Source organism: Crocodylus siamensis, chromosome 9 (assembly GCF_052110815.1).
Source record: "Crocodylus siamensis isolate JL-2025a chromosome 9, ASM5211081v1, whole genome shotgun sequence".
NCBI lineage: Eukaryota > Metazoa > Chordata > Crocodylia > Crocodylidae > Crocodylus > Crocodylus siamensis.
The window spans coordinates 25593532-25881889 of NC_143403.1; the positions used below are offsets into that span (position 1 = coordinate 25593532).

General features: G+C 43.3%; 1 protein-coding gene across 4 annotated transcripts; it reads left to right on the plus strand.

Moving 5' to 3' along the window:
* Nucleotides 1-21744: 21744 nt before the first annotated feature.
* On the plus strand, nucleotides 21745-190372 carry NKD1 (NKD inhibitor of Wnt signaling pathway 1). 4 transcript variants are annotated; one of them, XM_090062206.1, is made up of 11 exons: nucleotides 21748-22133; nucleotides 22244-22276; nucleotides 22431-22573; nucleotides 123657-123714; nucleotides 163841-163947; nucleotides 166541-166636; nucleotides 169959-169991; nucleotides 178778-178925; nucleotides 180318-180402; nucleotides 185448-185578; nucleotides 188828-190372. In XM_090062206.1, exons 1-11 carry the CDS (start codon nucleotides 22109-22111, stop codon nucleotides 189400-189402), a joined length of 1434 nt encoding a protein of 477 aa, XP_089918332.1. In that variant the 5' UTR covers nucleotides 21748-22108; the 3' UTR covers nucleotides 189403-190372. The 4 variants fall into 4 exon arrangements, with proteins under 4 accessions (XP_089918335.1, XP_089918332.1, XP_089918334.1 ...); XM_090062207.1 differs by lacking the exon at nucleotides 169959-169991 and having other exon boundaries at nucleotides 21755-22133; XM_090062209.1 differs by lacking the exons at nucleotides 22244-22276; nucleotides 22431-22573 and having other exon boundaries at nucleotides 21745-22133.
* Nucleotides 190373-288358: the final 97986 nt, after the last annotated feature.

The window sequence follows — 288358 nt, forward strand, 5'->3', positions numbered from 1 at the left end:
TAACTCCAGATATTATGTATAAGCAAGTACTAAATAAATGAGCAGTAACCACACTGCAGTAGCGTCTTATGTAGATGCGTCCCCTGAGAACTGGTTCAGGCTGTAAAACTATCTTAGACTTCTGACAAAGAAGTCAACAATACAAGCACTTGGTTAAAAACACAGGTGTACATACATGCTTTGAAGTTCCCAGAGTTTAGGCAATGAAAAAAAATACCTGGAAAAATAAATTTTAACTTTAAGAGAATGGATCATATTTTGAGCAGGGAAGTGGTAGAATGGCTAGCCCCAGTTCAGTGTATGCAATGCTACATAAGATTGGCCAAATCACTTTAAGTACGACACATTACCTAATACCTGAATTCGTTTAATCTCATTCTCATTTGACATTAACTTTGTAGCTACTTGTACCCAACAGTGGTCAGCGGATAGGTATAGGAATGCCATGCCATCCTGAGACATGTCTGGGGAACTAGATTTCTCAGTTTGCTTCTCTGGCGTTTTCTTAATAAGCCTTTCCTATTTGTACCAAAAAATCTTCACTGAACATATCTCTGGGATTGAAAGTGAGAGTGGAAAACATTGTTACCCAGATCATTTGTAAATTTTCATGTGAGTTTTAGAGTGCAGCTGCATGATTAGAAAATGTGTGCTCTGCTAGTTGAATAAAAGCTCACGTCTGAACTGCCAGCACAAATACATTGCGCATGTAACAGGAAGGGTTTGTCAACTGCTCCCTTCTTTTAATTTGCACGGTTAGTACTGTGAGGTTTACGCAAGGCAGCTCTCAGGGGAGGGGACTAAAAGTTCTTTGAAGTCCTTTGTGGTGGCTGTCTAATCTGGAGAAGAGGATTACTTTCTTTCTGCCAGGAGCACATGACAGTTTGGTAATTAATGAGCATCATAAAATTCTCTTTTTCTATTAGATACCCATTAGTAAACCTGGGATGGTTGTCATTTTGGACAAAACCATGCATATCCTCATTTTATCCCAACATCAAAGGGGATCTCCTACTGTCTTATGCTGAATACTCTAATTGTGTTTGCATTTGGTAGAGTTGGTGCAGAGTGCATCTGAAACGAGACTTGGCATGAAGTGTGGGTCCTCTGATTGGACACACAGCCTGAGCCTTCCCAGAGCTAACAGCTTAAATGAGTGGTGGGTTTCTCAATTATTTTAAACACACTGCTCTCTTCCTCTCCTGTCTGGCTGTTTATGCTATTTGTTTTCCTTTGAGAATACAGGAATTAACATACATTCCACATCCTATATCGCGTTGAAAAAGGAAGACATTATGTTGGGATATTTCCCTTTCCTCTTTTGATATTGTATTACAAACTTTCTTTCAGATTTAAGAGCGTTTCAGGTATTAAGGCCTCTTGGGTTGTCTTTTCCACATTATTCTGAAAGTACAGAATGGTTTCCTGCTCTTTATAGTTGGCTCTTTTATACAGAAACTGCTGAAAAGCCCTAGTCTTTGGACTTTTTCTTTTTGAGAAAATGTCACCCCTTCTTGCAAAGGGCCCAGTTTCTGAATCCAGTAGTTTTTCCTCAAGTACATTTAATCTCCTTTAGAAATAAGAAGAATGGCTAGGCAGCCTGTTTCCTATATTCTGAATGTAAGGGTTTTTTGTTTTTTTTTGAAGGTCAGACACTCATCCTAGACTTGAAATCTATCTTGAATGCAGAGAGGAAACACAAGGAAACACAAGCTCCTTTTCTGCAAGAAAGGCAGGTACCAGCAAACTCTGCTATAATGAAAATATGACGGCTTCAAAGTAATATGATATTCATAAAGTGAGACAAGGAATACACAGACTCAGCATTGCTTTTTACTTTGTGGGATGGTGTCTACATGATTTATGGTTGCTGATAGGGATACTAATTCTCATTCCGTGTTAGTTTTGATGCTGCACATATACTCAGTGTTAACACAGTATTAGCACACAGTCTTAATATTCACATGGCACGCAGAAAAAAGCCCATTGCATTCTAATGAAATAATCATAAACATCTCAAGCATCAGGGTGCAGGAGATGAAGTCAAATGATTTTAATTGGCTAAAATGTTCAGAGGCAGGCTATCATATGCTACCACCTAGGAAAAAAATAGAAAAAAATGAAATTATAGGAATGGGATGTGTAAAACTTCTCTGAAGTTAAAAAATGCTTTCTTCACTGACTGGAACAAAATGCTCTCTGAGGCAAAAGGAAAAACCAGTGAAAACAGGATTGGAAACTGATGAAAGAAAGTAAAGATCCGAGCAACAAAGGTAAAAAGCTTTTGATACTCTTGCCAAATTGGAGATTTCTGGTCCAGGATGAACATAAAGGGTCGGATACATCCCAGGTATAACTCCACTGATTTCAACACCTATAACATTGGACTCCAAGTCTCACCAGGGTTCAGAAATGTGACCTTGTGTAACCCTGGTCATTATTATGTGTCTGGGACAGAAAATAAAAGATCAGTCTCCAGGCAGCGCTCCTGTGATTCTTATGTTTATTACAGTTCCAGGGATGTTCTAAGGCAGAGTCTTTATCTGTGGTCTGTGAACATCTTGCTGGTTGGCTTTCTGGGATCTGGTTTATCACATAGTATTGATTTCTAGTTTTTATTTACAGCTACTAAATCACATGCACCTAAAAATGCATAAATAATCTTCTGTCATTATTTTCTATGCTAGCAAGGGCAGAGGGAAGGTAAGTGATGGCAAACAGGAGGGGAGGAACTGAACCCTTTATTAAAGTGCCATCTATACTATGAAAGAGAAAACCTATTCTCATGGTGCTATTGCCTGTCAGCCCATGAGTACTTATGTTGTTTCAACATTTCTGACTATATGACAGAAGGGTGTTTTGTCTAGAGCCATGTAGGTAAGTGTTGATTTGTGGTGGGTTTATTCTTCTAGAGTTTTGTGTGATGTTCTGAGTTTAAATGCAAAAAAAATCTCTAGGAAAAAGATTTTAAAACTTTATAAGAGAGTATTAAAAAACTGTGGTTAGCTATTTAGCCAAAAAGCTGAGAAGCAGTAACTTTGAAAAATGATACATTTTACTATGCTTTGATAAACTGTAAATGCTAGGGGTGTGTGAAATGGGCCATATTTGATTTGGATTTGGATTCAGCCTGAATCGGGGACAGTGATTTGATTAGTTGATTCGGATCACTATCCCTGATTCGATTGGGTTGAATCCGAATCTGAAGACTTGATGCTGATTCAGAGAATTAGCGATTTTTGGCCATAGACACAGCTTTACATGTTTTTTCTACATACCTTGAGGTACCAGGCATGGCTCATGAATGCTGCGATGCTGGGGTGGATGAAGCGTCCCACAGGAGTACTTCCGGTCCACTTCTGGGTTCACCACCGAGCACGCAGGGGGCTCTTCTATGACCCTTTGGCTTGGCAATTGGCTGGGGGGGAGCCAGGGTGCCCCCCCAGACCCAGGAGGCACCAGTCGCTGAGCCAGGATGGCTGTGGGGGGCTTCCACGCACTTCCCAGCAGACCCGGAAGTGGACTGGAAGTGCTTCTGGACCACTTCCAGGTCTGATCCCAACCACGCTGGGGAGCCCCGTACACTCCTGTGGGACGCTCCATCTGCCCCACCATTGCAGCATTTATGAGCTGCCTGGTACCTTGAGGTATGTAGAAAAAACATTTAAAGTTGTCTCTATGTCCGAATCTTTCCAAATCTCTCCAGATCAATTTGGGGAGTTCCAATTTGATTTGGAGAGATTAAAGAGTCTCCTGATTTGATTTGGATTTGTAGATTTGGCCACCGAATTGGCCTGAATCGAACCAGGGACTTTGAACAGCCTTGGTAAATAGCTCTAGTAAATATGCTTTGCACAGCCCTAGTAAAGACGTTTGGTGGACTCATTAACCCTGGCAAATCTTTTTGGATACTCCCAAAGTTCAGTTCCAGTGCTAGATCCAAACTTCCTAGAAATTGAGCTATTCTCTGATCCTGAATTTTTGAGTGGTGACATGGTCCTGATCATGACCTGTATCTGAACTTCATAGAGTTCATTGGTGTTTAGACTAAGATCTATTTCTATTTTGGTGAATTTTGCAAAACATGAAATTATGTGCATTTTGTTTGATCTTTGGTTTTAATAAAACCTTTTTTCACATCTCTAATTTCACTACTGCCATTGAAGGATAACTGATATGTAGGCCTGTGCAAAGCAGCTAGTATTCACTTCAGATTCAGCTGATTCGGAGGACAGTGATTTGATTCAGTGATTCAAGTCACTGTTCCAAATCAATTCAGCTGAATCTGATTTGGAGATTCGGCTGCTCCTGAATCAGCCGAATCTCTGAATCAGCCCCACCTGCCCAGCACTCTGAAAAAATAAAGCCCAGCACTCACTGGCTGCTGCCAGTATGGAATCTGGGTCCAGCTCCCTGTGGCAGCAAGCAGGGACAGCCTGAATCTCTGAATATCTCTGAATGTTTTCTGAATTGATTCAGACAGCTTTGAATCAATTCAGACCCTTTAATTGGTCTCCTGATTTGATTCAGATTCAGCTGCTGAATCCAGTTGAATCTCCTCCAAATCGAATCAGCACCCAAAGTTTTGCACAGCCCCACTGATTTAGTACTACTTCAATATTTTGAGTCTGTTTTACTCTTGCTAGTTACAGACATACCATTGCTCTCCCAAACACCTTAATGATTTTATTTTTAAATGCCAATGTTTATAGAGAGCCCAACCTTCTATGGTATGTATATAATGGAATGAAATGATTTAAAATTAACTTTAAAATTGTTTCATGATATATAAATAGTGAGGGTTAAGATGTTGGTATTCAAATAGAAAATAACATCTTTGAAATATTTTGAGTTACGGGCACATATTAAAATGTGATGTCATAGGTAGTTCTTATTAGAGAGCTCTGTTCTTATGGAAGCTGAAGAGATGAGCAACAACTTTGCTGTTAAGTTCATAGAAAATATTGACATGTAACTATGCAGATATTGATGGGTAGTGCTGCTACCCAGCTGTAAACAAAACCAATATTTGTTGGAAAGAGAGAGTCAGTCCAACTGGAAACAGATTTTTTTTTTTTTAGAAAGAAATTCCATAGTAACACTACTCAAAGTCCAGCCTAAATTTGATCTCTTACATTGGTCGTTCCTCGGATACTTTCCTCTAGATTTGTCAACCATAAACCCATGCTCTTGGTCTCAGCTGCCACGTCATTTAACACAAGGCAATGTCTAAGGTGGCTTATATGGCTGTGCATAGTCTACACCTTGGTGGACTTCCAGTAGGCTCCCACCCCTCTGTTCAAGTGGGATACAGATTTGGATAATGGACATATAGTGGGAGAACTGAGTCATTATCATGTGTATTGATCACATGCTCTAAAGCCTAAGTATGCATGCAACTCACAGCTTACTTCCTACTATCCCATGGGGAAGAGTGGGATTATTTCTCTATATTTGCACACATCATTAGCATCATGAAACATAATTTATGAAAGGCTGAATATTATTAATATTGCTGTTTCCAGAGTTTTTGACAAACACATCTGGACCCACATGGCTGGAGTAACTGCAGTAATCCATGTTTTGACAAACCTCTAAGCAGCAACATTAGAGGATTCCAAAGACTTAGAACTAGCAATAAAGATATCACTCATGAATTCATAAATATGTTGAGGTAAGTCATATTCAGGACTCTGACCACAGAAGAATCAGTATGGTTTCACTTTGCAACAATGGCATAAATTAGGGAGCCTGCTTCATTGAGTAGTACCTCTCCATAGCAGAGTAATGAGGCTGAAGATGGAGTAGTAGTGGAGGCTGATGAATTCACAGACTACTCCTTTCTTCTGTGGGTTCCTTGTTGGAATGGAAGTGTTTGCTGCTCTAGGGCAGTAGTACTTAGAGAATAGTTCTGTTGTTATTTCAGGATTACAGAGTGAGGATTTTCTTTTCCTAGGTACATCTAATAGGTTACCTACACATGAGTTTATCATTATTGCACATGCAGTTGTGGTGAATGCTACAGAACATAAGTGAGCAAATGCTCATAAGACTGCGCCCATAAAGATCTGAAAATGTTTGTGTTGCCTTGTATTTGGCAAGTGGGTTGCCCTTTTATTTCCAGCCACTTTGCAACACATAGGAATACACTAGAATGCAATTAACTGATTGCTTAATGACAAGAGATGAAGTGTGGCACTAAATGGAATCAGCAGTTGTCTGTCACATTTTCATTTAAGTCTTTCTTGCCACTTTTTAGTCCCTCAGCATGGCAGTTACTTTCATCTGTGAGACTGCATCTCAGATACTTGTTTGAAGAACATCATTGTTTTTGTATCTTAACCCCTTTTGTTAAAATATTAAAACCTTTAACTGTTCTCTTATCTGTCCTTGTCCATTTTTTTCTTTCCCATTTGTTAATGAGCTTCAGGAAACCATGGAAATTTTCTCTTTTAATCCATCTCCCTTGGCTCTAAATAGTCACTAATACCTCATCTTGGGAATATGCATATTCTCTTTCATGATAAATCTTGCACTGGTGGTTTGTTGTTATCATTTGCTAAAGATATTATAACATGCATCATCATAACTGTGAGGATACACATCTCTCACCTCTAACCTTGATCTAGAAAAGATCGCTATTGTTTAGCTCCCTGGGTGAATTTTTATGGATCTGACCTTTCTGTCACATTAATTTTACACTATTCTTCTCCATCCCAGAATTACTGCAGTTTCTGATTTATATCTCAAAAAAGACAATGCAAAAAAATTCAGACCATCAAGTAGGGATAACAATTCATAGAAAGTACCATAACAAATTGGTGTGGACAGTGTGAATTCACTACAGTTAAATCACTGCATCAAATGAACAGATTACAATGATGTAACGTAAGTTATAACAGAGTAGACAAGACTTCATTTATGATGCTAAAATCTAGTAGAGAAAGAAAACAAATGCACTTGCAGATCAAGTACATTGGGTCTGTTTCTACATAGATGCCTGCATATTTACTTGTTCATCTCATATCAGTTTTTCTAGGTCTTTTGCCTGGCAAGACTTGTTAAATTTCCTTTCATGGGTAGGGATGACGGCAGTCCTAAAGGAGCTTAGGGCTAGGGACAGAAGTTACACTTAAACATGTTTAAGTGATCAGAAACTGGTTTAAACCTGTAACAGAACAGAAGCTCAGTGCACATAAACCAGTTTCATAATGGCTGAAATCGGTTTGAAATAAACCTGGTTGAATGTAGTATCAGTGTGGCAGAGCACCAGTGGGGTGCTCTTCACTCTGGGGCTGTTATAAACTCTGTGGGAGCTTGCCTGCAGAGCAGCAGGGAAAAGCTTCTCCCAGGAACCAATTTAAGGGGGAAGCTGGGTGGCAGAACACCTCAGGTGTCTGCCATGTTAAGAGCTGGCGGCAGGTGTTGCCCCAGGTCTGATGAGCTGTCATTTTAGATCCGGGCCAGCAGAGTGGGGGTAGCAGTTTGCAGCCTCACACCGTGGAAGGAACATCTCCTGGTGGAGCTGCTGCTCCTGCAACAACTAAGACAGGGACGGGCAATTGTTTTGGGTGAAGGGCCACTTACTGAGCTTTGGCAAACCATTGAGGGCTGCATGACAGGCAGCCAGGGGCAGATAAATATTAATTTTCTAATTTTTTTAGGGGCCCTGCAGGCCAGATAGAATGGTCTGAAGGGCCGCATCCAGCCTGCAGGCTGCATTTTGCCCATCCCTGAACTAGGAGGTAAGAGTCAAAAGTGAGTGTGTATTAGACTAATCTGAAAGATTGCTTTTATTCAAGCTCAGGCTTTTTGAATGTCTGTACAGCTACTCCTTGCTTAATGTCATAGTCACATTCTTGAAAAATGTGACTTTAAGCAAAACAATATTAAGTGAATCCAATTACATCACAGTAGTTATCTACTAGCAGGTGATGGCCAAACAGCGTTACAACTGAACACTGTACGACTTTAAATGAGTATGTTCTGTAATAGATCACTGACATTATAACAGAACCACGTTAACCAGGACAGTGTTAAGTGAGAAGTACCTGTACTTAGTCTAGAAGTTGCAAGAGCCTAGAAGTTACAACGGATACATTTTATAAAGTTGCTATTTAAGAGCAATGTAGCCAGTTGAATGGCATAGAACAGGGGTGTCAAAGATCCAGCTTGTGGGCCAGGTCAGGCTCTTGGGGCCATCCCATCTGGCCTACCTGTCTACCAAAAGTTTGGGGGGTGAGGGTAGGGGTAAGGATTTGATGCAGAATTTGTGGTTCTTGGGCTCCAACAGGCATGGCTGTTGGTGGTAGGGGTCAAGTGACATATGTGCAGATAGAGCCCTTGCTTGCTCTGTACCTACTGGATCCCCATCACTGCATTGGGTACACGGCAGCTGCTGCTGGCCCTGCAGCTCTGATCTGAAAGGAGCCCTGCAGTCTGGATCTAGCCCAGAGCCCCTGGTGAGTGTGATGTTCCTGGTTTAAAGAATAAGGATTATCTGGTTCAGTTCTCTTTGCAGTGAATGCAGCACACTGGAGTAGTCCTGATTCAGCAATCAGTGGCCAGCAATTGATTTAGCTGCCCCAATATTGACCCCTAAGTACAGGCAAGGCCTGTTGTGTTTTTAAGCTGTGAAGAAGTTGTATTTGACAGTTAAACCATTTATAATAAATGTTACGTGACTAATTACCCAAAAACCTGCTGCAAGCTTCATTCAGCCACATTCTGTTTTATACCCAGCTGTGCACAATTCTTCTTTCAAAATGGAGAAAAACATTTGATCTTTGTGGCCACACCCCACATCTGTATATAGCCCCAGTACCTGTTGGCAAACAAATCTTGTATTGGGGCCATTCTGAAGTATAAACAAAGGCCCTTGCAATATCATCAATGATGACATACAGGCAAATTCAAAACTGGCTCCAACATTAATGTATCCATATTTTCAAGATTTACAAACTGGGACACTTACGTAGCAACATTTATTTCTGGATGACAAAATACCTGCTATTCAGCATGGCTATTGCCAGCTCCTTGGCTCAACAGTGACACTAGCATATTTGTCAGCATAGAGGCTTTTCCCCCCAGTAACGTAGCATTCTGAATGAATCTACCCTAAAGCTTCACAGTTATTATAATTCATATAATTCACTTAAAGAACAGCTTGATACATTTTAACAACTTTACTTTCCACTCCAAACACTTCCCCATTGTCCGGTTTACTCATTTCACTGGTCTATCTCTGCTTGGTGTAACAACTGGTCTTCAACAAACATTCTGCAGCTATCGTAAAGACAGATGAATATTGCCACCAAACTTCCTTCCATTTCGCTGAAGTGAGAAAAACAATGCAATTCAGATGGCATGAAAGGGTTTCCTAGAGAGAGATGATTCTGAACGCCAAGACTGGTGCTGTAAAACTGAGCCACAGAGTTATTTTATCTAAGCTGCACAATTTAAATCTACATACGGATTTTCCTCCCTTCCTATCTCCCACTCTATCTGGATGCCTTTCTCTGAGGTTTTGGTTCAGCTTCTTGCAGAGAAAGAGTTTGGATAAAAATTTGAAACACAATTATGAATCCTACATCTTCTTTTAAAAGTGCAGGAGCATTCATGGATTTGGCCCATCTCTGCTGTCTGGTGTGGGAGCATTTGTCACCCAGGTGTGCACAGTCGCATCTAAAACCAAAAGCATTTGTGTAAACAACAGGGCTTTGATCAAGTTGCTTGCTTTCTCTTTTCCCCCCAACTGCCTGCATAATTCCTGTCCTTGGTTGTATAAGGGAAGCTTTGCACAAGCAGTGTGCTCTACCTGCAACTGGAGTGTGTACAACTGGTGCTTTTTATTCCCAGATCCACTTCATCAAAAGAGCCCCTCCCTGAAAAAAAATCCAGGTTTGCTGTTTGAACCAGCTCTTAAAAACATTCAACAAGCAGCACGGTGAGGAGGAGCTCAGCGGCCTCATTCAACAACAGACATTTCCCTTAATGCAAGACACATTTCTTTTGTCCATGTGCAGTCAGTGTTCTCTAGAATGGATATGAAAAGTAATAAGAATCTCTGTGATTTAGTGATGACCCTCAATGTCCCTGCTTTGAACAGACCTATGTCTGCTGTCAGGAGCAGGGCTGTTTTCAGCCATCAAAGCGTTTAGCAGAGTTTACAATCTGTTGTGTACACTACTTTCCTGTACTTTTCTGAATACCATTTAACTATTACGCTGCCCCTGTGATGAGTGTTCTTTTCAGCTGGCAGCAGTAGCAGCCCTCTCGAGAAAAGCCTTGGAGCATTGTTTTTGGACACAACATACACAAGTTATTAGAACACAAGATCAAAGGAGGTGTCCCACTGTCTTCCTTTCAGTGCTCCCATTGTGTTTGTATGCTGAAGTCTGCTAGAGACTTAGAACTGGAGAAGGGGGAGAAGGAAAAAAAACCCAAAAACCTTTGTACAAAGGTACTTGTCACTGAGAGAAGCCCATAAAAGATGATGTGAGAAAAGACACCAGGTGGAGTATAAACCACCCTTATTGTTAAAAAATGCAAATAAAAATCCTCTCCTATATTAAAACTTTCTCACTTGTCATTTCTTAGATGTTAAAGGGAAAGGCTGTGATTATTGAAGTCATGGCACTACTTTTTATTTTTCCTTCTTTCTTTCTATGTGCAGCATACTGTACATGATGTCAGCTAAAGTTATTTTTCTCCTTTCTCAGCAGAATATAATGGTAGTTAGTACATTTCATTTCAGCAAAATACCCACAGGAAGAAAAACTTAAGGAAAAAACATTTTAGAACAATTCAAGAGTTGCCCTTTTACACAGCATGTCATATTCACAGGGTGACCTGCAAGTCCAAAATATTTAGGCTGGAGTTTTGCTTACACTGTAGGAACTTTTACAAGAGTTCCCACTTGCTCTGTTATGTCCCCTGAGTTATTTCCAATAGATCCTTGAGCCCTGCGCTCTGCTTCTAGGCTAGAGTAGCCACTGACCCATCCCCAGAATTGGTGGGGGGGAGACCACTGGCCCTCTCAGCCAATCAGTGGTGATGGGTGGGGTCACCTCCTCCTCAGCCAATTGGTAGTGAGGGGTGGGGCCACTGGGCCCCTTGATAATTAGCAGCAAGGGACAGGGCCACCACAAAAAGGCAACCTCCTCCCTTTCCTTCCTGGCTGCCCCCCTACTCGGACCCCTACTCCTCCTGGCTGTGCAGCACCCTACCTCTAGGCATAGCCAATAGGGGACACATGATTGTTGGTGGTATTTCCACCAATGAACTGAAAAACAGGACTTTTTGCAGTCCATTCTTCATTTAGAAATGGACAGGGGACAAAGGTTTTAAAAACAGGACAGTCCGGTATAAATCGGGACCATTGGCCCCTCTATTCTAGGCCCAGAGATATTTCTGAATTAATGTTTACAAAACCTACCAACAGGAAAATTGAACCATGATACACTAGATTCACTAGAGTGCTGCTTTTCTGAAGCAGAAATGTTTAGTATCATAGACTCTTGTAGCTTACCTGTTTTCAAAACTGCATCTATTGTCTTCCTTATCACCCTCAGGCTACTAATGGTGGTGAGCTCATGGAAGACCTGGAATACATCTACACCGATGTGCTAAGTCCTTAGTTCAAGAAGCACAGGATGATATCATTGTCAAAAGGCAGTGTCGTAGGGGAACTATCAAGCTGATCACCAGTCCATGAGCATTTATCTCTAACAAAGCATTTTACTTACAACAAGACCTTAAATTTTTTGTCTCAGGTGCACAAGGACAGACTTTGAACATCACCAGTCAACTTTCAGACCAGCCCTTGAGGGCAAGATAAACCTGGCAAGGTCACAGAAAACCCACCACTATGAACTGTGTTCTCTCCCTCAGCCTGAGTGGAATGGAGATCTTGAAGGTTTGGATGTGGTTTTAGCCTAAACTGAAGTATCTGATCGTGGCAGACAAGAGGGCACCCAACTGTCTCTTTGTGCTTCCTCCAAATGCTGCCTCTGGGCAAGCAGTGCCTCATCTGCTGAGCCAGACCTCATCACCCACAGTGTTTGAGCACTGAAATCCTGTAAAACAGAAAACATATAAAGCTAGGAGGTTTGAAGTTGAAAGGTCTCCACAGTGCAGGCTCAAGCAAAAGCTTTGAAGCAATAAGCCAAGGCTTCAAAATTGCTGAAGACAGAAGGTGTTGAAAGTCCAGAGTAAAACATACTAAGGCAAATGCGCTGGGCAAAAAGTGCCAACAGAGAACATTTACAAAGATTCGGAAAAAACCCAGTCCTAACTGGAAACCCAGAGGATACTGAAGGGATAAATGAGCTGGAGGAGTCGATGGAGAGACATAGTTGTTGTCAGGCTCTTTGCTGCTTGTGGTCAGGAAGACACTGACTGGAAGTTGGAGGGTAAGTTGTGTGGAACGTGTGATCACTTCTGAATGTGTACATCTCTTAGCAGACGAGCTCATACTGCCCTGGGAGACTCCCAGAATGATATGGGGCATAGAATTGGATGTGTCATGCTAGTTTTTTGACACCCAGAAGTGAATATACTACACTGATATTATCTGGAGATAAGTAATTTCTTTCTTCAATGGAATGCTACTTCTACTGCAGCTACTTTTTTTTTGGTTGCTGCTTACATTACACACGTGTGAATATGCCTGGGGGAAAAGAATGCAGATTATGCTTTCCTACATGGGTCAGGGGTGTAGGTTGTAGCTGTGTTGGTCTAAGGACATAGGCAGACAAGGTTCTTTGGGTAAATCTGATATCTTTTTTCAGACCAACACTAATAGCTGGAAAAATTTTCCTTAGCAAGCTTTTGGGCACAAATACCCTTCGTCAGGCCGAGGAACCATCTGAAGATGGGCTGTGCTCTTCCTGGATAGAGTGGTAAAGCAGCCAGAGGTCATGGACTAAATACAGACATTGGATTTATGACACATTATAACCTGCCTGATCTGAGTCCCCAGGTAAACCTTCACTTTTTACTAGCAATTCTCATTCCCTTCCCCCCCCACCCTCCTGTCTCTCATCCTTTGACTTTCTCATCCTATTTTCATTCCCCCTCTGCCCTCCTCCCCACTTGTCTCTCACCTGATGACCACCTCAATTTACATTTTAACTGACTGGCTTTCTTGCATAGGTACTGGCCTCTGGCTACATTACCGCTCCATGAGACAAATGAACTTTGTTGCAGAAGTTGAAAGGAGAATTTAAGAAAAAACCTAAAAGACCTGAATGAACATGGTGTGGAAATAAAAAAATTGTCCCTCACTAATTCAGGTACTTCTTAGAGCTTGTAAACAAAACAGTGCATAAAGGACACATTATTATTCTAATTTATTTGGATTTTTAGATTTTTAGGTATGTATGTGCCTGGTGCAGCCTGTGACTAAGTAGCTCACTTAAGTAGGGTGATAATAATAATTTGAGGGAAATGTGGGAGGGGGTTGGGCACCAGGTGTTGGGGCCAGGCAGGACAGCATGATGCATACGCGCGTGTGCACACACGCACGCGCGCACACCTTCCCCTGCATGGCTCCCAAGAGTGGGGCAGTGCAGGATACACATACATAGCTCTGACCCAGCAGCTGCCAGGAGTGGGGGGCTGGGCAACTAGATTTCATAGACATTAGGGCTGGAAAGGACCTCGGGAGATCATCGAGTCCAGCCCCCTGCCCAAAGGGCAGGAAGTCAGCTGGGGTCATAGGATCCCAGCAAGATAAGCATCCAATTTACTCTTGAAGGTGTTCAATGTAGGTACTTGAACCACCTCTGCTGGAAGACTGTTCCAGACCTTGGGGGCTCGGACAGTAAAGAAATTCTTTCTTATGTCCAGCCTGAAACGGTCTTGCAGGAGTTTGTGACCGTTCGACCTCGTCATCCCTCGGGGTGCTCTGGTGAACAGACGTTCCCCCAGATCCTGGTGGTCACCCCTGATAAACTTATAGGTGGCCATCAGATCACCCCTGAGCCTATGCTTTTCCAGGCTAAAGAGTCCCATGTCTCTCAGCCTGTCATTGTAAGATCTGTTTTCCTGACCTCTGATCATGCGCGTGGCTCTCCTCTGGACTCTCTCAAGCTTCTCCACATCCTTTTTGAATTGTGGAGCCCAAAACTGGATGCAGTACTCCAGCTGCAGCCTCACCAAGGCCTAGTACAAGGGGAGAATGACGTCCCGGGATTTGCTCGAGAAGCATCTATGGATGCACGCCAGCATTTTGGTCGCTTTACTAGCCGCAGCATCGCATTGCAGGCTCATGTTCATCTTGTGGTCAATGATGACCCCCAAGTCTCTTTCTTCTGTAGTGCTATCCAACGTAGCACTGCCGAGCCTATAAGGGTGCTGCAGGTTTTTCCTCCCAAGGTGGAGAACCTTGCATTTATCAGTGTTAAACACCATGAGGTTCTCGTCTGCCCATTTGCTGAGCTTGTCCAGGTCAGCCTGGATCACCTGCCTATCTTCTGGCGTGGATGCTTTGCCCCAAAGTTTGGTGTCATCGGCGAACTTGGCCAGTCCACTCCTGACTCCAGTGTCCACATCGTTAATGAAGATGTTGAACAGTATGGGTCCCAGGACAGAGCCTTGAGGGACCCCACTGGTCACAGGGCACCATGATGAGTGACTGCCATCAATCACAACCCTCTGGGTCCGACCACGAAGCCAATTTCCCAGCCAGCGGATCGTGGTGGAGCCAAGGCCACAACTGGGCAGTTTGGCCAAGCGGTGATCATGGGATACCAGATCAAAAGCTTTTTTGAAGTCAAGATATATGACATCAATCTCTTCTCCCTTGTCCAGGTGATAGGTCACCTGGTCATAGAAGGAAATGAGATTGGTCAAACAAGACCTACCCGCAACAAACCCGTGCTGGCTATCCCTTAGGATGTTAGCCTGGGCCAGTCTGTGGCTCCTCCTCCCTCCCCCCATTGTAATGGGTAAGTGACTCCTCTCGCAGCCGAGCAGAGTCCAGGCCAGGGGGCAGCCCATTGGCTGGGCTGCCTGAAGAAAACTGAAGGAAAAGTCCTGAATTAGTGGGAACCCACCTGCATGTGCCTGGCTCTTGACTGAGGAGCCAGGCAAGTGCAGGCATATTCCTACCAATTGAAAATTTTGTTTTAATTTTCTGTAATGGCTGGGCCACTGGGACAGACCTCTGAAATCTGGGACATATAGTTACCCTACACCTAAGGCAACTGTACTTCACCTCATCCGTAACCTCTGCTCCACTGCTTGCACTAGCACTGAATGGTCATGTTTCTATCCTGGCCTCTAGTAAAACTTGTATTGAGGACACCTGCTGTTCTGCTGATTATACTGTTTGAATGCTATTCAGGTGCATGTTAAGCCTGAACTCTTACTGTTGCCTTGTTTTGCACCACCATATGCATCCTGGCGATAAATGGGATTGGTTATGTTAGTCCTGTTTTTTTGGCCATATCCTGTAACTGGGGATCAAAAGAAACTGCCCAAATATCTGATCAAAATAGAATAGAATAGAAATAGAAACAGGTTGTATTTTGTCAGGCTGTTTGATATAAGTACTTTAAAACACTCTATTTCACTTTTTTGTGGGTCATTAAAATATTTTGCACAATTAGTTTCTTTTAGCGTAACATACGGCTTCCTCCCTTACATACACTGGCATTCATTTTTCTGTGCTACTGTAGGTTGAAAATGAATTCCCACTGTGATTGTATTCACTTGTCCCTTCATAAAGAAAAGTATTTCCCATCAACATATTTATATTATATCTAGATTCAAAGGGTTTTCTGTGCTGTCTGCAAGAGTATAGCAAAGTCAGCACTAACGAAAGGGCAGTGAAGAATACTTTACGTCATGGCTTTCAAACTTTAAAAATTCCAGTCGGGTCACAGGGTTAAATTAGAGACCCTTTAATCATTAGTACAGTTTTATGAATAGTGGACTTTGCTCTGATATTTAACTAGACGTCACTACTTAACACACTTCTGGCTCCACTGAAGAAAAAAACAAAAGTCTTTGTGTGCTTCAAAGTCTGTGTGGTTATGAGGATCATTGTAATTCTGCAGAGCCAAATCTTGAGGACCTGTATTCAATTTTTATAACAGGCTCAGTCCTACTGAAATCACCCTTAAAGAAGTACAACTTATATTCAATACGGTAAAAGAATAGTTGTTGTTAATTTAATTGAATATAATTATATTTTATTTTGTGCTTATTTTTATTGTGCTAGTGAGGCCCTGTTGTATTAGTGTATTAGCAGGGTGCATACGAACAGGTGGATGTGCTCTTCACATACACCTAACATATTTTTAATACTATGTAGGTATATTTTCAAGAGACCTCCCCATATTGATTTTATTGTTCAGGTTTTTAGATCCCCCGGAAAAGCTTTGGAATGATATGGCTTTCCACCACAACCCTATTCTTACAAAATACATTATGTGATTATTAGTGATCATGTTTAATTAGTGCGTCTGTTTTATATCTCATTGACAGGATGGTATCTCTTAGAGTTCAGGGCCTGCTAAAGCCATGCCAGATCATTCCTGTAGAAAGGATTCCAGAGCTTTTAATACCACATACCAAATCATCTTCACATTTCCCTGAAGCATGTACAATTTTCCTTAGAGATCTTCTCTTCATGTAGAGTGAGGACTGACTCCTGGTAAGGTTTATGAGTCTGATGAAATCACAATTCTGAGATGGAATGTATGCCAGCTGTATACGAACACCCTTTGATACATAATAAAATTCAGATACAGAATAAAAGAAATAAATGTGTTAGAATGTGGCCCAGGGAAAGAAGTTCACTATAGTCTAAATGTACTTCATGGAGTACAGGGTATACTCATGCTAGAAAAATCTCAAAGTATAAGTAAAAAAGGGTTCCAAACCAAAACCGAAGTTGTTTTAGAATTTCAAAAGGGTCATTTTATTGTATGATGTTACATGAAACTCCAAAAGCAAAGTTATTACAGCACAATACTCTAAGGCAGTGGTTTTCAACCTGTGGATTATGTCTAAGGAATCCACAAAAGATAACTATGATAAATCAAAATGTTGTGAATACCCACACTTATAACGAGAAGGGGTCCATACCTCCATTTAGATTTTTTTATGGGACCGCAAATGAAAGAAGGCTGAAAACCACTGCTGGTAAGCTGGACCTGCATTGTGTGGCAAACTCCCTAAACTCTGGCATTTATTGAATGTTCTGCAATCAGTGTAGTACTCTCCTGTACAATGTATTTAATAATAGAATTTATTTATTTATTTCTGTCTCCAAAAGTTTGGTTTTTGGTACATTACAGGCTGATATCTCTAAGGACAGAAGTTACACATAAATCAGTTTAAGTAATCAGAAACTGGTTTAAACCTGTAACAGAACACAAGGTCTCAGGGCACTCCGTGCACATGAACTAGTTTCAAAATGGCTGAAACTGGTTTAAGAAAAACCCGGTTGAATGTAGTATCAGACTGAACTGATTTGGGTCAAACCAGTTTATGAAACTTCTGTCCCAGACTCTCTTGCTGTTTCAAGTTAAATCACAGTCCCCCAGCATCCCAACATGTAGCCCTGGGTTCGGCTGTGTGCTCAAAAGAGCAGGGCTGGCCTCGCCCCTCTGCTCCCTAGCTGGCCCAGTGAGGGCTACTTGTTAAGGTGGTTGCAGGGGCAAGTCCGGCTGGGGATGCAGCCCAATCTACAGGGGGAGACTGCCCCCCGAAGACAAATCCTGGCTGGGGTATGTATGAGGCCAGGGAGGGGGTTAAACACCCCTTCCCCCGCTCAAAATTACTGCTGGCTGCAACTGTGGACTACAAATCCCAGAGGCACCTGGAAGAGGAAGTGATGAGCAAGCCTATGCTGTCTTGCTGTTGTACTTGTGGACTGCAAACCCCAGAGACCTTGGGATCATCAGGGGGAAGAAGTGAACACCCTGCCAGAGACCTGTGCTCTAGCACCCCCCAGGCTTCTGGCCTGAGCCACTGCAGGCATGTGGCTGCATTTCTTGAATTGAAGGTAAATGCCTGTTCGCTTCTGTTTCAGTTTAATCTGTGTAGGTAAGACTAACTTGCAAAGACTGAATCGATTCAACCTCAGGCTTTTTGACTGTCTGTACTTAGCCGGTTCAGACTTCAGAACGAGGTAGTTCATACCTTGCTAAGCTTTGAAGTTGGCTTCAAAACCAAGATGGTATCATGGCATTGAATTAGATCTGCTTCATACTATCCAAGCTTTTCTTCACAACAGGGTAGGTGTTTTGTTCTGGAGTGCACTTCTTCAGCAAATGAACTTTTTGCAACTTCCATGGTCCCAGAATTGTGGTATACAAAGGACTTCAGTGATAATGTTGATGCTGTTTATAAAGATGGTGATTGACTTAAATTCTGGTCCTCTTGAATGTGATAGCTAGCCCTGAGCATGATTATGGGGGGGAGGGGAAAGAGAGCCATCATCTGCCTCTCAAGCTGTTGCCATGGCTGAGAGGAACTTGACAAATGTATTGGAGAGAGTCCTTTTGGGGCACCACCTTGATTATGGTAACCACCTGTTCTTTATTTATTTTAAAGGGTGTCAGCCTGATAACAACAGATAATGCCTCCTATGAAGTGCTGAGTTCTGTAGGTTGCTCAGCACCACACAGACGTTGTTCAGGCACTTGAAGGATTAGATTGTTTTATCCCATATCGAATTACATGATGTTGCCTCACAGTCCAACAGTTATAATGCAAAGGTCATCTACTGTGTTACAACCATACAAAAAGCTCTGTTCCTGTCATGTTCTTTGCGCAGTCAGGCAGCCCCCATGCCCTTTTCTGAAGTAAATGGAGTTATACATGGATTCATTGGTTTAGCTGTGTTGTGCGTGTGGAACTGCCAAAGTCATGTGTCGTTCCAAGCATTAAACATTATGGGGTACAGTCCCTTTAAGGAATTTGGAGGACATGTAAAGTTGTCAGTACATCAGTATGATTTAGTATATTCTTTTAATAACATGAGATCCCGTAAGTCGAGGTGGGAGGGAAATGGGAATTTTCATTTCAAATTGCAAAAACTGACAGCTATTAGGGAGCTTTAGCCTAGGGGAGTCTCAAGCCCCAAGGAGTCTGCTTGATCTCCATTTCTTTTCACCCCTATTTTTCCTCCCCAAAACAAGAGACAACCTTCAAAGGAACAAACAAGTCACTTTAAATACCTGGCATAAAAAATAGGCCAGATACATTATTCAAATAAATTTTAAAAAAATTCAACAGAAGATGCAAGTTATGGGCTGTTTGACAGGAGTTAATGCCGTCGCAGTCACTTAACTTCACAATCCAAGAGTTTTCTTTGCTAGAAAGGCGCACAGTTGAAACTATACCATAAAGCAAATCCTCTCAATTTTCCAAAGAAGTATCGGGTGGTACAAGGGAGGCCAACCTATTGCACATGTGCCACAAGTGGCACAGGCAGCCTCTTTGTGTGACATGTGACAGATCCAGGAGGGGTCAGGGCAGGGAGCAAAAAAGAAATCAGCAGGCTTGGCAGGGAGCAGATCAGGCAAGGTGAGGGGATCAGAATGATACTTGCGGAGGGCACGGGGCTCTTTTCTGGCATACCTGCCAGAAAGGTTGGCCCCTACTGGGGTAGTAAATGTTTTATTTAATGGCTTTGCATTGACTGAGTCACTCAACACCAGAGTGTTATCATATATTTTTGTAAAAAGTTACACTGCTGCAATTTTGGAATCTCCATTACAGATTACTTCCAAGTCTGCCTCCGTCCCATATCTCCTTTGCCCCATCTCCCCCAAAATGTGAGGGGTTGAAAACACAGAGTTGGACCAAAACTTTTTGGAGTGGACCCTTTTACACCAATCCCTATGTGGTTTGAGTAGTGGTTTGTAGAGCAAATTTCTTAGAAATGCTCACTCTTCTTTTTCTAAACTTGAGCTACTAAGTACTCGTCTCTTTTTGTTCTCTTTTATCTTGCCCAGCTGAACTAAAATAATCCCGAGGGAGATGTGATTTTCATAGAGTAAAAAATAATGACCAGCAGAAGGAAGGAAACACGTTTTTAATGACTCTGAAAATTCTCTGTACAAAAATGCAAGGGTTTTTTTATTTATCCTGTCTGTAAGACAAAACTAATGTTCTAAAACCTGGAGAAGCCTGGCTTTTTTATTTTTTTATTTATATGGCTGATAGAAGATGTTGTCCATGACCATTCTAAGCCATTAACACCTCTGGCCTTGAAGGATGAATGTTTCTCATATTCATGGTGACTTGACTTGAGTTATTTGTATGAGAAAAGATTACTCACATGAGTAAGAGTTTGCTGATTCTTACGCTTCTAGGAAGACCAGGCTTTTTAAAACATGTTGTCTGTTGTGGCATTTTCTTTGAAGTTTTCTGATGCCTATAGCACCTGAGCAGTTACTTTGTATCTGGGATATAATTTGAAGTGACAAGGTATGTATTTGTATTAAATTTCCGGATACCAGTATATTTGGCATCCACAGAGGGAAGAGGAAGGACACTTCATTTGACTCTTATTTATATGAACATCATCAGTCTATTTAAAATACTGTATTTCTGAATATACACCAAAAGAGGGGTCCTGATGCAGGCAAGTTTTCAGAGGGGAAGGAGACCTTGACTTCTGAGGGAGCTTAGTAATGGAAATGTTTGACAACCTCATTTAGCGCCCAATACTGTAGTGCTTAACCCAAGCAAATGGCCTAAAATCCTAAGGGGCTGATCCTGGGAGATTCAGAACGCTGTCCCAGAGAAGTTGATGATCCTGATTTTGGGTTTCCCCAAGAGTGCTTTGAGTTGTATCAGCTGGTACCTGGGTGCTGCAAGGCTGCCAGGATGCTGCGGATTTCCACTTGGGAAGACTTCTGGCATAAGCTTGCTTCAACTGTGGGAAGGGCCAAGGAAGCTGCTCTGCACCACTGTCCTCTGGGAGCCCTCTGGCACTAGGCATGCCGGGAACTGGAAGCACAGCAGGCAGTGGTGGGGTGAATGGCTTTGACATACTGCATTCCAGTTCCCTGGGGCTTCTGGGTCAGCACGGGGCCAGCTGCAGCTGTATCTAAATTAAAGCAGCCTCCAGCACTGTTGCAATTTACACCAGTCCCTGGCAGGGCCAGACACAGGCATGGGTGAATTGGGTGTCTGCCCTGGGGTCCAGACAGAAAGGGGGCCTGAAAATGGTAAATTCTGGATTATTATTATCATTATGTGTGGCAAAGGGGGACTGATACTAAAAGTTTGCTGGGGGCTGACAGGAGTCTAGGTATGTTGCTGGTCCCAGAAACAAGGTGCTGCAAACTTGGCACAAAACCACTCTCACACCCCCCTCCCACCCTAGTCCTCAGACCAGTTAGTCTAGGAATGGAGCATGGGAGGAAAACATAAAAGCCAAAATCCAGTCCCCAGACACCCTCTTTCGAAGTGTATGAGGCTGGGGCTGGCATATTGTCCTCGTGCAGCACGAAGGAGCAGGGAGGTCTGGAAAGCTGCAGCTGGGTGTGGGGAAGGGGAAGGACCTGGCGCCTGGGGGGCATGCAGCTTGCCCCAAAGTCCCCCCCGGCATCAGCTCGAGCAAACACATTGCAGCTATCAGAAAGGGGCCTCCTCCTCTGCCTTCCCAGCGCTTCCTCCATGGCTCTGTGCTCTGCTGCCTGTGTCTGGCTGGAAGTGAAATGCACTAGAGCTGCCGCCGCCGCCGCTGCTGCTCCTTTTTTTTTCTTTTTTTTTTTTTTGGAGACTCCAAAAGGATCTTTATTCCCTTTCATGTGCCGCCTCAGTCCAATAGGAAGCCAGCGCCTGCCTGCAAGTGGTCTAATCTCAATGAGGTGTCAATCATGTTCCCTGGTGGGTGAAGTAAGGTCTTTTGTAACCGCCTCTGTCTTTGGGAAAAGAGGAGAGCGAGGAGCGCGGAGAGGGACCCGGACCCGGACCCGGACCGCGCTGCAGAGGGGACCCGAGCCGCGCTCTGGCTCCGGCTCTGGCTCTGGCAGGGGGGCGGCGCGGCACATGGATGTGTAGCCCCGCCGGGACTGTGCCCAGGGAGCCCCCGCAAACAGTCCAATGAGTCGCAACTGCAGATCCATGCAGAGAAATGGGGAAACTTCACTCCAAACATGGTTAGTTCCTTCCCCAGCCCCTTCCCCTTGCTCGGCTCGTTGCTGGGATTGTATGCCGGCCTCTAATCTTCTCCCTTTATTATTCCCCCCGCTGCCGCGGACGTGCCCAGCTGCCGTGTGTAAGCCCCGGGAAAGCCCCGAAGGTAGGCACGGCTCTTCGCGGCCACCCCGCCTCGGCCCCTCAAACTTTGCGCCGCCGCCCGCGCCCGGCTCGGGGCTGCCCCCGGGGCCCGGGCGCGGCGCGGGGGCAGGCGGGGGCACCGCTCCAGCGTGGCGTTGTCTCCTCTGCTTTCCTAGGTGATAGTTTCGCGGTGAACGCCTCCCTGGCTCGGAAGGGCATTGAGGACTGGATGGTGAAGCAGAAATACTGCGGGGGCAGCGGCTCGGGACTCCAGCAGGGCTGCCCGCACCGGGCGGGGTGCAGGCTCGCCGGCGCCAGGGTATGTCACCTCGGGCCGCGTCCCCCCCCCGCCCCTGCCCGCGCAACGTGCTCCGGGCCCGAGGGAGAGGGCGCAGCCCAGCACCTGCCCGGGGGCCCGCGGCGCGGCTGGGGCCGGGCACCGCGCTCCGCTCTTCGCGCCGGGAGCATTTTCTTCTCGGAGACTTTTTGAACTTGTCGCTTGTCACCTCTGCGGCACATGCCCGGGAGCGGGGGGGCTGCTTTCCCCTTCCCCGAGTGCCTCCCCGTGCGGTTGGGGCGGGGGGCGGGCTCTTGAAACGGAGGGGAAAGATGGGAGGCCGGAGGGGCTGCTCGCTGGAGTTCCCTGCAGGCTCTTGGGATCAAGCCCTCCGAGCTGAGCGAGTGGAAAAGTAACCTGATTGATGGGCAGACGGGAATCTGGGCTTCCCAGGGCAGGAATGCGGTGCCTGAACACACAGGCAGGGCAGTCATCCAACCTGGAAACTTCTCTGCTAGTCCCTTCATTGTCAGTGCTGCAATCCCGCTTCGTCTTCCCTCCTACTGAGACCCCAGACTCGCAAATGGATGAGAGGCTTTTGGGGGGCTCTTAAAAAAAACCTTCTCTCGGGAGATGCTATAGAAATGCAAGGTGGTAGCAGTTTGTTATCGATGGGCAAACTCTCTGTCATTGTTGGCTGAAGTGATTTAAATTTGGTTGTCCCCCCCCCAGCAGAAAATGTGTTAACAGAGCAGTCAGTGGGAGAAATTCATGTTTGCATGATGTATATATGAAAATCTAGTCTTCATTATTCACGTGTTTCCCCCCTCCCAGTCAGGATTTTGATGTGTGCATGTTCTGCCCCTCATACATATATCTCTGTAGGAAATAATTTCAACAAACTTAATAGATAAGAGTAACATGAGTTTAAAGTACAAGGAAAAAAGTTGAAGTTTTGTGAATCTCAGAGACTTATGGGATTCTTAAGGTTTTCTTATCTCTCTATATATTAGGAAAAAATAGTTTTTTCTTACTCACTGTAAGAGTCTAGCAGCTAATTAAATATTCCATCCATTTTACTTAATTCAAAGTGTACTTGAAAACCTTTGTTTCAAAAGAGGGTGTTGACTGTCCCTGTTAACATAATTTGGTGCAGAACAGTTCAAAATAATGGTGACTTAGTGCATTTATGGTCCTACTTCCTGTTAATTGATGCAGACTTATTAGCATTTTCCTTTTGTGAAGCTGTGATGGTATATTCAGGTTCCTCTAAAATATTAACTTTTTGTAATATGGAAAGATATATTTCTAATCCTACATTAGAAACAGATGTGCCATATGTAAGTCCTTATGACAAAGATTGTGGAGTCACAATTGTGACTGGACAACTAAGGTTGCAATACCATTTCTTTTCTAGGACCTCTCTTTTGATCCCGTAATATAATTGCATAAGAAATAAAGTGGATTGCATCTTAACATCTTAGCTATTCATTTACCAATAGATGTGGATGTGACTAATAGTCACTTGCGCCAAGAGTCAATCAAATGGAATGCCAAGTAATAATTGTCCTACACACTTGAATCAACCAATGCCTGTTTTCTCTTTGGTTTAAAATCCCTATAAACATGATTCAGTAAGCTTACAAGCCTCTATGGAATAGCACTATTTTATTGTGTCATTGTTGAAAGTTTGGTTTTTTTCTTAAAAGTTATTTTACTAAAAATTAGATCTCAATTGCCTTTCTGATTTATACTAGAAATAGATGAAATAAAGAATCTTATTTGAATTCAGGGAAAGGTCCAAATGAGTTTACCTCAGAAAAGTATTGACATTAGGAATATTTTGATGCACTATTGAGCTTTATCTCATGGAGTCCCCCTGCTGCTGATGCAGTCAGCATGAGGCCTAATTCTGTGAAAATCTGCCCACTCCTGAGAACTTTTGAAGGGAGGTGAATGTTCAGTAATATGAGACCTTTGTTCTTGCTCTCAAGTTTTGAATTGTCCTGGTTGGAACTTGTTTCTGATAGAGAAATGTGACTTACTGCTACATACAGATCTGGAATCAGCTGTTGTGCAGTTTGTTTTCTTCAGAACAGGACTACTAAAATGGTCTGCTTAACTTATGCCTCCCAAGGAAGTTGATACTGCGGTACATAGGGATTATTGCTGCTAGTTTGGAGTAACAAGGAATGAATGACTAACATATTAAAAAACATAGTTTAGTGTGTGCACTTAAAATATTATTGAATTTACACGGATGAGTCTTATAAACGAGTTGGGGGGAATATTTGTGTAAATTGATTCTTGGGAGTGTTTGACAGAAGCATGCTTAAAGAATGCAAGGGCTGTATTAGGACTGAACTATAAGTTTGAGTTTCCTGGTTGGAGCAAGCTTTGCTCAACTGATTTTCCCCAACATTCACAAGGAGAAAACTAACTAAATATTCAACTATTGTCAGATGCATCCATCATCTGAGGAGGATCTCATAGTAGCAAATTGTTGTTGGGTGACGGCACAAACCAGGGTAAAGGGAGTGTGTTTGAAATATACACTTTTGGTGTGTAAACAACCTTCTGTTCCGGGATAAGAGCTCTGATCTCATTAAACCATTGACACGGGCCCAGCAGGGGCTGCTGTGCTCTAAATGTTTTAATTACTGTGTAGGCTGGGGGTTGAATTGCAGCCCTCCTGTTCCACATGACTCTGAATTATAGAAAAAAAAAAGGAATTTTGTGGCATCCATGAAAAGTATGAGGGCCTGAATTATCTTCTATTTTTAATGCTAATTGAAGCCACTGGGGCTGTAAATCACAAAAGCCTCTTAGGGCAGGGGAATAGTTTTTATTGCTACTTTATGAATGAATTAACTTGTGGCTGGAAAAAAAAGAGGGAAGTTTCCTGTCATTGTGTGGATGAGCCTTCATTAGTTTTCATTTATTTAGCGTGTTTAGTTACAAAGTATTTCTGCAGACCAACTTTATTTTCAAAACATAAAAAATAATTAAATGAATGGAGAAGCAGCTCTGCACTAGAGGAGATGGTTTTAAGTACAGGATTTGCTTAATTCAATTTACTCTTATCTTCAGAGCTGTAACAGATGTTGCTAGTTTTTTGTTGTTGTTTGTTTTACTTGTGTGGCTCATTGATATTAGAGTTTGGAGTTGAAAATTGTCATTTTTAACTAAACAGCAACCGATTCACGCTGAACCAAGTTAAGAGAGATCACTTTGGAAAACTACAACTAGGTAGAACTTTAGTTTTCTTGCTACATTGTAACAGTCTTATACTGCTCATGATCCTAATATTCCATCCTTATTGACCTTCATGAGCTGCCCATCCTGACTGGGACGAGTAGAGTATTAAATAGTGAGCAACATTATTGGTTCTAAGTTTGGGACATGTTCTCCATGTTCTCTGCCTGTAACTTCCATTGACATTAATGGGCATTCCATACATTGTTTGAGAAGAGAATAGACTACAGAATGTCATCTTCCAAACTCTTAATTTCTGTTAAAAACAGTCCATTTAATGGTGTATTTATGGTTTAATAGCTATGTATCTTAGATGCAAAAGCATACATGTGAATAGTTTTAAGCTTCCTTGGATCCTAATATAATGAAAAAACCCAAAATTACCTGTTCATGTTTCATGGCTCAGTAAGTCTTGAAGGCCATTAAAATGGTATTTTTAATTAAAAAACTGAATTTTAAACATTGCTCTTTGTAATATTTTTTGGTCATCCCAGGCATAGAACTGTATTAAAAGGTTGCCCTTTTATAGTCACAGTAGCAGTAAGTTGAACAATTTGTATGGATGCCATATTGCTGTATAACTGCTTAAAATGATCTTCACTTTTATAACTTTCATCTTTTCAAGTATGTGCATAGTCTTAGCTCATGGATTGGCTTTTTTATAAAAAAAAAAATATTGCATTGACTTACTGATCCCTAGTTAAAGTGAAGAGTACATATGTATGTTCTAGATATTAGTAGGGTTTGAAAATTGTATTAAGTTTTTGTGCATCAGGTGTAGTAGAACAAAATAAAATCTTCCAAATGTTGCATTTAAAGAGGCAGAAGGGAAAAAGCACAAGTGCTTTTGAAATTTTGGTGCCCACAAACCAAAATAATTTAATTAGTGGTGCACTTAGTACATCTTGACAGCTCTGGTTTGGGAAAATTATGATATGAACATTAACAATCAAAGAGTCTCTGAAAGTATTAGTGCCATGGTGATGAGATTAGTCAATTGGCCAATACTGTAGCAGAATCCTGGATTCCAAGGGAATTATCCTTGAATGATACCAGTTGGTACAATTAAAAGCCACAACACAGTTGCCATATGGAAAGTGTTAGACGTCCTTACATGGTTTCAAAGCTATGTGCCGGAGGTTAAATTGACATATGAAGAAAAGCATAAATTAAATATTTTGTGTTATGAAATTAAAAAGTTGACTGCTCAAGCCATATGGAGGAGGTGGCTGGGAGATGATCTGCATTTCATCTGGGCTTGTTTCAAAGATACTTTAGATTTCATGTGGTGCGTTGTTAATTTGGGATGTTGATTGGAAAGCTGAATGGCCCATGAAGTCTCTGCAAATAAATCTTGTTAAAACAATTGACTTGATCACTTTAAACAAAAAAAATGAAAGATAGAATTACTGAAATTGATGCTTAGGATGATGAAACAGACTCCATATAGTAGTGGAGGGATTTCTAAATCTAAGAGACTAGGGGCACTTCCTGAGCCTGATGAAGGGTATTTGTACCCAAAAGCTTGCAAAGAAGGATTTTTCCAATTATTTGAGTTAGTCTAATAAAAGGTATTGGATTTATCAGAAAAAACCTTGTCTACCAAGGGACAGTTCTGTCATTTGGGCTTTCCAAATGCTGATAGCACCTCCTGACCTCCTACAGCCCTTGTTCTCATGAAAGAGAGAGGCTCTTTTACAGACTACATTCCCTTCTGCTGTAAATTAGGAAGAAATGTAACAATGATATGTGTTGTATTCTCTAATGACTTAAATATAAATAATTTCTTCCAGATTTGTACACTAAAGCCTTGCTTACAGCAAGGATGAGAACTTTGGTGCACATGATACTGGACATATGGAAATGTTCTTTACACTAGAGTTCATTAACAGAAGGTTCCTCTGTAGGTTTTTGTGAGATGTATAATAAGACCCAGGAGGAACAAAGTAAGTGGATATTTCTAGGCACCCCTCAGAAGATGATCTTGGTTGACTTTTATGGTTTCTTTTGAATTGGGTAAAGAACAGAGGAAGGAGCAGTCACTTGAGTATTGAAACTCTGTAAGGGCTTTTCTGAAGGAGGGGAAATATTGTTCAGTGATGATTTTTAAAACAAAATGGAATGCACACTCAGTGCACCTCCCATCGCTACAGCTGTTGGCCTTTATAGAAATTCTTGCGGATGGGTTATGCTTCCTGAATGTTAGCATCAAAATCTGGTAGAAAAGTAAATGGCAAATGTTGAAATGTTTGGAGTGGTTCTTTGTAATAAATAGCCTCCCCATCCCCCGTTTCATATGAAGCATACACATAACTTTGAAAATTCAGACTGAGAGTCTCAGACTTTGTGATATATGTTAAAAAACAGGTCTACTTTGAAGAGTGACTGTGTAAATAAAAACAGTATCTTCTAATTCCAATAAACCTTCTCTGTGTGTATCCAGTCGTAACTGCAAAACTCAGTACCAAAAATAAGTTCTTTATTGCTCTTTTAGTCCTGCAGAGCCAACATAGCTATGGGAGACTGAGTTGGATTCAGTTGTATTCCAGCATCTGCAGAACTATTAACCAAATTCCATTGGCAAAGTCTTCATTGTGCTTGTTTTTTGAGCCAGTGGGGGCTGTCAAACGAATGCAACTTCTCACACCATTTATTTATTATTGGTGGTGCTCCATTGTGTGCCAAACTGCTGAAAGGTCCAGTGTAGGTACAGGTACAACTAGCATTGTGTAATCTCAAGTTGAGTGCTTATCTAAACAGGGAATTGACCAGCATACATTCTAAACTAGCTGTACTGCTCTGTTTGCTGTTGTAGACAAACAGTCAATTGCTATCCCTGGTTGACTATACCAACACTAAAGTAATGGCACTGAAAAATTCTGGGTTAAAAATGCTTCAGGTACCAGGTTGAGTTTATAGGGGCTGCAGCTATAATAGGATCCATCTACTCTTTAATGGCGCAGGTTTGACTTGGGGTCATGGAGACGGAGTGTTCATAGAACTTCAGACTCGTTCCAAGGTAGAAATGGCATTTTTGATGGTATTAGTGCATCTTCCTCTTTCAGTATGGAAAGCTGGTAACTGTTGATCCTTTTTACATCTTTTTAGTAAAGTAAAAGCTGTATTAACTGGCATGAGTGGGGAATGTGGCATGCCGGTTATATAAAAATCCTGGGTACCTGAGGCAGGGGTTTTCAGCCAGACACAGAGCAAGGGAGAGACGGGGTGTCTGCAGTCGCCATGTGCAAGCTTCTTCTCCTCCCCCTGCCATGTCCAGCCAGCCAGCCGTAAATTTTTTCCCTCCTCATTTCCTATTCTGCTGATCAGTATAATTTTGAAGATGTCAACAAAGAGGCACCATCATGGCTTCTAATCAATGGCAGCAGGTCCCCATTACAGTCTTCCAATGAGTCCATAGATGACTGACGCCAGTCTGATATCTGCATGTTTGACTTCAGATGTAGCAAATGGTTCTGGGAAGAAGAAGTAGATTCTAGTGATGTCAGATCATAGATGGGAAAGACCTATCTGCCTCTATTGTAAGGCAAGTTTGCTCACAATGATTGATGCCTTGTTGTACATCATGATGCTGTTGGGGGCGCTTCAGTGCTTGAGTCTCTCAGGTTTTGATGTTAACATTTCATGTAGTTGGATTGGCCTTCAAGGTGTCCTTGCATCTCTTCTTGTGTTTACCTGTGGAGCAGAGACCATCAGTGAATTGGGGGTATAGGACCTATTTTGGAAGTAAGTTGTCAGACATCTTTCTGATGTGGTCTGTCTAACGGTACTGGTGCCATATAAACATGGCTTCAATGCTAGTAGGGTTTGTTTATGCCAGAACATTGGCATTTATTCTTCTGTCCTTCCAACTAATATGGAGAATTTTCTGATGGTTCTCTGATGGTACCCTTCAAGAGCTTTTGGGTGTTTCCGGTATGTCATCCAAGTTTCACACCCATATAGTAGGATGGAGATGACAACAGCCTGGTATATGAGAAGTTTGGTTTGGCTCCTGATGTCATGATCATTACATACACAATTTTGGAGATGTCCAAGTGCAGCACCGGTTGTCTATGTTTATATTTTTGGGAAAGGTGGCTAACCAGGTAGAGGAAATGCTCAACATTCTCCAAGGGATGCCCTCTAATTGTAGTATGTGGAGGAGCAGCTGGTTGGTTTGGGGTGGGCTGGTAAAGTATTTTGGTTTTCATAAAATTGACAGTCCAAGAATTTCATATGCTTCACAATGGCAGATTGGAATGACCTAGAACCCTTCAGTAGAATGGGCACACATGACACAATTGTCACTGTACTGAAGATCAGTATTGAAGGTGTGGGTTATCTTGAATTTGGAACATAATTTTGTAATGTTAAAGAGATTTCCATCCATGCAGTTCTGTATGCTGACTCCAGATGCAAGCCTATCAGCCCTGAGATGTGGACTAGCTGTGATATACGTGGCAAAGTGTTGATGCAGTTGCACAGATCTGCCTTGTCCAGGGTCCATCCTCATCTGTGTCTAATCCACGAGGCTTCAATAGAAGGTGGAAAAAACTTAAACAATAATAGAATAAATCTGGCCAGTTCTGTACTGATGGAAAAAAACCCCCTTCCTGACTCTTAGAGGCAGTTGGCTGAAGCCCTGAAAAGATTTAGTTCTTGTCATTGTCTTAATGCAGAGTGGCACGGACCATGAGCATGTTGAGGGTAGTGCAAAGTTAATCATCTTTGACAAGAAGAGGCAGCTTTCAGACCATTATGAACCAGGCCAGGATCTAGGAGTCTCACTTTCATGGGGAACCAATTTTATTATTTTATTATTTCATTGAGCCTATCAGACTTTTATTTGGTTGTAGCTGGCTTTGGCTTTAAACCCAGTCACTGAAGGCACTGACCTACTGTGTCACTTCAGTGAAAATACCTTCTGAACCTATGATTCTTCACTGGAGCATGGGGAGGGGATGATTTTATTCTGAGGAGAATTTAATCTGTAAGACTTCTAAAGTGCCTGGATTTTCTGCCAAGTAACCTTGGGCTTCAGTCTAGCAAATGTATGCAGCACATGTCATTTTGGATCAGAGCTGGGTTGGTATGTGGTCAGAACAGTCAGTCTGCTGTCCATCCCTGTGAAATACTTTGTGTTTTGTGATTATGGTGGAATTTAATGCATTTGGGGATATTGCAGTGGCAGCTTTAAAGGATTAAGTATATTGAGGTTCCCATTAAAATATAACTCTGTGATTCAAGATGTGTGGAAGAAAGTCATTCATGGGTGTTTGATCTTGGGGTACTGCCACACATGCTGTGAGGTATAAAATAAGGGGATAGGCTCAGTAGGGAAGTGACAGTACAAAGTGCTATCTTGCAGGAGGAATGGGATTTGGGAGCACACTTGGATCTTTTGATCCCCAGTCTGATGCGAATGATGTATGGTACTGAGGTGACAGATTTATCTTGGGGGAGGAAGACGGATGGAGGGGTGTGTTGCGGTGCCCTTGGAGGTACTTTGCTGTTTGATTCTCCACAGAGACGTTGGTGGAAGTCGGTTACTTTTTGTGCTGCCTAAAAATATTTTATAATTCCATAAGGGTTAATTACACAAGAGACAAGTAAAGAGGAAAGTGGTTGTAAAACTGTGTTTATGCAGAGGTACCATAGAACACAGTGCCTGATCCTGCAATCGTTGGCTTGGAAAATCTCTCACTAACTTCGGTGAGCAAAGTTCACTAACTTCTTTCCTGACCAAAGAAAGCAGTGTCCCAAGCTCACCAAATAAAAGGCAGTTGCTGGATTGGAAAAGATGTTGTGGTTAAGTTTGTGTCCATGTTTCCATATAAACCTCTTTCTTTTTTAAAACAATAAATAATCATGTTGTTTGTGAACTTTCCAAGTTTCTCTCCCTGTTCACCTAGTGTATGTGTGTGTAGACTCCAGGCACTCTTTTCCCCTAAAAGAGAGAACATCACAGTCTAGCAAATGGAATATCTATCATTCCAGCTGAGCAAGGTCTAAGGCAATAACCCAAAATATCCTGGAAGAAATTCTGAAAAGCATTGAAGAAATCAATCATGTAATCCTAGAGGAAGGTCTTTGATGTAATCCTGGTAAGTTTATACTGGGAGCCTGCCTATTTCTTTATGGTCAGCTTTAGACTTTCTATATGGAAAGAGGATCAAACAATTCTATGTGCTTGTGCTTTAAAAAAAGAAGTTTGATAGTTTTCTAAAATGTACACACCGTTTAAATGCAGACTGTGGCTTTTAGCTTACAACCAGGTGGGGACAAAACCCTTTTCAAAACAAGTATTTACAGAAAAATAAATAATACCTTGATATTTTTCCCATGGAAAACTGCCTTGTTTAGTCATGCTGAATATTTAATTTTATTTTGAGGGTAAACCTTACAGGTTATCTCAGTTTAAGCCATTTTTTATTTACGTAAAGGGTATGTCAGTGTTTTGTTTCTAATATGGATGTGTGTGTGTTAAAGGAGCCTTCATGATGCCTTAAACAAAATATCTTTATAGTTTTATTTTTAAATAACTCTTTGGGTAAGGCAAGTCTTATTTGCACAGTCTTGAACCCCCACCCCCTAATATTTTCCTAAACAGGATTTGATTGAAAAGCCACTGACACTAATGAGAAGCTTTCCATTGACTTCAGTGGAGGTAGGACCAGGCTGTTTGCAGCACCAGCTAGGGAAGTAGGGTGAACTACTAGACAAACTAAGAGCCTATTAAGCTAGTAGTGCACTGAAGGTAGCGGCAACATTTTTCCTCAGCAAGGGCGATTTCCTCAGTCACTCCATTCTGACAGTTCACTAAAGATTTTGACAGCTGTGTTGTTGCTTACATTCCTGGATATGTTCAGTAGTAGAGTTTTGCAGATGGGTTTTTGTAAATATGTTTTAGCAAAGGTACTCCTGACTGTGGTAGAAACAGCCTGTTAAAATAGTGCATGGTGGTTTCAAGTGGTTTGGGTGTGGAATTGGCTTTTTAAAAAAAGCCCATTGAGTGCAATTTGCTACAAGATTGCCTCATCCTCTGTTTCTAAAGGCTTCCTCATGGGCAGTTAAAGAGGCACCTTTGGCTGTAGACCAGCACGTGACAAACGACTAATGTACTATTGTACACAGCCTTTCACCTAGTATTGAAATGAAGCCCCTCCTAGAATGAAATGTGACAGCTGGGTAGTAGCAGATGGTAAACGGGGCAGTTTAGGAAGACTCAGGTATCCTGTTCAGGCTACATGTGGGATTTTAATAAGGCAGAACATAATTACTTGAATTGAAATTCGGTCAGACTTGGATTTTGTGTTGTTTCTGTGTCTTTTCATTTGCTTGAAAGTGATGCTTCTGAAATACAGGGTTAAAACCAGGTATTGGCAAATTTATGATACTGATTATCCTTTGAACTCAGGCCTGCCACATGCTCTTATCCAAAAGGTACTATTTAGCCTTTAATAAGGACAGGTGCAAGGCAGGTTTTGCCAACGCTTGGTCTATGTACACACAACACACAGTGCGTGGGCAAAGTACATCTCTGCCAGTACAGTTTATTTGTAACTTGTGGCATCTTCCAGTTCTTGGTGAGAATCAGAACGATGTGCAGCAGTAGTTGTTTTCCAGTCCTGTTCAGCATGCCATGCTTGTTTCTGATGACAGTTTAATAACACTGGCACCCAGGCAAGGGTGTAAAACACAAATTTCACCTCTCCTGGGATGAATGGGAAAGCAATGCTTGCCAAATGAAGACGAGCAAAATAGGCAAAAGAAATGTTGCTTTCATGTTTCTAAAAGTGCGCTATAAGAAATGAAGAAGACCCCTAGCATTTCTGTACAATCGGAGCTTCCGCTGACACAAGAGCTCTACACAAAGGTGGTAGTTGGCTTATGTCCAGAACAACTGGAAATGCAAGCAGTGTTGTCTTTCAAATGGTGATGTTCAGTATCAACCAGCCACCTGGTGAAGGCCAGATTTAATTCCTAGTTATAAATGCCCTGTTTAGAAGGGGACCTGCTTATACATGCTTAAGGACATATTTTGCGCCAAAAAGCTAAAGCTTTTGATGGGGGGGGGGGGTGTGTGTGTGTGTGTGTGTGTGTGTGTGTGTGTGTGTGTGTGTGTGTGTGTGTGTGTGTGTGTGTGTGTGTGTGTGTGTGTGTGGCATAGGAATGTACCACCATTCAAAAGGAACCACTGCTCCAGGGCCTCAGCCCTGCAAGTTGATCCATGTGGGCAAAACCTTACATCTGAGCACAGATCTGTGGTGAAACTTGTTGGGGTTTCCATATGTGCAAACACAGGCTCTGTACACTGCACTTGGTTTGCTGAATAAGGGCTTGGGAGAGGTTCTTCTGATCGTGGGTTGATGCTCTAGCTGCGAAGAGGAGTAAAGAAATATGTAGCTTGGATTCAAGCAAAGATTTGGTTGTGAGTATTTTTTGTTAAGGTAATGCCAAATCAAAATGTAATCATGATTGTCTAGGGGTTTAGCAGTATGAACTATATCAAAGGTTTTATGCAGCATGGATTTTTTTTGCCCCTGCTGCTGGGCTGCTGTTCTTCTGGATCACTGCCACCTTATCTAGATAAAGTGCTGTTTCTTTCATCCATTAATGAAGTTCTGTTTACAGCAAGGTTTACACAAACTTTGTATCACTTTTAGGATCTGCTGAAAACATGTTTTATTCAGAGTTTCATGAGCCTGGGGTCACTGGGCAATGCTTTTGACTGAATACTAGTGATATGATGCATTTTAGAGGGAGCAAGTTTTGTGGACTATAAAGGGTTATGCTGTTGAAGTTATACAGGCGCCAATCCACCGGCACACCACAGGTGATCTCGGAGTGAATGTTGTTTAAAGCGCCTGTCCCACGGTTTCACAAATGTGCTCTGACCAGAGGATGTTTTTCTAACTTCAAAGGGCTTCTCAGGCTGGCTCGGTGCCTCACAGACTGAGTCCACAATTCCTCTCTGCTCGTGGTGTGTTCTAACCATGTGTGATTTTTGGTATGTGATGTTTTCTTAAAGCGGCATTGACCTGTGTTCAAATGAAACTTGCTCTTAAGCATGTAAACACAAACATGTCATGTGGGCAGTTTTCATCTTAATCTGATGCATCTGTTTTGTTTTGTTTTTTAAGTGCAAGAATAGACATCAATAGGAAGTGTAATTTATAGCAAAAGAAAAGGGAAAATGGAAACAAACACCGCTTTCTTAGTTGCACTCTCCAGGGCTTTATTTTGAAGTTGAAGATCAAGGATTGGGTTCTTTAGTAATCCTCACTGTTTAGATCAGGGGTATCAAACTCATCTTGCCCTGTGGGATGGATGTGTGACACAGGCCCAATCTGCAGGCTGGATCAGACCCACAGACCAGCCCTGTATACCAGGTCCAGCATGTGGGTGAGCTGGTGCGTATGCCACCTGCAGTGCACTCCCCAAACCAGCCACATGTGCTACTTGCAGCAGGTACCCTAGACTGGTTCTGGTGTGCTGTTTACAGCACTTGTACTGGCCCCATGTGTTGCATGTAGTGCATGCCAGACTGGACTCACATACCACATGCAGCAGGTGGGATCTGAGCATGCCACATGTGGCATGCTGGTCCATTCCAGGATCCACGACAGCTCAGCAAGCCAGATTGAGCCCACGGGCCGTATCTTTGACACCCCTGGTTTCAGATGAATGGTGTAGGCTCAGCTGTTGTAATGAAGGGCATTGTGATCCAGGGGTGGGCAAAATGCGACCTGCAGGCCGGATGTGGCCTGCCAGGCCATTCTATCAAGCCCGTGGGGCCCCTAAAACATTTAGAAAATTAATATTTATCTGCCCCTGACTGTCTGTCACATGGCCCTAAATTGTTTGCCAAAATTCAGTAAGTGGCCCTCTGCCTGAAATAATTGCGCGCCCCTGGATTACTCACTGAAGTGACTACTTGTTTTACAACATTGATACAGCTCTTAAAACAGTTGATTCTGTTAAAAAGCTGATGGGTTAAAAAACATTCTGTAGTAATTTACTCTTATGGTTACTATGGAATTTATAGATGGCTTATAAAGAATATCTATCATTAAAGCAGAGTGGTCAGTACTGTTCTGCCATCCTATGGTTATCACTCTAAACACATTTATTTGAGTTCATTTTAAAGCAGGTGGCCAGGATAAATTCCTAGCACAAGTCACAGCTGCTGCTTTGATATTTTGTAGGAAGGTCTCTAGTCTCTTAGTTTCTTACCGCAAAATAGCTAAGCTGCTGTTTGGCATTAGAATATCTTTATTCTAGGAAATGCTCTCCTTATTTTAAAGATACTTTCTACATGGAAGTTAGGAGTTTTGTACTTCATGATCTAAGGCTGAGGAGCTGAAAGAGTTCCTTGTTTGATTGATGATTGTAGGCACTTAAGAATTCCTCAGTGATTTGAGTCAATGGAATTTAAAGGTAGTATTAAAAATTAATAGCAATATCAGAAATCAGCGTTATTACAGAAAGCTGGTACACATGTCTGCATTAAATCATTTGTATGAGTTTTTTCTCTTTTCCCTTGAAATGTATTTTACAGTTTTGCTTGTAATTGGCTGATGCTTATGGCAATCACCAATGAAAAGAAAATCATTCTGAAACCAAACCAATTAATAAGGCCAAGTGGACTTTATACCATCACTAATGATGCTATGATTTAAGAAGCAGGAAATATTCTGTTACAATTCCCTGTTTCCTCTCTTTCTATCTTTCTTTTAAAGAGGGTGATTTTTTTTCAATAGTGTCAGCAGAATAGTGAATTTTCTGTTGTTGAAAGTTTAAAGAGAATTTATAAAGGAGTTTTAGAGTTGAGCATGTTAGGAAAAAAAGAGGGTTTTTTTACTCATTGATTCTTTTTTCTCCGTATTCTTTACCACCTTATTATATTATACTTTTTCCTACTTTAAAAATGTCTTGTATATGTAATACTAAATCATCATATGGACCTTTTTAAACCAGGAGGGGAAAAATAGATTTTGGACGATTCTCACAGCATGGGGTGCACTCTCCCTTCAATCTCAGGCAGTCTCTGCCTGTGTTATAGTAAGTGCATCAAGCAGAAACGAACAAGCAGCAATCCCGTTACCTGGGTGAAGAAGCTAGGTTGGGGAAGAGAGGTAAGGACTATTGGTCGTAGCAAGGGTTGGAATGCTATGCCTGAAAAAAGACAGTGAACCGTTTAATTAGGTTGTGTAGTGAGGGCTGGTAAAGATCTGTAGAGCAGGATTAAGGTTACTGTGGAAATGGGGACATGATCAAATACATCAGTCTATGGGGCATATCCTTACATGAAGGTAGGGTGCTAGATCTCTGGTGTGTATAAAAACAGTGGCCCGTAATACAGTTGATCGGGGTGCTTTATCTAGGAATTGCTTTACTGCTTTGTGCTTCAATTTCCAACCTTAATGTTAGGTTTTTCTGTGGTAATAATACTGGATTTACTTGAATCCAAGAGGATTCATCCTGGATTCAAGTACAAGCTGGGAAGAGGGACAGGCAGATGCTGCAGTTCTAGCCCCAGCTCGGGTCAGAGCCACATTAGCCATATGCTTGCCACAGCCTCTGCACCCCTTTCCCCCCTTGCCATGATCAGTGTTTGTGGCAGTGACAGCTTTTGGGACCAGAGCTGCCACTACCGCCCCCTCTGCTGTGTGGCTGGGCAGGGGCCAGAATGCTCCATGCCCCTAGGTCAGAGCAAGGTTAGAGCTGCAGAGGGTAAATGGCAAGGGAGGTGGGGGCGATGTAAGCAATGAGGAAGGACCAGATATGGAGGCTGGGGGGAAAGGCAGCAGGGAAGAACAAGCAGCAGCAGGGGAGGCACAAGGAGGCCCAGGTGCTAGGGGGTAAGCATATGGTGGGAGGGGGGAGGCTGACATAGGGATACACAGGGACTGAGGGGACAGACTGGTGGGGTACATAAGGGTGGGGGGACAGGTGGGGGGAGCAGCTTGCCTCCTTGCTGCTGTTCGCCCAGCTGCAGCAGTTGGGGGGGAATTTGGTTATGTGGCAGGGGAAATACCATGACCGCTAAGGCAGTTTTCCTACTTGCAGGGGAAACCACTTTCTTGGTGGGGGTATTACCTTGACTGAGATAATGTATGCCTCCCACTTTTATTTTCAGTGGGAAAAACTTGGCTTTATGGAAATGGGAGACTCCTCCCTAGCTTGCTCCTGCTGTCATATGGCTGAGGGCAAGTGAAACTTGGAGGCATCTGAACCCCCAGCCTCCGGGCTTGGGTCTGCATGTAGGATGGCTGTCACATGATTTGGGAGCATCTGAAGCCCCAGGCGCGGGTTGGAGGATGCTTGCTGGTAGTAGGGCCACATAGGGTTCTTGGAAGAATCATGGATTTGGCTAATTTGATTTGGAACCTGAAAAGTTTTCCTTAAAGAATTAGATTCCGTACATGAAAAATTACAACAAATTTATACATTTTTCCATATATCAAATCTAATTATTTGTCTTAAACTCAGAGCTGTCTTGGATTTGGGTAAATATGGCATATACTACAGCACTTGTTTGTGGGAGGGCAAATGGTATAATGGATTAGGTGTGAACCTGCATTCTGCTACTTGCTTGTTGCAGGTCCTTTCACAAAGAAGTGAGACATGAAATGACAAAGGTCCAAGGGAGTTGGGCATCCATCTCTCACTGAAAGTCAGAGAACTGTGAAACTGCCAACTTTATTTATTTTGTCTCTACTTCCCAGTCTATAGAATGGGAAATACTCGCCTACTTTTTTTACTTTTTTGGACTGTAAACTGCTTTGAACACAGTCTGGACTGTGTCTTGATGTATTACTAAGCTAATGCCAATAAAATTACCACTGGAGGAGTGGAATCTTTCAGTCTTCATCAGAAGTGAGTCCTAGATCTGCCCAGTCTCTGTGGAGTATTGGTTGCATAGGGGCTTCATGAAATAAGGTCTGGTAGAGAGCTTATGAACCACATGCAGCTTCTGGGCAGTTTAAATGAGGCTTCTCAAGAAAGTCAGTTAATGACAAATTATTTGACCTGATGCTGGAGTATCTAACAAAAAATCTTATTTCCTGCATCTTCTGACCATCTCCAAATTGTGATTTGTGGCTAGAAAGGGTATAAAGTTTGGTCATCCCTGCTCTAGTATAACTCTTGGAAAAGGTCTCTAGCTTCTCCAGACTCCTTTTATCCAGTCCAAGACAGCAAAGATATCTTATTCTGAACCGTTTGCCATATATAATGATATACTTGCAGAAGTAAGCAGCAGAGCATTGTTGGCTCACTGAGCAGGGTTATCTTATTGCCCTGCTTTAAAATGAACTTGGATTAGTTTTAGGAATGGAAGGCAAGAATACAATGCCACATATGAGCTGACCCTCTCACCTTGTGGCCGCTGTTTGCTTTTGGGATGGGAATGCTACTATTAACTTTTAAAACATTCAGAGGCACAACTTTTGCTGAAGAAAGCATCAGTTGATATCCTTAATCTTATCCAACTGTTGCTAACTCCCCAACATTTTGGAACAGGTTATATAAAAAGGTATTAGTAGGCAAACTAAATGATTTATTTGTGTCCTAGATCCTTTCCAGTCAATTTTCAGGCCAGAAAATGGCAGCATGATAGATCTGGTGACACTGATAGAGAATTTTTTTATGCTTTTTGAATGGCAGTGTGAACAGAGTCAGGCCCTGTTACTATGGGTGCGGAGGAGCCCAAATGGCCCTGTACCCTGGGAACTTCTCCCTTCCCACTATCTACTGTGCTTGGTGGTGAGTCCCCATGCCACCCCACACCTAGAGTGACTTACCAGAGGCGGGGGATCCAGGTCTGGGGATGCAGTGAGCTGGGAAGTAGACAGTGGGGAGGGGAATGTTTCCAGGGTGTGGGGCCATTTGGTCTCCTCCATACCCATAGTAACGGGGCCCAGCCTTGTTTCATGGTGGCTTTGAGAGAGAACTTCTTATGCTTTTTGAATGCCATTACGTGTTTCTACTGTTTCCCTTACTGATTAAAAAGGTCTCTGCCCACTTCTCTCAAAAGATCCTAGAGAGTGATTACTTGCAGCTGCTTGTCCTCTTGAAGGACTCAGTCTGCATTCCTGTCAACAGTTTTATTCTACGTATGTTGTCATTATGGAGAATTATATGATGCTATGTTCTAAGGCAGGGGTTTTCAACCCTTTTGGGTCAGCGTACCCCTGGTCATGGACCGGGGGCATGCGGCCGGACACGGAGCGAGCAGCACGAGATCATGCGTGGTAGCGCTTCATCCTTGCCCACCCGCGCATACCCCCCAGGCCCTTCTCAGATACCCCTGGGGGTACGCATACTTCCAGTTGACAACCCATGTTCTAAGGTGCTGACAGTATCCCAATAAATATCTAAATTGTCCCTTTTCTGGTTGAGAGCACACAGTGGAGTCTCTTGAATGTCCCAAGTTTTGGAGAAAATAAGGATATGGATGGAAAGATGATAAATTGGAAGGTATTGACAAAAGTCTATTGTCTGATTGACAAAATGATGTTCTGCTGCCTTGGCTTCAGCAGCAGTTACCTAAGAATTTTTTGTTTTACAAAGCAGGGGATTGTGCTGGAACTGAACTGTGGTGATCCAGGCTGTCATTGCCTCTTGACTGGATGCAGTTATTAACAAACAGTTCAGTGTGGCCACAAGGGCTACCAGGAAAGACTGCTGAGGTGGTATTCTGTGACCTGTCTGCAAGGCAGAACAAAGCGGAGAGAAAATATCACCCCAGTGCTGTGCTTTGCCCTAGTTACCTATCCAATTGCACATCCATATGATGATGGTCTTGAGCTTCATCTACAAAGCCATTTTAGAATTTGATTCCCTTGGTCTAAAAAGGCCTGAATTTGTTGACCATCAGAGCGTGCAGCAAAACTTCCATCTTCTCTCCCTCAGGAGTTTTACAATAAGAGACGATTAGAAGAGAAGGAAATTGTAAGGGAAGTTTAAAGAGAAGGGTGGCTTGTTTGTAGGATTGATGTTGAATTGTACTGATCTACTTTAGTTGTTTTAGAATATTAATAGAGTTGCATATGTAAATTATGTCAAGGATGGCTGGATTGTGTGGGTAAGCATTCTCCCTGTTGTTTTAGATGTGTATAAATGTAAATAGATAATACATAAAGAAAGGAAAGCTAGTCTTTTGATGCTGTTAATACAAGGTAAGACATTTCTGATAGGGGCTCCACAGCCATAAGTAAAGGGAGAAGAAAATGTTCCATTAACTTTTTCATCTGTGATTTCAGAGCAGCTCAAGGTCAAATCTTAAGCTTAATGGGGAGATGAGCAAAATCTCATTGTGGTGTTCACTTAAAAACAAAGTGACCTTCTCTGTAAGGTTATTCTTGGAAGCAGTGAAGTTTGTGAAATGCATGTCAAAATGTTTACAATGAACTGAAGTGGAGTTGTGAGTCAAAGCAGTAGCCTTTTGTTTGGGTGGCTTTGTAATAGTGAGTCTTATAATGAGGGTGAACTATGCCTTCTGTGCTGGTGGGCTTTTGTATTATCCCAAGGGCAAAGTGGAGCAGGTTTACAGGTTAATTAGCACCTACTCCCTCTTCCTTGGAGCATTACACAGTGAAATGTCACTGCTGGGTCTGCTTGTGAATGGAGTGTGGCAGCAAGCGATGGATACTCCAAAGCTCTTTTGCACTTGTCACTTCATTTCCTTCTTGAAAAGGCATTTACTCCTTTAAATAACATGGGCCAAAATTATATTTATAGTGTTGAAGACACAGTACTTGTCCCATTTGATACCAGAAACCACTAAACTCTACTGTACATTTGTATGTCTTAATGATACTTTCATCTTGACTTGAGAGCTTGCTTTTTCCCCCCTCTCCCCTGCTTTATATAAAATAAAAAAATAAAACAAATTATTTCTATCTATAAAATAGCTAATATTGTCTTGAGGTAAATATGTTAATAAAGACCACTGTTCTGAATATTGAATTATGGGGATGATTTTAATCCAAGAGTGTGGTTTTGGAGACCACACTCTTGTATTAAACCAGGAGTGTGGCTGGATTGTAGTTGTTAGTTTATGTACCACACCTATTTTTTTTCTGTTTCTAAGAGGGGTGAGAGCATGAGAGAGCAAGCACTGACACATAGTACCAGCCAATTCTTTTTTCCTCAGCTGCAGGTTTATTTTTCTAATTGTTCAATATCTCAAAATGAGGTCTGTTAAACATTTCCATTTTAACAACTGTTCTCATGGTGTACAATTGCTTTTCATGCCATATCATTCAAGAACTGTTGTAGCATGGTGACACAAGCCAGCAAGGAGGTATGAATGTGGTTTTGACCTGGCTTATGAGTGGTAGAGAAAGAACAGGCTCTATAGAGATACTGCTTGCTTGCTTCTCTTCAGGCAAGGGTGGTATGGGAGCAGCCAAGCCCATCCTCTCATTTGCAGAAGCATAACTTTTTATTGGACAATGCATAATGTGATGGGTATTGGCTTTGTGTAGTGTACACTCATCCTGTGGCAGTGGAGAAACTAGAAGGGAGACTGGTACTCTCTAGGTCATGGTCCTTACCCCAGGCTACTCAAGGGTAGCACCAATCAGCTGCCATCTTGCCTAGGGGAGAGTATACAATCACAATGTAGCCAATAGCACTTACAGGGGAAATAAGTAATAAACTCATGCCATTTGGCAAAGTTGAATGTATCTTGTGAGACCCAGGTTTTTTCTCAATAAAAAATTCCTCTATATGCATGTCCGCGTATTGTCCAAACACCTGATTCTTATTCAGCAGTAGTAAATCCTTATTGCCCATTTCAAGTTTCTGAATAAAGAAAAGCCAAAGACTAGGCCTGTGTGAAGCTTCGGTCGCCGATTTGATTTGGAGGAGATTAGACCCGATTCAGCAGTTAAATCTTTGAATCTGAATCAAATCGGGAGATTAAGGTCTGAATTGAATCCGAAGCCTCTGAATCAATACGGAAAAGATTTGGAGATTTGGATCAGCCGGGGAGAGGCAGGCACAGCCAGGTGGCTGCAGGTTCTCCCGTGGCTCTTCCAGCTGTGCCTGCCTCTCCCCGGGTGGGGGGAGCCATGGGAGAAGCCCCCATGGCTGCCCTGCCCAGCCCAGCCCCATCCCTTGCCCAGTCCCAGCCTCCCGGCATTTAAAAAAGGCAAAAACCCCCCCTGCACTCGCAAGCTTCAGCAGGGGCTGTGGGACCTCTTGGCAGAGCCCTGCCACACAACCCCCACTCTCTGATCACCCCTGCCCGGCCCCAGCAGTTTGGGAATCAAAAAACCCCCAAAGAAACAAACAAAAAACCTGCACTCACCAGCCGTAGCAGTAGCCATGGGGGTTCTGGAGTCATGTGGCAAAGCCTCCCCTGCACAACCCCTGCTCCCTCACTTCTCTTCTCCACCACCCTCCTCCCCTGCTCAGCCCTGCCCCTGATGACTGCCCTGCCTGGCCCCAGCATCCTGGCAATTAAAAAAGAAAAAAGAAAAAAAGACATGCACTCACCAGGCGCAGCAGCGGGGATTGAGGCCTCTGGGTGCTCATGGCAGAGCTCTCCTGAACAGCTTGGGGCATTGGGGGGCAGCGGGGACCGCAACCCCCCCAGCCTAGCATCCGTGTGGCAGCTGCCCCATGGTGTGTTGTGCGGCATGGCTCGGCAGGGCACTGCGCACTTTCTGGGAGCTGGGGCTCCAGCACTCAGCTGGAGCCCAGCACCACTAAGCCCCGGTGGCTCCAGCTCCCAGGCAGTGTCCTGCCGAGCTGCATTGCAACCACTCCATGGTGCAGTTGCCACATGGGTGCCAGGGCAGGGGACAATGCCCTGTGCTGTCCTGCGGTGTGCTGTGCTGCGTGGTGGGGCTCTGCCACAAGCACCCAGAGGCCTGAATCCTTGCTGCTGCAGCCGGTGAGTGAGGGCCTTTTTAAAATTTTCTTATTGTTAAATTGCCAGGATGCTGGGGTGGGGCAGCCAGAGGGGGCAGGGCTGGGCGGGGGGGAGCAGAGATCAGGAAGCAGGGACCATGTTGGTGGGGGGAGGCACTGTCAGAAGACCCCAGAGCCCCTGCTGCATCTGGTGAATGCAGGGCTTTTTGTTTGTTTTTTAAGTGCTGGGAGGCTGGTGCAGGTTGGGGATGGGGCTGGACAGGGCAGCCATGAGAGCTTCTCCCGTGGCTCCCCCCACCCAGGGAGAGGCAATCACAGCTGGAGGAGCCTTGGGAGAACCTGCCTCTCCCTGGCTGAACCGAATCTCCGAATCAGCACCGATTCTGATTTGGCTGAATCGAATGGGGACAGTGATTTGAATCACCAAATTGAATCACTCTCCTATGAATTGGCCAAATCCGAATCGAATACTTCCCTATTCGTACAGGCCTACCAAAGACGTACGAAGTGATGACTGACTTTACAGCCAGTGACATGTGTGGTATAGTATTCAATAAAGTTAACAGGGATTAAGGTAAATGGCCTTGTGAGCAGGGAGACCTCAACTAAGGGGACACGTCTTTTATTTCTGTACTGCTGCTAAAGCAACACTGTCTATAGACTTTGAATCAAAGGCTTGCACAGTTAAACAGAACAGTTCCCAAGAGGCATAAAATTAAATGCGTTTCCTGCACATAGAACAAATTCTGTGGAAGTTTGAAAAGCATTTTCCAGCTATTAAAAATGGAGGTGGGTCATGAGCTATTTAAATTCTTACTAGATCCAAACTTTTTTTTCTTACTTGTGGTTTTGGTTGGAAATTATATCTAGGTAATATGATTATAGTTTTTTTTTTTAAAATTCATCCAGGTGGCATGAATTGCAGGGTGGTCGCTGCAGAGGTCTCGCTTTTCCAGAGCATCTTAACTTTGGAAAATACTCCTTGATTGCAGGATTATACCCTTGCAGACACTTGCTTCTGTTTGCCTGCTGATTGGGTGCTCTGGCAAGTAAAAATAGCAAGACTGGGCCCCAGTCCCAGAAAAGAAAAGTGTAAATGTTTATATCAACTTGTGCTGCTTCTGTCTTCAGATCCCGTGGAGGAAAACATAGACTGTGTCTGGTTGTAGATCATATAGAAAAAAAGATGCATGTTCTTCTGCCATTAAATATTTTAAGAAAGCTTTTTTGTGGTTACTTCAGTTTCTGTAGCTCATTATGCTCAAATGCTTATAGTCATTTTTATAAAAGACTCTTAAACTAAAAAACAAATGCTTGATTTGAGCTAGTTAAGCTCAGTGTGCTAAGTAGTGACATTGAGATTTGATTCCTGAAGTCTGCATGACCTGACACATTCCCTTGTCTTGAGCCCTCTTCAGCTGAGTGGAACTTCCTGTGAAGTTTCAGTCCAGCCAGGAAGAGACACTAAGAAAATCCTAGTTTTTTTTTGTTCTGGGGAACATTTTACAGGGTTTGTGTTGGGAGTCTGGAACTTCATACTTTATGAATGAGTGACACAGGAATGTGCTGGTCTGAAACAGGGGTGTTGGTTGTAGTTGTGTTGGTCTAAGGACATAGGCAGACAAGATTCTTTAGGTAAATCTGTTATCTTTTATCAGACCAACTAAAATAGTTGGAAAATTTCTTCTTTTCAAGCTTTCGGGTATGCAACATGCTTTTTCAGGCAGAGAGAGTGTCTGTAGTTGTTTTGTGCTCTCCTGGATGGGTTAGAAGCCAGTATGCAAGAATACAGCTCAGTGAAAATGCAAATGTGTGGCCGTGAAGATCAGAAGCCATGAGAGACAGTGATTGAGAGACTGGTTGGGGCTGTGCGGGGAAGGGAAGTGGTGACCTAGTGATAGCTACTAAATTTTAGAGAGGTTACCTGGGGTATCAGATGGTAGGCAGGTTATAATGTGCCATAAATCCCATGTCTATATTTAGTCCATGAATTTTTCGATTCAGTAGATTGATGAAGTGAAGTTTGTAGGCTTGTCTGTGAAAGGTGTTTTGTAAATTCCCTTTGAGGATTAAAACTGAGATTGGGGACAGGGTGGTTGTCTTGTGAGAAGTGTGCAACCATAGGTAATTGGGTATTTGTGTTTTTGATAGATTTTTGGTGTGTTCATTCTGATACACGCTTGTTTGGTTTTTCCTACATATTTTCTATCAGGGCATTTAGTGCACTGGATGAGAGGTATTACATTTTTGGAGGTGCGAGTGTAAGATCCAGGAAGGGTGATGGTTCTGTTGTCGGGTGTAGTTAGTGTGGGAGTGGTGGAGATAAGTTGCCAGGTTTTATATTTCTTGTCTGGGTCTGAAACAGGAACATTTGGCCATATGTTAAGCAGCCTCCATCATGGGATATCCATTGTATCCATATTTGTGTAGTATTGGACTAGACTTGAGCAGAAACTGATAATGTGTGAACATGTGCTAGGGTTTTGTGATGATGGCAAATGCCATTGGCAGGCATTTGATGGTGTCTGTTTTCAAAAGGGGATTTTAGAACTGGCTTTTGCAGAGTTGGACATTGGCTTTCAATAATTGTGTAATGGTGAGCTTTACAGGATGGATCAATTGTAGAAACCAGTGTAAATGGGCTCTTTAATACTTGGCACTTAGTCATAAACTTAATCTGCTTACATAATTCCTGGACCACTGTGCAAACAAGCTAGTGGGCCAAGTCCTGAAACCCTGTCTCAGGCAAAGTTCCAGTTGACATCAAAGCCTTCAGGATTAAGCTGTATTGAAAATAATTGCTTGTTTAGACGTATTTGAATGTGACCTTTAAAGAAATCTTTGTTCTTCTTACTGACTTTCTGAAACCCTCGGTAGGGCTCTAGTTGAAAGTCAGTTGACGACTTCAGTGAATCTAGGATATGGTCCTTGTGAAGCTGTCACTTGCTGTTCTTTTTGGAGCATTGGAGAGAATCTGTTCTTCAGAAACTAGCCTGCATCTACAGCATGTATACGCTCTCTCTCTTTCCTGTTTTTCACTGGAATTAAAAGTGCCCTTGTCTTCTAGTTTTTTAGATTTGTGGAGAAAGGTGATTTTCAAATAATGGGCTTGTGTATGTTGAAAATGCTTGAGCTATTGAAAAGCAGCCGTGGGAGTGATGATATAAGGCAACAGATTAAATATGATATGTGGATGATTGTACAGGGATCGATCACATGATAAATCATGTTTTTAGTTGCATAGTCAGATCATGTCACAGAACAGGCATGCAGTTCCCTCTGCTGTACTGGAATATGGTGTCTGGTTCTGGAAAGTTTATTTTCAGAAGAATTACAGAAAAAGTAAAAGAAAAAATCAATAGAAACAATTAGGTGGCTGGCAGAATTAAGGAAAGAGGAAGAATTTTGGTAAAAGGAAAAATTGTTGTTATGGAGAAATCTATAGCAATAGTTATTCAAAAATAGCTTGCTTTCTGGATACCTTGCTCTGAAATAAAACCCCCTTTATTTCAGTACAGAATGTCCACATGGGTAGTTAATATCTGTTCCAAACAAAGTCTCTAGATGCTGCCTAAGCAGTGACTTGGGGAGGATGTAGTTTGTGGCTCTCTGAATATGGGAATAGGATTTTTTTTTGGCTACAGAGATGTGTATCTAGGAGCGATGGACCAAAATTGAGAAAGAATAGGTTGAATACATCAGGAGAAACTATTCAACTTTTCGGCTTTGAAATGGTCTTTCAAGAGAAGCTGAAGTGTTTGGAAGTTTTGTAAACAGAAGCAAACCCTACAAAACACACAGGACAGCAAATCTAATGGACAAAGTCTTTGCAGTAGTCCTATGCAGTTAAAGCGCCTTCTGAAAAGGTAAAATGTATGGATCTTTGGTCGAGGGAGTAAGACTAGCTCTTCGCTGCGTATCTTATATATTTTAAGATTCAGAGTGGAAATTCTGGTCCTTTTCAGGCATGTTACTTGCAAATGACACAAAGCAAAGAGTTGTGGTATGTGTTAGTAGTGGTATGTAGCTTTTTAAGGAGTAAAATACTGTCCTTGAAATAGTGAACCTCAATTCAATGTTTTTATCCCTGAAATACAACACATAAGTTCTTTTCAAATCATAAATAGAATTGTTGTGCACTGATGTATTCATTCTAACTCCTGTAATATATTAGGAAGAAAACACTGGATTATTAACATGCAAATTTCTGGAAGGGAACCATAATGCTGTTAATGAGAAGAGATAATTTTGTGGAGAAAATATGCATTAGGCAGGGCAAGAAAAGGGTGATGACAAGCTATCTTGCAGTATCACATTTGTGCATTGCTTATGGGTAGTGTTGCAAAGAGCTTGAAGCTGTTAACAGATTTGATCTTTGTTGACTTTTATTCTGGTTACCATCATTCATTAAACGGAACAGTTCAGCAGCCACGAAAGCTAATTTCTAGTGGGTGGACATTGTTTTAGTGTGAAAACAAATACATATATATATTTTTAAAGTTCATTATGGCGTAGAGCTAGCAGTAAATTTATCAGGACCTTGGGAGGCAAAGTAAGACATTACTTCATGAAGTTGTCATAAATTCTGCTCTTGCCATATTTTAATTTCCAAGGCCTCTGAATTTCAGAGAAGCTGCTGTAGATATAGTTATTGAATTCTACAGAAAAATTTTCATTGACTAGAATGTTGTGTGATGAATTGATGCAGCTGTGAAAGACAGATTGAGACATGCAAAACGCTATTTATCCAGTCATTTAAGAGGACAAATACAATTTTATCCCACTTACTGCTAATTGCCATAGTTGTTGTAAGATGGTTGGTAAATTAAAAATCTCTAAGCAGACAATCATACACACATATATGTTTAAGTTTGTACAACAATCGGACAAATTCACTTATTCAGAACCCTCTAAGAGTGACCTCAGAGAAGGGGGGAGTGGAAATTTTTGGCATCCTTCTAAACAGAATTGGGACTGTGTGATCTCTTCCTTAGGGTACAAAAAGATGTCATCTTTGTGATGCCATAAATTATTTTACGGTGGCACAGGTTGAGAGCAAACAGATGTTCTTAACTCCTTGTCATGCTCCAGGTGCCCCAAAATGTTGATGTGACCAAAGGTAGTCACAGTTTGTGATGCCTTAAATAGGAGGATGCCTGTTGGCTTGTTGCATTGCATAGGAATTCCCTCGAAGGGGATTCCCACCATGTATTTCACTGCAGCAACCTGAGTTGGGGTGTGGCACCCAGGGCCATTGTCCCACAAGATTGGGTCCCTGAAGCCCTGGGATTGGCAGGGGCCTGACCCTGCAGCACAGTGGCCCTGGTGACCTCTCTAGATGCCAGTGAAGTGGATTAACTGTGCCAGGACACATCCTGGCACAGCTGATCCCACTCTAAAGATGACTACTTATAGCCTCAGTGAGAGAGCTCCCAGGAAAGCACAATGGGAAACGTAACATTTCTAGAGGAAAATATGTATATCCACTTTAAATTTTAAAAAAATCCCATTTTCCTTACTCAGCAGAAAATTATTTCAGCTGTGTTTCAAACCTTGTGCCTCCATGGAGAGACTTAAGGATTCAGTACTTACTGAAAATACCTCAGAGGAAAAACTAAGCATAAGGCTTTAAAAATATGCAGCACTGTCTCAAACTGTGTTCCCTAAGCTTGATTTCATGGGGAGCAGAGTTAGGGTTTGAATGTTTTTGAGATCTCCCACCCCGTGTTTCTTTCCTTCCCCATGTATATTCCCCTTTGTGTGTGTGGGGAGGGATGGGGATGTTAAATGGGGGCTGCAAATTTTGACTTAAGCCTGTTAGGTGGGAGATAGGTGGGGCATAATCTTTTTGTGGATCTAATCTTAAGCACTTTGCTTGGGCTCCTCTAGTAAAATGTCCTAGTTCTTTAATTTTTTGTTCTGCAATCCATAGTCATGTCAGAGGGTAAAGTGATGTAGCTTTTCATCAGAAGCATGAAATAGGTTGGAAACTGTTTAAAAGTAATGTATTTATTTTATTATGATGTAATGATTTATGTAATGTAAGAACACCAGATGTATATGCTGTTGCTGAAGCTAATTAGTAACTAGTGCAAAAATATCCCTTCATCTTTACTTTAATTTCATGAGTTACTTGAAATGTAATTTTGTGTTTAACAAGGCTGAAGAGTACATTTCTTTAGTGATCCATAAAACAGGTGCAGTCTCCATCACGTTGCTCAGCTAGTACACCTCAGTCATGGTCTGGAATTGAAACTGCAATCTGTAAATGAAAGACTGTTTCCCTTACTAATCTTCTGAGCCATCTAATCCTCCAGAGCCATTTAAAAAAATTAAGTAGAGTAAAAATGCTAGTTACGCCTGTTTCTTTAAATGTATTTGTCTAGTCCCTTCCTGCCCCTCCTTCCTTCCCCCCCACATACTTCAAGCCAGGAAATTTAAGCCTTGCATTCTTAGATGGCATTTGGCTTCAATTTCCACATGAAAACCATGGAAACTAGAGATGATATGGAAAGGGATGAAGCCTTTGTCCTGCAAGACTCTTCTTAAAATTGGCAAAATGTGTTCTTTGTCATATGGAACAAGCAATCGTTTTGACCCTTTGAGATCCAGCCCTGTTTTCCTCCTCTCTCTACTGACATACAAGGGTTATAACATTCCTCTGCCAAAAGCTTTGTTTGTGCTTATTAGCGGAAATTTCCCCGATAAGAACAAGTCATTATTACAGTCTTGTTGTGATAAAAACCTTTAAAGTCTTTTGGATGAAGTCTGTTGATCTGTTTGGGGTTTTGTTGTTGTTTTTGTTATAAAAAATGTAAGTGAGTCAAAGTTTATCTTGTTCCTTGGAGATGTATAGCATTAGTTTTGGAATTGCTTCCAAGTTTACAAAATGAGCCTGCAGCTTAAACCTTTCTGGTAAACATTTTTTACAAAGTTGGATCTGATTTTTGTTGTCATAATGTTTGGTGCGTTTGGCAGCATGCTTTCTTAATAATTAAGAGAGAAAACTGGACTTTGTTTGAAATCCAGTATGTCTGGTATTTTCTTGTTTTACTTGGTGCTGTTTCTTTTTAATCCCTCTTTTTAACTTTGAAAGCTAATGTAATGCACTTAAAAACTGAGGACTAGTAAATTCTTTTTGTCATGTGGAAGGCAAGATCTAAGCCATTTTCTCTTGTGATACTTCAGCTTCTCCCTCCCAGGATACTTTGAGATAAATCAGTGTCACTATCAAAAGAAATAGGCTTTTTGTCGCAGTAACATCATGACATTTAATATTAATTGTAACTTGCAGAGCTGAGACAATTCCATTACAGTTCTCATTAAACTTTAGTTTGGATTCTGAAGCTATAAAAATCTGTCATTTTGTTCATTTCACATTCTAGCAGTCAGTGAGAGACTTTATCATTTGGATACGTTAGCCAGCTACATATTTTGGAGCAGTTGATGAAACTCTTCAAAAGACCTTGAGGGTCCACTAAGCACTGTGACAAAATGTGAGCCAGGTTGGTTCCGATTGGTTTTTCTCAGCAGATGGCATAACAGGGCGATGGTGACGGGGAAAAATGCAACCGCTCTTAAACACCAAATTTGCGACAATATAAAATCTTTTCTAGGTGAAATATATAGATATTTGTAAACACCCTGTGTAGAATTTATACCCTATGCCTCTGAAGAGAAAAATGCCTCTGCGCAGCACTGCTAAACAACCACTGCATTCCCCCTTAGAAGTGGCTGCATTTTAAATACTACCCCGCTGGTGCAGATTCTGCTCTGTTAAAAAGATATGAAGCTGGTGTAGTTCAATATAAATCAGTCATGTTATTCCAGATCCATATTTAGGTAGCATTTTGTAGAGCCATTTGGCCCAGGTTGTATCTTACACATTTGTGCCTGGGGAAAAATGGGATGTGTGAAAGGCAAGCAAGTCGAATGCCCCACTGTTTAATCGTGTACTTTCAGCAGAAAAGTGGACCAATGCCCAGACTTTGGCTTCACCTTGTTTTCTCAACACTTGCAGTCCCTCAAGAATAGGATGGGGGCACCTGCTAGGAAATGTGGGAGACAATATCCTTGTCATAACTACACCTGTGATGCTCAAAGTATGGCCCATGGGCTCAACCTATGGCCCATGGAGACGTGTCATCTGGCCCATGGGGCTCCCTATGGGTCCAGAAATTAGGCGGCAGGGCAGCAGTAGCAAGATCCTACTGCTTCCCTGCTGCCAAATTTACAGACTCATGGAGAGTCCTGTGGGCCAAATGATGTGGCCCCATGCACCAGATCACGGCGGTAGGCAGGGGAAGCTGTTGTGTGGGGTCTCTCTGTGACCGTATCCAGCGTGCTGACCGCACATCAGATCAAGCCCACGGCCTGACCCTGTCCACAGTATTCAGCCTACAGACAGGCCCTGTACCACTCATCTGGCCTGCAGGATAGCATCGGTTGAGCATCACTGGTCTACACCATTTGTCTTTTGTGGATAATTAGGATATTCATTTCCCCAGCCCCACAGTCTGCCTCCACACAGAGGTCTAAATTCACTTGATTCTGAGATGCTCTGTGTGTGTTTGGTTTTAGTTTTCTGTTTACTTGTAGATACTTGGCCTCCCAACTAGTCTTCTCTGAGACTTATAGGCAAAATGAGAGCATAGTTTTGTGCTGCTGGTGGCCTTATTTAATCTCGTCTGAGTTAATTAACTCATGTATGCATAGATACTGCTTTGGGAAGAGAATAACAGTGGAGTGGGTCAGCAGTGAAGGGCGGTTGCCCTGATGTGAATAAAACAGCATACCCTAGCTGATCGCCTCAAAGCAAGCGCATTCACATTTTAGAAAAGCTGTGAAGTTTTAGCACTCATTAAGCCACTGTCTATATATTTTTAAACTCTGTGAAAATACAAGTTAGAAAAGTACTAAAGTTTGAATAGTAAAAGTATATGCATAAAGCCAACCTATTTCCCTGTGGAGCATGACTTAAGAAACAGAACACCCAGGTTTTAAACTTCCTCTTCTAAGAATTTATGGAAGCCTCGGAAACATTTTCCTTTTTCTTTATGTCAGGTTCCATTTCAGAATTTTAAAATATATATCTATATTTTAAAAGTATAACCCCAATACTTTTCACAGCTTGCTTTAATGCAGCTCCATGTCTTAAATACAATAGTAACTTCTGAAACCAATATTTCTTTAGAGAGCAGTAAAGTTGTTTCTTCATGACACCAGTAAGTAGTTTTCTTGCCAAAAAGTATATTGTAAGATTTATTACACTCTTCATTGCCCTCCCCCAAGTAACCCAGATTTTAGCTTCAAGTAAAGCAAACATGTTCAGAAAGTACTCTTAACTTCGGGCTAGGCGGGTACAAAATAAAATCCTCCAGGGGTACATTACAACTAAAAGATTCACAAGCCCTCCAGGGGGTTTAACTTTTTAAGAAGGCATCTCACAAGTATTTGTTGCATAAACCATTATATGCTCCAGGCTGTGGTTCGTGGAGATTTTTTATATAAGACATGTATCAGTAAATATATTTTTGTGGAAAATAATATCTCATCCTTGCTAAGAAGGAACTTTTTTTTTCTTTATAGCATGTGTTTTCTTGGTTTAATATTTCATATCAAATTCCATGGACTGTCATTTTGTAGCCCGTTCAGTATTTTGCCTTTGGGTGTTGATGTGCTGATACTGAGAGTATGCATTCCAACAAGTATTGTTTACTTGCTTAAAGGAACCTGAATTTTGGCATGCAGAAGCCAGGCCTTGGAGGCCATAAAGACAAGGATGGGGGTGGGGCTATACACTGTTCTGGGGCAATCAAAAGAATAGTAATTACTTGGAAAGAATCATAATGACCTGTAAAACAAAGCAACATGAATGGTAGCAAGTATGGCCTTGTGGAAGATACTAGATTTGTTCCTCAGGAGACAGCTTTATTTCCCAGGTCTGTCATAGACTTCCTTTGTGGCATTGGACAAGTCACATCTCTGTGCCTCAGTTGTTCATCTGTTGCTCAGGTTTTCATACATCAATTGTCTCTTTACACTTTTAAGGTCTTCTTGGCAGCCACTACCTTTAATATGTGTTTTGAATGTGTGTGCTACACTGAATCATGATCTCAGTTGGAGCCTGCAGGTGCTATTGAAATGCAAATAACAATAATAATAAAAACAAGTAAGACTAATGGGAAAGGACTTTTACAATCATAGTAGTGAGTCCTTATAAATATTTTAACCTCACTCTGAACCTTTTTAACGGTTAGTAAGTCTCTTATATTAGCTACAAATTTTGGAAAAGCAAACCTGTGTGCATCTCAGGCTACTAGACATTAAGAAAATGTTGAAAAGAAACTTGAATGCCTTTCTAGAAAACTGGTTGGTGAAAATGCTGCATCTAAATAAGAAATGCAATCAGTCTTATGTAGGAAAAGTAAAAGAAACCATTACAAGAAGGAAAACGATGCATCTGGCAGAACAGTGATATTAAAATGATGAGATTTGAAGAAAAAGGCAAAATATTGAAAGCTGCAGAATAACAGGAAATTCCCAGCAAATTCCTTTCTTCTCAGATCTGAGCCCCTTTCCACAAGAAAGAGGAGAGCCATGGTACCATGGAGAAAAACTTTCTTAAAAGAAGGGTTTGAAGTCACAGTGGTCTGTGCAGCAAAGCTGAATGGCACATACTAGAAAGGCTGGGATGTCTGATAGACTGACATGAAGAGTTCTTAGTGGACAAAATCAATCATTCTGTGTCCAGAGATGTCTTGAAAACAGAGAGAGAGAGAGTGCACAAGTAACTCCTAGACATCTCTAAGGTAAAATAGTCTTTATTTTGAAGGGCCTTTTGTTTATGAAAGTAGTGGGCATTTTGGTTTTGAGGGCTATATACATACTGAGTGAGAGGCAATAAATGGTATCTTGAATCCTCTACATATCCCAGTTTAATTTCAGAGGAAGTAGATGTTTGAAGGAAATCAGATTGCTCCTGGCATTACTTTTTTTTCTGGTGTATGAATTGCTGGTCACTTGTCTGATGTAGATCGACTTTGGTGCAACTTCGTTGACTTCTGGATACATCTCATTTGCACAAAGGTAAAGGCAAAATCAGACCCATTTGTTTTATACCAGTGGTGCTCAAATTTTTTTCCCCGGTGGGCTGGATGGGTAGTGCCCAGTCTATTGGCGGGCTGGTGGTCCTAGTCTGGCACCCTGGTGAGCACAGTGAGCAGCATCCAGTCACACAGCAGGATGCAGGGTGCAGCCTGGCTCTGCAGAGGAAGGGGTTGTAGCTGGTGTGGGGGGTGGGGATGGCATGGCTTAGCCCCAACTTGGCCCTGCAGGGGAAGGGGGGTGTGGCCCAGCCTAGATTCAGATGTGGAGGGAATGGGAGCCTGGTCTCCGATCAAACTGGTCCTGGGGGGTGGGGGAGGGAAAGTGGTGTTGTGCCAACTGAACCCTGTGAGGGATGGGGGAGTTGTGCAGGGTTTGGGGTTTGAGAATTTGGCAGGGGGGAGGGTAGCTGTATCAATGGCCACCGCTCCCCCACCGCTAAATTTCCTGGCCTGTGGGGAGGACTGTGGGCCACATGTGATGGCTCCGCAGGCCGTGTTTGGCCCACGCACTGGAGGGTAAGAACCCTTGTTTTATTCAGCTATCATAGTTTTGTGTGTGCATGTGCGCATGTGGAATCCTGAAGTCAAGACTGGAAGCCTTTCTGAAGAGATATGCCTTAGTCCCACCATTATTGGTTTGGATTGTGTTCACGCAGACTTTTACCAAACAATAAGTACCGCACTGCAAGGTTACTGGGTGAAATTCTTTGTCCAGTGTCATCCCAGAGGAAAGAGTAGGTGGTTATAAAAGTTTGTTCCAGGCTCCAAATCCCCAAACAGATTAAGATGGAGAGAGTTTGTGTAAGTGTCACAAAAGTATTCTTGTTTGTCTTCTTGAGAATGGGTTTGCTTGAACTTCATTGTTTATGGGAAGGTCCTAGGTGGTACATGGGGGCAGGTGGGGACAGAGCGCCACCACCCTGGGCCACTGCCTCCCTGGAGCAGGGCGGGGACAGAGCTGCGGCTCCCCCCTGTGAGCCACACAGGTGCTGCCCGGGAGAGGGAGTAAGGGGGCAGAAGCTCTCAAGCGGCAGCTGGTACTGCCACCCACCACCACGTGCTGCTGCTGCTGCTGCTTCGCATGTGGCCACAGCGACCCCCCACTCGTGTTCCACATCTGGCTGTTCACACCCCCCAGCTCTGCCTCTGGCCGCTGCAGGTACACTTCAAAAAGGTTGAAAACCCCTGATTTGTTGTTTTAGTTTCAAGGTTGTGAACTTTATTTTAAAGTACTTCTAATTAATTACAGACAAATTTGAGTTTAGGAGGGTAAAGTTAGCTTGTTAGTCTCTGGCATGCTACCTTTAAGAAAATCTCAATGGAATGGAAAAGTCAGGCTGATGTTCACTTTCGTTCATTCTCCAGTTTGAGCATCTGCCTCCTTTTCACAAAAAAGACTCAATGGGCTGTCTAGTTCTGTCTGTTTCTGCAGTCATTTCATTATCACTGCTAGCTCCTATCCATCTCCCCAGTTGGAAGTCATGGGGCGGTGACTGGAAAATAATGATTCTATTGCATTTTCCAGCCATGTGTTTCATTACCCACTTTAAAACTTCCAATGGAAATTGTAAGGTGTGGTTCGGCATTATGTGCCAGTACCTCAGCTGTTTTAGTTGCATAAAGTTGAGTAGAGCACTCTCCTGAGAACCAGGAGAATGTTCTGGTTCCATTTTGCTTAACACAGCAATGAGGGCTGTTCACGAGAGTACAGATTTTCTCAATTACTGGTGTATTTCATATACCACAAGCTTTGTAAATCTCTTTATTTTGCATTAGAATGGTGGCATTCAGGCTGGTACCATCAAGGTAAAATCAGTGGTTAATGTAGCTGGCAAAGTAAGTTGCTGGATTTGTGCACATGATTAATTCTTTGCTCTGCAAAGCAGGAAATCTGTTCCTCTTACGGGCCTTTTGTAAAGGAGAGGGTATTTGTTAATTAGAAGGCACTTTGGCTCCATATGCGGGAAGATAATCCATGTAACAGATTACTTTTTAACTAATCATTTTTTGTACTGTATGTTACCCCTGCTTCACTGGCAGAGTTAATTATCTTAACAGGTTTATATTTCTCCATTACTTTTCTTCGAGGATTTTTTAAAATATAATTTCTGTAAACGTTTTGATGTTTATCACAGATACTCTTTGAAGTTGAAGCATTCTGGCTCTGTCATTTCCATTTGCTTTCTTGTGTTTGGACCTGACAAATTGTAGCCATTTGTGCTGTGGTTATAGTTGATTCTAATTTTCCATTTTATGGGCCAAATACTATCCTTAGATGCATGTGTATAGCTCATATCAATTTGAACAGTTTGTATGATTAAGATATAGTCCTCTTTTTCTGTGACACTTATCACTTTAGCCTATGAGCATGTCAGCATAGTAACCAAGCATTATTACCTCCTAATAGCCCTTTATGCCTGAAATAAAGTGGAATGGGGACAATTTTTTTTCATTTATGCCTACTCAGCCTTTTCTACTGGCTTGGATTACCATAAATGAAAGATTTGGTTCAATGTGCCAGATGTTTTTTATCCACCCAGCTCATGGGGTTTATACGTATTGTACATAATGTTAAGGAACATTTGAATACTTAGAAGAAATATTGTTAGTTGCATAACCCATGGAAGTAATACCTGGTGTCATTGCTATTTTCCCTATAAGCGTGTTCAGAATTAATAAAAGGCAACTGTAATTTCCATAAATAAATGGCTAGAATACCTGAAGGATCTGCTCTTAATTCATTCCGATTTAGAAAGACCTACTTGGCTTTGGGAGGATCTATGCATTGTACATGAGGCCATGAATGTGAAACACTTGTGGTCATCATGGCAGATGTGTCGGTGGTAGCAGGGAGAGTGACAGTGGGAAGCAATGGTGGAGGTTACTACAGCTGTCACTTACCCCTGACACTGACACTTTCCTGCCCCCACTCAACTCACCCCTGAATTTCTGTCCCCTCTACAAGTTCTATGGGGTAGATGACGTGGCTCTGCATTCCTTACATTTGACACCGCTGGTCTTGGCTATCCTAATCCACAGGTATACTCTGCTTTATGAATCACATGATTTTAGCCTGTGTTGTGGGAAGTTTTGCTGTGACATAAAAAGCTGCAGCTTTCATACAATTAGAGCATGAGTGGCCATTTATTTCGGCTGACAGGCAGCTTAATGAGTTTTGGTGACCTGTCAAGGATTGCAAGGGTAGCCCTGACCCTTGACAGATGCTCTGCCCCCTGACTGCCATCTTGGAACCAGAAGTCCCACCTCTTGTGGCTCAGACCAGGCAGGCTCTGTGCCTCCATGTGTGGCTCCCCATTAGAGGGCTGGAAGCCCATGTGCTGGCATTGAGCCATCCTGGTTTTGTTTGAAGGTGCGGGCCAGCAGGTTGGGTTGGCTCCACACCACCACCTGTAGCTCCTGAGATTCAGCTGGAGCTGTGCAGTGCTGGGGGGCTCTGCCTGCTGAGAGCCAGGAGTGCCCCAAGGGCCTACCACCTGCTGTGTGCCATGGTGGGGGGAGGAGGGGCCACAATGACCCACAAACCCCACCCTCATCCACCCCCTCCTCCTGAAGGGAGGAACTCTCCTCCCCACTCATCAGCTGTCCAGTTGCGTGCCCTCATACTTGGTGCCTCCACATGGGCTCCCAGATGGAGTGCTGGGAGCCCCACGGAGGTGGAAGCATGAAGCCCACCTGGTTCAATGCATACTACCTCTGAAAGCCCACCTGCCTCTGGCTTTCAGAAGGGCAGCTGTAGGCTGGTAATTTTTTTTTTTTTTGGAGGGTCCCCATGGGCCACATCCAGCCCATGGGGCCGTATTTTTCCCACCCCTGAATTAGAGAATGTCCTGTAACTTAGTCAAAGGTGCTTTAATTGGCAAGCCCGAGGTCCACGATTGTTTGTCCCAGCTCTTTCACTAACTGCTATTTATTCTTCTGTCATTCCCACCCCTTACTGACTACTAGGGCTGTATGAAGCTTCAGGTGCTGAGTTGATTTGGCGGCTGAATCTCTGAATCCGAATCATATAGGGAGACCAATAAAGCAGTCCAAATTGATTCAAAGCCTCCAGACTGATTCGGAGATTTGATTCGGGTAGTCCCCGCTTGCCACCGCAGGGAGCTGGACCTGGGTTCCATGCCAGTAAGTAAGGGGCGGGTGGAGGAGGGGGAGAGAGTATCATGGGGGGATCCCTGTCTGGCCCCATGCCCTGCCCGGCCCCAGCATCCTGGCTCTTTAAAAGGAAAAAAAACAAACAAACCCTGCACTCACCAGCTCCTGCCAGGCAGGGAGGCAATCCCTGCTGCCCCCCACTGCTCTGTGCTGCATGGAGGGCTCTTGCCATGAGTCCCCGATGGCCACTGCAGCAGCCAGTGAATGCAGGGCTCTTTTTTTAAAGAGCCAGGATGCTGGGGCTGGGCGGGGCAGCCATTGACAGGGCTGGGAGAATGGGCGGGGGATGGAGCCTGTTTGAGTCACAGATTCAGTGGTGGCTGAATCGAATCGGAACAGTGATTCGAATCACCAAATCGAATCAGTGTCCTCTGAGTTGGCCGAATCCAAAGCTGAAACGAATACTAGCCTCTTTGCACAGGCCTACTGACTAGAAAACTTTTATAATTTGTACCTCATTACTTTGCATCTCATTCATCTAAACTCCAGATCCGGAATGACTGAGAAAAATATGTGGATCTGTTTGTGAAACTTCCAAAGGGTCTGATGTTGAGTGAACAAAAGGAGACTATAAAACAGACTCTTTCTTAAGGTTGTAACATTGGTGCTTATGGGGCACTGGATGCCTCAGGAACTGCTAAGGAACTACAGAGCCTTTTAATTGTAGGTGTCCAGTTCAATCTGCCTAGAGAAGGGACTAAAAATGTAGAGGTTTGGAGAGGCCTGAGTTATTATTTCACAGTTCTTGGGGTTGGCAATGCTGCATGCATGGGTTCTACCACCCCCTATGGGTGCTCTCTCCTTTGCCATTCTTTCCAGGCTGTTTTGAAGCACCTCTCCTATGCCATGGAGTAGCCATTATTATTAAGGATGCAAGAGCAGGGATGATGCTATAGACATTACTAAGGCCTACTTCTGTGCAAAAGAGAACGGAAGGGAACTTCAAGAGAACCTCTGTGTAGTTCTTGCTGAAGAAAGAGATGATACTCCAGCCTGCTCTGGTGTAAGCTCTGTAGAAGGAATGCATCTTTTTGGATCATTTTTGTGAAAAGTTTAGGCCCCTTTTTATATGTGTTTTTTTTCTTTACTTTATTTTTTTTCATTTTCTACTTTTTTCCCCCTTTGATTCCTCCTTTTTTGAGACATTTGAAATAGGAAATGTAACTTGAAACTTGAAGCAAAAAATTGCTTTGAGAGATCAAGAGCCTTTTAAGCTGCTTATTGGATCAGCAGTTGCAAAGTTATCATTAGGTCTGAACTCTTTCTATGGGTTTAATGGAAGCAGCACTGTGCTAGGGCAAACATCACAACTCTATATCCTCGAGGGAAACTTACTACTTTACACATACAAGCAGAACTAAATATTGTACTTTGATGTACTTCAATTTTTTTTTTTATTACTTTCAACCTGTTGGGAGTCAGTTTTCTGCAATCCTGGTTAAGATTTCCCTTGATGTTGTGTGAATATCATGTACATTATAAAACTGGAATGAAGGACGCTTTTGATAGATGTTTAACCATCCTAATACACGTAAGTCTAAATTTGTACCAGTGTGGGTTTTGTATGGTTTCAAAGCAAATGGTTTAATGGTGTAGTATTTTTATCATGGTAATATAATTCTGCAAATTTGCCAAGTGCTAAAAAAAAATGCCCACATGGAGGTAACCAGTTGAAAGCAAAAGCTGATCCTGGACATGGTTGTGATGGAGTTGACCTTTTTATGCAAAGTGCCATTAAACCTCAAATGATTTTGAGCAAGTCATCATGTATTCTTTATGGGATATTTTCAAGTTATTGCTATGCTGCTGTGTCAGAACATGAGAGACTAGTACAATTTTTGCTTTTGGTTCTGTTTCATGTAACATTGGTGTGGGTTATAGAATATGGACTTCTCTTAAGTGCTGCTAAAATAGCTGGTTTTCACTTGGCCAGCTAAGGTTAGTCAGTACCCTTACTTTGAGGCAAACTACACAGGTTCAGTGCTGGATGTCTGTCTGATGTTACCTAGTTTATTTTATGAAAGCAGTAAACTGCATTGTCTCTATTGCATTTCTACCTCAGGATGGTTTTGTGGACTGGTAATGTAAGAGGTAGGGGTGGAAGGGAGTTCCTGGGTGCTGTCATCACAGTCTAGTCTGTCTGCTGTTGCATACAACCATGTCATATAATCCCATTCATAAACTTATCAAGCTCTTTCTTGAATCTAATTAGTTTTTTTGACCCCAGTATTGCTATTGGATGGCCATTCCAGAACTTTGTTCCTTTGTTGATTAGGCACTTTATTCTAATTTCCAGCCTTAATTAAGTATAAACGCATCTTTTTGTAGCTTTTAGAAATGGACTCCGAGTTGGAAAAACCTTACTTGAAGCATCAGGTTTCAATCAGTGATATGCCTTAGAAGTACAGGTCCAAGTTCAGTAAATGAAGTACTGTGGATTTCCCTATCTAGAGAGCTGTTACATGAAGATAACATTCTCTTTTCTCCATAGCCTTTTAAGATCCTCTGGTAGTCTTAGTACTTACTCTTGTCCAGATATCTTTGGTCAAAATGTTTTCCCCTCTCTCTTTTATTGTACAACATGCTGCACACCAATAGGTGATATCAGCCTGTGAAGTGAAAGTTCTGCAGTCTTCCAAATTGAGGTGAATGAAGTGCAAAAAATATTATTGCAATCAATGATAAAAGTATGTGTTTGCATGCATGTGCATTGTGCAGAATGTGGCATTCCCCATAGATGAGTATTTACATGTGGAGAAAGACTTGTGTGTGTACTGGAGTGTCAGATCCAAAGCCTGAAGTTCCTATACAAGCAAAACACCCAGAGTGCTGATTTGTTACAGTGAAACTTTGTGCTCTTGTTTTGATGAACTTTATCTTGAAACAATTTAGACAAGTTCAGGTTGAAACAGCTTTTTGCTTAGAAATGTAATGCATAGTAGCAAAATAAAAAAGGGAGGAAAGGGCAGTTTAATTAAAAATAAAATGTTTCAGAATTATCTAATAATATTCAGATTGCACACAAAATCAGATTTAATTCACAAATGTGATTTGTGACTTTTTTTTTTTTCCTCAATTTGGGGTGGAAAAATGTTTGAAATTCTGAACAATTTTCACAGGTTGGGAAAAAGATTTCCTATACCGCTACTAGATGTTTTGGACCACATGCTATATGGAATTGCATGCATGTCTTGCTTCACCTTACTTTGTAAATAAAACTATATACTATGTACACATTACAGTTTTTTGCTAAAAATAATTGGGGCATATAGTAATTGTATATCAAAGCTCCATTAGAGTGCAATAATACTGCATATTCATATGCAACACAAATGCTCCTTTAGATGTAAAAATGTACACCATATCCCTTCAAGAAAGTGAAAACTATGCTTGGCTATAAAGGGTGTCTTAGCTAATTAGTGTATTAGAGCTCATGGGCCACAGTTTGAGAGTTCAGAGCTTCTGCTAATTAAGTTTTTGAATGTAATTTTAGTTAAACTATTAAAGCTTTGTCCCAGGGCTGTTCTCATTAAGCAGAATTCTAGTTCTCCTGGATTTCCTTTGTGTGGTGTTTCCTTGCAATGTGCATGGAGATGAATCTGGCATTGGCCATGGGATACATTTGGGGTCTCAAATGCTGCTAAAAGAAGAACATAATGAAATTATCTTGGAAAACAGTGAAATTGCATCATCAATTCCCCTTGAAGAAAGCACGATTTTTACCTTGTGTTTATGGTTGGGCTTAGTACAAGTATCATCAAACCTGAGGGCACATAAAACCTAAAGGGTAGGAAATGGAATTATTTTTCTTTCCTAGAGAAGATGGGAGCAAGAACAGGAACACTGTCTCAAAATATCTCCAAGGAGGAGATAGCCTCTTCTCCTTCAGCTCTCCCCTAATATTATTATGTTTTGGGCTGTTTGTATTGTTGTAGTGCCAGAGGGTCCCAGTTAGGGGTTGTGGCCCCACAATGCAGAGCACTGTGCACATACAACAAGAAACTGGTCCTTGAAAGTCATGTGCTTTAAGTATAAGGCAACAATGGAAACCACAAAATGGGGGTCAGCCCAAGGTAATAATATTATCCAAGCTATGCTGAAACCATGTAACAGAATCTAATTGTTATATTATTGGTGTCATAGCATCACTTTGACAGCTCTGGGGCTTTTAATTACATTTTCCAGGACATTTATCCAGAATATGGATTAGACCCTTTTTGTTGTTGTTGTTGTTGTTTTTAATAGTAATTAACAAGCACAAGACTTTAACATTGGCAGTTGCTCAAATTTCTCTTTCCTTAAGACTTAATAGGCATGTCCAAATGAACATGGCCATTCCTTTAGAATAGAAATGAATACACTGCTTTGTTGTGTCCAAGTTCTGTGTAATAGACTGTGACAGCTCCTGCGGTGCTATCAGGTGAAAAACTTGTATTCAGAAAGGGCCAAATGACAAATGTACATGCTAGCATATAATGCATCCTTTGCAAGTCAGAAGATGTAGCCTGTGCAGGCCAGCACTCAAAGGATGAGAGCAAGATGGATGAAACCTCATATTAGTCTTGAAAGATAAAGCTGAAAGCAGAAAGGCTTCAAAGTGGATGCTTCAGGGAGGTGAACGGAAGCTGCTTGCTCTGCTCTGCTGGGGCAAATGTTGCCTTCTCGTTCCCTGTGACTTTGGAGAGTGTTCATGCAGCAAGGTCAGTTATGGTTCTGGGATTTTTTTAAGGACTGGGCTGTCCAACTTCAAAGCCACCAGAGGCCATATGCCCCAGGAGCTGCCTACCATGTAGGCTGTACCAGGTGTACCGCATGTATGCTCCCAGCTCCCTGCCTCTGCACTGCCCATGTGCTCAAGTGCAACCCCCCCATGCTACTACATCATACAGGCATGACTCCACCCTTCCTCCCCCCACACATGACCATGGACTCACTCTTGGCTTCCTGTACTGTTGCTCTGCTCTGCCCCCTGGGGTGAAAGCAGGAAGCTTCAGTAGAGGAGGGGACAGCCTTGAGACTCCAGCTGCTATTGCAACTGGAATAATATGGGGAGGGCAGCTGAAAGAGGGTCCCAGAAGCTGCACGCTAACCCCTTGTAGGCTGGATGCAGCCCATGGGCTGCCAGTTGGACAGTCCTGTTTTAGTAGGTGAAGAGCCTCTTGAAGCCTTTAAGGGAGTAAAAACATTTAATTAAGGGAGTACAAACATTTAAAACCCATCAATATGCTAATCCTGCATGAGCTCTCTAAACTGCTGCTGTTAAAATTCTGAAATATTTTCAACTTCAAGTTCAATATTTAGTGATTAAACAAGTTTTGTTGTCATTGTGATACAGGCATATTGTGAAACTATTTGTGTATTCTGAGTAGTACAGTGTTCTGGAGCCATTGGAAGTATGTCTGTCTGCTCTACAGATACCCAGATTGAGGGCTATATTTGTTAGATTTCAGTATTAGTGTGTGTGTCTACTTGTGTCGCTATAGTGATGTTGTTACTGTGCTGTGATTTAACTTCCAAAAGACAGTACTGAATCACAGCACAGTAACAGCATATACTGCACCATATGCACAGCGCCTTGTTATTTTTAGCAGCTCCTTTGCTGTAGGGTGCACTCTACTGGCGGGAGTGCGTCACTACAGCAAAGTAGTTGCTGGTCATGTGGAGATACCTATGGATGCTATGTTGCCATAGCACAGGGGTGGGCAGATATTTTGGGAGGAGGGCTGCTTACTGAGTTTTGGCAAGCCATCGGGGGCCACTTGATAGGCAGCCAGGGGCAGATAAATATTAATTTTCTAAATTCTTTAGGAGCTGTGGGGGCTGGATACAATGGCCTGGTGGGCCGCATTCGGCTCCCAGGCCACATTTTGCCCACCCCTGCTGTATTACATTGCCATTGTCATCAAGGCATGACAACTGGGGCCAACGCTTTCAGTGGGAATCATAGACACTATCTGAATTGAAACACTGTTAGGAAATCTCCAGGGAACTGTGGGGCAGAAATTCCCCCTTGGGACTTTCTCATTAATTTAGTTTCCCATAGCTTTGAAAGTCTTTTGAGCAGGGAGAGAAGAATGTTTACTTTTATGTTATGCCAGATGATCAAAATGCTTATTTTGGTAGCTTGCTTCTAAACTTGGACTTCTTGAATACATCTTACCAGAACAATAAAGTAGAATTCTGACTCTAAAACATGAGTTATCTCTGACCTTTCTAGGCAGCTCTGCTGTTTTCCACTCCTTCACTCATTCTTTTTCTCAATTTATTTAGTCTCCTTTTCTGTTTGTGGTAGTATAATTTTTCGTTTTTGCTGTTTTTCCCTTCTCTCTGCCCTATCTCTGCTTTTTTTTTTCTTCCTCTCTCTACCCCATCTTCTTTCTGTTCTGCTTCTCCTTTTCTTTATTTTCCTGTCTTGCAGAGTGAGCAGCACACTGAGTAATACATGACCCAAGAGCAGAAGCTTGTGGTGCTGAGCTACTGTAGTTGCTGTCGCTGCTTGTCCACGGCGGTTCAGCACTTAGAGGGAACTGGAGGCAGACAACTGGGAAGTGGAGGGGAGAGCCAAGATTGTATATTTGGTTTGTCACACATGAACACTTCGGAGCAAACAGTGCAACTGCTCTGCATGGAGGTCCTGTCCTGTTGAGTTGATGACAGATTATTACCTTTTCTCTATATAGCTGGAGGAGGGCACTAGGCTGCATTTTTGTGTGTGTGATGAAATGGGCAAGTTTTGTAGGATTTGTTGGGTTTGGCTTGGAGTACTAGGGTTGGGCCAGTTCTGAAATTCCAAGTGAACTTTAGAGGATACTCCCTGGGAAAACCAGATTTGCAGTCTTGGTTTGTCTAAATGATGGGAGTAGGAATACTCAGCCTCCAAGGAAGCTTTCAATGTGCAGCTCCTGTTTTTCTGCAGAATTTGCCTTTCCTCTCTGGAGAATTTGCCTTTGCTCTCTGTGCTGGTACCTTTTCCCTTGTTAGTCCCAATCATTGTGTCCTTCCTGATGGATATTCAGTTCCCAGCTGCTTCTCCAGCAGCAAGCACTTGTCCAGACTGTGGCATGTTTTACTCAGATTCTGGTTTTCTTTTCACCAAGAATAAACCACACTGTTCCCTCAATGGGCTTGGCATGTTGACATGGAGAACCAGTGGGTTAGCAGTCTGAAGCTCAGTGAGGTTGCTGCTTCTACTGATATTTGTAACCCTTTGTTCTCTGTCTGGGAAGAGGCAGGATAAAACTGTGGTTTGCCTGGTACTGTAGGATGATCTATTCAATTTTAGTTAGTTTTAGTTCCTGCATCCCCCCTTTCTAGGGCAGACAGTTGACTCATACATAACAAGTTGCAAGATGCATATTTTCTTTAAGGACAATGCAAAGAGCAGATTTGGAGCCTTGTTTATTACGCTGCTTTGTATGTGTTTCTTTCACAGACAGTACTAATTAGGCATCAGAGCAAGAGAGGACAAAGGGTCATTTCATTAGCTCACTCTGCCATAATTCTTATCTTTACTTATGCTGTTGTCCTGATTAAATCATTTTCTGGACAGTTTTAATAATAAACAAAAGTCAATAAATAAAAAAAAGTCAAACAGAAAGACAATGCTAGTCAGGGCAAAAGGGAAAAAATGTTGGGAGGGTTTTGCATAATGAATTAATTAGTGTGTTTATTAGATAATGCTTTGTGCTCAGACTACAGCAGTTTTAGGCAGCAGGCAATTAAATCTTCATTTCCTGTCAAAGCCTTTAGCAGCACATGGCTGATGGAAACAGTAAGGTTGACAAAACCTTCAGCTGGTCTCTGTCTATGGTTTATGTAAAATCTTATGCTCAGAACTGTTTCTAAGCTATGTGCTGTTTAGTTTGCTACAGCAAATTGTTTTGATTTAGTGATAAGATTACTATAGATGATATTAATAAAGCGTAAATGGCTAGGCAATCTGAAATAGCAAGTGAGGTAGTTTGGATGACTAGAAGGGATACAATATGGATACATTTTAAATGCAGGGACAACAGTAATCTTTGTAAATGTTAGCAATCACATTTGTGTATTTTGATTTGCTTTGTTTTTTTTCCCCAGGGAACAACTAGACTTGTAGCGGCTAGGGTGCATTGCTATCAAGTATTTATACACATACTTTTTCGCACTGCGACGTGCCAGAGATCGAATGCATTGGATGCAATGCAAGCTGATGCACACTGCACTCGGTTGCTTGCAGTTGTATAACCTCCTTCAGAACTGTATAACTCCTTGTAGGTTAGGGGCTGACCCTCTCGGCAGCACAGAGGCAGAGAGGGATCTTGGAGTCATGATTGACTCCAGGATGAATATGAGTCGCCAGTGCAATGAAGCAATAGGTAGAGCCAACCGCACCCTGTCATGCATCAACAGGGGCATCACTAACCAGAGGGGTCTTGCTCCCCCTCTATGCGGTGTTGGTCAGGCCGCAGCTGGAGTACTGTGTCCAGTTCTGGGCGACGCAGTTCAAGAGGGACGTGAAGAACCTGGAGAAGGTCCAGAGAAGGGCTACTCATATGGTAGAGGGCCTCCATGGCCAGCCCTATGAAGAGAGGCTGAGGGACCTGAGGGATCTCTTCAGTCTCCGCAAAAGGAGACTGAGAGGGGATATTGTGGCTGCCTACAACCTTATCAGAGGCCAGCATCAGGAACTCGGGGAAAGTCTGCTCACCAGGGCCCCCCTTGGAGTCACCAGGAACAATGGCCACAAGCTGAGGGAGGATAGGTTTAGGTTAGAGATTAGGAAGAACTACTTCACTGTAAGGGTGGCCAGAGCCTGGAATAGGCTTCCCAGAGAGGTGGTGCTCTCGCCTTCCCTGGAAATCTTCAAGTTGAGACGGCATAGGCACCTGGCTGGGGTCTTATGACCCCTGCCACCCCCAGTATCATTCCTGCCCATGGTAGGGGATTGGACTCGATGATCTGTCTAGGTCCCTTCCGACTCATTGATTCTGTAATATCTATAGTTTAGCATACATCGACTTACCTGCCCTCTGTTGACTCCCAAGTAACTTAATAGCCAAAACCACTGCCTTTGTCAAGTCCTTTACAAATGTTAACTTGGCCTTCTAAGGGAGATGGCAGGGCAGGGTGACACTTTATAGACTAATTCCGCCAGAGACCCTTGAGCTTTTGTTGAGCCTACTATGTCAGATGCTAATAATGAACTTTCAGAGAACATGGATACTAAATAGAAAGAAATAATGTCATTTGAATACAAAGGATAAGAAAAGGGGGAGGGAAGGGGGGAGCACTGCTGAGAGAGTTGAAGGTGGGTGAAAGAGATCAAAAGGGATAAACTGCTCATTTTGGATGAATTTAGCCTCATCCCAGCCAGATCAGATAGGGAAGTGCTGTTATCTGCAGACAGGGAAATTGAGGCACAGAGAGTAAAGCAACTTGCTGAAATTGACTTTGGCCAGCATTGTCCCAAAAGAGAGAGGGTCAGCTCAAACGAGTGGGCTGGCACATTTCATTGCAGCCATTAAGTGATTGAACCATTCAGTGCCTTCCTTACCCCCCCCCCAACCTATTTTGTCCCTTTTTCCCCAATCAATTTCTCTAGTAGCCCCTCTGGGATGCTCCTCTGGGTCCACATCTCTGTTCCTTTCCATCTTGGCTTATCAGCTTCCCCCTCTGCCTTTTCTCTTCTCATTAACTTGCTTTATTTACTATGTATTATTATTTGTATGATCCTAGTGCCTAGACAACCTGGTGCTGTCCATTCCTCTATTGCCTAGATACCCTACAGTTACAAAAGTGCTAGGAGAATTTTCTCCTTTCCCCAGCACTTGCTTTTCACAGGGTAGAACTGAGTCTGGCTTTTCCATCCCTCTACATCCATACAAACCGAACCTGTGCTATTCAGCCAATGGTAGAAAGCATTCCAGTTAATGAATGAAATATAACTTTCCCATTGAAGAAACACTAATACTGCCTAAAACTGAGCATGTTGTATACCCACTTGGTCAACAGGTAGTGAAGTAGAAAGTTCATGTAACATCTTGGTTATAATTTTGTAATTATAATTATATGTGACCTCTGGGATCATTGCCACTAGCTCACTGGATTTAGATAGAGGAGACTTGCTACTATCCCTAGCTGGGCCTTGCTTCTGGGATGCTGAGTCCTGTCAGCTTCCCCTGGGTCCTACTACCCCAGAATCCTGTCATCTTTGACAGGCAGCCAGGATCAGATAGATATTAATTTTCTAAATTTTTTAGGATGCCAGGGGCCAGATAGAATGGGCTGGTGGGATGCATTTTGCCCACCCCTGCTCTAATGATTGTGCCTTGACTGCTTCAAATACCCAGGCTAGAGCTAGCCCTGCCCAGTGCTAGAGCGCTTAGTGAAGACATACCCTATGCCAGTGATTCTCAGCCATGATGATGCAAAATCCTTTGAAGGGTGCCACGGGAAGTATGAGGAGATATACAGAAAAGGACAGGATCAGGCTCCAGGTGTGAGCAGAAAAGCAGTTAAGAGCAGGCTTAGGCTCTCCTTACCTGGATGCTCCCCTTCCTACCCTGCCTATATTATCTGCAAAGAGGTAAGCACTGTAATAAATATGGTTGGTTTTGAAATGGAGTGCCACTCAGTTCACACAAGTTATGGAGGGGTGTCCTGAGTCTAAAGAAGTTGAGAATCACTACCCTATGTCTGTCTTTTCTTTCATGTGCCTTTCTCTGCCCTGTTTATTCAGACTAAAAGCAATTTGGGTTTAGTCTGTTTTTTACTGTGTATTTGTGTAGCGCAGTGCAATGACCCTCTGACCTTGTTAGAGCTTCTAGGTGCTCTGGTAATACCAATAACAATGTACATATTCAGAATTTTTCTCAATGAAAAGCCAATTACTTTCCTGTGGTGATGGCTTTTAAACTTCTCTTAGCACGAGGATACAGCATCTTCTATCAGACACAAAGTCCATTCATTTTAGGGAAAAGAGACTTCAAAACACCCCAAACTTTAATTGTCCTGCATCGTGATAGCTTTAATGAGCTAGTTTCTCTAGAATTTGATAGGTAATATAATCTTGGTCTTGTATTCATCTCCTTAGTTAGGATCTTCACAGCAGTGAGTTGTAATTTTCCTCATATTCTCCCCTTCCCCACTTTTTTCTGTCACCTTGCTATGAATTTGGTGAAACTTTGTTTACAGTTAGATTTCATGTTATACTGTGACTTGTTACACAATAACTCAAACAGGGGTAGTCTGCTGAAATGGGCATGCAAAGATTAAAGATGAGGTGGGAGCAATATCATACAACAGGCTGTTAAGGAATGTGCCAGTATTTTCCTCAACAAAACAGTGTATGTACAGAGACACAACTGTCCAACAGAGTTTTACTAACTCCTAACAGAGGACTCCACAGCACAAGACCAGGATGAATTAAACTCTTAAAGAAGCTACCTCTGGAAACACAAGAAAGGGTTGCTGCTTCCACCTCCCAGGAACCCAGCAACTTTTACTTATTACCCAAGATCCACAACCCAGGATGCCCTATTGTTTTTGGCATTGACATCATTTTTCTGGCTATGCTGACTCCATCCTATTTCTGTATGCCACTGGAGCTGCCATCTGTTTGAAAGGCCACCTATTTCTTAAAGAAACTGGGGTTCATTGACAAGCTTCCAGAAAATGCCATGTTGGCTACCATGGATGTCCCATCTCTATGTACCAGCATCCCTCATAAGGACAGATTATGAACAATAAAAAACATTGTCCCTCACAAGAAAACTGCATTCTGTTTCCATTAAGCTCTCCCACTTTGTCCTCACATGTGACTTATTCACAGTTTGGACTCCCTATATCTACAAACAAATGGCAGTGCCATGGGCACATGTATGGTCCCTATTATGCCAAACATATTTATGACAAACCTTGAAGTTTGTTTCCTCTGTAGCTGCCTTCTCATCTCCTGGTATACCCCAGGTACATAAATGACATCTTCATAATATGGATACATGGGAAGGAAACCCTGAAAAAAATTCACCAAGATTTTAATAACTTCACCCTTGTTCAAACTAACTCTGGAATACTCTGCACAGCAGATTCATTTCCTAGACACTACAGTGAAGGTTTGCAATGGTCACATTGCTCCCACATTTATTGGAAACCTACTGACTGCCACAGCTATCTTTCCACCAGCTTTCATCTGACACCATTAAATCCATTGTCTACAGCCAAACTCTACATTACAAGAGGTCTGGTCTGAACCCACCAACTGGGATCTGACACTTTAAGATCTAGAGCAAGGATTCCTACAATTACACTACAATCCCAAAACTGTAGCCATTCAGATCAACAAAGCCAGACTCAGACTTCACTTTGACCTGTTACAATACCAAGGGCACAAGGACAACAGAATCCCTCTGGTTGTCACCTACAGCCCCCAGTTGAACATCTAAGACCATCATTATGACCTCCAACCCCTCCTGGAAAAGGATGACAATCTCCAGGTAGCCTGTGGGGACAAACCTGTCCTGGCTTACAGACAGCCACCAACCTCAAACGGCATGCATCTCAAACAACAAACTAATAAGTCCCATCCTCACCAAGGCACCAGGCCTTGCAATGGACCCAAATTGCTTTTTGTGACCCCACATCAATCTAGACTCCATCACCACTGGCCCAATAACAAAAAGTACAACATCCAAGGTTCATTCACCTGCAACTCTACTGATGTCATATACACCATCATGCCTGCTTACAGCGCCCATCTGCTGTCTACATCAGGACAGACAGGGAGATCTCTGACATGTAAGAATGAATGAACAGTGATCTGACATCAGCTGTCAGAAAGACACAAAAGGCTGCAACAATTTCATCCCTGGAGCCTCCATCTGATCTCAGGATTGCTCCTTCTTAGGCAGAAAATTTTAAAACCAGTTTGAACAAGAAATTGTGAACAAGAAATCATCCACAAACTGGACTGTGTTAAATATGGTTTAAATAGGAACTGTAGATTCTTATCCCATTACCTGGATTAGCTTTTGAGTTGCCGAAGGACAGCTGAGCTGAGTTCTCAGAATTACATCCACTTATGGCAGTTGCCTTTGCAGCTCTGCTTCCCTTTGAATGTGATGTTTTCCTAGGAATGTGAATATTCTGTCTGTAGAATGATATCCATATATGTATTTATAGATATATATCATGATGATGTAGGTTTTTTTTCCTGTCTACTCCATCCAGTTGCTTGGCTTGGCAACTAGCACATATGCTAATGAGAGGGATGATGGTTATTTGCTATTAAAATGCAAAACGAATGATTTTCCCCCCCCACTATTCATAGCAAATTCAAGAATATGTGTCATTTTGATTGCAAATTGTGTTAAAATACATACATTATCTTAGCCAAATGGAGCCATTTTTCAGACAGATAGCTCATACATTAGAAGTACACAAAATTTTATGACTGTTCAGGCTCTTGATACCAGGCAGCCATCTACTTGGAACCATGACCAAAAAAAATCACAACTTGGAAAATAAACACAGTTATGTTAAGTTCTGCATAAGAGAAATTGACTTTTTCAGGGCTCTGATACCAGGCATTATAAGGGTAACAGCAAAGCAACTTGAAATCTTGTCTGTCTCATTTTATTTATTTATTTTTAGTTGTAAATAGATTTTGGAACTGCCACAAAATTGTGTACAAGAGAATGGCTTCTGGATTGTTGCATAATTTAGTTGTTTTACAATTTCAGTCTCCTGGGTTTCATGTCATGACCTTTCTTCTTACATTAGTGATTGTGCTAGGTTAAATTTTGATTACAGGCTGTAACGGAAAATGTTTTTTTCTTAACTCAGAAGCTTTGCAGATGGACTGTTCAGGCAGAAAGGGAAAAACAATCACAAAAAAGAAAGATGTATAAAAGCACGTACAAATTTTAGAAAAGTTGTAAATTGTAAAACAAAATGAATTAATACTATAGTGCTAAGGCAATTCACTGATGGAACATTGAGTTTGTCAGCAGCCTGTTCCTGTCACTAATGTTGCTAGAGGCAACTGCTCATCTTTTTAAATCAGTTCCTTGAAATGAATGTCTTTATGATCATTGTCTAGCTGTTGGCCAGAAAAAAATGGCTTGTATAAGGAAGAGGAGGTCTACAGGTTATAAGATCTTCTTGAGTTCAGTTTTGTTTATAAAGCTGTAGACCAATTCTTCTTTCACTTAATTGGTGTAAAGTTATTAAAGTTGTTGTAATGCAAGTGTTTGTAGGAAAGGCAAAGGGCATTTATACATGTGGTCTGGGAGGTGGGGGGTGGAGGGGCAGAGCTTTAATTAGAGCAGCTCTGACAGCTGCTGTAATGAAAGCACCCAGAGTGTCATGTGTACTGGTGTCCCCGCACTGAAAAATGGCAGTGGAGTCGCTTTAACTAAAGCTCGTCAAATGAGCTTTTGTTAAAGTGCCCCCAATGCCATTTTTCAGTGTGAGGATGCTGATACACATGATGCTGGAATCTGCTGGAATGTGGTAATTACTGTGCTCCAGCAGATTCAATCGAGTCTGCTCTGACATGCTGCAATTTGGAACAGTCTTGCTGCACATGTATAGGCACCCTTTGTTCAGGTCCCTAATGGATTACTCAAATAAATGTGAGTATCATGACTGAGCAAGATATCAAGGATAAACATGTATTAATTATTTTTTTCCAAGTTAAACTTCAATAAGAATTGTCCTTGTCATCACCTCCAAGGTGAAATCAGTGTTTTTTTAGTGTATAACTGTACTGGGTGAGGCAGTGAAGGAAATGGTACCAAGTTTATTAATCCTTCAGCAGTCACACTGCATGTTTATAAATGAACAAAAGCCACCAGAGCAGAGGAGGCCAAAAATGGGTATAATGCAGACAAGAATGCTGATGGCATTAATGGATAATGTAGAATCAGTGTGCTGTGTGTGATATGATGCAGCTGGAGATTATAGAATAATTAATAACTTGTTTATTTCAGTCACGTAAGTTAAAGATGAAACTGGATAGTTTTCAGAAACAGTCTTATTATACCACAGTGCAGGTAAATGTCTACTGATATTTTTTTATAATCCCTTAGCTCCTCATTATAGGATCTGTACATTGAGCTATAAGGTCTCTTGTCCATTTCTCTTTTTTAAATAAAACACGAGCTTGAAAGCCTCTAAACTGTATGCTTAGCTACTTGCATCTGAAAGCTTACATTCATTTCACCATCACCTTTTGTTGTGTTCTACATCCTCCTGTCTCTCTAGATTGTAAGCTTTTTGTAGCAGAATTGTCTTTTTTGCTACTTGTATTTAGCTGCACATGTATAGGCACATGTATAGACCTTGTTTCTGATTGGTCCTTCTGGGTATTACTGTTGTAGGAATAATGCGCAATATGCATAATAATGTTCTTCTAGCACTGAGAAACCTATGTCTTTGAACACAAATGATAAATAAGGTCTGCAAGGTTTGGCCTTTGGGTATCTTAAGAGCCTTTATGAAATTGGTTCGTTGTATTTTAGCTAGTAGAGAAAATATCAAACTTCGATGTAGAAAACGCTTTTACAGGATGTGCACAGGACATCACCAGATATCTAACAATGAGCAGGCTCTGAACCTGGTACCCTGCAAAGTGAAAACAAAAGGAGGTCTTCAACAATGAAGAGGGGGAAGTTCTATCAAAAGAGATGTTGGAAGTCAGATCCTAAGAGCAGATGAAAAAAAAAGGGAGAGCAGGAAGAAAGAGAAAAAAAAAGCTGCCAACTAATCTTTTTTCCCCCACTAATGCTTTATGGAAAGGCCACTGTGTTGAAAAAAACAAATTGGAATGCCAGTAGTGATTTAAGGGGTTTATGTGAACATCCATGTGACTACTGAAAACTGGTGGGTTTAGGAACCATTGACTGCAGAATTTGAACTGCTTTGCACTGCTCTGTGTGTGTGTGTGTGGGGGGGGGGGGGGGACAGAGAGAGACAGAGACACACAACATGCGCACAAAGAATTATCCTTGTAGAGCTACTGCTTGATACCCAACATCTGCTGCAGGTAAATATTCTACTTAAGTGGAGGATTTCTTCCCATCAGCACTCTTGTTTATATGTCAGGAGACTAGATAAGCAACCATAGCATTTTTGAGCCTAGCCTTGAGATTGTGGCTTATCCATATCTTTTTGTATCCTCATTTTAAATTGAATGGAGAGAGAAAATCCTTCCCTTTCCCACTGCAGCATTGGTTAAAGGAACGGTTTCATTAGCTTGTAAGTGTGCAGCAGGAGAGAAAAATTACTCGCATCACCTGAACAACTTTAAGCCGTCATTTTGTTTTCAGAGTAGCTCAGAGATAGTGAATACATCTTGTACAGTGCATATAGCATGCGCTTCAGTATACACGGATAGGGCAGAGGGGACAAATAATATGGAAGAAATTGTTGATTAGTAATCAGACAGAGGTTGGGTTGTTAAAGGACTCCTGGATTCTAGTGCCTCTTGTATCACCCTTTCTTCTGTGCCCAATTTCCTGCTGTCGCATTTTGCCTACCTTTGACTATAATCCCACCCATATTGGGTGGTCACAGAGGATTTGCAAGGTTTAGCTTATATTTGTTAAGCGCTTTGAAATCCTTGAAGGAAAGTATGACAAAATATTTTAAATACAATATTACTAATATACATTTAGTTATTTAGTTAAATAATGATTGTTACTGTTATTAATACAGTATTATTAAGCTACATGTAATGGTTTTGGGGCAAGTGTTTGTATGCAGACTAGCCTTTCACTTCAGTATCAGCCTGATAGGTACTTGATAGCTTCTTGAGCAGACGGTGATGTCACTTCATTGCAGGAAAAATGAGGGCTCGGGTTTGCCAGTATACTAATGGCAAAGATAAGCAAAATCCTTTTCTGGATACTTGTGTTTGAAGTAGGAGGAGCTCCAATTCCTGTGATCTTCAGCAGCCTTTATCATAGCCTGGCTTTCCTCTTTGAAGTTTTTTTTTTTTTTTGTGAACCTGCAGTTAATTAGCTCAGTCCTTTAAAAGCAGTGTCCAAACCTACAGGTCACTACACTTGGGAAGTTTAGACGTCCCTTTAAAAATAGGCATCAGCACCTGATATGCCTTTTGAAGACAGCAGGAGCAGTTTCTGTCTGAACTGGGTAAATATAACTGCAGCCCCACCACTTGCTGGAGAGTTTAACTGTTTTTTGGGTTGGCAGGTTGCAAGAAATGTAGATCTTCGAACTGTATGCTTCTGATGGTATGGTTACTTAATAAGCAGAAAAATCTCTCTCTCTCTCTTTATACACTGGTGTGGAAAAACTTGCTTTGTCAGATGCTGTCAAGGCAAGAATGAGAAGGAGGATTTTTAAATACCTTTTATTCAAGTGTTACTTGGACATTTTGGAGATTCTTGAAAAGTTGTCTGCTCCTTTACAGTCACTTGCAGAGAACATCCCGGCATGCAATCTGCACCTACCTCAGTAAAAAGAAACCTGAATGATCTTAATTGCAGATTGCCTTGTCTTCACATCTTGATTATCCCACATTTTAGATCTACATTTATTTCATTCCATACACGTGTGCTGTTTCTCTGACTTCTATTGTTAATTATTGACACCAACTATGTGGGAATCATGAAGTTGAGTTCAGGATATTTGGTCCTGTGTGCTATTCAAGCTGAAATAATGAATCCCGGGTTTTTTTTTTTTGAACAGCTATTTTTCTCATGTACCTCATTTGGGTCCATCTCAAATTTATTTCTTGGAACTTTGGGAAGTTTATGATCTATATTGGCATGATTAAACTCATTGGATGGACACAAATGCTTGTCATCTCGTGCACAAAAAGAATGAACCCTAATCACAGAAAAGGCAAAGATCTAAATGGGAGAATTAGAAGACAAGATTGTGTATAATCCAGCATTATTTTAGGTACAGGAATAAATTGTGGGAGGTTACAGTCTCAAATGGCCATGCTAGGCTTCTTAATGCTGTTGCTACCTGTGTGCCCTTTGCTGATGCTGTTCGTTGCTTTCCCCCCCAACCCCACAAAAAACAACCACCAAAAAACAAAACAAAACTAAGGACTTGAAAATGCCTTTTCAGGAGCAAATAATCTCAACTGTAAGTGACATTTAAGAACATGTTTTAATTAGAAACTGGATTGAAAGAGTTGGACAATCAAATTGAGTTCACGATGAACAGCATACAGCTGAAATTTATTATTTTAAATTACAGGGCAAGGCCTCTAGAAGTCTGTTGGCTTTAAGAGTGTTTCTTGCCCTGGTTAGTAGGCTTACTCTTCAAATGAGTAGATAAAGGATAAACTTTTTCAAGCCTTGTATACACAGATTACTTCTATGGTATTATATTTAGGAGCCAGCTGACTTACTGGCTGCAGATGTTCTAATCTAGGGACTCTTTTCAGGTAATAATTTGGACTGTTTGAACTTGAGAGCCTTATTTCACAGAGCAGATGAAGCTGAAACAGATGCCTGACCAGAAGGGCATGCTGATGAACACCAGACTACCTAAACACCAGAAGAAGCAGAAAAGAGAAAAATGCAAAGGAAGGGGAGGGGAAATATGAAAAACCCTCTGTGCTTGGTGTGGGCTTTAAAATGTACTCAGAATTGGCCAGAACAAACATAATAATGATACAGTGCTCATCCTGATATACTCGAAAGTAGTTCTTCCCAATACTCCTATAACATGGGTCGGCACTTTCACTGTTTTACAGATGGGCTGAGTGAGAGCCAAGGTTTCCTAGCTTAGTGCCTTGCAGTAGTTCTCGAAGTTCTGAAGACCACTAGTTCTTCATCCCAGCTAATGCTTTCCATGGTCGGTCCTTACTGGTCATATCAGTACTTGTACAGGTAGAGACTGGCAGTTCCATACCGAATTGGGGAAAAAAGTCTGAAAAGAAAGTTGTTTTACAGTTGTGGCTCCTGTTAATACATGGTTTTATCAACTGAAGAGGTTCAGAATGCAGATAGAGACTGCGACTGAAGGGGGTTGAAAGAAATATGCATTCCTTGAGGACGTCACCCATTCCTGAGAAGGAAATAGTAGTATACTTGTGAGTCTGCAGACATTCTGCTTACTCTGTTAATTTCTCTGGTCTGGAAAAGGTGGCAGTCACAGTCAGCAATCTGCCTGCATTAGGCAAAAGGCTTTCAATTTTTGTTTTTTAAGTTGTGATGCCCTGGGGAACTGTGTGTTTCTTGCAGTTGGTAATAAAAGTATGCAGAGCTTCTTTTCCCTAAAACTTCAGCTCAGCATGGTGGTCATTTTTATCTGAATGCTCTTTATTTGAAATAACTTTTGGGGTTTCACTTGAGTACCTAACGACCAGAAGAACTCTGTGCCTTAAAATTGCATAAAGTAAGCCCTTGCTTTGTGTTTGTACAGAGCCTAGTATAATGGATCCCTAACTGAACTACTTAAGCTTTATTATAATTAATAAGCACCACTCAACATTCACAGTACAGAGAAGGTAGGTATGGAGTGTTAATTACTACCTCGAGTGATTCTTTAGGTTAAACTTTGAGATAAGAACAGTGAGGAAAGGGTTACCCGGCTACTCCCAATACTGTGCCCCTGGATTGGCACAGAATTACAGTCTCTAGGGTTTCCACGCTGCCCATGTCTCGTGAACGCAGGATTTGCATGGAGATTAAAAGTCAGGCTTCTGTCTGCAATGTTGTTCATCTTTTTTTACAAGTAATACTTGCACCGTTGCTGTCACAGGAACATCAGAGAGAATGGAAATGTCCTGTCTTTTCAGGCTATACGCTTGTCAGCAGTTTGTGGATAGTCAGTTTCATCATTTTCACTTCAGTCAGGCACATTCCCCCTTTGTCAAATGGGATAAAACACTTGGCCTAAGACAGAAAAGACTGGAAATGTGGCTGGAGGAAAAATCCTCATTCAAATTGGAATAGGATTGGAGAGTTGGTGTTGTACCTGAAAAATATTTCTAGCTCTGGAATTTATTAAATTCCACTTTCTAAACTCCTGAGCTGCTTTTCTGTCTACTTTGAGCCTCGGCTAAGTCAGTATTTAGAGAAACAAGTAATTAAAAAAAGCAACAGGTATTTTATTCATGTCACTAGGTTTAGGAAAGATGTGACATATAGGATAGTGTAATATCACTCCTCATGTAGGCCCAGATTCAGCAATGTACTTAAGTGCTTGCCAGACATTAAGTATGTGATACTTACAATTAGGCATGCACTTAAGTCCTTTCTTGAACTGGATCTTTACTTCACAGGAGCTCTTTCCAATACTTGTTTGGGTCCCAGCAGTGACGGATGGTTGTTCAGGGAGATTCATAGTGCTAGTATAGTGTACATGGGTAGTTACCAACAGACCAGGACATGTTACGTGAACTTGGCTGTTTATGAGAGACTATAACATACTGGAAACACATTTATTTGCCAACACCTTTTCCCACATTGACTCATCTTCTTCCAACAGTTTAATCATGGCTATGAATGTGTCCTTGCAGATATCAATTAAGCTTGACACATGCATTTTCCATACACATGGGAAGGAATCTTTTTCTGTTGGCTTCCTACTTTTAAAAAAAAAATCCTTCTGTGATTGGTACCAGTATCATTGGTTTATTTGTTTATTGTAAGTTCTTGCCCCTTTTGATATGAGCTTCAATGGCAGGAGAAACATTCAAACAATCTGGAGGGTATATAAAGAACGTGTGTGATTATACTGAGCAAAAATAATTGGGCTTTTGTGTTACTGCCTGAAAGCTAAGTCTCCTGTTTCTGGGACCTGTTTATTGTATACTATGCAGAGCCTGCAGCTTCTCTGCAGCAGATCGGGACTCCCCTAGCCTTTCTGCTGTTTCCTTTTTTATGTCTGGGCTTGTGAGCAGCATTGGTATGCCCCAAACACCTGCCAGATTTGCATATCATTCTTGCTTGGCTTCAGCATCCAGTGCAAAGTTGGCACACGAACTGTAGAGAAGCAGGGCTAGTGTTTTGATTGTAAGCCAGAGCCTGATACTGAAATAGGCAGCGGGATGGGATCCAGTAATTGTTGGCCTCTGATCAATGAAAACTGTCGTTCGGCCAGTAAATCGTTGGTATGTGGGCTTAGTTCTATATATTATCTTCGGGCTGGTGTCACCCTGACTCCAGGACGAGAACATTATCAACATGTCATCAAGTCTGCCGGGAGTTTTTTATTACTTTTTCCCTTTTGATTTATATCCATTCTCTTCTTAAATTTCACACAGGTCAGTTTTGACAACACACTGGGAGATGTTAAGGGGGATTGTTTCTTTGGTGCTGAAATAGATTCTCCAGCTCTGTCGAGGAGGGAGCCTCCCTCTCCTGTGCATTCTCTCCTGGCAAGGAGCTTAGTAGGGATCATGTCTTTTCCCGCACTCCCCAAATCCCTGTTGGTGCAACGCTGGTCTGGCTGTGTGTCTCATTCTTTAATTGTCTCCGTGGTAGGAAGCAGGGCCTCACTTCTATGTCTGGTGGGAACCCTTGAATCTTGGTGAGATAGAACCTGATTAGTTTAGGCACTGTCTATATGGGGAATGATTCATCAGTTTTAAAGTAGATGGAGACCCCAGTGTGGACTTTCTTCTTTTGGACTGTTTAAAGATTCCCAATTTACTTAAGTTAAACTAAAATATTCTAGGTTTTAACTCACATTTTAATTGTCCACACAAGGTTCTTTGGGTAAATGTGGTATCTTTTATTAGATCAAGTAAGTAGTTGGAAAAATTATTCTTCGCAAGCTTTTGGGCACAAATACCCTTCTTCATGCATTGGATTATCCACACAAGGTTTTTAGCACTGTTTTTGCTAAAACAGTGTAAAACCACTCCTGTATGTTAGATTCCCTGCAGCTTTTCTTGATAGACAAGCTCCGGGTAGCATCTGCTGTGGTAGAAGGAACATCAGAGTGATTACTACAAGCCTATTCCTGCAGCCCCTAATCAGGCATAATGCTTAATTTTTGCCAGTGGGAAAATGACTTTTGTAATAATTGCAGAAGTGAGGCTTTGTGGGCTTTCCTAGTGGACATGGAGAAATCTAGTGTCAAAGGCAAAGCAGAATAATCATTAGTCAATTTTAATCTGGAATAGAGTGTCCACATGGGGGAGTTATACTGGCACAACTACAGCAGAATCATTATTCCATTATAGCTGTTCCAATCATTTCTCTTGCATCTCAGACCTTTACTATTTTGCCCCAGGAGCAAATACTCCCAATTATAGTGAACTAGGCTCATTTTAAAGAAAAATCAAGATACTTAACATACATAAAGTTGACATTCTTGCTGTAGCTGGGGATGGGGTAACTGGTATTTCTGTAGTAAATCTTTCCCTCCTTACTGTATCATGCATCTCATTTCCAGGGTGGAAAGGAAATCTCTTTCTTCTTAGCTGATGCTAGTAATGATGATTCGCTGCCAAGAGATGTCTTAACTGTTAAACCTTAAAGGTCCAAATTACACTCTCTTTTCTTCCACTGAAAATTCAGAATCGTACTACTGAAACTTGGTGGAGTTGAGAAGAACTGGGCTGAGTGAAAAACAAGTCAGAACATTCAGAGTTGAGGTTAAACACTGAAGTGGTTTTTGCACCCCAGGGGGATTATACTGCTGTCTGTGATAGCTAAACGGAGCAAGTTAGAGTAGAGAGTCCTGGCTTCACTCTGCTGTTCCCAGATTGACCCAGCTTTGTAATGTTCTGTTTGACATAACTTGTGAATTCTTTCTTTGTGTGTGGTGTGGTTTTTACTTAAACACAAAGTTAAATAAAAATATGCTGATCAAGAAGGTGGATGACTAGCTTTCTATACAGGCCACAGTGGCCTTTCTGGAGACCTTTCCTCCTAATGTGTAAATCCTCATTAAGGGGCACTCCAAATCTGATTGCGGTCCCAGTTCAGCAAAGCACTTAACATGTGTTGAAGCATGCAAGAAGTCAATGGGATTACTTAAATACTGAATGTTAAGCAAATAATTGACTGGATCGGGACCTGCATGCATATAGATCAGTTACTGCACTAGAACAAAGTGGATTGTCAGAGTTAAACCTTTATTTTTAATACTTCAAACAAGGGACAAGTGAACGGGCTGCTTTAGGAACTCTGTCCTTGCCAAGTTCCGTTTCTTCAGTCAAAGCTTGTATTTTAGTTACATGACCACAAAAAACATTTCAAACCAATAAACCTCAGAAAATGTTTATGGTTGTATACATTAAAGAAACCAGTGTGAGGTTTCTTTGTTCTTCCTCTTCTCTCTCTCACTTTGGTTTCAGATGTGTGTTTTCGCCTGGCCTATTTAGTGCTCCTGCAAACCTTGCACATGCAGCAACCTCCTGCAGTTAGGTGCATAGTTCACATTCCCAATTGCCTGCTGCACGGCTTCCATGGTGAGGGAACCACTATTTTCTGTAAGGGCAGTTTAATATATCCAGGGAGTGACTGTATTGTTGCTGGTCAATTGCAGTTCTGAGGACTGTGAGGACTGCAAAACTGCTTCTGAAGTTTGTTGACTTTTACTAATTGTAGGTGGGAAACTAACCTTAAAATGTGCAGCTTGCTTAGTCTCTTTTTGGGAACTGAGCTGTACGCACATTATTTTAGGTGGAGAGCTAAGACTGTATGTTCAAGGACATAACAAAAGTACATACCATGATAATATTAATATAGTAGAAAAGACAGTGTAGGTCTCTGTACAAGCTTTCTTATGTTACCTCCAGCAAGCTCATAAGAGAATTCACAGCATGAATTTGTGTATGTGTGTGATCATTGGCTTGAGTATGTAGGCTTTAAAGTCTGGTACAAATTGTATTTGTTAGTATTGTCTCTTGTCCTAAATTCCCTCCAGAAAGTGAGATCTTGAAGCCATGAGAGTTTCCTGTTTCATTTATTTATTTATTTTAAAATCTTTTAAGTTTGTTACTCTTAAATGGAAAAGACACCAAAGCATAGGAGAAGGAGCTCTGCCCATCAAAACAGGTTTATGGAAAGATCCCAAGCTAAAATAAACAGAGCTTTATTGGGCACATTAGGATTCAGTCAGGATGCAAAGCAGTACCCAACCCATAGTGAGGGAAGCAGTCATGAACCATGCTTTGCAGACATTGTGCAAGGGTCTCAGAAAATGAAGCTCTGCGTAGAGACCCATTACAGTTGTGTAGGTGTCCTGAAAGCTGCAGGGACTGGAACTAAAATGAATAATGTTTAGGCTTCCCAACAACGTTCACACACCAGAAATTTGTGTGCAAAGCCTTTATCCATCCTAGAGCAGAAGATAAAAATGGTGGAACTCTGTGCGGTGGGCTAATCATCAGTTACTGAGTTTTGCTGTCTGAGCCAGGTTGTGACCCTAATTCCCGAAGTCAGAGATTTGTTGCGTATTAGCTAACATGGTAGCCATCCCCCATTATTCACCTGCTTCCAGTATTTGTGAGGCTCTAACATGCCTCAATTCCAATGGACCAAAAAGTTGTTCTTGAGCTGCCTCAGATGCCTGGTTGGGGTCTTAATCCCGGAGCTCAAACCTTAGGGTTTCATGCAGTAGCACGGAGGTCTTGAAAACCGTGGTGTAAGCCACATGACACTGGCCCCTTAGCCTTCACATTTTCCATAAATTTGAAGGGCTCGATTTAGTCATTACTTGTTTCCCAGGTTTCTTCTGTACTTCTTACTGTCTTCTGGAAGCTTCTATTCCATATTCCTTCATAATTTAGTGCATTTGAGCAAATGCCTTATAGCATTTACTCTATTCTGCTTCACACCAAGCATGTCTAATGGTACATCTACATGCTGAGCTAGTAGGAGCTGCTTAGCACAGCAGCCCATACTTGTGTACACGTGGGCTGCTTGCTATAGCTATGCTGCTAGCAATACCTAATCTGTACTTTGAAGCTAGCTCGATTTATTTGCTTTGAGTTGTAGTTGCCTTCATGACTTTAGTATAGATATACCCTAAGAATGGTGGGAGGCAAAAATGCCATGAATTATTCCAGATACAGTCTAAGACATAGAAGAGTCTTTAAATTGAAATGATATTGATTAGACCATTGGGTGAAGAGCAAATGAAATTAGTTACTTAAATGTTTCTTTGTCTGCACTCAGTCTCATTTTAGGAGGTCAGAAGCATTTTCAGTTTATAGAGGTGTAAAGTTCAGAAAATAAAAATATTTGCAGCATTGGAGATCCTGTGTTTTAGTAACCTATTTCTCAAGGCTCTCGCTTCCATTAGCATCAAAGCCTGACCCTCTCTGTTCCATCTTCCTTTGTGGGCCTGTCCTCGGTAAGTTTGATGTGCCCAGAAGAGAGACCTGTATTGCCAATTCATGGGGCCACCATTGTTTTAGCAAGCTGATAATGTTTGCACAGGTTTGTTATGGGAAGAGAATGAATTTCTGTCCCTTTTCCAAGCATCGGCCAGTTGTCAGCCATGTTCATTGAAAGACACTGTCCTTTCCTCGTTTTAGAACAGTAGTTTATTTTGTGTAATTTCCTTTTGCAATTTTCTACCACTTCAGAAGGTTTGGGGTGCCAACGAAAGTACAGCTTCCCACTGTAACTGAGAACACCTTGCAGGATGGGTTCTGCGTTGCAATGATCCACCCTTCAGTGGAGGCTGAAAACCCCCATACTGAACGCCCTCCACTCCCTTTCCCCCCTCCCATTCTGAAAACAGCGACTGACTGGCAGGCAGTACAGACAAGTTACAGAAGATTTCATAGATTTCATAGACATCAGGGCTGGAAGGGACCTCGGGAGATCATCGAGTCCATGCTTTGTTTTGAAACATCTTCATCTGACCCCTCGTACAGTGGGTCAGAAAATACAGATTTTCACCCAATCTGCCATTTTTTGAAACTGTTTGAATCTATGCACTTGTGTTTGGTCACAGCTATAAACTGCTTTTTGTGGCCAGGTCGGGTGAAAAATATCACTTCTGTCTCCACATTTGATGATTTACAGAGCTCTTAAGCCATAATGCATGGTTTTGCCTTATATATACTATGGTCAGAGTAATTTTTGTTTGCATGCTACAGCATTGTTCTATGGACATGTTTTATATTTTTGTTTTTCCCTCAAGTATCAATCAGGGAGCATCTCATTTTATTTATAGAAGAGGTGATTTTCACCCTCTATAATTTCCTATTTCTCAGTAAAACCAATTTATATCAGCATATCTATAAATATATGGCATACCTGCTCCATTCACAGTTGGGATGATTCATCATTAGATAGCTCCTCATGTAGTGGTAAAATACTTTAGAACCATGTTGGAAGATCGGTACTAACAAGAGTAGTCCTAAAGCACTTGGGTAAGTTTTATTCAGGTGACTAGTCCCACAGAACTCCAACATTATGAAATTACTACAGGTCTTATTCAAATTTGCTGAAATTCTTGGAAAGATTAGCATGATTCCAGTGGGTTTTGATCTCCACTGCAGTGCTTGCAGGATGTATCAAAGAAACAAAGGAGAGGTAAGGAGTACACATTGTCAACTCTCTCTCCCCACTTCTGTGCCTTGTTTTTCCTTTCTTTTTTTAATGAAATCCTTGCTTCATTTGGCTTCATTTTTGTTGAACCCTTTCCTATTATCCTCTCTTTCCTATTATGCTCCAAGGTACTCTTGCATATTTTTCCTAGTTTGTTTTTAAGATTGATGTTTCTCTTGAATCACTTTTAGATTAAAAATTTCCTTTATAATTCTAGATCATTTATGACCCCTGACTCTAATGCTTGTTCTGCATTTTATTTACAGATACCATTTTTATTGCTTTTATTCATTTTTCAACTCTTGATCTGCCAACAGTTATTCATATTCTCATGTGTCCTCACATGAGTAATCCTGTTGGCAATGGAACTAACCTTTAGAATCTGTGTAAATATTTATAGGATTGGATTCCTTTATTTTTCATTATTCTTTTTAACACCTTGTCCTAATTTAATATAACTTCTCCCATCCTCCATGTCCTTTTGAATAGGGACCTGTAGCTTTCTCCCGGCAGTCTGTCTCTAGAGTTGCCATCTCCTTGATTCTGCATCAAACCATCTTTCTCCTTCATAAAAGAGCAGAATAAATTTCCAGTAATAAATGTAAAGTAACTATTAAATTGGATTGACAGCAGTCACACAGAATGAAGCTGCACTGTAGTCTAAAGTGGAAGTCAGGTGAAGCATGATGGATGGTCTCTGATTCTATTGGTCTCTTACAGCCTTATACTGTATAAAAGAAATATGGGCTCACTAGGACTTGGTTTACTCCTAAAGAATTCAGTTGAGAGCTTCTGTTGGCTCAGTCGGTAAAGGATCAAGTCTATGTATTCTGCATAATTCCACAGCTTGGAGCATCATAGCTCAAGCTTCCAAATAGCTCTTTTAACTCCTGGACATCCGCCATCCAGCTTTATGGCAGGGTGTGGGGCAGCTGGACTGTTTTCAGTGGTGGCAGATGACAGAACAAGGAACAGCGGTCTCAAGTTGCAGCAAGGGAGGTTTAGGTTAGATATTAGGAAGAATTTTCCCACTAAGAGGGTAGTAAAACACTGGAACAGGTTACTCGGAGAGGTTATGGAATCTCCGTCCTTGGAGGTTTTTAAGACTGGGCTAGACTAAACTTTGGCTGGGATGATCTAGTTGGGGCTGGTCTTGCTTTGAGCAGGGGGTTGGACTAGATGGCCTCTTGAGGTCCCTTCCAACCCCTATTTTCTGTGATTCTGTGAAGTGTCATACTCTTTAAACAATAGACTAGGATCAGGAACAGATTTGGGAATTTCAGGGTCCTTACTGAGTTTAGTCTGTAGATTCTTTGACCTTTCCCTTCTTCCATAAACCTGCTGATTTATCACTTTACTTTTACCTATTCTTAGGGACCTTCTTAAATTGCAGTGAGACAAAAGACTTCACAGTTTGCTTGTAGAGCCAATTTCATGGGCCTTTTGTAGCAGCCCCTTCCCTTGATGCTGATTGGCAGAGAGGCCCAGTCCCTCTGCAGTGGTTGGCAGAGAAGCCCTAGGAGGGAAGCAGGGATGAGGGGACATCCACCATCTTGTCTGCTACTCTTCATGTTGCCCTGCCAGCCAACACCTTCCCTGCTGGGGATCCAGCATTTTATTTTTATTAATTTTTTTGTTGATTTTGCAGATTTCATAGACAATCCTGGATTTTGTGGTTTCCCTGAAATCTGTGAAACTGCAAGTGAAGTACGTCCTTAATTGTTATATTTCCCCAAATCTGTCCCTGAAATATGGACAATACAGTGAATGAATCATCTTTCTTTGCTCTGTGCACGGGGAAAAGAGGGTCCTGTGCACTTGTGTTCAGTGTGAGAGCATAGATTCTTTGCTAATACCAAAGAGAAGCTGGACTATCGCAAGGAGCAGCAGCCCTTCTCCAGTCAAAGGCTGTTGTGCAGATTATATGTCCTAGTCTTACTCATTTACCTCTTTGGATGCTATAAACTAGGTCTAGATGTAAATCTGGAAAAGTAAAACCTCCAGTTTAGAGAGAGGCTCAAGTGTCTTAAAAGCTGGAGCTAGCTTTCCTCACTTGTCCATATAGCTTCACTGAATACTTGCTTGAGCAGAGCCAGGAGAATTGGTGTGGGCAAACCAACTGAAAGAAAAAAGTAACATGATTGAAATGGAGCAGGGGTGCCAAACATACAGCTCACGGGCTGGATGTGGCCTGCAGAGCCATTCAATCCAACCCACCTGGTTACTGGCAGGCCACCAGAAGTTGTGGGGAGGGGTGTGGCCTGCTGCAGAATCTGAGACCATTGGGGTCTGGTCAGCACAACGATTGGTGGCAGGAGGGTGAGTGGGGGCTGATGCCGTTTGGCCACTTTGCCTTTTGCCACTGCTGTGACCCGAACTACTTGGCTGCCAGCCCCGTTGCTGCCCCATGCTGCTGTCACACCCTATCCCATGCCAGAGCTGGAGCTGCCACCACAGCATGGGGCAGGTGACAGCTTAAGCCCTGGTACAGCTTTTGCTGCTGCATGTCCTGGGCTGGTTCCAGCCCACAAGGAACCCCATGGTCTGAATCTGGCCTGGGACATAAGCGAGTTTGACATCCCTGAAATAGACAGTGAGATTATACAAATTGTTGTTGCAACTATAAACCCTTCTTTAGGTTGGGGTGGTGGGGGAGGGGATTGACAAACCTTTGTTCCTTTTTTTTTTTTTGGTGTACAGTTCAGAAAGTCGCATCTTTGTAGTATGTAGTCTTATTTTCTGTTTTTAATGGGCATTTCAATTAACTCTTCAGAAACTCTATCTAATTGACAAAGTCTCTTTAATTGGAAAGCAATAGCTTTTAATTGTTGGGAATTGTGAATGAAAGTACAGCTGAGAGACGACACTTTGTTTAGCTGTTGTACATTATCATAGCACTAGAGTCAGTTTTCTAGACCAGAGTGCTGGTAGCATTAATGACTAGGACAGCTGGAGTGAATCTTAATAGAATCAGTTGTAAAGACAGATCAAAGTTTCAGATCATTTGCAGCCTGGCATTTCTTGTTTGATCAGTAATTTCTCACTTGGTTTCTCTCTCTTGCTCTTGTTTTTTAACATTTTTCTTTAAAACATGGACAAAAGAACAACTATCACCACCCAAAAGGTAAAGAGAAGACGGGGAAAATCCCTCATATTTCAGCGAATGTCGTACAGTGGGCAGATGACTGTTTATCCAATCTTTTGAGTGCTTAATGGGGTTCATTGAACTAATACAGTGCAAACAGCAGTGCCTCCTGCCTTTGATCAATCAAGTGGTCCTTCCAGTAGGCTTTGGAGCCAAGATATTTTCCTTTCATCCTCTGGGCTTTGTCATGGCCGCTGTGTTGATTAGAAACACAGATGCCCGCCTCAGACAAGAAAGAGAAAGAAGCCAATGTGCTGACTTGAGGAAGTGTGTCAGTGTAGCCTCCAAGCAGGAAAATCACTAAGCCACAAGAACAGGTGAATTGGATGGGAGTTAAAAGGAGATGGGAGGGAGCCTGCAACTAAGGATGAAAGATAGCTGGGGGCAAGGAAAATGGCAACAAACATCCCCACTTGCGTTATTCTTTATGGTAAATGTCACTCTTCTAATTACATTGGTAGGCTTGTCAAAATGGGTAAGTTACCATGCAGTAACTTGGGTGTGAATTTACAGCATATTTGCCACTCCAAACAAACACCTCAAGGAAAGTCCGAATGCGTGTAAAGAATGCCTTGGTGCGTGGCAGCTAACTCCATCCTGACAAGGAAATGAGCTCCTCATGCTCAAAGTGTAGTGAGACTGTCTACTCAGAGGCTTTGCAGAGAGTAGCCAGTACAAGGTAGATCCACAGCAGCAGTTTGAACTGACAGGTACAAGTAGTACAGAAAGGTTGCAAGGTGCTTGAGTGTGAAGTGGACTTCAGAAATTAATGCCCAGGACTTAAACAGCTGAAGTTAGTCTCTTTTGAGCAATCATTTGCAGCTCTCTGTGGTAAGAACAGCAGCTGAAGCACTCTGCCTAGATTCATACAGCTCTAGTTAGGCAGGGTTACAGGTCACTGTGATCACAGGCAACTGGTAGGGGAAGTATGGGGGGGCACATGCAATCCCTGCCAGGCCCATCCCTGTTGCTGACACCACTGCTGGCTTCTGCAGCTGCTTGCCAGCCCCTTCCCCAATGCCAATGCTGGCGTCTGTGGGTGTTCACCAGCCCCCTCCCTGCCGCTGCCGCTGCCGCTGGCTTCTGTGGGTGCCTCCTCGTACTCAGGAGGCACCAGTCTCCCATGGCTATGATGGATATGTTGTGCAGTGGAAAAAACTGAACACAGTTGGTTAAAATGACTGCTGCTAACTGTTAAAATATGGTGGCTGTAGCTTTAGTAGGGACTATCCAAAAAGGGTGAGGTGCTTGTGCATAATTTGTTCTTGGAAATGGTGTGATATTTGCGTGCACATGTGTGTTGCTTAAATAGAATCTGCCAATTCAGTCCCTTCAATGGTTGTTTTAAATTAAAGCTGTTTGTAGCATTTGATTTTGTTAGTTCTTTTTAGGAATTGTATTTAAGGAAATGATGTCCTTCTCATTCCCTTCTCCCCACAAGCCCCTTCTCCTCTTTGTTTTTTTGTTTTGTGATGGAGTCTTTTTTTCTTTTTCTTTTTTTCCCCTTAGCAATTTGATTGATCCTCCTTTTTTCATTTCCACATTGCTGGCTGCATATGGAGCCCCACTCGGCTTTAGCTGAGACAAAATCGACTGCACACAATTTCCCTCTGACAGCTTGTACAAGAGCAAACATTTCCGAAGAGCTGAAAGTCTAGAAATTCAATCAGCGGAAAACCTACTGTGTGGAACAGCTTTGCTAGTGCTACAGCTCCCTGCTGGGTAGAAAAGCAATCCAGTTACAATAAATCCTTAAGAGTGGAGTCATTTGGGTAAAAGGAAAAACAAAAGCTGGTTTATACAAACTGATTGAAGTCAGACGTTTTGACTTCCCATTGAAAAGGGAGTCAAGGCCCAGGCTTGCTTGGTAATTTAAAGGGGAGATTGGCTCCTTTCATCTTTCTCTTGGACGGGTTCTTAGTATTTTGCTTGTGGAGCAACCTAAAGAGTTTTCAACTTAAGTTAAACATAGCTTCTTTGATATCAGTAGTGTTGATACTGTGGCTAACTATGAACTGAATTGGGTTGGGACACTTCAGCCAGCAAGGAGGGTCTGATTCTGATATCAGCAACACGGATGATACTTCATTCTCGTATCATGACCGTGAGAATACTGTAAGTCTGATATTAGAATTGGGTCTGCTGTGTTTGACCAGTGTAGCTCAGTGAATTATGCTCTTCATTGCTACAAAGTCACATGATCACGTGCTCATTTTAGGAACCCATACAACCTTCTGCAAACTCCTAATATGAAGGCAGAGCTGCATGTACTGTGGGAAATGACATCTATTCTCTTCTCTCCAATTCCCATTTGCTCCTCGGATATGAGAAATTAAACAGTACTTTGAAACTTAGTTAAATAAAAATGAAATACCTGTGGAGAAAGCAGTGCCAATTGTGGGGAGGTATCTGTAACTGGTCCATGTTCAAAATAAAAATTATTTGGGGTCTTATAAATTCCCCTCAGTCCCTTTGCCATCTTGGTGTCTTTAAAAAATTGCATTTTCCCTCCCTTTCAGCCTTTTTTGGTTTTGGGCATCTTTCAAAGTACACCTTTCAAGTAGTAACATAGGAAATGACCAACCAGCTGAAACGGGAAATGCTGAGATTTTTTTCTCTTTTTTTCTGATGGCTTTCAGGTGTTAGTTATTACTGTAAGTAAAATCTTTCCAGACAGATGTGAGTCATCCCTTTAATGGCAGCATGGGGCTGAGGTGTAAGTACTGCCCTGCATATAATCTCTGCTTATCTGTGTCCCCCTCCAAAAAGTCTGATCCTTGTGGAAAATGTGGAAGATTCTGTAAATGTTGCAGAGGATGAAGTCTACTTCTTCTGTTCTTTCTTTTTAAATGTGATGTTAAAAATCAGTGAGCAAATGATTGCCTGTCCTTGCCGCACAACTGGAGATGAATTATGGCTGTGTTGCTTTGCTTTCTTTAACTATGGTAACTTGGTATAGGTCTTAGCTTTTACTCATGTCACTTGGTAATTTGCCACCCAATTTTTAGGATTTGTAGTCCTGTGGAGAAGTTTTGGGATGGTAAACCCCCTCCCCTATACCCTCGCATGTGTTGTCTAAAGGCAGAAGATGAGGAAGGGTGGCACTAACCAACAGTTACTCTCAGGCTAAATACAGGAGTTCAGAAAGAGCACTTCTGCTTCAGCCTAACTTTTGAACTTTAAGTGCCCAGGATTAGGTTGGGAGCAAGCAGAATACATGTTAACCCTCTGGGGGGGGGAGGCGAGGTATGGAGCCTGTCTATATGGCCCAAGCCCAGCAGGTGGTGTGTGTGGCGGGGTGGTGCTGTTGCATGCCTCTGTGTACCCTGTAGGCTCCTTGAGCTACTGAAGAATCCTGAGCAGAGCCGAATAGCTTAGCTACCTCCGACTGGCTGGCGGGGACATCACAGCCATGCACCTGGGCCTGATGTGGTAACAGATCACAAGCCATCATCTGGCTGTCCCTCGCATGCCCACCAAGTGTGTGTGCATCCTGAACGCCTGGGTTGTGTGTGTGTGTGTGTGTGTGTGTGTGTGTGTGTGCACGTCCCAGATGCCTGGTTTGTGTGTTCCAGGCACCTTTATTCTGTGATGGTGATGTGTGTATGTTTCCTGGGCACCTGGTTTGTGTAGTGTAGTGTAGTGTAGTGTAGTGTGTGTGTGTGTGTGTGCGTGTGTGTGTGTGCGTGCGCGCGCGTGCATGTGTCCTGGGTGCCTGCCAATGCTGGTGGGCCTGGCCCCACACAGTATCAGGCTGTTTGGATCTGTGAAGCCCTGGCCCAGTAGCTCCTCACCCATGTGGACTGGGAGCCATCCCCAGATGAGTAGGGCTGGAGGGCTTCAAGGGTCCCCACAGTGGCACCAGGCCATGGGTCTCCAGCCCTAGGCTCCTCTGGCCCGGCATCATGGGTATCACAGCTAGCGACCCAGGCTGGCCAGGCACTATACCCCTTCACCTCTCCCTGCTCCCCGGGCACATATTGGGGCTGCCAGGGAATATGGCCTGGAGAAGAGACTTGCCTCATTTTAATCAAAAAGTTGAAGTTGCTAAACTGCTAGTGTGTTTATCAACTGTGGAAGGTTGTCCACTCCAGAACTTGGAACCACCTTCTCGGTTAGCATTGAGAGAGTGGGGAAAGACTCTGGCAGCACTGGATGGTTATGATGTTGAGGCGGGGAGGGGATAGGCAACTGTGGGGATGCAACTTAAACCTTGGGGCAGCAGGGGAAATGCTGTGTGCAGAACTGCTGCCCCTTGGCTTAATTAAAGTGTTGCAGCTGCCAAACTTTTTGTGGACATAATAAAGAAAAACTGTGGAATGCTCCCTACTCAGGAACCTGGACACGAGGCTATGCAGAGGCTATGTTGCCCCCCCCCAACAGCAGGACCTGGGTCTGCAGTGACCTGGCCCAGTGGGCTGGTGGGCCATTCCCCCCGCACCCTCTCCCCCAGCTTTTGAGTGCTCCTGTGACCTTCCAGGACTGTCCTGGAACCCTTTGGGGCCTGATGACTACCAGCGTCCAGGGTAGCATGTTTGCCCTGGAAGGTGGGCTGAGTCACTGCCAGTTCCTGCATTGGGTTTCTGAGTGGGCCCTGCTGGATGCCTTCCTGGCTCCTTGGACTGTGGATTAGGGGCTCACAAGTGCCATATCTCCTGTTCCAGGTCTCCTTTGCCCCTCAGCATTTCCTAGTCAATGTGTGGTGTGGGCCATTCCTCCATGGTCACTCCAGGGCCACCTCTGTTTTCTTTGTGGGACTCTTGGGAATGTCGCCTCAGGGAGGAGTCCCCAGAGTGGGGCTCTCCATGTTGGCGGGGGCTGGGCACCACTTCTGCCTGAGAGGCAACTGTATCCCCATGGGGAGGTAGTGCTAATACCACTGAGAGGTGTTCTAGTTGGATCCCAAGTAGTCTTTGACCTTGTGCATGCACTCCGTATCTTGGTGTTGCGGCACTCAGCTCTGTAGCAGCACGGGTGGCCTGCCTCAGCAGATCGCCAGCTGTAGACCTTGTTCTTGGACCTTTGCAATGCGTTTCTGAGCCTGGATGGCTTGTTCAAGTGCAAGCAATTGCTTACCTGTCCATTCCAGCCCCCCACCGTGAGCATTTGGTTCTTATTTTGCTGGTGATGTCTATGCACCTATCTACAGTGTTCTGCAGGTGTCTGGCCAACCATCCTGGAGCCAGCATCTTGGGCTTCATGACTAAGCCTCCCAGACACAAATGCAGAGTCTGAAGACAAGGGAGAAACGAGGGACCTATGGTGAGTCCCCTGTCCAGAACCTTTCCCCCTGCCTGGGGTTGGAAACTGCAGCTGCTCACAACCTGGTACTGACCACACCCTGGAGCACCAGCAGACTGCCTCCCAGCTAGGAAAACTCAGACACCTGGGTTCATTTCCCTCCTGTAAGAGCTGGGAGGACTGGGAACTAAGTGTCTAGGCCCAGACGGATGAGCCTTCTCCAGTTCTCCAGGAGTGGAGAGGGATGGAGGGAGCAGGGAGAGGTTTGTTAGGGAAAATTCCTGTTTCCTGCTTCATCTTACCTGCAGCAGTGCTTATAAATACGTGCTCTGCCAAATGGCACCCAGAGACGTGCCTTCAGTTGTGACTTGGTTAAACCTCTGCTGTGGGGCTCAGAAAAAGCTTTCTGTCTTTTAGGGTGTGTTTGGGTGCAGGTTTGCATTAGGTGTATCCACGTAAACGCGTTGACCTTTCTTAGGAAAGCAATGCAACCTTTAGGGGTGGGGTGGCTAGGTGCCAGTTAACCGGATTTAACACAGACTGATAAGCCCCCAACAACAATAGGGGTACTAGCCCTGGTGCCTGTGTCCTTCCAGGCCAGTGGCGTAAAGGCGGGGGGGCACGTTTGAGGGCATGAGGTCAGTGGGGAGCATCAATAAATCAGTATCGTTAGTCTTCCACATTGACCATCATTGGCTCAAGAGCACACTGAATATCAGAGCGGGCAACCTCATGCTTCCCCATGAACATACCACAGCCTATCAAAAAAGTTGCATTAGACTGTTCCCTCACCTATAAGCATCTTATTCAGGTGGTCAGCAGTAAAATCTCTGCCTTAAGACATTTAGCCAGCATGACATGGTTCACCAAATTCAAAGTGCTCAGAACCATTCTACTTGCAATGGTGTATGCCCCAGAAGATTACTGTGGTCCTGTATGGTTCAGAAGATCTCACAAAAAAGCTCAGCACTGTATTTAACTGTGTGCAGAGTCTCATAACAGGCTGCACAACTTACACATATGTATTCCCTACAGTCTAGAGCATTAGACCAAGTGACATAAGAAGACAGACCCTAACCACTTCCCTGCTGCCAGGTCTGGGCCTGTGGAGAGCCTGGCAGGCTGGCTACTGTGGCTTTGTGTGTTGTGCTAATTTTAGGTAAGGGGTGGGGTGAATGGAAATGAAATGATTGTTCGGAGTAATCTGGTCTTAAATCCATTCCTGTGGCATTTTATACCAACAGCAAATGGGTCCTTCATTGGGCATGACCTTGACAGAGAAGCGTGGGTCAAGTTGAATAGACTGAGATCTAGATACGGACCCTTCAGACTAACACTGTACAAGATGAACATCCTGGACAGCCCTCTGTGGGAATGTGGTGTCCAGCAATCAGCACAGCACTTAATTGCAAGCTGTAATGTTTACAAATGCCCAGGCAGGGTAGATGGAATCTGCATACTGAGCATATCAGACAGTGGCTCGTAACTGGCTGGAGGGAAAAAGGTGTGGGGGGCTAGTAATGGGTTTTGACACATGGGTCACTTAAAGCCTAGGGGCAGGGCTGGCCCAGCACTCCGGCAGACCAGACAAGCTGTGGCCAAGGCTAGAACACTGCCCTGGGAGGGGGAGGTGGGTGGGCTGCCTTAAAGCCACAGGGGTTGCTGGAGGGAAGTGACCTAGCATGAGTTGCAGTAGGATCTGATACAGATATTCATTAAATGCTCTAACCTACAGTGCTGAAGTCACATCCATGTAAGGTTATCTTAGTGTGGGATCTGCCATATTTACAGCTTTTTATGTGTCCTGACCATCTGTTTGGCTATGGCTGTAGTGTGCTCTCTGTGCACTTATTGTGCAATAAGTGTAACTTGTGCACTTGGCCTTTGGTACTACTTCGCCCTGACTTCTGCGTGACTTCAGACTAACATCGCTAACACTTGTCTACCCCTCTGCTCTTCGGAGAGAGGTGGTCACTGGAGGTCCCAGGCGTGATTGTGTTGCTGATGGAAAAAGCAGTGGCCAAACACAAGGCCTGAGAGATTGCAGAAAGCATCACGTATTTCTAGGCTGGAGCTCCTGTGTGCAGGCAAGCAGAGACTTTTATAAGAGATAGACACGAGTAAAGAAGTGAGCTATGAGTGTGGAGATACTGTTCAGGTAGCTTTTATCTGTAGCGTTGCATTTATTCATTTTGATTAGCTTTTTCCTTATGCTGGGCTTTGGCTTCTACAGATTATATTCTTGTAGGCTGTCTGGCATGTAGATTTATATTTCTGGTCTCCTGTATTATATATGAGAGCACATGTAATCCCACATCTCTGGATGTATTATTGGCAGCAGGGATGGAACATGTGACCTAAGGAACTAAATGCATAAGCTGTACTTAATGAGCAAAGAATCCACTTCTGTTGGCAGAGGTGTGGCAGGTTCTTTCTGTGGCTCAGTCACTACTAGAGGGGATTAAGGAACTGCATTGGCTAGGTTCTGGGTAAAGAACACTTGTTAGCTAGGGAACCTATTGCTGTACCTAACCCAAGTGCCAGCAGACTGTAGCAGATATTGAATCACCTGACTGCCCTCTGTTGGTTCATGCAGTATTGTTTTTAGCTCCAGTTCTTAGGGCCCTGCATTTTTCATTTTTTACATGGTTAAAGTATTAACAACAATGCCATAAATAGGCATCTGGCTACACTTTTAAGCTGATTCATGGCATGATAATATAGCAGATGTGTCACAAAGATATTCCAAGTGTAATGTGGATGATCTTTGTGGTTCATTTGTATTGCGCCTTAAATTGAACTTGTGGCTGACCCATGACAAAGCCCCACGCTCAGCTGAGTATAGAGATCTGGCATGGGGCAGTCCCTGGGACCAGGACAAAGCTCTCCACTCCCATGTAAGTGGGATTGGGCTGGGGATGGCACACATCCTAGTCCTGGCACCCCTTTCTGATTCCTGGAGCATTTCCCTGATCTTGGGCTCACTGGTCCTGGAACCTGTACCAGGCAGACAGGGAGCTTTAAAGAACACTACTGTGGTGGCCTTCTTGCTGGGGACTTTAAATCCCATACCTGCTAGCTCTGGTTGGACTGCCATGTATGGGGGATAGGAGGCTCCTGGCAGGGTTTAAGTCCCCTGCAGGTTCTTGCCACCCCCCTGCTCCCCCACTGAGAGATTCTGAGCCCCCACACCCAATAGCTTAGTCAGAACTGCAGGGCTTGGGGTTTTGACTTTCAGCTGAGTTTTGGATCTGGTCCTGACATACCCAGTCTCAAGCTGTTCCAGCTGGGGCCAAAAATCACCTAATTGTCAGCCCAGCCCCAAACCATACTGCAGCTGTTTCAAGACCCTCGTAGGGTCCCAGGGGCCACCTGTCAATCAGGTGGTTGCTGGCTGGGTTGTACCTGTGGGAACTTCTCTTCCAATTTGCCAGTGCAGGCAAATATCAGGATTATGATGGTAAGCAGTAATGGTGTGATTAGAATCTGATCCCCGATTGTGCGATTGCACTTCCTGCCATACACTTGTGGGATCAGGAATCGGAGCCCATTGTACCATTAAATGAACATGTGCTAGGGGCCTTAGTTTCTTGGTTTGGAACATGTAAAAAAGCAGGCTTTTGATGGAAGTAAGCAGTAATAGGGAACCATAAGTGTTTACAGGCAGACAAGCAGTAGCTGCAGTGCATCTGTGTGTCATAGTTGTATCTGGCAGTAGTGGAACAAATAATAAAGCAGGTAAAGCAGGAGCTGGATAAGACCTTACAAGCATTAGCTCATGTAGAGTTTTGGAAGGCTAGGGCTGGCTCTGCTTCTTTAAGGAAGATTTGCTTTGCTTCCATGTGAGCCATATGGCTTCATAAGTTCTTTGTGCACCTGGATGAAAATTTCCTATCAAATCTTCTTTGCTAGAAAACTGGCATTTTGGGAGAATGACAATTATCCCCAAAGTATCATCTTTCTATGAAAATGTTTGTTTCTTATTGGACATTTTAATTTGCCCCCTGTTATTTTGACTGGGAATTACCCAGTTTTCAGTTGTGCAATGAAAAATAAAATATTTTCATGGTGGGGCGTTGGGGAGGAGTCCCATCATGTGAGCAGTTCTAGCTTATATGATGTTTCTAGTTCTTACTCAGATGTTTCATAGCATGTAAGGAATGAATCCTGTAGTTAATTTTTTACCTTTGGAAGGAAAACGATAATAAAATGATACAGTAGCTTAGCATATTGCTGCAATAACAATGTTGTGATTCCTTTCTCTTTTCACATAAAAGTATTATTATTCCTGAATTTTAAGTCCTTGCAGAGTGAGAGGTGGGCAGGGGATGCTTTGCTCTGGATCACTGCTAAGTAACTGGGAATGTACTGGGCAGGGGTGTTCTAGAGACTAGGTAGGATTTTTTTTCTCCTGTCTCCCCTTGCCTAAATTTCACAGGTTTGGTATCCATCATGTCTTCCTTGGAAGATGTGGCCCCAAGATCTGCACAGCTGTAGATCAGTCAGCTTTATCTTTTGTGCTGCACCTCAAAGGATTCACAGCAATGCTTAGGTGTGCGAACCCTCTCAGAACAGTGTTCCCCATTATGCAGAGCATCCATCTGCCTACCACTGGGTATGTCCATGCTGCCTCAGTGAAACTGTCACCAAGAAAGAAGCTCTTCCTAGTTGCTCCCATTTCTTACCAGCGGTCTAGGGATCACTGCAGGAATAGTATAGACATATTCTGTGTTCTTCCACCATGCTGATCACTGTAATAGCTAGTGACTATCCTTCACAGGTGTGTTTGAGTATGAGGGGTTATGTTATAAAATAACACCTGTACTATACTGTGTTTATGTTAGCAGTATGGAATAATAACTGCATTTTGACTACATTACTAGCTCAAGTGTCAGCAGCCCTCAAGCCTCGAAAGAAATCCCTGATGCACCAGCTAGCTCAGTTTGAAAACAATGCTGCATTCAAGCTAACACACATGTATTGTGTGTGTGAACAGGGTTATGAGCAATGACCAAGTTATATCCCAAGCTGCAGTGGAGATCATTCCTAGTGCCTTTCAGGATGTTTGCCTTGCACCCATCCTCACAAGGTAGAATTATGCTCAGAGCCTTTCTTTCTCAGATAGTGCAAAATTAACCTCCACATAAAGACTTTCTCAAATATGTCCCATTAGTTGAGCTGTATTGAGGAATGACCCATCTGTTCGTATCACAGCTCCATTTGCACTGGACAGGCATGTTTCAAATGATTTATACCTAGCTCTTCTGTGTTAGCTTGTACCTTGAGCAGCTAATTAAAAGATGCATAGTCCTTTCAGTATTGCCGGTCCCATGGAAAATGAACCCAACCCCCAAGATTTGAAAAATGAGCAAAAAAAAAAAGGGTATTAATTGTTTTCTGACTGCAACATGTCATACTTATCACATCTGTAATTGGAAGGTATTTTTTAGTAAACTGAGATTCTTATAGTTTATATAGTTCTAGGAAATGGAGCTTTAAGAAAAAACACCAAATACTGGGAAAAAAATTGCAAGCCTCCAACACAGAGGTACATAGGCTGCAGGCACTGAAACTTGAGGGCTGAAGATGTACAGTTAGAAATACATTGATTGCATCTCTGGCAGATTAAAAAAAAAATGCAGAGAGAAATCTTGGGAATGTTAATTGCCACTAAAATGTTTTTTAAGACTGGAATTGCAAACTGCAGAGAGCCAGCCCAGAGGAATTAGGATGTGTGAAGGAGAAATGTCCATGAAATATCCATGAAACTTTTTTAATTCAGGTTTGTCTTAGTAAAAATTACTTAAGCTGTCTAGTTGAGCGTAAACTGTAAAATTAAGCAGCCAGCTGATATAATGCAGCAAGTTCAATGAAAGCCTGGATGTGTCGCTTCCTTTTTAATTAATGTTTGGACAGTACTTTGAACATGGAAAGCAGTAAGAAGGCACTTTACAAGTTGATCATATTGTTGTGGTTGGTCCAGGTTCCAAAGTTTTTACCCAAGCAAAGCGTCCATCAACTTTGATTAAGTACTTGTATTGAGAGTCATTGCGGTGTTTTTCTTTAGCTTGATTGTAGAAGAAATTTTAGCTCTTGCTGGAAAGAAAAGTTACTGTAATTTAGGGTAAAGGATACTCATTCATTTTTCACTTGTGGCAACAGGAGTAAGAGCCATCTTAAAAAAAACCATATTTTAATATGTTGTTTAGCTTTTTTGTTTCTTTTTTTATTTAGTGAAAGATGGGGTTGTTTTATAATTAACAAAGGCTGAAGTATGTTCAAAGGAAGGTAGGTAAAACCCACAACACAGTAAGAAAACAGTCTATGTTGGGATGTTTTTGAGCGTACCACTGTGAGATATGATGAAATTGCAATTTGGTGCAAATGGAATGTTATGTTTGCAACAATCAGAGATGCGTGGTAGAGATAGACATGGATTTGTAGGATTTGAAAGACATTTAATACACCAGATGTCTCTGTTGGCCTAACTTCTGGAAGTATCTGACTGTCTTAGAAAGACTGGCAGCCCCATTTTCCTACGCAAGTGATGTTTGGAGGGCTTGGATAAGTCTTTGAAATTAGGGATGCTAAATATCTCAACCTTCTGACATTTGTCCATCCTTCAGTAGCAACTCTCTAAAATGAGGAGCAATTCCCAGTTTTGTATGGTGTTTTACTTTTTAAAGTCATGCTCAGATTTTGAGCTTGTTCTTCCTTGTTCCATAAGAACTAAGTAATCCCAAAGCAGTACAGCAGAAGAAACGTAAAGGAATGATTTTACTAGGCACATCTTTTGGTCTGAATAAATCTGATATAACATTTGACTCTTGTTTTTCCTAAGCTAATAGCCACTGTATCTTGGGGACAGTTTTCTGGAAAGACTGCATATGTGGGAATAGCAACAACTGAAGTGGGTAGAAGACAGTAAACTTTGAGCTGCTGTGGGAAAGATTTTCTGCAGATGAAAGCAGACGCATAGCATGGTGCTTGGAACTGAGTGAGCTGTGAAAAAGGAATAGTTCCAGGCATTGTAGAGCGGAGAGGTGGATTGTATTTGAACCCTTCTGAAAAGTGACCTTCCGTTCCACTCCTGCAGCTGTAAAAGAAGAGCTGATCGCATGAATTGTAAACTAAGCTAAGAATGAAAGTCAGGAGGGAATACCCTAAACCTTCAAAAACAAAACCCATACCTGTTCATCTAAAGTAGTTTAAGTTTAAATTACAAGCTGAGAAGAACCTGGATAGAATTATTTAAACTATTAAATTGTATCCATTTGTTTGTTCTTGTTTCTAAATACTGAGCTGTTTGAGAGCCTCACAAATACCTTGATAGATTGGGTAAATTTAATGGATTACAGGGTTTGTGGTTGAGATGGGAGGATGTTAAGATTGAAACTGGGTTTTTTTGCACTTGAATTTTATATTCTTTCAAATGTAGGGCAGATTCCAAGTCTCCAGAAGACTGCTGATAGAGGCAGTGTGAAATGTGGATTCCTACTGTTTGTAATTCTGTGATCATAGACTGCTTGATCCTGCAGTCCTCTTGCAGGCAGGTCTCCCACAGACTTCAATGGGAGATTTGCCTGCATCGTGAATGCAAGATTGAATCCTGAATTGTGTACAACGATGCAGCATGACCCTCTAGATGTGGGAATAGATGTGTTTGCATTCTCTTTCCCTTCCTTCTCCCATTTCCCCCCCAAAACCCCTAGTGGCTCCCAGGAAGAGTTTGACCAGAAGAAAAGGCAGGAATAGCTGTGTTCATGAAGCATCAGGTTGTGCAAAGTGATTTATTAGAGATGCCAAATGAGAAATGGATAAGCAAATTTCCCAGCCTAGGCTCAAAATCCAATTGTCTGGCATTTACCACAACACTGAAAGAGCAAATACTTCCTTCCCCTGTCAAATAGTCTTTGGTGATTATTTTGCAAGACACTACTTAGAAACTGCTCTTTGAATAGAATAATTGTAAGTGTTGATGACTGTTGAAGCCCAGCAAGCAGATTTCGGCTCCTTTTGGGCTCTAGGGTATGAATCTTTTATAGTCATTGCTATCTTTGGGTTTTGCAGGGGTGCTTTCATGACTAGGCACAATCGAGGCTGCTTGCAATGTTTAGAACATTGCATTTTGCTGATGACTTAAACAGGCATCCTATCTGAAACTTTCCTCTGCTTTGCTGTTTATTTGGGGTTTTTTCCCATTGGGAATTCCAGGCTCAAATGAATTTTTTCTGTGTTTTGCGGAAGAAAGAGCTTGTTAAAGAATTCCCCAGTGACTTTGAAGTCAACTATTTATTTTCTCTCAAGGGTTATTCAGTGTAGACATTTGCCCCCTCTCCTCTGTTTTTTCACCCCAGTGTTTCCTGAGCTACAAGCATTCTTGGAATATATTAGTTGTAATGAGTTATGTGGGCATCAAAAGTTTTCTTTGAAACTTCATGGCATCAACATCTGTTAGCTCTTAGAGAACAGAGACGCAGACAAAAGGGCTGATGGGGGGGAGGGAGGAAAAGATATTAAATTCTAGAGTATGAAGTCTCCGTCTCAAAGACTTTGTGGGGGGAGGGAAATCTGCTAAACTCTAGCTTTGATGTGGTACTGTGGCCCTATGATTCCTTTTATGGAAATGTGCATGGCAGCCTGGTCCCTGTATTGCAATACTGTCTGCTTGCTAAAACACTGGATCAGAACAGTTTCAAATTCAGATTCTGTAGCATAAATCCTTCAGTAGTTGCTGTTGCTACAGTAACATTACAAGGAAATTTTAGTGTCCTCAATTTTCAGCTATCAAGATAGGCAATTGAAATTCCTAATATCAGAGGTAATTCTCAAATAATAATAAAAAAGATGTTAGAAGGTATATGTGCTTGTAATCCCTCTGACCCTGGAGGTCGACATGTCACAGCTCATGTAATTCAGGTTTTTAAAATAGTGTGTGGCTATGGTTTTGCATACAGTTGAAAGTGTGTCTAATTCTGTATACTTAGCACTGCTTGGCATTCAGGCATGGTTTTGATATTGTGCTGCACGTAGGTTTATGTAGAGGCGACTTTCATCTTTTTCCTTAGACTTTTTAGCTTAGCTTTCTTTCCTGCTGGCTCATCGTGTCAGCCTTACGTATTTTCTAGGGGGAGGTGGGGAAGTGGAGGTGTGAAAGCAGCGTTTTCTTTCTGAAACACTTTGTTGGTTCACTTTTAGAAGTAGTGCTATTGGCTTTGTTGTTCTTTGCTGTGACTTCCTGGCCCAGTAAAACTCTGGCCTGTTGTAGACTGATTAGTTGACATACCTGGGCTTTTTTAGAGAAAGGGAGTTGTGGTTAACAGAGGAATGTGAGCCATCTGTTTTACCAGCACCTCCTGTTGACAGATTTATGGATCAACATCAGCATATGTCTCCAGGGTCGCACACCTGTGCTTCCTAGCTGGAGTAATAATACATAGAAGAGTGTGTTTTCATACACAGTCTCAGAGCTCTTTACAAAAGTAAACATCATTAATTCCGTTTTTACAGATAAACTTCTTTGTGTCTTAATTTCTTTAAATTACTTTCTTACGTGGGGAAGGAATTGAATCCAGCTTGTCTGACTCCATCCCCCACCACTAGCTACATGAATTGTGTTCATCTACTGGAAGGGTTTTAGGGTTATAAAATGGAGCAGGGTAGAAAACACTGGGGTTTTCTTGTTTCTCTCCCCTTCCCCAATATTTGGATAATGGTTCATGTTGAAAGAGAACAAGCTTATGTTGTCACACACAAAAAAAATATTGAAATATTAGTGAATTGCCTGTCAAGAATGACGGAGGTTCGGGGGGAGTTTGCTAAGCTTAACCCTGTCTCTGCTACCTTCCAGGAGCGGGGGGGGAGGGGGAAGCTTGCCCCTTTCCCCCCTCCATCAGCACCCCGTGCTGCCACCACTGCCTCCAAGGAGCAGGGCCGAGTGTCGGTGGCGCACCGCTGCCACTGCCTCCTGTCCATAACGCTCTTGGAGCACTCTGATTGGTTCAGTAACCAATCAGAATGCTCCAAGAGTGTTTCAGACAGACAGACAGACGGACTAACCCCTTTATTATATTAGACTATAAATCTATGAGGATCTAATGAACAGGCCACTGAAGTTGATGCATGTGTCTAATTCTGTGTACTTCAGGCAGAGTTTTGATATTGTGCTGCATGCTTCCAATGACATTTGTGATTTTTTTTTTTTGGGTCACACCTTCAATGAGCACATTAATCTCAAATGAGAGTTTGTACTTACTTATATTTTGCCTTTGTTCTCTTGGAGAGATTTGTACATCTTCCAATCTCAAAGCACATGGAAGCTACCTCTTTTAAAGACCCTCCTGGAAATCAAATCTAAAATAAAAGTAAACTGAATGGAAAATCAAATTTGATTTAAAAAAATGTACCCACCTATCTGCTGTATTATTTTGGGAGATTTTTTGAGCTACTTCACTGGGGAAAGGGAGTGAAGATTCCTCTCCGCCTGCACCTTTAAATCTGTTCTGCAAAACTGATTTGTCACTGAAACAAGATAAAGTGTTTAAAGGATAGCTAGACCAAGTGCAGTGAATACATACACCTCTAAACTGAAGATGTATGTTCCTCTGAAGGTGCTTTAAAACAAATGGAAAAATAGCAGCAGGTAGTTTTCTTGTCTTAGTCTAATTTCATTTTGAAAACTGTAGATCATCTTTTTCAGCTGGAGCATGTTGGAAACATTTATTGTGGGAGAAAACTTTATGTATAACCATTGATTTCATAGAGGAGTTATTCCTGCATTCCTGTTTCTAATCCATTTTAAGGTAGGGCACTTATCCATGGGAAAGCCTTGGAATAGGGAATTCAGCTATATCTCCACCACCCTAGTTAGGCTGAAGCTACACAAATCATTAGATGAGAAGTATTAATACAACAGGTGATTTTGAAAGACCTACAAAAAGTTTTTAAAGAGCCTTGAAAAGCCTGAAAAAGTTGGTTTTCAGTTTTATTTCCCTCTCTATACCTCCCTCCCTACCCCCATGGCATTTCAGTTGTAGTGTAGATCCAGACCAAGGTGTCTTAGATCATAGGAATGTAAGGCTGGAAAGAATTGCATAAGGTCATTTTGTCCAGCTCCCTGCTGAAAGTTAGGATCATTCCAGATTAAACCGTCTCAGCCAAGTGTCTTTCTAACCTGCTTCTGAAGGATGGAGATTGCACAACTTCCAGGTAGCCTATTCCAATGCTTGACTACCCTCATAATCAGAAAGTTCCTCCTAATTTCCATCTTAAATTTCACCTGTTGCAGCCTGAGTCCATTGCTTCTAGTCTAATCCCCTAGAGCCACAGAAAAGCTTATGTCCATTCTAGCTATAATCACCTTTCAGGTATTTGAAGACTGTTATCAAATCCCCCCTCAGTCTTCTCTTCTCCAGGTTAAATAAACATGGTTCTTTCAGCCCTTCCTCATAAGTCTCTTCTCCCAGGCCCCTGATCATTTTTGTTGCCCCATGGCGTACTCTTGCCAAAGTGTCCACATCCTTCTTGAAGTGTGGAACCCAAAATGGGCACAGTGCTTCAGGTGAGGCCTGGCCAGTGCTTTTGCAAGTTTCAGGAATCATAAAAATGTCAAAATTGCAGTAATCTCTTTGTTTTCCTCTTATCTGCCAGATTCGTATTATACTGTGTTCTGTAGCGTTTCTGCCAAGTTGTTGTAGACATTTTATATTTCAGATTAATTGATTTACCCATATCAGGCTGACAACTTTTTTGTGTGCATATTTATACGAGTCATTATAAAAAGTAACTGCAAGGCTTACCATAGAAAACCTGTATTTCTGCATGACAGATATGGCCTTTCCTAGGTTGAGGTCCACATGAAAAATACCTCAGAGGGACTTAAACAAAGCTCTTGGGTAAGAGGCCATATCTTTTGTAAGACCAACTAAACAGTTAGAAAAATAATTTCTTTGCAAGCTTTCAGGTATGCATATCCTTCTTCAGGCATGTTAGAGAATTCAAACATGGTAAAAGTTCTCCTAGTTTCATAGTTTCATAGTTTCTAGGGTCGGAAGGGACCTGAGCAGATCATCTAGTCCGACCCCCTGCCATGGCAGGAAAGAATACTGGGGTCAAATGACCCCAGCAAGATGTTCATCTAACCTCCTCTTAAACACCCCCGGGGTAGGAGCCTGCACCACTTCTCTTGGAAGTTGGTCCAGACCCTAGCCACCCTGACTGTGAAGTAGCGCCTCCTGATATCTAACCTAAACCTACCCTCTGCCAGCCTGTGACCGTTATTCCTGGTCACTCCTGGCGGTGCTCAGGGGAACAGTGACTCCCCCAATGCCTGCTGATCCCCCCTGACTAGTTTATAACAGGCCACAAGGTCCCGCAGCCTGTCCTCATAGGGCCTGCCCTGTTGTCCCCTGATCATACGAGTGGCCCTCCTCTGGACCCTCTCCATGTTGTCCACAGCCCTCTTGAAGTGTGGCACGCAGAACTGGACGCAGTATTCCAGCTGCGGCCTGACCAGTGCCACATAGAGGGGGAGGATCACCTCCTTGGACCTGCTCGAGATGCATCTGTGGATGCATGACAAGGTGCGGTTGGCCTTCCTGACTGCCTCCCCACACTGCCGGCCCATGTTCATCTTGGAGTCAGTGATGACCCCCAGATCCCTTTCCGCCTCCATGCTGATAAGAGGGGAGTTCCCCAACCTGTAGGTATGGTGCCGGTTGTTCCTCCCCAGGTGCATCACCTTGCACTTGTCTGTGTTGAAACCCATCCTATTCTCGTCCGCCCACCCTTGTAACCTGTCTAGGTCTGATTGCAGCCTGTTGCATCCTTCCAATGTACCCACATCCCCCCACATCTTAGTGTCATCAGCGAATTTGAACAGGGAGCTTTTTACCCCCTTGTCCAAATCATTGATGAAGATGTTGAACAGTGCGGGCCTGAGGACCGAGCCCTGTGGAACCCCACTGCCCACGTCCTTGCAGGTTGAGAAGGACCCATCCACTCCCACCCTCTGGGTGCGGCTCTCCAGCCAGTTGGTGACCCATTTGACTGTGTGGGTGTCAACACCACAGCCCCCCAGTTTCTTAATGAGAACGGGGTGAGAGACAGTGTCAAAAGCCTTCCGGAAGTCCAGGAAGATTATATCCACTGCTACCCCTGCATCTAATGATCTGGTGATCTGATCGTAAAAGGCCACCAGGTTGGTCTGACAGGACCTGCCACTGATGAACCCATGTTGGTTGCCCCTAAGCATGCGGTCCCCTGCTGGCCCCTCCTGGATGTGTGCCAGCATAATTTTCATAAACGGCTTGCCTAGGATCGAGGTGAGACTAACCGGCTATAGTTTCCCGGGTCCTCCTTCCTGCCTTTTTTGAAGATGGGAACCACGTTGGCCCTCTTCCAGTCCTCCAGTACCTCACCAGAGCACCACGAGTGCTCATAAAGTTGTGCCAGGGGACTTGCAATGACTTTGGCCAGTTCCTTTAGAACTCTAGGGTGGAGATCATCTGGGCCAGCTGACTTGAATACGTCCAACCCCTCCAGTAGCTCCCTAACTAAATCCTCGCTAACCCATGGCCCAGGTGTGCCTCCCCTGGGGCCCTAGGGGGGCCCAGCAGGGAGGTGGCTGTTCTGGTCCCTACTTAGGAAGACGGAGGCAAAGAAATCATTAAACACGTTAGCTTTGCCGTCTGGTGTGACGACCAAGTTACCCATGTCGTCCTGCAAGGGCCCCACATTACCCGGGACCTTCTTTTTACCCCCTACGTATTTAAAAAAAGACTTCTTATTGTCCTTAATCTGGGAAGCTAGTTCCAGTTCCATCTCCGCCTTGGCCTTCCTAACTGCCCCCCTACAGCCCCGAGCAACTACAGAATGGTCCTCCCTGGTGATGACCCCATCTTTCCACTGGGTACAAGTCTCCTTTTTAGCAAGGAGACATTCCTGGATTCTTTTGGTGAGCCACAGAGGCTTGTGTGCTCTCCTGCTCCCTTTGATCCTTGTTGGGATTACCTTCCTTTGGGCTTGGAGGAGTGACCGCTCTCCTTGGACACCTGGCTCCCCTCCCCCCGGGACCTCAGTGCTTCTCCAACTATCCTCCTTAGCTCGTTGAAGTCTGCCCTCCTAAAATCTAGGGCTGCTGCCTTACTGCATGCCTTTGCCACCTTGCGCTGGATGGTGAATTCCAGCAGGCGATGATCGCTGTTGCCCGGGTGGTCGAGCACTCGCAGCCCCCTCACCAGGTCATCCTAGATAGAAAAGAAATTTCATTTTGCACAGGGGAGGTAGAGGGTGGAAGTTTATTCCTCTGGGTACCTCAGAGGGACCACAGTAAATAGTTCTTTTACACAAACCACAAGTTTTTCCTGGAACATAAAGTGCCTTCACTCCTTGGCTACTTCTTTAAGGGTCTTGTGCAGAGGGACAGGCTATCTTTTTCTCTGTGCTTTTCATAAAAATGCACTTCCATGCGCTCTTAAAACCTGATGTTGCTACTAAAGATGACTTATGGGGCATCCTTCATATCACAACAGATCTCTTCCTACTCCTAGATCAGCAGGAAGGTTCACAACAGTGGTGCAAGGTTCATTTTGCCTCCTGTGCGCTGATTCTCCATTATTAGTGGTGTTTTTCTCCTTTTTTATTCTTTCTTTAGCTGCACAATGTTGTGGTAACTGTTGAAGCTGCCCAGTGGCAGCAGCAGCAACTGGGCAGAAACTGCTGCTCAGCACAGAAACTGCTGCGCAGCCCCTCCCCCTCACTGCCACTGGGCTATTTTTGCTCCAGCCGGTTGGAGCCTGCACTGCGCTAGGGTGTGGTGTGGTTCCTTCACCGCTACCAGTGAGCTGCCCTGCAGCTGCTCCACACTGTCTGTGCTGCCACTGCTGCTGCTGCTCAGCCCCAACAAGCGAGCCTGGAGCCAGCCCAGCCCAGGCTGGGCAGTGGCAGCATGGGTTCCAGCCTGCAAGGGGAACCTGTGGTTTCCCATGCTTTTTCTCCTTTAAAGGAGAATCAAATTTTTAAGTTTGTTGAGCCATTTTTAAAAGTTTGTTTGCTACCCTTTCATATACTCTTGGAACCCACTTTTGGGTCATGACCCATGGGTTGAGAAACACTGTTCTAGGGGGTTGCTTGTTCAGTTTTCTGAACTATTCCACCTGCTGGGACTACATTGCAAAGCTAAAGAGAAATGAATAAAAATAAAAGAATGAAGAGATTCTGTTCTTGGAAGCTGAGGAGCAATTATTCAATTGTAATGGATCATTGAATACCAGCTGTTCATGTTAGAGAAGAAAAAATTACAGGAAGGTTGGTAGAATTTATCTTTTTCACTCAAAGTACCTGGCTTGATTCTGCTGCTTAGTAGATTGAGTTAATGCAATTGAGAGAGATATTTCAATGCTGGTCTGGCTGAAGTCATCTTAACTCCTCTCCCAACTGTGAGGTGCTTTGCATTTGCCTTACAGAAAGAGAAATACAAATGATCTTTCTTTTCATCATTAAGGCATTCAGAACTTCCAACCAAAAAACCCCCCACAAGAAAACAAAACAAAACAAAGCATAACACATTAAACGTGAACTCATAAAGGCATGAATGTGTGTTTGCTTATGTGGTTTGCCTCCTCCACTGACTGTTTTTTGGTAGGGTGTGTGTTGTTCTGCAGGGTGTGCTTTAAAATATGGAAGAAGTTGACAGCAGAAAAGATCAAATGTAAGAGTGGGTCAGATAATCTCAAGCAGCAAATTAATGTTGAGGCCTGATTTTTCAAGTGTGCATGTACAAATGTGTCCTTAAATTTTGAGTGCAGTTGTGATAGCTGCACATCTATTCATGGCATTGTTTTTATGCTTTCAAGTTGCTAATATAGCAAAGCGCCATCTTCAAGTGTATGTCTACAGGTAGTAGTATCCTGTATGTGTCAAGTTTCAGGTTACAATATAGAGTGGATATAGAATCGATGGTGCTTAAGGACAATCTTCTGGCATATCTAGACAGCAACAAAACATTCTGTACACACTCTTTGACCTCTTGGCAGTATTTAATATGGTTGATTTATACAATGCTCTGTCTCCCTTGCTGCATGAGCAATGGCATGTAGTCAGGAGAGAGCCCCTGAAATTCTATGGCTATAATTGTCTTTGAGTATTGGATCCTTGGCCTTCAGGACCCTTTCTCACGTATGGTTCTCTCTCCTGTCCTGTTGAGCCCTATATCCAGCCACTGTGAGAAACTGTGACACTCCTTAGGGCTTAAATGCTAACAGTGTATATAGATGATTCTCATCTGTTTCTCATTCACACTGTACACAAATAGTATTACTCATCTATCTTGATGTCTGGTAACAGGACACAGATAATGAATTAACTGAAGCAAACCAAGAGCTTGCCATCACTAAGGCACCTCCTGCCAGGAACTTGGTACCCTTGAGACAGAATTTCTGCAGTTTAAAATGTCTCTGAGGTGTTCCCATAGCAGCCTCAGGAAAGCTGAGAGGAGAAAAACTCACCGACCAGGAAGTGGCCGTAGCGCTGCATCTGGTACTCCCACTCTCCCAGTTGCTGATTGCAAGGGGCGGGGGGGCACTGGTGCTCCTGCCTGCCCCCCTGCTGGAGGACTGCTTAATGAATTTTGGTGACAAGTCCCCCACCCCCTGGTCGCCATCTTGGGACTGGAAGTCCTGCCCCTAAACCCTGACCTTTATCATTGGAATTCCCTCCCCGATGGGGTTTGTGAGGGGGTGTGGCTATGTGTGTGGGGGCAATAGGGTATGTGAGGTATGTATGTTATATGTTGGGAGGTTGTGGCATTTGTGGGGTGTGGGGGAGTGTGGGGGCCCCCCACACTCTGGTGCACAGCCCCTGCCATCAGCGGCAGCAGCAGCAGCAGAGGGTGGGTGCTGGGGGAGCTCATACCCCATGTAGGCACAGCTGCCCAACAGCACGTGGTGGCAAGGAGTGTAGCCCGGCCAGCTCACCTCTATCACCCGGGGCTCTGTGTGGCACTTGTGCAACTCTGTACTACCAGGGGAAGCCCTGCACAATGGAGCCAGCTGCCCTTACTACCTCCTGCTATGCAGGTCCCAGGACTCCTCTGGAAGTGGAGGGGAGCCCCAGCCCTTGCTTCCCAGAGGAGTCCCAGGACCTCAGCTGTCTTGATGACTGGCAGGTAACAGGACACAGATGGTGTAGATAGAGGATATGGGAATTCACGAGGGATGGTCATACCTCAAGGGGACAATCCTCCAGGCTCGGTGTGACAGTCCCTGAGAGAAAGAAAGGGGGTAAGAGTGCTCTGAAATCCCCATGGCTCAGGAAAGGCATTTGAGAATGCCTGAGGGCCAAAAGGGAGGTGTACACCCAGTGGAAGAGAGGGGCAATCACCAAGGAGGAATACTGCTCCTTGGCTCGTGAATGTAGGAGGGCCATTAGGAAGGCCAAGGTGGGGGTGGAGCTCAGGTTAGTGACCAGGATTAAGGACCACAAAAAGTCCTTATTCAAATACATTGGGAATAAGAAGAGGGCACTGGCTAATGTAGGGCCCCTGCTAGACTCAAATGGTAATCTTGTGGCTATGCAAGATGAGAGAGCCGAAATTTTTAACAAGTTCTTTGCCTCTGTTTTCTTGGACAGGGACCAGGACAGCTCTCCCACCACAGGTAGGGGCAGTCTTGGGGATAGCACTGCAAGGCCTCAGGTCTGTGCAGATGTAGTTGGGGATCTTCTGGAAGGGCTGGATGTTTTTAAAGCTGCGGGCACTGATGCCCTTCCACCCACGGGTGTTGAGAGAGCTGGTGGGGGTCATTGCTGTGCCCTTGGCCTGGCTGTACAAGCGATCGTGGTCCACGGGCCAGGTGCCCGGAGATTGGAAACTAGCTAATGTGGCCCCCATTTTTAAGAAAGGGAGAAAGGAGGACCCAGAAAACTATAGGCCCATAAGCCACACATCTGTTTTGGGAAAATCCTTGAAAAAATTATCAAGGAGCACATCTGTGAGGGGCCAGCAGGGGAGATCATGCCCAGGGGAAATCAACATGGGTTCATCAAAGACAGGTCCTGCCAGACCAACCTGATGGCCTTTTATGACCAGGTAACTAAATCCCTGGATGATGGTGTCACTGTGGACGTAGTCTTTCTGAACTTTAAGAAGGCCTTTGACACTGTTTCTCACTCCATTCTCATTAATAAATTGAGTGACTGTTGTATTGATGCCTACACAGTTGGATGGGTCAAAAATTGGCTGATGGGGCACACCCAGAGAGTGGTGGTGGATGGGTTGTACTCGACCTGGCGGGATGGGGTCCCCCAGGGCTTAGTCCTGGGGCCTACACTATTCAACATCTTCATCAACAACTTGGACGAGGGGGTGGAAAACACGTTGTCCAAGTCTGCTGATGACACCAAGTTATCTGATATGTATTAGTTATTCTAGAGTAAAATGAGCAAGCAAAGACAATTCCTGTGCTGCTCACTCTTCAACACAGGCTGTGTCCTGGGGTCATTCACAAAGTCAAAAATAGGAATTAGACACCTATCTGCTCCCTTTGAAAATCTCTTGCCCACTCTTGGTTTACAATGGCCTAGTTTTTCAAATGGAACTAGTGATATTGAATCCAGCCCATTTGGGGGGCAATTTTAAGAAAGTGCTGAGCGAGCGTCTGCGCTTTCCTTCTGTAAATCTAGCATCCAAAAATGGAGGTATCGGGATCTAATCCATAAATACTTCTCAAAACTTTTAAAGAAAGTGTTCAATAAATTGGGCCTGAAAGTATCCTTGTACTCTTAGGCATACATTTCTTCAAAGCAATAGAACTGGCTTCCTCAAGAAAGCATCTAGGAGAGAGAGCTTTCTCAGTAGCTGGCCTGAATTTGTGGAAAAGAAATGACCGCGTATCTTGCTACTTCCAAGTCCATTTGTGAAGGAGACTTTGGTGCCTTAGCTTTCCAACAGAATGTTCAGAACCTAATTTTATTTATGTTAGATTAAATAAGAAGAAAAGTTGTATAACTTATTTCCACAGTTGTATGTGGGGAGGAGATGTTTTATTTCCTTTCACAGATATGTTCTCTTGTATCTTTTTTGCTTTACAAGGTGCTCCGTTGTCATTGTGAAGATCATGGAGCTCTAGAATAGTTTGGTGTTGTAATCAAGTCTCCTAAGGCTAATCAAAAAGGGTTTTAAGGAGATGCTTGAAGGTTTAAAACATGTTATTAACACAATATTAATGAAGTTGTTATGCTTAGAATAGAATAGGTATCTAGCAGTTATAAATGCAGCTGTGCTCATTTATACAATTAGCAGTATGCTAATTAACTGTGTTCAGTAATGCACAATTTCCTTTTTTCCCCTAATTTAGATGTGATCTGTATGTGCTGGGTGCCTGGTATTATGGTTAAGAGAAAGGGATAAAGTTAGGAGTTAGAGAAGGATACCAAGTCAAAGACTAAGATAAATGGAACTGGCAGAGTATAGGGTATCCAAGGAACTGGGAGAAGGACAACAAACAGAAGTGGCAATTTTCACTCATAGAAAGTGGTTTATAGCTGTGACCAAGCACAAGTGCACAGCTGCAGACAGCTTCAAAAATGGCTGATTGGGTGAAAATGTGATCCTTCATTGCATAAGGTATGAGATAAAGACTTTCAAAATGTAGCTTCTTTTGTAACTTGTGTCTGCAGAGCTCCTAACCTGTTGCTGCTTTCAGAATGGGAGAAGGGAAAGAGAGTGGATAGGATTCAGTCTGGCGATTTTTCAACCTCTTCTGGAGGGTATGGCAGGTGTATTGGAGCCCTCCTGAGATGGGTGGCTCCAATTCCCCCACCGCACCCTTCAGCACCAACTGGAGAGCCCCAAGAACAAGATCCCTCTGCTGTCTTTCCCTCTTCCATTCTGAAAACAGTGACCACTGGCAGAGAGCCCTGGCTTCTGCTATGGGAACCTGGCTGCAGGCTCCTAGCCCACAGCTAGATTCTCCTCCCCCTTGGAACTAACAATGAACTTCTGTTTGGTCTGGAGTAACGCTATAACTCAGAACGCTTTGCAGAAATGGTTCTGAGTTACAGCTGGGAGCTGCATTTCTGTCTGCACCTGGAGTCCAATACAAAGATAAGTGCAGCTGTGCAGAGCTTGGGGATGAAGACAAGGAGCTTAACCTTAATGTGGAAACAGAAAAGGAGCCAATAAAGGTATTAAAAGGGAAGAATTCTATAGATTGAATGAGAAGAGAGGAAGTGAATTCTGCTCGCAGCACTTTAAACAGCTGGGAGAGGGGGAGGCTAGAAGGCTGGAGAAGGCCAGATGTGAGGCTCAGTACAGATAGTCAAAAAGCCCAAGACTGAATTGATTCAGTCTTTGCAGCTTAATCTAAAATGCACAGATTACATTGAAATGGAAGTGAACAGACATTTACCTTTGATTCAGGAAATGCAGCCACCTGCCTGCAGTGGCTCAAGCCAGAAGCTGGGGGGTGCCAGAGCATGGTTCTCTGGCTGTTTGTTTACTTCATTTTCTTGCTGTCCCTGAGTTCTCTGGGATTTGAAGTCCAGAATTACAGCAGGAGGACTCTGCAGGGTTGCTCATCACTTCCTCTTCCTACTTTCAGGTTCCTATGAGATTTGTAGTTCACAGTTGCGGCCAGCAGTAAGTTTGAGTGGGGGAAAGGTTGTTTAACCCCTCCCACCCTCTGGGTCCCAGCCCCCAGCCAGGGTTTGCTGGGGGGAGGAGGGGGGCAGTCACCCCTCCTCCCCCACTGTAAACTGGGCTGCACCCCAGCTAGGTTTGCCTCCCCCACTTATCAACCAGCCCTCACTGCTCCAGCTAGGGAGCAGAGGGGCAGAGCCAACCATGCTCTCTGGAGCAGACAGTACAGCCCAGCCCAGGGCTGGAAAGCATGCTAGGATGCTGGAGGACTGTGATTTTAACTTGAACCAGGAAGGGGTCTGGGAAAGAAGTTTCATAAACCTGTTTGACCCAAATCAGTTAAGTCTGATACTACATTCACCCAGGTTTATCTTAAACCAGTTTCAGCCATTTTGAAACTGGTTTATGGGCCCTGAGCTTGTGTTCTGTTACAGTTTTAAACCAGTTTCTGATCACTTAAACCAGTTTATGCATAACTTTGGTCCCTAGCCTGAGTGTGTGTGGCCTTAAGCAACTCAGGAGACCTGTATCAGTATGAAAACTGAAAAGAGTGGTTAGGGCTTAGGTCAAAGTTGTAAATGAATAAAATCCCCAGTGTTCAGAATTCAGCATAGAGTATGAGTGGGTTGCAAATGGGAATAAGAGTGATTGTCCAACTGTTACCACTGAAGGGAACAAACCAGGAAAGCCAAGGCTGCAACTGAACTCCAACTAGCTTCAGGCATCAAGGACAACAAAAAGTCCTTTTTCAGATATGTGGGGAGCTGGAGGAAAAGCAAGGGCAATGTTGGACCCCTGCTAAACCAGATGGGGCAACTGACAACTGACGCCCAGGAGAAAGCCAACCTATTAAATAGGTACTTTGCGTCAGTCTTTCATCAGTCACACGGGATGCCCATGCCTGCTATGGGACAGGGAAATCTGGGTGAGGGGAATCCCCTACCCTCCATCAATGCTGACCTCGTGAAGGAACATCTTGAGAAGCTGGATACCTTCAAGTCAGCTGGCCCTGATAATCTGCACCCCAGGGTACTCAAGGAGCTGGCGAGCGTCATAGCCCAGCCCCTGGCACGGATCTTTGAAAACTCCTGGCGCTCTGGTGTAGTGCCCAAAGACTGGAAGAAGGCCAATGTGGTTCCGATCTTCAAGAAAGGGAGGAGAGTGGATCTAGCTAACTACAGGCCCATTAGCCTGACTTCTATCCTGGGGAAGATCTTAGAAAAGTTTATTAAGGAGGCCGTCCTTGATGGACTGGCCCAGGCTAACATTCTAAGGGACAGCACGGGTTTGTTGCGGGTAGGTCTTGTTTGACCAATCTCATTTCCTTCTATGACCAGGTGACCTATCACCTGGACAAGGGAGAAGAGATTGATGTCATATATCTTGACTTCAAAAAAGCTTTTGATCTGGTATCCCATGATCACCTCTTGGCCAAACTGGCCAGTTGTGGCCTTGGCTCCACCACGATCCGCTGGCTGGGAAATTGGCTCCGTGGTCGGACCCAGAGGGTTGTGATTGATGGCAGTCACTCATCATGGTGCCCTGTAACCAGTGGGGTCCCTCAAGGCTCTGTCCTGGGACCCATCCTGTTCAACATCTTCATTAACGATGTGGACATTGGAGTCAGGAGTGGACTGGCCAAGTTCGCCGATGACACCAAACTTTGGGGCAAAGCATCCATGCCAGAAGATAGGCGGGTGATCCAGGCTGACCTGGACAAGCTCAGCAAATGGGCAGACGAGAACCTGATGGTGTTTAACACCGAAAAATGCAAGGTTCTCCACCTTGGGAGGAAAAACCTGAAGCATCCTTATAGGCTCGGCAGTGCTACGTTGGTTAGCACTACAGAAGAAAAAGACTTGGAGGTCATCACTGACCACAAGATGAACATGAGCCTGCAATGCGATGCTGCAGCTAGTAAAGCGACCAAAATGCTGGCGTGCATCCATAGATGCTTCTCGAGCAAATCCCGGGACGTCATTTTCCCCTTGTACTCGGCCTTGGTGAGGCCGCAGCTGGAGTACTGCGTCCAATTTTGGGCTCCACAATTCAAAAAGGATGTGGAGAAGCTTGAGAGAGTCCAGAGGAGAGCCACGCACATGATCAGAGGTCAGGAAAACAGATCTCACGATGACAGGCTGAGAGCCACGGGACTCTTTAGCCTGGAAAAGCGCAGGCTCAGGGGTGATCTGATGTCCACCTATAAGTTTATCAGGGGTGACCACCAGGATCTGGGGGAACGTCTGTTCACCAGAGCGCCCCAAGGGATGACAAGGTCGAACGGTCACAAACTCCTGCAAGACCATTTCAGGCTGGACATAAGGAAGAATTTCTTTACTGTCCGAGCCCCCAAGGTCTGGAACAGTCTGCCAGCAGAGGTGGTTCAAGCACCTACATTGAACACCTTCAAGAATAAATTGGATGCTTATCTTGCTGGGATACTATGACCCCATCTGACTTCCTGCCCTTTGGGCAGGGGGCTGGACTCGATGATCTCCCGAGGTCCCTTCCAGCCCTGATGTCTATGAAATCTATGAAAAGAAGTCCTAGGGTGTGGGGGTTTTTTAAGATTTGTTTTCTCCTCTTTCGTGTATGGATTCAGCTGCATTTCTGAGGGAGTTACACTAATTAACTCTCCTCTCTACACTCACTTCTTAAATCAGAGTTGACTACAGTGGCACCTATTAAAGTACAATATATGGGTCCTTGCTGCTGAAGTCAGCCCGGCAGCTGTTCATAGCTTTGAAGCAAATATCTGAGCTTGAATTTTAGCAGCTTTGTATGATTTGTGTTGATAGCTAACATAGGCTAACTTATTTATCTGGGAAACTCCCATCAAGGTGCAAACACTTATTGCAGATATGATCCTACTTGGCAACCTGTAGAAATGGCACACTGGAATACTCTTTCTACATAAACTTTACTTTTCTTTATTCTCTCAAACATTCACTGACCTCATTTATATAGTATTTCACAGGGTACATCTGGTTTTGGTTGTTTCGCAACTCAGTGCTCCAGCTGGAAAATGCAGTGTTGTGATTTAAAACACAATGTTAGAACTATGATATACAGCTACCTAAGCCGATTCAGTGGTTGCTCTTTTCCTTTTTGACACCAGTTCTGCATGCAGTCAGCTACTGCCAACACCTGTATCTATGTAGAATAGATGGGTCCATGCTAAGAGAATATAATGTAGGGTGAGGGCCTTGTTTTGGTTTCCATCAGAACTGCTGTCTCAGCAAGGATGTATTTCCTTTGTGTTTTAAAAAACATTCCTTTGAGTTCTTTTTGAAGTATTTCCCTCCAATGGGTGATCCTGCTCCCTCTCCATTTGACTAATTTATTCTTCCATTTCAAGGTTATATTCTGTATCATCACCTTGCTCTACTGCTGTGTTAAGTTTTCAGAATTTGTATAGCCGGGTAAATGAATTCCCCCATCACATGCATAGGAAAGGGATTATTCTTTGTTCTTTTAAAACAATTTGTTCTTTTAAAACTTGTACATAACTAGAACAACTTTACGTTGAAATTAGGATTGCTTCCTCACCACTTGCCTCTCTCTCGCTTTTGTTAATTCTAATTATTAACGGGCATAAATTATTCAGATCATTTTCCGAGGCAGGGAGCATTATGCACATCTACAGATTATGATGACTGTCTTTGGGGTACTAACAGATATTCTGATACTTGTTTGCAGTGGTTTTTCATAGAAAAACCAAGGGAGGTATTTGGATTAGTGCAGTTTTCTGTGGTTTACTTTTCCCTATAAGAACTCTGAATAACAGCAAATATGTTAAGGCTAGTTGCCCACACTTCTGTAATGTAAATATCTGTTTATCAGAAATATTGCATGTCGTAACCCTGCTGACATGAAAGAGCAAATTAATTGGCAACCAATGAATTCCCGCTGTCTAGATATGTCACTAAAATGTGCAACTGTTGCTGTCATCAACTTCAGGACTAGGTTGTCAATTTTTGTGCCATTTAGTACTAATAATACAGTTTTATCCCATCAACAAAAAACACACTTCCAGCAGTCGGTGATTTTTAGTTATATGACTTAAGGGTAAGATTAATAATTGAAAATTAGTTTGTATTAACTTACTGTCATAATTTAAATGAATAAGTAGGAGCGAGAGAGGGGATGAAACTAAGACTAGCATAAAAATATTTACATAATGCACATGTAATTATTAAAAGCAAGAAAATAGGAGTCTGTCTGCTAAAATATTAACTCTTTTTCTTTTTAATCTTTCTTTCCCTATCTCTCCCATTGAAACTGTTTAAAGAAGCAGTTGTATTAATTTATGTATACATTTTTGCTTAGATAGTGAAATGCCTTGTGCCTTGTAAATAAAATATTTTTTACAAATCGAAGTACGTCTAAATAATAGCCACAATTAAAGGTTAGTCATTTTGGCTAAATAGATTCCACAGTTTCTCAGGTCTAGATGAGTGTGGCAGGGCACTGTTGGTGCCTGCCGCTTTAAGGGCCGAGCCAAGCAGCCAGAGCCAAGCAGCCACCAGATGCTTGCTTGCAGCTGCCATTTTAGATCTCTGGCCACCTATATAAACAAAGCAGTTCTCTGCTGGCAGGCCAGGCAGAAACATTGCCTGGCTGCAAGGATGACTTCAACATCCTGGAGGCAAGGGCAGGAGCTTAAGGGATGTTTTGGAGGCTCCAGGTCCCGGGCATGACCTAAAACTGCACCCTGCCAGGGATGGGTGGCCTGGTGGAGCTACTGGTGGTGCAGGAGTCCCCAGGAAGTGCAAGGCTAGTTACCACCCTGGTGAAAGGTGGGTCAGGGCACCTTAATAACCCTAGCTCCCACAATGGGGCAGGTTACCCCATAGTAGGGCCAAGAAGGCAGACCCAGATTAGGGAGTGGGCTAGAGGCTCAATAGCCTGACTCAAAACACCTTCAACTGGTGAATGCTGGGTCCAGGACGAGAAGGTTCAAAAGGGCCAGGGGCCCACCACAAGGGATGCCAGAGCTGAGGGCCTGGGGTTCCAACTGGCCTTGGAGGTGAGGCCAGGACCTGTGTGGCCAAAGGTCCTGGGGAGGTCACGCCTGAGAGGGGGAAGATTTCAGGGAGCTAGGTGGCCCAGAATGAGGGCAGAGTAGGTTGTCTGATTGGAGGGATCCAGTTGGGGTCTGGACTGGAGGATTCTGAGGCCCAGTGTGAGGCCAGTAACGTTAAGAACCGTGGATGCCATCTGCGAGGCTTCGGCTGTGGTGTAGGGGAGGAACGGAGCCCTGGCATCAGGGCAAGAATGGGCAGCCTCCCGCCTAATTAACACCATAATTATGTGTCATCAAGGCACGGCAGGCCAGGAGGCAGACAGTTGGCCCAGAAACAGACCGGCCCTGAGACTGGCCCCTGTTACAACGAGGATGACAATAGGTGCCAAAATTGGGAATCGTGTCCAGTCCTTAAAGTGTGAACAGTGGAATATTTAAGGTGGGTGCTGTTGGGTCATTACTGGGAAGAGAGGCATGTCTTCACACCCAAAAGCTGTTTGCAGGTCTTTTCCCCATGCGTAACTGCCCCAAGGTGGCTCCCCACCCCCCCTTTGCTCTCCCTTTTTCCCACCTGCCACAACTTTTCTTGTTGGCTGGTTCTTGAAGATGTAAAGGAAAGGGGGAGAGAGGGAGAGGCTGGTGCCACCACTCAATCGCCGGTTGCTGATGCACATTACAACCTCTGCACCAGCAAAAAGAGAAGATGTCAAATGAACTGAAGGAATGAAAAGAGATTTTATTTGGACCAACAGGGTCCCTTTCTGAGTTTTTCAGGGTCTAGCTAGTTCCTTTACTCAGTCTGTCTTCCCTCGAGAGGTTGCACTTTCTCTGTTAGGGCCGATTGGGTCTCTTTACTTATTTTGCTGCCCTGACAGGCTTGATCATTTTTGGGAGGCAATTAGGGCAAAGCATACCTTGAGTGGAAGCATCTGCTTCATATTCCCTCTCCCTGGTGGATCCTTGCCACTCTTGGTGCTGATAAGATGCTGGAGGAGAGCCTCTTGCTATTTCTCTGAGAGAGAGAAAGTAAAAACAAGATCCAGAGGGAACTAGGCTGGGTCCGAAGTAAACCCTGTGGCTCCTGTCCTCTGATCTGCATTGCCGGCTTTTCTGCCTTCATTAGCAAGCACCAGTGATCAGTTAACCAAACAAAGTTAAACTTAGTACACATATTCTTCTTTCTACACTCTCCCCTTCTGTGAATGAGGGCTCCCCCCTCCCCCCCGCATTTTCATGCACATGGACACCAGACAGCCTGGACAGCAGCTCCTGCAGGTATGTCTGGCAGTGGGGGAGGTAGGGATTGAGGCCCCTGTAGGGAGGGGAAGGAGTTGGGCAGGGCTGGGGCTTGGATTGTGGCTACTGCCCAGCCTGGGTGGTGCATGGGCCTTGGGGCATGGGGCCAGAATGCATGGGCCCTGGAGGGGAGTGGCATGGAACTGCAGGTGGCTTGTCCAGGGAGTGGGGAGGGGCTAGTTCCCGGCCACTACATGCATTCCTGGGAGGGGGCAGGGGGGACCACACACCTCCAAGATTTGTGCGTGGGGTAGGGTGGGCTGGCTGCTGTGGGCTTGGGCCCTCCACCCTGTTGCCCTCCTCGCCCCCGGCCCAGCGGGCAGGACCCAGGGGGTGCCTCACCATAGCGGTGGAGGGCTCCTAGCAATGGCAGTGAGCTTCCTCACGCAGCCCCGCTCTGCCTGCCACTCCGGGTCCTACCTGCTGGGTCTTGGAGGCCCCGCAGGGAGAGCAGCAGGGTGGGGAGTCTGCAGTGGTCAGCCTGCACTTGCTGCCACCCCCCGCATGGGCTCTGTTTCAGCTGTACCACCCCTGGGGGAGGGGGAGCTGGGCTCCACACTCCACTCTGCTGCAGCAGCTACTGCCTCCAGTGGGCAGCAGGTGATTGTTGGGCACTGGTGCAGGGGGAAGCAGACCTGGGTCTGTGGCCCCATAGCCCTGGTAGCTGGGGGCTCCCTCTGGCAGGGCTGTGGGTGGGGAGTGAAGGGCACCAGTAGGGATGGGGGCCTGTGGCTTGGGAGTGAGGGGCCTGGGCCCGCATCCTGGTGAGTGAAGGGGACAGGGGGAGCTCTGATTTTCCATGAAAAGAAACCCAAAATCAAATACCAAAAATGTATAGGTACTTAAGAGTTTATTTTATTATTGTGATTGAGACATTGGTAGACTTCCAGATTGCTTCAAAATTATAAATATATCAATAAAACATTGTGTTCAGTTGATACCTATCTATACAGTGGCATTTCATTTTAATTGTGGATTGGGGGGAGGGTTAGTCAGGGAATTTGTGTTTTTATCAGAGAATTTATGATTTTTAAACAGAGAAAACCAAGATCCTTGCTAGTAACTGCTGTCTCCTGAGAACATAGTAGGGCAGGGGGTTTCAGCCTTTTTTAGTAAGTGTACCTCTGGCAGCCCCACTCTTTGTAAGTGTGCTCCAGGAGGCGGGGAGGGTGGTAAGTGGCCAGACACAGAGCAGGGGCATGGGGAGCAGCAGCAGCAGTGCAATATCTGTGCAGCCCTGCTCTCATCCCACCTCAGCCCTGCTCCTATGAGGCAGAGGTGTGGGGTGGCAGTGCTCCATCTCCATGTACCCCCTGGGACCTTTCAAAGTACCCCCAGGGGTACACATACCCCTGGTTGACAACCCCCCGTAGTAGGGGAATATACTAGTTCTCCGAAGATCAGTAAAGATCTGAGCCTCTAACAGTCTCTAAATGATGTATCGATTAAGTAACCCGAATAAGGGGCTTTGGACATGCATTTACTATGTTGTAAAAGTGGAGTGGACACATGATATGCAGCATTAAGTCAGTATAAGTCACTGTATTCTAGGGTAAAATTGCCCCCCAGCAAGTGAGGAGCAATTGTACAGAGTTATATCTGAGTAGCAGACCTGAGTCTGTGTCCCTGGTCAGTTTTGTCCTGGAGGAACCATTGCTGATTTCAAACAGTCTCCCCAACCACATAGTACGTACCATAAAAGCACCCCTTGCAGATGATTAGTGTGAGAGAGCTGGTCCTGTATCTGTAATATAATTTTATTGTACAGTAAATTCTGGAGTAAATCTTTTTGTAGTAGTTATGCCATGTGTGTAGCTAGATAAGCTAACTAATACAACCAGGCTATCAATTGTTTCCATGCCTACCTGCAACAAGCTCTGTGTTATCTATCTGAAATTGGTAAACGCCAAGTTAGGTTTGTGCTTCTTGGGTGTCTCCCTAGCAAAACTCTAGTAGTCAAGAGTAGGAAACTTCACCCTTTCTGAACTGTACCTTAATACTTCTTTCTAGTCATTACCAAAAACAGTTATTAAAGGGTATGTATGTGACTGTATTGTGAAAGCCGTTTGTGTTATGTTACTCCTGGATCATTACAGACAGTTGGCAGAGGTGTAAATTATGAGGACTGGTGCGATTCCTGCATATGGGGTGGCAAGGATCCTATAATATTGGAGCAGAACCAGCATTAGGTTCTTTAGGCTCCTTACCAGTGGGATTATCTCCGAATCTCACTGATGCACTTTATTATTTCTTTCTTTAGCATCATCACTGAGGGATGTTTTTTCTCGGTTCTGGCATAAAATTATCTGCAGAACTATGGACTGCATTGCCTACTCAGACAAAAACTCGTTGCCTTCACAATTGCAGGAACAGGCAGCTGCATCTGAGCCTCATAGTTGCTGCTGCTTCCCCCCCACCCCAGCTCTGTCATATGAAAGAAGAGTTCTTTGTGGTAGAATCAAACTGCAGCATTCCTCTGTGGAGAGGAAGGGGTTTATTTCTCCTTTATAATTGATATTTCATGGTGATTTTTATCTTGGATGATTTACAGAACATCGAAATGCTCAATGTTTAGCTACTTTGTAAATTATTTGGAATATTAACTTTTCTCCAGGTACACTCTATTCTTCACTTTAAACTGGTGCCCAAGAGCATGTTAACCACATTAAAAAATAACCAACTACACCACATAAGCACCTGTAACAAAAGGGATTATGGTTTTTTTTGGAGAGAGATCTTTTTCCTTCTAACAATGCTTACAATTACTTTGGCAACAAAATACATGTCTCATTAATGTTTCAGTGTTTTGTAGATAGTAAACATGTCATTAAAACATCTGTTTTTTCTTTGTACCTTTTATTTTTACAGGATCCATCTGGTGAAGACTACAGAGAGACAATTGGTGATGAACACTTTCATCTGGAAGGTACTTAAAGAATTATTCTTCTTAGTTAATTCTAAGACATGTTGGGGAAATTCTGTCTGAGTTAAAAAGCAGGTTAAAATGTAAATGGTGGCAGGTAGCCCATTATTGTCTGTTGTAGCTAATAAGGAGGGGGATAGTCCATATATTTGTATCCCTCCTGAATCTACCACTGCTATTCAGTAATAGTGTAGAGACCAAACTCTATGCTAAACTCGGTACTAACTAAAGAAGTTTGCTCAGACACAAGGAAGTAGAAACTATTTCTCTTCAGGTTTGGGGGGAGGGAATCAGATTGAGGCCCCCATGGTGAGGGAAGGAGTGGGGCAAGGGCTGGTCCTGAGGGTGCTGCCCAGCCAGGGTGGGGCATGGGGCTCAGGACTGGGGTGGGGAGCAGGACAGAGCCATGAATGGCTGATCTGGGGTGGCGGGGGGGAGCAGCTCTTGCTGCTGTCCACAATATCAGGGAGGGGGGCATGGAGGGCAAGTGTCCCCTAGATTTGTGTGTGGGGTGAGGACAGATGCAGCTGCCTGCTGCAGTCTTGGGGCTCCCCACTCTGCTGCCCTCCCCCTGGGAGCCCTGCGCCAGCTGTCCTGCCATGGTGAGGTGCCCCCTGCTCTTGCAGGAGCAGCGGGGGTGGCAGCATGGGTGGTCAGGGGGCACCTCACTATGGCAGCACAGCTGGTGCAGGGCTTCCAGGGGGAGGGCAGCAGGGTGGAGAACCCCGTGGTCAAAGTGGGCAGCCCACTGGCACCCCTGTGCTCCCATGGGCTCTGCCCGTGTGCCCCCAGGGGCTCTGTTTGGCTCTGCTTCAGCTATGCTGCTAGGAGTGGGCATCATCTTGAGCTGCCCTCTTCCCCCAGCAAATATAAAAGTCAGCACCTATGATTGAAATTATAGTCGAATCTCTTGTTCTGAAAAAGAGAGGGATAGATACTGCCTACAGTTGCTTGGAAAGCTCCAGTGGAAAAGGTCCTTAAGACTGGAATGCCAAGCTCATACGTTTGCTATTAGAAGTTGTAGGTCCTTTAACAGTGTGTGACCGCCGGGTTGTGATTCCTCTTTCTCGGGTAGTTCTAGTCGTGTAGGTAGATGTCACTATCCTCTTGGGACCGCTTCGGTGTCGGAGCAGCTCTCTTTCGCCCAAGTCCCCGACCTTGTTCTCAGCCACCACGACTTGATGTTCTTCAGTGTCAAGGTCGGTTCGTTGTATACTCCGTGGCCCAGGTCCCTCGGTGGTCACATCCTGGGGCTCCGCCACCCCTGCACATCGATCTCACGCCACCTCTAGTGCGTTCTTCTTCTGTGGGTCTGATTTCTCTGTGGTGGGGTGGTATTCCTTCTCCACCTGGCCCATCCCCGTCGGGGTGCTCGCCGACCAGCTTGACACACGTTCCCTCTTTCCTTCTCCCTGTTTGATCCTGTATGAGGTCGCAGCACAGGTTTGGACTCACCTAAAGCAGCCTCAACCCTATTTCTATGAAGAAGCCCCCTCAGCTATCCCAGCTAAGGTATCCGCCATCTGGAAAACAAAACCATAAACAAACTTAAAGACCAGCTCCTCGGCCCCTTTACAGGCTGAGGATCCTATCTGGACCTCCCCGGTCCTCCTAGGCTGTCCCTGGCCCCTAATCTCCCTAGTGCCCCTACAGTTTCCTGGCACGGTGGCTTGGCAGCGATCCCTGCCCCGGCTACACCCTCTCAGGGCTCTCCCGGGTCTTCTCCCCCTTTGTGTGGCAGAGTCTCGCAGCGCCGCCCCGGCACTCCACCTGTGGGTCATGCTGTCTTCAGGTTTGTATCCCGTTGGGCCCTCCGTGGCCATGCTTCCTGCTCCTCTTCTGTCAGGAGCATCCTCCAGCCACGCTGTCAGCCTCTGCTCCTTCGGAGCTCTGCTGTTGGCCGCCGCCGCCACTTTTCTCCCTGGTGGAGCTGGTAGCTGCCCCTCCCTGGGGCTCTCCACCCTTCTCACTGGGGGAGCTGTTAATTGCTGTGTCCTGGGGCTATCCACCCCTTCCGCAGCTGCAGCTGCTGCTTTTAACTTCCCCGGCTGGCGTCCTTCCCTGACGTCACCAGCTGGACGCACCTGTATAAACAAGCGGCTGACGCGCCGCACGGGTCCTCTCGGCGGCATCGCGTGTTCTTCCTCGGGTTCTGCAGGTAAGTCCAGTTTACTAGTTGTCTCCCCGGGACACAGTGTATCTGGAATTGCTCAGTGCTTATTCAGAGGGAAGACTTCATTGCACATTGGCATTAGGGGTGTGTGCAATGGGCCGTATTTGATTCAGATTTGGCTCGGGTCAGGGACAGTGATTTGATTTGTTGATTCAGATCACTGTCCCAATTTGATTCGGCCAAATCTGAACCTGAAGATTCAATGCTGATTCAGAGAATCAGCAATTCGGGCATAGACACGGCTTTAAATATTTTTTCTACATACCTTGAGGTACCAGGTATGATGGTCAACGCTGCGATGGTGGGGCATACCACAGGAGCGTGGGGGGGCCCCCATGTGTTTGGTGGCGAAACCAGAAGTGGACCGGAAGTACTTTTGGTCCACTTCTGGGTCCACTGCTGAGAGTGCAGGGGAGCCCCCCTCTGCTCAGTGATTGGCCGCAGGGGGATCCCAGGTGCCCCCCCAGACCCAGGAGGGGCCAGTCGCCCTGTGTGTTCCCACCCCTTGTGCGTTCCCCGGCAGACCTGGAACTGGATCAGAAGTGTTTCTGGTCCATTTCTGGGTCTGCTGCCAAGTACAGTGGGGAGCCCCCCATGCTCCTGTGGTACACTTCATCCACCCCAGCATCTCAGCATTCACAAGCCACCTGGTACCTTGAGGTATGTAGAGAAAACATTTTAAAGCTGTGTCTGTGTCTGAATTGTCAAATCTCTGACTCAATTCAGAGGGTTCAGATTCAATTCAGAGAGATTAAAGGGTTTCCTGATTTGATTTGGATTTGGAGATTTGGCCTCTGAATCGGGCTGAATCTCTGCCGAATCAAGTCAGCAACTGAAGCTTTGCACAGCCCTAATTGGCATGTTCATGTTGTTTATGGTTCTCCTTTGTGACCAGACCCAACTCTGCATAACTGTTGCATAATGTGAATTCAACAGCAAAAGGTGGCAAGGATCTGAGTTTTCACATCAGTAACCCAAGAGCTGTTTGTCAAGATGATTACCTATGTTATCGCATTATGTCTTGGTGCAAAGGTGGATACTAGAATTATCATACCTGTAAATATAGATTCTGCAATTATGATGCTTATTACTCTGATCTGTTAGTCTGGTAAGATTTCCTTACATATTTCTTCCTGAGATCAGGTTCTTAGTCTTCTCTTGCTTTTTTCTAAGAAGTGTTAATGGATGTTTCTTGGAACATCTTTATTCATAAGGGACAGGGAACAATGTTTTAAACTCTATCCAGAACCTGTTGCTTGATTTATAGCAGAGGAGACATCTAAACTATTGGTCTGCATTGGGAGGCTAAGGTTGGAAATCAAACAATTTGTAATATTAAACCTTTACCAGAGTAAAGCAGGGGCTGTCTCATTCTTTTGAGTGTAGGCAAGACACTGCTACAGGAAACTGATAAAATTGCTGGAAATAATTTTGTTTTAACGCATCAGCTTAAACTTTCACTTTTAGGTTTTATTTCTAAAAAAGGAAGCTGTGTTTTATGAAATTAAAATCTGAGGTTCAGTGAACTGTAGCTATATTAGCTACATTGCAACTCATGTTGTAAACTATAGTAGCTATGATTTTTATTTTTTTAAGTATATAGATCATGCCAGACATACATGTAGATGAGTTTAACTTTTGGAAAAGCTGTAAAGGCAACCTGTAGAGTGGATATTCTTGTACTAGAGTACTGGGCCGGGGCTTGTAAAATTATTCATGGTAAAAAAAAAAAAATGGGGAATGTAGTAGTGGATGGCAACTTGGGCAGCAACAACCATGAGATGATTGAATCCAGGAGCCTAAGGAAAAAAGGAAGAACAGCAGAGTAAGGACTCTGAACTTCAGAAAAGCAGATTTCGACTTTCTTGGGAAACTCATGGGCAGGATCCCCTGGGAGGCCAGTCTAAGCGGGGAGGAGTCCAGGAGAGCTGTACTGTAAATGAACCTTACTGAGGGTGCAGGAACAAACCACCCTGATGCGTAGGAAGACTAGGAAGTATGGCAGAAAACCAGCTTGTCTTAGCAGGGAATTTTCAGTGAGCCAAAACACAAGAAGCAAGATTACAAGGAGTAGAAACTTGGACGGACAACTAGGAAGTAGTATAAGAGCATTGTTTGGGCATGCAGGGATGAAAGCAGGAAGACCAAAGCACAACTGGAGTTGAAACCAGCATGAGACATGAAGAGTAACAAGAAGGGTTTCTACAGGTATGTCAGCAACAAGAGGAAGATCAGAGGGAAAGTGGTTCCATTACTAAATTGGGGAGGCAACTTAGTACAAGATGATGCAGAAAAAGGCTGAAGTACTCAATGTCTTTTTCACCTCAGTTCTCACAGGCAAGGTTAACTCCCAAACTACTGTACCTGGCAGTACAGTTTGGGGAGGAGGTGAGCAGCCAACAGTAGCAAAAGAACAGGTTAGGGACTGTTTATAAAAGCTGGATGTATACAACTTCCTGGGGCTGGATGCAATGCATCCAAGGGTGCTGAGGGAGTTGGCCACTGTGATTGCAGAGCTGCTGACCATCATCTTTGAAAATTCATGGTCATCAGGAGAGGTCCTAGATGATTGGAAAAGGGGGCTATAGTGCCTATCTTTAAGAAGGGGAAGGAAGATCTGGAGAACTACAGACCAGTCAGCCTCATCTCAGTCCCTGGAAAAGTCATGAAGTAGGTACTCAAGGAATCCATTTCTAAGAACTTGAAGAAGATGGTGATTAGCAGGGATCCTTGTTTCCCTGATTAAAAAAAAAAAATGACAAATTCTCTGATAAACCCCCCAAAATGCTTAATTAAAATTAAAGGCTCCCCACAGTCTCCCCTCCCCCCACAATCCCCTGTGACCTGCTTGTGCCCCCTCACTCCACCTATAACACTGTTGCCAGGACAGCATGGAGCTCACAGAGGCAGCAGCTTTCCTGCATGATCCCACTGTGCCCTGCAGTGCCTGGTCGCACATGCTGTGCTGTGGAGACCTGGAGGAGGGCATGAGCCTGTAGAACACTTCCGCCCCTCACACAGTCTGGGGACACAGGCAGAGTTGACCGGAGCAGGATGCGAGGTCCGAGACAAATTAGCCTATGCAAGGCCCCGCCCCCGCTCCGATCTGGGCCCTGGACCCAAAGAAGCTGCTGCTGCCAATGCCGGCAGGGGGAGCAAGCAGCTGGATGTGGAGCCAGTTGCTCTGCCCAGCTCTGCAGTGCTGCTGCTCCACCCCCCAAAGCACAGGACCCTGGGCAGTCGCCCTGATTCACAACCCCTGCCTCCCCAGGGACAGCCCTGGGTGTGGGTTACCTCTGCCCCCCCCGGGAGTACACGCTGCAGCACCCCACCTCCCACCCCTGAACAAGCCACTGATGGCCTCATCCTGCTCCCCGCCCAGGCTCTGAGGCCACACATTGCAGCCTCGGGCCCCAAGCCCCATGCGCTGCCCAGCAGGGCAGCAGCCTCAGCCCCAGCCCTGCCCAATTCCCTCCCTATGGGGGCCTCAGTACTCCCCCTCACTTACCTGCAGGAGCTGCTCTCCAGGCTGCCTGGGGCCATGTTCATGTACATGCATGTGGTGCCCACTGCCTGACCACCCTCCTCCTGCTCCCTTGCAGCCCTTTGCAGGCTGGAACTCTTCCAGCCTGCAGAGGACTTGGTGGAAAACTACAAAATCAATGGGTTTCTCTGCTAAAATGAGAAATCTGCATTTTAGTAAAGGGGGAAAATCCATAGTTTACTCCGTTTTTCTGTGGGAAATGGAAAACCTGGATCCCTGGTGATTAGGAAGTCAGCATGGATTCAACAAGATCAGGCCATGCCTTACCAACCTGATTGTTTTCTTTGATGAGATGACTGGCTTTGGATGCAGGAAGAGCACGATATACATGATATATCTTGACTTTGCTTGTGGCGGACTTACTGATACGGCCTGGCTCGTCCGATCTTGGAGAATCTCTGGTATGATTGGTGGAGCCCATCCACCAATCGGGTAATGGCAGGGAGGCACTAGTCCTGCCTCTATTCAGGTGAGGTAGAGAGACCCAGACCTGATTTAAGCCTGCACTCTGCAGGTCTGGCAAAACTTTGGTGGGGGTGGAGTCTCCAGAGAGAATAAAAGGGGCTGCATGTCCAGCACGCGCACACAGTGAGGGACAGAAATGAGAGCAGAACTAAGAAGAGCTGGAGAAGAGCTGCCCAGTGGGCAGATGCTGCTACTCTGAGGAGCCCCTGTGATCACCTCTCATCAGACAGGAGCAGCGGACAGTTTTAGCCCCAGTTGGTCCACCGTGCAGCTCAGGGGGCAAGACCCTGGGAGCTGTGTGAGATAGCTCGGGCCTCCAGCCATTTGGTGCATGCAGCACGGTGCATGGAGCCAGACCCTAAGAGTAAGAGGCTCAGGTCTGCAATCCATGGTGTGCAGGCAGGGCTCTGGGTGTACGGAACCAATGAGGCTCTGGGAGCCATCTGCGGTGGCGTGAGGTTCCATCTCCTGGCACGTGGCAGGTAACCCAGTGAAGGAGCCGCTGCATGGAGGGTCCAGGAGCTGACTGAGCCCCAGAGTGGTGCAAGGTGGTTTGGGCCTCCAACCCTGAGCAAGGGTCAAAGCCCCCAAGAGCATGTGACGATGCTCAAGGCTCTGAACGGGGGTGGCCCAGGAGGAGCCAGAGGTTCCGGAGGCTTCTGTGAACAAGTAGCCACACACCTGAGGGGACGAGGACCCCCACCTTGGCATCAGGTTTGTGAGTTGCTGGGGAATAGGGTTCCCACAGGGGAGGGGGAGTCCTTCTTGGCTAGAAAGGGGTTCCTGGAGAGGAGGTTCAGGGATGGTCTTTTCTGAGCTTGTGGGCTGCCTAGGGGGCTTGGTGTGAGGCCCAGGGGGCAATAAGGTCTTCCCTCACGGGTCACTAGAGCGTAATCCAGGCCCCAGGGGGCTTGGAGACCCTTTTAATAGTTTATGGTTACTTCTGTGCTTATGTTATGTTATGATAGTGTGTTTTATGTTTTGTGATATTGTATCCTGTGAATTGTGTGCTCCTGTATCCATAAGAAAACTAACATTAGAATGTAAAATCTATATTTTACATTACAGGTCCTCCTCATTACTTACCTATGTTTACTTGTAACTTACCTGAATCCCAGTTGTGGTCATCCATTGTAGAGAAGCAAGGTTATTAGTCCTATATTATATGTAAATATATATATCAGTTTTATATTAATATTTATCTTTTAAGGTTCCCTGTAAATATTAATAAATTTAATATTGTTCTGGCCTGGCTCTATAGGGAGTGGGGAGATTGTGCTCAGCCTGCAGTTCTCTCCCATAGCACCCCTGCCTGCTGCCAGTCTTCTTCAATCAGAAAGGGGAGTACCTACCATGGGTATACCCGGGCTACATGATTTTCCATGACATTTGCAGAAGCAACCTAAGGAAGCATGGGTTAAATGGTCTCTAAGGTGGATAGAAAACTGACTGGATCATAGGGCTCAGAGTATTAATCATTGGCTTGATGTCTAGTTGGCAGCCTGTATCAAGTGGAGTGCTCTAGGGGTTGGTCCTGGCACCAGTTTTGTTCACTAACTTTATTTACGATCTAGAAGATGGGATGGAGTGCACTCTCAGCAAGTTTACAGATGACACCAAGCTAAGGGGAATAGTAGATATGCTGGAGGGTAGGGCTAGGATTCAGAGACTGCATCCACACATTGTATGGACATTTGGTCCCATGGGGACAACTGGCAGTGGCGCACCTTGCACCACTGCTTACTGTCCCCAGGGAACCCCTGTGCCACGTGCACTCTGGCACATGGCAAGTTACCCTGGGGGCGAGGGGTGCCAGTGTTGGCTTCAGCAGCCTTACCTGGGGTCCTGGAAACCGCTTGGGGCTGCAGCAATGGCGATTCTGCTGCGCAGAGTCTGACCGGCAGCTCCAAGCAGCCCAGCTCTGCTTTTGAGCATTGGGCACTGCTCATTTGTGTGCTGCTTTGTTTTATTTCTCTATGAGTTTTTTTAAAAAACAAACCCTCCATGTTGCTCTCTTGCAGCACAGAAGATAACTGAAGTGTGGTATGTCACAGATGTGCCTGTGGTGCCACATACTGCACGACCATGCTCGTCTGGATGTGGCCAGAGAGACTTTGATGAATTGGAGGATTGGACCAAAAGAAATCTCATGAGGCTCAATAAGGAGAAGTGCTAAGTCTTGCATTTAGGATGGAACGATCCCATAGGATTATTGGAAGTTAGGGTTGGAAGGGACCTCTGGAGGCCATCTAGTCGAACCCCCTGCTCAAAGCAGGACCATCCTCAACTAGATCATCTCAGCCAAAGCTTTGTCTAGCCAGGTCTTGAAAACCTCCAAGGATAGAGATTCCACTACCCCTCTGGTTAAGCTGTTCCAGTGTTTTACTATCCTCCTAGTGAGAAAATTCTTCCTAATATCTAACCTAAACTTGCCTTGCTGCAACTTGAGACCATAGCTTCTTGTTCTGTCAACTTCCACCACTGAGAATAGTCTCACTCCATTCTCTTTTGAATCCCCCTTTAGGTAGTTGAAGACTGCTATTAAGTCCCTTCTCAGTTTCCTCTTCTCTGAATTAAATAAACTCAGTTCCCTCAGTCTTTCCTCGTAAGTCATGTCCCCCAGCCCCGTCACCATTTTTGTTGCCCTCTGCTGGACTCTTTCCAATTTGTCCACAACCTTTCTGTAGTGAGAGGCCCAAAACTGAATGCAGTACTCCAGATGTGGCCTCACCAGTGATGAATAGAGGGGGATAATCACTTCCCTTGACCTACTGGCAGCACTCCTACCAATGCAGCCCTGTATGCCATTAACCTTCTTGACAACAAGAGCATGCTGCTGACTCATACTCAGCTTATTGTCCAGTATAACCTCTGGTCCTTTTCTGCAGAGCTGCTGCCCAGCCAGTCAGCCCCCAGCCAGTACTGGTACATGGGATTGTTCCATCCTAAGAGCAGGACTTTGCACTTGTCTTTGTTGAACCTCATGGGATTCCCTTTGGCCCAATCCTCTACTTTGTCTAGGTCACTCTGAATCTTCGCTTTACCCTCCAGCATATCTACTACTCCCCCCAGCTTGGTGTCATCTGCAAACTTGCTGAGGGTGCACTCTACATAGAGGTGCGCTGATAGAAATTTTTGGGGGCCGATACTGATGGCCAATTTTTAACAAGGTATATCGCCCAATACAGATTTGATTGCTGACATGTGGCCCAGCAACTTGGAGAGGAGCATCTGGATGCTAAGTCTGTTTTGGGGAAAGGGGTGAGGGGGAGGGAAGGGGAGTGAGGGGGTTGCAGGTTGAGGCCCCCATGGTGAGGGAGGGAATGGGGCTGGCGCTAGGGCTGGAGCACAGGCAGGTGTTGCACAGCCAGAGTGGGGTGCAGGATGGAGCTGTGGCTCATCCAGGGGTGGCACAGGTGGCTGGGGTTGATTCAGCTGCTGCACATACCCGAGGGAGGGCATGGGGGGCATGTGCTCCCCGGATCTCTGTATGGGGCAACAGCAGGCTGCCACTCCATGCTGGGGCCAGGGGCAGTGCATCACTCTTCCCAACGAGGGGGCCAGGCCAGGTTGTGCTTGGAGCAGGTGGTGGCAGTGCTGTGACAGGGGGCTACGGTGAATTTTGGGGTGGCTGTAGCTCCCCCGCCAGCCCCCTTCCCAGCACTGCTGCTGCCCACCCCAAGTGTAGCCCTGCTGAGAAGAGCCCATTGCTGCCCCTGGCCCCAGCTCACATCAGCAGCCTGTCCTCACCCTAGGCACAGATCCAGGGGGAACAGCCCCCACATGGCTCCTCCAGGGTGCATGCAGTGACAGGAGCTGTGCTCCCTGCCATGTCTCCTGGATAAGACCCTCACAGCACCATCCTGTCTGCATCTGCCCTAGCATCAGCCCTACTCCCTCCCTCACCGTGGGGGCCTCAGTCTGCCCCCCCCACACCCCTACCTTCCCCACTACCTTTCCCTCCAACAGATGTATCAGCTGGATGCTGCTCTTCATGCTGCCAGGCTTGCCATGTGCATGCTGCTCCATGAACTTTCCAGGGACTGAGGTAAGGCTAATTGGTCTATAGTTCCCTGGACCCTCCTCTTTCTGTTTTTTAAATATGGGCACTATGTTTGTCCTTTCTAGCATCTATGAATCTATGACTGAAAGTCAGAAGAGACCTCAACAGGTCATCGAGTCCAACCCCCTGCTTGGGCAGGAAAGAGTGCTGGGGTCAGATGATCCCAACCAGATGCCTATCCAGCCTTCTCTTAAAGACCCCCAAAGTAGGGGAGAACACTACCTCCCTTGGAAGCCCATTCCAAATTCTGGCCACCCTTACTGTAAAGAAGTTCTTCCTTAGAAAACACTGGCTGGAAAACTACCTTCCCTGCAATAAAATTCCTGCTCTAGGTAAGGATCAAACTCACAACCTCAGCATGGCTCACCCAAGTACTGCTGTATAAGTACCATTTGTTAACCAATTGCCCCACTGGAGCAGTTAAGGAAATATTTAGCAGAGGATGGTTTTGATCCCTAGACCTCAGGGTTATAGGGCCAGCACACTTCCACTGCACCATCCTGCTGCAAGTTAAATCATTGGGAACCTCTCTTGATCAGCATTAGGTTTTAAAGATAATGGCCAGTGGCTCTGCAATCACATCAGCCAACTCCCTCAGCATCTTTGGGTGCATCCCATCTGGCCCCATGGACTTATACATGTCCAGCTTTTCTTAGTAGTCCCTAACCTGTTCTTTCACCACTGAGGGATGCTCAATTCCTCCTCAAACTGTGCTGCCCAGTGCAGTAGTCATGCATTGGTACAGGCTGGGACTGACTGGCTAAGCAGCAGCTCTACAGAGAAGGACCTGGGGGTTAGAGTGGACAGTAAGTGGAATATTATCTAACAGTGCACTCTTGTTGCCAAGAAGACTAATGGTATACTGGACTGCATTAGTAGGAGTGTTGCCAGCAAATCGAGGGAAGTGATTATTCCCCTCTATTTGGCACTGGTGAGGCCACATTTGGAGTACTGTGTCCAGTTTGCTCCCTACATCCCCATAGAAAGGATGTAGACAAATTTGGAGAGGGTTCAGCAGAGGACAGTGAAAATGGTTAAGGGGCTGGGCCTCATGACTTATGAGGAGAGGCTGCAGGAACTGGGCTTATTTAGTCTGGACAACATAAGACTGAAAGGAGATTTAATAGCAGCCTTCAACTACCTGATTCCAAAGAGGATGGTGCAAGACTGAAGTCCCTTCTGACCCAAACATCTATGAATCTATGACTGTTCTCAGTGGTGGCAGATGACAGAACCAGGAGCAATGGTCCCAAGTTGAACAAGGGGGAGTTTAGGTTAGATATTAGGAAGAATGTTCTCAGTAGGAAGGTAGTAAAGCACTGAAACAGGTTACTTAGGTTGTGAAATCCCCATCCTTGGAGGTTTTTAAGATCTGGCTAGACAAAGTCTTCACTGGGATAATATAGTTGGGGCTAGGCTAGTATTGCTTTAAGCAGGGGGTTTCTGTGATTCTGTGATTTTTTTTAAGATACATGCATCACAGTTTCCCATTCATAGATTGTAAGGCCAGAAGGGACCTTGGAAGATCATCAGGTCCAGCCCCCTGCACCAAACCGGAAAGATAACTGGAGGTCAGGTGACCCCAGCAAGGTGACCGTCTAGTCTCCTCTTGAAGATTTCCAGGGTAGGTCATTGCTCTGGAGGTAGCTTATTCCAGTCTGGACACCCTGACTGTGAAGATGTTTTTCCTAGTGTTGAGCCTGAATCAGTCTTCCAGGAGTTTGTGGCCATACTCTTGGTTTTCCCCTTGGGTGCCCTGGTGAATAGTTGTTCACTGAGCCCTTGATGTACTTCCTTAGTGTAGCAGTAGGCTGCTACCAGGTCCCCTCTCAGCCTTCTTTTCCTCAGGCTGAAGAGTCCCAGATTCCTCAGCCTTTCCTTGTATGGCTTGACTTTTAAGACCTGATCATACGGCTGGCTCTTCTTTGGACTCTCTCAAGCTTGTCCATGTCCTTGTTAAAGCGTGGTGCCCAGAACTGGACGCAGTACTCCAACTGCGCTCTCACCAGTGCTGAGCAGAGCGGAAGAATCACCTCCTTGGTTTTGCTGGAGATGCATCGATTGATGCATGCCAGAGTATTATTTGCCCTACTGGCAAATAATCGTATTGCCAGCTCATTCATACTGTGGTCTATTCATAGCCCCAGGTCCCTTTCATTCATGGTGCTAGTCTGTTTAGTGCCACTGAGCCTGTAGGTGCGTTGGGAGTTGCTTGTCCCAAGGTGGAGCACTTTACATTTGTTGACATTGAACTTCATCAGCTTCTGATGTGCCCAACTTGCTAGCCTGTCTAGGTCCAAATGTATCTGTGGCCTATCTTCAAACGTGACCACACCCCCTGATAACTTGGTGATGTCCAAGAACTTGGCCAGTGAGCTCTTCACCTCCATATCCAAATCATTAATAAAGATGTTGAAAAGTACTGGACCAAGCACTGACCACTGCCCACTTGTCGCCAGGATAACAGATCTGTTCACTACAACTCTCTGGGTCCTATCCTGCAGCCAGTTTTTCACCCACCTGACTATCTTGGAGTTAAGCCCACAATCCTCCAATTTTCTCACAAGGACATCATGGGATACTAGATCAAAGGCCTTTTGGAAACAAAGGTATACAATGTCAACCTGCTCTCTCGTGTCCAGATGGCGAGTTACCTGGTCATAGAAGGAGATGAGGTTGGTAAGGCAAGACCTGCCTGTGATGAAACCTTGCTGGCTGTTATTCAGAATCTTACCTTTTGCAAGCTTATCATGGATAGACTCCTTGATGAACTTTTTCTAAGATTTTCCCTAGGATTGAAGTTAGGCTGACTGGCCTACAGTTACCCAGGTCCTCCCTCCTGTCCTTCTTGTTGATGGACACAACATTGGCCCTCTTCCAGTCCTTAGGGACTTTTCCGGAGTGCCACGAGTTGTGGAAGAGTTTGCCAGGGGTTGTGCAATGACTTCAGCTGGCTCCTTCAGCACTCTTGGACGAAGATCATCCGGTCCTACTGACTTGTATACATCTAATTTTTTTTAATTGGTCATACACCAATTCTGCGGCAGTAGTAGGAACTACACTACGTGGTGTGGTTTTCCCCGTGGTCCGGTGAAAGACAGAGGCGAAGTAGTCATTCAGGAGTTCATCTTTCTCCTGGGTACCATTAACCAGTTCTCCTGAGTTGTTCAGCAATGGCCCCACACTCACATTTATTTTCTCCTGTTCCCTATACACCTAAAAAAGGACTTCTTTTTGTCTTTGATTCCCGTTGTTAATCTAAGTTTGGTTGCTGCTTAGGCCTGTCTTATCCATTCCCTGCAAATGCGGGCAATCATGGAATAGTCCTCCCTGGGGCCTTTCCCGAGCGTCCATTGTTTATAAGCTTCTTTCTTCTTTCTTAAGAGGACCATGATTTCCCTGTTTAGCCAAGAGGGCTTCCCGGCCCTTCTGTTACCTTTTCTCCACATAGGAATGGACTTCCTTTGCTCTTCAAGGATTGTGTCCTTAAGGAACAACCACTGTTTGTGCACACCTTTTGCCTTTGGTCCCTGGTCCAGCAGCACTTGCTCTACTAGTGACCTAAGCTTGTTGAAATTTGCATTTTTGAAGTCCAAGACTTCAATCCTGCTATCCAATTTGTCTGCTTACATCAGATAGTGAATACCTGTAAATGGATTTAACTGTACTCCATTACTTGTATTCTTCATCGCTATCATTTATTTAGGTTGTAAAACTTTCATGGCAAAGATTATTTCTTAATGTGTTCTTATTATCTTAGGATTCCAATCTTAGCTGGTGCCTCTGGGCTATGGCAAAATACAAAATAATATGATATAATTGCCTTTATTAAATCAGCATTTGGTACCAGTTACCACACACTGGAGATTGATATTTGCTGTCGATTTTCCCTTCTGCTTATAACGGGATATACCTGTGGTAACAGTCGGAAAATGTTGACTTCTTAATAGTCAGAATTATAGTAAAAGTCAATTTATGCTGGGTATTAAATGCCTGTAAAGCAAATTATTTCATTCACAGGATATCTCATCATCTCTTTGTTTCTTTATTTTATGGTGTATAAGATGCAATTCTACCTTTTGCTCATTACCTCATCATTTTGTTTTTGTTTTGTGATATTTGTACTGCATAACAAATATAACAGCTAGTGTGTGACACTTTAGCCAGCAGCAGGTTTCTTTACTAGAGTGTAAAACTGTTCTTGGCACTTCTAGACTATTATAATTTCTGTCATTGCAACTAAGTGCCAAAATGAGCAGTTTCACATTATTACTACTAGCTTGCCTCATTTTTATGGACAGATTGAGTAGCAAAGGCAGGATTTAAACCTCAGCAGGTGGTCCTTTCTCTGTCATTGGAGTCAAGGGAGAATGTTGCCCTGTTACCCCTCCAAGCGAAAAGTAGGTAACTGCTTTTTTTAGTGCTTATTTGTTCAGCTTATTGGTTCATCTGGGAAGCAGTGTCTTTATACAAAGAAAGTAGATTCCTCCCACTCTTGCACTAGTAATGATCAAATCAAAACTAGTAATGATTACAGTAGTGATAACGTTTTGCACTATTTCCCAGAACATAGTCATTAACATGAAATTAATAACTGGATTAAATGTAACGCAAGGCACCAAAAATGTGTTCACTCAAAATGCATTCAGATTTGTCAGTTTCCCTGCACTGCTTCTCCCAGGTCTATTAACTAGAACAATATTGAAGCAACCCCTACCTGGTAAACCTCCAGAATCAATCTAGAACATGGTTCCACATAGCTGAGAACTTGTGTAGTATGGATGTAAACTGCCAGCCACTTTTAACTGGTTTCTACACAGTTTTCCACCAAAACAAAACAGTTTTTAACTGTTTTCCACCAAAACAATTTTGTGTGCCCCCTGCCACACCCCATGCTATCCTGTAAGCTTTGAAGTATTTATCCTTGGGTATGGGAGAGAGGTGCTGAGTCTCCTTCACAGGTGGGGATTTAAGGCACAGAAGAGCTAAGTGATTTGAGTAAGGTTACACAAGTCTGTGGCAAGGCAGGATCTCCCAAGTATCTGACAGGCAGTTAACCAGTAAACCGTTTTCCCTCTCTCAATACCTACTGTGGCTGAGATAAATCCATAAATGGGTGTGTCAGTCCAGTGGTGGCCAATCTGTTTTATGGTGCTGTATATTCATTCATCCAGTCGAGGGGTTGTCAGCTGGCAGTATGTGTACCCCTGGGGGTACTTGGGAAGTCCCTAAGGGGTATGTTGGCATGTGTGGGTGGGGACGGAGCACTGCCACCCACTATACCATGCTGCTGCCTCCCAGGAGCAGGGCTGGAGCAGGGCGAGGGCAGCGGCATCCCTCTGTGGGCTGCACAGGTGACGCTTGGCCGGTCAAATGCAGGGGAAGGGGATTGGGAAGCTTGCACACGGCAGTAGCTGCTGCCACCATTCACCACCCCACACTGCCTCTCTGCGTTTGGTCCCCTTCCCTCCCACATCCAGCCTCCGGGGGTACACTTATTAAAAAAGGTTGAAAACCCCTGATCTGTTCCTTTTCAGGTGGCTATATAGTTCATCACAAACGTTCATGGTTTTGCTCTGACCTACAGCACATATGTTAGCTTGCACTTTTTTTTAATCAAGAAAATTCCTAATGAAAAACTCAGCATTTCTTGGATTTGTAGTAAAAGCACAGCAGGTGATAACAGTCCTTTTAGGTTAAGGGAGATTCATACCGTTCACACAGAGCTTTGATTGGAGAATAAATCTTAGTTCTTCAGAAGAGTCTCACTAAAAAGACAAAGTGGCAATAAGAGAAATAATTGAATTCCTTATTTTGTTTTACATAGCCAAGTTCATTACCTTTTTTTTCAAAGCCGTCTGAGCAGCAAAGATAAAAAGAACTCTCTTAGCAGTCCAGAAAGAAGCTGGATTTAACTTCTGTGTTGTTATGTAAAGCTTGATCAAATCCTTTCGTCTTAACAGATTTAACTGGCCAACAGCAAAAGGCTCAGGATTCTGGGATTAAGATTGTATTTGGTAAGAGGACTGGTGCATTAGTGCTTTCTTTTGAACTATAGAAAGAACAAAGTAAACATCAAAAGCATTAAGCCATGAGAGTGGATTGTTGACTCAGTGTTGCTGCATGACAAGAGGTTAGAACTCAATAGTGGCTACTCTGTTTACTGAGTGCCAGGCAGAAAGAAGCAATTTGACCGGTATTGTCTATTATATCCAGGACCTGCCTTTGATATTGCCGCTCTGTAAAGCACTGTAAGTTGAAAATTTGGGGTTTTTTCTTATATGGTCAATGGATCCCTTAAATCAGCTGAGGCTAGTAGAGCTGTGTCACTTATCATATCTAATGTTACCATACTCTGGTTTTTTTGTTCATTCTCTGTCAGAAGCAAGGACTACAGAATATACTCCATACCACAGACAAAATGGCAGATTTCATTCCACAATTACTCCCTATTTGATGTATAGAGTAGTTGTCAACCAGGGGTGCACATACCCCCAGGGATACTTGAGAAGGCCCAAGGGGGTATGCACAGGTGGGGACAGAGTGCTGCCCACCCGGCTGGACACGGGGGGTGTGGGAAAGTCTCACACGGCAGCTGCCCAGCCCCCCGCCTGCTCAGCATCCGGCCGTCATGTGATGCCATCCCCCTGCTCTGCATCTGGTTGTCGGGGGTACACTGCTCTGTCTGGCCACCGGGGTACACTTACCCAAAAAAGTTGAAAACTCCTGGTATAGAGAATTTAAATGGAATGGAAACTTGTCCTGATTGTTTCATAGTTTCTAGGGTTGGAAGGGACCTGAGCAGATCATCTAGTCCGACCCCCTGCCATGGCAGGAAAGAATACTGGGGTCAAACGACCCCAGCAAGATGTTCATCTAACCTCCTCTTAAAAACCCCCAGGGTAGGAGCCTGCACCACTTCTCTTGGAAGCTGGTTCCAGACCCCAGCCACCCTGACCGTGAAGTAGCGCCTCCTGATATCTGACCTAAACCTACCCTCTGCCAGCTTGTGACCATTATTCCTGGTCACTCCTGGCGGTGCTCGGGGGAACAGTGACTTCCCCAATGCCTGCTGATCCCCCCTGACTAGTTTATTACAGGCCACAAGATCCCCCCTCAGCCTTCTCTTTTGGAGGCTGAACAGGTTCAGGTCCTGTAGCCTGTCCTCATAGGGCCTGCCCTGTTGTCCCCTGATCATACGAGTGGCCCTCCTCTGGACCCTCTCCATGCTGTCGACATCCCTCTTGAAGTGTGGCACCCAGAACTGGACACAGTACTCCAACTGTGGCCTGACCAGTGCCGCATAGAGGGGGAGGATCACCTCTTTGGACCTGGTTGAGATGCATCTGTGGATGCATGACAAGGTGCAGTTGGCCTTCCTAATTGCCTCTCCACACTGCCGGCCCATGTTCATCTTGGAGTCAATGATGACCCCAAGATCCTTTTCCACCTCCATGCTGACAAGAGGGGAGTTCCCTAACCTTGTAGGTATGGTACCGTTTGTTCCTCCCCAGGTGCATCACTTCGCACTTGTCTGTGTTGAAACCCATCCTATTCTCATCCGCCCACCCTTGTAACCTGTCTAGGTCCGATTGCAGTCTATTCCTCCCTTCTAGCATGCCCACATCCCCCCACATCTTAGTGTCATCAGCAGATTTGAACAGGGAGCTTTTTACCCCCTTGTCCAAATCACTGATGAAGATGTTGAACAGTGCGGGCCTGAGGACCGAGCCCTGTGGAACCCCACTGCCCACGTCCTTGCAGGTTGAGAAGGACCCATCCACTCCCACCCTCTGGGTGCGGCTCTCCAGCCAGTTGGCAACCCATTTGATTGTGTGGGTGTCTACACCACAGCCCCCCAGTTTCTTAATGAGAACGGGGTGAGAGGCAGTGTCAAAAGCCTTCCGGAAGTCCAGGAAGACTATGTCCACTGCTACCCCTGCGTCTAATGATCTGGTGATCTGATCGTAAAAGGCCACCAGGTTGGTCTGACAGGACCTGCCACTGATGAACCCATGTTGGTTGCCCCTAAGCATGAAATCCCCCGCTGGCCCCTCCTGGATGTGTGCCAGCATAATTTTCATAAACGGCTTGCCTAGGATCGAGGTAAGACTAACCAGCCTATAGTTTCCCGGGTCCTCCTTCCTGCCTTTTTTGAAGATGGGAACCATGTTGGCCCTCTTCCAGTCCTCCGGTACCTCACCAGAGCACCACGAGTTCTCGTACAGCTGTGCCAGGAGACTTGCAATGACCTCGGCCAGTTCCTTTAGAATTCTAGGGTGGAGATCATCCGGACCGGCTGACTTGAATATGTGCAACCCCTCCAGAAGCTCCCTAACTAAATCCTCGCTAACCTGTGGTGTGCCTCCCCGGGGCCTGAGGGGGGCCCAGCAGGGAGGTGGCTGTTCTGGTCCCTACTTAGGAAGACGGAGGCAAAGAAATCATTAAACACGTTAGCTTTGCCGTCTGGTGTGACGACCAAATTTCCCAACGCGTCCTGCAAGGGTCCCGCATTACCCGGGACCTTCTTTTTACCCCCTGTGTATTTAAAAAAGGACTTCTTATCTGGGAAGCTAGTCCCAGTTCCATCTCTGCCTTGGTCTTCCTAACTAACCCCCTACATCCCTCGAGCAACTGCAGAATAGTCCTCCCTGGTGATGACCCCTTCTTTCCATTGGGTGTAAGCCTCCTTTTTAGCAAGGAGACATTCCCGGATGCTTTTGGTGAGCCATGGAGGCTTGTATGCTCTCCTGCTCCCTTTGATCCTTGTTGGGATTACCTTCCTTCGGGCTTGGAGGATCGTCTCCTTAAGGAACGACCACTCTCCTTGGACACCTGGCTCCCCTCCCCTCTGGGACCTCAGCGCTCCTCCAATTGTCCTCCTTAGCTCATTGAAGTTTGCCCTCCTAAAATCTAGGGCCACTGCCTTACTACATGCCTGTGCCACCTTGCGCTGGATGGTGAATTCCAGCAGGCGATGATCGCTGTCGCCCAGGTGATCAAGCACCCGCAGCCCCCTCACCAGGTCATCACCTGTGGCCAGCACTAGGTCTAATGAGGCATCTCCCCTGGTGGGGCTGTGCACCTCCTAGGTTAGATGGAGGTCCTGTACTCTGTCCAAGAACCTACGTGAGCGTTCAGACCTGGCTGACTGCTCTTCCCAGCAGATGTCCGGGAAGTTCAGGTCCCCCATGACTCATCCTTAGCCTTCACTACCTTCTGTGAGCTGACCCAAGAATTCCTGGTCAAGCTCTTCTCCCTGGTTGGGAGGTCTGTAGTAGACTCCCACCGTTAAGTCTCTTTCCCCTCGACTGCCTTGTACTCTAACTCTAACTCTGTTTATAAGCAGAGCTTACTGGGGACAGCACATACTCCTGATGTACTAGCTCAAAGACTCTTGACCATCAGTACCCGTGATGCTCCTCATCTTGCACTGAAAGTATCAAGGACCAGAAGACATTGTGTCACAATTTGTCTCAGCTGTCTCTTGGCTCAAGGGGTAACTTCTTGATCAAATACTTTATTCCTTTAATTTTAGATAGGTCAGTTTTTTCCCTGGTGCCCACTAGCAATCTGTTATTTTCTAATAAAATATATAAGTTTTTTGGATCCAGAATTGTGTCCTTGAAGTTCCTTGGATTAAAGTATTGTCCATCATAAAACTGAACTATTCCAGGGAAGGTTGGATACTCCAAGGGTTTCTGCTGCCAGAAAGAATTCCACATCTCAGGAAAATGCTCTGCCTGCTAGTCCTTTACCTCCTGAAGACTAAGAAGTTCTTCCCCAAAAAGACACGGAAGAGGGCTACAGATAGATCTCCTGAGCAAATTGATTAGGTCTGTATCAGATTCATGAACACTGAGTTCCCTTTGGCATGTCTCCTAAAGTGCCCAAAGATGCTTGGTTGGGCTTCTTAGCCTACAGGTCTTCATCTGTGTTCAAATCAGAAGAGGAGGTATAGTTTGATAGCTTATAGGGCATGCAGAGTTTGAGAGGTAGGTCCACTATTAAATACTTCTCTGTGAGGAGATCTCAACATCTGCTTTGGCTCTCAATAAAGTAGTACCTGAGGCAGCTTGAGTGCCCCAGGATTTTGTTAACCTGTTAGCAAAGTATTGGGCTTAACAAGCTGATGCTTATGGTTCTGTAAAAGGCCTCTGTCTCCTTCTGGGGTGCAGTTCCTGCAATCTCCAGCTCAGTTGCATTGGCAGATAGCCTCAACATTGATCCTCAATGTGTTCATCCTCAACATAACCTCATCCAGACCCTTTGGGAGACCCCCAGTCTGATGCTGGGGCCTGCAGTGTTTGGCACTGAGCTTCCTGACCATTCTTCCCTCAGCATCACCGGTGAGCTTACTTTCATCAGCCTCCTTATCACAACTGAGACCACTCAAGTATAGTCTCCTAGAGCACAGATGGCCATCCAGTTCTTGCAGCTCTCAGGGAACTACTGTTTTGAGCCAATGTTGTCTATTACATTTCTTAGTGAATATTGTAGGAGCACTAGGGCTGGTGTAGGGCTTGTAGGGCTAGAAGAAACCTCATCGGCCCCCTGCCCGGAGTAGGATCATTCCAGATTAAACCATCTGAGCCAAATGTCTTTCTAACCTGCTTTTCAAGGATGGAGATTGCACAACGTCCAGGTAGTTTATTCCAATGCTTGACTACTCTCATAGTCAGAAAGCTCCTCCTAATTTCCAGCTTAAATTTATCCTGTTGTAGCTTGAGTCCATTGCTTCTAATCCAGTCCCCTAAAGCCACGGAGAAAAGCCCTTGTCCATTCTCTCTATAATCATGTTATCAAATCCACCCTTGGTTTTCTCTTCTCCAGGCTAAATAGACTTAGTTCTTTCAGCCTTTCCTCATAAGTCTGGTCTCCCAGTCCCCTGATCATTTTTGTTGCCCTGTGCTGGACTCTTTCCAAACTGTCCACATCCTTCTTGAAGTGTGGAACCCAAAACTGGGCACAGTGCTTCAGGTGAGGCCTGGCCAGTGCTGAGTAGATCATAAGAATCACAACAAGCAAGAAAGAATCACAAGCAAGAAAGTTCTAAGCAAGAAGGTGTGAATGGTAGATCCATGTATAGATTTCCATCTGGAGAAGGTATCTTTCAGAAATATACCCCAGCTTGCTGCTGAAGAGAGCCACAGAGTTGCCTCTAAACCCCAAATTTCTTTTTCCCCAACCTTATGCACTCAGGACAGAGGAAACCTGGTATACCCTGAATGTGAGATGTGACTTAACCTTTCACATACACAGGACAAAATCATTTGGCTCACTTCTTAGTCCATGAGAATTATAGCATATTCCTTCTGATTTCAAGCAATACTGGCAGCATTGCTGAACAAGTATCAATCCTGGACATCTCTAGAGTGACCATCTCTATTTACATATTAACAAAATACCATACATTTTTCAAAGCCTACAGATAGGGATGCTGTGTTCAGCAAAGTAGTTGTTGGATTTCAGTCACTAGTCCTTAACTTCTGAGGTGCCATTTTCATATGGACTATTTCCTGGTTTGGCAACTATGGCATGTCTGTCTGGGCTGTCACTCGAAGGAAAAAAGAGAAGTTGCTTATCTTATGGTACCTGGAGCTCTTCAAGATGCATTGGCTATGTGCACATTCCATAGTCAACTTCCTGGGTATCTGGCACCCTGGGATTCCATGGTTGAGAGGAAACAGGCTAGCGGATATGCTCTACACCTTCATACTCTTGCAGCAAGGCAAGAGGAGCAGTACTTAGCACTAGTGCAGCCAAACAAGTCTCCCAGATCAAGAGCATGAGATGCATGTTCAGCCACGGTTAAAAACATACACACAAAACACCTCTCAAACTCCAGTTCCTGGAAAGTAACTCAATCCTTTACTTCTGAAACTTGCACAAATATTTTAAGTGCACCTGCTTTCTGTGGTAATCTCGAGACAACTTTTAAAATATGTAAGATGGAAACAAGGAATGTAATGTGCATATGATTATTTTTTAAAACCAGACATTGCTTAAGTCATTGCTTTTTATTTGGGGTGCCTTGGAACTTTACACCAGGCTTTGTATAAACCCATAACAACAGGCTGGTTCTTTAACCTAATTCCATTGTCTCATTTAGTGTCATTACGATATGGACATGAAAGAAGTGATAATTTTCATACCTAATTTTCTAGGCATCAGCTACATGCACTATGGAGGTAGGGAATATGTAGCTTGTATGTATTATGGAAAGGCTCATTCAACAAAGCATATGTTGTGCGGACATGCACAGCTGTTTAATCTTCAAACTGCCACTGATGGGTATAGCGCAGGGGTGGGCGGTTATTTTGGGCAGAGGGCTGCTTACCAAGTTTTGGCAAGTAATCAAGGGCCGCATAACAGGCAGCCAGGGGCAGATAAATATTTATTTTCTAAATTTTTTAGGGGCCCTGTGGGCTGTATAGAATGGACTGGCGGGCAGCATTTTGCCCACCTCTGGTATAGTGCTTATAGATATTGAAGGAAAAGTCTTTTGCCCACACAATTCACAGCCTAAATAACTGTTCCTCGCTGATGTCATAAACCAAGCTCTACGTATTATCAGCAGTTTGGTGTGTAATGTGTGAACTCCACATTTTTATGATTTGTTAATAATTGCTGCATTTAGCAGTTTTTCACTTGCAGTGAGACTGCACTTATAGACTCCTCCAACAGGTGAGCATTTCTTTTATAACTGCAAAATGTCTGGATAACATGAGATAATTCTTCTCTTTTTTTTAAATTCCCCTATAAAAGAAGCTGTCTGTAGAGTGCATCTTCTGCTACAGGCTGACCCACTCATTACAGCTACCGTTGTCTGCCAAAACAACGGGTCCCCACCCAAACTGGAAGCTGATAAGCTGGTTATTGCAAATTGGAAAGGGCACCAGTGAACACAGAAAAAAGGAGCAGAGGAAAGCGCCAAGTGAAAACTGCTTAGATTGGCAGATAGAATAAAAGTCACCAAAGAACATGAGACTGGTAGGATTAGCAGAAGTTTTCCTGTGGTCGTACAAAGATCCAGGAAATTATAAGAAACAGGTAGGCTGTTTGCCATGAGTGGGAGGAAAATGTTATGGCATAAGGCACTTTCAAAAAAACGTACAAGTGTTTCTTAACATTAACTGTTCCAGTTAAGAGGGTTGGTATTTGGATCAGAAGCCTTTTACTTCTAGGGTTGCTGTTTCAACTGCAGCCAAGCTAGTAGTGATGAAAAGCTATTGCCATCCAATGATCATCTGTAGCTTGTATGAAATAAGTTAGTGGTCTGTAGGCATTTCCAAATGCACCTTTGCAGTCTATAGCAACTGCCACCCATGTTGACAGTTACTACAGAGAAGCCCCTGACATAATGGGCTTGAAAAGTGAGCTCTTCTGCTGCCCTAATGGTGATCCTTCCTAGTCAACATTGAAACATGCCATAGTAGGGAGCATAATGTGCTGCGCTTGTCTGCTGTTCACAGGACTTCAGTTATTGTGGCAGAAAATGATCATTTCTTACAAGTACCAGCATTTATAAAACAGTTTTTGGAAAATGTTTTTTTTCCCTTTAGTATGAGTGCTAAACTTTTGCGTTAGGTTATTAACCTATTGCATTAGGTGAGAGAGATTATATGTGCTACAAAATGGTTATTTATTGCTTTTCATCTCTAAGTCTCAAATTGCTTTTCAAAGCTGGGTAAATATTATTCCCATTATAGAGAAATTCACGCACAAAGGAGCTAAATGACTTGCCTAAGCACACAGTAGCTGAGCTGGAAACAGAACTCAGGCTTCCTAAATACCAGTCTACAATTTTGTCCATTGGGCTGTGCTGGTGAGAAGTGTTTAAAGGCGTTACAGACAAAGCTTTTTGCAAAACTAGGAAGAGCTCCAATTTTCTCTCTGACTTTTTGATCAAAGCAGCCAGTCAGTAACATGACTTTACTTTTGTGTACCTTTTACAGTGAAACTGAAGTAGTGAAAGAGGAGAGAATGAGCAAAGTTCAGATCCCCTGTATATGATTTGAAATGTGGAAACCTTTAAGATACTATTTCATATGCATTAGCATCTTGGTAGAAGTAGTGGTTATCCACGTTTTCCTTCTCTTCAGGGTTGGAAGTGTTTCTGGCTGTCCTGTCATCATAGCCAAGCTCATTCTCATGCTGCAATGTCATAAAAAGGGATCAAGTAACAATAACAATATTAACTTAAACTACCTGACCTCTCAGACCTGAGTAAATGTGGACAAAATATCTGCTCTGCTTATAGCTGTTTAACAGCCCAGTATGATTCAGTTCTCAGTTCCCAATGGGTTACAAAACCAGGTTGGACCATTAGAAAAGGGTATAGCTGCATTGCAATTTGGAGGTGCCATTGCAGGATGTCCTGGCTTGCAAAAAGTGATTTCTATTTTGTGTAGGGTGAAGCTGGAGCAGCATGAACTTCAGCATGGGGCCAGCTGCCTGTGTAAGTACTCAAGGTCCCAGGCAGCTCATAAACTGGTTTATGAAACGTCTGTGCTCCTTAAGGACGTGAGTCACACACATAAGTGTGTATGTATGTGCGGGCTCTTTGTGACCCTACTAAGGACCCACCAAGACCCTGATTTGGGCCGTGCCTCAAGGTCCAATGCTCTTGTCTTTGACACAGGAAGTCTACGAGCTGAAAGGTGAAACACTGCTGGATCTCGTCCTGGCCAGAGGATGATCTAGTGAGCAACCTGAGGATTGAAGGACAGCTTGGTGACTGTGATCGCAAGTTGATCACTTTCTCTATCCATTGCAAAGCTGGCAAATCAGGGAAATCCTTGACTTTAGGAAAGCTGACTTTCACAAGCTCAGGAGGTTGGTTGTCAAGGCCCTGAGAGATCACGATCTGATAGGAAGGGGAGTCCATGATGAGTGGTCACTCCTTAAGGATGCAATCCTAAATGCACAAGGGAAGTCCATTCCAACGTATAGAAAAGGTAGTAAAAGGGCTGAGAGACCCCCTTGCCTCAATAGGGAACTCATGGACTTCCTTAATCTTAAAAGAAGCTCATAAGGATTGGAAGATGGGAAATACCTCTAAGGAGGATTATGTATCACTTGCCTGCGCCTGTAGGGAGCAGACCAGAAAAGCCAAGGCTGAAACCGAGCTCAAACTGGATAAAGAAATCAAGGACAATAAAAAGTCCTTCTTCAGATGTGTGGGAAGTTGAAAGAAAAGTAAGGGCAACATTGGACCCCTGCTGAACCAAATGGGGCAGCTGACATTTGACACCCAGGAAAAAACTAATCTCTTCAATGATTACTTTGCATCAGTTTTCCACTAGCCCAAGGGGATCGCCCTGCCTAACATGACAGAATTACCAAGCTAAGGGTGACTGTACACCTACAATTGGCAAAGACCTTGTGAGGGAATACCATGATTGCCTGGACATCCACAAGTCAGCAGGCCCAAACACAATGCACCCAAGAGTGCTAAAAGAGTTGTCTGACATCATAGCATGGCTGATGGCAAGGATATCTGTGAAGACATGGCACTCAGGACAGGTTCCTGAAGATTGGAAGACAGCCAATGTGTTGCTTATCTTCAAGAAGGGAGAAGGGAAGGAAGGAAGACCCAGAGAATTACAGGCCAATCAGTTTGACCTCAATCACTGGAAAGATGTTGGAAAAAATTATTAAAGAATCCATCAACAACAGGCTAATGGAAGGCATCATGCTGAGAGATAGCCAACACAACTTTGTTATGGATAGGTCATGCCTGACCAATCTCATTTCTTTTGATGACTGGGTGATGCATCACCTGGATAAGGGAGGAGAGGGTGATGTCATTTACTTGGATTTCAAAAAAGCCTTTGACTTAACAACCTAACCATCCAATGGCTAGGGAACTGGCTCTGTGGTCATACTCGGAGAATGATTGTCAATGGAACTGAGTCAACATGGCACATGGTGACCAGTGGCATCCCCCAGGATTCAGTTCTTGGACCGGTACTCTTTAATATATTCATAAACAATCTGGATTTGGGTGTCAGAAGTGAACGGGCTAAGTTTGCAGACAACACCAAATTATGTGGAAGTGTGATCACTCTAGAGGGTAGGCTGGGGATTCAGGCCGATCTGAACAGACTTGCAAGGTGGGTGAATCAAAACCTGATGATATTCAACATAGAGAAATGCGAGGTGCTCCATCTCAGGAGAAAGAACCCACATCACACTTATAGGCCAGCACCAGCACCATGACCGAAAGAGACTTGGGGTCATGACTGACCACAAAATGAATATGAGACACCAATGCAATGCTGCAGCCAGCAAAGCAAATAAAACTCTGGCTTGCATCTACCGATGCATCTCAAGCAAGAGCCAAGATGTCATCCTCCTCTTTACTTGGCCTTGGTGAGGCCGCAGCTGGAGTACTGCATCCAGTTCTGGGCCCCACACTCTAAAAAGGACATGGAGAAGCTTGAGAGAGTCCAGAGGAAAGCCACATGCCTGACCAGAGGTCAAGACAACAGGCGTTATGAGGAGAGGCTGAGAGGCATGGGACTCTTCAGCTTGGAGAAGCAGTAGGCTCAGGAGGGAACTTGGTGGCAGCCTATAAGTACACAAGGGGTATGCATCAAGAACTGGGAGAACATCTGTTCCCCAAGGCACCCTAAGGGAAGACAAGGTCAAATGGTCACAAGCTGCTGGAAGACCAATTTAGACTGGATATAAGGAAAAACTTCTTTACCATTTGAATCTCCAGAGTCTGGAATAGACTCCTCCCAGAAGTGGCGCAAGCACTTACTCTAGACATGTTCAAGAAGCGTTTGGATGATTATCTTGCTGGGGTGATCTGACCCCAGCTGACTTCCTGCCCTTTGATCTTGCAAAGTCCCTTCCAGACCTAATGTCTATGAAATCTGATACTGAGAGAGAGGGTTATGTGTGTGTGTCCAATTTCCCTGGGACAGGTAGACAGAACAGTGTCTGCTTGGGGCTTTTTGGAACTAATCAACAGGTCAGCTGGTAATGTTCTTCCATTCCTTTCTTGGAAGAAGCATTTTATGAAGAAGCAGGGAGAGGGAGATTAAAAAGCTCAGTATCATCAACAGATATATGCACTGTACATCCCACCTTTGCCTCAGAGTGCTAGCCAGGGTCTGGGGTCTGGCAACACTCCTGCCCCTTGAGCAGTGACCAGGGAAAAGCCTAGGACAGTGTAGGCAGGTTGGGTTTACACCCCTCCCTAATCAGAGCACCCTGGTGGGGCCTGGCCAGGCTCCTCCTCAGCTCAGCACCTTGGAAGGGAAGGGAGGGCTGCTCTAGCACCCCCTGGCTTCTAGCCCGAGCCACTGCAGGCACGTGCCTGCATTTCTTCTTTAGACTAACCTGAAAAGATTGAATCAATTCAGGCTCTGACTTTTTGAATGTCTCTAGTCTTTTTGGCCCAAGCTATGCCCGATGCCATAGTGTGTCTAGCAGTCATTTTACACTGTCAGCCTTGAGGGTGCTTAGGAGAGTGGCCACAAGATGTTGTAGGCTTGGAGTAAGATCAAGTGGGCAAAACATGTTTTTATGGAGGTGCTCTCCTCCGTGGTGCAGACACGGGGCTGGGAGAAACAGTTGATCCTATATGTGCAGTCCAAAGATATAGCTACATTCCTATATATGTGCAGCAGGAGAAGAATGCAATTGAACTTTGCCCTGGGACAACCACCACAAAGAACAAAGAACACAATAAGGGAAACAGCCAGTTAAGGGTTTGAAAACAATCTCCTTGGAAATATGATGAATACCAGCAGTTTCGTTTCTTCTTCTTGAAGAACAAAGATCCTTTTCTACTTTTAATTTCCCAGGAGCGATTATTACTAGTTATTTTTCTCATAGCCTTGACCACAGTTTGAAGAGTTTTTAGTAAGCATGTTTTTGAAAAATGAGTAAACATGCCATTCTCCTGTGCCTCTCATGTGTCAGCCTTTTTTATCCACGTGAAATTGGACCTCATTTCCCGCCAGAGACTTGGGGCCAGATTGTATTCTTAACCTGGTGTTTGTAGAGTTATTCCAGATTTATGCCACTGTAACTGCAAAAGGGGGTTTTGGCCTTTGGTCTTTCCCTCCTTTAAAGCAGTTTTCAGATTTCTTTTTAAAGCCTGGAGTAAGGACCATGTCTTTTAAGCCACAGCTTCTGTCTCAAGCAACTCCAGTCAACACCTGTTAGCAGTTATATAAAGGTATCTGGTGCTATGATGCTCCCTAAGTGGCTGCTGCTGTTCTAAGGAGTGTTTTCTGAGCACATGTAGGAGGAAAAATGTCCCTGGGGGAAATTTTGCTACTGTTGCCCTTATCAACTGTTGCTGCAAAAGGGTGTCACTTATCTCTTAGATTACCAATTCAGTTGTGTTTGACCTTGATCCAAAGATCTGCCTCAGCCAGGCAACAAATGTTTGATGGTCTGTTTGGGCTGGTCAGATTTATGAATTCTGGGTACTTCAGAAGGCTTTTGTCTAGCTGCCACGTGCATTTCCCTGCAAGCTCTTCCCCTTACCTCAAGAGATTTCACATCACTGATGATGGCATTGCATGCAAGACCATAGTTTGCGGCCACATTAAACAGTTTCTGCTTTTGCATCATAGATTCCAAAGTAAAAACTATCTAGCTGTGATTACTATTTGGAAACCATCTTTTCTTCAAGTTGTAAAGCCAGTCACATTCCAGAAGACCTTAGGGCTGGATATTTTAGACACAACATCCCACCCTCTTGCTGAAGCTAACAGATGCACAAGAATGTACATGGAGACATACAGGCGATTGCAAGCATATTGCTTTTCCAGGCTTGCTGTCCCAAATTCAAAGTATATATCAGTCAGGGTGCTTTTGTATGCTTCAACTCCACTACTGCTGCAGTAGCTACAGAAACCCAAAGTTTTACCTCAACAGGCAGAACAAGTGCCCTTTGTTACCTAGACAGATTATAGCTTTTTCTAAAGTCTGCTCTTCATAAAAGCCCAGCTTGAACAGTGGAAATTCTGACTTGCCTCAGATACTGAGGAGACTTTTATAGTTTCAAGTAGCTCCAGGGTTATATTTTAAAAGTTGAATTTCATCACATGTTTTAAGTTTGGTGAAGAAAAAAAGACACGATATTTTTAGCAGAAAAAAAACTTTTTCCCCCTCCACCTTTTTCTTAACAGATGTTTCATCTCAATCATATCCAAACCTCAAAGCACAAGTAGCAGTCAACCTTATTCTCCTGTGGAGAAATAGAAAAAAGATAAAATGTCATTTGTTTGGAGGAGGTTATTTTTTTTTTCTGTGTAACCACAACTAGTCTATGAGTAAAAACAAATAATAAATGCAGCACTATGGAGTTGTAGAAATGAACCTGAAGCAACATTTCTACTCTGAAAAAAGCCTGGAGTCCAGCTGTTCTGGTAAGATGGAAACTCCCAGCCCCCAGCTTGAAAAAAGAAATCCAGTAATCAGCTTTTCTTGCTGTATAAATCAGACCCAGCAATTTGACTCCTAACCAAGGAAGGATGCAATACAAAGGACCCAACATTGTAGTGAAAGGGTTTTTTTAAACTTTTTAAAGGATAACATAAAAAGAAGGAATAGTAGTTGTAAAGCAAAATATCCAGAAGGAAAAGAGCTGCTACCCTAGGAATTTTCATAGGGCTCTGGAGAAACCTCATTTTTTTGCTGTGCATGGCAATCTGTGCTGTGTTTGGGATGTACAGGGATGTGGGAACAGGCAAGGTGGTTCAGTACAGCCATGAAATACTTGTTTAAGGATTTATTCCAGGGGGAGTTGAACTCTTTAAGGATTTGTATGCATGAAGTGAAAACCCGGTTGGTCTGGGACTTTTTTCGTAAAGGTGACTTTATAAGAACAGTTCTGTTGCATACATGTAGCAGCAAAGGAAGGATAATCATGAAAAAGACAACCAGACTATGCCAAAGGGAAGGCCACTTTCAGTCCCTGCTCTAAAACTGTGTGAGGAAGTTACTGAGAGAGACTCTAGCTGTCCTAGTGCTCTGTTCCTAGCTTCATTGCTGCCTTTATGGCAAATGCTCTTACTGCAGAGAGCCTTGCAGCTGACATTTCACTGGCAAATGGTGAATATGGCTCAGTTTTCAAGAGATCACACTATTAAAAATCTAAATTGGGTAACCTAGGATACAATCCTGAAGGAGTTTGTAGCTACTAATGGTTCTTAGGTCATGGAACACCTAGATTGCCTAGCCAATAGGAAGCTCTACCACCCAGAGGTGGCTGCATTTTGTTACTGATCGATCAATTTAGTCACTGATTTTTATCCCGTAGTAGATAAATGTCAGTATATTCTTTTTTGTTAGCTTTATGATGGGCAGTGGATAAAAAAAATCACTTCTCACCATTAATGTAAGTTGGAGTTATGTATAGGTGGATGAAGGATGATAGTATTCTAAGCCAGCAAGTGAGTGTTAATTCGAGAGATTTGTCCATCCATAACTGAAATAACAGTACAAGCTTGGTCTTATAGCATCATGTTCTTTAAATGAATAGCTGTGTATGAGTCAGAGCAATGTTTTTTCCTTTATGGAAAGTAATTTTGATGATTAGTTGATAATGTTCCATAGTTCAGACATCTTCCAATGCCTCTTATCATAGCACAGGTGCTGGAAATTATGTCTTTTTATTGAACATCTAAGTTATATGGGTACAAATTGATATCAACATCTGCATTATTAATGACATGACCTACTCGGTCTTCATTTAAATAAAAGGTTTAATAGGCTCTGAATTTTTTTTTTTCTCATGACTCCTGGTGATAAAATCCAAAGACATCAAGAAAATTGAAGACTGCAAATACTGTGTGCACACGCATACAACTTTTTATACGGGATAGTACAAATGGATTTTTAACATATGGTTACCCAACAAAATAAGTATGTATAAGTTTTGGGAAGAGACAGTAAATCCAAGAGGTTTGGTTCCTGTTGTTTTCTTTTTTGAATTTCAAGTTATTACTATATGTGCTGACATGTCAGCTTCCAGCACTAGAATTCAGCACTTCATTATCCCATTTGGAGCTCCTGGGACACATAATGCTATTAGATGATGGTATATGGTCTGTGGGAAAGTGACAGTTTTCACATAAGCAGTACTTCCTGAGATTAAATTGATATAGCTTGTTATAAAAGATTGCCAATGTGGCTTTTGATATGCCCACTGATCAAACACAAATTTTGCTACTACAGGTATCATCCTGAACTAGTCTAACCAAAGCTTGTGAAGATTTTTTTTAAAGATAGGGAGGGGTGAAAAATAATCTTCTTTGATCTCCAATGAGTTTAAAAAAAAAGACAGTTCTGTTCAGGCTTTTGGCTAACACAACAAACAGTGTTTAAAATTTAACTTTGCTTAATTAATTAGTAATTCTGTTTAATGCTGTCTGATCTTCATCCAAAAGGTATTCTGCAGCTTGAAAACTGAACATCAAAGTGTATTGGGTGAAGATGGTCAAGTAAAGCATTTAATCTGGCAGTGCTGTTGATGAAATGTAGCCAGTTAGAGGAACTAATTGGAAACAGAAACTATAATCTGGTAACTGCAGCAAATGTCTGGTAAGACGCAGCAGTGTAAGTGGAGCATGTGAGAGGCATTCAGATTGGGTGCCTAATTCATGTTTGAGAGGCGAGATCTCAAGCAGCAAGTAGATTGCAAATGCTTTTCTTATAAAGAATTCCTAAAATTTCTCTTATTTTGAAAAGAAGTGTGTCCTATAAATCTGTAACCGTGTGTGTGTGTGTGTGTGTATGGATCCATATCTAACTGTTGGAGCTGACAGGACAGGTTAACAGCTGTCAAATAATTGGTGTTGCACAGAAACATGCATTTGATATTTATTTACAAAAATAATTTCTCTTTGGAAATACATCCCTGATGACATTCCCATGCACTCCATTGTAGCAGTGTCAGAAAGTCTTGAGTTACATATGGTTGAAAGATTAAAATACATTTGTAACGGCTCTTGGGTATTTTTTGTATTTATTCATCCTTAACGCTACATCATTTCAAGCTTATCCAAATGATTCAATCTATCAAGCACTATTAATAAAAAATTAACTGTTAGGTTGTATGATAACATGCACCTTTTTTCATTCTAGTGCTGGTAATTGAACATTGCAATTTGTTCTCCTAGCCAGGATACAATGAAATAGCATGAAATCACTTCTCACCCTACTCACAAGTTAAGTTTCTGAACCATTCAGCCTATATGAATGTGAAGTGCCACTGTTGTAGCACTTGCTAAATTGCTTTTTGCCTTTCCCACTGTATTTAAGAGGGACAATTAATTTCCCTCAAGGATTAATTTCTCCAGCAAGCATGAGGGATGGCATTTGGATCCTTGTTATTTTGAAAGGTGTGTCTAATTTATCAGCTTCAGCTTTCAACCAGACAGAGATGAACTTACAGTTTTGGGGCCTACCTAGGACAAACTTGTTTTCCTATGTACTTTTTCTCATAGTATTGGAACAGGAATGTTGTGTGGATGCTGGTTCTGCTCCTTCTATGCTCATCCATAGGTGTAGATGAAGAACTTCAGAGTAGCAAAATCAAATCCCTGAAAAAAAATTATTTCATCCTTGTTTTTAGTTGGATGGGGAACAATAATTTTTTATTCACGTCTTCATGGACAATTTACAAATGAAATTTGAATTTAAAGATAATTGCCTGATTAAAGAGTTTCTTAATTTGAATTTTCAAACTAGGTTGTTGCCTTGATTGATATTATGCAGTGATGTAAGTGTTAACTGTATGTGTCAAACTTGCATTGAAATGCAGAAGATAGCTAACAAAACTAGAGAATACTCAGAAATTAGATACTTGATATATGCTATTTATTTATTTATCTTGTCCATCCCTTTGGCCTGCAGGTTTTCACTGTGAATTCTTCTCTGTGTTTCCTAGGTTGACAAATCCAGGGTGAAATCCTCAATGAGAGTTTTGCTTTTGATTTGAGCTGGACTTTAACCGCCTTGTGCTTAGCGCCACTATTCCAATAGTATATTTTAGTATTTGGTTGTAGCTCCTCCTTTTGCTGAAGTCCTCTTGTCCTCATCTCTTTGTCTAGTACAACTATATGTTTTACTGCCTCCCAAGTTCTGCCTGAGTGTCTCTGAGAATTCCCTGGTCTCTCTTTCTGAGTTCTCTGTTTCGGTGTTACCAACGTTCTCCTGTATACAGAGAACTCCACCGGCTCCCTGTATCTGGTAATGATACAAGTTAGAGTAGTCAAAGGATGGAGCTCTGCATTGATAGATCGTACTCCAAAACTTAGATACTAGTGACCTCAACAAAAACTAGTAATTGGTGGTAATGTCTGTTGTGGAGTCATAACACCCTGCTTTGAGAAGTCAGCTACCGTGTTCTATAACAGGGCTCAGCAACATTTTTTGGCTGAGTGCCAAAAACCCCCACAATCTCCTTTTGGGAAGATGTTGGTATGTCAGGGGTAGATGTATAGGGAAGTCACGGGGGGCCCAATCTTTGTTATGGCAGCACAGCCGTGGCCTCTTTCCTGCCATATGCCCCAAGGTACCAGCAGCCACCAGCAGCAATGAGCATTGCAGCCACCAGCAGCAACGAGCTGGGCTGGGGGCTCTGGACCCTGGTACAGCTGCTTGCAGCTGCCTGCTTCAAGCAGCTCAGGCTCTGGGCAGGCGCTTGCTGCCTGCCATGGAGCCCAGGCTGCTTGCAGCCTCCCTGCCACCTGCTGCAAGTAATCTGGGCTCCAGGGCTGGTATGAGGGATGTGCCCATAGCCATAGCCAGCTGTGGTGTTCCAAGCAAAATGGCTTCACATGCCATGCTCTGGCACGTGTGCTAGGGGTTTCTGACCCCTATTCTGTAAAATACTTTGTAAACTCTTATCTTCCCAAGAAGGGTTTAAGCTAGGCTAGAACATCAGTTCTGAAATCCTGATGTTTCAGAACTACTGGGCATTTATACACATACATTTGTCTGCTCCGACATGCCAAAGATCCAGCCTGTTGGAGCAGACTCGATTAACCTTCGATGTGTTTTAGTTAAAAAGCACACTGCCGCCATTTTCTCAGTGCTGACGTGCATTTTGCTGTTTATACAAATGCATGCTCCATAGTACTATGTGCCTTTAAAAGTGCCCGGTGCTGCAGCACAGGCATGTGTACAAATGCACACTGTGTACATCTTCACTGGCTAACTCTACCTTAGAACTGAACAGTAGTAGGACATATATCTGTCTAGCTGGCTATGATGAGGCTGAAATTCCTTCTCCAGTGGAAAGTCTCAGATCAGAATGAAACAGTATCCTTGACTACATTGAGGAAGATCATCTGTTACACTGAATGGGGATGCGTGCGGGTGAAGATTTGAGAGCCTAAGAACGTAAGAAAAGCCATACTAACCAGAGTCTAGTATCCTGTGTCTCAGCGTGGCAGAGAACAAATATTAAGGTGAAGAGTCTTATGCAGGGTCTCTCCAGATGGATGTGTTCCATGTTCCTCTTCCCTAACAGTTTCCAGCATTCAGAGAAGTCAAAAGTGCCAGCCACTTGGGTTGTTAAAAGTTTGAGCACTCACATGTCAAGTTGAATGCAGTTCTAATTAATTTTCTATTCAAAGCTGTAATGGAGGTGGTTGAGTGACGTTTTGGTTATATCAATAAAACTATTGTGTATTTGAAGCACAATATCCTCTACTGACTATTACATCCATTATTCATTATTTTTATAACTTTTGTATTTTTGAGGAGACCCATAGGCCAGGTTGCAGAAATTACTCTTTTAACAGGTATAACTAGGGACCTTCTGAAATTGCGATTTAATAGATTTTGTGAAATCCGGCATTGCTCATGAAAGTCACAAAAAAGAAAAGAAAATAACTTACTGAAAATAAAATGCTGGCTTCTCAGCAGTCCTCACCATAGGGAGGGGGAGTGCTCACACAACAGGCAGCCCAAGACGGCTGCTGCCCCACCCCAGCTGATTAGCTGCAAGGGCTGTCCAGTCAGTGGCAAGGGGTAGGGCCACATGACAGATAGCTCTTGCAGCCAATCAGCAGTGCTGGGTGGGGCCACCAAGGCCCCTTGGCCAATCAGAGATGGGGGTGCTGTCATGCTCTGCCCATGAAAATGGCTGCTGGGCCCATATTTTCTCTGCGAAATTGGCTGGCCTTGAGTTCCGTAGGTCCCTAGGTATGAGTGACTGGGAACCGATTTATAAGAGAACAGAAGTTTGGCACACACAGACCGGTTTATAATGGCAGAATCTGGTCTAAGGTTGCCTTCCCTCCCCCACGCAAAGGGCGAAAGTGTGTTCTGTTTGCTACTGATCTAAATTATTCTGCTTACAGAAAACTTCATAATTTAGTTCAATTCCACCTTGGGCTTTTTAAATGTCTGTACCTAGCCGTAAAGAACTGTTGGTATCGTTATCTATTTCTGTTCTTAAAAAGGAGTAAAAGTTTGAACACAGTCTTGGTGTCAATAGATGAGTATCTTTAAACTGTTACTAGCTCTCTCTGTCTCAGTTATGAGCAATCAGGTGGTAGTAATTAACGGTCCATGGAGAAAAACATCTGCAAGTACACTTAAGCCAGTTAGTTTGTCTTTCATGAAAGAATGGTATTTCACAATTTTTCCAAGTTAATATTTTTCCTTTATTGTCTTTCCAATCTCAAATGTTATCCAGATATATTTTTATAGTGTCTTAAGGTTATAGCAGTGGATACAAACCCATTAATAATGAACAAGAAAAGAGAACATTATAAGGAAACATATGCAGTATTTCAACAAATGCAGCATTCTGTTAGGGAACATTGTGTTTGACAGCATATGGTTATTCCCATGAGAAGTAATAAAAATACATTTTTTCAGTTGTGGATTTTCATAACAAGGGTAGGTTTCCATACGCGTGTGTACGCAGTGTGTTCCTTTTGTGAGGGCCCTGTTAACTGAGTAGGGAAGCAAGTGAATATTTTAGCACAGATGATATAATGTATGTAGCCCTATTTCTGATGGCATAAACACTGAAAACATGAGTCTATTAATTTTCCACCCTCCTTCATGATAGAGATCTAGTCTGGTCCAGTTTAATATCATTGGCAAGACTGAGAGGAAGTTCACATTGTGAATATAACTGAACTTTGGCATGCTGCTCTCTGGCAGATCTCTGTTGACAAGGCTGCCAATTTTAACTGTCCCCAGCAGACATTCACATTTTATTTATAAATAAATGCAACATGTGTGCCTCCTTCATGAAACTGAGCAACAGACACCAAAGCATATCATCATTCAAGAGTAAGTACAGAAATAAAAAGCAAAGCACATAGTTAAGGATCTGGTTTCAGACAATACAGTAGAAACAAATATTCCAGAATAGGTTATAAAATAGTTCATTGTCTATACACGTGTGTTTGTATACATTTATATAGAGAAAATCCATATATGCATGCATCCAAACCATGTATATTATATTATTTAAAGTCCTTTCATTTAGACCTTTTTCTGTTTTTTCTTGAATGAAACATTACATTGGGATAAGATCATTTGGTTTCCCTATTCTGTCAGAGCTCAGAATTGAATAATTGATTTCAAAAGATAATTCCTTTGAGCAGCAAATCAAGTGAGCAATCTGGCACAAGGGTCAGCAAAGGTCGAAGGGAATATATTTTGACTTACTAAGTCTCTCAAGGAATGTATTGCAAGTTTTGCTCCCTCCATCCCTGATAGCTGAACTCTTTTAATTTTGAGGAATCTAATTTGTCAGAACAGATCTTTTCCCCATTACATAAATTATACATTTAAGTGAAAACTTCCTATCTGAACATACATACTATACATCCAGAAAAGTTATTAAGCATAATGCTGGAAGTGTAGCTCTTGAAATCAGAAAGTAACTCTGTGGCATTGGCTCTGTTCTCCTCTCTGATCCACCCAGAGAAATGGAGTTCTAATATTCTTCACACATGTGCAGAACTTTTATTCATGAAGCAAAAGAACATAGTACCAGAGTCAAGAGAATAGAGGTAACCTATAGGACTCTTCACTCTTGTCAGAAAACCTACAGGAGGAGTTTTGGGGACAGAAACATTCTCTTTGTGGATATTTCCCCTCTTCTTGTTTTTCAAGAGTAATGTCAAAAGATGCAGTCCTTTTCCTTTGGTTGGGGAAAGGTGAGTCCCAAAGATATTTCACTAATTTATCCATCCTGCTATAGTACTTAATGTATGGAATGCTAAAGTACATGTTTCCCAGGGTCTGTCCCTGGTTCTAAAGCCAAGATACACGGGATTTTACACAGACACAGTTTAGTTAAAATATGTCACCATACGGTGCATGCATTATTCCCATGGGTGAGCAATTACTTCCGCAGATAGTTGCGTTAACGTAAGTGGAACTACTCACTACATGAAATAGGGCTATTTCAGTCAGGCATCATAGGGCTAAGGATATCCATAATTCAGGTACTGATAGCATAGTCCTGCGTGTTACTGAGATCCATATTACTTTCCCATGTATGGGTGTTCTTCCGGTGATGTGACAGGGGTTAAATGTAGGTTTGTTCAATGACTTAAAATGCATATCTTCAATTTTTAAAATTCCTTTTAAGTGGTACCTTAGCTTTGAATTGCCTAGCTTTCCAATGTAGTACATTGTAAGAAAATCACAATAAAGAATATAGTCTCTAGGTTTATGTCCTTTACTTAGAAGAACACAGGTCTGGATTATTTTTTTGTAGATTGTTGTTTTCCACCTTGCTCCCTTATTTAGGCACTGTAAACAGAAAACCCCTGCCCTTACATTACAAATATGGACCAAGGCAGACACAGAGAAGTGACAAGACCTGAGTAAGGTCACACACAATCAGTGGCAGAGCTAAAAACTCAATACATCTCTTGTGTCTCAGTTTACTGTCCAATCTTGTAGACCTCATGACCTTGATGTTTTCAAGAATAAAACATTCTCTTCAAGGCTTTTCTTGAAGTGAACCTTTCTTCTTTAACAGCCTTAATTTGCTTGGTTATCATGACTACATCTCTATCTTAGACATTTGTAGAGCATTAATCTTTGTGATAATTTAAGTATAGTGTGTGTGTATGAGAGTAGGTGCATAGTAAATTCTGCATGTGTGCGTCTTATAAAGCTGACATTAATACAACATTGAAACTCCAAAATCAAATGTGTAAGCCAGGAAATTCCAAAGGTTAAGGTTTCTACCTCATTGCTAACTTGTTTTTACTGTACAGCCGATACATTTTACGGTAAACTAAAGGTTTAAAAATGAAAGCAGTACTACAATAATGCATATATTTATCAGAGAAATCCAGACTAAAGTGGTACTTATGGGCAATGTGGCTGAGTTTTTATTGTGATAGAAACCTTAGCTTTTGGAATTCTGAACTTTAAATATGTTAAGAAAAGGTTTTGAAAATCAATTTTCCTGTTTTTTTTGTTAAGTAAAATGTCCAGGGCAAAGCAAAGAATGTGATTAAGTTGCTTTACTGATACCTTTGTTTTCTTGGGGTAATTTGTATGGCACCCCTGTAGCGCTGTGTCTCTTCAGTGCTAGCTACATAGCTGTTTTAACAGCCCAGCTTTAAATGACACATTCTAAATTGAGGGAGGTCATTTTCTGCTTTACAACAAACATGCCTTTTGCTAAGCAGATACTTAATGATGATATTTCTAATCTAGGCATTCTTAAGAAAAAGGTTCTTAAATGGAAGTAGGTTAAATGGATTGGTTAAAGCAGATGTCCATGTATAAGTGAAACAGTGCTAACATTAAAGGACATATTCTTACCTAGGCCTCTTGACAATATATGCATGTGTAGATAAGAATTTAGATATCTAGTATTTGCACCTGCAGTTAATTGTAGGCATAAAATATCAGGCAAGACTATCTGCCAATGGAAAATTTCATGGGAAAATTGAACGCTGTTGCTGAAGATGTGACCCTGAATTTGCAAAAGTTAAAACACTCATGGACGATGCTAATATGCTACTATCCAATATTATTAAGCTACTGCTCAGTAGGATCATTAAGAAAAGGTGTTTGCTGGCACTATTGTACAGTAACTCTGGTTACTGCATGTTTATTTAGTACTTGATTATACAAGTACTAAATTAAATGCACAGTAACTACTGCACATTAATGAACATGTAGACGTGCCCAGTAGATGCCTCAGACTTGAAAGAGAAGTAATTGGGCTTTGGTATAGTCTTACCTTCCATAAACAGGACTCTGAAACATGCTAGTGTTTAAGCTTTTCACAAGTGTTTTTAAGTTATGGTTGTGCAAATAGTTCAGTCTGAACATCTTGGAAAAGTCTCCTTTATATTTGTGTACCTCAAAAAGTTGGTCAAACTTTTTTGAAAATATAAATCAACACATGGCTCTAACCAGCGTAGAAAGTGTTGTCTTAGGAGGAATTTAAGAAAGTGTTGTATGAGTTTTTGAAGAAGGAGGTTGGCATAGAAGATAACCATTATTTCAGCTTTAGTTATCTTATTTTCTTCTAGTGAATTCTGTTTTTGAAAGTTGTGGTTCTGTACTGTTTTGCAAAAAGACAGACAAAAATATACAACAAATTTACAGTAATGTTTTGAGTCAGTTTGCACTGTCAAAATGCTATATGAATTTAATGTAAATTCTATTAAAGTGTACTTGAGAGAAGAATTGCTAGTAAAGTGTCCATCAAAATGCACGTAAGTATGTATTGGATTCAAAAGCAAATTGAATTTAATAACATCTTTATCATAAAAATTTGCCAAAATCAAACTTCATCCTAAATACAATGAAACTTTTCTAACCAAGGGATCTGACTTGATGTGCTGTTAGATGACTTCAGCAGTTCCTTCTAAACTTTTTTAATATATTATTTTTGCAGTGGCTTTACCTCCAGAGAAGACAGATGGAGTTTGCAGTGGAGATGAAAAGAAAGCAGAAAAAGAAAATGACACACGTACAAGTTCCAAGAAGCAACTAAAATTTGAAGTAAGTTCCTTGTTTTCCAGGGTTGCAGTTTACAGATACATTTAAGTCAGATAACTAGTCTGTGGACAAATGGTGCCCTCTGGAACATTTATGCAGCTCCCATTATAAACAATGGATATGCATATGTCTCAGAGAGCAGGATTTGGCTTATCGTCTGTATTTCCTACTGTCAGTGCATTGTTTCTTAAAAGATGGTTAGCAAGTTTTGTTCCTGAGGTCAAATAAAGCCAAATGATGGTGACCTCTCAGGAGGATCCAAAGTGCACAGTAAGGGAGAGCTGTTATCTCTTAGTTCTGTACTTTTGATGTATTTCTTGTGCCACCCACTATGTTATGAAATTCTTTTATTGGCTTTCATGGACTATCATATTCAGCTAAATCTGGCTGATGTAAAAGATGTTTGTGAAAGATGCCTTAGCCATCAGTCTTTCATGTTTGTGTTTCCAGAGTGAAATAACCTTGACCCTACTGTACTGGCAGTTCATCTGATTAGATGGCGGGAGGAAAAGGATCCTTCAGGGAATGAGTCTGATGGCCTACTTCCTTCTAGACTTAAAAACATCATAAAACTGCCAGACATTGTGCCTAGCTGGCAGGTTTTGCTTATAAAGAGAGAGATTTAATAAATATGAGCACTGAAACATGCTGTCATCCGGCTAGAGGGTTGTCTGTCTTGGCGAATAGGGAGGTACACTGGTACTGGGAGAACAGCATGCATTTCATCTTTTTGTGCTACAGCAGACATGGCAAACTTCTGCCTTTCAGTGCTGTCAGTCTGTCACATTAATGAGCTTTGCATTCATCGATTATTATTTGAAAAACTATCTAGCCACCTTGTAACTAAAACATTCATCTGCCTCTCTACAGAAGGTTCAGCACTCTTGTGCAAATTACTTTTTGCTGTTTTAAGGACGATTCAATGGAGCAAGCTTTTCCACAAACATTCTGGTGTTTCTGTGTGCTTATTCACATTGATGGATGGCTTCTTTCCCTCTTTTTTCAGGGGAATAACACTTTAGGCAAATTTTCAGTTCTACCTTGATTAATACATGTGATTTTGCACACATGAAAAGCATGATAAATTACAATTAACAATGCCTTGATGCTTGAAAAGTTGGAGGACACCTGTCAACGTGGCTGATGCCAGCTAGGCTGGAACTGTACCATACTGGCAAAGACTGTGTTTGTTCCCAAGTAGTTCTTGGCATGCCATAAAGGTTAGCACTTGGTACCAGGCTCCATGACTAATGCAGGGAAGACTGCCATGTTATTAACTGAGTAGTGCACATCCTCACATAAAGATCTTATGTTAGGCAATGTGGGACAGGGAACTATTAATATGCGGCAAGAAACCAAGTATTGATTTTTTTTTTCTCCTTGTTCTCCAAATCAAAGCTTTCTAACCATGTAAGTTAGGGGCTGAGAGAATGATAAATGCTTTTATTTTATGACCAGGTAGAAAAGAATCAGAAACGCAAGTGTTGAGACAAGAAGTCTAAATCTGAGGTGGATGTGATTTGGCTTCTAAAGGTGCTGGGGATGTTTGTGTAATATGAAACTGTGTTTCCACAGTAGAGTGTGGGGCACTTGGCAGCTTTCAGAAGGGCTTGTTACAACTAAGAGAAGACTGCCTTTGAACTCAGCAGGGGATGGGGGTACCGTTAACTGCTGTAGGGAATTGGTTTCAAGTCAGCAGATTAACCAGGTATTTTGAGCTCTATCATGCTGAAGCTATTTGGAGCTGTTTATTTTACTTGAGTACAGTGGCTTTTATTTTAATTGCACTGTAACTTTTGTGTTTGCCTTGTTGTGACTCTGGATGACTGATTGTACAGATCTTGAGAAAACAAGTGGCTTGTAACTAGGTGATAAGAGTAGGAATAAGTGCACCTTTTGTTGGTTAGGATTTTTTTTTTGGTTGGTTTTTAATTGATTCTTGCAGGCTTTCTTCTAATCACATTCTTCCTAGATGAAACAGTTGAAATAAGGATTGGGCAATGTTACCTAGGTTATTTTTCTTACCTACCAATTCCAAATCAGGTTCAAGTTCAGTGACTTTAGTGGCGTGATGATGTCAAAGGGTTGCCAAAATTGATATGGTGTATCAAGTATCTGTGTCAGGGGCAGGTTTCATGGGTGGGGTTAATACCATGCGTCCATTTTGTAGTAATTACCACTTCTGATTCAATGGCATATTGTTTCACACTGTGAGTCTGTTTCTGTTATCCCTTTCTGTTCTCCTTCAGTTAAGTGGAGTTTTTCTTTCTCACCTTTTTAATGGGAAACCTTATTATATTTTCAGAGCTTCAAGAAGTAGCTTTCTTGTACTTTTGTATTTTCTAGAGCAAAGTAGAAAGCATTTCTCAGTATCCCAGCAGCTTAGCTCAGGGGAATTAGGAAAAGAACCTTATTGTCAAGAGACTCCTTCTGTGCAGAGGACAGAGGGTTGCTGCCAGGAACAAATCCTGAATGCCTTCTCCCACGAGAAAGGAAGGACTAAAGAGAGCAGCTTCTTTTTACAGAGAGGAGTTAGCCTCCTCTGCAAATAGGCCTTTTGCTTTAGGTAATCAGTTGCTCTTTGCATGTTTCTTAGGAATTGCAATGTGATGTGTCTGTAGAGGAAGATAACAGGCAAGAATGGACCTTCACACTGTATGACTTTGATAACAACGGAAGAGTCACACGTGAGGTAAGCAAAGTAAAGCTGCCCCTCTCTGTGCAGCATTTGCTAACAAAAGTGTATTATAACAGGAACATTTTTTCTGCAGTGAAATAAAGGTGTCCTGCCAACTTAAACAGCAGTTTCCATGGACCCTTCCCTTCCAGAAACAGCCCCACCAGTAGTTTACTGTTTTCAGGATTACTGTACCACTTGTTAAACTGGTTGCTGTTTAATGTCTTGGCTTAGCCTTTAAAAAATAGGACCAACATTTTTTTTGGGGGGGGGGGGGGGGGGGGGGGGGTGGGGGGGGGCAGGGTCTGAAACAACTGGATCCCCAAAAGTGTTGTCAAAATAAGCCCCTACAGACATATATTGGTCTGGCTCCTGTCCTGCTTTTCAGAGTTAAGCTAACCAAATGGCAAGGTTGCTTTTTGAAATTCTTTCCAGTAGTACAAACTATACTATTTCTTGGGTGTTGGGCAGAGATCCATGCTGCCATCTCTGTCATAGTATAGGTTATCTCTGATAGAGATTGTGAAACCTACCACAGACTCATAATGGATAGCTCTCAATAGAAAGTGCATTCATGTTGGATTCATTCAACTTGTATGTTCTAGGTAAATAAAAAAACCAAAAATCCTCTTCCCTTATAAGAATGGGGACCAGTGTACAGTCCTCTTTAAAAGCTTACTAACCAAAATAAATCACATTTCAGTGAAATGCCATACAGTGTGCTGTCACTGGTTCTTTACAAGGCTTGTTTCATTCCTGTGTCTTGAACTGGTTAACTGAAAGTTTGTAATCTTCATTCTCCATCAGCTTTGAAGTTGACACCTATGAAAATGAGTAAGAACTGAGTAAAAAGCAGTAGCATAAATACTGAAAATGTGGTGGTACTAGCCAGAAAATAGCAGTAAGATTTTTCTTCAGGGGGAAAACAAACCTCTTTCTGAACTTTCACATTTTTCAGCCAACCATATTAAAGGACTACTAATATTAACATTTAACTGTTTTTATTATTTCCATTATGGTAGCACCTAGAGAGGACTGAAATGAAATTGGGGTGCTCTGATGTTAGGCATTTCTACAAACACATACAAAGAGGCAAGCTTTGCTTTGAAGAGCAAGGATTAACATCTAAAGTGGTGAGATAGAAGCAAAGTAGAGTAAAAGGAAGTGCCATTCTGTTTTCTAGATGGAAAACTGAGGCACACAGAGCATAACTGCTTTGCCCAGAGTCATGCAAGATGTCTGCAGTAGAATTTGAAATTGAACCGTGGTCTTCTGAGCCTAAACCTGTGCCTGAAGCACAAGAACAACCTGGTTCTCAGAAGTGGAAAAACTGCTCAGGGTGTCCCTTATACCCAAGCATAGGATTCCTATTAATGTCAGTGGGAGTTCCATGTGTTGAACATACAGAGAATATGCTTTTAAGTATGTACACAATAATTATTTGTGATTATGTGGTACACCAGAGAGCTTAATTTGAATGTACTTAGATCATGTGTTACAGCCAAATTTTACCTCTGCCTTGCTATAAGAGCAGACTGCAGTTTAACTGAAACCAAATCTGTGCAGGGATTGAAAATTATACTACTCTGAGGTCTGGGGCTTGCTATATTTGGTTCTGAATCTGTGCCAAAAAAATTCTTTCAGACCAAGAGACCAAATAGGCTGATAATTTCCATCTCTTCCCATATGGTCAGGACTAGGAACAAATGTGTATGCCATTGAAAACTTTCCAGTTGTGTCTGACACTTGTTTTCCAAGGTTTTGAACCTAAAATTGTCATTTGAATTATTCATTTTTCTTCATTGAATACATATATGTTTACATGAACAGGTACAGATAGCTTTTAGCAAGCATCAAATATTAGTCTGTAAGAATTTTAGTTTTGAAATGATGTAGAGCTTCTCAGTCCAGTGATTTTTGGGTTATTGCCTATCAAAAAAAAATTGAATTCTACCAGCTTCTGAGTATTTTTCTGTGGACCCAACAAAACACCTAGCTTATGCTCAATATGAAATGGACCAATAGTTCCATTATATTCACTGGACACAGCTTAAGTACTTTGCTGAGTCCACAGGCAGGATGAGTGACCCATTGCAGCATGAAGCCCACAGTGAGAAAGATTGTTGCCTATAACAGTGCCCACTTGGAAGTAAGTGAAAGGTTAAATATTTAAATAATAAGTATATTTATACCAGTAATACATTACTGCTTAACATTTAGCATGGGATGCAGTCCATTGGGAAAGGGAAGTGGCATGGTGCCTCAGGATCAGGAAGGCAACAAGGCAGACGGGAGAAAGGGAGAGAGGCGGGCAAGAAGAGACTAGTACCCGTAGCTAGTCTGCTCCCTCCCTTCCAATGCGCCAGTGGCTGCAGCGGGCTGGGAAAGCCCCTTGCCTGCTACTGCCACCCACTGCTTCACATGGGCTGTGTTGCCTGGCAGGACTCCCCACTCCTCCATCAAAGGCCTCAGGGAATGGCTCCCAGCAGCAGCTGTGCCCGGATGGATCTGTTCATGGCCCCTGGCTCTGGGCAGGTGGCTCCAGCCCCTCCCCTGTGGTGAGGCAGGGCAGGGAAAGCGCTCACCTGTGGCTCCACACCCCCTGGCTGGGATTAGGTACGTGTTATCAGTTAACCATATAACTGATATAATTAGAGGAGGTTAAATGCATAAAGCATGCTTAAACCAATATTTACACCCCTACTTGGCAGACTAGGACAAATGCTGTCAGGACCCAGGAAGCTTTTCCAAGCAACAGAACTGAAGCAGTGATTAACAAAAAGCAAAAAAAATCCCAAACAAATGGAAAAAAAAAACATTTGGAGTTTGCCATGACATTTTGATAGGAGTAGCTCTTGGATTCCCTGTTGAATTAAATGAGGTAAAATGTCCTTTCCTCATGGAAAATATAACAGCAATAATTGTTACTGTATATCCTGTTTTTCATCAGTAGATCTCCAAGTGCTTTACAAAGAGAGTTAAATAATGTTATCCTGTTTTTCTTCTGTGGAAACAGAGGTATAAATAGGGTGACCATACATCCCAGTTTGGCTGGAACGGTCTCAGATTTCATCCCAGCATCCTAGCCGTTTAGCTAAAAGTGTAGCAAAAGCCCCAGACTGGTGCCATGCTGCCTGCACATGCCCAGCCTGGCTTCTCCTGAGCAGCAGCTGGAGGATGGGGGGTGGGCTGGACTGGCCTGAGCACCCTTCCTACTGCCTGGGTGGGAATTGGCAGGGGCAGGGTGCACCAGAAAAAGGGGCAAGGGCTTGGGCACGTGCGTGGGTCAAGCTGGATCAGCTTGGATCAAACCTGTCTGTTTGGATCTCCTTCCTAGGACAAGATGCCTATATTTTGGGCGTTGCAATATGTAAGTAAAGACATCTACAACCTTAATTTGGATTTGACTTTCTGTTCTTTGAGTGTCCAACTCAGACACTTTAAAAAGTTAGATGTGAAAGAACTTTAAGGCTTCTTTGGGGTCTTGGATTAAGCCCACTGAATTACTAATTATTTTTAAAGCTCGGGCCTTATCTCTAAGATGTTTTAAAAAGATATATACAGTGTGAAAATGAACCTAACACAAGGCATTTAGATGGAGTCCAGTTTTTGTTAATGAGATATTATTTTGATGCAAAAATGTTTAGTATTTATCTGAAAAATTCTAAAAGCAGCACAGATTTGGTCACTAGATAAAATTTCGAGTGTATTAATAACAAATTTCACAAGAGAGCTCAAGTTCCATCCCAGCAAAATTTCCTCTGCATCTTAACAATATCTTTTGAACTGAAAGTATCTATGATTTCCTTCTTGAGTGTTATGGTTTATTGCCTGCTCTTTACAATTAGAAATTTGAATATAGCCATGCTTCTATGAAGTGATATGACTGTGTTTCAAAGCATAATTGATGGAATAGCATATTATAAAATTAGCATTCGATAGCTGTGCTTAGGATGCTGTACTTGATGTGATATAAGACAAACATTTTATAGTTCTTTTGCTGTGTGTGAAGATAGCTTTCTAGTTCTAATGTGTATATTTAAAAAGTTGTCTAATAATGTTTCCCGTTCATTCCATAGGCCATTAAGAGTCCAATTCATTATGTACTGTAAGCTTTTTGAGAACTGACAGCTGCATTGTAATTATCTTCACATGGATATTTGTAATCATACTTGAAACTTGGATAATTGAACTAATTTGTTGTGATCTGGGAGGTTTTGTATTGAGTTCTCTGAATATAATTTTACTTGAGAAATGACACCCTTTAGTTTTCCCTTTTTTAACTATCTGTTCTTTCCCATGAAGCATAATCCCTTCAGAGGGTTACTTAGTTACAGGGTTCTAAGTATTCAAGAGCCTTGGTTGTTAGGAGTTAAAAGTACTAGTGTTTTTAGCTTGGATGCTGATTGGTTACCAAATGATGTTCCTTCCAGTTCCAAATATGAGCATTTCAAAAATGTAAATGAGTATAAAAAATTGATGTTGCAATAAAGAACCCTACTGTATGTAATGCTGGAAAAACCAAGCTACAAGCAAGCTTCTAAATGAGACATTTGTACTTTCTCTTTCAGAGGGAAAGGGAAAGAATTGATATTTAAGGTTTTTCTTAATCTATATTTAATGCTAAAAGTGTTCCTTAAATCTTGTTTTAAATACCCCATTTATTTATCTTGTTCCATTCTTTTTGTGTCCATCCTTGTACATATTTCTCTAGCCAGAAAAGGAAAAGATTATTAGTTCTTTCTGTATTCAAAACTCAGCCCCAGACTTCTGTTCAGCAGTAACATTCAAATCTCTGGCCTAGAGAAAAGATTGAAGGAGGATTCTGATTTCTTTCAGGCTGGGACTTAATTAGGTGAATTGAACCTCAAGTCTTATTCTTGTACCTTGTGGATTTTGGGTTTTTTTTACTACATTTGTCACCTCTGTGTAATGCTGGAGCAGTTCCAGTACTCTGAGCAACTGGCAAGAGGGGAAGTGGAGATGGCGCTGGCACTTTCACAGGGAACATCCAGACAATATGATTGTAAAATGGCCAGCAGTTACTGGCACCTTACTTACACCTCATTGCAATCACTGGTGAAATTTCATGGATGGGAAGTATTAAAGCAAAGCTTATTGTGACTGTACTAGTGTCTTGAATTTATTTAGGAGACAGAAGTTTGCCTGTTTATCTGTCTTTCACACTATATTTTAATATCTAGGAATGAAATTGCATTGCTTGCTCTGTTTTCATTGTTAAATACATTGTTTATTTAAATTTTTCTCTTCTTGTTGCAATGATATCCTTCTATTTAGTTAATTTGGAATGAGAAAACCTACCTTGATACCCCAAATCTGTGGATTGGGGTTGTTAACTAATCCTACTGCTTAGAAGCAGATCTGAGGTCTAGAAATACCAAGGGGTACAGTCTCCCTCGGCATTGTTTTCTTACAAGCAAAAAATGAATACCCTGAATGAGGATGTCCTCAATCAGAATCTGCTCTGTAAACTGTGAACACATAGTAGTTGATTATCAATTTATGTTGTTTTTATTTAAAAAACCCAACAGGCTTCTTAATGTAGTAAACTACTACCGGCTTTTTATCAGGAATTTGTAAAATATTCCGCATGAGTAATGTTAGCATGCACCACGCTGTCTTAACAGTGTGTTTTATAATAATTCCAAGCAAGTGATTTCTGAAAACCCTGTTGAAGTTCAGAATGTGTGGTAGAGGTGATATCTTTTAATAGACCAGCTAGATTTTTGCAAAAAGTGTCTTTAATTGCAAGCTTTCAGACACAAGCACCTTTCTTCAGGCATAGGAGAAAAGATTGTAAAGGTCTCCCAGGTAGAAATGAAAGTTCATATTTCACAGAAAGGTTGAAAGTGTGGTAAAATCTCCTGTTTGGCACAGTCCATTTTATGCAGGTTAGGCTCAAAGAAAAGATACGTGTTAAAATTCATGCATTCTTACCTTGAAAAAAGCAGCTGTAATATTAGATCAATGAAACACATTCATGTTCTGTATGTGGCATGTACTAATGCTTAGATACTATCAAAAACATAATTTTCTCTTCAAGAAGTAATAGTTTTATTTTTCCTCGTGTGTGGGCACACAAGCAAGTTACCAGGAGATGATGTAGGGTACTTAGTAGCACACCAGCTACTCATGTGCCTGCTTTTACCACAAAATAATTGCAAGATAGCTTGCTCCCAATAAAAGTGGTGGGAAGTTACTATGCATTTATCAGGGCGAAGAAACTGCACAGTTATTATAGTTACTTACTATATGGTAACTAGTTTATGTGTCCATACTTTAATTTACTAGCCATCTCTTCTACAAAGTATATAATCTTAGTAGAAATCTCAGCCCTTCAACAAAAAGGCATTCAGATTTTTTTTTTTAATTTCCAGCTCCATGGTCCTTATTTTCACAGTGCCAGTTAGTGCTGGTTGAAAAAATAATTTAGAATCAATGTTAAGGTTGTTTCTATTTTTGCAAAACATTCAAAATTTTTCACTTTTGTGAAAATTTCTCCAGTATTTATTATAACATATTTTTGTTACAGTTTGGAAGTAACTTCACTAAATATCTTGGCAAAAATATGTAAAACTTTAACAAAATTGGAAAATGCTTAAATTTTAGATAAATTATGAAAAAAATTGGTTTTGTAACGAGAAAATGCTTTTTCTTTTATTAAAAAAGATTCTTGTGCAGAAAATTTTGATCCGTTCTAGGTATGTTTTTCTTCAACTTGTCCAAAAGTTTTGATTTGTATGGTAGGAAGCAGTTTCTTTGGTAAGTGGATTTGCAAAGATGTATGAAGACCTGAGATTTCTTGAACATGCTTGGTGCTATGCCAGAGAAGGGAAACTGGCTTTTGATTTTGAATTTCTTGAGGAGGGACAACCACTGATTTGCTAGACAGCTAGTGGATGGAATTATAAAATAATGTGAACACCTACAGAAAGCTGTCCAAAGAATTTTAAGTTCTGATAATAATCAGCAAGACAGGTTTCAGGATGAGCACAAATTGCTCAGCTATCATGGGCATATTACTTTAAGATTGAAAATTCACCTTGAAGAAAAATGTTAGGAATGGTTGGAGTACAGGCTTTGTAGCATGCATCCTGATGAGCCTGGTGCCAATAATTTGCAAGAGGAGTGAGCCCCACAGTAGCTAAGTAAATCTATGATAGAGAAAGGACCATGAGAAAGCAGTCTCAGTCACAGTTCAAAGCAGGTGTCCTGCTGAAGACTCAGTCTGAGGCTTCATTTCCCATATGGTCATTATCTCAGGAATTTGAGTGATTTCAGGTAGTCATATCTGTGAGGGTGGTACTAGGGAGCAGTCAGGATGTAGAAGATGTCTTTTTGCTGGTGGCAGTTCAATCAGAAAGTTGCTGAATAACAAGGGAATAAAATTGGTAGACACCAATATACCAGATTTATGGATGTATACAGAAATGCTCTGTGCATGTTTTACACCACTGTAATTTAGAGCACTTTTTATAGCACTATAAAGTTACAGCGCTCTTAAACATGAAGTGCAGTGTCTGTTGGGGGCGGGGGTTGGCGGGGTGCACCATGACTCTGAGCCTCCCTGCATTTTCCAAGCTAGGGGGCAGGGGACACTTTGAAGCCTCCTGGAACTGCAGGAGAGCGGTGGAGAAGGCGGAGCTGGGCACAGAGCAGGGGAACAGAGAAGGAAAGGGGGGCCAGCAGAAGTGGGGTAGGGGAGTTAGGGGGCAAGAGGTGCCATTCCATTCCCGGATTCCCCCAGGAAGTGCCCGGCCACTGGGTGATGTGCCAGGCTCCCAGCCGCAGCTGGCTCTGTGGTCTGTGGGTATTTGCTGAGTTCCCCCAACTTCACACATGCCGAGTTGCCATACTTCCCTGACTCATCCAGGATCAGAGAGGCCTTTCCCAGCCACTCTGTGCTGGGAGGGAGCAGGTTCCCAGCTGAGCAGGATTGTGTGGAACGAGTACCAGTGCTTCTCTCTTGCCTGGGCTGCACAGAGCTGAACCCAACCCGCTTCCCCACAGCATTGCCCAGCCCAGAGCCTGTCCCATGCGTAAGCCCTGCTAGGCATCCACCAGCCTTCTGGGGTGGCAGGAGCTCCACAGGGCCTGGGGTGCCCCAGCATGGAGCCAGCCCCTCCAGCTGCAGTGAGCTGTGCACCAAAGGGCAGGGATGCACCCTTCCCTTTCCTTCCTACCCTTCCCCAGTCCTGTTTAGCCTGATCACTTCTGTCTCAGTCGGCTGATGGAAGCAGGGTGGTTTGCTGGCTTTTGCAGACTTGGTGGTACCAGAGTGCATGAACCAAACTTGCAAAGCCCATGGACTACTGGCAGAATTGCTAGAAATTTGACCATGGAACAGAAGTTATTAAGAGCACTGTAGGTTGCTAAAGTGATGTAAAATACAGCGCTTCAAATGTAATACCTTATTTAGCAATGGTTAATTTGAAGTGCTTTATCCATTTTTTAATTCTGTAAAGGCGTGGACTTCTGTTAAGTCAGAGCAATAAAATGCTTTAAATGGCAAAAAAGCAACTTCTGTACATACTCTATAGGCCCCTAGATAGTCACCAGGAATAAATGAATCCTTTAATTAAAATGTAGATATTGAAAAGACTGGTATAACAGCACAAAAAATAGTTGTATAAGGATGATTGTGTGATTCATGCACAATCAGAAGGGTGCTTTTATTTATTTATGGATACAAAGGAGACCATATCCTCTTAGAAATAATTTGATTTTCTACCTGGGGAAAATCACAAAATACTAAAGTTGCACAATAAAAACCCACAGGTCTAGTGAGGCTTTTGTGCAGTGTGTTTAAATGTCTAGTGGCTGGGCAGGCTAAAGCAGTCTGGGAAAATCCAAGCCTGTTTGGCTGAGCAAGGCAAAATGTTCTGACATGATGTGTGTGCAGACACATTGCTGGCTGAGAGAGGATGTGTTACACAAGTATTGCAGCTGGCCTGCCTTGACAGGGCCTGCAAGTACTTTTTAAAAAGTTGGCTCAAGTGGTTTGCTGGGAAAGACCCACAAAACGCAGCAAAAGGAAAAAGGGTGACATGTCGTGTGGGAGTTGCCCCTAGCCACAACACCAACCAAAAACCCAAGTCAAAAGCCTGGGCAAGCAGTCTGTGGCCTGGTCAAACCCTGCAGGGGTGAGGGGGAGGAGGTAGAATGGTTCAGCAAATAGAGTAGGGGGAGGAGGTGGCTCAGAAGTCTAACTTATTACCGAAAACACCCTGGCTGCTGCTGCCAGGTGCTTTACCTGCCCTTGCTCTTGTGCTCAAATCAGCAGCAGCAGTACAAGGTCTGTGCACCAGCTGCAGCTGCAAAAGCAATGCTGTGGAACGGCTCTTGCTGCCAGGGCACAGACTCTGCAGGCGTGGGGTTGACAGTTTTGGCAGCCCACCTAAGTTGGTGATTGTGGCTGGGTCTCCTCTCTCCCACACCTACTCATGCTACTGCATAAGGGTATACTCTGTTGTATTTACATATGTCAGAGTAAAATGTAGAGCACCTTAACAGCTAGGAAAAATATTCACTGTATCCGAACAAAAGGAAGGAGTTGGGTTATAGGTGAATGGTTTAGCAATAGCCCTATTGAAACTGGTGGGCCTTCCAGAAGTTAGTTTAGGATGGGATATTCCAAAGGTAGATATCCGTTGTGTATGTTTTTGCCCATTCCTATTAAACAAAATACTTGCAACCCCCTCCCCATCCCCCCCCTCCACCTGTCCCCCCTCTATCTGTCAGCTGTCGCAAAAGGCCCAGCCTGGGACACCTTCTGTCAGTGCTGCTGTGTCTGTTAAGAAATTTCCATTTTGGTAGATGTCAAAACAGGATGGAAGTGTGAAAGGAAAGGGTTGGTGAAAGAGATCGCATAACCACCCATCTTATTAAGCAGTCATTCTCTTGCACAGGCTTTCAGACGGAGATTCTTGTCAAGAGGATAGAAACAGGCTCCAATCACACTTGTGGCATACTATAAATAGGGTCATTTAGGTTTGGGGTAAAAAATGTTTCTGTGGAAAAAATGGAGAGACTGCCAACTTCTGCTCTGTTTATACCAATGTAAGTGCTTGATCCTACACTACTGAAGTCAGAGGGAATAGGATCAGATCATAAATCTGGTGTAATTCCATTACATTAAGCAAATGTAGTGAATATAAATAAAGAGCAGAATTTGAATCGGACTGGAAGAGAGTGAGCACTGCGTCTAGTGTAATTTGCCTTGGCAATAATTTTAATGTTTCTCTGCATGTTACAGAGAAAGGAATATGATTATTAAGAACAAAATATTCTGTGTGCAGTGAATAAGGTCTCACTGTCTCCTATAAAGCTGACTAGATAATGAGGGGTGTATGCTACATCACTTGTTTAAACTGGTGTGTCTGCTGGTGCTCACCTGAGCACACTGAGCTTTGAGGATACATTTGTTAGGGGTATGAACCCTGTGTGAAGGAAAAATCCTATAGAATTTGAGGGTTTTATTGAACTAGTCTCAATCTTCTTCCGAACCAGTTTGTTGTATTTAATACAGCTGATTTAGATAGTTCCTTTTGTTCCCCCTGGCTTCTGGAAAGGGTGTAGGTTCTGGGATAGGGTGTTGGGGCAAAGAAGATGGGCGAAGATACTTTATAAATTGTATATTCAATGGGATTGTCTTCTATGATTGCAGTGCTTTGGTTCTAGATTGTTGTCCTAGTTAATTGACTCTGGGAAAAGACTTCCGTTCAAGTAATGAGCCAAGCAACTGATCTCTCACTCATCTGGGCAGAAGCCACATATGAAGCAAGGGCATTTGTATAATATTAAAGGTTGACTGGCTTGGAGCTCTCTTGCTGACTAAATATGAGCTGACTTGCAGCAATGTTAGCTGCTAAAAAGGGGCTATATTCCACCTATATATTAAGCAATCAGGATCTCCTGTATGAGACAAAGGGGTTGTATGAATTTGGAAATGCTTTCTTTTGATCAGACCCTATTCAGTAAAGTACTTAAATCTTATTGACTTAAGGGGACTTAAACACATTCTCAAGTGCTTTGCTGAATAGGTGTGGGCTTAAGCTCAAGCTTGAATAAATGTTTTTCTGAATTGGGGTGTTAGAAAGGAACCCTGGCTTTCAAAGTCATTTCTATGCCTAACATTTTTAAAGCCATAGTTGCATTATGAAATGTTGAAGGGGTGAGGGGTTAATCCTACCCATTATGACACCTATGTTGCATTGGAGATACAAAGCTAATAAGAGGAATGTTTTGAGACAGGCCTGAATCTGAACACCACATTGTCAGTATGGCAAACCTTTGAGTAAAGTTCACATCCCATTCTGAACATTGGGGGTCAGTCTCTGTAGTAGGCTGAACTAGCAGTCTTACAGTTTAGGGAAAGTTCGATCCAGTCCCATTTCAGCTCTGAACTTTGCAGTCCTGCCTGATCTCTTAACCACATAGCTTAAACTCAGCCCAAATTTGTTCTTTGGGATCTATCCCCCATGTATCCAAAAGTGGTAACAGGAAGAAAAACAGTTCCCTGAATTTATGATGGGTGGTGTGTCTTATATTTTGGGCTTTGTGGAAATGTCTGCTTTCTGTGGCTTGGATCATGTGAACTCAATTTTGTAATGCAGCATCAATAATTATACTTTAGCTACATTTAAGAGAATAGAAAGACACTGAATATCCCAGACTGCTAATAATGTGTGTTTGGTTTGGGACAACGTGAATAATCTCTTTTTTTCCCCTAAAGGTGTTTTGGTCTGGTTTTCCCATATCATAACCTTTATGATGTTTTATGGCATCCAAGGGTAAAGAATATGAGAGACAGAGATTGTGTGCTTAAAATACTACTGTGTATCTGTCACCCAAGGTCATAAAATTGCTATGAAGTATATGTACCTGTAAGTCCAGTAGGAAAATATATTTCTTAAAGATATGCCTGTCTAAGGAACAAGACTGGAATTGTTGAGGCCAAACACTTCTAGCACAGTTAAGTGCTGCATACCATCCATTCCTTATGAATACAGCGAGACTTGAAAGTGTCTCTGCAACCTACAGATCCATTTTTGGAATGGTTATATTAATAAGTAACAAGGCTTACCCACGTTTACCATATTTTTTCTTTTTGTCTGTGCTTAATCCCAACTGTAGGATATTACCAGCTTGCTTCATACCATCTATGAGGTAGTTGATGCATCAGTAAACCACTCTCCAAGTTCAAGTAAAACTCTGCGAGTGAAGCTTACTGTGGCACCAGATGGCAGTCAGAAGAAAAAGAGTATTCTCTTAAACCATACTGGTAAGGATGTATACTACACTTTTTGAAAAGCTTTCCCTTAAAGGTCCCTCTTTGCATCTGATAGGTAGAAAAACTTAAAATTAAATTAAATTGAGACAATTAATTATGGGGGTAATTTGGTCCCTAAATGCCCATTTGAGATTTTACCTGTAGAGCTATCTGCTCTAATTTAGGAGTCTACATTTGAAAATCTAAACTTCCCCTCTTTTTTATTATTTCTGATTTACAGGAGTTACATGCTATGAGATGCGTGGTTGTACTTAAAGTATGCCCTAAGATTAAGGCCTTTTGTACCCTAGGAAGTTGTACTATGTAAACTACATTGGTACAATTAAAGTAGTATGACCACCTGCCTTACAGTGTGGACACAATTATATTTGTACAAGAGTTTTTTTTATAGGAATATAGATACTCTAGTACAGGAAGAGAACATTACATTACAGCTTGTACAAGTAAAAAAAATCATTAAAAAGAAACATACTCCTAGCCAAAATCATTAAGACTTGATCGGGTCTTAAGCCAATGGGAGAAAACGAGGAACTACATCATCTGTACCTTAAATTCAAATCCTGTGATGCATAGAATCTGTTTATCCTTTTCAGTTAGTCAGTTCCCTTTGCTAGTAAAACATCCCTGGCTAATATATGTTGATCAGTGTACATGAAAATACTGGGTTAATGACTGTCACCAGTTATACAAGGGTGGCTCTCACAAATTTCAGAGAGATGTGGCTAGTAGAGTCTGTGTGTAATGTGTTTATTCTAACAGCATCACACATTACAGCATTACCAGCACTTGTCTAAATATAAAAGTTGTATCATTTTAACTGTACCAGCATAATCTGATCATAATTTTTATTGGTATAATGGTGCCTTATAACCGTATAGCTTATTCCTGTACAGAAAAAGGAATAAACTATGCTGTTACAATGCATACAATACAGTCGTCTTATCAGTACAACTCTGTGCAGACTAGGGTTTGTATTAGTTCAATGATTTTGGTTTGAAAAAAAAAAAGTCATGTCTTTACTGTAATAGTTATACTTCCTGAAACACCCTTGTAACAGTAGTTTTGTGTGCGATGAGTGGGAAACTACACAACAGCAGGGACTGTTAGTTATTGAAGCAGCTGATGGGTGGCAATGATTTTGTTTGGCCATGCCCATTCATTTCTTTACTTTTCCACTAGGGAGCCTAAGTTACTTTGGCCTCAAACTCCCAGTGAAAGTCAATTGCCCTTGAACTGCCATGTCACTTTTGAAGAGTTTCTCCAAAATGAATTATGAGGCATTGATGTAATGACAGTAATAAGTCTGTATGTATTGCAATGCATATACCTGACAGAATAATCACAGCAAGAATGAAATAATAACTTACCTTTTTGGGGGGACAGATTTGCAGAGCTCTAGACATAGAACTGAGAGCAAAGCCAGTGAAGAACTGAAGGGGTCTGAAAGGAAACAGCGAGCTTCTCTCAGGTAAGTTGGAAGAACTCCTTTCTCATCTGTGAAAAGGAGTTGTGGTAGCCACCCTCAAGAGGCTGGAGATAATTTTTTTTTTTAAATATAGGAATTATGGGGGTTGTCACTGTGGAACGCACAGCACAAATTCATTGATAGGCAGTGCCCTGATACTAATGCCAGTATTTATATCCAAGGAAGCTGAGGAAACTAGCACTAGCTAGCCATACATGCTTCCTTTTTCCTTTCATTATTTTGAGAACTTTTTGGATAGTTTGTGCAAGTACTCTACTTTGAAAAGGACCAACAGAGATCCACCCTTCCCTTACTATAGTTTGTTCTTTTGCATCACTGAAAAAATCAACCAGGTCACCAAGGAGAAATATCCAACTTCCATTTACCCAGGGAACCAGTGCAGAGTTTTGTACTATGCAGCAGGATAGTACTAATATTTACAAGTACTATCCTGTTGCAGAGTAAATTAGTTTATTCCAGCCTAATAGCAGTGCACATGTAGATACATGGCATTTACTGCACAGCTAATTAGTCAACTGTGCAGCAAATGTCTTGTGTAGATGTGCCCAGTGTCCAGTAAGGATAAGGTAATTTACTCCACTTTCAAAGGACCAAGAGTATCTACACAAGGAATACTACGTGCACTGTAAATTCATACCTTAGTTTACTGCCTCAGTAGTTTCCCTATATAAACAAAGGCCAGAGCCCAACTCACTGTGCCCCTAAGCTGCCAGAAACCATTCCTCCTACTTACCACAAAATCTCTCCTCTTGGACTTTTTGAAAATTAGTCAGTTACCAGATGACATCAATCTGAAAATTAAGGCGTTTCCTATTGGTTAATGCATTTATAGTAAACCTTCAAGGAAAATTAGGTTACTTTCTGTTTAGTCTTAGAATGCCCTTCACCACTTGGAAAAAACCTCTATATATTGTTTTTCTATGGATTCCTGCCGGTGACTCAGAATGCATCTATTTCCAATAAAGTACAGACACAGTAGTTTCTTTTATGCACAGCTGCTGGTACAGTTGCAGTCTTTTAGAGATTAGATAAAACAGGCCTATTTGAAGTTTCTCCCTGAAGGAATGTATAATATTATTTTGGATGCTAGTCTAGAATAGGCGTTGCTCCTCTGAAGATGTCTAGTCATGTCAATGGCAAGGTTAGCAAAGATAAGCACAGATTTGCCCCAGTATCAAGCCTTCCATCTGCCTTACAGGTGCATGCTGTGCTGAATTCCAGAATACATGATAGCCATTTGGGATATATCAGTTAAAACCAGATTTCTTAGAGTATCTTGTTTTTCATTGGACTAACAGCAAAAAATGCACTTTTCGCAGTTTAGTTTATACTGTTCAAATGGATAATAAAATACTTCCCTCCCCTCCCCAATTTAGGTATCTCCCAATTTGTATCCACTGCTAGAGAGATCATTTTTCTATTCAGTGTCTATTTGGTTTAAACTGGGATTTCATTTCTCAGGCTGGGGAAGTGGGAAACACCACAGCAATGACGTTGAAACCATTTCTTCAGGTGCAATTAAAAAAAATGCTCTAGCTTTGTGTTTTCTCAGCTTTAGGAGTATTTGTCTGGGGAAAATACACTTAGCTCAGCAAATATACCAACATGTTGGAGGAGCATTCGCTTTCACTTAAAAAAAACAAAAAACAAAAAAAAAAAACCAGCCGTGCCCTCCTTCTTCAGTCTGCTCACAAATACTTCTAAGGTATGACTTCTGTCCAGAACAATACACCTAGATTCAGAGAGGGCAGAATTATAAGACAGTAACTAATTCCATCTCTTTACCTGAAACTCTATATAGGCTTTTTTTTAGCATGAGGATTTCCTGTGGCTTGGTGAACGATTACTTGCAGAGTAACAGCTGTGCAGTTCAGGATTTACCTCCTCTCTTTGCATCTAGTACTGTTTGCTTCATAATTGATATGTGTTTGCATGACCAGCATTCTTAGGTGATGGAGGATACTCATTTCTCTCATTTGAAACCCACAGTTATAGTTGCCTTCAACTGAGGGGAAGATTCTTACTTCTGTTGCCGTTTTGCCTCTGCCACAGGGTGACAGATGGTCTTTAGGTTCCTTTGCCATTGGGCACACGTTAGAACTTTCCTAAGGATTTCTAATTTGCACCCAAATTAGCTAAGGCTTCTCAGAGGTCCGTAGCAGAGTGCCTGATTGTCCCCTTTTGGTGCTGCACCTAGCTAAATGTGGACATTTGTATCTTTAAAAGAAATAAGTCCCACATTTCTCTGCACCAAAGCCAAATTGTTAAGCTGGTGAGTATCCTATAATCTCATCTGTGGCATTGTGGGGGTTCCTTTGAGAACAGTAATGAAATATTGCAATCTCTTAAAAATGTTAAGGAAGGTTCCTTCCTCCTTCGTGTTCTTGTGAGAAGATATTTAGCAGAATTCACAGATTTGTTGGAATGTCAGACCACGCCTTGAGTGTTTCTGCTATGCCCTTGTACTTGCAACCTCTGAGCTTTCAACCATTTGCACCCCTGCCCCCCACAAGTAATGTTTAATTTAATATTCAAAATGAAGTTATTAAGGATGTTTCTACCCCTAAGGTGGGAAGAGTATTCAGGAACGAGGGATTTTTCATCCTTTAGTCTTAGAGTTTCCACAAGTAGTGCTAATGCAAACATCCAGATTTATGGCTGGTTTACCCAGCAGGTGCCTTATGCTGTTGATAAAATTGATGGTGAGAAGAGCAATGACAGGCAACTTTATGATTTGGGGTGTTTTATTTCCTTCCCATTACTCTAGCTGTTTATAATTGCACCAGGCCCCAAAACATCTTTCATTTATAGAGAAACACTGTCCTTTGGAACATATAGGCTTTTTTCATGCTGAGCTGCTTAAGTAACTTAGCTTTAACTCATGTAAATGAAATGTTCTCTTTGACTGCGGCCTTCAGGAAATGTCCTTTGTGATTTCCTGACCTACACATTCTCACGTGTATCTCCTGACCCATTCTATCCTGGCCTGACCCTCCTCATAATGACATTCCAGCCTGGGAATTCAGAAAAGGGTTTCACATACTATTCAAAAAAACAAGCAAGCATCTTTTATAAAAACATATATTCTTACACCCTGCAGAAGATTCAGATCAGGTGTTTGATGCCTGAATCTTTCCATGTATATGCAAAATAGCAGTCTGGGGACAGCTGACAGAAGCCCTGGTGTTCAGAAATACTTGAGTCCTCTTTGGTAATGGAGCACATTTCTCAGCAATGTATAATTGCTTCTCTGTGTATATTTGCATTGTTGAATATCATCTTGCATGTTAGAAAGCTTTTAGAATGTGGGCCTGTGGAGGGACTAACACAGTGTTTCTTCAGGGTCTCAATTCATTTATGGTACCAGAAAAAGAATGGTATGCAGTTCAGTTTTGGACAAACACTGCTGTTTAATTATGCTGGATCAGAAATGGTTATGCCTGCACTATATGAACCTTTCAGTGTCTTCTGTGCACGCAGCGCTTACTTATTGACTGCCATAGGCAAATCAGCAGCGCTCCATGGTCCTCTGTATGCTAGCAGTAGCCCATGAAGTGCTTTTTGAATTGCATGCCTATGAGCTGAACTACCATAATTGTAAAATTCCACCCAGATACATATGAGGTACATATGAGATGTGGGCCACTATCAGGGAGGGGAGTTTCCTCCTCCAGCTCTTTTGGGTGTCCAAGTGCAGTGTCTTTTACTTCAAGTACACCGGTGGCTGAAGAACTGGGTTCAAAGCCTTCAAAGATTTCCTGCTTTCCTGGCAAGCAGCATCACATGCATAAGTATTTGCATATATCAAAGCAGTGTAAACTTAATCTCCCAAATGCAAGTGACACCCTGCAATAGAATAAATTTTTATCAAGGAGAGTATATATTTTCAGTAGATCCCTAACAACATACCAGTGTCACATAGGTCTCAGTTCTGCAAGAGAACAAGACAATCATGTGACAATTCAGCAAAGCACAATGTACTTGACTTCAGTACAGTTATTTTCATGCCAAAAAGAGGCATAGGCTAAAGTGCATTCAGACTTAGATCTGAATGCCTGGCATCATCCAGGAATGAGTCCTTATTTTGGAACCAGCTTGAAATGCAAAGCCAAGTTTTGGTCTCACCTTAAATTAGTGAGGTTGAATTGGGTACAGAAGAGTGCAGAATCCACTCCTTGCTTTCAGAGATGGCAATGCCCTGGTGAATGGTAGTCCATGATATAATTTTAAAATTTTGTATTTTTCTCATCTTATTTGCTATTCTGGAAAAATTGGTCTCAGTTATAAACATCTGTTTATTGGATGTGATAAATTTAAACCTCTCAGCATTATTGGCTACAATACTGTAAGCTCATATGTGTGTGTGCATGTGCATGTTTGCTCATAAGTGAGTGGTATTTCAGATATTCATTCTCAGGAAATAGTTCTGCTATAAATAAAATAGCAAAGCTGAGCAGGAAAAGGAGTCAGGATTATGAAGCCCAGAGTTGCTTATTAGATGTATTTTGGCAAACAGTAGTTATCTCAGATTTTTCCACTGACACCTTTTTGCCCAGTTTCCTTTAGTAAATCCACCTGTGCTGCTGCCTACTTCCCTGAAGCAGAACCACACAGACATTTAGGCCATTTAACAACAAGCTCAGCTGAGCTCAGTTCTTCCCTGTAGAGCTGGGAACAGCCAGATCAGCCGGCAGACTCTCCCTGACATGGCACGATTGGAGAATGTACTGAATGGTTTGGCCATCTACAGATTGCAGTAAACCCTCAAAGATTTTGTATTTGTGTTTGTGTGCCTTATGCAAATACAAAAGCATCCCTTGCTCTACAAAACCAGGGGCCAATTCGTGAAAGGAAAGAGCAGTTAGTCTAGGCCCTTCTCAAATACAGACCACCAGGTGTTAAATGTCTTCGCAAGTGAGACCTATCAGTTCAAGGGGCCCATTGGCTTTACCAGCCCATTAGCTTGAAAATGGTGGGGGAACCAGTTTGCAAGCTTGCTGAACTTAAATTATTTTTCCCATTCACAGATATCATTACAGTGACAACAATCCTGAGCAGAGTGGCTGCTACCGCCATTGTGTTGATGAGAACATTGAAAGGAGAAACCACTATTTGGATCTTGCAGGAATAGAAAATTATACATCAAAATTTGGGCCAGGTAACTGTTTAGTAATTTTTATTTTTCAAGCATTTTGTGTCCAGTCCTCCTTCAGCTGTACAGTCCAAATTGGGCACTTGCTTGGAATCTTGGAATGACCATGTTGGTTGACTGATCTATAGCTATTTAGTGGTGATGGACCAGCTAGTACAGTGTTCAGACGCAGGTTGCTAGATGGTAAGAATCAAGGCTGGGCTTTCAATGGTAAAGGCTAGGTTTAAGCTGCAACCAGAAAATGTTTTTTTTGGGTCTAATCCAGAACAAAAACCAATGGTGAGTTCCTACAAAGGGACTTGATGTCCCTCCCTAAATTCAAAGGGTTAAGACTGCATATTTGCCATGTTTATAAGTCAATAATTCCCAAAAGGCATGTTGGAGCACATTAGTGTGCTGTGAGAGTAAAAGAAGCATGCCCTGGGATCTCCCTGGGTGAGGATCTCCTACCATATCTGGCACCGTGTGCCTACCCCAGCTTCCCCAAGGGCACTTGCAGCTGCTTCCCTGGGGACTACTGCTACTGCTGCATTCCCCAACCCTGCCTTCCACCAGACTGCCCTTGTGCCAAATACACTCTCTTCCACACCATCCCCACAATCACAGCTGTGTGCTTTCCTGTGAACTTAGACCAGGCATGGGCAAAATGCAGCCCGTGAGCTGGATTCGACCCATGGAGGCTCTTTGTCCATCCCACAGCCAGTCCCTTGGTCCCACCTGGCCCAGGCACCATCTGGCCGTGGCATGTCCTGCTGCCCCTTGGGCACGCAGTGGGGCTGAGGTGGCTCTGTAGCTGGACTGCCTTTCTAGGTAGCTCAGGCAGTGGTGGCTCCTTCTGGCTGCAGCAGCTGCTGGCCCCAGCCCCATGGTACTGGTGGGGACCCAAGCACACAGTTCTGACCTGGCTTGCCTCTTGTCTACTCTGAACTCTCCTGCATGGAGCAGCAGCAGCAGCAGCCAGGCAGAAACTGTTGCTCAGTGTCAGGGATAAGCGGCCTCTCCCCCTTGTTGCTGCTGAGCCATTCATGCTGCAGCTGCCCGGAGCCCATGCTGGGCTGCCCTGCATCTCTGCCACTGTAACTGCTGCCTTCAGGCTGCCCAGCGGGCAGCGATGGCAGTGCAGAGCAGCTGCAGGGCAGGCAAGTGTGGGCTCTGAGTGACTGCAGCAGGAAGGGCCCGGCAGTGGCAAGGGGAAAGGTCCGGTTTTTCCCCACACTGAACAACAGATTCTGTCTGACTGCTGCCGCTGCTGAGCCTAAGCAGGTAAGTCTGGAGCAGGCACAGGGTGGGCCACATTGGGGCTGTGCACTCGTGTCCCCACCAGTACTGTGGGGCTGGGGCCAGTGGCACTAGCAGCCGGAAGGAGACACCACTGCCTAGGCTACCTAGAAAGGCAGTCCAGCTGCAGAGCCACCCCAGCCCCACTGCATGCCTGGGGGACAGCAGGATATGCCATGGGTGGGCAGGGCTGTGTGCATGGGTTCTGGCTGATCTGTTTCCGTGGGGTTGAGTCCAGAGTGGCCGTGGGGCAGGGCTAGGCCTGTGTGCTGTTGGCCATGGTGGGGAGGTGCCACATGGCACGCAGGCCCCAGGCTGTTGCAGAGCAGGAGTGGGTGGTGTCTGGCTCAGGAGGGTGCCTGTGGGGAGCTTCCATGCATACCTCACCATACCCACAAACCTTCTCTTGCAAACCCCACCCTCCCCCACACACAATAACACACCCCACAAATACTGCACCCCCCGCACCTCTCCCCTCTGCCCCCTCCCCCGCACACACATGGAGCCTCTAGGTGGAGCCCCGCTTACTGCTGTGTGTACACACCTCACCACACATGCACTCATACCTCCCCCACACACCCCACATCCTCCCACACACTCCCAGCCCCCCTTCCTCACAAACATCCCTCCCACAAACCTCCCATACCCAACCACCGACCCACATTCACACACATTCCCACTCCCTCGCCCACACCCCACATATACACATCCACACGCACACAGCTCCCCACAAACCCCATACCCACCCATCCATACCCCCCACACTTCTCCACACCCTGCAATATACAACAGTTAGGCTTCATTTTGAGCCATTCTGGAATCACCTCTATATACACGATGCAAACACACAAATCAGGACAAAAATATTTTTTTTAAATAAAATTCAAATATGTTATTGTCAGTGTTTGAGTTTTAGTATACAATTTGGTTGTTGTTTTTTTTCTTCTGGTTCCAAGATGGAAACCCCCTTCCCAGAAAGAGTACTCTGGGGGCAAGGGGAGGGACTTCTAGTGACAAAGATCAGAGGTTAGGGGGCAGGACTTCTGGTCTCAAGATGGCAACCGGGGCAGGGCCCCTGTCAAAGGGTGATGGGGCTACCAATGGTGGCCCTGAACAGCTCACCAAAACCCATTATCTCCTGCTGAAATAATTGCCCACCCTGGCTTAGACACACAAATGGAGTTGCACTTTGCTTTGCTTGTCCCCTTTGCTCCTTCCATGCTCCCTGGGCTGGCAGGAGGAGCTATGGGAGTGGCCACTGGTATGTGGACCTGCCAGAGCAGCCTTAGCAGCAAGGGCTGCCCTTGCCCCTAAGGAACAGAGTAGGTGTTGGGAGGGGGCCGACAATGGAAAGAGTAGGGCACACAGCTTCTTTAGTCTCAAGGCCCTCTTCTTTCTGAGTGATTTTCAAATGACATACCCCAGCATTCAGGAATGTTTTGGAGGGGTGTCTTGAGGCTAAGAAGGTTGAGAGCTACTGATGTAGAGACTAATCCTTTGCTTAAAGAAAGGTATATTTGGTGTTCTTTTTTAACACTGTTGTGGTTTTGTCTGGCAGGAGAATGGACCATATTGTATATTTTGAGGGGGAGAAGTGTGCGCATGTGTACACACACCCCCAACCCTTTCAGGTGTAAAAGTAAAGTGTGCCACCAGCCTTAAACTGGAAGAAAGTGAGCCCCACATATCAAAAGTTCGGAAGGCACTGCTCTAAGTGTTATAGTTCCAAGTACTTGTTTTGGTGTGCTGTAGTTTGATGGCCAAAACCAACATTTTTCAGGATAGAATAAGACCTTTTAAAAAATATATAGCTTATAGTTCGTATTTAATAACAAGAATTTTGTTAAATATTTTTAAACATCTATAGCTATAATTGCATTTAGTTCTTGAGGAGAATTCCACTCTACTGATAGATCTAACATGCTACTAATTAAAACTTTGAAATCTGAGATACCTAACTCTGTTTTTATTTCCTAGGATCTCCTCCAGCAGCTCAAAAACAAGACCCACCAAGCAGAGTTGCAAATCAAACTAGATCCCGCTCTCATGAACCTGAAACCTTCCATGCCCACCATAGGAAATCTCAAGTAGTGGACCCCAGTCACATCAATTTGGCTGATGCTTCATATGCCAAGATTGCGGAAATACAACAGAGGCTGCGGAATCAGGACTCAAACAAGCACTTTGTTAGGTCACCCAAGGTTCTGACCAGAAATGTAGCCTCTGTTCACCCTGGAAGGGTTGTAAGGAATAAACCTCTTCAAGGGGTATCCATGCCATTGGCTTCCCCAACCACACGGGTAGGCCAGAATCTTCCATATCTTCCCATGCAGTCTCAGCAGGCCTACAAGAAACACAAGCAGCGAGCAAAGGAGAATCACCAAATGTGCAAAACCTTCCCGTCTCCGGGGACAGTTGTAGAAAAAGAACATGTGAGAGACCTGCCCACTGTCATTTTATATGAAGGTCAAGTTGGACAAATGATACAGAGACATGAACATCACCACCATCATGAGCATCACCACCATTACCATCATTTCTACCAAACATAAAGCAGATCCCTCCGACATCCTCTAGAATCATCCCATATGAAGGAAACATGTTCCTCTGACGTCAGACTAAGGCATTACTCTAATTAATACTATTGTTACTCCATTAATATTCAGCTAGCATATATTTTAGAAAGTATATGAAACTCTTGAACCTTACACTATTTATATGTTGTGGAACTGCATAGCTTACTTAAAAACTTGTGGATTGATTTTGTGTGTGTGTGTGTGTGTGTGTGTGTGTGTGTGTGTTTTAAAGTGGCTTGTAAAACAGCAAACAGCCATATCTTCTTGAGCTGTGATTTAATGCAGGTCGTCAACGCACTTCCTTTACAAGTACTTCCTTCATTGTATTAGAAAAGATACTTCAAACAGCGTTGCAGACATCTAGGTTACCAGTCTGCTGTATGTTGGCTGATTGCACGCAAGCCTTTTATCAGGGGAGCAATGTTCGAAGGTTTGGACTCCAGAAATACTCAGAATAACAGAGAATACAAACAGCTGCTACCTCTAGTATTATTCAGATTTTATTTTCTTTTTATTGATTGTAATGTGCTACAGGGGGATTTTAATATACTGCATTCATGTAGCCTGTTTGTGTTGGACTTTCACATCCTTTCAAGCTATCTTAATAGTATTATAAGGAAATACTAGTGATATTTGTCAACAGAGCTACATTTTAGAACTTGTACTTTATTTTTTAAGGTTCTTTACTGACACAAGTACAGTCTGTTAGATACTGGGTAATATATTTAAATATACTTCTTTTTTCTTTTATTCTCTGTTCTGCTTTGGAAAACCAATGGAGAGGAAAGAAAAGAGGAGTATGTAAAATGGGTTTTTTCAAAACCATCACTAAACTTTAGTGCTTGGGCCATAACTAATATTCATGGTTTGTTTTGGGTTGGGGGGGCGTGGTTAAATTAGCAATTCTTTGTTTTGAGAGAGAATTGGGGGGAAATATACTTTCTCACTTTAAATGTTGGCAAATATATATAAAATATAAATATATATATATAAATATATATGTATACATATATATATATATATATATATATATATATGTATACATATATATATATATGAAAATATACACACTCAGGTACATTTTCTTGTGTTTTAGAAATCTGTGGTTTGAATATTAACATTATAATTTTTTTCTTATGACAGTGACTTTTTTGCTATGTTATAAAACACATACCCCATGGCATTTTCTTGGGTACCTACAGTTTGTCTCCCCAGCACCAATTGCTTTGTGCAACTCCCTTTTTAAAGACAATTCAGTACATGAAAAACACTGCTCTCCGTCATTCTGGCCTCTTCCACTTTTTTCATATCAAAGGGCTTCCATTCTATAGAGTGAGACAAGACCTACTAAGATCTTATTGGCTGCTGAGACATTAGAAGGTCAAAACAAATGGGAAAAACGAGAAGAAAAAGTCAGTACAATTGGGTTTTGTTTTCTATGGGGCCCAAATTTATATGTTCAGAGTCAGGTTTTGTACAGAATGCTATTTTGTAAGTGGAAATGACTGAAAAACAACTGCTCCATTGCTTGGAACTTAAACATAGAGTTCTGCTCACATAAAATGTAATTGTTCTATCAGACATATTTGCTTTTGGTTTTAGTTTCTTCTAATTATATGTGTTTTTTGTCTATAGTATATATATATATTGTGAAATGTAACTATCCCACATTTTTATGGGCCCTTTATGAGTAGGGCATGTTTTTCTACCAGTTAGAGTCTTGATCAGTCTAAGATGGAAGGTTTTCCTACTTTTGAGCATAGAAACTCTTAGAAGGTGGCTGGCCTATCTAAGGACAAAGAGATATCAATGTTTTAAAAAAATAAAGCTGAAAGCCTTGCCAACTTGTGGAACTGGGTGGAATCACTGCTTCTTGGTAATTAGTTCCATCTCATGTCTCCCAAAATCAGCATTTGTTTAGACTTATTGTCCCTTTTAAAAATCTGGTTTATTTTATTTTTTTTTTAGCTGTCAGCATTGTGTTCTGTTAAATCTAGCGAAATGTTTTAAAGTGTGTTTGATCTGTGTGACAACTATACTGTTCTGTTTATTTTTTAAATTCCTAAAGTCCAAAAATATTTATATGCAGAATATTCTGTATTGAACATATGAAAAGGCCACAAATTTGGTTAGTTACCACTGAGTTGTTCTAGTCTAAGCCTATTTTGCTGCTTGTGTATCATTCTTTTTCAATGTATATATAATTATTGACTGCAAAAAAAAAAAGGCATTTACATGTCTAGTAGAAGGAATAAGCTTATTTATATTATAGTGTTAACAAAGTCTGATGTATTCAAGTGACTTATGTTATACCGCATGCAAACACACAAGTGTACATTCCATCTGAAAAGGGATGCCATGCTATTTTTTCTGAAATGCACACAATGCTGTTCTCTTTTCGGTAGAGTATTCTGCCATTTTAGGTTTTTTGTTTTTTTGTTTTGTTTTTTTTCACTTTACACAAATCATTCCTGGGTGAAAATGTGTAAACCTAGGAAATACTCAACATGTGTTCCAATCGTATGTCAGTTCTCTGAAGGGAGAGAATGTAGAATGGGGCATAAATACTCTAAAATGCAAAGATACTCTGCCAGAAAAGATAACAGCAAAACAAAACTTAGAGGCAAGTGGACTTTTGAGCTGTTGTATTACATTGAACATAAGTCACAACTTTGAGCTTGTTTTTTTTCCTGAGATCCAAAAGATGAATTTGATCTGGTTTGGATTCTGTGAAGTACATATCTGAATGTTAATAACATGGCATCCCCACACTACCAACTTTACACTAGCCATGTACGAGCAGACAGTATTTTGATACTGTGTTGCATTTGTGTTATGTGCATTAAGTGTGAATAACTGCTCATATAGCACAGTTTTTTTCACAAAACCCTAAGTTCCATAGCTTTTAAAATGTTTGCTTTTCAGTATTTTGTATAGTAAATATAGATGGTTTTGACTAAATGCTTTATTTATTTAATAGCAAAAACTGTGCCAAGAGAAACCCCTGTTAATTAAAGTTTTACTAGTTCAGAAAGTATATTTCCTTTTTTTGTTGTGGATTTCAGGGGCATATTGCAATTGCTGTCAGTGCTTACAGATCAGGGGATCACACTGATGGAAGAATTCTCATTAACTTAATGGGAAAAGGTCAGGCCATTGAGAAGGGAGTGTGCTTTAATTTTATATTTAAAGTGTTAAGCCCCAAAGCTCACGGTTCTCATCTGCTACTAGATCTCTGCAGATTACTGATTATTCATTTTACTGATTATTCCAAAAAATCAAAAATAGGATGCGTTTCACCTTGACCCCAAACAAGCATTTTTTCAGAATTTATGGGAAATCCAGAAGTTGAAAGGAATTATTTCCTGTGAAATGGAACATTTCGTTCCACTCATAATAAAGTGTTTTCTTTCAGATTGCAGCTTTTTTTTTTGTTTTGTTTTATATGTTTAAAAATAATATTGAAAGAAATTTTGAAACAAAAATTCTTTCAGGTCAAAAACTGAAACAGTGTCATTTTGATAACATCAGAATACTTTGACTTTTTCTAATTTTTCAGAAATAAACAACCTGGAGAAGATGAGATTAATTCATGACTTGTTTTAGTGTCACCCAGTATCCATTTTTTGACAGGAAAAAGTGGCGTGGAAAAGTTCCCCCAGCTCTGCCCAGGGAGTGCAAAGTCTGGAAATAAAGGGCCTCAAAGCTGTTGTTGGTATTTTGTGGCTGCTTTATAAAAAGCAAATAAGTCTGAGGACACAGCAAGGCTAATATCTTCATCCAGTGGTGCCTATTGACTTCACTGGGACCATGTTTTCTTTCCAGGCATATGGTATTGGAATCTATGCCCTGGTCAGACAGATGTTTTAAATTTCAGCCCTTGGAAAATATATTGCCAACTTTATTAAAAATACTAATTGTGCTTTGTATTTTATTAGAATATTTCATCAGAGAATCTCATGGCACTTGACTAAACAAGACTTACAATCTCTACACATCCTCCAGTCACTGTAGCAAATAATATGGCCCAGTTCAGCCCCCAGATGCTTATGTATGGCTCCACTGGCATGATGGCAAAGTGGACCCATTAAGGAAATGTTAAGTAGAGAGCTGCGTAATTTTTGTATCTCTGGCATCATTAGCCTCACTACTGTAATGATCAGGAGCATATTTACAGCAGTATTCTCATGGAAAAGAATTTCTGAAGAACACAAGAATTTATGGTAATTTCAAAAATGTCCTGTCAAAAATTACAAGTTGTATGTTACACAGTGGAGACTACTAGACAATAATTTGATAGCATTTTAGTATTAAAAGACAGCCAACCCTCATATTCAAGAACTTACCTTTTGCTTCATGAATACACATACAAATGACTCTTATTCCCCATATGACCTCATGTACCCCAATTGCTACGAGAGATATTTCATCCTATATTCCAGTGAATCAAAGTAGCATCACTGTGGTCTTACTTACAATGAAAAAATGCATTATGTTAACTAACGTGATCCGAAACATGATTTTGCCTGTAGTGCAGACAAACGCATTCATTTGAAGATGTATGCACTGGTCATGAGTAACCTATGGGCTCTAGAATTAAAAATGTGAAAACATGTTTCTAGTCATACTTAACGTTGTGCTAGCTAGCACTCGTTCTAATGTGCAATATTCCATTATAGACACAGCCAGGGAGGTCAGTTATGTGTATGACCCTTTGTGCTTCTGCAGTTATTGTTAAAAAAATTGACCACATATTCTGCAAGGCCTATTTTATTGAAGGGTAAATAAAAGCAACACAAGGGAAAATCAAATTGAATTTTCTTTCTAAATGTTTTGGATTAGATTTCTGTCTTCTGTTGCTACTGGCCTCAATACTGGGCCTTGATTTAGCACATGATTATTATTATCTGCAGAATTTGAGTGCTGTTGAGCTGATATGACTTAGTAATGGTGTTTTTACCTTTTTGCCTTTTATACAAGTTTTAGGTGCTCAGAGAGTCAAAACTAAATGCCAGGCTGGACAACAGATAAGTAGAATAACAATTAATTATGAAGTAGACATTACATTGTATCACATATGCAGGTTGGATCATGCTTATTAAATAATTTTATCAATCACGCTCTAATCTACTTATATTTCCAGCTAATTCGTTCCCACTGAACTAAATAATGGAGATTATATGACATAGATATTTTTCATTTTTTTTGTTTTTGAATAGAAGGGCTTTAAGGGATACTTGATTATTGTGAGGGTTAGAGCTAGGAAGAGAAATTGGGAAGAGGTTGATAGCAAGATTTTAGAGACAAGGGTAGAGGGTGGAAAAAAGACAGTTAAGAGACAGAAAAGGAAATGCTATCTGGAGAAAGAGAATCACGTCTATAGCACTGTTTGACCCTCTTATAATACAGTATGTTGGGTTCATAATATAATTAATAAACCCCAGCTTTTAGAAGGAGCTTTTCATCAGTAGAACTTAAAACATTTGATGAAGGAGGTCAGTATTCTTCATACCCAATTTTATATATGAAGTAATTTGCATGAGGCTACCCACTGGCAAGCCAGGGATGGAGCCAGAAATAGACTCCTGACTTCCAAGCCAATGCCTGATTTATCATGGGTTCTGTTAGCAGAGGATGCATCTCGGTAAGTCTTTTGCAATATTTTTAAAGAAAACTTCCTGAGTAGCAGCTGCAGTACCAGCTAAGCTGCTTAGGAAGAGAATAGTGCACATCATCAAACAACAATGGGGGTGGGACTTGGCTGGGCTCTGCTGAAGGCTTACGTGTCTATTCTGAAGTGCTAAGCACTAGCTGTTCCTTTTGCAGTAGGAGGATTTTAGTACCTCCAGTGAGCGTATTCATAATCTTGGAATTATAGGAAACACCAAATCAGACCAGTGGCCTGTCTAGCCTGCTATCCCATCTCTGACAGTAGAAAGTACCAGGTGTTTCAGAACATACAAGAACAGTGCTATGGGGCTGGCAACGGCAAGCATTCATATAACTGTTATCAGGCACTGGATAATTCTATAAACTGTGATGTGCATCGTGCAACATGCTAGTGAAGTGTGTATTGTATCTCTTCTCTAGTGTCTAGTTTATACAGATGAGCGCAATCTTCTGCTACTGGTAGTTGATAGGTGTACTGTTTTGGCTGAGCAGTAGAAGCTTGTGCTTTGATGATGATGGTCCTGAGTTAAGGCAATGGTAGTTGTGGGCACTATTGTATTTGTCATTCCCATGTTTCTATTAATAAAAATACACTATATTAAATCTTGGTGAATTTTCTAAGCAAATACCAAAGTAAGCAATTTGGGGCCAAATTTGTTCTCAACCGCACATATGTAACTACTGGGAATCAGAAGAAATTCATGAATGCCTCAAGGCGAAATCTGGTCCTTCCAATGCAGCTTGCCAATAATTATACAAGTCTCAATATTGTCTTGTACCAATTTCAGATAAATATTTGATAAGCTCTTTTTTATGGTTTACAAATTTAAAATTGCAAATAAAACTTTGTAGAGTAAAACCCATGTTGGAGCCTGTATTTTCTCTACTCCTGACAATGTTTTTTTCTATGGTGTTTGCAAAGTAAAGTTGGAGTGGGTGTTTGTAGTTCTGCATACGCTTGTTCACAGGATAGGATTGTTGATAGATAAAGTGCCACTTGAGCTTGTTAATAGCCAGACTTGTCATGCTAGTTCAAGCAAGATAAACGGTGAAATGCCAGGGTAGGAACTCTAAGGTAGGAAATTGGCCAGCGTGGTTAGTCATAGGTCCTATGCACTATATTTGTCCACCCTAGGTACTGATACCAATTGCCATGGTAGCTGAGAGCTATTTAGTTCATCAGGTCTGAAAAATACTTAATTAGGTAAGTCATTTAGTTTTGAAACACAGAACATTACTGTACTTTGAAAGTTCCACTGGGAATTGGATCTATGAAAACTGTAGCATTTAAGACTTGAGGCAAATTAACCCCTCCCCATACTAGATACATAGGACAAAAAAAGCTTGATAAATGGACCCAGGATTTCTAGTACCACAAAACGTGATTGGGAAGCAGAAACAATAGGATGGGGTGCTTCACATTCTTGCTAACTACGGCTCTTTGTTGCAAAATTAACAAGGCATCTGTTATAGTAATAGAAAAAATATGACTAGCAGACTAGCAACATAATCCTGCTGTAGTACTGCTGGTGGGACCACCTGTGCTGGCAAAGCGGTGATTATGGATTTGGCTGTCACTGTGTGTGCTCTCTGCACAGTTATAAAAATGGTGGTTACAAATCTTAGTTGCACCACAGAAGATTGTGTTCTGTGATTCAATTTTTGGAAACTGGGGTATGTGATTGTGAAATCCTTCTGCTGCCTTTCTGCTACATTAATGATGTCCTGGTGACAGACTTGTTAAGCAAGGGGTCCCTTGTGAACAAAAAATATTTTTGCACTCTGCTCAGTGAAAATCTGAAGCCAGCTGTTTGAAGCAGGTATTGTAGAACGTCCTCTACAACAATGTTGTCTGCATACTGCTTTCGTGACCACAGAAACCAGCGAAAACCTGGGATTTGAGACCCTTCCTCAACCCTAGTACAGCCCTGACCTTATTCTATGTGACTTTCGCCTGCTTGGTCCTTTAAAATAGGGGTGGTAAATTCACCTTGTGCTCTGGGCAAGATCCAAACTGTGGGGCTCCTTGTGGGCCATATCCAGACCAGGGTGCACAAGGGCTCCGCTGCACTGGTGGTAGCTCCTGCTTCATCTCCATACAGAAGTACACAGCAGTGGCAGCTCCAGCTCTAACCTGGAGCACATGGCAGCTGGCTCCTACTGTGTACCCTGTGCCAGAGTGGCCAAAGCCAGAGCGTGCCCAAGCCAGAGCTGCCATCACCATGTGTCCCCTGCTGTGACAGGAGCTCTGGGTCCAGCACAGGGCATGGGACGGGGGTGGAAGCTGGGGAGGTAGGATTGTGGCAGTGGTGACCAGCAAGTGGTGAGAGTGTGACAGGAGCTGTCAGACTTCTTCTACTGCCAATTACAGTTCCATGGCAGGCCACTCTCCCCAGCTTTGCCAGGAGTCTGGCGGGTTGCATAGAGTGGCTTTAGGGCTACCCCTGCACTAATGGAAGCCTTGGGAGAGAAAAGATACAAGTCCAATGGCAAAGTGCAAGAAACAGTATAAGCTTGATTTCAAGACCAGCCCAAATTTTTTTCTCACGGATAGGAACTGTAGCGTGAGACTGACAGAAGTGTGTCAACCAGCAAGGAAACTACATAGAAAAGTAACCCAATGAGTAAAGCAAATGGGCTACAATAAAATATATGATTGCTCTGTAATTTTTGGACCACTTCATATATTTACAACTTTTCTGGGAGAGTTACTTTCCTTCTAAAGACCTTGAACATAATTTCTTTCCCACTTAATGCATCATCTGCTATAGAGGAATACTGGAGACAAAACTTCCATGGGCTTCATGCATCTGCATCAGCTTCTTAGTAAATGGAAATACACCAATTTAAACCTGTTGAGAATCTTCCCTTAGTATACTGATGCAACACTACTAAATAGGGGAAGATGTCTGTAGCAAATGATGCTCCAACCAAATGATGCTAAAATTTAATTCATTAAACAATTCATCTGCTCACGTTCAAAAGCATATGTAGTTTTTGTCTTTCCTCCAGTCTACAGAGACTAAACTTTGCAATAACAGTTGTCCCTTATTCTGTTTTCCTGAAGTGAGATTCACTCCAGAGCTGAGCCCATCTTTCTGTGTTCTCCTTTTCAGAGATACTACAGTGGCTGCTAGAGGCTTTTTTCACTTCTTTCTAGGTAACATTCAAGAGAGTCCCATTTTAACTCTCTCACAGCCACTGCTAAGCTGGTAGAAGGTTTGGCTGCTCAGCAATTTGGCAGCAGCTGTGATGGGGTGAAAGCTTGCATTTTTGCCTGAAGAAGCTACTAAGCTGGCTGAGGGGATGAGCTGCTCCATGTGGTGAGCTTTTGGCTATGATTATGGAAAAATCTGTTTTACTTCATTTTATCTTCTCAAAACAAAAACAAAAAATCTTATTTGGAGGTGCATGATTTGTGAAAAAATCTGTTCTGTGCTTAGAGCTGACCCTAGGGGCCTGGGGCAAATCAGCCGGTGCAGAGCCCCTTTAACAATGCACAGGGCCATGGGATCCTTGCAAAGGCAGGGCATGGCAGTGCCATAGCAATGACATTTGGTGCCTGGGGCCAACCAGATCCCATGTGCCCCAGACAAGCTGCTCTTCGGCAGATACAAAGCCAGTGGCGGGGTGGGGCAAGCAACCGGATGCTTCTTCTGTGGTGCAGGGCTGAGCCACCCGCTCCAGACAGGCCCTGTGGGAGGGGCTTGCTTCACCTGGCTCTATGGGGCCCCCCAAAGCACGGGCCCCGGGGCAGTCGCCCCGATTTGCCCTACGCAAGGGACAGCTCTGCCTGTGCCAAGTCATGAAAACTTTATTTGGGAACCGTGTTGCTCTCCAGAATTGCATCTGAAAAGGGAAGACTTCTTATGTTGGGGTATGGGAAGGCATCAGCTACACTGTTCTGTTTATCCTCAAACAATTGCTAGCCCAGGAAATTTGTTTTACTGATAATCTGCAAACTTTTACTGACAACCAAGGTTTTTTACTGAAGTACGGTTTTACTATTAAAAAAAAAGTCTTGGGTTGGCAGCCTTGTGTGACTACAGCCTTGTTTTTACACCTGGCTGTCACCACCCCAGGGGACCCATACTCACCCCATACCTGACACCCCCAAGTGCACCACACACCATACTGTCCCTCCCAATCCAACCCCCAGCCTTACTTTTTCTGGTCCTGCTCTCTGCTAATAGCACAGACCCCCACCTGTCACCTCTTCCCCTATCCCATCCCCACAGATCTGTCCCAGCTACAATGAACTACAGAGGCTCCAGGGAGCCAGAAAGGCCTGACAGTGTTTACTGCAAGGTGCTGGGCAGCACTCCCACTTAGCCACTGGGCAGCGCTGATCTACTTTGTGTTCAGCATCAATAGCTGAATGTAGCTTAAATCAGGCAACAAATATTGAGATGAGATCAGCTTTTACTTTTACAGAGGCTTTGTTATTTTTACAGAACATGTGGACAGGTATTTTTTTTTTATGGACTGGTCACAAATTTATGGACAATTTGCAATCGTGTTCTCAAATTCCATGCGGTTAAGGAACAGGGGAGAGGCACAGATTGGCACTAAAATATCAGTGTCTGGCTCTGGGCTTCACTAGACTTCCTTAGGTTATTCTTACCCTTCCCCGTTGTGGGGATCTTAGAGAAATTCTTAGCTAGCTTCCTCTCTGCTTAGTTTTCACATGAGAGAGTTTGCCTAACAAAAAAATGACTTGGCCCTCAGTTTACATTCCTACATGAGTAAATTTCCCATAGGGGTCTTTGCTAAGCAAGAATGTCTTGCTTTCAAATGCTTGCCTAATCTTATCCCAACTATGTAGTTGGTCCAATAAAAGATACTGCCCTAAGAAATCTTTGAGTAAGGACTAATTAAAAATGGGCTCAAGTTCTGATGGTGTAACAGAACAATCTCAGATGCACCAGGTACACAACACTAAAGTAAGATTGACCATTAGAAATTCAGTAGCAATACCCATTGGGTGAAAGCTGAGCCCAATGAATTCCCTGGGGCCAGGATTTCATTCCTTAATGTGTTATAATCCCTGATGATCAAATGAGCATCAAGGATAAGCAGCCATAATGCATGTTGGCTACAATGGCTATTTCTGCAGGGCTTCATGTGGTTGCTCCTGCTTTCCCACAGTCACTTTTCTGTGCTTCTAAAGAGATTTCTAGGAGTGATGAAAACCACCAACTCCATCCACTTCACAAAAAAAGTGTGAACTTTTTTTTCAACATGTTTGTCCCTGAACATAAAACAACTGCAGATGTTTCTTCAAAGTTGCATGGCAGGGAATGTATCACAGATGGCCCTCATTTTCTTCCTGCTCTGTTCAGTTATTAGGTAAGCCCTCTGACGTTTCCACCAAGATTGACCTGAAACTTGACTTATCTATTGGTATTGTTCAATCTGGGTCAAATCCTGAATGTCTTGTTCAGGGAAAAACTCTGTTTGATCTCAATGGGGATTCTAGCCAATATGTAAAAGATGAGTAGGGATGAAATGGATTAAACCTTCCTAAAGCAACAAAACTGCTATTCAAAATGTAAAAGAAAATTGCCAGTTTTTGTTGCCAGCATCTTTACAGAATCCTTTTATTTTCCCACTATTCATCCCATCTGCATGCTGCTTAGGGGACTGTCTTTTTAAAGTTCTGTTCACCTTTGCACTGAAATGAGTGTCAGAATAAGCATAAATGTTACTTCAAGTACATCAGTGTTGCTGATGTGAGAATTTGAAGTCATAACACCCCATAAAATACAGAACATTCCCATGAAGCTGTCTACACAGACTGTGTCGCAAACAATTCCCAGCGAGCTTGTGAATTCTCAGGTTATGTGAAGCACCTATGCATGAAAGGCACATTTTTATAAGCAAAAAACAATCTTTTTGCTGCTCTAGAATCTGCAAACGCACATAAATATGAGCAGACAAGGTTCTTTGGGTAAAGCTGATATCTTTTATTAGACCAGCTCAAATAGTTGGAAAAATTCTTTGCAAGCTTTCAGGTACAAACACTCTTCGTCAGGCTAAGGAAGCATCTGCAGTTGGTCTGTGCTCTTCCTGGATGGAATGAATAGTAAGGAAACCAGAGGCTACAACCTATACGCCATAAATATGAGAACAGAATCTTTTGCCCAGCTGTGCTCAGTATGTCTATACCTGCATATCCTTGTGTCTACCTCTCTGATGGCATAGAGGGGCAAGCAATTCCAAAATATACTACTGGTCAAAAGATTTTGGGATTATGCATGAGGCACATGCACAAGATATTGGAGATCCAAAAAAACACTAGAAGTAAGTTACTTTCCTTCCTGTACATCAGGTAGTTGATGTGTAACTATTGCTCGGCCACTTCCTTGAATGCTGTCACTGTGTTTCTGTGGATCTTGAGAAGAGGGACAAAACAACACAGGCCACAGCTGGAGTATTGTGTCCAGTTCTGTGCGCCCCACTTCAGGAGGGATGTGGACAACATGGAGAGGGTCTAGAGGAGGGCCACCCGCATGATCTGGGGACAACAGGGCAGACCCTACAACGAAAGACTGTGGGACCTGAACCTGTTCAGCCTTCACAGGAGGAGGCTGAGGGGGGACCTGGTGACCATCTATAAACTCACTAGGGGGGACAAGAAGGGTTTGGAAGAGACCTGGTTTCCCCCAGCGCCCCCTGGCATAACAAGGAATAACGGCCACAAGTTCTTGGAGAGTAGTTTTAGATTAGACATCTGCAAGAACTACTTCACTGTCAGGGCAGCTAGGAGCTGGAACCAACTTCCAAGGGAAGTGGTGCTGGCTCCTAACCTGGGGGTCTTTAAAAGAGGGTTTGATGCCTACCTGGATGGAGTCATTTGAGCCCAGTTTTTCTCCTGCCCTGGCAGGGGGTCGGACTTGAAGATCTACAAGGTCCCTTCCGACCCGACTTCTGTGATTCTATGAACACAGAATGCTCTCACCCAATAAAGAATCGAGCCCCAAGAATGTTTCCAGTCCTTTAGCTGGTGAAGGGAGAGATTTGGAAAGATGTCACTCTGAAAGGAACTGGAATGAGACAGTTTTTGCGATTGACTCTCTGCTGTGCCCTTTCATGGTTTTAAAATCCACTTATCTGAAAGTGTGCAGTTACATTTTAGTCCCTTTTTCATCATTTAAATGCATCTTCTTGATCTAGAGAAATAAAAGCAATTTAAAAAATTAGAGATTTTGTTTTTCTATGTGCTGCCAAGTCTGATCCTGCAAAGTAACTGCTGAATTGGCACAAGCAGTTTGAGAGAGCCAGCAGATTTAGGAAGGGAGAAGATAAACCTTATTATGTTTCTTTGCCAAAGGAGAAAAGAAACGATATTGACTTAAATGTGGGAAATTTAAAAGGGGCCATATGTTCTCACTTTGTGCTTTGTTTCTAATAGATAGACAGAAATCTTTGAAGTGTGGATTGGCACAGTAGGGTGCATGCTTCTGTAGAGAAAAGATGCTAAATGGGGAGGATGTGAGGGGGCACATGAAACTCTATTAGCCATGCAACAGCAAAGAGAGAAAGGCAAATCCAATGATAATGTACATCTGTTTCAGGGAATTTATAAGCTTTGAACATTTTTTATGTGCAGATAAGTGGATCCTTTTCTTACCATAACTTAGAACTTCAAAGCAGATTGTGTGGATAATGCAAATTGCTGAAATATGAGATTTTCCTACAAAGAGGTTTCCAAAAAAGAAAAAAAAAAAGAATTAAGGCTAATTGATGCCACAGTCTTTTATGTACAGTGTAAAAACTCTACAAAAATTGATTTTTATGAACTAAGAAATTGATGAAAAAATACAGAAATCTGCCTTTTGCATGCAGGGTCTCTAGTTTGAAACGGAGGTTCCGTGAATTAAACATTTGTCTCCGACATCACTGAGGCAATATTGTAACATAAATTAAGATATGTAGCCCAGCTGTAATGGTATCAAAGTCTGTCAGGTTGCAAGAACATAAAAATCATGAGTCTGGCATTACAAAAAGCACCCGAAGTCGAGGCCAATGTCAAAAACACAGATCAGAAATTTAATTTTTCTAGGTACTGAGCAAAATCATTTTCAAGCTACCAACTGCAGGATGGGGGTGGGGGTAGGAGATATGGTGAATACTAGGGGGTTATTACACTGCAGAAGGATAGCTACTGGGGAAAATTAGGTCCTCTCTATTTTAAGGATCTCGATAAAGTCAGAAATGTAAGTGGCATTCAGTTGTTCTAAACAAATGTCCTAGCTGAAACCAAGGGTACAGGCAGAAGTTACATTTGGCATGCAGTTGGCCTCCTGAAAGCACTCAGTCATGCTGTGACACACATGCATGTCTGCAGAGTGCTCTAAAAGTGGCCGATTGTGCAACAAATTAACCCTCATCAAATAAGGGATCAGATGAAGGCACTCCACTTTGGAGCACTTAGGGTCAATCTGTTGCATGATCAGGACTGGTCTGATGCCAGCCCCACTCCTGGTTCTATCTACAAGAAGGGAGCAGGGAGTGAGCTGCAGATTAGGGCTTGCCCAGTCTGAGCTGGAGGGGGGTTGGGTGGATGGGAGCATGGCCCTCCCCAGCCCCTGCTTCCTCCAGCTCAGGCCAGGTAAACCCTACAGCTCACTCCCCACCCATCCTGCAGACAACATGAGATCTGGGGGCGGGGAGGGAGGTTGGGGAGAGAGGCTGCAAACAGGGTCCTCAAACTCAATTGGCTCCAAAGTGGAACTCGATTTCCCTCCACCCCCTTTTCCCCCAACCAAAAGGGTGACTATCTGTTGGATCAGGGGGGCACTTTAACTCATGATGCTTTATGTAAAGTGCCATGAGTTAGAGTGGGGGTCTGTACATCTGTCAGTGCCTCAGTTGTTCTCTGTACAGCTTATTCCAAGTGGGACGTTACCTGTCTCTCATACCAGTCTTAGAAAATATTAGCATTTTTCTATCTTCAGCAGCTAAAGGGTTCTGGATATAGACTATTAGTGTTGCATTTGACATCTCCATTCTTGAGGAGGGTACTTATTAATTGTTTGCACCACCAAGGATCTAGTCAAGATCACAATGTATTTGGTGGAGCAAACACAGAACAAAAATATGGTCGCTCCCCAAAGAGTTGAAAATCTAAGCTTAAGGCAAGAGACAGAGACAGGTGGATACAGACAAACAGAGGACTACAAGGAAATAATGAGACAATATTGTTCAGAATTACAAGCAGTGGTCTCGACATACCAGCAGCTTATCCATGGTCAAAATTTTCTGTTGGCACCATAGCAAAGGAGTATTATAAGGAAGGATTTGAATGAGGACAATAACATGGCTTTGGAGATGTTTGAGGAGGTTGTCTCTAGCACAGCAGCATAGGTGTCCAACAAAGGAACTTGTTTGGAAATTTAACAAGGGGCAATCAGAAGCAGAAGTTGAATTGTCAATAATGAGCATCTCATCAGTTGCTACTTTCAGCTGAGAGCTCATCATGGTCCAGCGCTGGTGTGGTCCTGGTTTCTTCTGTTTGGCAGCACTTGCCTTCAAAATCTTTGGGTAATTTTGCTTTATCAACTCCTTTAGATGATAGGGAAGGTACTGTCTCTCAATGCTGCTAAATACAGGGTAGCTTTGGTATAACCCAGAGGTGCCTTTTAGAGAGGATCAGCTGAAATGTAACAAAGGATTATCCCACAGGGGCATGTGATTGATGACCAGGGATCCTGATTTTCCCTGGTAAAAAAACACAAATTCTCTGATAAAAAAAACAAAATCCGTGATACAAATTAAAGACCCCCCATTCCCCCTCACTCCCTGCCACAACCTCCCCAGTCATGCTCATGCCCCTTACCCCCCCCCACAACAGCCCCCAGCCCCACACACACAGGCACAGACACACACATCCCCAGCAGGCAGGTGGGGGGGGGCAGGCGGAAAGGAAGGGGTTGGGGGGCAGATTGAGAGTGGGGGAGAAGTGCATCTCTGTGCCTGCTCCAAGAAGGGGGGCAGGGATGAGGGCAGCAGTGCCTCTCTGTGGCAGGAGGGGAAGGAGTGTGCTCTGGGGTGCAGTGGGGGAGGGACAAGAGGCACTGCCAGCCCCCTACCTCAGCTCACTCTGTGCCTGCTCCCAGGAGCAGGGCCAGTTGGGCAAGGGCAGCAGTGCCCCGCTGTGGACCATACACGTGCTGCCCAGGAGGGGGGGAGGGGGAGCTCACACACAGCAGCCACTGCCACCACTGCACTGCCATCACTGCACCTCACACTGCTTGCCTGCAACCACATGAGACATGGGGTGTGGTGGCAGCCACTGTGTGTGAGCCCCTGCTCTCCCCCAGCCAGGCAGGCATATGGAGCTCACAGAGATGCACCACTGCCTTTGCCCCCCTGGCCCTGCTCCAGGCAAGAGGTATGGGGCATGGTGGTGGTGGTGCAGCAGTACTGGCAAGCAGTGGCTGCCACCACCACCATGCTGCCACTGGCAGCTGCTATCACACTGCTGCTAGCAGCTACTCCCACACTACACCTCTGCTCACATGGTGGCCGCCAGCACCACTGCACCACCACCGCCATGCCCCATGCCGCTTGTCCAGAGCAGGGGTGAGGGCAGCAGTGCCCCTCTGCAGGCCTCACATGCCTGCTTGGCTGGAGGGGGCTCACATGCAGTGGCCACTACCACAGCCCACATCCTGTGTGGCTTTCCTGCTGCTGGCTGCAGGCAAGTGATGTGGGTGTGGTGGTGGCAGTGGCTGCCGCATGCAAACTCCCCCTTCCCACCAGCCTGGTAGCACACGTGTCGCCCACAGAGGGGCACTGCTGCTGTCACCCCCCCAGACCTGCTCCTGGGAGTGGGCACAGAGTGAGCTGAGGTGAGGGGCTGGCAGTGCCCCTCACCCCTCTGCCACCATGCCCTGGGGTGTTCTCTGTTCCCCCACCTCTCCCTGCCTGCCCACCTTCCTGCCCACCCACTTGCCCAGGTTGAGAGAGGGGAAAGTGTTGGGGAAAGCCCCACCAGGAGTGCCTGCTGGCTAGTAGGCACTCCATGTCTTCTCCCATCACATCCTCATTCCCTCAGCCCCAAGCCAGCTTCTCCACCAGCCCTACCCCACAACTCCCAAGCCCCACTTACCTCCAGGAACAAAGAGGACTGATCCTCCTCCTGTGGCAGTAAATGATTGCATCGGGTCCCACTCTTTCCCCCTCTCCCTTCCCCTCCAGGGAGGGCTGGGTTTTTCCCACCCCTTTTGCAAACAGCACTTGCAGGCTGGAACTCAGCCAGCCTGCAGAGCTCTTTGCAAAAGGGGGAAATCCGTGGGTTTTCCTGCTCAAAGGGAAAATCTGCATTTTCTCTCATTAAAATGTGAAATCCATGGTTTTCTCCATTTTTCCATGGGAAACACAAAACCCTGATCCCTGTTGATGACCTATTCTTAAGTCTGTTATGGTTAGATAGCATTACACACATTTACAATATACTCATCTTCAGCATCTCAGAGTTCATTTTACCTCAGTAAAACTGGGTTAACTGACACCTCTGAATCCAGAAGAGAAATACACCCCACACCTCTGCAAATTTCACTTTTAAACAAGACAAAAGGCTTAATGACCTCACTAATGTGCTAAGAGTCTGGTATTTTATAATCCATAATATGTGGGAAGGAAAGGCAAATTGAAAAGCCTTGCAACTCTTAAGCATGGCCATAAGCGATGTGAAGGGGGGGTATGTGCCCCCCCCGAGATTGGCCACTGCTACAGCTGTCACTGGCATCTGTGGGTGTTTGTCACCCGCACCCACCCCCCACTTGCAACCAATGTGGCTGGCAGCAGCTGTGGGCACTCGCTGCTTCCCGCTCACCACCCCTTCCCCCATCCCGCCCCCCAGCTGCTGACACTGGTGGCTGTGGGCAGTCCCTGCTTGCCTCTTACTCACACTGGTAGCTGTGGGTAGTCCCCACTCGCTGCTTGCAGCCACCAACACCGGCAGCTGCGGGCAGTCCCCACTTGGCACTCACCGCCATGGTGCCCCCCCCAGTCTCAGAAGGCACCAGTAGTTTATGGGCATTTATTTTCAGAAGGAGAACATCCCAGTAGCAAGGTTCTACTTGAAAATACCATGCAATTGTTCCTATGAATTTGATTCTTAAGACAAAAATATTCTCAACAAATGTAAGCTGAATGGAGGGTAAGAGTGAGCAACCGATATTTTGAGTTTAATTTTCAACATTTTGAACTGAACAAGCATGGGAAACAGTCCATTTCTTGGCATGAATTCCATTTACAAAAGATCATTCTGGCTGGCATAAAATTGACAAGGCCAGCTTCTGTACCAGTTCTCCCTTTTCCTTTTTCCTTCTCTAGTGCTTATGCCCAGTAGAAGACTCAGCATAAAGAGCAAGAAACAAATGTGCTGGGGATGAGAAAGGAGTGTGACAGGGCTCTACTGGGACTAGGGCAGCTCATGACAAGTCCATGGGCACAGAATCAGATACTTTTTCAGGAAATCTGTCACTACTATATTCTTGCCAGTAGGAGCACTAGTGATAACAAAACTCAAGACACCTTTAGCAGAGTTATATAATACAATAGAAAGAACACCGGTACCCTGACTACCATATCACTCCATAAGTTATTCTATGGGTACTGCCACATTAACAATATGTAACCATGGGAAATATGAAAAAATGTAGACGCCATTAGAGATCAATCTATCTTCTAAGTAGGGCTGGCAGAAAATTTTGGCTGGCAGAAAATTCACAAGGCCAGCTTCTGTACCGTTTTCCTTTTTCCTTCTCCAGCGCTTACTCCCAATAAAAGACTTAGCATAAAGAGTCAGGACTGAGACTGAAAAGCCTTGCAACTTTTTCATCTGGGTGCTGGCGGCTCACCACCTCATATTTGATACAGCTCAGTCCCACTCCATCCCCAGACTTCAGTACCTTTCCCCTGCCTATCCTGTTTTGCATCAGGATTGACCTGGACTATGAATATGGATATTGTTTTAGATTAGTTGTGTGACTGCCTACCTGGTTTGACCCCTTTTACACAGCCTTAACCATGAATCTGGATCCCCCTATGCTCAGGTACTTGGCTAACTCCACACTCCATGAGACTGCTCATGCCCCCAGCCTTACAGATACAGGCTTAGTGGCAAAAGGCTTAATGTCTAATAACTATAGAACTATAAAAATACCTTAAGGAACTAAGATGCCTACTTTGAACAACAGTCTAAACGTGAACATACACTGTTTGCTACATGTACGTGTGTAAATTAGCAAGATAATATGACTTATTCCTGCAGTTGGTTCTTCAATTTTAATTGTCATGTATAACATTGGAACAGTTTGAAATGGACTGGAGGCTGAGAATTTTCAATTATTTGCTTCACTGGAAGGGGACCTTTGGGTGCAAGCAGCAGTTGCATAGAGTTGCAGTCACTCCTCCACAATTATATTGATGAAACAGCTGCAGGGGCTGCACAGCATGAGTCTGCTTATGTAGAAATCTAGCCCGGTATGTCTACACAGTCAGTGTCTTTCTGGGCACCTAAGAAAGAGGGAGTAATGTGAGGTAATGAAACAATATGCCTGATGGGATCTGAATCTTTGAGTAACTGGAGGACATTGATCGATAACCTGTTGAGTGTGCACTGTGGGTTCCTTGGTCCCAGAGTACAGACGTCAAAATTAGACCTTATAGTAAGTAAAAGATTTTTCCACTCATTATCCTAGGAAGTTAAATGCAATTCACAATGAAATGATGTAACACAGTTTCATGGAAAATATGGAAGCACTATATTAAGCAAATTACAATTGTTTCAAGACTTTCAATGCAGAAAAAAAAAGGTCTGAATAAAAACAAAAATGAATTTAAGAAACTGAGGTAGGGTGTGTAAGTTGAGTATTTCTAAGAGGAAGAACCCATGGCAATTTATTACGAGTCAAGTTCTGCATTTCTGATATCTGGAGTAAAACTTAAGAACCAATTTATCATTGACCAGTGTGATAGTGAGACCCGGGGGGACATGAATGAGACACCGGGTCACTGTACTGGAGCTGCAGATGACCTACTGCCCATTGGACTTATCTGCAGGTAAGCTTCAGTCAGCAGCAGAGTGACGTGTGGTGCCACACCATTGATTTATAAATGCGTGCTCCTTCCAGCTGTGGGGATGCATGGTGGATGACATCAGGGAACTGGGCCACGCTGGCAGTATAAAAGGAGGCATGGCCGTGCACAGGGAGGAAGAAAGCTAGGAGCCAGAGCCTGGTACAAAGAAGGTTTAACAGCTTCCCAAAGCATCCCCAAGGAGGTGAGATGTGAGAGGTCTGAGACTGTCTTCCTTACTTTCAGGGCTGCCCTTGTATATGAGACAGGAAGCCCTGGGAAAGCCAAGTATTGCAGCCTGAAAGGAATCAGCTCTACTGAGGGTTGCACGTTTGGATTCAATTTCAGTTTCTCTTTATTTGTGAGTACCCCAGAGGGGTTTGTCTTTGTTTTCTTGTTTGCAGGCCCAGTTGACGGTGTGGAGATCCCTGTATTAGTTTATATTCTTTTCTGGATGTTGACTGGGGCCTTCCGGAGGCTCAGGAGGATTCCAGAACCCTGAGTAGGACTTTTGCTAAGGGTATCTCCCCTGGGGAAGATCCAGAAAGCAAGGGATCTAATGCTTCTCCTTTGGGAAATTTATTATTTTGTTTATATATTTTCTGTTCCTCCTTTCTGATATTCTGGGAATGGATGTCCAGATAGGAGCTGTTAGGTTGATCACTGCCCCACAGGAGACAAGGAACAAAACTGCATTGCCGCAATCCTAACCTTTGATAGAGCCCAGTGGCTTGGCCTAGCTGGCGAGTACCTCCTTGGTGACACTGCAGTTGGTGTGTGGATGGGGTGTAGGGAAGGTGGAGCCCCAAATCATCAACTTGCTGTGCCGTGAGTAGCCCCAGAAAGCAGAACCCATAATTGCATCACTAAACCCTCCTTTTTTTCATTAACACCAAAGGCATAGCAGGTGAGTCAGAGGGGATTCCCTCTCAGGGTGCTCTCAAATAACCCCACCTAGAGTGCAGGTTCCACCACAACCAGTCATTGTAGCTTTTGCTAAAGCTTGTTGTTGTTGATGATGAAAGCTTAAGTTTTAGTCAGCATAACCCCTTGGGGCTTACTATACAACAAAGATAAGAGGCTTGTGTGATGGTATGAGGGATTCATTTCAAGCAATATAAATTTCATCCATTTACAAATGTACCCCAACTGCATTAGGCAAATGATGCTAAAAAGGACAGTTCTGTATCATCAGACTAAAGATAGAAACTTAAGGCATGCAGAATAATTAGGTTCCCGAGTGGCAGCCTACACACCACATAGAACAGTGCCTTCTGCTTGTTTTGATCAACTGTATTACTTTGATCAAAATAACTAGATGATTAGTTATTAGCCCTGAGGCTCTAGCACACCTTGCGCCCCCAATATCCATACATTATCAATATTACTGTCATTACATGCTATGTCAGCAGTACGTATAGTGACCAGAGGTGATGGAACATTTTAATTTTCAAATGTTCAAATGTTTCACAACTTTTGGTTTAGTTTTATACTGTTTAACATTTTGCTGACAATATGGAATTCCAAACATTCTTCTAGCTTTCTCCAGCCAGCTTTGATATGAAATGATCAGAAATTACAACGAAAAAAGGAACCAATGTTCATTAGTCAGACTAGCTTGGCACTTTCATATGAAGGTTGTTTAGTATTTTCTTTCTATAATGTTTATCTTTTTTTTTTTGTTAGGATCCAAGCTAATACCTGTTGAGGCCCATACATAAGTAAAGACACGTGGTACCAGATTGCTTTGTGAGTGACTCATTGCTCTCATCAGACTAAGGATGCGAAAACCAGTGTGTGAGAGCAAGAATTACCCTTCCTTTACATAAGCTAGAGAAGAAAACAAATCATTTTAGGAGTAAGAAAAAATTTGACTCACTGGTTCTTGCCCAGCAGGGGGTGATCTCTGCTGCCTCCTGCTGCCCTGCATCATGCGGGAGGCTCTTCCACAAGCCCCTCAAAGCCCTGAGGCTGCTGCAGGAGCTGGTGAGCTGGGTTTTTTTTTCACTTTTTAGTTTTTTTACTTAAAGGGCCATAGCTGGGGTAGGTGGGGCAGCCATGGTGGGGCTTGGGGGGGCTCATGGCAGAGCCCCCAATGCAGCATGGGGCAGTGGGGGGCAGCTGGGATTGACGCCCCTGCCTGGCAGCACTCAGTGGGTCACAGCTGGGGCAAGGTGGGGCAGCCATGGGGGTAGCTGGGGGAGCAGGTGGGGGTTGGGGCCTGGTAGGGGTCCCCCCATGGTCCCCTCCCCACTCCTCCAGCCCCCCCATGCCCCCTAATTACCAGCCCCAAGTCCAGCTCCAGCTCCCTGCTGCAGTGGGTGGGGACTGCCCAAATCACTGAAGCTCTCCAAATCTTCTCTGAAGATTTGGAAAGCTTCAGATCAATTCAGACCTTTTTATTGGTATCCTGATTCTATTCAGATTTGGAGACTTGGCCACTGAATTGGGCTGAATCTTCTTCGAATCAAATCAGCACCCAAAGCTTCGCACAGCCCTAGTCCTTGCCCTTTGACCACTATGGTCCTGGCCCTGTCATGGGCCAGTAGAAGTTCTCTGGGTACATTTTCAAGCAGCTAGTCCTCTCTCCCATACAGGTCTGCCTTCTTGGGCCCCTCCAAACACTGACCCCACTCTCTGAGCTTGTGGGCCACATAGTTACTTTCTTTACCCCTCCTGGGCCTGCTGTTCCACCCTACTGGGCCCCTACTCTGCCCCCTCACTGGGGCTTCTGGGCCTGATGGCCCTTGGGCCTCAGCTCTCTAATGACCTGCCTGGACCCTGTAGCTTGTCCCCTCTCTGGGGCTACCCACCAGGTCATGGAGGCTGAGGCTTTCTGGCACTCCATACTCGCCTTTCACTAGGGAGACACTGGTGTGGCATTTTCTGTAGAATGCTCTGCCACAAGCAGCCCCACCACACCATCCAACTCCAGCAAGGTGTAGTTTCAGGTCATGCCCCAGGACCCAGAACCTCCTTCATCCCCAAATTCTACCTCCAGGCTGTTATGGAAGCAGCAGATCTCCAGCTGGGTGATGTTGTTTCTTTGGGTCCCTGCAGCAACTGTCAGCTCACCTCCTAGGGCCTGGGCTTATACTGAGGCTGCCCGGCCCTCCTTCAATCCAGATACCCTCTTATGTGACTGCCTAATTAGGCCTTACTGTACCTGCTGGCTGCTCTATAGCCTGCTCAAGCCTCTTAACTCTTAAAGAGGCAGGCACAACCTGTGCTCTGCCACAAATGCATATAAAGCAGTTTCAGTTGTGCCACAATTTATAAATATTATCAGGTAAAGTACAGAAATTGATTTTAAATTTGTAATTTTAAAGTTGGTCAGATTAAGTTCACAAGATCAAAGAATTCAGTGCATGGATATCCCCTTTCTTCCCTACCTCTTTCTCATTATGGGCGCAGACAGAAGTTACATCTGTTGCAAATGATACGCCCCTTGAAAGCACTCTACAGCCATGCTCTTACTGAAGTACATGGTTGCAGAGCACTTCAGAAGTTCTCAATTTCAGGACAGTCTGAACCCTCAGGGTTCAGATGAAGATGCTTCAAAGTGCCTTTGTTAATGTCTGTCAGCCCTCACCAGGAGCAGAGCTGGGCTGATACTACCCCTGGTGCTGTCTTCAGAATGGGTGGGGGAGAAAAAAGGGGAGGGAGCTTTCAGTGTGGGGTTTGCCCAGTCTCTGCTGGTGGGTGAGGTGGATGGATTGAGGGGGCTCCAATCCACCCACCCCACCCTCCAGTGCAGACCGAGTCCAGACTGAGTTCCCTTCTCTCCCTTTCCCCCATCCCATTATGAAGAGAGCACTGGAGCACCACACCAAACTGGAGCTCAGTCCCCTAGACCCATGTGTTGGGTCAGGGGAAATGCTGAACCTCATGGTGCTTCCTCACTCTTCAGTGAGTTCCTGTCATTAGGAACAAAGGACTGAGGGAGTATCTCCTAGGTTAATGAGTCCAATTCTCCACTATTGGTCAACATTTATGAAAGATGGTTTTCAAAGAGCACAGGTTTCCCTGTTCAGTTCCATTCTATGTGATAAAGGGTATCTTAAATTTTTATCTTGTAGAATGTTGACCAAAGGCATATCACATTCTTAACTGCTTCTATTTTAACCTTCTAGCAACCAACTCACTATAGTATTTGGGCTAAGTGCAGAAATTACACATATTTTCACATTGCAGTTTTGGGGGATGATGGCCAAATATCCCTTTAGGGAAAACACAGAGAGCTGCGTCTGTATTCAGCAGCTAGCACCTATTTTTGTGATTTCAGGGCTGTATAGTTCTGTTTCTTCTGTGCTATCTATTAATTGGATGTAATAGCAGACATATTTTTTACAGTAAGGGCACATATACATGTTGCCTTAAAGCAATGTAGCAACATACTCCATTGCCATACAGTGCACTACAGTGACATAACAATCACACAGGTCTACACCTGACCACCAGCTACGTCACTATACCAGAACACTCCCCTGGTATAGCGCACCGCTATGCTGACATAACAGTGAAATCTAACTGTGCACCGCAAACATAGTGCAGTAACCGCCTCTACTATGCCATGCTTTAGTCCTTCCAAAAGGAACGACTAAAACATGGCGCCATAGCAACGTCACTGTATGGAAATATATAGACGAGTCCTAAGAGCTTAAATTACTTGGATGCTTTATCATGATTCTAGTGAGATTTATCTCTCTTTTGATAGATGGTTAGATTGAGTTTAGTCCTGTCAGTATAATTTTGTTTGACATAGCATCACTTCAGTTAGTTCAAAAGACTACCAGGTTTATTTGCAGAACTGGACATTTGCAGAATTTAGGTTTTCTTTTTTCACTGTATGGCTGGAGTCTACACTGCTAATTCCTACTTTTAAACTCATCAATTTGGAGTGTGGAGATTTGTCTACTCTTGAAAGTGATATCAGATTAAGCAATAGTAAAAAAGCCATTCCCAAATAATTCCCTTTTCCAACTATTTCATGTTAATAGTTATAATAATATAACTATATTATAATATAATATATATTATATTATATTATATTATATAACTATATATAATATAATATATAATAATATAATATAAGCTAATAATAGGGAAAGAGAAAACAATGAGCTTGATATGTGATGGCCTTGTACATTTCTAGCAATTAGCAAAACCGCTGGTACTGTCCTAAATTTTTGAAATGTTTCAAAGACATTGGAGAGTTTGAACAATTCATGTGTAATGTGTGTGTGTGTGTGTGTGTGTGTGTGTGTGTGTGTGTGTATCCCTGTGAAAAGAGAGTAACAACGTTGGCTTAGTCAGGACTTTCAATTGGTAAGAGCTCATCTAATTAGAGAGGATTAAAGTGATTTATTCATAGATTTCCAGAGGGCAGGAAGTTTCATATAGTTCTCAAAGCTGTGCTGAACAAGAAGTACTAGAGGAGATGGGACCAACGGTCAGTCTTGCCCAACCTCCTAGTTTTGAAATGGTCAGTCACTACATGTCTTTGAGGAAGGTATAACATACCCTGTTGTGGGCAAGGATGAAATAACTTACCATTAGGGAAAGTTTCTTCTAACACCCTCTGACTCATGTGGCTGACCTATGCCCTGCTGGATAGATAAGACTATAGCCTTTCCAACTCAGTTTGAGTCATTGGTGTTGAGTTTTGTTTTAATCTTTGCTAGTATAACTGTGAATCATATCCCATTATGTGTCCCTGGTAGGCATAAAAGACCATTATGTATGTCCTGCCTGGGGCTGCACTGGCTCTCCCAGTTCAGATCCAAGGCAACCATTCCTTGACACCCGATTGGCTATGGCTCTTCATTTAAGGATTTGCCCTAACACCTAGACCTCACTGCACAATGCACTATCCAGTCTGCAAAGAATACCTTACCTGTGCACATTTCATAGCCAGGCCTTCTGCTTCTACCCTGATTTTTGGTTCCCAGCCATTGCTTCTTGACGTTAGGCAATTGAGCTTGGCCTAGTATTTTGGATCTGCCTCTTAGCCACAGCATCTTGGATTTGGCAGCTCTGACCTTTGCCTTAAGCCTCATGACCTCTCTCTGGCTTCTAACTGTCCACTAGGACCTTTGACTCTAGCCACTAGGTTGAAGCCACTAGCTTCCTATGGAAACATTGAGAAATGCAGTTGGATATATGGGCCTTCTGGAAATCCTTATTTTCTCTGCATGGTCATTTTCTTAACAAATCAGTATTTGCTTTAATTACCATACAAATAATGTAACATAGGTTTAGTCAATGAGATGGCAGAATTCACCACCAGTTACTCAGCATTTACTGTAAGGTACAATGTACAAACGAGTGTCACCAATGTATAGCATGCTAGGCAAGTTGATGTGGGGAGGAAATCTTGTTAGATTTATCAATCCACAAAAGTTTTCCCAATTTAGGTACACCAGCATGGTCATGTTAAATTAAGTTAATAGGGTGTAACTTCACCAAGCAATTCATGCTACTTATATGGCACACTACAGAATTCTTCCTGTCTTTCATACATACACTGTAGAGACATGAATAAATGAAGCTCTTTGTATCCATGGCTTACTTTATGTGCAGCATTTTAAAACTTTGCTCTCTTGCCCTGTGAATGACAGTAGCAAAACCAGAAAGAGCTCAAATGCTATATTCCAGAGATGAACAAATACTAGGTCCACCAAGGGAAATTGAGCTATTGATTTGACTAGGAGGGAATAGCACTGACAAGAGTATTCACTTCAGTGTAATGTTGAAAATAGAGAGCAGAATAATGAACAGTGTCAGGAGCACTGAGTCTACAGAGAAGTTGAATGCGGAGGGCAATGGTGACAGAAAGACTGAACTCCAAAAGGCAGGAATAAAAAGGTTAAGTTGCATACACAACTTCATATGGTCAAAAGGTATAGCAAAATCTGCCAAGTCTGTCAAAAAAAACCCTTTACTAACAATGGTATTCCAGGCAGTGTCATTTTCTTCAACATCCACATTAACGTGTATGTTCTTTTTTCATGACACTTAAAATCTCTGCCAAAAAATTCTTCCCTTCTTTAGCAAGTGACTGTCAGCCACAGCAAAGAAGATTGATGCTCTGAGACTTCAGTCTTCAGACTGCATTTGTTTCCAGAAATAACGTATGGAAAATGTGAGTGGCCTTTGACCATAAGTACCTGCTAGGTCAGGCTTAATGGCATGTATAACAACATGGTCTCCCACATATGCAGGTCTGTTAGAGCTGATTCAAGAATTAATATCTCTGTCTCTAGTAAAATATTGAATGACTGTTTGAAAAAATATTGCATGGTATGTTTTCACCACTTATATAGGTGGTTATATAATGAAAAAATGTGATAAAAATGCTATATACTGGGAAAAATACTTTCATCTGTATAGTAGCCTATATATAGTAAATAATTTAGTGTTCAGCTGGGGAAATTTGATCTATATATTCATAACCTAGTATGCCTATTCCTAGCTTGACCTCTACTACAAAAATCATCACGTTTAAATATGATCAGAGTCTGACTATTTAATGATTCGATTTCCTCCCCTTGTGTGCACAAAAAGGCATCTTATAACTAAGAGTCTACTCAATTCATGATTCCACAGATTTCTTGGAAAATGAGAAATATGGGATTGTCTGTGAAATCAACTTAAAAAAAATAAAAACTTAATAAAAATAAAATGTTGGCTCCCCAGTGGGAACCAGTGGTCCTCACTGCCATTGCAGCCCAGCCTTGCAGCTGGGCTGTGGTGGGTAATGTGCTGGCTCAGGGTGCAAGACAAAGGGCAGCAGTCACCTCACTGAGAGCTGCTCCAGCTACACAGAAGATGTAGCCGCCCCCTTGTCCCTCCTCCTCCCCCACTGGAGCATTGGCAGCTACCTTAATTAATTATTTTTATTAAGGTAAATATAAATTAGTATTTTAAAACTTTTTGGACAACTCTACATATGATTTCCTTCCTTGTATATCATGTGACCAAACCACAAAAATTTCTTCACGTTTTAAGTAGACCCCTAGTTATAACCATGCATGAGACCACACTTTAAACTTGGAACTTATAGCTTTATTCACACTGAAAAGGACAATTGTAGTCTATTGCTGATACCCACCAGTGGCAGCAAAGGTAGAAGATTTGGGGTAGAAACGCCTCAAGAGCTTTTTACCACTACGCTACTGGTTTTTCATAGATTTCATAGACATTAGGGCTGGAAGGGACTTTAAAGATCATCAAGTTCAGCCCCCTGCCCCAGGGGCAGGAAGTCAGCTAGGGTCAGAGGATCCCAGCAAGATAAGCATCCAAACATTTCTTGAATGAGTCCAGAGTAGGTGCTTGCACCACTTCTGAAGGGAGTCTATTCCAGGCCTTGGGGGCTCGGACAATAAAGAAGTTTTTCCTTATGCCCAGCCTAAAATGGTGTTGGAGGAGTTTATGACCATTGGTCCTTGTTATCCCTTGGGGTGCTCTGGTGAATGAACATTCCTCCAGATCCTGATGCACACCCCTTACGTACTTGTAGGCAGCCACCAGGTCACCCCTGAGCCTGCACATTTCCAGGCTGAAGAGTCCCATGTCTCTCAGCCTCTCTTCATAGGGCCTATTCTCTTGCCCTCTGATCATGGGCGTGGCTCTCCTGTGGACTCTCTCAAGCTCCTCAACATCCTTCTTGAATTCTGGAGCCCAGAACTGGATACAGTACTCCAACTGTAGCCTCACCAAGGCCAAGTACAGCAGGAAGATGACATCCTGAGATTTACTTGAGAAGCATCTATGGCTGCAAGCCAGAGTTTTGTTTGCTTTACCAGCTGTGACATCACACTGGTGGCTCATATTCATCTTGTGGTCAGTCATGACCCCCAAGTCTCTTTCAGCCATGGTGCTAGCTAGCGTAGCACTGCCAAGCCTATAAGCATGCTGCGGGTTTTTTTCCCCCCCGAGGTGGAGTACCTTGCATTTTTCAGTATTGAACGTCATCAGGTTTATATCTGCCCACTTACTAAGTTTATCCAAGTCAGCCTGGATCACTAGCCTATCCTCAGGTGTGGACACTATGCCCCAAAGTTTAGTGTCATCAGTGAACTTGGCCAGTGCTCTTCTGACACCAGTGTCCACATCGTTGATAAAGATACTAAAGAGAACCAGTCCAAGGACAGAGTCTTGGGGGACACCACTGGTCATGGAGTGCCCTAATGATTTGCTTCAATCAACCACTACTCTCTGGGTCTGACCTCATAGCCAGTTTCCCAGGCATCAGACTGTGGTGTAGCCAAGGCCACAGTTGGCCAATTTTTCCATGAGGAGATCATGGGACACCAGATCAAAGGCTTTTTTAAAGTCCAGATATATGATGTCAATCTCTTCTCCCTTGTCCAGGTGATATTTCACCTGGTCATAGAAGGAGATGAGATTGGTCAGGCAAGACCTACCCCTGACAAACCCATGCTAGCTGTCCCTCAGGATGTTGCCATCAGCTAGCTTATCAAGAAGGGTCTCTTTGCTAATTTTCTCCAGAGGTCAAGCTAATTGGCCTGTAATTCCCAGGATCTACTTTCCATTCTTTTTTGAAGATGGCTACTGCATTGGCCTTCTTCCAGTCTTCAGGTACTTCACCTGAGCGCCACGAGTTTTCAAATATTTTTGCCAATAGTTGGGCTATGACACCTGCCAGCTCCTTGAGTACTTTAGGGTGTAATCTGTCAGGACCAGCTGACTTGAAGATGTCCGGCCTCCCAAGGTGTTCCTTTACAAGGTCTACACCGATGCTGGGTATGAATATGTCCTCGCCCTGGCCGTCCTGCGTCATGCTAGGCAGGGTAGTCCCTTTGGGCTGATGAAAGACCAATGCAAAATACCCATTAAGTAGGTTGGCTTTTTCCTGGGTGTCAGTTATCAGTTGTCCCATTTGGTTCAGCAGGGGTCCAATGTTACCCTTGCTTTTGTCTGACTCCCTACATATCTGAGGGATTACACCCCTAGTTTCCCCATGCCCTAAATCTGGCCTTCAGGACTGAACTGTTATGAAACTATCAGAAACATAATGTGGAAAAAAATGTGCCTAGGAAGTAGTCTCTCCCTCTTCTGTCCCACCGCCTCTCCCCTTCACTTCCTGGCTGGCAAGCACAAGAACAGTCCTAGGCAGAGAGCTTGGCAGGAGTGTAAGGTGTTCTGGGAATTGTAGCTCTCTAGAGTGGCAACGGGGTTTCCTACTCAAGCCCATGTCCAGAAGACAAAAAATACACTGATTTCTGTGGCAAAAAATGGGATCAATTCTCCCCACAGAAGCAGTGAACTCTACAAAACTATGATTCCCAGGATACCTTGCACTTTATAATGCACATTGCACTGTCTGCTTCCTACAGCCAGAAAGTACAGGCAGAGTGGGACAGGCAGCAACACCAGGGTGAGGTACCTCTCTCTCACCATTCTCTGGCCCCCTTCCCCTTAGGCAGCACCCAGGGCACATGCCCTGCTCACCCACTCCACTCACAACCCTCCCTTAGACTAGTGCAAACGATGTTATTTGTTTGCCAACACTTTTTCTTTCTTGCAGTCCATGCTGAGCCCAACTTTTATAACCTTCAAGAGAATCTGTGCATCATGTTCCTTTAGTCAGGTGATTTCCTGAAGGTGAGATGTGATGAAGCTGATGTGCTGCCATATGGGCTGGATAATGGTTGAGGATTTGAAGTTTAAGATGGACCAAACCCAGAAGTGTCCTTTTCCTTTCTGCAAACTGTGCTGGGCCAGGTAAGGTAGCTTTGCTCTGAGCTAAACTCTTCCTTATGTTGATTGTATTGTAATCTAACCTATAAGATTTTTTCAGAGCCAGAACCAAAGCCAAAAGCACACTGATTTGCTAATTACAGAGACACCAAACCAAATTTTTTAGGCTTACCTTGACTTATGCAGATTTCATATAAAACCTGGCCGGACATAACTTATATGTTAAACATCTCACATGGTGATGTTTGCCTGTTTGACATGCATAGTATAAACTGTTCCCTACCATGGGTGCAGTGTGCACAGGAAAGCACATATAGAACTATATTAGGTAAAGATGAATGCTGCTAGGTACAGTGAGAGGGGATTGTGAATGAACTGCAATAGTATAACCATTGAAGACATTTGGTACCTTACAGGACTGGACACATGATAGGTTTTTTCCTTTTGACTAAGAGGAACTGAGTGACCTGTAAATGAATAGTTACATTAATCTAATGCTATGTGGCTGCAAAACTCTTGCATCCCCTTCAAAGGGGAGGATGATGCTAGGATAAATCACCAAGAATACATGATTCTGGCTTCTGTAGCAGTAAGAGCATTACCAGGCAGCTTTTTATCTATGACGAGTGCTCTCTACAGCACTCACAACAAATCTCAACTTACCGGAACTCCAGTGATTAAATGTTTTACAGGCCTCTGGAACATCAGAAGGCTTTGTGAAATAGGCATGGCTGCTCTCACTACGATCTCATCAGGATCTGATTACCATCCTGGCTCTCTTCTTTCAGCCGTTCAAGTGGACATTCAGGGAGGTAAACCTTTTACGCTCAATAGTTTCTGGTGTGCAATTCTCTGCTTGGTGACAAAGGTACACAACCAAAAACAACTGGTGCCTTGTAGTTAAGACCAGGTGCCTACGTCAGACCTGGCTTGTGGAACCACTGGATCTGGACTCTGGATGTGGGGCTTTGGCAGCATTCAGTAATGAGGGGCTACAGGTGCTCTCCCAGTGTCACTGGGGAATAAAGGCCAGCTGCGCCCACTCTCCCTGTGTTGCCATGAGGATGAGCACCAGCTGTAACGAAGCCCCAGCCCAGTTGCCTGCCTCTGACCCGGGGGTGGGTAATTCCAGCCTGCAGCCAGAAAAGGTTTTCTACCTATGGTCAAGACTGAATGCTTCTGTTCTATTCTTCAAGCATAACTAAGCCACAAATAGAGTAAATTAGGTTTACATCTTGTTTTCAAAAATTCCAAAGCCTAAACTGAAAATAACAGAAATTCTCTGCTGCAGCAAGTCTGGCTAAAACACTTTCCTGCTGAATCAGTTATGGTAAATGTTTGACACATGTTATAAGATAGGCACCAATTATTGAAAGGATTCTGTTGTAAAAGAGAAACTAGCTGTATGGTACGTGCAGGGTCTCCTGGCATTCAGTTGCTTAAATGTAGTTTTTGTAGTATAAACAATGTGACCAAAGTTTTCATTCCTTTCCTCTTAGAGCAAGCAAATTACAAAATACACCTCAAGAAAAACTGGATTTTATTCTGACTTATCGTCTGGGCATGTTCCTGACAAACCACATCTGATGAAAAATAGCAAAAGCCACGTTGCCAGCAGCAGAACAGAAAAGGACTAGTTATTCTCCACCAGTAAAGAGAGAGTGTTTAGTTAATTAAAAATTTAACATATTATATATAATAAGACAGGGGAATTGTGCTATTTCCATAATGTCAGTGAGTCCTAATAATATGTATGTGGTGAGAAAGCTAGACAGCATTCTAACAGCATTTAATCTCCAAATGCTCTTCCTGTGATAGTCCTCTCAGTTTCGCTTGCAGTATGGAAAATCAGTAACAAATACTAATTTTGAAACTCCTTCGCCTTTGACTAATTATGCCACAATTCTGCTGTCCTTATAGGAATAGTGCAGTAAAAGTAATTTCTTAGCTCCAAATAAAACAGAATACAAGACCAAAAACCCCTAGAAATGATTCAAAATAGAAGGCCACGGGTTATGAACCGTCCTTCTTGTCCTTCAGCCTGTAAGATCTTCCTGTTACAGGCCATAGATATAGACGACTCTATCCCTATATGATAAACATCTTCTACATGCTGAGCATTATCACTAGTTCAGTAACTTTCAGAATTATGCCCATATCCTATACCAAGGGTGGGCAAAATAAAGCTTGTGAGCTGGATATGGCCCACCAGGTGATTTGATCCAGGCCGCAGGGCCCCTAGAAAATTTAGAAAATTAATATTTATTTGCTCCTGGCTGCCTGTCATGCAGCCCTCAATGGCTTGCCAAAACTCAGTAAGCGGCCCTCTGCCCACCCCTGTCCTATACAATCCATTTTCCAACTAATTAAGGAGCATATTGTATTGTGGAGTACAAATAGGGTTATAAAATCTTACCTCATGCTGTGTTTAATAAAGGTTTGAAAGAGCTAAACCTAAATGTTCAGAACTGGCTAGTGAGTTTGGTTCTTTTTTTCTTCTATCTCCAATTTGGGGTATTTTATAAATGATCAGATTTATAGCACATGGGAGATTAGCTTTTTACGCCCTTTAAAAATGATCAGTCCCCACTTCTCTCTCCTTTCCCCCCAAAAAAGATTTTGGGATCTATAATAACAATCATGTTTGGAAAAAAAATAGGTTACATTGAATTTTTAATTCAACAAAGAGGGAATGAAATTAGGAGACCTGTGTTCAGATCTCTGTGTGATCTTGTTCAAGTCGGTTATGTTTTTTGTGCCTCATTTTCTTTGTCTGTACCATAGGGATAATAATGCTTACTTACAAAGTTACAAAATGCTTTGAGATCTATAGATGAAGAACACAACGTAAGTGTTAAGCATTATGAATATTGGTGGATAGATTCTGCCTTTCATGAGGCAAGTAAAAGTCATAGGAATTAAACAGCTGTATGTTTTTCAAATGATTTGTGTTTTTCCAGGTCTTCCCCAAAGCCTGTACAATAGTTTTAGATGTTCAGGTGAGCACTCTCATGGAACAATACAAGATGAGGCATGTTTTTAAGTTGAGAACAAAATGCTTATGCAAGTTGGGTGGAAATAGGCAAAGATTCTCACATGTCCGTGGGAAAAATAATATTTTTTTCTTTAAGGGAAAAAGAGCAAACTAGAAGTTCCCTTGGTCTTGGCAAATCATGAGGCGTTTTTCATTTTGTAACATCAAAGTCGGCTCCCCTTCTTTGATGTCTTCGCATGCTGTTTAAGGTAAAGCATGAATGAAGAAATGTCAATCTGCAAGGTGTCCATGTAGTTTATGCTGAACACTGAAGAGGACTTGTAGATAAAAGGCAAACACAAGGTTTGATAATGAATGTCCAACAAGGAGGTGTGCATATCTAAAAGGAAACACTCAGCTGGAGAACAGCTCTGCAAACCTTAAAACTCTGCCTAGCCTAAGTTTAAGAGATTAGGAAAAAGTGTTGTGTGTATGTGTGTGCATGTTTGAGCATGGAACCAAAGCAGGGATTCTGTAAAAAACCCTTGTATTTCAAATGGAAATAAGCATTCTTTCAGTGGCTTTATTTAACCATCACAAATGCACTTCCTATCACTGACTGTAGTTAATTCGATGGCAGTTTGCAGTTTGAGATGACATGTGATGCATACTTGGAAGAACAACTGGGGAAAGCACAAGAAGTGAATCATAACTGTTTTGGTGTCCACTATCTTAATAGACAGTCTAAGCCAAATCAATGACATGTCCCATTAGATAAAGGAAAGTGCCAAAAGTTAAACTCAATCCCACAGTTCACAGCTTGCTGTGGTGTAAATATTTGAAATGGACAATGAGCAGTTTTGGAATAAATAGGATGTTACTTTGTGCATTGAACTGCACAGAACTGCCCACTTCCTCTGAAGATCGAACATCCATTTTTGTCGTTTAGAGCTTTGTCTGCCTGTCGCATGTCTTGATGTTGGAAAATTAATGCTTTTTAGTGCAGATGTTTGACACTACTGATGAATCTATTGAATTGCAGGAGAGGAACACAGCGTCAGTGGCTTTGTGGGCTTAACCAAAAATGTCCTGGCACTGTACAGAAGGGACCCTCATGACCATTCAGTCTTAGTTTTCCTCATGAAAATGAAAAAAGGGTATTCTTTAGGATAAAATGTGATTATTTTAATGTTGACATCTATCCACTAGAACCTGGATTGACCAGATGGTAGCGACTCATTGTCACTACGACTTTGGAATCCACTTGAACAGGCGTTTCATACGGGGAAGTTCTCCAGGCAATTTTTCTGGGACAGCCAGCCCACTTGGAATAAACTATCTTATTATATGTTGCTAAAATTAGGTTCTCCTGATACAAGAGCTTTCAGGATGTAGAGAATAAACTTCAAATGTTAGGTTACATTGGTTGTGCCGGCTGGTAAATGGCCATTCTGATTGGTTTCATCCAGCAGTTGGGGAAGAGAACACCAGAAACCAGAAACTTCTGAGTTTTAATACTAGGTTTATCACAGAGTCTTTCCACAACCTTGGGCAAGTCACTTGATTTCTCTGCATCAGTTTTCCCATGTGTAAATTGGGAATAATAATAAATCATCATTGTTTCTAAAAGCTGCAGAGACTGGAAAGAAGGGTGTGTCTGAAGGAAAGTATACTTTAGGGCTAGTTTCTTCAGTTTATGGAACAGAAACTGTATGGTAGTGGTTTCATACTTCCAGGAAACTGATGGAGACATCAGCTGCTGAGTCACAGAAGAAAGGTGTGCAGCTGTAATGCAAGGAAACATTGGATCCTTATCTTTTGTATTCTGGCATGTGTGACATGCTATGAAAAGATAAAAATAAAACTAGACAGGGTGCCTGTGTCCTATCTGGAAAGCTATTTATGACTTTAAGAGACACAACTTTCATGTCTTGTTATTTTATCTTGCTCTCTCTATCCAAGTTAAACAAAATAATGTAGAGAGACAAAAAAGTCTGGATAAAAGATGACCCTTTCTTTCATACAGGTCTTGCTGTGAGATTTAGACAGGCATGGGGGGAGGGGGCTGGATAGAGATGTTCATGAAGAGTCAAGCACTAATACCCAGGATATTCCTAAGGCTGAGCGGTTCAAAGGGAAACCAGTTAGGGAAGGCCATTCTACATTCACCTGTAGGTTGTCAGAGGTGCATACAGGACCAAGTGTTACATGATGGGGAATTTTGTCATCATCTGCAAAACAAAACAAAGAGCAGCCTGGAGTAATATGGAAGCAATTCTTTGATGTTCTTTTCTTTAACTTTGACTACTGTGCTCAATCTACAGAATTCATTATCACAGGCAGGCCTAGGACCTCTACTGTACCTTTGAAGGTGCAACCTCACAATAAAGATGGTGTGGAGCCAGGGCACTGCAAGATGATCTCTATGAAGAATCCTCTCTGGAGATCTTAGCCTGCAGAGGGAACAGGCCTGCTGCTCTGCTTTTTCAGAGGTGCAGTATTTTCCCTCTTGTGCAGCCCTAGCTCTGCTTCTGCCCCTTTTTGAGTATTTCAAAAGTAAGAAGCACAGAGGAGAAGATTTATTAGAAACACAGGGGCTGCACTTGTGCCCTGCTGTTGTGTGATGTTGCAAGGGAAACTGGATTCCTTATTCTTCCAACTGAAATTGCCTGCAATGCTACAATCAAATCTCTGACTTCAAGGCATAATTTAAAGCTGGTGGGAGATCAGGAAGGAGGTTACAGTTCTACTTTTGCCATCACCTCAATCATTTTGCCTAGAGCAGACCACTCCTGGAGACAGGAATGTTAGACTGAATGGACCACTGAGCTGATTTGGTCTGGCAAAACCCTTGCTCCTCATATCTTTGGAATCTGAAGAGAAAGTTCCTTGTTATCAGACTCTGTATTTAAGACATGGGCTACAGTATTTTTAATCACTTTGGGTCAGCTTGTACTGCAGGCAGCTTTACACTAGGTAGCTTGGGCAGTAGAGCAGTGGTGTACCTGCAGCAGCATGGAGGTCAGCGTGAATGTCAAAACCTTCCTGAGAAGCTGAGTAAATACTAGGTTAAAGCAAGCTTTCTAGTTTAAAGCTAGCTTGGGTGTATCCCCAAGAGCTATAGTCACACCTTTGATGGCACCGTAGGCATGATTTTTTATGTGGTTCTTGCTAATGTGTTTAAGGGGCTGATACATTGTCCACCGAAGTCAGTGGAAAAGCTTCCTTTGAGCTCATTGGACATGAATTCAGCTCTCAGTGTGGTAGTTCCAAAGAGGGCTTTTAAATTTGAATGTTAACTTATAACATTTTAGGTAAATCCATCTCAGAGATGAAGTCAACTATACTTTGTCTTGATTATTTTTTTCAGTCAAATTAAATCCCAAAATCTCACCCTGTCTTTAATATCATGGTTGATGTGCTATACAGAAACATCCACATGCCCTTTATTTGTCTGGTAGGTATCCAAATATTTGCTGGAAAATGTAACCATTGTGAGAGATCAGCTTTCAAGCTTGGAGTCTTTTGAATGTCAACTCTGTGAAAACTACTGACAATCAGTAGGTGGAGAGTTAGTATTGTCTGACAAGGATATTCACGGGGAGCAACATCAAAATGCAGCACAGAAGAAAAGAATTTCAGGATTCTCAAAAGACTTTAGAAGCAAGAAAGTTTTACCCCTCAGCACTTGTGCAGGAGGAATTGTATTTGTTATAGCAGGGTTAATCACCTGGTTTTGCTGTGATCTTATGATTCCAGGGAGAAAACAGCTATGGCAAATAAAAGGCAATTTTGGTAAATACACCTCATTAAACAGGTGAAGGACCAGTGAATAATTGATGAAAACTTCCCACAATTATCTGCCTCTCTAGCTCAGTGCATCGTTCTACAAGTGAGTTGAAAGATTTCATGTTGCAGTAATGATCCTGATTATTATTATTTGTGTTGTCATAGTGGGGAGTGCTCCAATCAGGGATCGGAACACAAATATGCTTGGTGCTGCACAGACCTGCAATGATAGTCTTTGTTCCCAAACGGTTAAATTCAAATCATAAGGCAAGAGAGTGAAGAGAATCCTTTTTCTTTTCTTTTTTTTTCTTTTTGCAGGATTTTCTCTTACAAGCTGCTATAGTTCAAGAGTTCAGGGGCTGTTTCCTTCCAATAATTTGTCTCAGAAGCGAAAAAGCAGCTATGATGCAATGAGTTCAGGGTGACTTTTTCCCTAGAGGAGACCTTGTATTTCAGAACATTTTTGCTAGCCCCTTCTGCCTCTACATCCTGGTAGCAACTGTTCTTAATACTACTGTATTTTGAGTTAATGATGGTTTTATTTATGTGTGTGTTGATTTGATTTACAGCATCCAAAACTTAGGGTGCTTTTGGTGTGCATTTCAAAACACATTATTAAAAGAAGTACAGTGGAAATTGTCCAAAATGCCAGCATTGTCTCTTAAGCATACCACACCTCAGCTCATCACCAGTCAACAGGCCAGTGTGACCTAAAACCCCAGCCTTCCAAGCAGCGATAATGTGCCTCAACTTTGTGGTAATACCTATTGAAACTGTTGGGTGTGATACAGCATACTTGGTAGATCACTAGCCCACAGTAATTTCAGGCCTGGGGTGGGGAGAACAGGGCAAACAAATAGGACTGCATGGAGAACTGTACACCAGAAGTCTCTGCTCTTTTCAACTAAGGTAGGTTTCAGGACTCCCAGAGATCTCAGATGTGGCAGCAGGAAGAGGAGAAAAATACATCTCAAATAGGATATTGTATTTTTGTTTTGTCTTTCTGCATGGGATGCTAGGAGTCACAGGTACATTGCTCCTGGAATATACTGGCCTCCAATATGTAGCAGCTGAAACTATTTCCTTGACTATTGTAGCCCAAACCATACAATTTTCCTCTTTGAATTCTTCAATCAGCCTTCCCCTTCTCAGCCTCAGCTTGAAAGTCTGTACAGCTCTGTTCCTACAAAGACCTCTGCTCTGTTTCTTCCTATTCTTTCTTGATCCTTTGCTACCCCAAGACTCTGTATTCTTCTTTCACTTTCATTATGCCACATTATGCCGCTGCCCTTGTATACTAGCTTCTCACTGCTCTAATCTTTAGCTCTCTTCCTAGAAGGCTGATGACCTCAATCCAAAGTAAAAAACACTTTCCTCCATGCCAGCTCCCCCAAAAACCTGCCCTCACATGTGACAAAGTCCTGACAAACACTTTGAGTTAGAACCAGTGTGTGACATCCTCAGCACATCTCTGCAGAATGCTTTCTCTATTAAGATTGCTGACAAAGGGACCACATCCTCCACTGTTTCATGTAGTGCTGAAAACTCTGACAGTACTTAACAAGCAGTGATTAATAATAATCAGAGGAGCCTTCAAAAGGTTATATTTAAATGTAAAGAGATGCAAGGCTCGTCGGGGGAGGGGGAAGATGAGGGCGGAGGAGACGATGAGATACCAGGCCCAGCAACAGCCAGCGAGCCCAGACCAATGGTCAAAACGGAGAAACAGGTAAGCGATGGGGGACGGGGCATTGCTGAGACTAGGGGGTCAGTGGGCACAACCGCTGAAGGCCTCAAATGCCTCTACACGAATGCTCGAAGTATGGGGAAGAAGCAGGAGGAACTCGCCCTCCTCCTAGCTGTCACCAGCCCTGACATAGTAGGGATCACAGAAACGTGGTGGGACTCATCGCATGACTGGGCGGTGAGTGTCAAGGGCTATAGGCTATACAGGAAGGACAGGATAGGAAGGAAAGGTGGAGGAGTAGCACTCTACATCAAGGAGGAATATACTTCCTCGTTAATTAGCATGGGGGTAGAGGGGGGGCACTCTGAGGTGCTCTGGGTTAGAGTAAAAGGCAGTCCAGGGGAGAGAGACTTAACGGTGGGAGTCTACTATAGACCTCCCAACCAGGGAGAAGAGCTCGACCTGGAATTCTTAGGTCAGCTTACAGAGGCAGTGAGGGCTAAGGATGTGGTCATCATGGGGGACCTGAACTTCCCAGACATCTGCTGGGAGGAGCAGTCAGCCAAGTCTGATCGCTCACGTCGGTTCTTAGCCAGACTGCAGGACCTCCATCTAACCCAGGAGGTGCACAGTCCCACCAGGGGAGACGCCTTGTTGGACCTAGTGCTGGCCACGGGTGATGACCTGGTGAGGGGGCTGCGGGTGATGGGCCACCTGGGAGACAGTGATCATCGCTTGCTGGAATTCACCATCCAGCGTAAGGTGGCAAAGGGCTGCAGCAAGGCAACAGCCCTAGACTTTAGGAGGGCTGACTTCAACAAGCTAAGGAGGATAGTTGGGGAAGCGCTGAGGATCCAGAGGGGAAGGGAATCAGATGTCGAAGGTGAGTGGTTGCTCCTTAAGGAGACGATCCTCCATGCCCAAAGGGAGGTAATCCCAACAAGGGTCAAAGGGAGCAGGAGGGCACATAAACCCCCATGGCTCACTAAGAGCATCCGGGAATGTCTCCTTGCTAAAAGGGAGGCATATACCCAATGGAGAGATGGGGTCATCGCCAAGAAGGACTATGTTATAGTCGCCCGAGGATGTAGGGGGGCAGTCAGGAGGGCCAAGGCAGAGTTGGAGATAGGACTAGCTTCCCGGATTAAGGACAATAAGAAGTCCTTCTTCAAATACATAGGGGGTAAAAAGAGGGTCCCGGGTAATGTGGGGCCCCTGCAGGACACGATGGGCAACTTAGTCATCACGCCAGATGACAAAGCTAACATATTTAACGATTTCTTTGCCTCTGTCTTCCTAAGTAGGGACCAGTTCAGCCACCTCCCTGCTGGGCCCCCCTCGGGCCCCGAGAGAGACACGCCTGGGCCAAGGGTTAGCGAGGAGTTAGTTAGGGTACTTCTGGAGAAGCTGGACGTGTTCAAGTCCGCTGGTCCGGACGATCTTCACCCTAGGGTTCTACAGGAACTGGCTGAGGTCATTGCGGGACCCCTGGCACGGCTCTATGAGCACTCGTGGTGCTCTGGCGAGGTGCCGGAGGACTGGAAGAGGGCCAATGTGGTCCCTATCTTCAAAAAGGGAAAAAAAGAGGACCCGGGAAATTACAGGCCAGTTAGTCTGACCTCAATCCCGGGTAAGCTCTTTGAAAAAATTATCCTGGCACACATCCAGGAGGGCCTTGCGGGGGAATGCATGCTCAGGGGCAACCAACATGGGTTTATCAGTGGCAGGTCTTGTCAGACCAACCTGGTGGCCTTTTACGATCAGGTCACCAACTCATTAGACGCAGGGGTTGCTGTGGATGTAGTCTTTTTGGACTTCCGGAAGGCTTTCGACACTGTCTCTCACCCTGTCCTCATCAAAAAGCTGGGAGACTGTGGTGTCGATGCCCACACGGTCAAATGGGTCACCAACTGGTTGGAGGGCCGCACCCAGAGGGTGGTAGTGGATGGGTTCTTCTCGACCTGGAAGGATGTGGGCAGTGGGGTTCCGCAGGGCTCGGTCCTCGGGCCTGCACTGTTCAACATCTTCATCAGTGACTTGGATGAGGGGGTAGAAAGCACCCTGTTCAAGTTTGCTGATGACACTAAGATGTGGGGGGATGTGGGTGCACTAGAAGGGTGCAATAGGCTACAAGCTGACCTTGACAGGTTGCAACGGTGGGCGGATGAGAATAGGATGGGGTTTAACACTGATAAGTGCAAGGTGTTGCACATGGGGAGGAAGAACCGGCACCACACTTACAGGTTGGGGAACTCTCCTCTTGCCAGCACGGAGACGGAAAAGGATCTTGGAGTCGTCATTGACTCCACGATGAACATGGGCCGGCAGTGTGGGGAGGCAGTCAAGAAGGCCAATCGTACCCTATCATGCATCCACAGATGCATCTCGAGCAGGTCCAGGGAGGTGATCCTCCCCCTCTATGCGGCACTGGTCAGGCCGCAGCTGGAGTACTGCGTCCAGTTCTGGGCGCCACACTTCAAGAGGGACGTGGACAATATGGAAAGAGTTCAGAGGAGGGCCACTCGTATGATCAGGGGTCAGCAGGGCAGGCCTTATGAGGATAGGCTACGGGACCTGAACCTGTTTAGCCTCCACAAGAGAAGGCTAAGGGGGGACCTTGTGGCCTGCTACAAACTGGTCAGGGGGGATCAGCAGGTATTGGGGGAGTCCCTGTTCCCCCGTGCGCTGCCAGGAGTGACCAGGAATAACGGTCACAAACTGGCGGAGGGTAAGTTTAGATTAGATATTAGGAGGCGCTACTTCACAGTCAGGGTGGCTAGGGCCTGGAACCAGCTTCCAGGGGAAGTGGTGCAGGCTCCTAGCCTGGGGATTTTTAAAAGGAAGTTAGATGAGCACCTTGCCGGGGTCATCTGACCCCGGTGCTCTTTCCTGCTAAGGCAGGGGGTCGGACTAGATGATCTACCTAGGTCCCTTCCGACTCTAGCTACTATGAAACTATGAAACTATGAAGATAAGAGGTGACTCAGTTTTGGCTTTGGCCCTGGGGTTGGGGCTGAAGCTGGTGCTGAGCCACTTCCAGCTCTGGACAGAGATGGTTTGTTTGGTGGGGGAGGGTCACACAGCTGGGAAGGGCTGTGGGGAAGACAGTGGCGGTAGTGGGAAAACTGCAGCCTGTTCCTCTACCCCTTGCCTCCATGCCTATGCCTTTTCCACCCCCCACACCCTGCTATCCTCTGTATAGAATCTAATTATTGGAAGGGGGGAGGTGCCTTAAATTTGAAGTAATCTTGGATTTGAGTAAAAACTGTAGTTCCTTTATTGTCTATCATTATGAGTGGTTTCCAGTGGGTGCATGGCACTACTCAGTACTTAGGACTGGACCCACTGTATTTTCTACTGAACAAGTAAGGAGGGCTGTGTGAGGTAGCAATCCTATGGCCCTGGAATCCCTTGCTCACCTTGTGGGTGCACAAGGCCAGAAGCACAGCAGAAACCCAGCTGAGAGTGCATTCTAACACAGCGTACAGCTCATGCCTGCCGCATCTCTCAGCATTGACTTGTAGGTGAGATTATCAAGCAAGGATTGTAGAAAGGCTAGTTGAGAGGGTTGCAGTCTCTTCTCCAGGCTGAAGCTGAGAAATAGCTGTATAAATATGCTGCATTCCACCTGAGCCAACTGGAAGGATTCGATCTCTGTTTGCTTGCAATCGAGACTATAAATAGCTGATCACCCTGAGTTAGGAATAGCCAAACAACCAATGTGGGTCCCTGGTTTATGTACTCATTAGCCTAAGTTTGGAATTGCTAAATAAGTCTGTAGCCATGAAAATGATGTCCATGTATTTTGGACATACTTTAGGCAGTGTTTGTCTCAGGAGAGGGCCTGTGCAGCTTGGAGTAGCCCCAAGCTCTCCAGAAGCCTGAGAGCTGTTTTGGGGTGCACAGTCAAACCTGCTCTGAGTTGCTCAGGTGAACTAAGCTAGCTGTGTTGCCTGTTTTACAGGCTCAGGCGCACATGGAAGGGAAACGGGTAGACAGGGCTTATTACTCGGTGGTGTTCCTGTGCTCTCTCTGGAGTCCATATATATATGACCTAACTCATGGACTGGATGTTGCTATCTGGGATCTTGCAGATCTAGGCAAGTAGTTTGTTTGTGGATAATCAGGTTGTCATCACCACTTTGGAGATTTTGGGTTTTCTGTTTAAAAATCATCAGATGTCAGATTTTGTACACCTGGCACCACTTGTTCATTGTGTGATCTGCTGAAGAAATAATCAGCAAATTATCTGCTGAAGGCCTGAAAGGCAAAACTGTAATTTTCAGTATATTATAGTGAAAAACTGTGGGTGTGATCAAAGGCAAAATCCTTTACCTTCCAGAGCAGCACCAACCTCTGGGAAGCGAAGGCATATTGTGACACTTCTGGAGGTGAACCACAGGGTTGGAATGAGTGCTTCCACTCCAAGCAGGAAGAGGATAGCTTCTGGGTCTCATGCTGCCAAAAGTTTTTGAAACTTGACTGATCATATAAGAGACATAATAACCTTTAGCTCCTTCCCAGGGACCAACATTTTCCAGTGTCAGCCTACATCCTTCTTTAAAATGAGGGAAGCAAAAATTTTAATGTGGTTTGAAGGGGCTGGAGATGGGAAGGGGGAAGAGCAATCCGCAATCAGCATCCCTGAACTGGGTGGTATTGGTGTTTTGTTATGCTCAGTCACTTGGAACTGCACTGCTGAATCAAGAGGAGCAGGTTGGACCATTATGGATTAGTGAGTTATACAAGGCACCAGAAATAAACAGAAACGTAAAGAAAGTAACTAGAGTGGAAGAATGGAGCAACTTCCACTAAAGTTGAAATGTGGAAGACAATTGGAAGAGATTTAAACAGGGCTTCACTCTGTACTTGCAAGAGATGGATGACTGAAGAGGAAGTCAAGCAGAAGGTACCATCTTTCTGTCAATAGAAGGTTCTGAAGCGCTTATGTTTAACAATTATAATTTACTATTAATAGTGTAGGGAGTGTTGCAGCCTATATAAAAATTACAAAGTGAGGGTTTCTAGGTCCCTGAGAAGTTTCACTGGAAAACATGCCCTCACCTGTGGGTGTATCTACACTGATGCTTAAAAACAATCCTGAGGATATTCTCCAACCAGCCTGGGCTGCATGAGCCTCACCCCTCTGTCTGTATCTTACCTTCAGGCCTACAATAAAGCCTGCCACAGTGCTTCCTGGTGTGTTATTCTCAAAGGACCAAGGAGTCAAACTTACAAAACAGTAAAGCTTGTTTATTCAGGGAGCCTCCTTGGCCTACTGATCTGCTGTTCCCTCCCGCCTTCCCCAGGCAAATGTAACAGCTTATACATAACACCATTAAAGGTACCAGCACATCTTCCCCCTTTACATGTAACATACCTAACCTTGGAAGTTTAGTTCAACCCATTGTTAAAGCACATTTTATCAGGTCTCTATTAGTATTTGTGTTGGCTTTTTAGCTTTAAGTGATCTCAGTTTCTCTGCATTTTCAATCCTTATCAGGTCAGTTCTCGTTTGGTTTCCTTGTTCAGATGTCTCTAATTCTGTCATTTTCAATCTCCTCTGCCGTGTCTTGTTGCTTGCTCTGTTTTCTTTGGTGAATCTCATGATGCTGCTTCTTTTCTCCCCTTTATGGGCTGAAAGTGTCATCTGTTCCTTCTTAACACCTGTCCTTCCGGTGTGACTACTTTATAGGATCTGGCTGCTCCTCGATAGGAAACTAGTGCTTTTTGTTTCCACCTTTGTCCATCTGAAATAAGCACCATTTCTTTGTTCTGCAGTTGTGGTAAATCCCTGGACCCCCTGTCATAGTGATGCATAAAGCGGTTCGTTTCTCTGGAGGCCACAAAAATCACAGACACACACTCATTAGATGGCACAAAAGGTGTATTTGCAAATAGGGTCAGAGCAGAGTCAAGAACTCAGATTACTCCGAACCAACAAAGGAATTTTGCAGGCTGTATTTATCTCCTCCCTCCTGGGCACGCGTGCAGAAACAGGAACTCTTACAGCTCACTTCCGTTTCATACAAGCATACATGTGGTTACATCACTACATACATCGCATGTATAGTATAATTAACTACTTAAGTATGCAGGGCGGAGAGGTAAATATGCATCAGCTAATTAAGCATGCTCAGAGACTACTATCGGTCACCAAGAGTTCAACCCCCCCCCTTTCAAGGACACAGTCAGTTGAATTCCAGCTTCTGTAATCTGTATGAGAAAGGCTAGGGAGAAGCTGGGGGAGAGTCTGCAATTTAGCATAAGAAAAGCTGTGGCAAGGCTGGGAAAGGAAAAAAGTCCTTGGCAGTGTTTCTTTCTTATCGGGTACAAGATGCAAGCTGTGCATTTCTAACAATACTCCATTTCTAACAATATTCCATTTCTAACAATATTCCCCCCTCAAGATGCTTTCTCCTCCCCATTTTCATTTAGGCAGATCAAGATAATTACGAGGAAGTTTTCTGAGTACCATGACTTTGCTACAGTCTGCGCTTTGAGGGGGACTGCTGCAACTTGCATTTCTTCAACTGTGGTGGTTATCAATCTTTCTGAAGCAGGTGTCGTCATCATACGGGGATGATTGTGGAGTGGATGGGTTACATTTCATCCACGTGGAGTTTGGGAGCTTAACAGCAGTAGAATTCCATTGACCTGCATACTTGCTGCAATTAAGGGCATAACAGGTAGTGCATGTTTGGACCCATTTCAATGTCCATGTACACTGGCTATGTCCCAAACTCCTCCCTGTACCATTATAGCTAATACAGTACTCTCCTAATGCCACTTAGGAAAGATCCCAGCTGCGGTTCTCATCCCATTCTTGACCAGTACTCTTAACATCTGCCTTATCACTTACCGACCATTTTGGGGCCAAAGGAAAAGCCCTCCAAGGCCACCGTTCTCCGGCCTCTTGGAGTCCCCCACAGGCCCAGCAGTTGGTGAGATTGAAGGTACCTGCAATTGTTTCCATCATGTCAACATACAAATTTGTCCCTGGGGGAGCAACTGGGGGAAGCGGGGATATAGGCTGGCGGCTAGGGCTGCTCAATCCTGCTTCTCTTACTACATAGATAACAACAAGGCATATTAAGACTCCCACCATATTCTCCTTTTCTTGAGATCAAATACAGCCTAAACTTTTTCTTTTTACTTTCTTGTCTAATTTTCTGAACTTTGATTTAGCTGTCTCAGGCGCACTTGGAGATCACCAGTAGGTTCACAGCTCCACTTGCTGGCTTCTTGTTCCGAGGACGACTCAGCTTCTGGAGTGAGTTTGTCCTGGGAGTTGGTGTCCTCTGACGCTTGTGGATATCGTTTCACACGGGTATGGTGTATCCAATGGTCATGGCCAGCAATCTTTACAGTGGTGTGGGTTGTTAGAAGTACCTGGAAAGGGCCACTCCACCTCTCAGTCAAAGGTTCCTTTTTCCACTGCTGCACCAAGACCCAGTCTCCCGGGCAGAAGTCATGTACCGGTACGTCTAAAGGCAGACGCTGAAAAGAGGCTGCATACCTGTGAAGAGAAGACAAGACAGACTGCAAAGCAATAACGTACATATGAAGCTCACTATTACCTAATTCAAAAGTTACATTTTCTCGCATCCCAGGGGGTAAGACTCGAGGGGGCTTGCCAAACATAATTTCATATGGGGTTAATTTAATGCCCCGTCGGGGAGTGTTTCGAATGCAAGTAAGAGCTAGCGGCAATGCTTGAGGCCACTTAAGGCGTGCTTCAATACAGATTTTGGTGAGTAGAGTCTTTAAGGTCCTATTCATGCGTTCCACTTGTCCTGAACTCTGTGGTCTCCATGGTGTGTGTAGTTTCCAAGTGATCTTGAGAGCTTGTGTGACTTCTTGAACTACCTTTCCCACAAAGTGTTGTCCTTGATCTGACTCGATGGATTCAGGCAGAGAATACTGGGGAATGATCTCCTGCAACAAATACTTCACTACTGTAGCTGCAGTGGCAGTCCTGGTGGGCCAGGCCTCGACCCAACCAGAGAGCTGGTCTACCATGACAAGTAAAAACCCATGATGTCCGGACCATGGGAGCTCGGCAAAATCAATCTGCCATGCTTATCCAGGGTACGCTGCCCAGGGTCTACCTCCCATTGGCACAGGGGGTTTTCTTTGAGGGTTTACTTTCTGGCATGTGACGCACCTGGTAGCAATACGCTGAGCTTCTACATATAGCCCTGGGGCTACTGCTTGGCAGATCACTAGATCACCCATAGCCAAGCCTCCCATATGGGTTCTTGCATGAAGCTGATGCAGCACTTCCTGAAGCAATGGCCTGGGTATCATGACCTTTCCTCCTGGTACTATCCACCACCCCTGGGAGTTCTTTTCTGCACAAGCCTTCTGTGCAAATTTATCTTCTTCAGGGGAATACTGCGGGACTAAATCCCGGACGTATGGCCATATGGCATGGGACAAAGCCTGCCTGGATACTTCCTCCGCTTCTCCACCAATAAATGCGGCTTCCTTTGCTGCCACATCAGTCTTTGGGTTTCCAAGCTTATGCTTTTCCTCAGCAGCCTTCCCATGGGCCCGCACATGAATGACTGCTACCTCTTTAGGTTGGTGGAGTGCCTCTAGTAGCTTGATAATCTGAGGGCCGTTAGCAATTTTATTCCCAAAAGCCGTAATGAAACCCCTTTCTTTCCACAATAGTCCATGTGCATGGACCGTAGAAAAAGCATAGTGAGAATCAGTGTATACATTAACCCGCTGGCCTGTCCCCAGCTGTAATGCTCGGGTGGGCGCAGTGAGTTCCGCGGCCTGTGCCGACCATGAGCTCAGCAATGACTCCCTCCATACTACCTTATCCAAGGTTACCACTGCACATCCTGTTCGTCTTTTTCCATCGATGACAGAGCTGGAGCCGTCTACGAAGTATTCAGCATCTGGGTCTTCAATTGGGTCCTCAGCAAGATCAGGCCGCACCAGCGTGGTTTGATTCAGGACCTCAAGGCAGTCATGCGTCGGTTTCCCTGGCTCCGGCAGCAAGGTTGCAGGGTTCAAGGCTGTAGTATATTTGAAAGTAAGTCCTGGATTAGAGAGCAAAAATATCTCATACCGTGATTGTCTGGAGGGGTTGAGAAACTTTCCTCCCTCAGTCCCTAGAATCTGGGGAACTCCATGTGGGGTGTGTATTTCCATATCCGCACCCATGACTATCTTCTGGGCTTCTTCAACAACCACTGCTGTGGCTGCCACAGCCCGAAGACAGGCTGGCCACCCGAGTGCAACTGGATCTAGAACCTTTGAGTAATATCCCACGGGTCTCCAGGTTGGGCCTGATGGCTGTGTCAGCACCCCTGATGCAACCCCTCAATTCTCATGAACATACAGTCGATATGGCTTTTTACTATTTGGGATGGCCAGGGCAGGGGGCTGGGTTAATGCTGCCTTAAGCAGATCAAAGGCATGCTGCATTTCTTTATTCCATTTCCATTTAGTGAGACTCTCCTTAGTCAGGGAGTCATACAGTGGTCTAGCCTTCCCACTATAATCTGGTATCCATAGTCGACAGAACCCAGTTAGCCCTAGGAATGCCCGCAGCTCCTTGGGTGACTTAGGTGGGGTTAGACCTTGGATTGCCTGTATGCGATCTGCACTCAGGGCTCTGACTCCTTTTGAGAGCTTATATCCCAAAAATGTAACTTGAGGCTGACATATTTGGGCTTTCTCTCTAGAGACTTTATATCCTTTTTCCCCTAGAGTGTTTAGCAATGACCTGGTGGCTTCCTCGCAGAGTTGCAAGTTTGGGCTTGCAACTAGCAGGTCATCCACATACTGGAGGAGAGTCACTGCAGGGTGTGATCCCTTCCACTCCTCCAAGTCCTTCGGAAGGGCAAGTCCGAAAATATGGGGGGCTGCTATGAATCCTTGTGGAAGAACTGTCCACATGAGTTGGGCTTTATGGAAAGTATCTGGATCCTCCCATTCAAAAGCAAACAATTTTTGACTCTCTCGGTGAAGGGGAATGGAGAAGAAAGCATCTTTCAAATCTAGCACTGAAAATATTTCAGCTTCCCCCGGTACTTGTGTCAAAATCGTGTGTGGGTTCGGGACTACAGGGTGGTCTGAAAGGACCTTCTTATTTACTGCTCGCAGGTCTTGGACCAGTTTGTATGAGACCCCATCTGCCTTCGGCACTCCAAGAATGGGGGTATTATATGGTGAGGACCCTTCCACTAGCCATCCGCACCTCTTGTATTTCTCTATTAACGGCTTGAGTCCAGCTCTGGCCGCTCAGCTGAGTGGGTACTGCTTTACCCGAACGGGCCCCTCCCCATCCTTGAGTATGATCCTTACCGGGGAGACCAACTTAGCTCGTGCAGGGGTTCCATCAGCCCATACTGAGGGGTCTACTCCAGTCATGTGATCTTCAGAACTTACTACAGGGTGTCAGTCCTCCAGGACAGCCATCTGATAGTTCGAGCTCTGCTTGACAGGTAGCTGGACCACCATCTGGTCGTCTCTGAAAAATATCTCAGCTTGCAATTTTGTGAGTAGGTCCCACCCGAGTAGTGCAACCGGGCAACTTGGAGAATATACAAAGGAGTGCTCAAGCAAATGGTCCCCCACTTTGGTGAGAAGTGGCTTACAAACAGGGAGTTGGGATTGCGTTCCCTCAATCCCTTCCACAAGTACATGCTGTTCACTAGTTCCTGCACAGGGTTTTTTTTCTGGAATCATTGAAAATGTAGCCCCAGTATCCACCAAGGCTTCAAAGTTTTTGCCACCAACCCTAATGGTTACCATGGGATCTTCTCGGGCTCCAACCCGAAGGGTAGTGGTCTTAGATCCCCGTCCCCTTCATTCTGTGTCCTCACCCTTTTCCTCTGCCCGCATGAGGTGACCTCTTGGTTCACCCTCTCTCTTCTCCTTTAACTTTGGGCATTCCCTCTTCCAGTGTCCTTTCTCCCTGCAGTAAGCACAAACGTCTGCTCCCACTCTTTCTCCTTTCCCTTTCTGCATCCCAGCCTTTCCAGGGTTACCTCCAGTTATAGCAGCTGCCAGCGCTGCCATGTGTCGCTGAGCCTTTTTATCCTCCTTGTGCTCCTGCATATGCTCACGATTCCCTTATATGCAATTTCCACCAGCTCTGAAATCGGTTTCCCAGCACCTCCCTCAGTTTTCTGTAACTTCTTATGAATATCAGCAGCGGATTGACCAATAAACATAAGATTTACCATGCGTTGATTATCTGGGGCTTCTGGATCTAGGTCTGAAAACCTGCGGAACGTCTCATACAGCCTCCCGAGGAAAGCTGAGGGATCCTCTTCTCTTCCCTGTCTCACTTCATACAATTTAGACAGATTAGTAACCCGAGGGACTGCCTTCCCCATTGCTTCCACTGTAATCCCCAGATACCATGCACTCATCTCTCTTCCTTCTGCAGTATGATTATCCCATCTCGGCTCCTCAACAGGGCAGGTATCACGCAAGGTACGACCAGCAGCTCCCTCCGCTTCTACCCTGGCTGCTGCAATGTGCTCTGCCGTCCCCAACACTAATCTTCTCTCCTCCGGGGTCAGGAGGGTTTGGAGCATTATCTGGACATCAGCCCAAGTGAGTCGATGGGTTTGCCCAATAGATCGAAACAGGTCCCTCATCTTTTCAGGGTCTTCACGAAAAGAGGGGCTCTGATTCTTCCAGTTAAATAAATCTGAAGTACTAAATGGGGTGTAGACAAAAGTTGCATTGCCCCCCTCTCCGATAACATCTCGCATCGGGCAATTCAGCACCGGCTGTGATTCTACAGTCTTGCACAAATAATAGCCCTTATTCCCTGATTCAGATGGGGCACTTGGCTGAGGCTCACGCTCTGAATCATTAGGTATGCTTTTATACGCCGGTGGTGGTTTCCCTGAGGGAGGGAGCGGTGGTGCAGAGGGACTGGATCCCGAGGAGGTGTCTGATTCGTCCTCACTACCTGACAGGGTGACCGGAGAGCGGGTCCAATACTCAGCCAATTCAGAATTCCCCCCCTCATTAGACTCAGGGAGTACAGGTGGTCCTCCTCGAGTCTCTCCTTTAATAACCATCACATGAGACTTTACTAAGCATTTCTTAATCCAAGGTGGCTGATTTTGAACCACCCACAACCAACAATCGATATAAGGAAATTGATTCCAATATCCGTTCTGCATAACTATTTCATGGATAGCTATCAGTTCTTTTACTACAAAGGATCCTTTCGGGGTCCAGTGGACCCCAAATGTTGGCCACTTGAGTTGACAAAACTTAATTAAATCACCCTTTTTTATCTTCACTCCATAATCTGCCTGCTTTGCAAATTTACTGAAGTTTTGTAATATATAACTTAAGGGCGTATCTGGGTTTTCTACACGGGAGCGACCCACACCCATATGCCCACAAGAGTACGCCCAACACACACCAAATACCAAAAGATCCTAGTTACAGACGGTTCGCATATACCAGGCCGAAAATTCCCCAGTATTAAACCAAATCGAACACGTCTTTGTTCCCGGATCCAGACCAAATTGGGCAAGGGAATTCATATACTCACTCAGATACCCCAGAGATCTCAATCAGAATGCCAGAATGTGTGTCTGGTGTCCTCAGAAACCAAAAATTTTGCACAGGAGCCTTTAATCTCTCGGGTACCCTGACTCACATCTCAAACCCCCTGGGCGAGCCCAAAAAGGCGGCTCAGTGCGCACTCCCCATGGTGGCAGAGACGATCTTGTCACTGGGCCCTGAGGTGATCCAGAGACGTCCCATCTGGGGTGCCAGATTGATGCAAAAACTGGTTCGTTTCTCTGGAGGCCACAAAAATCACAGACACACACTCATTAGATGGCACAAAAGGTGTATTTGCAAATAGGGTCAGAGCAGAGTCAAGAACACAGATTACTCCGAACCAACAAAGGAATTTTGCAGGCTGTATTTATCTCCTCCCTCCTGGGCACGCGTGCAGAAACAGGAACTCTTACAGCTCACTTCCGTTTCATACAAGCATACATGTGGTTACATCACTACATACATCGCATGTATAGTATAATTAACTACTTAAGTATGCAGGGCAGAGAGGTAAATATGCGTCAGCTAATTAAGCATGCTCAGAGACTACTATCGGTCACCAAGAGTTCAAACCCCGCCCCCTTTTCAAGGACACAGTCAGTTGAATTCCAGCTTCTGTAATCTGTATGAGAAAGGCTAGGGAGAAGCTGGGGGAGAGTCTGCAATTTAGCATAAGAAAAGCCGTGGCAAGGCTGGGAAAGGAAAAAAGTCCTTGGCAGTGTTTCTTTCTTATTGGGTGCAAGAGGCAAGCTGTGCATTTCTAACAATACTCCATTTCTAACAATATTCCATTTCTAACAATAGTACCATTTTTGCTTGAATTTGTCAATTTTTAAAAATGTTTTCACATTTTGCTTTTTATTCTGATGAGCATCATCCACAAGATTTGAGTTATGATATGATTTGCTGTTGTGTTTTTGATCAGTGCAATTCTAGTATAGTAAAAATAATCCAGCACTAATACATATTTTTTTCCTGCATGCATGAATAAGTCAGCACCCACTTGGTATCGTGGAGCTATGGGCTTTTCCATGACCATCATGGTCTCTTTTCTTTGTATTGATTTGTATTTTAGACATGTTGTGCAAGCCTTTACAGTATCTTCTATGTCATTGTTTATGATGGCCCAATATATAGCACCTCTTGCTCTCTTTTTGCATTTTTAAATGCCTAGATCCCCCTCATGTATTCTGTTTAACATGTCTTTCTTTAGCTGGAACAACAAGTCCCAAGCCTTTGAACAAAATGCCATCCAGTACTGACAACCTTGAACTGAGAGTAGGGGCTAGGTATCTATTTTCCAGGCCAACCTGCACAAATAGCTGTTATCACTTTTTCCAACGTGGTATCCTGAAGCAGTAGCGTTTGCAATTATTTTATCTGTGACAGGAATCACTCTTTTAATTAGATTAACATGAACTATGTCTGAGTTTGGAGTTCTGTCATTTTCTGTTGTGTCATATGCTCTGGACAATACATCTGCAATAAATAGATGTTTTCCTGGTATGTACTGTATGTCTAGATCATACATTTGCAGTTGAAAGAAAATTCTCTGTAATTTGGGTGGCATGTCCGACAACCCTTTCTTTGCTATAGTTACCAAAGGTTTATGATCAGCTTCAGCTATCACAGGTCACCATAGATGGACATATGAAAGTTCTGACAGCCATATACTAGAGCTAAATCTTCTTTCACAATTTGTTCTTACAGACACTAACTTAGAGAGTGCCCTAGATGCATATGCTACTGGTCTCCAGCTATCCCAACGTTTTTGAAGCAAAGCTGCTCCAAAGCTTTCTTTAGAAGCATCTGTTGACAATTTAATGGGTCTTTTAGGGTCATAGTATTTTAATACTTGAGCTTTCATTATTTTTTATTATTATACTGCATAAGCGATGTTACTGTTACTATGCAGTACTGTTCCTGCACATTTTTTTTCTGACACTACTCATTATTATTGCGCAGTAGCATTGAATCATGGTTAGTGCCTGACAGTGTTACTACATGGTAGCAATGAGATACTGTGCAGTAGCATCTCATGTAGATACACCCTGTTAGAGGTAAATGCAAAGAGTAAAAAGGATTTCCGTGGAGTACCATAATCCCAGAATGATCACTAGATGCTAGACTTTGTGCTGCCAATAGATCTACTACAAAAACAAAGCACAGCAAAAATTTTACTGAGTAGCTAACCTGCAAAGAGAGAATCCCGGCCAGCTGTTCACATGCTAATTGTTGCAGACCAGTGCTGGAGATGGCAACAGGGGAAGTTTGGTAATGAAGCTCAAATTGGTATTTACTACCTTACCATATAATGTGATATACTTTCCTCCCTTCTTCCTTTCCCCTTTAAAGTACAACAGTATCAGTAGGAAGCCAAGAGGTTTTGCTTGCTCCTGATGTTATGGGAGTAGAGCTGAAAGAAGCACAGTGGGCACATCTAGACATTCATTAATGCTTCATAATTATGGCACATTAACTTTAGTACTGTAATAACAGGCAATAACTTAATGCACAATAATTGGCACTGCTGCGCATTAGCACAGATTAACACTTTTTCTGTGATGCTTAATGCATCATGGACTAAAGCTATTGTACATTAGCATAGTTTTCGTCAGCCACACTAATGTGCAGTAAAATTAGTCCAATGCACTTCAAGCATCTTGTATAGACCCAGTAAAGCTTTTAATCAGGAGCCTGTCTGGATTGCTGTGGTTCTTCCTAAATCTTTGCCTATAGACCATGCCCTTTGCCCTGCTGCTGGTTAGACAATACGTTGTAGCGGATAAAACCCACCAGCAGCCATCAAAGATTTGCTGCAGCATCCAACATCCTTCTCTCCACTTCTGTATCACAATGGACTCCAAGGACATACTTATTAGTATGTAATAATAATTACAACTAATGTTAACCAGGTTGGCAAATGATTTTAGAGAGGGCTTTCAGATATTTAGCTCTGAGGAAAGAGTGTGGAGGGATGAAATGCACTGAACAAAGACTGGAAGTCCATGAGTGAAAATTTAAGTTTATGTTTTAATTTTAGTTTTTGGAAGTTTTTTACCATTTTCATGAAATTCACCTAGCCTTGACCAGCTTTAAAATGAGCAGAAGCTGATAAAGCTTTTTCTTTAACCTTCATTGTCCTTGTTCCCTACTCAAGCCAGCGGGATTCTCAGAGGAAAGCTAATGCCTCCCTTTTTTTTGACATTTTGCCCTGATTTCACCATTGGTAGCAGCCACTTGCATAGCTGCTCCATTGCAAACTCTAATGCTAACAGTAGGAAACTGCTATAAGAAACATATTGGACCAGTGCAGCAAACCAGCCTTAGTTAAATTCTGGTGGTGCCACCAGCAGCTTTAGCTGTCTAAACCCATGTAGGTGAAGTCATTGCTAGTTACCAGTGGCTGAAATCAGGGCAAATATCTAACAGAGACAAGAAATAAATCACTCTGTGCCTGTGCTCTTAATCCTCTCTTGAGTTTCTCTGTTGTTTTTTCTAAACACACAAAGGAAAGGAAAAAGCCATCAAACTCTAGGCTGAGGAGCCGTTCCAGTATAAGTAGCAAAACAAACTTAAAATGAGGTTGTGAGGCTTTCTTTCTTGTTCTTTAAATGTATTGAAATTTGATAGTAAGGATGTTCCTAATTCTTCAAGCGTAGTTGTGTGGGTGCAGCCTTAAAAAGCACTTGGCTATATTCATGGTGAATTACTGCCACATGGATTGGAGGCTTGTGAATAACTCTCAGCTTATTCTTTCCATTGTCAAGGCTTTTTTCCATTGGGAAATGGGATTCTGCACTAAACTCTCATCAGACACAATCAAGTCTTGCTCTTTTCAGAATCGATTTCAACTTTCTTTCCCTGCTAAAGCTCTGCTTGGTAAAACAACTAAGCTGAATTAGGTTCTATTTTAAAATGGTCTGCCACTGGCAGCTTCAGTTCTACAAGGGAATGAAAATGGCTGGCAAACCTTTATATAAACAGCATGCAAAACATCACACAAAGCCTAGCAAAGAAATGGCTTTAGATGTAGGGATTATAAAAGAGTGAATACAATTTTAAGATAAAATAGAAGTGATTAAGTTAATGATGGATAATTTCACCAGTTTGAAAACTATAATTAATAGGAATTAATTGTATATTTAGAAGTTTAACATAGCTCTGCTAAAAACCCTACATCAGACATAATGATATTGAAAGCCTATATAATGAAGAAATGATCCAGATGTTCATAAAAGCTTATAAAGCATTAGAAAAAAAGAGGCTGCATGAAGAAGCTCTAATGATAAAAAGATGCCACTTGCTGTTCTGCTCTTCTTTTAAATACATCCTTTCTGAAATAATGATTATCATTTGCACTTTCATCTTAAGTTAAATAGCATATGGCTTTGGCTGATTAAAGCCCCCTCCTGGTATTAATCAGCATCTTAGTATCATGTTTCTAATGGAGGCAGCAGTTGCCCTGCTGATACTGTAAGCTTTTTAACAACATCTAAGTCTATGGATCAGTGCTGCTGGTGAGAAATAGCTTTGAGCCTCCTATGTACAAGAGTATTGCAAAGATGTTACTTACAGGTGCAGTTTATATCAACTTCTACAGCATATAATGTTTTAAAATCTGTTTGCTGAAACTTAAAATTCAATAAATACAGTCCTATTTTTAAAAGCTAGGAAAATAAAGCTGGGTTGTGAAAACTTTCAGCATACAGAGGAATTTCTTTTCAATAACAGCCCTCATGCTGAAATGAAGTGTTTGTATGTTTGAATATATGAGGCCCCAAGCAAGGCCATCAACCTTGGCTGAGCTTAGGTCAAGAATAGATGTCCACAAGTAGAACTAATAGCTATGGTACCACTTTCATGAAGTAACACTGCAGACAGATAACCGTGAGCTGTATGGAGGGCTGATAGTGTAGTTGCACTTTCAAAAGGAATATCAAGCTTCATAGTCAGAAATATTCTACTGACAACAATCTGTGGGACTGCCCTGGGATTTTACTAAGGACTACACTGTTGTGGGTCTGTTGCACAGGAACATGGGGAAGAGGTTGGGTGTGGTGAAGAAGACTTTTTCCTTTGTGCTATGGCCATGGCTTGCTCCTTTCTAGCACCCTGCAGACATAACCTGTCCTGAGATGAGGGCATAGAGAAGAGGCTGACACCAAGGGCTGAGGATCATGCTGCACACTGCTTCCTGAGTCTCTCATTTTTCAGACCTGCCCTTCAGGTCAGCCCTAAAGACTTTTTATTGCTCCATTCCCTTATTTTCATTAACCACTGACATTTAAAATTATGGTGTAGCAAACCCCCCAGTTTCTTGGGGTTTCCCCCCCTCCTTCTCTCAAGGATTTAAATGCTATTTAGAACATCAGTATAACAAGATGTGTGTAAAAACTGCATTCAAAGTCATGTTTTAATAAGCGAAGAGACAACTATACCATTGTTAACTGTTTAAATCAACCTTATTATGTTATTTTCTTTCTCTTCCACCCCCCAAAGTTTTCTCTTCTAATTTCTTTTAACTGCCTAAGTTTTGTTTTAACTTCAAACCAGCTGAAGAGGACACATTTCCTTTCTATGTAGCTGGACAATGGTGTTCAGTAACCCAAACAGTATAGTGACATCACCCTTGTGTAAGGTTAATGTCAAGGGGGGAAATATGCAGCAAAACACTGGTGGACCACTTATCTGCCCCCTAGACTCCCATCTTTCAGCCTCAGTTTCCAGCCCCAAGATCCCAGGTTTCTGCCTCAGTTTCTTTCCTGGCTGTCTCCTCCTTGCCACTGAGCTTTTTCCCTTGCACTAGTGACCTCGAGTAACCCCAAGCCTCAGTTCCTCAGCCCAGCTTCTCTCATTCTACTGGTTCTAATCCTGGTTCCAGCAACTTTCACTCCTTACACTTTTTCCCTCACCCTTAACCTTCCCTCAGGTATCCCAAGTACCCCAAACACACACATACATACCGTACCATCCAAGTCAGGAACTCACGTGTGTGTATATGTAGGGAGGTGGTATGTGTGTGAACTGGTGAATATACACATATATGTCATTGTGTGCGTGATATACAAATTAGTGACCCATGTATGTGTATAGAGTGTGTGGGTATTGACAACTGATTGTTGTTTAATTTTTGGTGTGTAGTGTATATGAGCTTGAATTGGTGACAGGTATGCATGTGCCTATGCTGGTTTCGATGTGTATGTGTCTGAGTTGGTAGTGTGTGTGTGTATGCCCCTAATTGATTTGTGTGTTTGTGTATGTGCGATTGTGTCACACCCTCCTGTCTAATAGTACAAGATTGAGATCCTGTGACCCACGCAAATCAATTAGGGGCATACACACCAACCTGCAACACCTTGTTCCTGCTGGTGTTTCTCACTTGGAACCAACAGCCACCTCGTGCTGCCAGTGCCCTGCACTCCCAAGCTGCAGACCCCTGCCCCCCCGGTGCCCTTCAGTCCCAAGCCACAGCCCTCCCCTGCCCTGTTGGTGCCCCTCACTCCTGACCTGCAGCCTTCTCCTTCCCCCCAGCCTTGCCAGAAGGGGACCCCAGCTGGCCCTGCCCTGACCAGGCTGGCGTGCAATGGCTGAGGTAGCTCTGGCTTGTGTGGGCCATGGCAGAGCAAATTCAGCCCTGGTGCAGGATGGAGGGAGGAGGAGGAGAGTCCTGTGGCACCCCTCACCTTGGGCTGGGGCTCGCACACCATGCTAGGAGGCCTGGCCACAGCCTTCCCCGGGCAGCACCTCCTGGCTGCCCCACAACTGCCCCTGCAAGCACCAGCTCTGATGCCACTGGCCTGGCTGTGCAGCTCCCCACCACCACCAAAGGGCCCCCTTGTCCCCTCTCCCTACCCCTGATCTCTGCTGCAGCCCCGGTGGCTGACCACCACCCCACCAGGGCCTTCATGCACCCATCCCCCTTTGCACACCAGTCCCTTCACATACCCTTTCCCCCGCACAGCTTCCCGGACAGTCTTCAAGACCTGATCCTCCAACCCCTGCCTCCCATAGATGTCCCTGCATCCAGATGCCAGGGCTGCTTCCACCGTCCTGCCTGGGTGCATGATGACCATATGAGTGTGTGCACACAGGTGCATGTGGTGCTTCCTGCATCCAATCATCCTAAGCAGTTCCTTGCAGGTTGGAAGGCTGCCAGCCTGAAAGGGAAAACCCATACTTTCTTCTTTAAAGAGGAAAATCCATGTTTTTCTGCAGCAAACAGAAAGCCTGGATCCTTAGTAAACATGCATGCCTCTAAGGCAAGCTGGGAAATGGAGTTCTATCAGCAAAATCCTGGATGTTTGTTAATATTTCAAAAAATCACCCAGACAGAAATCGGAGGACCCAAAAAGAGGACATGTCTGGGAAAACCTGGACATATGGTAACCCTAGGTGGGATCCCTAATGAACCTGATTGGTTCATTCCTCTCACTTCTTTCTTTGTATGTCAGATAATTCTAAAGATTATATACATCCCATTGTCCATTCAGGGCTATAGGCAGAATGGTTTCTAAAGCAAAGACTTTGGTAAAGCTAGTATTTGTATCTCATTGCCTTAACTTTCTGCTGAATATTACCTCTATTTGCTATTTAGGCAGATGCTGTCTTTGCTACTACAAGTTGTTATGGGATTCACAGAATCCTGAAATTCCCAACTATTTTACTATCTGGCTCACTTAAAAGTATTAGTCCTATTTCTGTCTTTTTAACAAATGTAATATCATTGAGGACATTGTCCTTACTACCTTATCAGCACTCCTTTTCCTGCTCACCAGCTACTATCCCACAGTCGATCCTCTTTTCTTATTAGTACCTTTAAGAAAGTCCTCTTCCTTAATCTGTCTAATTCAGATACACTGGGCACATCTACACGTGCATCAATGTGTCATTGCTACTGTGCATTAAGTTTAGTACATCTAATATGAGGTAATATTAAATGTGCAGTAACCGGCACTAATGTGCAGTAGCATTGGTGCACCTTTTTTTTGTGACACTTAATGCACAGTAGACTCATTCTACTGTACATTAGCACTGATTTTGCCGTAACACATAGAATTAGTCTATTGCACATTAAATGTCTTCTGTAGACGTGCCCACTGACAGTAAAATCTGTGGCCAATGATCCTTTTTTTACATCTGACTTCTCTCATAATTCTTCTGGATCCTTAGGCCTCCATTAATGTCACCATGTAGAACATTTACACAGTTTAGTTAACTAGTGTCAGGCATTCACTCTTTGCATTTTTGTCCCTTGCATTATTTTTACCACATACAGTAAGGGATGTATACACTGTATAGTCTTGAGACCTGGCACTGTGCCAGAACACCTGCTACTAAGGGACACCTATACACGAGTGTAGCGGCTGTTCTGATGCTTTGGAATTCCAGCGCATTGGAGCGGACTCAATTAATCAAGTCTGCAGAAGTGTGGCAGATACCATGCTCCAGCAGCCTCCAGTGTTTCATGTATCAGCATTCCCATGTTTAAAAATTGGCTGCAGGGGTGCTTGAACTAAATCTCTTTGAACAAGCTTTAGTTCAAGCACCCCCACTGCCATTTTTACGTGTGGGGATGCTGATACATGAAACACAGCAATGCTTTAATTAGAGCAGTCCTAGAGCTGCTCTAATTAAAGCATCTCTCCCCGACCTCCTGCCTTTCCACCCCCGGAGCATATATAAAAGAGCCCAAGGTGTCTCTTGGACTGGAGAACACAACTTTTTTTTTAAAGTTCAGATTTTCGCACATGTTAAAACTAGCAATTACAAAAATCTAAAATGGAGGAAAAACTTTGTGGTTGTTTCAGTACAATTTCCTTCTCCTTTATTTTAAGGTCTCATTACACCTTATGCTATGAAGCACACAAATGTTGATCGGTGTTAGTGCTAGTCTGGAGTTTGAAGCAGTCACACCCCTAGTCCAGAATCTTTCTCTGACTGTCCCCCACCTGCACAGCTGCCACTTGCAACTAGAGGCCTGGTGAGCAAGGGCAGAACTAGGAGCTGTAGCTGTGAGTTACCACTAGAGGGCTGGTGAGCCAGGATAGCCTTCTATCCTTGCTCTATGGGCAGGGGTGTGAGAGATCATGGGATATTGGGGGACTTCCCCTTGAGCAGCATATCTCTGGGGATCATCCATACCTTAAGGCTAGGAACAGACATTGCACATAAACTGGTTTAAGTGATCAGAAACTGGTTTAAACCTGTAACAGAACAGATGTTCAGTGCACATAAACTGGTTTGAAGATGGGTGAAACTGGTTTGAAGTAAACCTGGTTGAATGTAGTATTAGACTTAACTGATTTGGCTCAAACCGGTTTATGCAATGTCTGCCCTAGACCCCTTGCTGATTTAAGTTAAATCAGACTCCCCCAGCATCCCGGCATGCTCTCTGGGCTGGGCAGGCTCTCTGCTCCACAGCAGGGCTTGCCCTCCCCTCTGCTCGCTGGCTGCAGCTCCAGCAGAGGCTTGCAGGCACAGCAGCTGGGGAAACCCATTCTCCTCCTCCCCTCACAACTCCCTGCTAAGCAGGGATCCCTCTGTTCCCTCAGCCTTACACAGACATCTGAGCATTAGGTACCAGACCACATGCTGGCTACATCCGTGCTGTGGCAGACAGCAGTATCTGCTAATCAACAGCTCAGCTGGAATGTCCCTCAAGAAGAGCTTGAACTAATGAGAGAGGCTGTTTGTTTTTTGATGGGGTGATAAATGCTGATAACAGCTGATAATGCTCTGTTATCAAGGGGTGGGGTGACTCCCTAATCCTGCCAGGGCCTGGATTAGCCCTGTGGAAAGGAAGGTAGGGCTGCTCTAGCACCTGCCAGCTTCTAGCCTAAGCCATTGCAGGCATATGTCTACATTTCTGGGATGTCTGTCTGGTTATAAACTGATTTATCCTAGCCAGGTTAGACTAACCTGCAAAAATTGAATCAATTCAGGCTTTTTGAATGTCTGTCCCTAGCCTAATGGAACAAGACCTAGGTAGTGCAGATCACAGATAACCCTGCCCTGGAATGGTGTAACTTTGAGCTGCAGAACAAGTGCTTAAAATCACTTTAAGGTTTTAATGTGCTGGAACTGGTCAACTTTTTTTCAAATTTAAAATGTTACAAATTCTCTACCTTCAGAATTTAAAACAAAACTATTTAAAATGTCAGGATTTTCAGAACTAATTTTGTTATGACCCCATCTCTAAGGTGCATCATGATTGGTTGTTTTCTTTTCTAACTCTTTTTCTTGATTGTACTGTCTCTAAGTGAAAGCTTCTTTATGAACAATACCAGCACTGTTTATTAATGTGCACATTAAATACTTTTGAAACTCTTGATTCCCTGGAGTATGTTATTGTGCATGCATCATTAGTGAATAATGCAAACAATTTCATTTCTTTTTGTAAGATGGAATTAGTATTATTAGGGCCAATTTACTCTGCAGCAGTGCCCCTCTGGCAGTTTAATGTCGTTTTATTTAGTTATTTGCCATCTGTAACTTGTTTCGGCTCTATTTCTTTATTGGCCATTGATGAGGTCAAGATGGTTGTTTGGCAGCTGCAGCCCACACCTGTTTTTCAGATCATTGGCCTACATGGTTGTTACAGGATTGTATAGAAGCCTTAGACCTGCCAATAAGAATGTTTAACAATGTCTTGTAATGGGTCACCTTACAAGCTGGAGTGGCTGTTTCATTTGCCACTGCCCCATTCCATGGCCAGTATCATTCCTGAGATCCCATTATAAAGGACATTCAAAGCCAGCACTTTTCAAACAACATGCACAGTTCCAGCAAATTGTTAGTGAACAAAATGGAAATCTGCTTCCTGTTTAAAAAGAACCATGGACATTGTGTTTTGTTTAGTAACCAACCACACATGTGTTTTGGAAAAACTCCTCTTTGATCATTACAATGCATTCATTTTTCTTCCCCACTAATTTGGAATTGCTCGGTGGAAAAACAGAACACAGGGGCATAGCTAAGCATACACCTCAGGAAGTGAACTGCAGTTAATTGTATTGAGGAATTTGATCATTGTTTGAGAAACGGAAAATGGTTGCAACATCTCACCCAAGGCACCAGATTTCCACATTAGAATTTTAACAATGAAATCATCATCACTTGGCTACTGAAAACCATACAATACTTTCCAACAGTTAAAATCCTAGTTTAGGACAAAAATAATCTTTGCTTGTCATATTTCTGTTTTTCTTGCATGAAATTGTGTGTTCTTGGACTCTAATGAGAAACAACCATTTTCTAAGGATGTGACTTGGCCATCAATAAGGAAAATGTCCTCTTCAAAGACCACTGGCATTTTTTCTCTCTCCTTTTTTCTTCTATAATGAAGCATGACAGCCGTTAATGTCTAACATATATGCATAGCAGTGCTTTCAGCATGAAGCAGGAGCAATGGAGAGGGTTATCAGACTGTAGGATGGAAGTGGCATTTTCCATTGGTGAGGGGCAGCTCCCTGCTGGACTGTCTGTCCAAACTTGTTAACCCACAAGTGAATTCTGAGTTAAACCGTAGAAACCCTTAACAGCCAACATTAATAAAAACAATATTAATTTTAATGGAGTAAAAATGGAGTAACTTTGCTTAAGAAAAATATAAAAATCTCTTCTTATTGTTCAACCACTAGATGTGTCAGTACTCTATTTCTCTATAGAGTCCTGTGCAGGGTAAACAAAGGAGGCAAAGCTGGAACTAAGGGGTACAGAATGCCATTTATCTCCTATTTAGTTTCATATAACTTTGCCGGGTGACAAAAGTAATTTCTGTGAGAGGATGAGTTTCCTGACAACAGATGAAATATCATAGTTTGCTGCTCTGGATTTCTTCACAAACCTGTGTTAATATAATTGATGCTTAATACCTAATCCTGTAAATGCCCAGGGTTAAAGACTGATCCATTGAAGTTAACTGGGGTTTTGTCATTTATTTCAATGGGGCAAAGATTTTGCCCTTCCTAGTGGCACTGTCACTGGAGAAGGATGACAGAGCAGTTAAAATGGCTTGCTAAGAGAGGTGCTCCAGGAGCATGTGTGAACCATACTGAAAGCTTTTTCTACCTGTGCCAGTTGTAAAAGGGCACCCGATCATTTAATTTGGAATCAAAGGTGGTTTGGAAGTGATGCTAGTCGTGTGCTTTTGGTCATGTTAGCCCAGTGGACTATTTGGTTTGGATGGCTCTTTGACTTTTTTTAGCACTAATATCTAGTGGGCTACTCCAGGCTCTTAACACTACATGCACGACACTAAGGTCATGCTCCTCAGATTATAAATTATCTGGATCCATAACTGCATTGCTACTACTTTGTACAACTTGACTATCAATCTAGAGGCAAAAAAACTTACATATAATTAAATGCCATGCAAGTCAGTGGTTCTATATAAATTATAAAAAAACAGATCTAAATACTCTGTGACCTCCCCAAATTTAAATATAATTACCGAGTGAATTCTGCCCTTAAATGCATAAGCAGCTTTGCCCAATTTCAACAGTAGCCTCACAAAAGTACACAGAGAGAGCATGTGGTTCATAAGTATTTCTAAGAAGGAAAATATAGTATATATTAATGAAAGCAAAATAAAACATGGGGGAAATATAAATATACCATGCTACGCTTATCTCAGGCATGGCAGTTTAGATTATTCCTTCTAGAACAGCCAACATTTCCAAAACTAAACATTTGATTCAATGCAGTTTACTTTGTTTATATTAGACATTCTCAAGGTGGTTGAAAGTCTAGCTTGTGCAGTGGGCCTGCACAACATTTACACACCACTTAAATCCCACTTACATCCTAACTTGAAGCCTTAAAGGGAATTTAAGTGTTGCATTGCGTTGGCCTTTTTGTGTCAGTTCTTTGCACTGGGGCGAGGGGGGAAGTTTCATGTAATATGAATAGTCTGTGTGTGTCTGTGTATATGTATGTGCAAATATTGTTGTTGCTATCTGTATTCCCATAGTGCCTAGGAGCTCCAGTCATGGACCAGCATCTGGATATGCTAGGTGCTGTACATACACAGAACAAAAAGACAGTCCCTGCCCTAAATAGTTGACAGTCTAAAATTAATACAAAAGACAACAGATTCATAGATTCATAGATTGTAAGGTTGGAAGGAGCCTTGGAAGATCATCAGGTCCAGCCCCCTGCACCAAGCAGGAAAGAAAACTGGGGTCAGGTGACCTCAGCAAGGTGACTATCTAAATGAAGAGAAATGGAGGAGGACAAGAAAAAAATGAGATAGCATTGGATACCGTGATCATGGTGCATGGTGTATTTTATTAAATGCATTTATGTTGGAGATGGGTCTACAAGAAGAAATGAAATTGGGTGAGGTTAAACTAGAATTTGAGACTTGAGAGATGCCAAGTGAAGGCCAAACAGTATTGCAAGCTTTTTTAGCAGCTTGTAGGCAGGGGGATGCATTATATTGACCACTGGAGGAGGAAGAGGGGAAGAGGGAGGGGAGAGAAAGAGGAGTCTTACTTACTGGGACTCTTTGATTGAGTAGCAGCAGCCTGAACTGAGCTGCTGCCACTGAGGGACAGGCTGAGGCACTGGGGAGCTTGGGGAGGTCAGAGGCAGAGCTGAGCATCACATGACAAAGCCCACCCGGGGAAAAGAGACATGGTTCCACCCTCCTCCTCCTAACCAGATACTCTGCTGGGCGTGGTGCTGCCCTGCCTGGCTGCACCTACCCAGCTCCCTATGGCTGGGCTGCACAGGGCTCTGCATGCCATGGAAAGACTCCTAGCAGGAGTGGGCCATGCCGGTGCCCACTCTGTGTTGGCACCTAGGGCTGGTGACTGTCTCGCCCCTCCCTAGTTTTGCCCCGGGACCAAACTTTCTATCAAGCTTCAGGAGGTAAAGTGGTTGTAAGTGACTAGTAGTGTTTGGGATTACCTGAGTCAGAAGGTATGGCAAGATGGTATGCTGCTAGTATTCACAGTCTGCTTGATTGGCTGTCTATGATGTTGCCTATTGAAATGTCACAAGCTAGTAAAGCACCCCTAGTTGCCCAAAACAATGCAGTATTGCAGCAGGTGATATTAAAAAGAAGGCATAAACTACTCCATTCTGTGGCTGGTACATCTGAATTTCCAGGCCATATTATAAGAACTACAACTTTTCATGCAGTTAGGCATAGGGTATTATGATGAACAATTTAATGGAAAAATTAAGGCAAGTCAAGGGGAGCTCCAGGTTTGGTTATCACTCAAAACAAACTAAAGCCCTTGGAAGAAATCTGAGCAGTTTCTATGATATTTATTTTCTCTCTGATGCTGTATATTCCCTCACGCACACATGGGCACTCTGTTCTGCCTCCCACCCAGGGTCCTTTGAAGTATCTTAGCTGTGATGGACAAAACTTAGAAGCATAGCTGAATGTTTCCCTCACCATCTGCAGCTACACCAGCTGGAATAGTGGATAACAGTGCACTTCAGAGGTGATGCCAATGACATGTATTAGACAGACCAGCAGGGAGTATTTCAGAGCAATGTGGCAGCCATCATACCTCCCCATAGATTTTGTGCATCACTTGTTGTGGCCTCTCTCAGGCAGGGCATTCCTTTACAGTTTTATCTGTCATGCTAAAAGACTGGCAGCATAGAAGCTAAAGTAAATTAAGCATCAGCACATTGCATATCTTCCATAAGCAGAAACATTTGCAGTGATCAGTCAGCAGTTTATTGGCTAAGATCAACAACTGTAAGGTAACTACAAATAAGCAGCTTTGCAATCTTGTCTTCCAGAATGTCTTCTGCAATCAGTATAATTTACTACAGTGGGTTTCAAGAGGTACAAAGAAAGTTCAACTAACCAACAAACTGATATAAAGGAAAAGCCAATGGTAATGGCTTTGCCTTACCAAGACAGCTGGGATTCATAACTATATCACCACTAGACTGTACAGTGTCACTGTCAGTCCAAAGGCAAAAATCAGTGTGTTTTTCCTCCTTGGGAACAGAAGAATGCATGAACTAGTTTAAGCAGATTAGTTCAAATATCTGGGATGATGGCAAATAACATTTGGATCAGTAGACTGAGGAAACAGAGAAATGAAAACATTGTATGAATGTTGGCCAGAACTTCCCACAATCACTAGAAATACAGTAGTTGTGTTTTTATCTACTGGGATGTTGTGGTCTTAAGTACTACCCTGACTGATTTATTTTGTAGGGATACTGCAGAGGTTTCAAAGTGGGACCACCTCCTCTAGTATTTCAGTGCTGCCACCTTATTTGGTAATTGAGTAAGCTTTTATTAATTGAGCAGAGTCAGGCTGAATTATTGTTTGCATGGGGAACCATTCAGGAACACTTTGCATTATCCCAGTCTCAGCTACTGGCCCTGTGTGGTATGAAGGGGACCTGTAGAGTTGAAAGTATAGTTGGCTTTTGATGAGAACTAAAATTAATGTCTGGATAATGTATACATAAAAATCTGTCAGTATTTGTAAAGGTATGGCTTTTTGGACAGATTTCATCTCAAGGAATGACAATATGAAATGTGCCTTGCAGGCTCAGCTACTCTGTTTCTTCAGTTCTTGCCTTAAATTAATGTACACTGTTTCCATGCACTATTGAACAGCTGATGTGCTTGATCTCAGGAAGCAGTATCTCAGTAGTTAGAAAAATGCAACTTTACTAACCTGTGCAATTTAAACGCAAACCTCCTGACATTTGATATTTTGTAAAGCCTCAGCTCCCACAGCTAAGTGATTAGGTAAGAATATCAATTTCCATTTATTTAAAAAGATAAGTTTCTGGTTTCTTGAGGCTTTGGTTATGAAGAAAAAGTTGAAACATGTAACTTTCACCAGAAAACTTAAAACAAAGGTAAAAGAAGAAAAACCTCAGATGTGATATACTTTTAGAAATTAAATGGGTTTATCTGAGGTCTGACTCATTTTTACTTAATATTGTGTTTGTCAATACTGAAAAAATAGGAATTAGAATTTTAGCTGCACTTTTTTGGAGATTACTGTTTCAAGCTGTACTAGTTAATGTTCAGAAACCTTTTGATACTTTCCTGAAAACTGCTATAAATGGACAAAGAATTCTTCTTATATTAGTGTTTTTATTATTCTTTTTAAACCTTTAAACCTAAATCTTATTAAGATAATTCTATCAAATTCTTTTTTGAGAGAGTCACTTTTGGAAATTCTTCCTTGTGTTACCAAGCACTATGGAAAGCATTTTTTGAAAAAACCCAGCATCAGTGTCCTTACTGATGTCACAATTATTTCGTGTCTGGGGATTCCCTACACCTACAAATGAACGGTACTGCCATGAGAACATGTATGGCTCCCAAGTATGCCAACATATTTCTGATAGACCTTGAAGTTTATTTCCTCTGCAGCTGCCCTCTCATCCCCCTGGCATACCTCAAGTACATTGATGACATCTTCTTAATATGGACACATGGGAAGGAATCTCTAGAGAAATTTCACCAAAGCTTCCACCACCCCATCAGACTAACTCTGGAATAGTCCACACAGCAGATTCATTTCCTAGACACTACAGTGAAGGTTTGCAGTGACTGCATTGCCACCAAGTTGTACTGGAAACCTAGCAAATGCCACTGCTACTTTCATGCCACCAGCTTTCATCCTAAGCACACTACTAGATCCATCATCTGCAGCCAAGACTATGGATTATTATTTCATCATATGGATTAGCTTTTGTGACCTCCTTTGTTTCTATGGGTTTACTGATCACCAGTTGCTTTTCTCTCCTAGAACTGGTCCCCCTTCCCACTCTCTCTCTCTCCTCTCCCTTGTCTTTTGTATTCTAATTTCTGTCCCTTCTTATACTCTGTATGTGAATATTCTTTCACAGCATATGATGAAGCGAACTTGGGTTCATGAAATCTTGTGCTTTCTATGTATATATCTTATTTAGTTAGTGTATAAAGGTGCATTTCTATTCTGCTTTTTGACTAAGATAAGTAACAGAATAAGGTAAGGAAAAATGGAATCTGAATACTTTCAACTTTTAAGCACCAAAAGGCCAAATGACCTGGTGATGATAATGTAACAGTTACTAGAAATTACACGGGTAGTTTTAGGAACGTCACATAGAAAAGCTATTCAGGACAGAGCAGATGCTCTCTGCTGTTGTTCATTGACCTTCAAAGTGCACCGTTAAGTTCTTCTCCCAGTGTTGGTCATTTTCTTTTTGGAAAATTCTTTATCTTCTTGGTTCTTTATCACTTGTTCAGAGCCAATTCTTCCATAAATGTTTCCCACCTCATAGTGGAATCAGAATTGAGTCTACTATGTGTCCTTTTTTGCATCTTTTCTATATTACAGAGCAAAAGTTTAAAAAATGGCTTCTAAAACTACTACTGCCACCCAGTGGCAATCCAGACTTTGAAAACCCTCCATAGTCAGCTGGAGCTCCTCACTACCAGAACAAATCCTGAGAGGTTTCCTTGGTGTGAATGGAGGGGAGAAACATTAAAAAAGACAATATTACAGAAAAGGCAACCACAATAATATATGAATATTGTGATTATGTAAATAAGCTGGAAAGAAGAGCAGAGAGAAGGTCCCCTGGTAGTCAATAGAACTGTAGAAAGGGTGTTAGGTTTAGGAGGGGCCTTGCTTATTATGGACAGCAAGCTGCATGTTTGGGAAGAAGAGCTGAATCAGATGGCCCTCAGTCAAACTCTGTTTTTTGGGGACGTAGCAATGGCCTCTGTATGCTTCATTACGTACAGTGCTTACCTGCTGGTGAAACACTCATGGCTTTCTATGACTCCAGTGGGACCATGTTGGTAAAGTTGTGTCCAGGTGGGCTCCAGTAACAGTGTGCTGTGAAGGCTGACACAACCATATGGAACCTGATAAAATGTTTTAAATTCCATTTTGCCTGTGGCCTGGCAGCATTTGTGTTGCTGAACTACATAGCTTTAATGTGATTGATATTATTAGTAACATGGTTGAAAATTGTAGTATTTTCCATTGGCATCTGGACTGTAAATAGCAGGAGGTAAAAGTGTTGAACCAACAAGGAGTTATTTTCATAAGGAAGTGGTGTCCCAAAACTCACCCAGCCACCATTTTGGGCATGTCCAGATAAGTGTGGACATTTGTTTCTCTGGGGACAAGTAGCAGTGGCATACTTTGTGCCACTGCTGCTTGTCCCCAGGGAATGCCCATACCACAAGTGCTTTGGTGCACAGCAGGTTACCCCAGGGTCCTTATTGGGGTCCTGGGGCCCTTGGGGAGCTGCAGCCATAGCAGAAAGCCTGGCCAGCAGCCAGACCATGACTCCAGTTGGCCAGGCTCTGGTTTTGGGTGGCACATGCTGCCATCACATGCGCCACCCTGCTTTTTTTTGGTGTGGGTTTTTGACCTTGGGATCTTCTGGGGTCAAAAACACCCTTGCACTGCAAGGTAGCAGTGTGGGGAATGCCTGCCTGTGCGGTGTGTAGCACCGCAGACAAGTTGGTTGAGCTTGTCTGGATGTGCCCCTTGTGCAGGATGACACTACGTGGTATGAGATGCACTATATCTGTGTATGCCTGAAAAATCAATTTCTGTTGCGATGAAGCCAGTCAGAAATGCTGAGGCCTCCTTTGCCTTCTAGACCTTGAGAAGAGATTAATGGGACAAGGATGTATTGTGGGATGCATCTTCTACTGCTTCTAGTAGGAGTGACAGTGGGGATGTCTGGCTGTTGCTTCCTACTAACCAAAGAATATATACTATCCATCTAGGTGGCAGAACATGCTACACTGACTGGGAAGATAGGGGACACTGAAAAGTGAGTGTCCTCCAGCAGGTAGTTTCTTTTTTTTAGCAATCTTGGGCAGTTCATGTGACTACTGAAATCTGTGGCTGGAAAAAGAAAGCTGGTACATTGATAAAGCTCTGCTCAGGTGGGTTTCAGTAAAAGTGTGCTGTGAAGGTTGACATGCATGTGTGGAGCCAGGTAAAACATCTTAAATATACAGTTACCCTATGTCTTCACAGCCTGATCCAGCTGCCTGAACAATAGCCTTTTCATGATAATGCCAAATGTAACTTGGAAATCAAAATACCAGTCTTTGTCTTTGCAGATATGGGTGGCACCAGGGGCAATGCTTTTGTCTGAAGCAAGGAGAAGTCAAGCCATATATTTTCCATGTGTGTTTAATATTTGGGTAGGATCCATCCCTTCTGTTTGGCACAATGAAGCCCTTAACCTGATTGGAGCTTCTGAACAACATACCTTTCAAGATAATAAGCAATACTTTGCTGCAAATTGGTAAGCATTTTCTGTAACTGTGGAAGAATAGAAATTCTCAATGGAGCCACTGTTCAAAATCCAGAAGTAGGTAAACAGAAATTGACAGTGCCGCTTAATTATGTTTCAAAGAAGAATTTTACCTACCTACCCATTTATCTGCTTTGGAGATCTGGCTCTCAGCAATATAATACCCTTCCTAAGATATTTCCCATATGAGATGTGATGCATGATAACTCCTGTTGAGATGAATAGCACTATTCATTTTAATGTGACTTAGCATTTTTAGACCTGTTCTAATAAATATTTTATATTAGCTTCTCTCATGATGCAGAATCATTCAGACAGAACTTAACTTAAGGAATATCTCCTCTAACAGTCTTTGGAAAACATAACTCCTATTGAATTTAATGATGCTTGGTGTTGAATAAAAATATCCTGATAGGAAAAGTCAGAAAATATTAATTACATGTTATAGTTATTCCGGCATAATATCCCTTAAAATGAATTGCACCATTTATGAGTGTGTGGTTTGCTATGGTGTGCAAAGCTAAATATTCTTTTAACAAGATAAAAGCCCTGGTCAAACCACTACAATTATTACACATCACTGATGCTTGGATGCTGCAAGCTCAATAAGATTATCTTTTTGTATGGCTACATGTTTTACCAGCAGTGGAATCTACTGTGACTTTTAGAAAAAATAATATTTTGGCTTTCCCTAAAGCCTGTCTTTTGAGGTCCTCAAAGCATTTCTCAGAGTACTAATTAGCTTCCCAAGATTTCTATGTGAACGTGTTATATTTTGTTAGACCCATTTTGGAGACTGACAAAGTGAGATGGAAAGACATTAAATGCTGATCCTATTAATACTTACCCATGTACTTAATTTCTCACACACGTGGGTTCTACTTTGAACATGGCTAGAGTGATTTGCACTGGATTTCAGAACAAGATGGTTGCAGAGCTAGGTATATAGTCCAGAAAGATTGTCCCTTTCTATCCTGTTCTCTGCATATCCTGTTCTCTGCAAACTTTCAATTAAATGTTAAAAAAAGGGAAATGCATGAGTACATTATAATAATGATTGTGAAAAAAGCAGGAAATGACAGAAGGGTCTGATTAAGTGTTACATCAGGGTCTTCAAAGGAGAACTGCAAAGCAAAAGCCAATTATACTTTTGAGGAAAAAAAGCTTGTGACCTTTACTCTCCACTTACGAAAAAAATAATAATGTTTTATAAATCTGCTTTTTTAGAAGGTTTTTAATATCAGGAATGTCAGCTCTGCACTTCCTTATTTTGGCTAAAGAGGCTTAGGAAAATCTATGGGGGATTTGCAAAGAAGCATTAAAATGGACTATTACCTGCTCTTTCTCCCCACTGTTGAAGAAGGGATGCTGAGTAATGATACCTTAGAACAAGCTCTGATTCAAACAAGCACTTAAGCACCTGCCTACCTTTTAGCATTTGTATGAGTATTTCCCTAAGTTAAGCATGTGCTCAAATGCTTTGCTGAATCAGGGCCTTAATGTTGAGAGATTTATAAATGCTTATTCTCAGCATTGAAAATCTAGTCTATTTAATTGCCTTTTTACACCGAGGGCCTGGAACCTTACTACCTTTACATCGGTAAAATCAAAGAGTAGGCTCATGATGTAAACTCCTAAGCTGATGTAATTCACTAGATTCTGGTGTAACTTTACCCTGGGGAAAAACAGCATTTACAAAAATTATGCCACTATAGGTAGTCATTTGTCCTCAGTTACCCAAGGGTTTCGTAGACAACCCAATACATGAAGAGGCGCTTACTGCTGCAGCTACCCCAGGGTAATTTGTCTTCTGTCCACTTATGTCCCTGTACAAAAACGAATATAGCTCACGCTAGCATTAACGTATCAGGCATCCAGGCCCTGTGAAGTACCTCATAGCTGATGCAATTCTGTTAATTTTAAAAGGACTGCTCAATGGGTAACTTCTGGTCTGTGTGAATAAAAACTTCCCGGGTTGGCTTTAGGTGTAATTTTTATCTTTTACGATGATGCTGGGGTTACAACTTTTGTAACATCATTGTCCAGTGTTTTAAAGGTCTTGCCAAAATCTGCTAGTGGAGAGAAAGAGAAGTGAGAACCAGCTATTTGTAATATGGGGAAAAAAGCCAGGATGTTTTATAATTACACACAGCCACAAAACAGTTTTGAGGAAGTCTTTATCTGTCACAAAAATGCAGTAAAGGCAACTTCTGTACATTTTCTTTGTTCTTGTCCCCATTGTATCTTGATATTACTCCATGAAGACGCAGTAGCTAAATTTAGCAAAAGGACCTTCAGTACCAGTACTATCTTAGTGGGAAGTGATTACCTGTTTACAAAAATGAGCTGGGGGGACCGGGGGGAGGAAGGGGTAGGCATATTGTAAAATGTTTTGTGACTAACTTAAACTATGATATTGTTGCATCAAATCATCCTGGTATAGGACCCCATGCCAACATTACAAGAATCTAATAGATGGCATTGTTATGCATTGAGGACTGTTTTTACAGTTTCAAGTCCTTTCTGATGCAGGTGCTGCTAAGCCTTGCAAAAGAGGCTTGGTATAGACCGAACAACCAGCAGTAATATATGTGAGGTATTGTTTGGCATCCTGCCAAACAAAAATGCAATTGCAACATATTTTACCTTTATTTCTACATCAGAGAAGAAGCTGAAAACAGATTGATTATCAATCAGGGCATTTGGCCTTCCTCGATTCTTCTGACTTTGATTTTCACAAAGGTAAAGTGCCCCAGATGTTAATCAATCTGTTTTCAAGCCTCTTAGCTGATGTAGAAATAAAGGCAAAAATCTCTTCTCTTAAGATGTGTGATGCAAAGACATTTTATTAAATCCAGAACTGGCAAGTGCCCTGAGGACATAGTTAGACATCCCCATTGCTTTATGGGTTCAGAACTATATTTGGCAGTACCTAGCAGGAGTTAAGGGAATCTTTGGCCACATTTATATTGTTAACTTTATGGACACAGTTTCAAGTGCATTTCTGAACTCACAGACCAAACTTACAAATGCTTTGGTTTATGCTTCCAAATGCATGCATTTGTGCAGGCAAACTAGTACTAGTACACTGACATTCATTAATGTCATGTGCAGATGTCAATGTTCTGTGCTCAAATAAATGCATGTACTAAACCTGCAAGCTTTTCACATGCCTGTATGAAAAGCTGCCTCACAATGTTGCTTAAAAATATATCTTGTCTTTTGTATTAGAGTGCATTAAATAAGAGGTATTAAATAAAAGTTAACATGATGTTAACTTTGCATCTCTGTTCGAAGCTCCTAGAGTAGTTTTCTCGGTCCTCTCAAACAATTACTGCGTTTTCTCTCACCAGCTACAGCATCCCATTACATCATGTATGGACAGTTTAAGTGTCTCTGAGCAAAATTAATAGTATTAATAACGCCAAGCATCCAAAAAATGGTTTGGCTTAAAAACCATGAGACTTTAAAAAGAGAGATCATTTTGGGATATTTTGTATTTGTTTTCTGGATTTTAAGCCCTTTTTTCTGTGAGCACAGAGGTCAGAAATGTTCTCTCTTCCTCCTGCCTTTATTTTTGCCAAACGAAAGTTGAAAATTTTGGTCCAGAAGCTGGATCTTTATGCAAATCTGCAAATATTATATGATTCAATAAAATGATGAGAGAGAGTAAGAGTGATTTAAGGAAGTATATAATTGATTCTCTCCCTCCTAGTTATCTGAGAGAGGTTCCAAAAATATACAAGGAAAGGCTAAGACCTGGGTTGTAAGTGTAGGGGAGAAGTGGATTAAAAACTTGTCTACATCTTGTGCAGTCAGACACCAGGGCAAAATGAGTGCAGAATGCTGCTGGATGAGAGTGATCACTTTTTACATTTACTCTGAACTGGTGTAATACCTACACACAGTGCAGAGTAATGAAGAAAGAAGTCCTTAGGGTATCTGCCATAATCTGTCTCTGTAGTTTAGGAAACAAACTCATAGAGTTTCCTTCCCCATCTCTCCCCCACCCTGCCCCCAACCCCATACTTCATAATAAGATACTATAAAATTATATAATAATAAAATGTCTCAGAGCAGGTGGCAAGTTTTTAATATTCTTTTTAAAAAAATGGTTCCACTTGTCTAATCTTCAGCAACTTCAGGCCTTTCACTCAACAGCAAGGTGGTTCCATGATAATCTGTTTATAACTGAGCTCAGAACCCAGTCTAGCCAAGAAAACTATGCAAGGATTTCAAACAACCATGCTTTGTCAGAGATCCTAGGTATGTTCACAAATGGTTTTCTGCTTTTAACATACCACTGAGATTTTTTCTTTGAATAACTACATCATGTACGTGTTTGACTACACTTTGCAACCTGTTGGGATCATGTGCACTGTATTTTGCTTCTGTAACTTTTCTCAGTCAAGCAGGTTTAAGGAGGCTACAAACACAAATCCTCTTTTCCCCATTTGAGTGTTGCTGTTTTTCATGGTTCACCTTTGAGAGAATATACAATAAAATGCAGTTTGCAGAAAGAGCACAAGTTATACAAGTGATAAGAGAACCACCTGTATGACTCATTTTATACAATTTCCTTGGTCCTTTGCTTTGAATGAGGTGCCTACTAGAAGACAGAAGTATGTACCTTGGATTCATCCTCTCACAAAAGAATCCATTGCAGAATGTCTTTGTCTTTTCATCATGTGTTTCCTGGTACTTTGATCTGGGGTGGAGAGAAGGAACAAAAAAACCCAAGTTTCTCTGCTGTTTAGCAGAAACATTTATAGATCTTGGTCCAGCAGTCAGAAGAATTCAGGTATTCATCTGTGATATCAGATATTCAGATGATGATATCATTCATGTTAATTATTCATATTTCACTGCTGCCTAGAGCTCTCAAACTCCATGAGGCCCTAGTCCTTTGCTTGCTAGCTAACATTGAAATAATGTTGTGTGTGTGTGTATTTGTTCAAAATACTGTAGGTATGGCACAGTGTCTCACTCTTCCAGTGTGATGAAAACTGATAATTTCTGGCTCTTTGGATGTTGTAGAATCATTTTTCTGAAAAGGCATATTAAAAAAATGTAAATAATCATAGTCAGGGTTTTGTGTATATTAAGGGAACAAGTCCTTCATGGTTTGTGACACCATTTGTAATCTTGAGATGGATGTATGTATGATTATTGAAACTTGGTAGGGGGTCTTTCAGCACAACTTCTCTTCTCTGAGAGTTGTTCTGTGTATATTTCTTCTCTTACGTCTTTTTGATCTGCTACTTATTTGTCCACTTTTTTCAAGTGCATCTGAGTTCTGACTTAGCTTGTGAATATAGAATTATTTCTTAGTCTTTCCGTGGTTGAATGATATACCATAAAACTAAGGCTCCTATTAATTTCTTTAATGGAATAGCTACAAAGTTAAAGGTGTATCAGTCATGACAACTAATATACATGTTTATTTAATGAGCTGTAATTAAATATAATTTAATTTGCAAAGTATGCCCCTTATCTTAAAAACATTAAGTCCATATAAGGATAGATATAACTGAGCTTATTGGAAGTGTTCTTGTGAAAGAAAAATGTTCATGCTTGCAGGATTGGGACCTACTTCCCAGATACTTTTCCAATATAAAGAAAGAGGTCAATGATAAAGAAGCAGACAGTTTTGAAGTATCTTAGTCCATGGGGAGGGAGAGGGGAACAATTGTTTTCTGATGGGCATGTCTACACATGCACTTTTCTGCACAGTAGACTAATTGAGTGTGCAGTAAAGCATCATTGGTTACATGTACACGGCAATTACTGCACCGCCAGATAGTCCCGTCAGACACAAGTACTATCCAATGGTGCAATAAATTACTGCACTTAAACACATATGTAGATGGGGCTGGCTGGGGCATGAGGGAGCTGGCATGAGAAGGCTGGCTATTCCGATGGGACTCCACATACTGTGGACAGGCTAATTGAGGTATGAGCACCCCCTGCGCTGAAGGACCCTCATGCCTCTGCCAGCCCCGGCTGCACGTGGAGCCCAATTGGAGCAGCCCTAGCCTGGGAGGCTGATTCCCTGGGTCCCCTGCCAGCCCGGGCTGTTCCCACTGGGCTCCATGTGCTGTGCACAAATAAATTCCAGAGCTAACTGCTCTGGAGTTTTTTGCTCCCAAGCGCATGTTCAAATAAGGGCAAAAGTTTATTCATGTGCATTAATTGCATGCGTAGATGCACCTGATGAGATTTTTGTATGAAAATTATTGATGCATCATTCCAGAAGGGTTCACTACTGTCACACATTACTATCAACTTCAGTAAATCGAGGATTTCACATGTTATCTTAAGATACAAACTTCAAATACCTGAAGGAAGATGGGAGGCAGGCATGGTTTTATCAATGGTACTGAGGCCAGATTAAATATCCATTATTTCATCGTCCTGCAAGTTGGTTGCCAATAGTGAAAGATTAATGCAAACTAGTTTTAAAGTTTCACTCTAAAGCATTTAATCCTTTTTGCAGGAATAAATCACCATGAGCCGTGTTGCTGGTAGGAAAGTTTGAAAAAGTACTCCTTGCTTCTTCTTTTGCTATTATTCTAATTAAAACCTATGTGTTATTGTAGAGTAAAACTGTAATGCTTGAAAATATGTTAAAGCAGTAATTTGAAAATAATGGGCTTTGCAGAAGTTCTTCTGCATTCTATGACCTTCACTAACACTTAAGCTGTTAAAAATATTTGTGTTATATTATTATTTTTGTTGAGGCTTGAAACTAGCTAAGTTAATTGTGACCTTCTAATCTATGCTAAGTGAGGACAGTGTAATTGGTGTCAGAAGCAGACTGCTGCCAGAAGCAGACTGACCAAGTTCGCCGATGATACCAAACTTTGGGGTAAAGTGTCCACATCTGAGGATAGGCTGGTGATAGGCTAGTGATCCAGGCTGACCTCAACAGGCTCAGAAAATGGGCAGATGAAAACCTGATGACATTCAACACTGAAAAATGCAAGGTACTCCACCTTGGGGAAACAAACTCCACAGCATGCTTACAGGCTCGGCAGTGCTACACTTGCTAGTACCATGGCCAAAAAGGACATAATTGACCATAGGATGAATATAAGCCACCAAAGTAATGTTACAGCTGGTGAAGTGAGCAAAACTCTGGCTTGCATCCAAGATGCTTCTTAAGGAAATACCAGGATGTCATCCTCCCGCTGTAGTCAGCCTTGGTGAGGCTGCAGCTGGAGTACTGTGTCCAGTTCTACACTCCATAATTTTAAAAGGATGTGGAAAAGCTTGAGAAAGTCCAGAGGAGAGCCATGTGCATGATCCGAGTGCAGGAGAACAGGCCGTATGATGAGAGGCTGAGAGCCAGGGGACTCTTCAGCCTGGAAAAGAGTAGGCTCAGGGGGGACCTTGTGGCTGCCTATAAGTATGTAAGTACATCAAGATCTGGGGGAACGCCTATTCACCAGAGTGCTCCAAGGGATTACAAGGTCAAACAGTCACAAACTCCTCCAAGACCGTTTCAGGCTAGACATAAGGAAAAACTTCTTTACTGTCTGAGCCCCCAAGGCCTGGAATAGACTGCCTCCAGAGGTGGTGCAAGGACCTACTCTGGACACTTTTAAGAAATGTTTGGATGCTTATTTTGCTGGGATCCTTTGACCCTAGCTGACTTCATAATCCTGGGGCAGGGGGCTGGACTCGATGATCTTCTGAGGTCCCTTCCAGCCCTAATGAAAGATATGAAATCCATGAAATAATTATGGCAAGTAGCACTGTTTTTGAGGAACAATGGATTCATATTTTCTGGCAGTGTTGTCCAAAATGCATAGGACTGTTGGAAAACCTTATGGCTCTGAAGGTGGGTTATTAGTTCTGGAAGCCAACACAATATTTCTGTTCACAGATGAACTCTGAGAGAGAAACAGAAGAAATATATTTTGGATGATTTTGATAAGTTTGGATTTTTTTCTATTATCTCATTTTGCCCCTGGAAGTGGATGGAAAATGATAATGATGAGGGGGTGTGGTCTAATAAACCATTAAGAATTCCATCTTCCAGATTTCTAACACCTGATCAGTTTATGTTCTTCCAGATGAATTATTTGCTTCATGTACAGAGAGCTTCTGTCTTCTCATTTTAAAATGTTTTCCTATAATCTTTCCCTAAAGATTCAAATGATATTGTTTTCCCTTGTCTAAGATATGGTTGTTGTAATCATTAGGGCTGTGCAAAGCTTTGGGTAGTGATTCGATTTGGAGGAGATTCAGACTGATTCAGTGGCTGAATCTCTGAATCTGAACTGAATCAGGGGACCAATTAAAAGGTCTGAATCAGTTTGAAGCTCTCTGAATCTTCAGAAACGATTTGGAGAACTTTGATGATTTGGACAGTCCCCAGTGGCTGCAGCATGGAGCTGGAGCCAGACTCGGAGCTGGTAAGTAGGGGTGTGGAGGTGGGGCTGGAGGAGGGGACCATGGGGGGGACCCCTTCCAGTTCCCATCCCTTCTTTGCTCCCCCAGCCCCTCCAACCCCTGTCTGCTCCCCCAGCCCCCCTTCCCCCCCATAGCTGCCCTGCCTGCCCACGCTCCCAGTGCTTAAAAAAAAAGGCACTGGGTGCTGCCAGGCAGGGGGAGTGATCCCTGCTGCCCCCCACTGCCCCATGCTGCATGGGGTGCTCTGCCACAAGTCCTGAATCTGAATCCGAAGCAAATATTAGCTGCTTTGCACGGGCCTAGTAATCATTCACGGTCAGCCCTGGGAGCTTTTTTTGTCATTCTTATTTTTGTCCACCTTGCCACTGTTTTTTTCATGCTGCTCTGATGTAACTATGATGTCTGCTTAAGGAATAGGTGAAGGAGTTCTCATCCTTTATGAAATGTAAGCGGTTAATATAAGAGGTTAATTTGCAACAGCACATTTTAAACCCACAAATCTGAATAGGTTTACAATGTCTGCAGCCACACTCTCTTAGCCCTAATGAAAATACATCTGGCAGTACTGAAATTCCTGCTTTAGGAAAAGCAAACTCTATTTCTTTTTTGTGTCACTTGTTGACTTCACACCATTGTGTAACCTTTTTTCCTTTTCCAACAGTGCATATTTTTTCCTGTCCCAGCAGTAACCCTGTCCCAGCAGTACTTTTCTGTTGTTTTTATTCCTATATTTCTAAAAAAAAAAGCAAAAAAAGCCACTATTATTGTAGCTATCACCAGGTTCAATAAATACTGACTTATACTGAATGAGAGCTAACAACCTCTGCAGACCCTTGGTCTGCTTCTCTCACTGACTGACTAGCTAACTAAGGGACCATCTCCCTTTGATGATTTGGATATGCCTTGTCATCACACTCATGGTCATATATGTCAGTCAAGCTGCATTTACTTCTCTCAGGAAAAGGAAAAATATATTTTATTGTGTGACAGCAGAAATTACGGTTGTCAACTCAAAGGCAGGATGGTTACTGGGAAATAATCTTCTTAGGTACAATTTCACTCTACCTTACAGCAGACGAAATAGCTTTAAAGTATTTTAATTGTTATTTCCACTGAACTTCATATCAGTAAAGATTATCTCCACCTGGAAAAATATCCAGCATTGTCTGGAATTGATTAGCTTCCTGCTTAGCTTCTGGTCTGTTGGTTTTTCATGGTTCAAAAACCTTCTAGTCTTGCCAGCCAACTTGAAGCATTATCCCATTATCGCTCAGGATCAATGTATAATTTTACCTCCAAAAATCCTTGTCAAAGATCTGGTTTTCCCATGGCCATTCCTGTGCATGCTCTTAATTATGGTCATGACTAATTTTAACAAGTTAGCCGATATTTGTTCCATATCCCAGTGTAATATTTTCTCCAGCTGATTTAGAAAATCAGAGCCATTTTAATTGTAATTGTTTAGGTGGATTGTTTAAAGAACTGGCACACAGCTGGAGTTATATGAAATAACACATTCTCAGCTGATTCTACTTTGAGTTTATAGATTGTGCTGGAGACAGTTTGAATAACCCTGGCCAAAAAACACCCTAAATTGATCAGCCAGAATTCCCTAAAATATCACATTCATGCGTGTAGATTTTCCTTTCAATACTTAGTAAATCTGTCTATTTAAAATTGCATCTAATGAAAGCTGCAAAATCCTTATTTAAATTTGCCAGAAGCTTGATGTGACTTGACCTGGAGGTTTGATTATAGAATTCCAGATTGGGGCTGTAAATTTTGCACTGTGTGTGGATCTCCAATACAGCAAAATTCCAGGATTTAGATTTGGATTTGGGGGCTTAATTGCACTTCAGCTTCCATTTGCAATTAGAAAGTGTCTCCATTTATGCTGTATGATGGCTGAGATTACTGTTTTTTTCATCTTATAGTGTTTTTTTAGGGGAAATAATGGTATTTTTTTAACAAGTAGGTTGTGGTAAGCCAGTCTGAGGTGCATATTTTTTAGCGTGGTAAATATGAATCAAATCAGGGGCCAAAGCTTTGCACAGCCCTACCAGATAGTGATGGGAAGACAGTAATTTTCACTGTGGGTCAAAATGCATATTGGGGCACACAATACCTGCAATCTTGGCTGACATATCAAGGATCACTTCCAGCACTAGCTAGAAGTGAAAACCTGATATTATATAGCTGTAGCTGGATTGCAAAGCTCTGTCTGAGTGTGCTAGGAGACTCCTGTCTTCTGTGGATTGTGCTGGACACAAGGGCTAGGGACAGACATTCAAAAAGCCCAAGCCTGAATTAATTTAATCTTTGAAGGTTAGTCTAATGTGCAAAGATTGAACCAATTTGCAAATGAATAGAGATTCACTTTTCGTTCTGGAAATGCAGGCACATACCTGCAATGGCTCAGGGTAGAAATCCGGGGGCGCTAGAGTGCTCCCTCCCTTCCCTTCCACAGGGAAGCTGAACTGATTGTGGGGAGAGGGAGAGCGTGGCCTGAGTATGACTTGGGAGGATTTTAAGCCCTCACCTTGGCTTGCAGAGTTCAGAGGGTGGGGGAAGTAGGAACATGGCCGCATGGAGGTATGGTCAGACCCCAATAGCGGGAGGGCCAGGAGGAAGTGGAGAGCCCCGTCCACCACAGTGACTCCCTGGCAGCTGGGGGCAATCCAGGCACACAGCTCTGCTGCCAGCCTGGGAGAGGGACTCTTCTCCCTCCTCCGCCTCCCTCTCCCCCACCACCACAGGGTAGGGAGGGGGATTATGTGCGGTGCTGCCTGGCCCTTGGGGGGACTCTTCTTCCTCCTCCTCCCCTCCCCAGTGCTGTGGTGCTGGAGAGGGACTTTTTCCCCTGGTGAAAGAGGGTGGAATTAACCCCATCCCTGCCCCCTGAGCCTCAACAGGGCCATGCCAGGATGGGACAGGGAAGGGAGGAGGCAAATAAGCCCCCACCGTGCTTGCGCTTCCTGGGGCACCCTGACAGATGCTGCTGCCCCTCCCCTCACTGCTCCAGCAGTTGGGGCATGGCCAGATGCCATCCTGGCATAGCCCATTAAGGTGAAGGGGGCAGGGAGGGGGTTAATTTCTTCCTCTGTCCCTTCTAACCTTGGGGACTGCGGCTGAGGCCTGCCAGCCTCAGCCACCACCTCTGCCTCCACTGCTTGCTCGCAATCCAGCTAGAGCTATATAACATCAGGGAGACCCCAGCTGCGGTGAAGAGGAGGAGGGGAAGCAGGGGAGAATAACACCCTTCCTGCCCACTTCGCCTTAGTGGGGCCATGTCGGGAAGCGTCTGGCCATGCCCCACACCTGCTCAGGCTAGAGAGCAGAGGGGCACGACCAGCCCTGCTCTCAGAAACTGAGAGCACAGCCCAGTCCAGCCCAGGATTGCAGAGCATGCTGCGATGCTACAGGACTCTGGTTTAACTTAACCAGGAAGGGGACTGGGATAGAAGCTCCATAAACCAGTTTGACCCAAAAGTCTCATACTACGTTCAGGTATATCTTAAACCAGTTTTGACGATTTTGAAACTGGTTTATGTACACTGAACGTATGTTCTGTTACTGGTTTACGTGTAACTTCTGTTCCTAGTCAAGAAGGACACTTAACCTTAGCCAGAAACTTAGCTACGTCAGATATAGGAGCAACTTGGCCTGCTCTGCACATTCCTATTCCCTCTATCCCATGTCCTTCTCCTTTGTCTTCATCAGATCATTGCATTATGAAACCTCTCTAGCTCCCATTCATCCTGCTGCAGGATTTTAATGGTGTTTCTACATCTTTACTTTCTCCATTTCTTCCCTCTTCTCTCCCTGTTCCAGTTTTGTGGAGAGAGAAGCCTTCCCCTCCCTCTCCTGTTCTCTTTTCCCATCTCATTTTTATATGATTTGCTTCTTATATTTTTACAGTACCTGCGGCAGCTGCTTTGCAGGTCCCCTGCTGTGCAAATCGCCCTTCACAGAAGAAGATCTTCCTGTCAGTGACTGACAAGAGGTGCCAGCAGCAGGCTAGGAGACTTTTAAAACCCACGAGTTGGCAAATCAGCAGGTACCTGTGTGCAGTTCTGGATCCACCCCTAGAATTAGTTCCTATCTTGTATCAAAGGGTTCTTTGGATGAGATGGCCCACAGGCAGTGTTTCAGGTTAAAAGAAAAGCTCATAGTGTTTGTCTGCATCTATCAACTCTTTTTTTTTTAATGTAGTGACACCAGCAGTTTGTTCTTGTTTTTTTGTTTTGTGTTTTGTTTTTCCACAGAGGCAAAAGGGGGCCATCTACACAACAGCTAAACAAGGAAAAATGCTTCTAGCACTTTAACAGTAGCTTCTACTTTTTCTTTGGAAGTGAAATAGTGAGGCCCTTCAGCTCCTCTGCGGTAGAGGAGGTTGCGGAGAGGTGATATTCTTGCCAGAGGGAAAATGGGGCTCTAGAACTGCTGTAAAGATGAGGTCAAAGATGAAGAGTTGTGAGTGAGGCTTAGGATGCTCTGGCCAGAGCTCTTCTTCTGATGATGTAACAGAAGTCAGTGTGGTCTAGCTGATAAGGGCCTGGACTGGGAGTCAAGAAAGTTGATTCCTACTCCTGGCTCCCTCGCTGATTTTAAAATAAGTTATTTTATTAATTGCATAAAAGTGCAGACACCAAGCCAAGTCCAGTGGTCTTTAGACATAACACCCAAAGGAGGTAGGAGTTTAGCCTGAGTGAAGGCCATGGGATTTAGTCCACTGTGTTCATTTGGTATGAGTGGCTTAAAAGACTTCATGCTCCATCCTTCCAAACTAGCTGTAAAGCACAGAAAATACAAGTAGCCACAGTCTGAAGTTTCTCCATCTGTTCCCAATATTTAATAATTTGCCCTTTTTGAGTATATTAAGTTTATTTATAAATTTAAGGAATATGTTTTATTTCATATAATGAGCTTAAAGCTATAATGGCCTTTTTGCTCCAAATTGCTTGGAGCACCTTTCTGCACCATGTGCAAGGTATTAATTTTTCCTGAGGAATTTGCATTTAAAATATAAATGTAAGAAACAATATATATCGTCAGGCTCTTTTTTGTTGTTGTTTTATATGTGGGTGTTGTCCTGGCCCCACTAAAGTTGCTGGGATTTTTGCCATTCATTTTGCTGAGGAGGGACAATTCTACTCTCAGGTAGAACAAAGCTCTCTCTTTACAAGCTTTTCAGGATGGGTCTTGAATATAGGATCACAGAAATTAGTGCTAAGAAAAATATATTGGAGCCCATTCCCCTAGAAGTTCCAAATATGTCTCCCTAAATCTTGAAATGATGATGAAATTATTTTACTTGGCATTCTGTCCTCACGCAGAACATCAGCTACCAGGGTTAGTGCGAGTTCCGTGTGTCAGCTATGCACAATAGAGTTTGGGTCAGAGAAGAACAAAATGTAATGCTGACCTAATTATCTTTCTCATTTATGTGCCTCATGGCTATATGTTTTAGTACAGTGTATGCCAACTTGATTTTCATTTTCTAGTATTCTAATTGTCATTGTATAACTGTTACAGGGGCACTCTGGTGTCCTGCTCCTATGAAGGGACACAGGTGCCGGTTGCTGGGGCAACCGCAGTTGGTCAGCTGACCAAGAGGGGGCAGGGCCTGGAGTATATAAATAGCCCAGGCTGAAGCCTAGCAGGCAGTTCCCCTCTGGCAGCCTGAGCAGCAGGAGCTCTGCTGCAGAGCAGAGCAGAGCAGAGCAGAGCAGGATAGAGCAGCCTGACCGCCTGAGCATCTACATGATGGAGTGGGGTGGAGAGAACCCTGACAGGGAGGTATTGAAAGAGGGCCAGGGTGGGGCAGAATCCATGTTATAGCCACAAGGCTTATTTTGTGTTGCAGCCGGTTGGCTTATGGCTTTGTGTTTTCTGTTTGGTTGTTTGTGTAACACTGGAGGACCGGGCGAGGCTGTAGGGGTTGGAGGAGGCCTCAGGGGAACTCCCCAGTAGTGTGGGGGTTCCGGGTGCCCTGCGAGGGTGCAGTAATTTGGTGCCAGGGAAGGCACAGCTGTTTGTGCGCTGGAGAGTGGTGCTGTGTTTTGGGGTGTCCTGACCTCAGCCCAGTGTGGGCGACGTCAGACGGAGCTAGTGGGGCGTCCCGACCCCAGCCCAGTGGGGCAGCATCGGGGGTAAAGCCCAGTGGGCATAGGACCCGGGAAGGGGGTCTGAAGGCCAGGTTAGGCTGAGGCTGCCTGAGCCCAATTGTAAGAAGCCCGAGCAGGGCGTAAGACCCATGAGGAGGGTCAGGGGGCCAGGCATGGCTACGGCCACCTGAGCCCTGACCGCAGGAAGATGAAGCCCCAGTGCGGGCAACCTGACCGCGGGAAGCGCGGGAGACGAAGCCCCAGTGCGGGCGAGAGCGCGTGAACGTGGGGAGACAGGCCCCAGTGGGGGCACTGCCTGTACGGGAGAAGCCCCGGGAGGGGGCGCAAACATTGAGAGGCCCCGGGAGGGGGTGCGAAGATTGATGGACGCCCGGTGAGGGCGAGTACGAGATTAGAGAGCCCGGTGGGGGCGAGCATATGAGCGAGCCGCCCCGGAAGGGGTCTCTAAGGAAAGAGGATAGACATGATAACATCTAAACACCTGAGAGGCTTGGGGCATGGTATTAGGGGTGGAAGGAGCCATGCGACGCCCATAGGGTTGAGTGCACTAGAATCCATTCATGTAGGGCAGGGACCAGAAGGGCAAGAGCACCGGGTCCAAGGGGTCAAGTGAAGGCAGCCTCCCATTAATATATTAGAACCATCAAAGTCGTGGTGGGTGAGAACAAGGGTGCTAGACAGGCAACTTGGCACGGTAGGGGCGCCAGGAGAGATCACGGCCGCTCTTGGGTCCCTGCTCCGTGACAATAACATTTGAAATAAATACATGAAAGGACAACACACAGTCTGCAGTTCCATGGCAGTTAATGTGATTGCACTTGTTTCCAAAATACCTGAAACTGGTCCATAACCAGTGGCTTATTGTCCCTGCAAAGACAGCTATTACTCAATAAGAGAAAAAATCATTTTCTTTAATTTCCTGATGGAGATTTTTGTAATAACTTTATTATAACGCATTGGTAGTTTTTTATTTTATATATTGTTTTCTCCCAGAAAACTGAGGGCAGATGTGAGGGACTAGTAAGTTGAGGAGAAAGATACGGTAAATAATAGTGGCTCTGTTGGCTTTCATTTTTGGTTCAACTGCTGTCTATCATGATAACTTCGTACACTGACCATCTAAAATCTATAATAGTTATTCTCCTCCTCCCTCTTAAAGTTAACAAAGCCCTTAACATTTCTGTAACAAGTGGGCATCCCAGGGCCGGTCTCAACATAGGCTTGTCCACTTGCTTCTGGCCAAACCACCCACCCACCTTTCCTGCCATGCCTTGATGTTCTTGATTGACTAATGTTAATCAAGTGGGTGGCTGCCCTTTACCTGCCCTGATGATAATGACCTATGTACATAACTCTGACCTTCCTTTATTTTGTCCCACACCTTGCAGATGTTCCATGGCTCAAATCCCAGCCTTATCAAATTTCCCATCTAGACTCAGGGCATCCTGGTCCCACCCTGGGCTCCAAGGCTCATCCTTAGGCTCCAAACCCCATCCTCAGGCTTCAAGCTTCTCTCTGGGCCTACAAGCCCCTCACTATGGGACTAGGGCTCCAAGACCTGCCCTACCGCATAAGTTAACCCTTATCCCTTTACCTGGGAGCTTCCTTAACAGTTCCCCAAAGCTCAGGGCCTCACCTACCTGGATCCTAACTCCTGGCTCCCTAGTGTGACCTTAGACTCCATTGTGAGTTTGGGCACTGCCTCAGGTCTTGTCGCCTGGCCTGGGCCCTGCCTCAGTACTTTCAGTGAGCCTGGGCTCCCCCTGTCATGATCAAAATATTCATCAGGGATGTGAGGGCTGGGGTTATCAGGCACCCCTACCCACCTTTCACTGGGGAAGTAACTGGCCTGGCATTTCTGGGGGACTGTCCCACCACAAACAGTCCTACCAGGCCAGCCTTTCTCGGCAGGGTGCGGTTTCCAGTCATGCCCAGGACCAGGAGCTTCCTGCCATCCCCAGTAGCTCTTCCCTTACCTCTGAGTTGTACTGAGCAGCAGCTCAGCCAGTGGTGTTTCTCTGGCTTCTGGCAGCAGACTTGTATATAACAGCTGAGCCCTGTTCCCTAATCAGGCACCATTGCCTAATTGGGATAACAGCCAGCTGCAGGCTGCCTGGTTGCTGGCCATGCCTCTGGGAGTAACAAAGCATCCTGTGCTCTGTTAAAGGTGCCCAGAATTTTCACACTTGAAAACTAAAAGTTAGTATGTGACATATAGAAGTCTGACTGCATACAGACTTTCAAATAATTGGGGAGAATTCTTCCTGGTTTATTCTTTTTGTAGAGAAACTTAGCTAGAGCTGCATGTACAGACATTCGAACACTGAGACCCTGAAGAGTGGAGAGCTTGCACTGTGTATCTGGGGGGCTCCTGTGCACACATCTCAGTGTGATTCCTTTGTCTGCCTGGCAGCAGATGGCACCAGTGTATAGGGCAGCACTGCCTGGCTGACCCAGGCTGCCCACGGTCAGACTGTGTTTCCCTGCAGCACAGTGTGGGGATTGTGAAGTGGGAGTATGCTGTAGCAGCAGCCTAGTGAGTGATGCACTGTCTCCGTGGGTGGGAGGGGGAGAAGATGGAGGACCATGTTGTCTTCTGAGAGAAACCATGGCATATACAGACATTCACTCTGATTAACCCTGGTTATTCCCAGTTTTTATTTTTTTTTCATCTGTAGTGGCCAATTCTACCCTGGGAGAAAAAGCCCGAACATCTGTACATTTGCCCAGGAGCAATAAATTCAGGCATGAACTGTGCCAGAGTTTATTTAGTTGAATTAATTGCACATGTAGATGCGCCCACTGATATCTTAGAACCACAAGATCTTAAATGAACTCAGATCAATGTGTTAATTAGCAAAACCCAGGGGAAGAGAGGGGTACAGACCACTGTACAAATGGGAGAATAGAATATGTCACCCCTTAAGCAACTGTCTTTAATGTGCAGAAACAAAAAATATATTGCAAGGAAATTCAATTTGGAAGACATATTTTGGAGCTCTTATGCAGTGAGTAGTGAAGAATCATTAGAGAATATTTTTTTAATGCTAAATGTGTTGTATTCAACCTGAAGTTACTCTGTTTTGTACCTCATGTTAATGAATTAAACAACGGATGGGAAGTCAGTAATTATCTAGGGTTCAGTAATCACGATTACTAATTATGTTCAAATATGCTATTAAGAAAGAGGACAACTTAAGCTAAAAATGTGTTCTCGTTTTGCGGTGAAAGGCAAATAGAAAATAGAAGCAATGCAAGAAACAAATCTTTAAAACTCAGAAGTACTCAAGTATAGAAAATTGATGACGGAGGCTGAAGACATGCCGGAAAAATCTGTGGCTGGCAGGGTACAGGAAGGAAGGAGTTATAGGAAGGAATGTAAGTACATCAGGAATTAAAAGAAATCCTAGCAATACTAGAAATCTGTTATTAGATGAAAATGGTAAAATTGTCAAATAAAGATGCAGAAAAGCTTGACTTATTCAATAAATATTTCTGTTTCGTATTTAGAAAGAAGAAGGGTGCTAATTTATGGTGACCTTCTAGTTCATTAGTAACCAAGTAGGCTGTGAATACATTTACTAGGGGTTGTTAAACTAGCAGGGTTGAATAACTTGCACCCAGGAGTCCTAAAAGAACTAGCTGATGAGCCAGCAAATGTAACTGTTATCACAAGAAGAATCATTCTGTTGACACTGCTGTTATAAACCTTTGTAGCTAATGTTATTATTGGAATACCAAACATTATGCTCTGGTAATAAATTAGGCATGGCATGAAAATGCTAATAATTTATTATTTTAGTTTTTTCAATTTGTAACAACATAAAACATGTCTTTCAGCCATTCTGGATCCTTTTGAATTGTTTTAAAATAATGCAACTAGAATTGGCTGCATAGTAGTAGGAAAACTTGAAAACAATTTATATTTCTCTTCACTGTTTCCGTTTTTCTATATTTGCTTTTCCCTTAATTACAAGAATGGCGTTCTAGAATTTTTTTCCAGAGAATTGGGACTCTATTTTTGCTCACTTCTTTTCAATTCTTCTGTCCATTTTTTACACTAGCTCCTTGTCCTTTAAAAAAAAAAAAATGTCTTTTTCCCCTCTTACTCCCCACCCCTCTTTTTTTCTTTGCTTTCCCAGTAGAAGGATGCTATTCAAAATACTGGAGTACTTTTCTTGGTAGTTTCATGGTAAAACTGCCAAGTGGGAACAGAAAATGGTGATGGACTGAATTAGGACTATCAGAAAGGGTGTATTTTAGTCTGTATCGACCAGATTTCTGAGGATCTCATTCCAAAGCACCCATCTCAACATCTTTGCTATCAGACATGAAAGGTTGTTTTCGTTTTCTTTGTGTGAAGTGATCTATTCTGAAGTTTTGTTTAGTGTTGCAAACTGTAAATAATAGAATCACTGAAATGTGTAGGGGCTGGAATTCAGGAGGTCAGCTTGTCAACATCCAAAGTACTTTAGTTGTTCATCTGAAAGCTTGACAGACCTAACATGCTTAGCAAGCTAGTCCAGTAGCTGGCCTCCCCTTATTCCCTTGAGAAAAGTATTCTTGCCACTGCCATTCCTTTTGTTCATTTTCAGCTTCTCTTTCCTCTATGATGCATGCCCTACTGTCAGTTTTGTAATGCGGGTATAGAAATTAAGCATATGTTTTCATAAAGTGGCATCAGTGCCTTTCTTTTATGTCCCACAGTGTTTTGTAGGATAAAACAAAATTAAATTTCAAACTAGACTAGCTTTTTAAATCACTCTCTTTGGGATACAGACCTAAAACAAAACACAAATTCTCTCTGGAAGAGAGAAGTGCGTAAGATGTAAGAGCAGCCTGTTTTGCTCTAATTTAGAACTTCTGCTTTCAGTTCTGGATAGGAGCGACTAACAAAGTGGATCACAAACCCCACAGTGATTAATAATTCTTAAAATGGGCATGTTTTTGATCCTCATAGATTTGATTCCACTTTGTGCAAGAGGCTTGAATTGATTCTTAAGTTGTCCCAGCTGCGGTTGCTAGTCTGTAAATAGGATTGGATGCTGTGGTTTCAGTACTTATTCCTGGCTAACTGTTAAATGCTAGGACTGTCCAACTGGCAGCCTGTGGGCCACATGCAGCCTGCAAGGGGTTAACGTGTGGCCCCTGGGCACCTACTTGGCTACTGCTCCACCCTGTTGCTCTGGCTGGTTCTGCACCGCAGGTCTCTAGGCTCCCCTCTCTTCTTTAGCTTTTGCTTCCCGCTTCTGTCCTAAGGAGTAGGGTGGTATAGCCCATAGTGCCAGAGGACACAGCAGCCTGAGAGCTGAGGTGGAGGCTGCCCGTGCATGTACAGTGCAGCAGTGTGTGTGTGGGGGGGGCTGCCCTTGCAGTGTAGCGGGGAAGAGGGTGCAGCCTGACTCTCAGTAGCACATCCTTTGGGGAGTGTGGCTGTCATGACATGTGGTCCCTGGCTACTTAGAAGTTGGGCAGCCCTGCCCTTAACCATCAGTAAGTTCGAGAACTGCAGAACTGGACCAAAAAGTATTCTGTAGTTCTATTGTCTTGGGTCCATCCCCTTTGGTTTATAGTGTCATACACGCAAATCAGAATACAAAGAATGGGTGTCTGCCCATTCTGAATTTTTTAGTGCAGTGTAACTTTGTAAACCTTTCAGTCAAAGTTCTGCTGCAGTTTTGCATTTTCTTGTCCCTTGTCAGGATATCAGTACAGCTGTCACTGTGCAGCCTTGAGTTCTAAAAGCAGGGTTAGCTGAGCTGTGTCACCTGGTAGTTCTTTTCATTTTTCTGATTGGCTAAACCTTCTCTATCTAGTGAGGATGGTAAGGGAAAACCACATGTGATTCAGTTTCTGAGTGAGAGAGGTGGTTAACCATGTTAGGGGCTTGTTATACTTTACACAGTGAGCCGACCAAATATTGATCGGTGCTAGTCATGAACGACACATGCCCCCTGAGGCTGGGGGGAGGGCACAGCAACTGCCCGCAGATGGCAGCAGTGGCGGTGGCAGGGGCGTGGTGGCAGCGAGCAGGGAACTCTTGCAGACAGCCATGGCAGTGTTGACAACGGGTGAAGGGGGAGGTGGCGAGTGCCAACCAGCGGTCAGTGACCACCTGCAGACACCACCGGGAGTGGTAGCAGTGGCCAGTGGGAATCAGCGACTGCCTGCAGATGCCACCGGTGGTGTCAGTGGCAAGGGGCGGGGGTGGTGAGTGGCAACTGCCTGCAGGCAACACCGTTGCTGTTTTAGTTCAAAAGTGCCATTTTCCACTGCCATTTTCTGTGCGCTGACACGCATTTCACCGCTTAATATAACCGTATGCATTGCAGTACCGAGCACTTTTAAAGTGCCTGGCACTGTGGTGCATGCATGTGAAAAAATGCCCTGAGGTGCCACCCAGGTCTGCCTTCTCACTGGTTTCTGAATTAAGATTTGCTACCTCGTTCAGTCAAAACAAACTCTCCCTCCTCCTTCCCCCAAAGAAAAAGCCAGCCCTGTGTAGGTGCCTGCTCTGTTTTCTATAGTTAAGCTTCTAATTAGTCTCACATTTATTATAAACGTAACCATTTTACAATGGGAATGTATCCTTGAGAATGTTATGGATTGCAAACTGAACAAGGGGCGCGTGCTCCTGAGAAGCTGTTCTACCGTAACCTTGGAGCAATGGCCCAAGTTCAGTCATGATGTTAATTGGTGTTTCAGTCCACCAAAGCTTACTGGCTAGAGGAACTGCCCTCTGGTGCCTATGTTTGTGGAGATCTGCACTCCTCTAGGCTAGTTGTGTGGTTTAATCCCTTCCCTTAACCAGCTTGGAAACTCATTTCTTTTTCCAGGCTTTATTTAAGATTCCATAGACCCTTCGTATTTATCATTAATATAAATAAGAAATGGAACCCCAGGAGAAAGATCAAACTTCTGTTCTTTTAAGGCATCATGTATTTTCCCCGTAATGAAAAGAAGCTGTAGGATGGATAATTTAAAAAAGAATGCAAAGAAAACCAACAAAAAAGCCCCTTAGATTTGATTTTCATTAATTTAAAAAATAAACCTCTTTAAAATTAAATTTGAAATGTATAGTAAATTTAAAATTATTGTACCCTCTTAAAATAATCTAAATTAATTGAAATATTCAAGCAGGGCGTACTTACTACCAAAGTTTTAAAGAAAGTCACCCTAGTAAATTAGTGGAAAACCACTGGAAACAGAGTTTGTTAAATGCTGCACTAGATTTTGACAGCCATAGCCTCTCCTGCATTTAGACATGAGACACGGATTAAGAGTTGAAAATGCAGGAAAGCCTACTTCCCTCTTCCAATCTGAGCTTTAAAAAGCTGTGAAAAAATGAGATCTACTAGTTTTAAATCAGTAGTGTAGTTGTGGGGGGAGGAAATGACTATGACAGCAGCTCCAGGCACCACTTTGAAGGGGGCACAAAAATAGCCGCTGTGACGGCCAGCACTGCCCTGGGCAGCACTGCCGCCCAAGGCATGGGGCTGTCCTATTATGCTTCTTTTCTAGACGCCTTGGTGCCTATACACTGCTTCAACACCTTCTGATTAGCACATGTCAGAGCAGACTTGATTAATCCTAATTAGAATGCTCCAGCGTGCTGCAGAGTCTCGTATTCAATGTCCCGTGTTTCAAAATGGTGGCAGGGGCACTTTAATGACAGCTCATCAAATGAGATTCAGTTGAAGTGCCCCCACTGCCATTTTGAAACGTGGGATGCTGAATACACAGGATGCTGCGGTGTCTTAATTAGAGTGGCTCCCAAATCTGATGGGGCTGTTCTGTAGGGGTGTGTGAAATGGGCCCTATTTGATTCGGATTCAGATTCAGCCCGAATCAGGGACAGTGATTTGATTAATTGATTGGATCACTGTCCCTGATTCGATTCGGCCAAATCTGAATCTGAATATTCGATGCCAGTTTGGGGAATCAGCAATTTGGACATAGACAGTTTCAAATGTTTTTTCTATATATGTCAAGGTACCGGGCACAGCTCATGAATGCTGTGATGGTGGGACAGATGGAGCATCCCACAGGAGCATGGGGGCCCCCCCATGTGCTCAGCAGTGAACCCAGAAGTGGACCAGAAGTACTTTTGGTCTACTTATGGGTCTGCTGGGGAGTGTGCAGGGGCCTCCTCTGCCCCGCACCTCCCTGGATCAGCAGTCAGCCACAGGGAGATCCCAGGTGCCCCCCAGACCCAGGAGGCACTAGTCACTGAGCTGGGGGAGGCACGGGGGGCGGAGCACGGTGCACTCACCAGTGGACCCAGAAATGGACCAGAAGTGATTCTGGTCTACTTCTGGGTCTGCTGCTGAGCGTGCTGGGGAGCCCCCATGTTTCTGTGGAACACCCCATGTGCCCCAGCATTGCAGCAGTCAAGTTACCTAGAACATGTCATAACAGCATTCAAGTTACCTCTCACTCAGAAAAACACGTAGAAAAACATTTAAAGCTGTGACTATGTCCAAATCGCTGAATCTTTCTAAATCTCTCTGATTTGATTCAGAGAGATTAAAGGGTCCTCTGATTCAATTTGGATTTGGAGATTCAGCCACCAAAAAAGGCCGAATCTCCACTGAATTGAATCAGGGACCGAAGCTTCGCACAGCCCTACTGTTCTGCAGACCCTCTCTTAGAAATTTTTCACTCTTTGCAGAGCCAGTCCTTTTGAGTATGCTTCCCAAGTGAAAAGTTGGCTTCCTTTTGAAACAAGTGCCAGACCCAGCAATGTTTCCCTTTTTCTATATTTACAGTCTGCATGAATTTAGAAAGCAAGTAGCTAATCCATTTTGAGATTAAACTCTTGCCACCTTCTTCAGAGCTGGTTTTAGTTGAGCTGGATTGGTGAGGTTAGGTAATCTCTTAATGACCCAAATTAGGAAAGACAGGAGCCAAGCTTTCAGCCTTCAGGTATCCTTCTTCAGGTTTTAGAAAGAAGCAGTCATAACGCCCTAATCCAAAGGAATAACTGCCACAGGTGGTAACTGCCCACTTCCCGTTCAAGTGGTCAAATTCATAAATGTAAGTCATACCAAAGCAGTTGTTTTAATATGTTTTTACCTTAGTGACTGCTTCTTTCCCAGATATGATGCCTGAAACTCGAAAACTTGACAACTGTCTCTCCCAAATGGGTCACTTGACCAATGCAAGCATGCGTCTCGTATATCCCTAGAATGTCAACATCTCGAAAGGAACATCAGCAGAGCTACTCATTTGATTGTTCTACTTTGATGGGACTCACCCCAGTCACATCTACATCATCCTAGGACAAATTATATGAATATATCAGTGATTTGGAGCACAGTGTGGGATGTGATGCTTGGTTTCAGTTCTCACAGGCTCAGAACCTTATGACAATCATAAATTAAAAACCCGATTCTGTGTTTTCTTGGAGACTTCTCAGGGAAGTAGATGAGAGTTTGGCTTTTCTAGATCTTGAACAGGCAATGTGCGGCATCTGGTCTTGCAAAAGGACGGTACAAAGGTCTAATTTTGGACATGGACCTTCCTCTTACACAACTGAATAGTATATATTACCTTTTCAGCATCTGTAATACTAACTGAAGGGGGATGTCAAGGGCAAGAGGGCAGAAGAGAGAAAAGAAGGTGAATAATACCACACAAAAAATGAAACGGTTACACTTTGCAGAGACAGTCTCATCAGGCAGCTGTTTTGAGAGTTTACCTAGCTGCAGTTTCTTGATGGATATAGTATTTCCTACTCACTAGTATCCTGTTTTGTTTCTTTTGTAAAAGCTTTTTTTCTCTTCCCCCCCACCCCAACCCCCCATTGCCTTTATGCCTAGTATTTTTCCACACTTTATTTCCTAAAAGACTAGCAGGTTTGACGATGCATTGTGATTTCTTTTCTACAGGGCTTTATGAAGGAAGCTGGAGGCAGTTCTCATTAGTCTCACTGACATCTTTTATCACTTATCAGAGGAACAAGCAAACGGAGAGCAATTCCTTTGATCATGGCAAAAGTAGAAAGAGTATTAAAAACCCTATGAAGATTCACTAAGTAGAAAGTGGAAAAGACAGTCTGTGGCATGTTTCAAAGACGTAACATGATTTAAAGTTGCCAGATTTGCTTGTATGTATTAAAGAATTGTTAATGATGCTACATCTACATGCATCCTTAGGTTTTTTTTTTAAACAGGCAAAGAAGCTCTTAGGTAGAAAGGCTGGATTAAATCAATTGGAAAATATCTTGAAAAGGTGAGCTGTGTCGGAAAGGAATTCTATGATTCAGTGAAAATGGTTGAAAATAAAAATAATATTGTAGCAGTAACACAATGGATTAGAAAAAAATTCCTCCCATGGGAGCATGTTCAAGAATCTTAAGAATTCCTTTTCTTGTGCAGGCATTATGTGGTGAATAGATGTTTGTGAAGACTCTCCATAGAAATTGGAAAGCTTATAGTCAACCATGTGTACCCCACTGCCCTATTAAATGCCCAGTTCTGACCCCAAAATACCATTTCTTTCTCCCTGCATAGAAACATAGGATTTGTCTCATGGACAAGACCATTAATTCACCTGGCATGAGGCCCACGTCACTGGCCTCTCATCATGGACCTTGTGAAAAGTGTACAACCATTATAGTGTGGAGAAGAATGAAGGGAATGTACCCTTACTTCAACAACCTTTTTAACCTCTGCAGATGTTACTTCCACTGTAGTTGAATATTCATCTATTTTCATCTTGCTCCTGAGCAGTGCTGCTTCTTTGGTTGCATTTCTGTTGTGCAATAAAATCCCTTCCTGACCTCTTCAGGTAATCTTGATTTGTAAGTTTTTGTTATCCTTAGCTTCACATGCATAGCTACAAAGGCCATGATTATTTAGCCAGGTGCAAACAGTGTGCCAGTCTAATTCTGCAATATTCTTCACTACTGTAACTGATTTTAAATTGTGTTGAATACTATGCAATAAACTGGGTTTCTATAGCACCTTTTATAAAAGCATCCCGAGAACACTTTCTGATCAAGCTAAAATTAGCTCTGAACTACATATAAATTTCTAAAAGAAGCATCTTTAAAAATGTTAACTAGAGGGTGAAAATGCATGCAGTTAGTTAGATGTTACAATAGGCTGTGGGCCAAGTTCTTTTCTATTGCACTAAAGTAACTGAAGGGATAGTTTCATTATACTTTGATGAATTAAGAGCTGCTATGTAATAGTTTAAGAATACTGATGTATAATTATCCTATCAGTACTACAAGTGACCTAGTCTGGGATGTAGAGTTACTGTAAAATTCTGGCATGTTATTAGTTTCCCATATGAGTGCATGAATCTGGGAAGAGCAAAGGAAAACCACAAAATAGGGCAGATAAGCAGCCTCAAGCATGTACTTGGATGACAATGGAACAAACTGACAACTTGAAAGAATCTGTATCCTGTCCTCAACAAATGGCATACCTTGTTGTATCAATGCTGAGAACTTAGAGATCACATGAACACTAAAGAGTTAAAGAGCCCTCCTTAGAAGGAGAAAGGGGGTGTTTGCCAGAAGCTGTCAAGGAGGTCAGGCTGACGGACAGAGGGAAGAGAGTGTACACGGGCAGTTACTAGGTGGTTAATCCCTGCCTCATTGCCCCCTTCTCTCTCCCCCATTTTCTGTTCTCAGTAAGTTGTTTGTATGTCCATACCCTGAGAGAACTGGATTTTTCCCCAGATTTTGGGACTAAGGAACTTAGGAGGGAGACATTCACATATAGTGTGATTTATAGTTTTAAGATTTTTCTATTAAATCTTTTGTTGAAAATCAGTACAATGTTGCTGTAAGGGAGCTGTTCAGTCACTGATTGCTACAGTTGCTGCTCCCTGATGGAACAAAAATGCCAGTTCTGAATTTGTTAGACCTGCTGTGATAATTATGGTTGATACATAGTGGGCTAAAGCCAGAGCTCAATCTGAAGACTGTGTTCTGGTGTCTTGATCCCAGTAATGCTTAGAAGCCTGAGATCTGATGGTGTGATGCACCTGAAAAATAAAGAGGGGCTTAATAGAGTTAGAGTGATAATTGACCTACATGCTAATACAGGGTAAGCAAGCAAACTTAGTACAGGTTGCAGATAGGCTGGTGAAAAACTAGGGCTGTGCAAAATGGCTGTTTCGATTCAGTTTCGGATTTGGCCATTTCGGAGGGACAGTGATTCATTTCAGTGTTTTGGATCACTGTTCTGTTTCGATTTGGCCAAATCTGTTTCGGCGTTTTGACGCTGTTTTGGTGATTCAGCCATAAGCTATAATGAGGAATCAATAAAATGCCTGTAACTTTTTTCATTTCTTGCCTGATTTGGATAAAAATTACAGGGATCGTAGCCCCTTCTGAGGGCATGAAGACTACTAAGTTTCAAGGAGATAGATTGGGGGGGGAGTTGTGGAACTGCACCCCAAACTGTTCAAAGCAAAAATCATGTCACGTGCGTGTGTTAAGGCAGAGCAGGATGAAAAAAGCAGGGATGGTAGCCTGTAACAGGTGCCAGTTAGATCTCTGCCCACCCACTTGTTTCTGGGCCAACCACCCACCCCTCTTTTGTCTGCCACAAAACTGATGGAAAACTGATTCAGATGTTTTCCAGGTGGGTGGCTGCCCATTTAGGTGTCTTGGGGTGACATTCATTCCACAGCTCCATACTTTCCCTACAATGCAGCCCATGCCTCACAGATTGCATCCTTCACTCCCTACAGCTGTGGCCCACTCTCTGGGACCTTTGGCGTCCCCTTTGACCCTAGTCCCACCTTCAGGCCAGTCGGAATCCTGAGCCTCTTGCTCTTGGTATTCCTCTTGGTGGGCCCCTGGCCCTTTGACCTCCCCGCCTTTTGGGTCCTGGCTCCAGCATGGGCCAGTGGAGGGTACCTCTGATATTGTTTATAGACCAACTGAATAGTTGGATAAATATATCTTAGCAAGCTTTCAGGTTTAAAACCCCTTTGTCAGGCTGAGGAAGCATATGCAGTTGGTGTGTTCTTCCTGGATGGAATGAATAGTGAAGAAGCCAGAGACATGTATAAGTACAAGAAAGCCAGTCAGTAAATTGAGATGTGAGGGACAGGCTAGGAGGGGGGATGGGGGAAGGGGAATGTAGAGGTACCTGGGGAGTCAGATGTCAAGCAGGTTATAATGTGTCATAAATCCAATGTCTATACTGAGTCCATGAGTTCTTATATCCAGGATGCTGATGAAGTAAAGTTCATAGGCTCAGCTGTGAAAAGTGTTTTGTAAATTCAAACAAGCACTGAACCTTGCTAACCTTATCACCAGAAGCAAACACCCTACAGCCCAAAACACACCAAATGGATCCAGACCATGCCATGACAAGAAATGTAAAACCTGGCAACACATCTTCACCACCCCCACAATTACTACACCCCACAACAGAACCGCCACCGGTCCTGGATCTTACAGCTGCATCTCCAGAAATGTTATATATCTTATCCAGTGCACCAAATGCCCTGATGGAAAATACATGGGAAACACCAAGCAACAACTGTGCACCAGAGCAAATGCACACCAGCAATCTACTACAGACAACAATACGCAACTACCTGTGGGGGCACATTTCTCACAAGAAAGCCACTCTGTCTCCA

Coding starts and splice junctions, on each gene's coding strand:
- NKD1 (XM_090062206.1), top strand. CDS start 22,109: ATGGGGAAACTTCACTCCAAACATG. Junction 22,574..123,656: donor GCAGGCTCGCCGGCGCCAGG/GTATGTCACCTC, acceptor TTATTTTTACAG/GATCCATCTGGTGAAGACTA. Junction 185,579..188,827: donor TACATCAAAATTTGGGCCAG/GTAACTGTTTAG, acceptor TTTATTTCCTAG/GATCTCCTCCAGCAGCTCAA.